At 37.5% G+C, this 286,995-nt stretch overlaps 2 protein-coding genes and 2 pseudogenes across 2 annotated transcripts; 1 reads left to right on the forward strand and 3 right to left on the reverse strand.

The window, feature by feature from the left end:
• Nucleotides 1–37,222: 37,222 nt before the first annotated feature.
• On the forward strand, nucleotides 37,223–39,439 carry LOC133081814 (ferritin light chain-like; annotated as a pseudogene).
• Nucleotides 39,440–78,895: 39,456 nt separating this feature from the next.
• Nucleotides 78,896–92,075, reverse strand: LOC133081815 (tropomyosin alpha-4 chain-like; annotated as a pseudogene).
• On the reverse strand, nucleotides 90,206–91,321 carry LOC133082585 (regulator of microtubule dynamics protein 1-like). Its single transcript, XM_061179236.1, has one exon. The coding sequence runs from the start codon at nucleotides 91,232–91,234 to the stop codon at nucleotides 90,284–90,286; it is 951 nt and encodes a 316-aa protein (XP_061035219.1). The 5' UTR covers nucleotides 91,235–91,321; the 3' UTR covers nucleotides 90,206–90,283.
• A 1,553-nt stretch (nucleotides 92,076–93,628) lies between the features above and the next one.
• Nucleotides 93,629–220,106, reverse strand: ABCB7 (ATP binding cassette subfamily B member 7). The gene is made up of 16 exons (XM_061179235.1): nucleotides 219,923–220,106; nucleotides 168,723–168,800; nucleotides 166,618–166,704; nucleotides 157,455–157,574; nucleotides 134,714–134,846; nucleotides 133,564–133,832; nucleotides 132,921–133,009; nucleotides 132,741–132,828; nucleotides 131,721–131,895; nucleotides 130,653–130,810; nucleotides 129,928–130,091; nucleotides 129,640–129,769; nucleotides 111,984–112,155; nucleotides 109,159–109,262; nucleotides 100,535–100,642; nucleotides 93,629–94,046 (listed from the first exon to the last, which is right to left on the reverse strand). Exons 1-16 carry the CDS (start codon nucleotides 220,088–220,090, stop codon nucleotides 93,831–93,833), a joined length of 2,259 nt encoding a protein of 752 aa, XP_061035218.1. The 5' UTR covers nucleotides 220,091–220,106; the 3' UTR covers nucleotides 93,629–93,830.
• Between the last annotated feature and the right edge of the window lie 66,889 nt (nucleotides 220,107–286,995).

Consider the following 286,995-nt stretch of genomic DNA (forward strand, 5'->3'; position numbering starts at 1 on the left):
GCAGGGAAGGAGCATATTGATTGCATTTACATTGACTAATACTTTGGGGGGTAAAGGAGAATTTAAAAGTTAAAGTTTCCAAAGGACTTAGTTTTTCCTTAAGTAAAAAGAATCATATCAGCAGAATTCATAATCCTCACTCAATTTACCTCAGAATCTCTTTCAGGTAGCAAAGAAGTAAAGTTCATAGCTTCAAATAATTAAGAGCCAGCCCCATCTCCCCTTTTCCTATAGCAGAACAACTACTTAGTCATGCTTCCCAGGTTCCTCTATCATCCCTCCATCTCAGAGATCCATAAAATATTAAAGCTAAGAGATCATCCTCACCAAGCTCTACTCTTGGAGTAGGGATTTGTGTCTATACCCACGTACTCCCTGCCTCCGTCCTTTGTCACCAGAGTTGAAAAATCTGGCTCTCAATCCCTTTGCTGCCCTCCTCCTTCTCTGGGTACTCCCCTTCCCTCAGCCCTGAAACTCAGCCTTTCCCATTTGCCAGCCAAACCTCAGACCACTTCCTTCCAAATATTACATTACTTCCTTCAGCCCACTCTGGCCAGTAGGTGGCACCGCAGACAGCTAGCGCGCTCTTTTCAACTGATGACTCCTTGAAGGCAGCAGGCTTTTTGGGTATAGCAACCATTCATTCTGGAGAGTTGTGATCTGAAATATTCTGTATACAACACAATTTCTGGTTTGTACAAACTGGTTTTAAGATTGAGGGAGTGGTCAGGTAGAAAGAGAGAAAAGTTTTCTAGCTTTCTTTTTTCACCACATCTCAGTTCTAGCCCACATGACAAGACTTACTATCTTCTTGCCTTGATTGTGAATGAACAGAGACATCCCAGGAATAAAAATTGGTGCCTTTAGCCAAGTCTCCTAGTACAGTCTCTGAAACCTCCGAAATAGAAGAACAGGGACTGGGCACTAGGGTGTGCATGTGTGACAAAATATTGCTGTATAAATTATTTGGGGATTATACACTGTTCAGGATTAGCTGCACCTCAGCACCTTTCCATTAGAATTTGATAGGTGTTGAAAAAGAGACAAAGCTAGCTGCCTAATATCCTCAGCAAGCAAGGACAATTAGAAAACACTCATTTTTGTTCTGTTCACACTTCTATTCCCAAAGCTAACCATATGGTTTCTAGGTTCTGGCTTGACCACCCAATTGATATCTACTAGCATACAAAAACAATTTTTACTTTTAAAACTTTTCATAAACGTTTGCATTTCAGACTTAGCTTTCATATTTCATTTTATATCAGGAGGTTAAGTTCAGCCCATATGCAAATGTGTAGATAATTCTGATTAAGGATGAAGGTCTGACAAACAAATGTTAGCCTACACAGTCAAAGTTTAAACAAAATGTAAAGGTTACTGGAGTAAGAGTCAAGAGAACGGGGTCTAACTCATATGGCAACTTTGGACAAGGCACCCTCTCTGAGACTTTTTCTGGGCATATCGCTACATGCCCTACCTGCTTCACAAAGGGATTAGAAGGGTCAAAGAAACAAGTTTCTAAATGGCTTTGAAAAATATTAAGCTCTGCACAAAGCAGAAGCATTATATTTCCCCCTAGGGTCTTCATTCTGATACAGGGTCATGTATTCATTCAGTGATAAAGTCTGTGTACTAGGTACTATCACAAATAGATTCCAGAAGTGGAACTACTTTTGATTTCTCTGAAATTTTTTTTATTATACAAATCTTTTTTTTTTTTTTTTTTTTGGCCACTCTGTGCGGCTTGTGGGATTTTAGTTCCCTGACCAGGGATTAAACCCAGGGCCATGGCAGTGAAAGCGCCAAGCCCTAACCAGTGGACCTCCAGGGACTGCCCTCTCTCTAATGTTATAATGCAAAGTTGTGAAGGGTAAGAAGAGTGGGAGAAGGTAGTTCAAGTAACTGACAAAATGGAATGTTTCCAGAAGAAAGAAACTAGGAGAGAAAGGAGTCAATAAATCTGCCACATGAGGAATGTCTGAAGGAACAGGTGGGAAATGTTTAGTCTGGAGCAGACTAGAGGAGGTAATGATGGCTGTTTTCAGAAATCTGAAGGCCTATCACAAGAGAGATTAAGTTTTTTTTCATGGCAGAAGGCAGAACAAAAATCAACCAGGCTCAAAAGGAAAAAAATTAACCTACAGTGATGGAGGTATTGTCAAAGGGACACAGGAGTCAACTGAAAAAGCACCCAATGGCCAAAGCTGGAACAATTTTAGAAACAAAATAAATAAAGTAATATTGGACTATAACCCTAAGTTTAAAATACTGATATAGATGATTGAATAAATAAATGAGAATAGACACATCTCCAGTGCACAAAAATTCCAAATAATTTATGTAGATAGTCCATCCTCAAGGAAGTGATGCATAATGAATGCCCCAGTCTTAAAGTGCAGACTGCCCAAAGTAATTCCCTCTAAAGAGTACATTATGGAAATGAGGAAAAAGTAACTTTACTCTGGAGAAGCCTGACAAGTACTTCCTCAGCCAGGTGATCATGGTCAGCATCAGTAGTGATAAATCATGTTGATAGTATGTTGATAGTATGTACCCATGATATGATGTGATGAGAATACTTTATCTCTGTGGTCTTCCTCCTTAAAACACGTTATCCCAATCTAATCATTACAAAAACATCAGACAAATCCCAACTGAGGGACATTCTACAGAATACCTGACCACTAATCCTCAAAACTGTCAAGGGAAAGTCTGAGAAATTGTCACAGTCAAGAGGAGCAAAGGAGACATGATGACTAAATGTAATGTGGTATCCTGGATGGGATACTGGAACAGAAAAAGGACATTATGGGGATACTAAGGAAATACGAATATAGACTTTAGTTAATAATAACATATTAACATTGGTTTGTTAATTGTGACCAATGTGCCATTGTAATGGAAGATATTAATAATAGGGGAAACTGGGTGTGGGGTATATAGGAACTCTCTCTACTATCATCACAATAATTTTGTAGATCTAAACCTGTTCTGAAATGAAGTTTATTAAAAAAAAAAAAACAGGGAAAGCTACCAGAAAACATATTTCATCTCAACTTAAGAATAGGCTTTCTGAAAAGAAATAAAAGACATCCAAATTGGAAAGGAAGAAATAAATTTATCTTTGTACGCAGATGACATGATCATATATATAGAAAACCCTAAAGGTTCCACAAAAAACTGCTAGAACTAATAAATGAATTCAGCAAAGTTTCAAGATACAAAACCAACATGCAAAACTCAGTTGTGTTTCTATACACTAACAATGAACAAGCCAAAAAGGAAATTAAGAAAATTATCCCATTTACACTAGCATCAAAAAGAATAAAATATTTAGGAATAAACTTAACAAGGAGGTGAAAGACTTGTACACTGAAAAGTACAAAATGTTGCTGAAGGAAACTAAAGAAGACACTAATAAACAGAAAGATATTCATGTTCATGGATTATAAGACTTAATATTGTTAAGATGTCAAAACCACCCAAAACAATCTATAGATTCAATTCAATCTATATAAAAAAAACCCAATGACATTTCTCGCAGAAACAGAAAAATCTATCCTAGAATTCATATGGAATATCAAATAGCCAAAACAATCTTGAAAAGAATAACAAAGTTGGTGGCATCACACTTACTGATTTCAAAACTTACTACAAAGCTACAGTAATTTTTTAAAAAATTGGTACTGGGATAAGGACAGACATATAGACCAATGGAATAGAATAGAGAGCCCAGAAATAAACTTTCACTATATGGCCAAAAGATTTTCAAGAAGGGTGCCAAGACCATTCAATGGGGAAAGGGCAGTCTTTTCAACAAACAGTGTTGGGAAAACTGGATATCCACATGCAAAAGAATGAAGTTGCACCCTCACCTTACACCATGTACAAAAATTAATTCAAAATGGATCATAGACCTACATGTAAGAGCTAAAACTATAAAACACTTAGAAGAAAACATACGGGGAAAGCTTCATAATGTTGGATTTCGCAATGATTTCTTGGATATGATACCAAAAGCAGGCAAGAAAAGAAAAAATAGATAAATTGAACTATATCAAAATTAAAAACTTTTGTGGATCAAAAGAAACTACCAACAAAATGAAAAGAAAATTCATGGAATGGGAGAAAATATTTGCAAATCATGTATCTAAAAAAGGATTAATATGTAGAATATATAAAAAACTCCTACAGTTTAGCCAATAAGCACATGAAAAGATGCTCAACATTACTAATCATTAGAAAAATGCAATTAAAACCACCTCACAAACATTAGGATGGCTATTGTTAAAAAATAGAAAATAACAAATGTTGTCAAGGATGTAGATAATTTGGAACTCTTACGTACTGTTTGTGGGAATGTAAAATGATGCAGCTGCTATGGAAAATAGTATTGCAGTTCCTCAAAAAATTAAAAATAGAATTACCATATGATCTAGCAATTCCATTTCTGGGTATATACCCAAGAGAATTGAAAGCAGGGTCTCAAAGCAATATTTGTTCATATCAGCATTATTCAAAATAGCCAAAAGGTGAAAGCAAGTCAAATGTCCACTGACAGATGAATGGATAAACAAAATGTGATATAAACATACAATGGAATATTATTCAACCTTTAAAAGGAAGTAAATTCTGACACATGCTACAACATGGATGAACCTTGAGGACTTCATGCTAAGTGAAATAAGCCAGTTACAAAAGGACAAGTGAATACTGTATGATTCCACTTATATGAGGAACGTTAAATAGTCTAATTCATAGAGACAAAAGTAGAATAGTGGTTGCCATGGTCTGGGGAGAAGGTGGAAATGGGGAGTTACTGTTTAATGAGTACAGAGTTTCAGTTTTGCAAGATGAAAAGAGGTCTAGAGATGGATGGTGGTGATGGTTGCATAACAATGTGAATGTACTTAACTCCATAGAACTGTATACTTAAGAATGGTTAAAGATGGCAAATTTTTTATGTGTATTTTGCCACAATTAAAAATAATAAAATAAAATAAAAAGAATGAGCATCTGGCATGGACTGCCTTTGGAGGTAGTCGCTTGTCCATGAATATATCTAGGCAAGGTAATCTAGAAAAAATGATTAATGTACCAGATAAAAATTATTCAATATTTAGATGACTTCCTAGTTATTTCTAAGAGGCAAAAAACACTTGGGGCCAAGATGTCAATGTGAGGCTTAATGAGTAAGCATACAGATGGCCACGGTGGTAGTGCTTCTAAATTTTGTTGTGATTTGCTTCACAAAGCACCAGTGAGGCACAACTTACAACATTTGTCTTCTGTTAGCAGACAGTTAGGAATAGTGCAGTTGTTGGTTTACCTGGTTCCACTATACACCTTTCAGGCCCAGGGAATCCTGCTGAAGAAAGTATTACAAATGCAATTTACAACTTAGTAGGTATTCTTAGTAGGTATTCTTAGTAGGTATTCTTTAAGTATATCATATCTATGAATGACTTTGAGCTTCAGATAAATGCACTGAGAGAGCTCCTTTAATACCCCTCCCAGAAGTTGAGGGCCTGTCTCAAATACCAAGGCAGTTCCAAACCACCCTATGTGCCTTTAATGTATATTAAGGTCTCTCTCTGCCTGACTGTTGAGTTGGGACATTAGTCTTCTCCAGCCCTAGGACTGGAACTTACACAATTGGCTCTCCTGGTCCTTAGGCCAGACAGACTATTGATTCTGTCTCTCTGGAGAATCCTAATACAGATTTTATGATCACAGATGAGTCAAAGTTACAGGCCAGAAGAGTCATAAGGGAAGCCAAGTATAAGGATACAAACTGGCCCCCAATTGGGTCAGTTTTAATTCCAGCTCAACGATTAACTTTCTATTTGGCCAAAGACTTTACTTGCTAACTCAAAAATGGCAGGCGGGGGTGGGGTAATTAAATCAGTGGTTCCCAACCTGAGGTTCCTGGGCATCTTAACATCACAAAGGTAATCATTGGGATCCTCAAGTCATTTTCAATATTTCAGAACTTTAAAGAAAACAGAGCACTTAACTATCCATACAGCTGCCCTAGTTATCTAAATGCCAAGTTTCTATGCTTTTGCCTGGAATTACAGCAACCAAGCACAATAATATTGGTTGTCCATGCTGATTAGAAATTCTGACACACACGTGTGTGTTGTGTATGAACACAGAAGCTATTATTTAATAAATGTAGCTTTTTCAGGAGAAAAAAAACCTCTTTGAAGCATTAGGCCTTATGAAAAAAGGTAAAGGAAGGGTTTGGGAGGGCATGAAAATATTGGGAAGTACTGATCTCGCTTATCTGTGCCTGAGGTCCCTTACAACTCTTCCAGGCTCCCACATCTACTTGTCTCTCTTGTCTTTCCCAGTAAGGACTGCAATCTTCACTTACCTGAGACACTGGAAACAGATGAATAATGGACTTCTTGGTCTGCCACCCTCCTAGGGTCTGAGGACAGCTGTGAAATTTCTGCAGCCCCCCCCATACCTGCTACACCCATGCATTGAGACCTGATTGGTTAAGTGGAGGCCTTTGGATAGACAAAAAAAAGCAAGATTTCCCACAGCCAAGCTGGTCAGCATACAGGCAAGTTCATTGCACTGTAGATGCAGCAAGTGCCACTTCACATTTCCCAAAGCCTTTGATAGGTGTGGCAGGTTCAGACTCCCACAGAGAAGTTGTCTACCCAGTTTGAAGGGGAAATGCTCCTCAGTGCCTAAAGCCACTCCCTGTTATAAAGGCAGCTTTAGCTCTGCAGCTTTTGCTGGGGGGAGGGGAAAGGGGTGTGGAAAGAAGCTCCCTTGAATTGAAACTTGAATCTGGGGGTAAACACAGCTGGGACTTGTTCCAACGCTGTCTTCTATGACCTGGAAACAAGAGCACCCTATGTCCCAGCAAAACACACGTTTGCTGAGTCTCATCCTGCCTATTTCTAAACCTCAATCAACTGCAGAAATAAGTATCTTTAAAAATAAAATCTTTTGGCTGGGGAGAGTGTTCTTTTTAGAGGAATTTGTTTAATTATTTCAATTTAAAATCTTGAACATTTCCAATCTTGCAGTCCTCACTAATTTGCAGGCATACACTCACTCGTCAACATGCACACACACACACACACACGCACACATACCAGCCCTGAGAGAGCTTGAGGCAGAAATGCAGTTAGCCACTATCGTGAGTCCTGGCTTTCCAGCCCTGCGTGAAAGAACAGAGCCTGGAACTGAAAAATTGAAACTGTCAGGTGCTTCTGAACAACTACTGTGATTTGACATTTGGCCCATCTAAAGAGAATCAAAGGCATCAAGGGCAAGTTAGCAATGAATTAAACTGATTAAAGCAGAAGCGTGGTGAGCTTCAGTGGGCTAAGGTCTGGCTTTCCAAGACCCAAGACCAGGAATAACGATGCTTTCATTTCACTTTATTTTATTTTTTAATCTCAGCATCCTGCTTTTCTTGCTGTGTAACCTTGAGTGAGTAGCTTAATCTCTTGGTGCTTCATTGTTTCAAACACATTGAACTGTCTAGAATGATAAACCATCACCTCTCTCCCAGCAGGTTTAGATAGGTGAATGTAGTTTTGCATATATGACAATGAGTGTAACCAAAATTGTACTCAACAGTTCTAACTATGTATGTGTGTGTGTAGAAGTGGTGTGGCTTTGTCAGGGATGGATGCCCCTCTCACATAAATACTGAGGAAGTTTTAAACACTGTTATCCTGTTTGTGCTCCAGCTTTGAAAAATTGAGAACCTGATCTCACCCCACAGAACAAGAAAACAAACCACTGTCTCTTCCTTGGGGTGGCTTCTCTGAGCTTGGAAGCCCCAGAATTGGCTCCCCATGGGCCTCAGAGGCACCTCTTATCCTTGGTTTGGAGGTGGAGGGGTGTGTCAGGGTATCACTTGGTCATACCCCAAGCCATTTCAGACCATAATCTAACTGTTATGTATGAATAATTCAGGACCAGGAACCCTGAAAATGTCAGTCGAGGTTTTGTTGTTGTTGTTGTTTAGAAGAACAAGATCTGGTCAAAGGACAGGAACCAACTTGCTGGGGGATATAGCGTGGTCCTTGTTTCTTTCTCTACATAAGTCCCTGCCTATGCTATTTTAATGGCTACATAGCAAAAGTGTGCCTTAAAAATTGTTCATTGGCAAGATTTCAATGTACAAATCTGTCTTTTGAAAACTGTACATTATGACATTACAATGTTAAGTGGGGAAAAAAGCAAGGGAAGGTGCAACCATAGAAACATTAAAAACATACAGGAAAAAAAGTTTAGAAGATAAAAATATTAAATTGGGCAGTCCTTGATTTCTTCATTTTAATACTCTTCTGTATTTACCACACTTTATTAAAATGGATTGTCTTTATAACAAACAATTTCAGTTTTAGGTTTCTTTTTTCTCTCTTTTTTTGCCATGGAAAGTTTTCACGTACAGGATAGGGAGCCAGGGGTCTCAAGTACAATATTAAATGGACGTGTGCCCTTGTAACTAATTCTCCTTCTCTGGGCCTCTGTTACTCCTTCATAAAATGGGGTAGGAGACTGACAAGGTGGTGTCCCTAGAGACCCTTCCAATTTTGCTCTTCAATGTTTTATAGCCAAAATCACTGGGCTGGCTGAGCTGCCTAAAGCCTTTGCAAATTGCTCTCTGGTCCTAAGAGCTATCAATTGGTTGGATTCTCCAATTTTCTTATAATGTGATTAGATATTATTTTATCATGAAAATTATCATGAAAAAGTAAGGTACATGTAATTGGCTCTACAGCAGGGGTCCCCAACCCTTGGGCCGCAGACCCGTACCGGTACCAGGCCGTGGCCTGTTAGGAAACCAGCTGCACAGCAGAACGTGAGCAGCCGGTGAGGGAGCGAAGCTTCATCTGCCACTCCCTATCGCTCCTTGCGTTACCACCTGAACCATCCCCCCTCCTCCCATCTGTGGAAAAACTGTCTTCCTCGAAACTGGTCCCTGGTGCCAAGAAGGTTGGGGACCACTGCTCTACAGTACAGTTAGAGTGGGAAAAGGAAATGTAAAAAGGAAAATGGAATACATCCCTAAACAAGATGTTGAATGAAGGAAAAGAAAACTAGCTACAGAATGACACATACATTAGGATATTATTTATGTAAATTAAGAAAAACACACAGGACAATTCTATATATTGCTTATGGATATATAAATTATATGGAAAAATACATACCAAATTCATCTTTGCCTCTGTGAATGACTGGAGAGGAATAGGGGACAGAATTTAACTTGTCTCTAGTGTATTATTTCTCCCACTGGGAAAAAATCTAAAGCAAACTTTATGTTAAAAATGGTAACAGTTGTTATGCAACATGAATAAATTCTAGAGATCTGCTGTACAACATAGTGCCTATAGTTAACAATACTGTACTGTAAACTTAAAAATTTGTTAAGTGGTAGATATGTTAAATGTTCTTACCACAATAAAAAAAATGTTAAGTTTGTCAATTCTGAGTAAAGATCCAGGTGTGTTTGTTATATTACTGATTCTAAATGTTCTTCAGTATTTTTCTAATCACTCAAAATAAAATGTAAGTCATTTTTAAAAGCAAAAGGTTGATTATTTCTTTTCCATATTTTTCACAATCTGTGAAATGTTCATGGATTATTTTGATAAATGGTAAGTGAATTTAATCTCAAAACTAGGAAAATGGAACAGAGAAAAAAGTAACAGGACAAAGAAAAATGAAAGAGGGGGTCACCGGGATGAGATACAGAGAGGCCCTGGGAGCCTCAGGAACTTTTGGCCCAAAACTAACAAACTCTATAAGCCCAAGATTTAATGAATGGACCCATTGCAAGATGGGTGCTTTTGGGTGTTCTATCCCCCATCCCCCACCATATGTATTTAAAACCCTACTCTGTTTCATTGATTTTCTCCGGACAGAAACTTCCAGTGAGTCTCCTCCAACTACCTAGCCTTTCAGGGACAAATTTTCCATCTTGGCTTCCAAGGCGGCTGTTACAACACCACAAATCACCTTCTGCCATTCCTTCTTGAGCCAAACTCCTACTGGTTTCCAGGAATCATATGGGGAATATGGCTCTCTGAATTTATTCCCTCACAGTACTCAGCACACAACATTTCTTAAACTAAATGTCTTACTACAAAAGCTGAACCTGCTGAAGATAAAAGCTTTTCATTTTTCCCCTACTACCCTTCCCCAAGCTAAATCCCCGTCACAGTCAGAAATGCCACTTTATCCTCCAACTCTGAAGAAATCTCAGTCATCTCGGCTCTTTGCTGCATTCTGATTGATAATTGAATCCATTTGCTTTTATCAACTCACTGTCTCTTGATTTCCCCCATGGCCCCTTCTGTCAGCCCTTTTCCGGCAGCCCTCCTTGCTTTTTGTGGGCACCTCACAATATATTTTTGAATGGCTCTTCCTACCCTGACCCTCTGCCACACCCAGGAGCCATAGCCTCCCTTGGCTGATGTAACTGAAGTGCTGGCTCCACACTTAGCTCTCTAAGGGTAGCAATGAACTTGCATCCAGCCACACAATATGCCAGGAAAGCAGCTATAGTCAAAGGAGATATGGATCCCGGGCAACATCAAGTGGAAGGTTAAAGGCTCTGCTGATAAGTGAGAGGGGGTGGGCTGTGAAGGCGAGGGAGAGTGTTAAATGGAATGGATGAGCACAGGCTTCATGTGTTTGGAAGTGAAAGTCCCCCTTACCTCACTATTCAAAGAGACCACTGATAGGGCAATCTAAGGGAAGGAATCAGGGCTTGGCCTGTAGTTATCACTCTGTCCCTGATTTACAGTGTGGCTTTGGGAAATTCACTTTAAAGTATCTGAGACTCAACTTCCCCATCTGGAAAAAGTTACCATCGTGGAAACTGTCGCTGCGGGAAAAGACCTTAGAGATTAGCTCTAGACCAAGCCCTCATTTCCAGTTCGAAAACTCTGAGGCCCAGGGAGGAGAAGCAATTTGTCCTATGTGGTCTTCAATATTTACCTTTCCTAAGTCCATGAGGTTGTTTGTGAGGTCAAATGAAATAAAACATAGGAGCCCTTTCAATCCTCTAGAAGAGAGGGTGTATAGAATTAATATAAGGTGTTATTTTTGGCAGCTTTAGTGCCTATGATCCCTTAACATAACTGTCTCCTAAAGAAGACATACCAATCTTAGTTTTTACTTCCTCAGGACCACTGAACACACAGCTGTCTCTCTCAGCTGGCCATCTCAGCAACAAGCCCAGACAGCAGCTCTCTGCCCTATCATCCACTGCTGCCTCTCCCACCTCAGGCTATCCCAGCTGCCTAAGCACTCCTTCTATCTCAGGGTCTAGAAACAGCTGGTAGCCCCAGCATCCTCCTCTGAGCTCACTGTAGCCAATGCTGCCTTACGTTGTGTGACACCCAGGATTTCAGTGCCATAAGTAAAACACATGGAGAAGGGAGAAGCTCATTACTAAGGGCCTTCTAGAGGAATCTTGGGAGTGGAGTCAGAACAATGCAGACCAGAGAAAGGCTGAGGAAGACCAAAAGGACAGAGGGCAAAATAAAGAGCATACCTAGGATCACACGTTTCCTTTCAGTGCATATTATGCCCAAATGGCTTTTCATTTAAAACGGTAATTTGAGGGTGTTCTTGCCTAGTATGTGCCCCAGCTGTCTGAGGCAGGCCTCTGGATTCTTCTTTTTTTAGATTATTATTGGAGTATAGTTGCTTTACAATGTTGTGTTAATTTCTACTGTGCAGCAAAGTGAATCAGCTATATATATACATATATCCCCTCTTTTTTGGATTTCCTTCCCATTTAGGTCACCACAGAGTACTGAGTAGAATTCCCTGTGCTAAACAGTAAGTTCTCATTAGTTATCTATTTTATACATAGTAGTGTATATATGTCAATCCCAATCTCCCAATTCATCACACCCTCCGCTTTCCCCCTTGGTATCCATACATTTCTTCTCTAAGTCTGTGTCTCTATTTCTGCTTTGTAAATAAGATCATCTATACCAATTTTTTCAGATTCCACATATATGCATTAATGTACGATATTTGTTTTTCTCTTTCTGACTTACTTCACTCTGTATGACAGTCTCTAGGTCCATCCATGTCTCCACAAATGACCCAATTTCGTTCCTTTTTATGGCTGAGTAGTATTCCATTGTATATATGTACCACATCTTCTTTATCCATTCCTCTGTTGATGGACCTTTATGTTGTTTCCATGTCCTGGCTATTGTAAATAGTGCTGCTATGAACTCTGGGGTGCATGTGTCTTTTTGAATTATGGTTTTCTCAGTGTATATGCCCAGTAGTGGGATTGCTGGGTCACATGGTAGTTCTATTTTCAGTTTTTTTAAGGAACCTCCATACTGTTCTCCATAGTGACCATACCATTTTACATTCCCACCAACAGTGCAAGAGGGTTCCCTTTTCTCCACACCCTCTCCAGCATTTATTGTTTGCAGATTTTGTGTTGATGGCCATTCTGACCAGTGTCAGGTGATATCTCATTGTAGTGGTGATTTTCATTTCTCTAATAATTAGTGATGTTGAGCATTTTTTCATGTGTTTGTTGGCTTGGAGAAATGTCTATTTAGGTCTTCTGACCATTTTTGGATTTTTTTTTTGTTTTTTTGACATTGAGCTGCATGAGCTGCTTGTATATTTTGGAGATTAGTCCTTTGTCAGTTGCTTCGTTTGCAAATATTTTCTCCCATTCTGAGGGTTGTCTTTTCGTCTTGTTTATGGTTTCCTTTGCTGTGCAAAAGCTTTTAAGTTTCATTAGGTCCCATTTGTTTATTTTTGTTTTTATTCTCATTACTCTAGGAGGTGGGTTAAAAAAGATCTTGCTGCGATTTATGTCAAAGAGTGTTCTGCCTATGTTTTCCTCTAAGAGTTTTATAGTGTCTGGCCTTATATTTAGATTTTGGATTTTAGATAATGGATTTAAATAATCCATTTTGAGTTTATTTTTGTGTATGGTGTTAGGGAGTGTCCTAATTTCATTTTTTTACATGTAGCTGTCCAGTTTGCCCAGCACCACTTGTTGAAGAGGCTGTCTTTGCTCCACTGTATATTCTGGTCTCCTCTGTCATAGATTAGGTGACCATATGTGCATGGGTTTATCTCTGGGCTTTCTATCGTGTTCCATTGACCTATATTTCTGTTTTTGTGCCAGTACCATACTGTCTTGATTACTGTAGCCCTGTAGTATAGTCTGAAGTCAGTGAGCCTGTTTCCTCCAGCTCTGTTTTCTTTTTCTCAAGATTGCTTTTGCTATTCAAGGTCTTTTTTGTTTCCATGCAAATTGTAAAATTTTTTGTTGTAGTTCTGTGAAAAATGCCATTGGTAATTTGATAGGGATTGCATTGAATTTGTAGACACAAGCCTTAAATGACATATTAGACCAGATAGACTTAATTGATATTTATAGGACATTCGATCCGAAAGCAGCAGAATACACTTTCTTCTCAAGTGCACATGGAACATTCTCCATGATAGATCACATCTTGGGTCACAAATCAAGCCACGGTAAATTTAAGAAAATTGAAATCATATTAAGCATCTTTTCTGACCACAGTGCTATGAGATTCAAAATCAATTACAGGAAAAAAAACTGTAAAAAACACAAACACATGGAGGCTAAACAATATGCTACTAAATAACCAAGAGGTCACTGAAGAAATCAAAGAGGAAATTTAAAAATACCTAGAAACAAATAACAATGAAAACATGATGACCTAAAACCTATGGGATGCAGCAAAAGCAGTTCTAAGAGGGAAGTTTATAGCAATACAATCCTACCTCAAGAAACAAGAAACATCTCAAATAAACAACCTAAACTTACATCTGAAGCAACTAGAGAAAGAAAAAACAAAACCCAAAATTAGTAGAAGGAAAGAAATCATAAAGATCAGAGCAGAAATCAATGAAATAGAAATGAAAAAAAAATAGTAAAGATCTATAAAACTGAAAGCTGATTCTTTGAGAAGATAAAATTGATAAACCTTTAGCCAGACTCATCAAGAAAAAAAGGGAGAGGACTCAAATCAATAAAATTAGAAATGAAAAAGAAGAAGTACAACTGACACCACAGAAATACAAAGCATCCTAAGAGACTACTACAAGCAACAATATGCCAATAAAATGGACAACCTGAAAGAAATGGACAAATTCTTAGAAAGGTACAACCTTCTAAGACTGAACCAGGAAGAAATAGAAAATATGGCCAGACTGATCACAAGTAATGAAATCAAAACTGTGATTAAACATCTTCCAACAAACAAAAGGCCTCTGCTAATAAACTGAATTTTCAGAAAATAAAGGAACCCCATTCCGGGCATTAGCTGCATCCATTTTAGGCCTCCATTAACCAATGGTGCTCAGTGCTGGAAGATATCAAAGTTATACCTGAGGGTAGAATGGTAGAGGTGAGAATCAAAAAGGAGAGATTAGTCCACCTACCTGCTTTCCAGCATCTCTCAGTGGTTGGCTAGAAGTGACTTGTCCTTGATGAATCATGAGTCATTGGGGTCAGAAATATCATGACATTACCACCTCATCTAAACAAATGGGTCTTTCCATTTATTCAGGTGCTAAATATATGTACATGTAGCTACCAAAGCATTGTTGAAATAGGGCAAAAACAGTGGCTTATAGGAAAAGGGTGAGATCAATGGCAAGGAAGGCTGATTCCAGGTTCTCTTTCCAGATCTGTATAACAGTATCCTGGTCCTTTGGCCCCTCTGCTTAACTAGTGATCATTGTCTTCAAAATTAAGTGGTGTATTTGCAGCTTTCTTGAGAGACAAAGTAACAAATCAGGATTTTGGTTGCTCCCACTATATTATCTCCATATCTCTGAGTAACAAACCAGGAATACTCACCTCTTCCCCACAAATACACATATGGAAGGATCTAGGTGAGCCATGGTCCTGGATTTACAACCTATACCTTGACCTTGGGTTATAAAGTATGCCTATCTCTCTCTTTACAGCCTAACTTCCAAACTGTTTCTCCCTCAGATGAGTATGCATTTTTGTTTAGCTTTGAGTCAAACCACATAAATCTGAAAAACTCACTGTAGCACTGCACAATTCCCTTTCTTTCACTTATTTAGCCAAGTGGTTTGACTGTGTCATTTATGAAACATCTTAACATGTCAAGGCCACAGCACCTTGACATGTAGGATTTGCTATGGGAAAAGGCAATGTGACTTATATACCATACATATAACATATATTCAAAAGACAATGGGTATACCCCTTCCCTTGCTGAGAGATAAAGTACATAGGCAGTCCATAAAAGCAAACACTCAAAAGATGTATTTCCAAATACAGAGATCCAATAAGGGAAAATGTTACTGAACTACCCCTAGGGGAAATTGTGAACACTGACTCTACATTAAGGACACTGCTACAAGTCTAAGCAAAGAGAGATTTGAGAAGGCAACAGTTATGCCAGTGCACAAAGAAGCTGTGTAACAGGGTCTACTGACTCTCTAGGTCTTGGACAAAAAAAGTGCCAAGTCAACACGGAGCTCTGTGAAGGACAGAGCTCTTTCACAAATGCTCCCAACTGGCTGAGCATGCTGGAAGCCTCAAGTATCAGAACACAGGGGCCACCAACATGCCAAATAAACCCTAGATTCTACAAATCAAATGAATACCCTTTTCATAACCTACTCTTTTCTGTTAATATTTCCTCAATCAATGGTTACTTCAGTCATGGAGGTGGAGTTTGTTGCTATGAATAAACAAACTTCTCCCCAATAGGGGAGAATTTCCCTTTAACCAAATGGAATGGTATAGGAATCTGCAACATGTCACCCCACCTCTCTTACAAAGATTGAGAGGAAGAAACTTGGTTAATACTATGCTATAGTTTCTATCAACTCTACTGGGTCGATAATGTCCAGTTAAGTTCCCTGTACCCATATCTCTGTAGTATTCATAGCACCTCAGGCTTTGGAAACAAACCCCAGCCATAGACCTCAAATCCAATAACTAGGTCTTTGTCGTATTCTACCTGTGCCACAGTATCTAACCCCAAACCTCAATTCTTATAGGACCAAGCTCCCTTCCCCACCCCTTGTCTTCCTATGACAGTGTTCTATGTATGTGTTGTCCAATATGGTAGCCACTAACCACATATGGGTATTAAGCACTTGAAATGTGACTGAATTCCAACCCCCACCCAGAAGTAATGAGAAGCCCTGCCCTCCAAGTGTCAACAGAGGCTGAGTGGGGAACCTGAACTTCCACTTCCACCTGGCAGTAACAAAGGCAGCACACTCCCTTCCCCTGCTGAAGCAGTATCAGAAAAGCTAGCTAAAACAGAAGGTTTAAATAAGATCCAGAGTCTCATAATGTACTACAAAAATGTCCAGGTTTCTGTTAAAAATCACTCATCATACCAAGAGCCAGAAATATTTGAAGCTAAATGAAAAAGGCAAGCAAATAGCTGTCAAAGCCAAGATGACAGAGATGTTAGAATTATCTGGCAAAGATTTTAAAGCAGCCATGATAAAAATGCTTCAATAATCAATTACAAACACTCTTAAAACAAATGAAAAATAGAAAGTCTCAGCAAAGAAATACAAGATACATGGAAGGACCAAGTGGAAATTTTAGAAATGAAAAATACAATAACTAAAATTCTTTTAGAAATCTCAATATATGTGCTCTACAGTAGAATGAAGAGGACTGAGGAAAGAATCAGCTAACTTGAAGATAAAATGATAGAAATTATCCAATCTGAACAACAAAGAAAATTAGATTGAAAAAAAAAAACGAACAGGGTCTCAGGGTCTCTGTGGGACTATAAAGAAATATCTAACTTTCCTGTCATTATAAGAGGCCTGGAACAATAGGATAAAGAAGGCAGGACAGAAAAAGTATTCAAAGAAATAATGGCTGAAAACTTCCCAAACTTAGCAAAAGACATAAACCTACAGATTCAGAAAGCTAAGAGTATTCCAAACTGGATGAACCAAAGAAATCTATGCCAAGGCACATCAGAGTCAAACTTTTGAAAACTACAGACATTTTTTTAAAAAGAACTTGAAAGCAGTGAGAAATGATGTCTTACTAACAGGGGAAAAAACAATTCAAATGACAGCAGATTTCAGAACCCATGGAGACCAGAAGGGAGTGGCACAACCTTTTTCAAGAGTTGAAAGAAAAGAACTGTCAACTCAGAATTCTATATGCAGTGAAAATATCCTTCAGGAATGCAGGGAGAAATCAAGAGATTCTCAGATGAAGAAAAACCAAGAGAATGCACTGCTAACAAACCTGCACTAAAAGAATGACTAGGGTTTTCCTGGTTACGCAGCGGTTGGGAGCCCGCCTGCAAATGCAGGGGACATGGGTTCGAGACCTCGTCTGGGAGGATCCCACATGCCGCGGAGCAGCTAGGCCCATGTGCCACAACTGCTGAGCCTGCGCTCTGCAGCCTGCAAGCCACAGCTGCTGAGCCCACGTGCCACAGCTGCTGAAGCCTGTGCATCTAGAGCCCGTGCTCCGCAGCAGAGAGGCCACCGCAGTGAGAGGCCCACGCACCGCAATGAAGAGTGGCCCCCGCTTGCCTCAACTAGGGAGGGCCCGCGCGCAGCAACGAAGACCCAACACAGCCATAAATAAATAAACAAACAAATAAATAAATAAATAAATAAATTTATAAAAGAATGACTAAAGGAAGTTCTCTAAACAGAAAGAAAAATATAGAAGAAGGAATCTTGAAACCTCACGAAGGAAGGAAGAACAACAGAGAGTAAAAGTAAAAGTAAATACAATTGACTTTGCTTCTCCTGTTGAGTTCTCTCAATTATGTTTGACAGTTGAAGCAAAAATTATAACACTGTCTGATATAGTTCTAAATATATGTAGAGGAAATATCTAGGACTATAATATTATAAATGAGGGAGGATAAAAGGACTTAAAGAGAGGTAAGGTTTATTTAAACAGGTAAAATGTTGATACTAGTAGACTGTGATAAGTTATGTACAGGAACTCTGGAAAACAGTTATGCAGTTTCTTAAAAAACTAAACATATACTTACCATATGACCCAGTTATCACACCCTTGGGCATTTTCCCCAGAGAAATGAAAACATGTTCACACAAAAAACTGTACACTAACCTGCACAGCTTTCTTTGTAATAGTCAAAAACTGGAGACAACCAAAATGTCCCTAACAGGTAAATGGTTAAACAAACTGTGATACATGCATACCATGGAATACTGTTCAACATTATAAAGGCATGTACTGTTTATACAGAAGACAACTTGGATAGATCTCAAGGGCATTATGCTGAGTGAAAAAAGCGAACCTGAAAAGGTCACATACTCTATGACTCCATTTATATTAACATTTTTGAAGTGACAAAACTATAGATTTATATTTTAAAAAGATTAGTGATTGCCAGGGGTTAGGAATAGTGGAGGTGAGGGGGGTGAGTGTGACTATAAAAAACAATAAAGAGATAGCACAAGACAGATCTTTTCTGGTGATGGAATAGTACTTTATCTTGATTGTGGTAGTGGTGCACAAATCTACACATGTGATAAAATGACATAGAACTAAACAAACCCATTGTTCTAATATCAAGTTCATGGTTTTGGTCTTATACTATAGTTATGTAAGATATAACTATTGGGGGAACTGGGTAAAAAGTACATAGGACCTCTCTGTCTTTGCAAGTTCCTGTGAATCTATAATTATTTCAAAATGGACAGAAAAAAAATCAAGTCACTGTGGTAGCCAGAGTAATGACCCTCCAAAGTAGGGTCACTACTATAATCTGTGAATATGTTAGGTTATATGGCACAAGGGGGATTAAGGTTGCAGATGGAGTTAAGTTTGCAAATCAACTAACCTTGAGATAGGGAGATAATCCTGTACTATCCATCCAAGTAGACCCCATGTAATTACCGAGGTCTTTAAAAGTGGAAGAGGGAGGCAGAAGAGTGAGAGTCAGAGAAGGAGATGTGACGATGGAAGCAAGATTGAAGTGATGCAATGTAAGGAATCAATCCACCATTGCTAACTTTGAGAATGTAGGGGGGTCCATGAACCAAGAAATGTGGGCAGAATCTAGAAGCTGGAAGACAAGAAAATGGAGTCTCCCTTACAGCCTCCAGAAAGGAATTCTGCCCTGCTCACACCTTGATTTTAGCCCAGTGAGGCCTAGTTCAGATTCTTGACCTCTAGAATTGTAAGATAATAAATTTATGTTGTTTTAAACTACTAAGTTTTTGGTAATTTGTTACAGCAGCTATAGAAAACTAATATAATCACCAACTAGGAGTTAAAAACTAACCCACTCAAAGATGGACAACTGGCTTTTTGCAGAGTACATTCAATTCATTAGTCAGAAGTCAATAACTAAGGAGTAAAATCTTGAGTCAATGGTCAACACATCATGGCTAATGCTATCTGCAATTCCACATCACCAATGATATCAATGATAGAAATCTTGCCTCAGAATTGCAGGGAAAAGAAACATGTTACTCCCTATTAAATGGGGCCTGCTAAGCCAATGCAGAAATAAGAACAGAAACATTTGTGCCATGGAGGCTGGAAATCTTGTCTCAACTTAGCTAGAGGTAATAACCGTTTGGTAGGGAATTTCCTGCTGTGTTAGAAAAGAGGACATTTATACTTATTTTCTAACAGGGAGAATGTAGAAATAATAGAAAAATGCATTAAATTAGAAAAAGGGTAAGGTAAATTAATAAAGATGGTAAAAAGACCCAGCCAGAAACAAAACTAATTTTCTATAAGACAGGAGAATCTGTTTTATTCTTTTCTCTTCCCCAGTATCCCAGTGCTTAGCACATAGTAGATGCTCAATAAATGTTTGCTGAATTGAATTAGAAATGATCATTAATAGATCCATCCAGATTTAGAATTCCATTAGCCCTCATACTCTGCCATACCCCAAACTGCTAAGAAAAGAAGCAAAGAGACAGGCAAGAAACATTTATTCATGGATAGGAATACCACATATTCCTACCATCACAACTGCACGGCACAGAAGTGACATATATTCATGTTTGCAGAGGTTAAGGAGCTTTGCCTTTAATATATGATGTTAGATCTCCAGGATGGCTAATACTGCAAAAGGCCCATGAGTCCCAAGGGTCCTTATGAAGATATCTGGACACCACCTCCCTCTCTGGCTCCATCACTGTACTTAACAATCAGTGCTAACAAGAGTTTCCTATTTTTGTCAAGGCCACTGGCTAAGAGGAATATATAGAGATAGAGCGAGAGATGAAGAAGAGAGAGAGATAGGGGCAGGTAAGCATGAGTGAGCTTTTATGTAATGTATTTTATATATTAATAATTAACCTGTGGAGGGTGAGTGCTGAACAGACATTTTTAAGAATCTGAAAGTTGACAAGTCAAGGATTTGGAGAAACTAGACAACTTGTTTTTGGTGAGAATAGTAATGTCAAAATGAGTGCTAAGTGACTCCTTTTCATAATAAAAAATGTCTGTGAAGGCTAATCAGAAAAATGCTTATAACAGTAGCTGTGAACCACAAGTATACTAATAACAGCCTTTTTTGAAAGAGTCGTTTTCATGTCTTCCATTTCAAGTTATCTTGACCATGACAGCCATGCAACGGGAATTATTCTAACAACTGGGCAAAGGCTAGTGCAGAGGTTTTTAACTCACAATACATGGTTGGACTTTCTGAAAGTGTATGAAAGTGTCATATATTTAAATGAGCACGTTTCTGAAGAGAGAATCCTTGGCATTCATCACATTTTCAAAGGGGTTCATGCCAAAAAAAAAGGTTAGGAACCACCAAGCTAGACAGTGATGTCCTACTTTTTCTACTCCCCTACTCAGTAAAGCTCTTCTTCAGAATGTGTTCCAGTTATTTAGTAACTAAAGAGACAGCAGGTCTCTGTTCAAGCAAGTTGCTGAGACCTGGTCTCTGGGTTAATAAATCACACGGATGCCTGGAATGACATAGCAAATATTGGAAAGGAAGACAGGAAGAATTTATTAGCACCACAAAATTTAAGTTACTGCAATAGGCAGGAAAGAAAAGATCACTATTGACATTTTGACTCAAACAAACAAAATCCACATGTGGATTTCACTTTTGGGGTCATCCCCCTGCCACCCCACCAGGTTCTGGGCAATCTCCCAAACCCTAGATATCAGCTGATAGACATGTGTTCAGGAAATGTGGACTCATTTTAACACTGGCCTAAGTAAAGCTCAGTTATGAAGAGGAAGCTTGAAAACATTTGTAAAAGCAACTCTAAATGGCTTCACATTTTCTTCTTGTCTACATTATTTCTTTTTCCATAGCAGGCCAGATTTGGCCTGTGGGCCATAGTTTCTTTTGACTCTAACCCTAGATCAATGAAAGCCAATCACAGACACTTAAGACTGGAAGGCAGTTTAAAAAGTCATGTTGTCCATTCCACAAAAGGCAAATGGAAATATACATAATACAGTAAGTCCCGTACATACAAACGAGTTCCATTCCGAGAGCACGTTCGTAAGTCCAATATGTTCATAAGTCCAACAAAGTTAGCCTAGGTACACAATCGGCTATATAGTACTGTACTGTAATAGGTTTATAATACTTTTCACACAAATAATACATAAAAAACAAACAAAAAATAAAGAAAACATTTTTAATCTTACAGTACAGTACCTTGCAAAGTACAGTAGTACAGTACAACAGCTGGCATACAGGGGCTGGCATGGAGTGAACAGGCAAGAAGAGTTACTGACTGGAGGAGGGAGAGGAGGTGGGAGATGGTAGAGCTGAAGAATCGTCAGCAATAGCAGATGGAGGGCAAGCTGCAATTTCACTCAGGCCTGACGTTGATGGCACAGGTTCTGGTTCCTTGTTGGATTCAATTCTATCTACCCTCTTGAAAAAACGATCCAGTGATGTCTGGGTAGTAGCTCTTTTTTTCTCGTCATAGATGACACGGTAGCACTGGACTGCATTCTGAACGGCTGCTGCAACCTTCGTGTACCATTCTAGGCTCGGGTCCTGTGTCTCAGAACTAACAGTGCCTCCTCAAATAAAGAAAATCCCCTTGCCATTTCCTGCTTTGTGAATCTCTTCGGTTCTTCAGTTACTTCTTCCTTTTGTCTCTCTACTCTCTCAATTATTTTCACTTTTGTTTCCATCGTTATCGCCTGCTACTTCTTAGCAGTACCAGCTACATCACCGCTGCTTTTACGCTTGCTTCTGGACATCCTGGGCTTGAAATAAAGATACTGTACTACTGTACTCTATACAGTACTGTACAGTAAAGTACACAAAAGCACAACCACTTGTAGAGGATGCATGCACATGACAATGTACACCAGACACGAGAACTAACTTACGTGATTGGACATGCGAATGCACGTTCACATCTTTGAAAGTTCGCAACTTGAAGTTTCGTATGTAGGGGACTTACTGTATATGTAATATAAATATGTATATTAAAATTTTATTCATATATTTGTATATTTGACAAGACCACATGCAAACTATTCTGGACAGAGATTTACCTGTGTACTTCTCAAAACGTGTTCTAAAAAGAAACTAACACAACATTTTAAATCAACTATACTCCAATAAAAAAAATTTAAGAAAGGAAGAATTCAGGGAATTCCCTGGAGGTCCAGTGGTTAGGACTCTGTGCTTCCGCTGTACGGGGCCTGGGTTCGATCCCTAGTCGGGGAACTAGGATGCTGCATGCCGCACAGAATGGCAAATAAATAAATAAATAAATAAAATAAAAATAAAAAGAGAAGAATTCACACCTCAATTCGTACCACCCTATTTTGTCTTAGAACTACTATGGTCAGGATGATCTTTCTAAACCTAAATGCCTCCTGATATGCTTTAAGCTTATAACCTATTACCAGTCTTTCACGAAAGTAAGATCAGCCACTCTCCAGCATGCAGACAACACTTCTGTGTGTGTGTGTGTGTGTGTGTACGCACAAATGCATTTTGGAGGGATGTCTTTAGGCCCAATAATCCAATTCCGTCAAGCCCAAAGCCTGAATCATTTCTGGGATTCTACCTCCAGAAAGACTTCTTAGCTAGGAAAAAGACAGACTGAGCTGATTAGGGACTATGACATCTTCAAAGCTCATGCAAGTTTTACAAATAAAACCATCTCGCCAAATCAAGAAGCACAGTTTGATTTAAAGGTGACTTATAGTTAGGGTGACCATAGAATTTTTTTGTCCAAAATGGGACAGTTGAGAGTGAAATAAGTATGCTGGGACAACAGGTATAAACCACAACATATGGCCATCCTACTTACAGTCCTCCATAGAGGAAATGCTTTAACTTCCCCCAAACAAAATGAATCTCTATGCCTGTTGTCAATGGAAGATAGCTTGGCACTACTCTAGTAGTCAGGCCCACAGTATAATCTTGGTCTCTAACCTCTAAACCTCCTCAGGTTAAACATTAGGAGCAACTTCTTGCTTAGGCTAGTTGTGTAATACTTAAAATGAGCTACTGAGGGAGAGAGGTATAACTTTTAAATGGGACTTTGGGGTGTTTGAGAAAATAGTAGATAATTGCTTATATCAAAATCATCTTACTGAAGATGGAGAAGATGACCTATTGAAGTTCCTTTTAGAAAAATTAAGATTATGTGCATAGTAGTTGGTCCTGAAGACATCAGTCCTTTTTCCACCAGAGAACAAGAGAGGGAAAGACATCAAGCCATAGTGCTTATCTACAGAAAATGAGACCAAAAGTAACACATTCCCAGCAAAGGGTTTGGAGAAAAAGAAAGTATTCACTAGAACTGGACTTAGGAACACAGAAACTGCAATCAATGATTCTTTGGTTAGGCTAGTCCGTCTCCTAAGCAAATACTTCTGTGAGACTGGGATCTCCACCGTTGATTGTGTCAGAAAGCCATGAGCATATGTGTTTAAAATCCAGCCCTTATCACTTTTCTCATCTCTCTTTTCCCACCTCCTAAACACAGTCAACACCACCACATCTTTAGCTCTCTCTGCTCACTGGGTAGTTTACAGGTAATCAGACAATTGTGGGAAAAAAGGAAAAGGGAAGAGAGACAGATTGGGTAAAACAGAGAGAAAGCGGCAGTGTTCTGCGCTTGTTTGACTTTGGCAACAGGGTGGAATAGGTTTGCTTGTGTGTGTGTGCGTGTTTTAAAATGCATTGATGCATCGAATATTTATTCACTGAACAGGTTGATTTATTTAACAGACTTGACATATGTCAAATTCTACCATGTGCTTACATAATTGTTACCCATTTATCAGAGCTTTTATTTAGCCAAATATTTGTTTTAAAAGCATTTTCCTTTAAATGACTTTCTCTAGCTCACTGCACAATCAATCCGTGGTTCATTTTAATTATATTATGTTATGTTACGTTGTGTTGTGTTAACAACAGCTATTTGGTGGAGGTCTCTGAAATCTAATCTTCCCAGGGCCATTTCATCTCCACCCAAAATCTATTTCTTTTTACCCAAAATCTATTTCTTTTTTCCCTCATAATAAATTTTTGGTTAAAATCACATCATAGGGAACATTTTAAAAATATGTACGATGTCCTTTCATGTTATGCTATCTTACACTGTTGAGTTCCAAAAAAAAAAAAGCAGTTTCTCAACATACTGTTAAAATCACAGATCTGAATATTGTTAACCTAAAAAACTGGCTATAAGGACAAAAGGATATGATTTTTTTTGTACGTGAGTGTGTGTCTGTGGGGTGTGGAAGGGCAGTTGGGACAGCTAGGGGAGAGCTAGGTGGATAATTAGAATAAGAGAAAGTAAACAGAATCAAATTTCAAGACAAATTTTGTTGAATCACCCTACTCCATCTGAACACATGTGCACAAAGAATTATATTTTTTAACTCAAATGCATGCAATTTATCTAGGTTCTGTGGGACGTAAAATATTGGAAGGTATTTCCAAGAAACAAAAATGTCTAATTACTAGCTGCCATGCCTAGTTTGAGTTCCTCTATTGTAAATATGCCATTTGCAAAAGCAAGAGGTTTGTTTTGACCTCCCAGGTCAGGGAGTATGGGGACTAGTAGAGATGAGGTGTGGGAGAGAGGAAGGGAAATCCCACCATCACACAAGTGAATCTTTGACCTAGTAAGTGACTACGTTTTTGTTGTTACTGTTGGGTAAAATGTCCAAGTCTTCCAGAAATTAGACACTGTAATAAAAATGTACCAGCCCAAATTTAAATTGCTCACTAGACAGATGGTTAATTATATTCACAGCCACATATTTCACTGGGATAGAGTTTCAGACACTCAGCCAGTTTTATTTGATTAGCCGGTTTCCCAGTTAATATGTAAAATGAGTTACTTAGGCCTTTTTTGTTCCCTTCTAAAAATATGTTTTAAATAAGTGTAAATTCTCCTCAGCCATGAGAACGTCATGGCTGTAAATAAAACGTTTGGTCATGTTACCCTATGTGTAAAAGATGTAAGGGAGATTCATTCCCCGAAACCCAAATGATCTCTATAGTTCACAGAAAACCATGGAGCACCTTTTCTCACCAAGCAAAATATCTCAGCAACTATCAGCACACCCTGCTCCTCCACCAAAAACAACCGAGGAGATATTCAAATCCCAGGTTAAAGTGCTTTAGATGCTTTTTAAAAACAGCCCTGGCAGCCCTACACACAAATCATGTCTTTTCAGATAACAGTGTAGAAAATGGAATGTTAGGAAAAGGCCACAGAGCTAAGTATATTGCTGTGCACAGAATTCAACAATATGCTGGGAGCCAAAACCCAGAAGCAAAATACGAAACCCACTTATTCCAAAATGCAGAAGCTCAAAGAAAATCAAATGTGCTGGTGTCGAAATGGGTATGCCAATTTTTTTTTTTAACTTCTCAAAAAGACAGAAAACCTTGCGCGGGTTATTCGGTCCCTCACGGATCAGACAGACAGAAGCAGTCATGCTGAAACCACTGGATTCCTCAGCAGAACGGCGCCAACTCAGCGGCGCGTTTTCCACACTTTCCCGGAGCCTGGCCCCGCTCCCCGAGCGGGCTCGCGGCCTCCCCGCCCCACCGGGTGTGCGAGAGCGGAGCGGACGTGTGCTGCGGGGCGCGGCAGAGCGAACGCCAGAAGCCACGCAGGAAAGCGTCGATTCGACTGCCACCGAGAGCGGGAAGGGGCCGCGGGCCAATTACGCAAAGGTGACAAGCCGGGTGAGGCTCGGTAGGCCCCCAACTTAGACCCGCCCGCGGCCTTGGTCGGGTGGCGCGTGCTCAGGGGCGCTCTGTGGTCGCCAGGGCAGCCCAGCGCGCACGGGAGCCGCCGGCGACCGCGCTTCGCACCTTTGCCGCTTTGGTCCTGACGCCCGGTCGCCGCCGCCGCGTGCGTTTGCCCGCTCGCGCCGGAGCGTGCAGTGTTAGTGCCCGTTCCCCAGACAGGATCTCCCGAAAGCCGGCCCGAAAGGAAGCGGCACTCAGCTGGCCCCCGCCGCCCGGCTCTAAGCCCGGCGGCTCCGGCCCGCTCGTTTCCCCTCCCCCCCACCCCACACACACACGCCGGCGCAAGCACAGAGGCCTTTCCTAGATTGCAGTGCCTGTCAGGGCTAGCCGGGATCTCTCGCCCTCGCGGCCTCACTCCCTCGTATACAGACACACGCAAGCCATTCTCACACAGACGTCCTCCCTTCTGTTTTCCCTTCCTCTTCTCGCTCGGCTTCCCCCAATCCGTTCCACCCCCTGCCGCCGCCACCCTGCACCAACCGGGAAGCTGGCGAGAAGGCCAGGGGGCTGGATGGCAGCGCTCATACTCACCTCCCGGGCCGACTCCCGAGGTGCAAGTCGCCGGCGGGCTCAGGCAGCGGGCGCTGGGGCTAGAGCGGCCGCAGTCAAGGCTGGGCTGCCGCCGTCGCCGCAGCTGCTCGAGCTGCCCCCGCCGCCGCTGCTGCTACTGCTGCCGCCGCCGCCGCCGCCTCTGCCTCAGCTCCATGCGCCGGGCCCGCCAGGTGGACGCGACTGTCTCCCTCAGGCGCCGCCGCTGCGGCGGTGCTAGATGGCTTCAGAGCTATCAGGTTCTGGCCCTGAAACTCAGCGCCTCAGTGGCCGCCGGCTGCTCCTGGAGTCGGCTCTCAGCGTGCACCTCCGCTTGCTCGGGCCGGAGCTATCTCACCAGCGGGCTGCGCGCGCGGCGCTGGAGCCCTGCTCAGTGCGGTCGCTGTGGCCGTCCGCGGGAAGGAGAGAGAAGGAGGGCGGCTGCTACTGTCGCTATCGCTGTTAAAGCTATTGCTAAATGCTGCTACTGCCGCTACTGCTACTGCTGTGGCGGTGGCTGCTGCTGCTGCTGCTGCTGCTGCTGCTGATGCTACTGGTTTTCCTTCCCGGGTTCTCCCCCTGCCTCTTGCCCACTCCTCCTCCCCCCCACCCCGGCCTTTCTCCACCTCCTCCTCCTCCCCCTTCTCCTCCCGCGCCGCTTTTCTCAGAGCCTCTGCGGGCGCTGCCTGGTCTCCTCTTCTCCCCGAGCTGCCTCTGCCCATTCAGAAAGGTGCCCAGAGTGGGACTGCCTCGGCTGCCACCATCGCTATTGCCCCTGCCATTGTTTCCTCCAACAGGGCTGTTCTTGCTGGACGCGATCCCCCCTCTACCTCCCTTCCTCACCACAGCCCTCTTTTTTCCTCTCGCGCTCTCTTTACCCTCTCTACGGTCCCTTCCCATGTGCCCCCTCCCACTTTGTCCGTCTGTCCCTCCCTCCCCTCAGGCGCCCGGGAGCGCGCACTGCGCGGCCACCTGTCATAAAGGGCGCGCACCCCCTTCCCCACCCCCACCCCCCACCCCGCATTCTTGCAGCCAGCCCAGTCCACCGCGGCAGTGACGCGTTCTACCCCCAGCAGACACGCAGCTGGACATCACTCTCCCACGCCTTTTAGGGTAGTTATGTGTACCGAGAGGGCGCTCTGAAGTTTGGGGAAGAATATTGCAATGGCTTCTTCCACCAAGCGTCTAACCATTCAACCTCTACCTACCCTTAACTTCAGAGTCTAGGCCCCCAGTAGGGTGGGTTGTGTTGGAAGGGTTGGATGAAGGGACATTCCCCAGAGAACTGGAGAAGGGTGAGGGGTTTTTTGGAATAAAGAAGGAGAGAAGAAGGAAACGTGAATGTGCCTGGAAGGATATGGGATGTGCCTGACTGCTGTCATAGAGAAATCCCTTAGGTGGTCATTTTCCTTCAGAATTCCTGGGAACCCAACAGGAAACAGCAAGGGATTTGAGAGCAACTTAGAAGGGACCATTCAGCACTCCTGGAGCTCTGGGTGTAATGTTGGGGCCTAATCCCCTGAGTCACCACCACTAGGAGCCAGGGCAAAAGATGGAAAGGCTAGTGCTAGAACAGAAGGGGTAAAACTAAGCTACTTTGTGTGCACTTGTTCCAGCAAGCCATTACCAAAGCACAGCTTCTCCAGTCTGGCAGGGACCAATTTCAAATTTATCTGCTGCCACAGCTGCAGCCTCATTTTGCTGCCAAAGCTCAGGCTTTGAGACCTGTTATGTGCAACTCTCACAGTCACCCTCAACAGGACCTCTATGGCCTGTCACACAACCCTTCCCCAGAAATAGCACAGGTTGGGAGGGGTCTGTTTCCCTTTCCCTGGCAAAGTATGAGATATTATACTTCTAGATATCTCATTGCCAACAAGGTCTGGGTTGCCTTTTCAAGTTTGAGGCACTCTCCTTGGGTCTTTCATCACTGAGCAGTAAACGGGGCCCTTTTACAATTCCTCATCTCCATGCCTTGCGTTTTGCCATTCCACCTGCTTGGAACACTCTTGTCCTTTCTCCTTCTCATTTTTTTTTAACATCTTTATTGGAGTATAATTGCTTTACAGTGGTGTGTTAGTTTCTGTTTATAACAAAGTGAATCAGCTATACATATACATATATCCCCATATCTCCTCCCTCTTGCGTCCCCCTCCCACCGTCCCTATCCCACCCCTCTAGGTGGTCACAAAGCACCGAGCTGATCTCCCTCTGCTATGCAGCTGCTACCCACTAGCTATCTATTTTACATTTGCTAGTGTATATAAGTCCATGCCAGTCTCTCACTTCGTCCCAGCTTACCCTTCCTCCTCCCCATGTCCTCAAGTCCATTCTCTAGTAGGTCTGCATCTTTATTCCTGTCCTGCCCCTAGGTTCTTCATAACCATTTTTTTTTTTGGATTCGATATGTATGTGTTAGCATACAGTATTTATTTTTCTCTTTCTGACTTACTTTACTCTGTATGACAGACCCTAGGTCCATCCACCTCACTACAAATAACTCAATTTCGTTTCTTTTTATGGCTGAGTAATATTCCATTGTATATATGTGCCACATCTTCTTTATCCATTCATCTGTCTATGGACACTTATGTTGCTTCCATGTCCTGGCTATTGTAAATAGAGCTGCAATGAACATTGTGGTACATGACTCTTTTTGAATTATGGTTTTCTCAGGGTATATGCCCAGTAGTGGGATTTCTGGGTCGTATGGTAGTTCTATTTTTAGTTTTTTGAGGAACCTCCATACTGTTCTGCATAGTGGCTTTATCAATTTACATTCCCACCAACAGTGCAAGAGGGTTCCCTTTTCTCCACACCCTCTCCAGCATTTACTGTTTGTAGATTTTTTTGATGATGGCCATTCTGACTGGTGTGAGGTGATACCTCATTGTAGTTTTGATTTGCATTTCTCTAATGATTAATGCTGTTGAGCATTCTTTCATGTGTTTGTTGGCAATCTGTATATCTTCTTTGGAGAAATATCTATTTAGATCTTCTGCCCATTTTGGGATTGGGTTGTTTCTTTTTTTGATATTGAGCTGCATGAGCTGCTTGTAAATTTTGGAGATTAATTCTTTGTCAGTTGCTTCCTTTGCAAATATTTTCTCCCATTCTGAGGGTTGTCTTTGGGTCTTGTTTATGGTTTCCTTTGCTGTGCAAAAGCTTTTAAGTTTCATTAGGTCCCATTTGTTTATTTGTGTTTTTATTTCCATTTCTCTAGGTGCTGGGTCAAAAAGGATCTTGCTGTGATTTATGTCATAGAGTGTTCTGCCTATGTTTTCTTCTAAGAGTTTGATAGTGTCTGGCCTTACATTTAGGTCTTTAATCCATTTTGAGTTTATTTTTGTGTATGGTGTTAGGGACTGTTCTACTTTCATTCTTTTACATGTAGCTGTCCAGTTTTCCCAGCACCACCTATTGAAGAGGCTGTCTTTTCTCCATTGTATATTCTTGCCTCCTTTATCAAAAATAAGGGGACCATATGTGCGTGGCTTTATCTCTGGACTTTCTATCCTGTTCCATTGATCTATAGTTCTATTTTTGTGCCAGTACCATACTGTCTTGATTACTGTAGCTTTGTAGTATAGTCTGAAGTCAGGGAGCCTGATTCCTCCAGCTCCATTTTTCTTCCTCAAGATTGCTTTGGCTATTCGGGATCTTTTGTGTTTCCATACAAATTGTGAAATTTTTTGTCCTAGTTCTGTGAAAAATGCCATTGGTAGTTTGATAGGGATTGCACTGAATCTGTAGATTGCTTTGGGTAGTATAGTCATTTTCACAATGTTGATTCTTCCAATCCAAGAACATGGTATATCTGTCCATCTGTTTGTATCATTTTAATTTCTTTCATCAGTGTCTTATAGTTTTCTGCATATAGGTCTTTTATCTCCTTAGGTAAGTTTATTCCTAGGTATTTTATTCTTTTTGTTGCAGTGGTAAATGGGAGTGTTTTCTTAATTTCTCTTTCAGATTTTTCATCATTGGTGTATAGGAATGCAAGAGATTTCTGTGCATTAATTTTGTATCCTGCTACTTTACCAAATTCATTGATTACTTCTAGTAGTTTTCTGGTAGCATCTTTAGGATTCTCTATGTATAATATCATGTCATCTGCAAACAGTGACAGCTTTACTTCCTCTTTTCCGATTTGGATTCCTTTTATTTCTTTTTCTTCTCTGATTGCTGTGGCGAAAACTTCCAAAACTATGTTGAATAATAGTGGTGAGAGTGGGCAACCTTGTCTTGTTCCTGATCTTAGTGGAAATGGTTTCAGTTTTTCACCAATGAGAATGATGTTGGCTGTGGGTTTGTCATATATGGCCTTTATTATGTTGATGTAAGTTCCCTCTATGCCTACTTTCTGGAGGGTTTTTATCATAAATGCATGTTGAATTTTGTTGAAAGCTTTTTCTGCATCTATTGAGATGATCATATGGTTTTTATTCTTCAGTTTGTTAATATGGTGTATCACATTGATTGATTTGCGTATATTGAAGAATCCTTGCATTCCTGGGATAAACCCCACTTGATCATGGTGTATGACCCTTTTAATGTGCTGTTGGATTCTGTTTGCTAGTAGTTTGTTGAGGATTTTTGCATCTATGTTCATCAGAGTTATTGGCTTGTAGTTTCCTTTTTTGTGACATCTTTGTCTGGTTTTGGTATCAGGGTGATGGTGGCATCGTAGAATGAGTTTGGAAGTGTTCCTCCCTCTGCTATATTTTGGAAGAGTTTGAGAAGGATAGGTGTCAGCTCTTCTCTAAATGTTTGATAGAATTAGCCTGTGAAGCCATCTGTTCCTGGGCTTTTGTTTTTTGGAAGATTTTTAATCACAGTCTCAATTTCAGTGCTTGTGATTGGTCTGTTTATATTTTCTATTTCTTCCTGGTTCAGTCTCAGAAGGTTGTGCTTTTCTAAGAATTTGTCTATTTCTTGCAGATTGTCCATTTTATTGGCACATAGTTGCTTGTAGTAATGTCTCATGATCCTTTGTATTTCTGCAGTGTCAGTTGTTACTTCTCCTCTTTCATTTCTCATTCTATTAATTTGAGTCTTCTCCCTTTTTTTTCTTGATGAGTCTGGCTAATGGTTTATCAATTTTATCTTCTCAAAGAACCAGCTTTTAGTTTTATTGATCTTTGGTACTGTTTCCTTCATTTCTTTTTCATTTATTTCTGATTTGATCTTTATGATTTCTTTCCTTCTGCTAACTTCGGGGTTTTCTTGTTCTTCTTTCTCTAATTGCTTTAGGTGTAAGGTTAGGTTGTTTATTTGAGACTTTTCTTGTGCCTTAATGTAGGATTGTATTGCTATAAACTTCCCTCTTAGAACTGCTTTTGCTGCATCCCATAGGTTTTGGGTCGTCATGTTTTCACTGTCATTTGTTTCTAGGTGTTTTTTAATTTTCTCTTTGATTTCTTCAGTGATCTCTTGGTTTTTAAGCAGTGTATTGTTTAGCCTGCATATGTTTGTATTTCTCCTTCTCATTTTATATCTGTGAAACTCATCTATAAATAATAGCTCATCTTCAAGTAATTGATATTTTTTGAGTCCCTACTATGTGCCACATACTATGCTAAGCAATTTACATGAATTATTTTATTTAAGCCTCACAACAAACACAATTTTATTATTCCTGTTTTACAGGTGAGAAAATTGAGCCACAAAGAAGTTAGATATACATATCTTAAGAATAAAAGCAATATCTTCTTTATCTTGCATCTGTCAGGCCCTGTGCAAATACATTTGCATCTTTCAGTCACTGGGATAAATGTGAAGAAAAATAAGGGTAACTGCTGAACTGTGACCCCTCCCAAATTCATATATTGAAGCCCTAACCACCCAATACCTCAGAATGTATTTGGAGTTGTGTCTTTAAGGAGGTGACTAAGTTAAAATGAGGTGGCTAGGGTGAGCCCAAATCCAATATGAGTGGTGCCCTTATAAAGGGAGAAAATTTTGACACACAAAGAGACACTAGGGGCACATGAGTACAGAGAAAAGACCACGTGAGGACACAGCAAGAAGGCAGCCATCTGCAAGACAAAGAGAGAAGTCTCAGGAGAAACCAAATGTGCCAACACCTTGATCTTGGACTTCTAGCCTCCATAGAACTGTGAGAAAAATTTTGAAGCCACTCAGTCTGTGGTATTTTGTTATGACAGAACTAGGAGACTAATACAATAGGAAACTATGAGATGTCTTAGTAAAAGGGTGGTAGAAAGGACTTATTACAGGATTTGAGCTTTGGTTGGGTAATTTGGGGGAGAGTCTAAGAAAGTAGGGGTTCATTCTATATTGAATGCTATCAGAAAGGAAGGGCAATTCTATGACTGAGCACCTTAATAAATCTTATCTATAAGGAAGGAAGACTAAAGTGAAAATTAAGCTTTTGTGGGTGGCACAGTGACCTTGTTTTTGTCTGTGCTTAGACTAAATTATGAAGCAGTTTTGCTTTGTCTCACTTTATGATGTTCTCAGAGTAATATTGTCTGCTGTGGGTATTTTGTGAGATTGTTTATGTCCTGCAGGAGAACAACTGGTTTATGTCCTACCTGTGAGTGCCAGGCCAGCTTTCAGATGTAAGGGGCTGCTTTTTTTTCCTTTCTCGTATGTGACTACTTAATGCCATTCATTAGTTGTAACTAACTTGGCTTTAGGCAAGTTACTTTACTTCTCTGTGCCTCAGTTGCCTCACCTATACTTGAGGGAAATGGAATTAAACATAGGGTAGTTGTGGGAACTAAATGGAGGATTATACATAATGTCCTTAGAACAGGGCTTGGCACATAGGTGGCGTTCATTGAATATGGGCTATTATCCATTTCTCTCTTCTCAAGCAGACCATTTAGCATGAAGTTATAGTTATGTATTGATACATTCTCTCTTACTAGACTACGAGCTCCCTGAGGGCAGGAATAATGTCTATTGCCATAGTAATAATAAATAACTTTTATTGAGTGCTTTCAATGGGCCAGGCACTATTGTTAGTTGTAGTTACTCCAAGAAAACTTCTGAGGCTCCATTCCTACCTGTAGACTAGCCTGAGTGTCCTCCTCTATGCTCCCACAGCACCCATGTTTACCTTAATCACTATACTCAGCATATGATACTGACGCTGTCTGCTTATGTGTCTTCTTCCCTTTCTAGACTCTTCACCTATAGAGAGGAGAGCAGGTACTTTTAAACTTTACAAATAAAAATCGTATATATTTAGGTGGACAATGTGATATTTTGATATATGTATACATTTTGAAATGATTACTACAATCAAGCTAATTAACACATCCATCACCTCACATAGTTATGATTTTGTTTTTGGTGTGGTGAGAACACTTAAGATCAAGTCTCTTGGCAAAGTTCAACTATAAAATACAGTATTATTAACTATAGTTACCATGCTGTACCTTAGATTTTAAGAACTTACTCATCCTGTATAACTGAATCTATATACCCTTTGACTAATAGCTCCCCATTTCCCCCACACCCAGCCCCTACCAAACACCACTCTATTCCATTTTTGAGTTCAACTTTTTTAGATTCCACATGTAAGTGAGATCATGCAGTATTTGTCTTTCAGTTTCTGGCTAATTTCACTTAGGATAATGTCCTCCAGGTTTATCCATGTTGTCACAAGTGGCAGGATTTCCTTCTTTTGTAAGGTTGAATAATATTCCATTGTGAATGTGTAGATGTGTGTGTGAGTGTGTGTGTGTGTGTAATATTTTCTTTATCCAATCATCCATCGACAGACATTTAGGTTGTTTCCATATCTTGGCTGTTGTTAATAATGCTGAAATGAACATGGATATCTTCAAGATACTGATTTCACTTGAAAGCAGGTACTTGTAACTTTGGTGCCCATGTCTGAGCACAGTGCCTAGCACAATAGAAGCACTGAACATAAGGCATTGATCAGATTTTCACTACATTCTTTGCCTTGTCTGAAGTGGAACTCAGGTCAAGGCAGCTGTCTTAGCTGCCTTGTCTTAGCTCACATTGCCCCTTTCCCTGGGGTTTTACCGACTAAAAATGTAACAAAGGATCTCTTACATAGTGTTCTCCCTATAACGTAGATCTAAAGGAGAGAGTCACCATAAGACTTCAATGCAAGAAGGTGCCATTTGGGAACAACTGGCCCCTGCTATTTAGCAGTCAATTGTAGCATGTCCATTGGGGCAAAGTGGAATAATGAAGGAGTATGAGACTAGGACCTGGAATCTTGGGTTTTGACTTTAATTTTGCTGTTGACAAACTGTGTGATGTTCAACAAATCACTGAACCTCTCTGACTTTCAGTTTCTCTATGGCAGAAATGGAGAGCATAATCTCTTTATTCACTGGCTAATAGAGCGTGATAGCAAGATTAAAAAGAGTTTACTGGAGTTTCTCTTTGGGGAAAATATTTAACTCCTCCATTATTTCCATGTTGCATGCCTGGATGATTCTTAGCCTCTGGAACTGGTGTTCCAAAATGGTCACAGCCTTTCAGATGCCAAGCAAGTGCCATGGGTGTTGTGATTTTTTAGCCTGCCATACTCCCTAACAGTCCCACAATTCAGCCTGTTCCCAGTGAAGGGAACTATAGTGTCTGGAAACTTTGGGGACATAAGAGGTGCTTCTGTCCTGGAGCTGGACCCAGAAAGTTTCTCTCCATCATGCTGAGGACAGACATAGGATGTTTTTCAGCTCAAATTTGTATTCTACCTTAGCCCACAGGGATAAAATAAGGTGAATAACAGAATAACATTATCGCAGTATCACATGCATATACAAGGGAGGAAACTACCATATTATTTTTCATATAATGTACCACCATTGTGCCCAGAGACTATATAACCATCATAATAATGGCCTCTGGCTGGGACTTTATGGCACCTTTCCCTTGCGAATTCCAAAGAATGGACCAAAGGAACTCAGGGGGGGCCAGATTTGAGAGGGCAGTGAATTGAAACCAGCATTAGCTGTTCCTCGTGTTTGAGGGGCAGTACCCAGAACACTGAGGGCTCCCATTAAATATTTGAGGGGCAGCACCCAGCACATTGAGGGCTCCCATTAAATATAATGGAACTGACAAATTGCCTCAATACTTCCCTCCTTTGTCGTAAATAGCATTAGAAAACTATAGCTCTCTCCCTCCTGACAATAGACAGACATGTCACTTTTTCTCTTTCAGCAGCCCTAGGAGGAGCAAGGGGATCTTCATTTATGAGCTATTCAGTTAGTGTTTGGTTGGGAACCTGTATTAGGTCTCAGGAGGAGAAAACAAAGACAACTAAAGACATAGTCTTTACCTCAAAGAAGTCTAAAGTCTATTAGCCTAGGGATGGAAACACAGGAGAGCAATACTCTCAGGCAGTACAGAATGAGGGCTGAGTGAGAGGTGAGAATAAGTCAGGGCCTTTTTGGTCAGGAGACCAAAGGAGTTTGGGGTTCCCCAGGGCATGTGCCAGGTAGGGGTGGCCCTGGGGGAGAAGTAGGACTTGCTAGGCAGTGAGAAGAGCATGAGCTGAGGAAGTGCTGAAGAGGAATCGTGAGCAATGTATTTGGGAATCAGTGACATGAACATCATGGCTGGAGCCAGGGCTTGCTCCAAGGAGGAAGCCAAATTTGGATGGGTTGAATGGGGCCAGACTGGGAAGGCTTTGGAACTTTAGGACATTTTACCCTTGAATTCTCACTTTCTACTTTATAAACGTGGAAAATAAAGGTCATGGTCACACATTAGGTAGCTAGATGAGGCACTGAACCTTAGTGTTTAGATGATAGCAATGATGAACATTTGTGATTTATGATGGACATTCACATACATCATGTCATTTGTTCATGACAATCTATTAAAAAACAATGCCCCACTGTGGACATTCCCTTCCTTGAAGCCTTAAAACAAATAAACAAACAAAACCCTTTGCTTGAGTTCATTGTTCTTTGAAGGTAGAGCTGAGTTGTAACATCTGGGCCCACAAATCAAAGCCAAATGAGTGAAGTGCTGGTTCCAATTAAGCGTGTCTGGGGTGTCCTGCCCCCATTTTCTCAGCATGCTCAGATGCCTTGGCTGCTGTGTTCAAAGCCAGCCTAGGCAACGACAGCTTCTCCCACTGAGCGCTTTCTCAGGATGAGCCTTTGAAACATGCTGGGACAGGCTGCATGACTCAAAGTTAGGGAACTGAGGTCTGGAGAAAACCATTTTCATCTTCAGTTGCCAAGGGCCATTGAAGAAGCCCCAGATGAAGGCACAGGCCAAATGTTTGTGGCCTAGCAGCACTGAGGAGGGCCTAAACAAGGTGGTAGTAGGGGTGTTGGTGGGTGGTGAGTGTGTCCAGACTTAGAGCAGGACCATGGACAGAGATCAGCAGGCATCTTTAACCAGATCCCACAGTGAAATGCAGCTCTCCATCATGTGGCTGTGCATTCTGTGTTCTGCGGATAATGTATGGAACATGTGATGTGGGTTTTGAGCTTCCTTGGGTTGGGCACCATCAGACTGCCCTGCACAGTGTGATCTCCCTCTCAGGCACGGACTCACAGGCCTTATTTAGTGTGGGAGGTACTAGTAGTGCCAAATGTACACTGTTGGAAACTGCAATGTAGTCTTGTGGTTTGAACCGTAGCCTCAGAGTAAAGAGACCCAGTCAGACTGAGCTCAACTAGCCTTAGAAACATCTGGTTCAAGGCTTCTTGGACATGGTTCCCTCTTCTCCCTTAAGGAAAGGACCTTAAAGGATTCCTCTTAATATAAAATCCAGTACCCCAGAGTGTACCTCATTCCCTGACCGCCACCAACCCAGGCAGAGGAAAGCAAGCTGAGCTGTGTTGTAGTAGAAAAGCACTGGACTTGAATCAAATGACCTCGGGTTCTGCCCCTTACTAGTGTAATCCTAGATGGTTTACAGAGTCTTCTCAAAGCCACAATCTCTTCATTTGTAAAAAGGGGCTAACAATTATAATCTCTACCTCACAGAGAGAAGTTCATGAGTTAAAGTGTATGAACACACCTGGCAAAAGGCTTGGCATATACAAGCATAAATAAATATGTCTGCTTGTGCATGTATTCCAGAAGTTCCTGAAATCTCCCTTTCTGCAGGAAAGCTTTCCTAAGTCATTGATGAAGTCATGAGTTTCCTTCTATCCACACTAGTAGTTCCTGTTGTATCTTCCTTTTACTCTGTTCATAACTGCTGCTCCTACTGCTGATGTTGATAATGGTGGTGATGATGGTGATGGTGATAGTGTAATGTGGTGAATAATGACTGTCTCAGATCATGGAACAAATAATACAGGTAAAAGGAGAGTGAGAAAAGATTACTTTAGGAAGGAAACAGAAGCTCTGGTTGAGTTTGAGGCCTGGCCTTCCCTGAACTAACCTCTCCAGCTCCCTCCATATAGGCAATCATGTCAAATCCCCAAGGACATTGCACTGGGGATTATGCAGCAAAATATGTGGTCCTAATTAGATCCTGCCCAGAACGGAGGATGTGTTTCAAAAGAGCAAGCGCAGAACAAGGCAAGAAAAGAGATGTTCCCATCCATGTAACACAAATGCTCCCTGAGCACCCTCTTTGGCTGGGTATACAAACATACAAACCAATCCATTGGCATCTAGGAAATGTGGAGTCAACACACACACACACAGCAGTCAACGAGTGTCCTCAGCTTTGTTAAATAACAGGGTATTCTCTCTCGTTACTTCAAACCGTCAGAATCTTCAGTGGCTTCCTAAAGTCTGAATAACAAAATGTCAAAATCCCTAGGCTAACAATCATGAAATAGTTCCAGTATCTTTCCAGTTCTACATAGCTGGCACTCCAACCACAGGACATCCTCTATTTAATATGTCCATGTCTTTCCTTATGCTGTTCCCTCAGCTTGGAATTCCCTTTGTGCTCTTCTGCACATCAAAATTCTCTTTGGCAGTGTGCTCGGTGGTCCCCCGGATCTGTCTCTTGCTTCAACAGTGTTTGGACGGAACAGACCCAGGGATGCCCTTTGCTCCAGCCTCTGACCATCCTCCAACCCTTTTTCCAGTCACAACCTTCAGAGTCAGCCACTCATCTATCCTTGGTCACCGGGACCAGCCAACACCATTTTTTGAGCTTAACTCCTTATTACCGATCAACCGTGAGCTCCCAGATTCATCAGAATTATTCCACCGAGGTGTAGGCCGCCGACAACCACCTGGTCAACATGCATCTGCGGGCCTCCTGCACCTACCTCTCTCTGGGCTTCTATTTCGACCGCGACAATGTGGCTCTGGAGGGCGTGGGCCACTTTTTCCGCGAATTGGCCAAAGAGAAGCGTGAGGGCGCCGAGCATCTCTTGAAAAGGCAAAACCAGCACAGCAGCAGCGCCCTCTTCCAGAACGTGCAGAAGCCATCTCAGGATGAGTGGGGTAAAACCCAGGATGCTATGGAAGCCGCCATTAACATGAAGAAGAACCTGAACCAGGTCCTTTTGGATCTGCATGCCCTGGGTTCTGCCTGCGCAGACCCCCATTTCTGCAACTTCCTGGAGAGCCACTTCCTAGATGAGGAGGTGAAACTCATCAAGAAGATGGGTGACCACCTGACCAACCTCTGCAGGCTGGCTGGTCCCCAGGCTGGGCTGAGTGAGTATCTCTTCGAAAGGCTCACTGTCAAGTATGACTAGGAGCCTCCGGAGCCCAGTGGCCTTTGAGGAGCCCCTTTGGTGTCAGGGCTTCTGCCTGAAGCCCCTCTCTGCAGCCACTAGGCAGTTTTTAACCACCCTGGAGCCCTCTCCCAAGCCTTGGACCAAATGGAAACAATAAAGCTTTTTGCAGCAGCTAAAGAAAAAAAAAATCCTTCTCTTCCTTTAAGGTCCTTGAAGTGTCATGTCCTTTCTAATGCCTTTCTTTAATCCCCCTGTATTACTTTTCTAGGACTCCTGCAACACTTTACCACAAACTTAGTGGTTTAATAGAAACTCATTATTTCACAGTGGAGGCCAGAAATCCAAAATCAAGGTGTCGGCAGGGCCATGCTCCCTCCAAAACTCTAGGGGGGGATCTTCCCTTGCTTCTTCCAATTTCTGGTGCTCCTGGTGTTCCTTCACTTGTGGCAGCATAACCACAATCTCTGCCTCCATCCTCATATGACCTTCTTGCCTGTATCTCTGTATTGCTCATCTTCTTATATGGACACCTGTCATTGGATTTAGGTCCGATCCAGTCAATCCAGGATGGTCCCATCTTGAGATATGTCACTTAATTAAATCTACAAACACCCTTTATCCACATAAACATAAACTCACATCCACAGGTATCAGGGGGTTAGGACTTGGGTGTATCTTTTTTGTGGGGGTCACCATTCAACCCATTACATCCTCTAAGACCAAATTAATATCCCCTTCTTTTGACGTTACAGAGCATATTCTCCCATCTATATTAGAGGTTTATGAATACAGTTCTGTCTCTCTTACCAGAGGGAAAATTCTTCAATGCCAGGGACTATGTCTTATTCATCTTTGTGTAATTCATTACTTATCCCAGTGACTGACATATAGTAGGTATTCAGTTGGTTATTGTTGACATTTTAAAATGGTTGATTTACTTTCTACTTCTGGCATAGAGGGAAGCAGCTGTGGAAGGCAGGCTTGGGGCAACAACGTGCTACCTAACTATCAGAGTTATGATTTAGAATAAGTGCCTGCCTCTGGGAAAGTATTAGCTCCCCTTTCACCAGGAGGCAGTTGTTACTCCTTGTAGTATTATAATCCAAACAGCAAGAATTTCTTAAGAATTACCAATTCAAGCTATACTTTCTCCCTTAGCATGTCTTTTGGCATTTACTGATTTATTCAAGTATCTATCTACCTATCTATCTATCATTCATTCATTCAATTAACTGACCCCCTATGTGCCAAATGCTAGGCTAGGCCTGGTATGGAGATACATAAATCCACAAGATATAGATATTGCCCTTTATGAGCTTTGCGTCTATCCAGAAAGGAAACATATACATATGACATTTACGGGGTAGGATATAACCATCTGCAGGTAGGTGTGACTGAAGGACTACTGCCAAAGATAAGTTAAAGAGTCCATTGCCTCAGTAGAACTTAGAAGCATGGACTCATCCAAGAAAGCTTACCATTTTTTCCAGAAACATTCATTCTCTTTGGGCTTCCTGTGAAACAATATTAATTACCCAGGGCACATATATCCTGCCCATTTCATGGATCAGCAGAAAACATGCCTGATTACCAAATTCTATCTAACTACCAACCCTTTAAAAAACAAGAGTAACCCAACTGTTTATTCTACAACAAATCCCTGGAGGTTAAGGCAGACCACCAGCAAGTTTGTTTGCACGGTGTCCCCTGGACACACACCACCACCCCCACCCTGGGAGACACTGTGAATAGGACTTTGGAACTTACAATCCTGGGTCCCAGATGCTGCAATTAAGATGCTTGAATAAAGCAGTAGAGTTAAAGGCTGCCTGAAACTCCTGGAATGAAGTAGCAGAGAGTGGAGTAAGGAGGGGAAAGTGGAAGGATATATGTTCCCCTCTGGGGCCCAGGGGCAAAAAGCTAAGAAGGTAAGAATAGGATGGAGGTTGGGTACAGGGAAATAGTACTGCTCACATATCCCCTCACATAAACTAATAAAAAGTAGCCATGGGGGTGAGGGGATGGAGTGGGGAGTCCCAACAAACTAACTGGAGGAGGGCTTGGAGTCAGGTGGCTGAACACTGTGACTGAAAACTAAACTCTTTTTTTTTAACATCTTTATTGGAGTATAGTTGCTTTACAATGGTGTGTTAGTTTCTACTGTATAACAAAGTGAATCAGCTATACATATACATATATCCCCATATCTCCTCCCTCTTGCGTCTCCCTCCCACCCTCCCTATCCCACCCCCTATGGTCACAAAGCACCAAACTGATCTCCCTGTGCTATGCAGCTGCTTCCCACTAGCTATTTTACATTTGGTAGTGGATATGTGTCAATGCCACTGTCTCACTTCATCTCAGCTTACCCTTCCCCCTCCCCGTGTCCTCAAGTCCATTCTCTACATCTGCATCTTTATTCCTGTCCTGCCCCTAGGTTCATCAGAACCATTTTTTTTAACATCTTTATTGGAGTATAATTGCTTTACAATGTTGTGTTAGTTTCTGCTGTATAACAAAGTGAATCAGCTATACGTATACATATATCCCTATATCCCCTCCCTCTTGCATCTCCCTCCCACCCTCCCTATCCCATTGCAGCACTATTTACAATAGCCAGGACATGGAACCAACCTAAGTGTCCATCGACAGATGAATGGATAAAGAAGATGTGGCACATATATACAATGGAATATTACTCAGCCATAAAAAGAAACAAAATTATTTGTAGTGAGGTGGATAGACCTAGAGTCTGTCATACAAAGTGAAGTAAGTCAGAAAGAGAAAACTAAACTCTTGAGCTTTCCTGTGGTGCTGCAGTTTTGGCCCATGAGATTTATAATAATACCAATGCACACTTGTATGGTGCTTTACAATTTATAAATTTATTTCACATCTACTATCACATAGCCTTTAAAAGTTGAAAAGAATGGCTAAATTCACACCTCCTCATGATGCCAGAATTCCATGTTAACCATTTCATTTGCTTCTCATACAATCTTAGTGGAGAAAATGACCATTAGCATCATACTTACCATTTAACAGAAGAGGAACCAAGCCAAGAGGGGCAAGTGACTTAGCCCAGTCACATAGTTGGTAAGTGATGCAGTTGAACATTTACCAGAAATACTGAACTACTTGCTATTCCCAGAAGCTGTGTGTTCTTTCATGCCTCTATGCCTTTGCAAGAGTACTTTGTTCTGCCTGGTACGGCCTTCCCTCCTTCTTTGGTGATCTGCTGCTCACCTGTCAAGGCCTAGTTGAATGCCACCTCCTTACCAAAGACCTCCCCAACTCTTCCTACCTTCCCTAAAAGAATGAGTGGCTATCTCCTCTGAGCTCTTACAGTACCTAATATAGTATAAATCTCTATTAAAGTACTTATCTTGGTGTATTACAAATATTTGGGCATGTGTCCACTCTCACACTGAACTGAGAATTCCTATCTCCTTGAATGCAGGAACCTTGCTTTCTTCTCTTTGTCTCTCCATTCTTCAGACAGTGCTAGGCACTTACATTTGAAGAATAAAACATCTAAATAAGTGAATGAGCTGAAGATTTTATGTATACTTTTATACCAGCCATGGCCCCACAGGTGAGTGCTCCTAATGGATATCTCCAAAGATGTTGGTTCCCTCTTGAGCCTAGCTCAGTGAGTCAACATGTTTATCAAAAACCGGATGAGGTTGGGCTAATCGCCAGGCTCCTCATTTAATATGAGGCCACCCTGACTGGGACCACTGTCTCTACAAGAGGTTCAGTTCCAGGATTGGTGCGACCCTGAAGATAACCCATCCCACAGAAGATGCCCCCATGTTTCCCTGCCTGAACTTAGGTGGCCATAGAGAGGGAGAGGAGGTTAGAATAGGAAACAGGAAGAGAAAAAAGGACAGTAGGGAAGGAAAGAGAAGGGAGACAAGGAGGGAAAGATGCTGGAGGGGAGAGAAAGAACTAGGAAGGAGGGGGATACCAGAAATAAGCAGATGTGCCACCTTAAATCAGATGGTGGATGTTGTAGGCATTAGCTAATTGGTACCATCCTCATGTAAAACAATATCAATTGAGTTCTAGTCATGCACTCTGACTTTAACAATGAACACCTGTGCCCTTTACACTTTGCAAGGATAGTAGCAAGGTACAGTTGACATAGGCTCTGGCAGATATGTATTCAAACCCTGAACTGTGTGACTTTGGGCAAAGAACAACTCTCTGAGGCCCATTTTCCTCATCTTTCAGATAAGGATAATATCTACCTTGTAGGGTTATCTACCTTACGAAGATTAGTGGGACTATACAAAAAGTGCTTGGTAAATAGACAGTCAGCAAATGATAGCTACTGTTATTACGTGCTTTCAGGAAGCTGCATAGTGAAAAAACGCAGACTTTGGAGACAGACCAAGGTTTGAATCCTATTTCTGCCATTTACTAGCTACATTTCATATCCTCCTTCTGAGAAATTAACTCCGTCACCCTTTGAATTGCTACCTAGGCAGTGTAGTATAAGAGGTAGGAGCATGGTCTCTGGAGTTTTAATCCTGGTTTATTGTGTGACCTTGAGTAAATTACCTAACAATTCAGAGCCCTAGTTTCCCCATTTGTAAAGTGGGAGGAATAATAATAGTACCAATTTCCTAGGGTTGTTGTGAGGATTAAATGAGTTAATTTATGTCAAATGCTTAAAATTGTTTCTGGTAGATACTAAAATCTCAAAAAAAGTACCTATTGTTATCCTAAAATACTTTCCACACTCACCATCTCATTTATTTCTCACAATATCCTGTGAAAGGTGTATTCCATTCTCATTTTACAGGTAAGGAAACTGAGGCTCAGGCTTGTTCAGACTCATATAGGTAGTAAATGACAAAGCCCAGACTAAAAGGTGTTTGCTCAGTAGCTTTAATGTCTCCCTCTTCTCCTCCACTTTAAACTCTAATACCTACACTATTTCTCAGTGCTTTTCTTTGAATGCCATGCAGTATGTCAGGTGTGCCAGGAACTCATTCTGGAAATGCAATATAGACTCATTCTCTACAGACATGCTGATGGGCTTTGACTTGACTACTTGTTAGAGAAGACATGACTTCTGAACATTCAGCTACATATCACCTTCTATGAAAGCTAGATCCACCGCTTCCCTGCTTTGCAGAAGTAATTGAATATAGCCTTCCCCCGGAAATCAGAATTCTCTTCCTTTGCACATTTGGTCATCCTGCCAACATGCTTTCACTTTTGTCTGACCTAATCAGCTAGAATTTAAAGCTCTAAAATATTAATTTCCACAAACATGCTTGTAACCCAGCAAAGTTGGCTAAAAACACATTTCTGTAAAGAAAATTCTAATTCTCTCTTGACTTCCATTATAAAGTTGAAGGTGTGTTCCCATGGAAACGGTCCCCACAAAACACTGAATCAAAGCTTTTGGTGAAGAAGGGTCAACTATGCTGTGTTGACAAGGACTGGGCAAGACTGGGCAGTGTATGAAATGACGTACATGAAAACAAAGTGCTATATAGATAGAAGATAGTACTAGTAGTGAGAGCAGTACAAGCATCCACTCTTGGCCTCACAGCCATTCTTACCTACTTTCAGCTTCTGGAAAGTAGTAGGGGCATCCCTACCTTAGATCTTTGCAAGCTGCACTCTACCCCCCTTCCCAATACCTATCATGAGCGCTCCCTATCATGCTTTGCTGTTTTTTGAACTCCATAGCACTTACCATCTAACATACCAATTGTTTTACATTTTTATGTCATTTATTTTTGGCCCCTCTCTCTTTAGAATGTAAGCAACATAACATGGATTTTCTTTGTTTTTTCACTATTGTATCCCAGCACCTGGAACATCTTGCCTGGTACATGGTAGGTGTTCAATAACTATTTTGTGTGCGTGATGGTTACCTTTACTTATTTCTTTTTTATTGACATATAGTTGATTTACAATGTTGTGTTAGTTTCTGCTGTACAACAAAGTGATTCAGTTATACATATGTATACATTCTGTTTTATATTCTCTTCCATTATGGTTTATCACATAATATTGAATATAATTCCCTGTACTATACAGTAGGACCTTGTTGTTTATCCACTCTCTATATAATAGTTTGCATCTTCTAACCCCAAACTCCCAATCTATCCCTCTCCCAACCCCTCCCCCTTGGCAACCACAAGTCTGTTCTCTATGTCTGTGAGTCTGCGATAACTATTTGTTGAACAAAGGAAGGGATGAATGAATGAACGAATGATGACTATTGCCCCCTCTGTCTGAAAATCTCATCTCTCTGCCTCAACCCCCTTCACCTGATTAACTCTCCCACAGCCTCTAGAATGCAGCAGAAGTATCACTTCCTCAAGAGAGATTTCCTGCTGCCTTAATGTTGGTTGGATCCTCCTATCAAATCTTGTTACCACAGCCTATACTTTTCCTATAGAGCACAATTGCAATTAAATAACAAATTATATAATATCTTATTTGTTGTCTGTCCCCCTCAAGACAGAAGCTCCATGAGGGCAAGGATTGCACTGTGTTCACCTCTGTATCCTTAGGGTCTAGAATAGGGCCTGACACATAAGAGGTGCTTAGTAAATAAGGTATGAATGATTGAGTGAAAATTGTGTCAGTTATGGGATAGAGCAGGGGGTCTCAGCTTAAGCACATACTGTTTAGCATAGGATTCAGACATGTCTAGAGGAGTGGTGGGGTAGTCTCTTTAGTGATCTATTTAGATGAGGGATTGAGACTTCTTCTGGGAAAGAATTCATCCTATGGAAAAAAAGAATGGAGGCTGACAGGGTTGGATGGATAGCATGAGAAAGAAAGGTAAGACTGAATAGAGCACCAGCTGCAGTGTCTACCACTTAGTTTGTTCTTTGGCCCAGGTCTTGGGACACTCAAGCCTGAGTTTTAAAAAGTGTGCGACAGGAGGAAGAACACTGACAGCTCTTTTGCCAAAAATAGGGCAGATTTAAAAAACACGAGGCAGCCCTGCTTTGGGAGCTTTCTTATTAAATGAAGCTTAAAAATGGAGGCATATCCTGGCTAAAAGAAGACCCATGGCGCAGAAAATAAGGTCTTTAACATCAGCTCCCGGTCGTAGCACCATCTTTGGCAGACATTGACAGTGGTGGCAGTGATGGCAGCAGTGGCTGCAGCAGCTCTGGAATACAAGAGACCTGCAGTTAAGTGCCACAGGGAAGAAGAAAATGGTGGAAGACAAGTTTCAGCTGAGAGGACTGTGATTGGGAGCACATTTCCTGGCAACACTTAAACATAATTAGGTTACAATATTCTAACCCCTGTCCAGTAATTTACTTTGTAAAATTTATTTTGCCAGCTCTGGGATATTCTCTCTCCTTTGGTAATCAGCAGGGACCACCTAGCCTCAGCTGCCCCAGTCATGCCAGCAATTTTCAGCAACATTCACATCTCTCTCTCCCCATGCTTTCAACTTGTTATGTTTTTTTATTAAAAATAACAGCTTTATTGAGATATAATTCACATACCAAACAATTCACCATTTTAAATTGTACAATTCAGTGGTTTTAGTATATTCATAGAGTTGTACAATTAGTTTTAGAACACGATTGTTGCCCCCAAAAGAAACAAGAAATTCTGTGCCCATTAGCAGTAATTTTCCATTTCCCCCAATCTCCCCCTGAGCCTAGGCAATCACTCATCTATTTTCTGTCTCTATAGATTTACCTATTCTATAGGGACCTGTAGAGCAATTTGGGGAGTATTGCCATCTTAGCAATATTAAATTTCTCAATCCATGAACATGGGATGTCTTTTCAATTATGTATGTTTAATTTATTAAAACAATATTTTGTAGTTTTAGAATATAAGTTTCGTACTTTTTTGTTAAGTTTATTCCTAAGTATTTTATTATTTTTGATGCTTTTATAAATGGAATTGTTTTCCTAATTTCATTTTTGGATTGTTCATTGCTACTGTATGGAAATACTAATGATTTCTGTGCATTGATTCTGTATCCCAGTGGTCCCCAACATTTTTGGCACCGGGGACTGGTTTCGCGGAGGACAATTTTTCCACAGACGGGGGTGGGGGAAGGGGATGGTTCAGGTGGTAATGCAAGTGATGGGGAGTGATGGGGAGCAGCAGATGAAGCTTCACTTGCTCGCCCACTGCTCACCTCCTGCTGTGCCGCCCGGTTCCTAACAGGCCGAGGACTGGTCCATGGCCTGGGGTTTGGGGACCCCTGCTATATCCTATAACTTTGCTTAATTTATTAGCTCTAATAGTTCTTTGTGGACTTTTGAAGTTTTCTGAGGTACAAGATCATGTCATTTATGAAAAGGAATAGTGTTACTTCTTCTTTTGCAATTTGGATGCTTTTTATTTCTTTTTCTTGTCTAATTGCTCTGGCTAGAACTTCCATTACAATATTGAATAGAAGTGGTGAGAGGGGGCAACCTTTTCTTGTTCCTGATCTTAGGGGAAAAGCTTTCAGTCTTTCACCATTGAGTATGATGTTAGCTGTGGGTTTTTCATATATGGCTTTTATCATGTTGAAGAAGTTCCCTCCTATTTTTAGTTTACTGAGTTTTTTTTTAATGAAAGGGTATTAGATTTTGTCAAATGCTTTTTCTGCATCAAATGAGATGAAATTTAAAAATGCAAGAAAAGAAAAAAGAAATATGAGATAATAAACATTATTTTTTAAAAAAAGAAAGGAATAAATTAGACACTACCTGGGGCTTCCCTGGTGGCACAGTGGTTGAGAATCTGCCTGCCAATGCAGGGGACACGGGTTCGAGCCCTGGTCTGGGAGGATCCCACATGCCGCGGAGCAACTGAGCCCGTGAGCCACAAGTACTGAGCCTGCACATCTGGAGCCTGTGCTCCACAACAAGAGAGGCCGCGATAGTGAGAGGCCCACGCACCACGATGAAGAGTGGCCCCCGCTTGCCGCAACTGGAGAAAGCCCTCGCACAGAAACGAAGACCCAACACAGCCATAAATAAATAAATTTAAAAAATAGACACTACCTGGTATAAGAGCAAGCACAACAACCTAAGAAGTCCCTGTTTCAGAAGGCACATTCTTAAAGGCCTTTGGTTTGAGGGCTTCCATTACTCACACAGAAAGAAAAAATAAAGTACACATGTGAGGAAAAATATAATCAGTGTGGTAAAAATTAACTGCCTTAATGACCTTCGTGTTTTAGCCATTGTAAGCAGAACTCTGTTCTCCCAAAATGGAGGCAAAATCTATATGACACAAACATTTCTAGGTCCAAACCAACAGCCCACTTCTTGTGGTAAGATTGTAAAGCAAGAGCTGATGAAGCTGAAGTCTCTCTCTGTGAGAATTTTATCTTGGCACGACCTTAAGTTAGAAAGACAATCGTCTCTTCTTTTCAAAGCTTACCCGCTTTCTCCTTAAATCTCAGTTAAACTTAAGAGAACAGGGAGATGACTTCAAAGTTTGAGGGAATCCCAGAAAAGCCTCTACATATTTCTTACTAGGCCCTGAGCATTTGGAGGGCTGGGCTTACATCTTACTCATCCTGTTATCCCCAGCATCTAGCTCAGGGCCTGGCCTGGAAAGTAGGCACTTAACAAATAGGCATTGGGGAACCAATGTATTTGTATTCTGAGACTCACGTGGAATAGAAATTATATTTTCTAATTACATAGAGTAAAACATTTTAGAAAAGTTTTCTCAGCTAATCAATAGGTCTCAAAAGTTTACAAATACCTTCATACTAGAGCATGTGGCTCTGTCTCTCTCTGAGAGAATTTTCAATAGTTGGTCCTGGCCAGACCTGAAAGACAGAATCTGACACAAATGTCTAGCAAGCATCCTGCGATAACAGTATCTGGGATATATTTCTGAACTACATAAATATGCCAACATGCCCTCTCTACCTAACTATCTTACAGGTACTTCAAAATGAACTTATTACCTTCCCTACTATTCCACCCTGTCCCCTAGAAATCTCAGAGTCATCCTTGTCTTCCTTTTCTCCCTCATCCAAATCTATTCTACCTCAGAAATCTCTGTTGAATATGCCCCACTTCCTTTTGCTCCTACTGCCACTGCTCTAGGTCAACCCTTCATTCTGGGCTATTATAGAAACCTCATCAGTTTTGCTACTTTGCTCTTGTTGACCTTACTTAATTTTCCATATAACAACTGGCATGATCTTTTTAAAAAATATAAAACTCATCCTATCATTCCCTTGTTTAAAAACCATTAATGGCATTTCAATGCTGACAGGAAAAGCATCCTTACATCTTTAGCATACAAGGCTTTTCACAACTCTATCTTATCTATCCTTTCAGCCTCATCTCCTACCACTTAATTCCCACATGTGTACCCTCCAGTCATACCAACCTTCTTAAAATTTTCCTAACATGTCATGCTTATTCATACCCCATGCTTTTGCACATCTTATTCCATCTCCTTCCCATGCTCTCTGCGTGGTGAACTCCTATTTATCTATCAGTCCAATTCACAAGTCAGTCCTTTTGTGAAGACTTCCCTGACTTACCAAGGCAGAGGTAGCTAGTTTGTTCTCTATGTTGTGTACAATCCTCTGTTATAAGCACATTGCATTATAATTGCTTTTTTAACATCTCTGACTCCCCCACTAAATTCAGTGGTAGGAACTGGGTCTAGGTTGGAATCAAGTTTACATCCCCAGCCTCTAGCACAGCACTTGGTACAAAGCAGGCTCTCAGAAAATATTTGTCAACGATCAATCCTTCAACAATATAGTCATTATTGAGACTTTCAGCAAAGTTACACTGGCAAATGGATAGAAACCTTATAAATACCTGGATTCAGATGCTCACAGTGATAGATCTAGGTTTTTAATACCAGAAAGCTTCTTATACAGATAAAAAGGGATTATTTTCTCCCATTAGACAAATTCATTTTTAAGAAGAATTTTGAAAAATATTTTAAAAGAATCCTAGTATTTCATGTGTACAAAAAAATAGGATGTTGAAGATGAAAACTGCATTCTCTACATAAAATACTTTCAGTTTTTTGGATGGAAAAGGCCTTGATTTTTGTTTTAAATTATGGTTAATTACACACACACACACACAAGTCACTAAGTAAACAATTTGAGAGTTTATATTCACGTCTTGTTAAAATAATTATATGTGTTTTAGCAAAGGAAAAAAACCAAAATAAGTCGGTTGTTGTTGTTAAAATAAAACACCTTAATTCTCATTTTTAATACAGCCTGGCAAAAAATAACTCACCAATATTCGTGATTAACCTGTTGAATAGTAAATGACTTGTCTCCTAGTGACCTCACAAGTATCTACTTCAATTAGCCTTGGCAAATAAAAAAATTCATTATTTAGTTTCCTTATGTAGATGCAAAATCAATCTGAAAAGAGTAAAAAAAATGAGTCATTGCTTTAAAGTGTATTAGTGTGTACCTTTTAAAATGAAGCCTACCTCTACTGCTGAGTTGAAGAACCTGCACTAAGGCTATAGCAAACAACAAGAAAGCATTTTTCCAAGAAAAATGTCAGGGATGTTGTAGTTAATAATCTGATTCATGAGTCAGACAGAGGGTTGGTTTGAGTGACCTCTAATTTCCCTTCCAATGCCAGTATTTTATGGTTCTATGAAATCAAGTCTTCCTAACCTGTGATTTAAATATATTTACTTTAAATAAAATCTGCCTTACTACAAAGCACATTTGTTAATCAAATCACATTTTCAATGTCTTTCATTACAAAACCAGAGATGGGCTTCTATAATAGGAAAAATTGGGACCAAATGATAATTTTAAAAGCACACACTCAAGAATGCAAGAAGTCTTTTAAAATGACAGTTAAGTGGGGGGGAAGGTCATTTTCTGATAAAGTGTTAGTAACAATTCTGAGTACAAATAAAAAAGTATAAATAGTACTTTACATTAGAAAAATGAACAAAAGATCAGAAACTAACTACCTCTAGTAAATATCCTTTTAAAATAAACTACTGGTCTATTTTTATTTAATTAATATTTTGAACTGCTTATAATTTAAAGTTACAATCTTTTTTGATACAATCAGGATACATTTATCTTTAAAGATCATTGTTTATCTCATGATTTCTTTTAGGGTCAATTTTCCCACATGATGGCTTTCCTCCAGATGTAGAAAACCTAGAGCAAGGCTTTGAGAGGAATATAACATAGTCAAGATCACTGGCTCTAGTATCAGTCTTGGGGATGCAGATCCCTTGTGATCTTAGGTTATCTCCTTAAACTAACTGAAGTAAAGTTTCACCAGATATAAAATGGGTTGTAATAAGGATTAGGTGAAATAACTTTCTTCCAATAATAACTGATCAATAATGGTTGTTATTATTAGGGTGCAGCCCACAAATGATCATTGGCATCTAGAGCTGCTAGAGCTGCCCACTATGTAGGGCTTTCTTAATTAAAAACATCTTCATTGTTTTATTTTTTGCCGTTCCATAAAACTTTGTTTATTGTTCTTACATAAAGAGAGAAACAAAAAGGGCAGGAACTTTTAAAGATCACAAATGTGAGCCAGTGAGGGTTGCTAGAGATTTTAGCTCTTCACTTCGATTTACAAACTTAATTTCACTTAATGATTTTTCACTATGGGAGGGGACAAGATGGCCTTTCATTTCACTTCACAAAATAGGAAACAGGATGAGAATCATTGGCTTAAGTTGTAGCCAATAAAAGAGCTGATAGATTCGCTGAACAAGTAGTTATTATTTAGTGTCTCTAATGTGCAAAGTTCAAGGCAAATTCCTACTATAGGGGACCCAGATGAGGAAGATGCTGAGGAAGATGCCCTCTTTGCTCTTGAGGAGCTTACAGTTCAGTGGGTACGGTAAGAAAAAATAACTTTGCTTTAAATTGAAGTATAGTTGATTTACAATGTTGTGTTAATTTCTCCTGTACAGCAAAGTGACTCAGTTATATATATATATATAAGAATATATACATATATATTCTTTTTTATATTCTTTTCCATTATGGTTTATCCCAGGATGTTGAATATAGTTCCCTGTGCTATACAGTAGGACCTTGTTGTCCATCCATTCTGTATGTAATAGTTTGCATCTACTAACTCCAAACTCCCAATCCATCCCTCCCCACCCCACTCCTTGGCAACCACAAGTCTGTTCTCTATGTCTGTGAGTCTGTTTCTGCTTCGTAGATAGGTTCATTTGTGTCATATTTCAGATTCCACATATAAATGATATCATATGGTATTTGTTTTTCTCTTTCTGACTTACTTCACTTAATATGATAATCTCTGGTTGCATCCATGTTGCTGCAAATGGCATTATTTCATTCTTTCTTATGGCTGAGTAGTATTCCATTGTTTATATATGTACTATGTGTTCTTTATCCATTCATCTGATGATGGACATTTAGGTTTCCATGTCTTGGCTACTGTGAATAGTACTGCTATGAACATAGGGGTGCATGTATCTTTTGAATTATAGTTTTGCTCAGATATATGCCCAGGAGTGGGATTGCTGGATCATATGGTAATTCTATTTTTAGTTTTCTGAGGAACCTCCATATTGTTTTCCAGAGTGGCTGCACCAACTTACATGCCCACCAACAGTGTAGGAGGGTTCCCTTTTCTCCACACCTTCTCCAGAATTTATTATTTGTAGACTTTTTAATGATGGCCATTCTGACTGGTGTGAGGTGACACCTCATTGTACTTTTGATTTACATTTCTCTAATAATTAGTGATGTTGAACATCTTTTCATTGGCCATCTGTATGTCTTCTTTGTAAAAATGTTTATTTAGGTCTTCTGCCCATTTTTCGATTAGGTTTTTTTTTCGTTGTTGAGTTGTATGAGCTGTTTGTATATTTTGGAAATTAAGCCCTTGTTGGTCACATTATTTGCAAATATTTTTTCCCATTCCATAGGTTGCCCTTTCATTATGTTTATGGTTTCCTTTGCTTTGCAAAAGCTTGTAAGTTTGATTAGGCCCCATTTGTTTATTTTGTTTTTATTTCTATTCCCTTGGGAGACTGACCTAAGAAAACATTGGTATGATTTATGTCAGAGAATGTTTTGCTATGTTCTCTTCTAGGAGTTTTATGGTGACTTGTCTGATATTTAAGTCTTTAAGCCATTTTGAGTTTATTTTTGTGCATCGTGTGAGGGTGTGTTCTAACTTCATTGATTTACATGTAGCTGTCCAACTTTCCCAGCATCACTTGCTGAAGAGACTTTTTCCCATTTTATATTCTTGCTTCCTTTGTCGAAGATTAATTGACCATAGGTGCGTGGGTTTATTTCTGGGCTCTTTATTCTGTTCCATTGATCCATATGTCTGTTTTTGTGCCAATACCACACTGTTTTGACTACTGTAACTTTGTAGTATTGTCTGAAGTCTGGGAGCGTTATGCCTCCTGCTTTGTTTTTTGCCCCCTCAGGATTGCTGTTGCAATTTTCAGTCTTTTATAGCTCCATATGAATTTTAGGATTATTTTTTCTAGTTCTCTGAAAAATGTTATGGGTAATTTGATAGGGATCAGTTTAAATCTGTATATTGCTTTGGGTAATATGGCCATTTTAATAATATTAATTCTTCCAATCCAAGAGCATGGGATATCTTTCTATTTCTTTGAATCATCTTTAATTTCCTTTATTAATGTTTTATAGTTCTCAGCATATAAGTCTTTCACCTCCTTGGTCAGGTTTATTCCTAACTATTTTAGGTGTTGGTGTGATTTTAAAAGGTATTGCTTTTCTTACATTCCCTTTCTGATATGTCATTATTAGTGTAAAGAAATGCAACCGATTTCTGTATGTTAATCTTGTATCCTGCTACCTTGCTGAATTCATTTATCAGTTCTAATAGTTTTTGTGTGGAATCTTTAGGGTTTTCTATATATAGTATCATGTCATATGCATATAATGACAATTTTACCTCTTCCCTTCCAAGTTGTATACCTTTGATTTCTTTTTCCTGTCTGATTGCTGTGGCTAGGACTTCCAAGACTAAGTTGAAGAGAAATGGTGAGAATGGGCATCCTTGTCTTGTCCCAGATTTTAGTGGAAGTCTTTCAGCTTTTCACCGTTGAGTATTATTTTGGCTGTGGGTTTGTCATAAATAGCTTTTACTATGTTGAGATATGTTCCCTTTATACCCACTTTAGTAAGAGTTTTTATCATGAATGGATGTTGAATTTTGTCAAATGCTTTTTCTGCATCTATTGAGATAATCATGTGGTTTTTGTGTTTTCTTTTGTTGATGTGGTGTATCACATTGATTGATTTGTGTATGTTGAACCATTCTTGTGAACTTGGGATGAATCTCACTTGGTCATGGAGTATGATCTTTTTTATGTGTTGTTTGATTTGGTTTGCTAATATTTTCTTGAGAATTTTTGCATCTATATTCATCAAAGATATTGGCCTGTAATTAGAAAACATAATTTTAAAGCAAGGCCCAATGTGCTGAGTGCAAATAGATTAGCACAAAGTGTGGTCAATTTCTACTAATACCTTGAAACATTATCTCTTGACATAGCAGTATTTTTTTTTAAACATCTTTATTGGAGTATAACTGCTTTACAATGGTGTGTTAGTTTCTGCTTTATAACAAAGTGAATCAGTTATACATATACATATATCCCCATATCTCTTCCCTCTTGAATCTCCCTCCCTCCCACCCTCCCTATCCCACCCCTCTAGGTGGTCACAAAGCACCGAGCTGATCTCCCTGTGCTATGCGGCTGCTTCCCACTAGCTATCTATTTTACATTTGGTAGTGTATATATGTCCATGCCACTCTCTCACTTTGCCCCATCTTACCCTTCCCCCTCCCCGTATCCTCAAGTCCATTCTCTAGTAGGTCTGTGTCTTTATTCCCGTCTTGCCCCTAGGTTCTTCATGACCATTTTTTTGTTGTTTTTTAGATTCCATATATATGTGTTAGCATACGGTATTTTTCTCTTTCTGACTTACTTCACTGTGTATGACAGACTCTAGGTCCATCCACCTCACTACAAATAACTCAATTTCACTTCTTTTTATGGCTGAGTAATATGCCATTGTATATATGTGCCACATCTTCTTTATCCATTCATCTGTTGATGGACACTTAGGTTGCTTCCATGTCCTGGCTATTGTAAATAGAGCTGCAATGAACATTGTGGTACATGACTCTTTTTGAATTATGGTTTTCTCAGGGTACATGCCCAGTAGTGGGATTGCTGGGTCGTATGGTAGTTCTATTTTTAGTTTTTTAAGGAACCTCCATACTGTTCTCCATAGCAATATTCTTTATTCATTTAAAACATTAATCCATGTTTCTTAACTGAAGATCCAGAATCTGCTTCCATCTACTTGTTCTCAACAAAAACAGAGCTTAGGTCCAACTTCAGTTTTCCAAGCAAATGGGGAAGGGGAGAAAGTTCTCACATAAGCAAGAGATCTCACTTTTTTGTAATGGTTCCAACTGCTTTGTCACAAAGTTATGTTGTTAATATTGTTATTGGTATTTCTACAGAGAGCCAAATGGGGTGCCATTTCTCTGGTAGGCTCAGTCTGCCTCTTTGAATTAAGTTGAGCAAGTTACCAGGTTTCTAGATCTCTCATTGATGTAGCGGACGTGGTGATCTGTGGTGGTAACAATATTAGAAACCTGGGTTTGAGTACTGGTTCTACCACTAACCAGCTGTATGACTTGAAAGAGTCATTTCCCTCTCTGTGCCTTAATTTCCTCATCTGTAAAAATGATAGTAATAATAATCTCACAGAGTTGGTGTGAGGCTGAAATGTGAAAGTGCTTCCTAATCCACACAATTGTGTGCATGTGGGTTGGGGAGTTGTTTTGTTTTTGAGAGCAAGCTGGTCTTCTCCAGCCCAGAGCATCTAACAATTATTGGGACTGCTCATCCAAACTGATTTTTTTTTTTATCACAGTTGGGTGTGATTATGCTAAAGAAAGCTTGCAGGTTCTCAGTTAAACACTTGCAGTTTACTCATCTGGATGAAATATTTTAGGGCTTGGTGATCACTTTTTCTAATCTTTCTCTTTATAAAAAGCCAAAATTCCCACCATCTCAGAGGTGGGGCTTTTGGATAGCATAGTACAAGAGGGAGCAAGAAGATGAGGATTATAAGTAGTGTTGAAGATGTGAAGGGGCTTTAGAAATTAAATAGTCCAACTTCCTCATTTTACAGTTGAGGAAACAGAGCCTGATGATGGAACTGTTACATGATAATAATAATAACTAGCATTTACAGACTGCTTACTATGTGGCAGGCACTGTCCTAAGTGCTTTACATGCTTTACATGTGCTTTACATGCATTATCTCACTTAATCTTTACAATAATCCTCTGAAGCAGGAATTGTTATTATACCCATTTTACAGATGGGGAAATTGAAGCACAAAGAGGTTAATATGCCCAAGATCATCTGATTAGAAAATAACAGAACCCCAATAATGCAAGAAATCTTTGGCATATTTTTCCTTCAAAAAACCATACTACCTACTGAAAACAATTTAAACTTTTAAATATGGCATTCAAGACCTTCTATGATTTGGCTGCAGCCTATCTATCCAGGCTTGTTTCCTATGATTCATCTTCATGTATCTTGCACTCCAGCAAACAGTTTGCTGAATATGTCACATGCTTTCCTAACTTGTTGCTATGGCTGTTAACTTCTATTCCCTCCCTTGGCATCTCTACAGGTCTAAATGTTACCCATCCTTCAATACCCCATTCAAATGTCATTCAGGTCACTTAGAAATGACCTCAGCCTCCTCTATGCTTCTGAAGCTCTTCACACTGGCCTTCTGCCTAGGAAGGGCTTGTATTCTGGTTTAACCAGGGAGAAGGGATGACAAGAGAACCTCTACTTTTTTTCAGTTTCCTAGAGTCCTGTCTGCCTTTCAAGCTTGTCATAAGGATGTAATGAAGCAACAGATATGAATGGGGCTTTTGAACCATTAAGTACTGTAAAGGTCATAATTGTATTTTGGATATCCATTTATTGTCCAGGTTTGGGAAAGCAGAGCCCTTCTAGTGTGTACCTGTTTCTAGGAGGGCAAATTTTTATTTCTGATCCATATTAAAGAAAATTGAAAATGTCAAAATTGAATAAGCAGAAGGACAAGGAATAGAAAGTAACATGGACAAATAAAAATATTGACTTTTATTAGGTGATGAGAATGTGGACAATTATGGTCTCAGATTTCTGTTGCTTATACAATAGAAGAACATAAAAATGAGAAAAGTAAAGATAGTTGCTTGGAATTAATTGTGCATGTTCATAGCTTTTGTTTGATTTGCAAAATCTGTATTCATTTAAAAGCCCTAAGAGAGGGAGAGGGCTTATGCTATTTGCTGATAGAGTGATGGGGCCACAGTGCAATAAAATAAAGCGTGGCTACAGACCAAGGTTTTATTTATGTCTATGTGTGCACGTATAAAACCCACCTCTATGCTAAAGGATGACACTCAAAAGCCTTCAGAGAGACAGTGACATCTGCTATGGGGGAGTCACACTTCGACAACTTGATTGACCATTTTTGGCACATGCTGGTCTAAATTGGATTGTCTATTGGCTAACAATCTTTTTTGAATTAGGTCCAACTCTCAGCAGGCACACATTTCCATCTGGTTAAGTTTAGAACTCAAGCTGTTTTTTTTTTTTTTTTTTTTTTAAAAACTACCTTAAACCAATACTAGCCTAGGCAAAGGGTTCTTATATATTATATCACCCTTGTCTTCCTTTAAAATGCATTTTCTTTTCCCTTTGCTTTAAACCAGGGGTGCATGGCATAGTTTGGGGGGCTCTTCAAGCCTGGATTTTAAAGAAGAGAAAGGATATATTTTTTTAAAGACACAAAGGGAGATAGGGAGGAAGAAAATATAGACGTCTGCAAAAACTGGTGTGCTTGGATGGTAAAACAGGAAGCTAACGTGTCAGGTGCCTGCATTCTCTCAGTGGAGGGAGGTAGCCCTAATGAACAGCTGCTTAGTGCATACAAAGCCTTCTGCTACTTGGGTCTCTCAATGTTTCTATGCCAAGCACTAGCTTTTGAGATAGTGCATCATATTATCAAGTCACATAGAGATACAAGAGAGATGACAATAAGCAAAGCCATGTGGTGTATAACATGTACCAGCAGGACAGTAAGTCAGAGGCCTGAGGGCTTTCTTGCAATCAGCTCAGTAACGGTGTTGTTGGCCTTTGCTTAACACACTCTGCTCCTCACTTCTCGGTATTAATTCCCATAGGAGAGTTGGCTGGTTTAGGGATGGAAGGTGAAGAGAGAGTTAGAGGATTGAAAGACATGGTTAGTATTTCTTTAGAATGTGTTCGCAGCCCTGATATTGACAGAGCAGCCTGAGGCAGAGCCTCTTATGTCCAGGTGCTTTGTGATTCTGTCATAGGGCTGGGTTTTAGTGGGTGTCTCATGGTTGTTACAACTTTGTAAAAACACTGTTCACTTGATTCATTGTCTGGATCAGGCTAGCAATTTCAGGAAGCAGTTTCTGGCTGGTGCCAGAAATCTAAGGGTGTTCTTTTTTTTTTTCAATTCAACATTTTTAATTTTGAAATAAGTTGACTCATAAGAAATTGCAAAAATAGTAGAGAGTTCCCGTGTACTCTTCACCCAGCTTTCCCCAGTGATAACATCTTATATAACCATAGTACATTATCAAAACCAGGAAAAGTGACATTGGCACAATACTATAAATTACATACATACCTTATTCAGATTTCATCAAGTTTTACATGCATTCATTTCTTTGGGTTTTTTTCTTTTTAATTTTATTTATTTATTTATGGCTGTGTTAGGTCTTCGTTTCTGTGCAAGGGCTTTCTCTAGTTGCGGCAAGTGGGGGCCACTCTTCATCGCGGTGCGCGGGCCTCTCACTGTCGCGGCCTCTCTTGTTGTGGAGCACAGGCTCCAGATGCGCAGGCTCAGTAATTGTGGCTCACGAGCCTAGTTACTCCACGGCATGTGGGATCTTCCCAGACCAGGGCTCGAACCCGTGTCCCCTGCATTGGCAGGCAGATTCTCAACCACTGCGCCACCAGGGAAGCCCTCTTTGGGTATTTTTAAATGAAATCTTATCACATGTAAACTACCACTACCATCAGGATACAATACTGTTCCATCACCAGAAAAAAGTTCCCTTGTGCTACCCTTTTATAGTCAGTCACAGCAGGAGTGTTCAGTTTTAACTAAATTTTAACCTCTCTGAAGCAGCCTCTGTCAGGAAATACCCTCCTGAAACCTCTCTTCCAGATCAAACTGCCATGCCTGGCCTCCAGAGGAACACTATTTTCTCATTAAATCTCTGGCACAAGTGTGAACAATTTCCTCTTTGCTTGGCGTCTCTTAGCACAGCTGTAAAAGGCTGAAATTTTTAAAAGACAAAAAAAATGAAGGAAGAACACAAGGAAAATAAAGAAGTACAAGACACACACACACACAAAATCAAGTTTCAAAAAAACTTGTTTCTAATTCCATACTAGTTAACTTGCTTACAAGGCTCTTAAGCCATATCCCATGCTTTATTCTGTCTCCTTAGCTACTTGTGCTTCAGCCCCTAGGCAGCGGCTACTACAACTTCCCAGATACCTTGACTGTTTACTCACTCTCCAAATCTCCATATGGCAGGAGTCAATGTATTTCCTGTTACCTATTCCTTATTCTCCTTTCTTCCACCAAGTACCCATATCCCTAAGCCTTTATCACCATCCACTCATAGTTTCCCATCTAACATTTTATCCACAACTGATTGGTGACTAATACAACTAATATTCTCATCCTTCAGGTGAGACCCTGAAACAGTAATATACAAGCATACCTCATGTTATTGCACTTTGCTTTACTGCTTTGCAGATATTGCAGTTTTTACAAATTGAAGGTTTTGCCAACCCTGCGTGGTCAGATGATGGTTAGCATTCTTTTAGCAATTAAGTATTTTTTAAATTAAGGTATGTACAGTGTTTTTTAGACATAATGCTTTGCACGCTTAATAGGCTACAGTATAGTGTAAACATAACTTTTATATGCTCTGGGAAACAAAAAAATTCATGTGACTCGCTTTATTGTGATAATCACTTTATTGCTATGGTCTGGAATGGAACCTACAATATCTCCGAGGTATGCTTGTAGTAGTAGCATAAAGCCTTAAGATCGCTTGCTACAGAATCCCAGAAAGTAACCATAGCATCACTCAGAGTTATAGGGTATGTTCTCACACATTTGTCTCTAAGAGGGTCTTCTCTATAAACCATCAGGGAAAAGGACTATATGAGTTTTCTATGGCTGTGTAACAAATTACCACAAACTTAGCTGCTTAAAAAAAATTCATGTATTACCTCACAGTTCTATAGAAGTCCACACATGGTGTAGCAGTGTTCTCTGCTCAGAGTCTCACAAGGCTGAAATTATTCTGTTGGCTGGAGACTAGCAAAGAATTTGCTTCCGAGCTCATTCAGGTTGTTGGAGAATTCATTTCCTTGCAGCTGCAGGACAGAAGTCCCTATTTTACTGCTAGCTGTTGACTGGGGAATGCTCTTAGCTACTAGAAGCTGCCCCTCTCCATTGGCAGTTCACAACATGGATGTTTGCTTTATTCCAGGCCAGCTGGAGCTCACTCTCTGACTTCTTCTTTGGAGAAAACACTCTACTTTTAAAAGTGCTCATGTGATTAGGACAGGTCCACTACATAATCTCCCTATTTAAGATCAAGTGCGCCATAGGACATACCTAACCTAATCATAGGCATAAAATGCATCATTTTCACAGTCCTGGGGATTATGCAGGACATGCACACCAGGGAGAGGGAAATCTTGAGGGATGTTTTATAATCCCACCTACAACAGGACACGCTGCTTTTTCTTTTTAATTTCCCTTGAATGGCTAATTCTCCATCCAGAATGAAGGCTGAATGACGTATAGCATAACTTCTCAATTGATATGCCGTGAACAGGTAATATGTAAAACCAAATATTGATTCCTTCAGTCTTTGGGAAGATGAGTCAGAACCTGAGGTGAATGAGCCCCTAAGCTTAGTGGACTCAAGCTATGAGCTGCCTTGGTCACATATCTCAGGAAGCTGTGCAAATATTAGAATTTTTCTATGTGTGCTTAACATGAAAGGGGTCAGAAACAACTGCAGTGCTTTTGGAAGATCTAAACAAGCTATTCAGACCAATATGAAATGTGCTAAGAACTTAGATCTGACAGCTCTCTATTCTAGACAAGGACACTGTGATACTTAGCAGCGACTTGAATGTGCAAGGTGTTCTTTAGAATACAGACATGCTACCCAAGATTTGTGTGTTATGAACATTAAAACTAAACTGAATTTTTCCCTTTATATGATTAAAAGGGAAAATGTATAAAGCAATAATTATAAATCTATGTTAATGGGCACACACAACGTATAAAAATGTAATTTGTGACAATAACAACATAAATGGGGAGGGAAGAAGCTGTATAGGAGGAGAATTTTGTATAGGACTGAAGCAAAGCTGGTATTAATTAAAACTAGATTGCTATAAATTTGAGATATAAATTGTAATCTTCAGGGTAATAATTAAGAAAATAACTTTAAAAATACATAAAAGGAAAAGAGAAGGGAATCTAAATGTTACAATACAAAAAATCAGTTAAATACAAAAGAAGACAATGTTGAAATTGAGGAATAATAAAAGGCGTAAGACACAGAAAACAAAGAGAAAAATGGCTGAAGTAAGTCCTTCCTTTTCAGTAGCTACTTTAAATGTAAATAAATTAAACTGTGCAGTTAAAAGGAAGAAACGTGAGCCAACTAACTATATGCTACCTACAAGAAACTCACTTAAATCCAAAGACACAAATAGGTTGAAAGTGAAAAATGGAAAAAGATATCTTATGTAAACAGTAACCAAAAGAGGGTTGGGGTGGCCATACCAATGTCAGAAAAAATAGACTTTAAATGGAAAATTGTTACAAGAGACAAGGAAGGACATTATATGTTGATGAAAGGATAAGTCAATAAAGAAGGTACAACAATTATAAACATACATGTATCTAACAAGAGAGACCTCAAATATATGAAGCAAAAATTGACAAAATTGAAGGGAGAAATAGACATTTATACAATAGTATTTGAATACTTCAATAATCCACTTTCAATAATGGATAGAACAACTAGACATAAGATAATAAGTAAATAGAGGACTTAAGCAACACTATAAACCAACTAGACCTAACAGACACAGAAACATACAGAATATTCCATGCAACAGCAGAATACACATTATTCTCAAGTGCACATGAAGATTCCCCTGGATAGACCAGACTTACAAAATAAGTCTGAATAAATTTCAAAAGACTGAAATCATACAAAGTATGTGCTCCAACAACAATGGAATTAAACTAGAAATCAATAACAGAAATAAAACTGGAAAATTCACAGATATGTAGATATTAAACAACACATTCTTAGTCAATGGGTTAAAGAGTAAATTACAAGGGAAACTGGAAAATATATTTCAATGAATGAAAACAAAAGCACATAAAGAGTATTATATCGTTTGCAATCTGTAAAAAAAAAAGAAAAAGAAAACAAAAGCACAACATAGCCAAACTTATGGGATGCTGAAAAAGCAGTGCTCAGAGGGAAATCTATTGCTGCAAATCCCTACTTTAAAAAGGAAGATCCTAGGGAGTACTGGTGGCCTAGTCGTTGGGATTCTGGGCTTTCACTGCCGAGGGCCAGGGTTGAATCCCTGGTCAGGGAACTGAGATCGTGCAAGCTGCGAGGCACAACCAAAACAAAACAAAACAAAACAGCCCATGTATTAAAAAAAAAAAAAGAGAAGATCCCAAAGTAATAAGTTAAATTTACACCTTAAAGAACTAGAAAAAGAAGAGGAAATTAAACCCAAAGCTAGCAGAAGGAAGGCAATAATAAAGATTAGAGATAAATGAAACAGAGAATAGAAAAACAATAGAGAAAATAAACAAAACCAAAAATTGGTTATTTAAAAAAGATCCAAAATACTGACAAAACTTTAGATAGACTAAGGAAAAAAGAGAGAAGACTCAAATTACTATAATCAGGAATGAAAGGGGAACATTGCTGTCTATCTTACTGAAATTAAAAGAAAAGATTATGAGAATACTATGCACAATTGTATGACAACAAATTACAATAACCTAGATGAAATGGACAGATTCCTAGTAATACATAAACTAGACCAAAATAGACTCAAGAAGAAATAGACTATCAGAACAGACTTATATACAAGTGAACAGACTGGATTGATAATCAAAAATTTCCTAACAAAGGAAAACCCAGGGAGAGACAGTTTCACTGGTGAATTCTACCAAACATTTAAAGAAGGATTAACATCACGTATTCTCAATCTCTTCCAAAAAATAGAGCAGGACAGAATACTTCCTAACTCATCCTATGAGGCCAGAATTACTCTGGTACCAAAGCCAGATAAAGACATCACAAGAAGAGAAAACTGTGTGCACCAATTCCCTTGTGAATGCAAAAATCCCCAACAAAATACTGAAAACTGAATCCAGCAGCATATTCAGAGGGTTATATATCAACTGTACACATGAAACTCATATAATGTTATAAACGAATGTTACCTCAATAAAAAAAATCTAAAATAAATAAAAATAAAACGTTTTAACTTCCAAGAAAAAAAAAATCAAGTAGGATTTATCCCAGTAAATCTTCAGAGAAATAGCAGTCATAATAGCCAAAAAAACTGCAAATAATCAAAATATTTTATCAACTTGTACATGGATGAAGAAAATATGGGTATACCCATATAATAGAATACTATTCAGTAACATAAAGGAGCAAACAATTGGTACATACTAGCCCACAGATGACCTTCAAAAACATTACACTAAGTGTAAGAATCCAGAAGCTGAATGATACTATCTATATTAGGTGCAAAGTATTGTGCTGGGTGGTGCTGTGGAGCAATCGTAAATGAGGAAATTTCAAAAGAAGCTTACAGTAAAGAAGGACATAAATACTTACTTATGTCCACAAGTCCAAAGTGTGAAGGAAGTATGGAATCAGGAAAGATGAATTTCAATTATGGATAGAAACATAAGTTTTTTGAAGGATGCATAATTTTAGCTGGGCCTTCTTTGAGGAATGAATAAACCTTTGAGAGGCAAGTTACAAGAGTGCTTAGTGAAGAAGTAATAAACAAGGGCCAAAAGGTAAAAGTAAAACATGTGGAGGGTCTTGAATGCCAGTCTGAGGAATTAGGATTTTATTAAGAAGTGAGCCCAAGTATAGACATGTGTTTTAGAAAGATAATTCTGATAGCTTGGGAAGGAATGGGAAGGAATGAACTGGAGGGGAGATAAAAGTAGAGGTACAGACCACTTAGGGTGCTACAACCTCCATTGAAAGTAATAAATGTGTTGGATGTTTGAGGTAATAAGCCTAATCTAGGGAAGTGCAATGAGAACAAAGAAAGACAAACTGGAGCTACTCTAGGAGCAAATTCTGTTGTTTGAATAAGTAAGCAATGGTAAATCAATGTTATTTGGCAAAATACTGTTTTTTGAGGGATTCTGAAGACATCACTAGGAGACTAGGATGCGGTGTCTGACTTTAGACAAAATAAAGAATAAAGGAAGAAGTTGCTTTGTGAATCATTCATGCATCTGATATGAAATGTTGCTTGGGGAGTTCCAGATATGTTCCAAGCAGGTCTTCAGGCAATCGATGGAGGAACAGTAGATGCTAGAACTTAAAATAGCTCAAGCTTCACACTAGTGTAAGTTAGGCATTTCTTAGGTTTCCCTTGAACTTTTTGTCTTTCATTTGCTCAGAGATATTTTCCTAAAAGTCTAAATATAATTTTAGAATAATTTCTTAGTTAAATTTTTGATAATAAAAGTCTGATGACCTCTTAACTTCACAGAGTAATGGGGAGAATAGGCTGGAAAGAATTATAGGAATGGAAAAATAATTCAGGGCCTTAATTTGTTCAGTGGAGGTAAGGAGGCCACTTAAAAGGCTCTTAACAAGAATTAAAAGGTGAGAAGCTCTATAACCAGTTAAACGTAATCTATTACGTTTAACACACACTTACTGAGCAATAAGTGAGGGCCTTACTAGACGCTGTGGGAGTTACAGGTAAAGTTACAGGTAAAGGTAGACAAAATGGTCTGTGCTCTCCAGGAGGTACAGTCTAGTGTGGCATAGATAAGAAAAAAAATCACAGTGTGCACAAGCCTGAGTAACTAACTGGAAGGGTGGCTAGTGCTTAGTAGAGGTGAGAAAAAAGCCCATATTTGTTTTTATATTGGCCCACCTGATTTTTTTTTTTTTGTCAGGGTCCATGGCTTGTAACATGCCTTAAACATTACACTTTAACAGCTCTCAAAATATGTGGAGTGGAAATGGGCATTTTGGATTGGAAAATAAAAGACAACTTTATTCTTAAGTCTAGCTGTGGCATTCAACTTTTTATATTAAGGAGTTCCATGTGTTTTCACATACATTCTCACTCTCCTATACCATTCCTGTGAGGTACAGGGAGACAGACATTATCCAGAGTATGCAGTGGAGTCATCTCTCCAAGATTCCTCAACAATAAATAGCAGAGCAAGGACTGGAATGTAGGTTTCCTAATTCTCACTCTAATCTCCCCTCGTTTAAACTCCACTCCTTCCCAAGATGATACTTTAAAAAATAGTTAAGTAAAATCCTCTCCATTAGGTACTGTCAACTATAATTTGTTTATGACATTTTTGCTCATTCTAAATCTTAGTCCCTGGAAATATTTTAAAGACATTTCACTGGAATTTATTGGAGATGGAGTCTTAAATCTAGGCAGACTTGGCAGGGTCTGTAGACTGAATTCCTAATAAATCCCACCATTAACAGGGACTTTTAAAACTCTGAGGTGTGTGATATTCCCTGTGAATTCACCAAAAGGCAGAGCAAAAACTGAGCTTAGCGGCTACTTTCCCTTAAAAACTGGAGCCTATTTTGATATGGGGAATTACCACTACCCAGATGCCTTTTTAAGTCATGTTCCTATAAGATTAGTCAGTCAAACAACACATTGAGCTCCTATTATGTGCTACGCATGACATAAATTAGAATTTCATCTTCTTGTAATAGCTGAGCCAGGATGCCTGAAAGCAAAGAGAAATTGGAAACCTAGATCTGGATTACCAAACATTCCTTCTTTCTTTAGGTTGTAAGTTCTTGAATGTGGTGTGTGGATGGTTACAATTTGTGTTTGTGTGTGCATGTATACATAAATGTATACACACGCTATACATGTATATGTATATACACAAACACATGTATATATAGGTACATACATACATATATAAGTATACTTGAAATGTTATTTCTGATGAAAAGGGATCTGCAACGCAGGTGGGAATAAAACTGAACTCAACAAGTTAGCTCTACTTGAAAATCTGTAATTCCAAGTAAGAAAGGCCAATAGGGTTTTGAAGAGGATAAAGTACAAATTCTCCTGTTATTAAAAGTCGTGGTGGTATAGGCCATATCTTGATTGAGATAAAAGACTAGGAAGAGTCTTTTTTTTTTTTAACATCCTTATTGGAGTAAAATTGCTTTACAATGGTGTGTTAGTTTCTGCTTTATAACAAAGTGAATCAGCTATACGTATATATATATACCCATATCTCCTCCCTCTCGTGTCTCCTTCCCACACTACCTATCCCACCCCTCTAGGCAGACACAAAGCACCGAGCTGATCTCCCTGTGCTATGCGGCTGCTTGCCACTAGCTATCTATTTTACATTTGGTAGTGTATATATGTCCATGCCACTCTCTCATGTCGTCCTAGCTTACCCTTCCCCCTCCCCGTGTCCTCAAGTCCATTCTCTACGCCTGGGTCTTTACTCCTGTTCTGCCCCTAGATTCTTCAGAACCATTTTTTTAAACATCTTTATTGGAGTATAATTACTTCACAATGTTGTGTTAGTTTCTGCTGTATAACAAAGTGAATCAGCTATACATATACATATATCCCCATATCCCCTCCCTCTTGTGTCTCCCTCCCACCCTCTCTATCCCACCCCTCTAGGTGGTCACAAAGCACCGAGCTGATCTCCCTGTGCTATGCAGCTGCTTCCCACCAGCTATCTATTTTACATTTGGTAGAGTATATATGTCAATGCTACTCTCTCACTTCGTCCCAGCATACCCTTCCCCCTCCCTGGGTCCTCAAGTCCATTCTCTACGTCTGTGTCTTTATCCCTGTCCTGCCCCTAGGTTCATCAGAACCTTTTTTTTTTTTTTTAAGATTCCATATATATGTGTTAGCATACGGTAATTGTTTTTCTCTTTCTGACTTACTTCACTCTGTATGACAGACTCTAGGTCCATCCACCTCAATACAAATAACTCAATTTCGTTGCTTTTTATGGCTGACTAGTAATCCATTGTATTTATGTGCCAGGAAGAGTCTTAAATTGCCAAAAAGTTCTTTACTGTGAATAATCTAAGTCTTTCCTTCTGTAACAGAAACACATTTACTCTTGTTTTGCAAAATAATAGGAGAAGCCCATGCAAAAGTAAGAAAAGACAGGACTCATAATGAGGAGTCCTGGCCTCTACAAGCTCTGTCATTCATTCATTTATTCACTCATTTAGATATGCATACAGCAAATACATATTGAGTGTCTACATTGTGCTAGTTACTGGGGATACAATGGTGAACAATATTGTGACTTGAGGTAAATCACCTCTCTTCTTGGGCCTGAATTATTCCATCTATAAAAATGAAAGTCTGGGACTTGATCTTTAAAAACACTTTTAATCTTGAAGAAAAGAGATAATGAGTGTGAAAATGCTTTGCTAATGGCAAAACACTGTAAAAAATGTTAAGAGTATATGCTTTGTCCAAAGATAGCACATACCACAATTTGTTTTTTCCCCACACTTATTTTCAAGGGTTACCTTACTTAATTTGCATGGAATTCATATAGCTCACTCCAAGTCACAGTTGAGACCATGACTCCCTCTCTGTCTAGAAACCAATTTCCTTGTTTGACAAGAGGCCACATTTCTTTTTTTTTCTAATTTAATTTTATTTTTGGCCGTGTCGGGTCTTAGTTGTGGGATCTTGGTTGCAGCATGCAGGATCTTTCATTGCGGCGTGTGGGCTCTTTGTTGTGGCACGCGGGCTTCTCTCTAGTTGTGGTGCACAGGATCCAGAGTGCAGGGCTCTGTAGTTGCAGAACATGGGCTCCAGAGCACGTGGGCTCTGTAGTTGAGGCTCATGGGCTCAGTAGCTGTGGCCCATGGGCTTAGTTGTCTCGTAGCATGTGGGATCTTAGTTCCCTGATCAGGGATTGAACCTGCGTCCCCTACATTGGAAGGCGGATTCTTAACCACTGGACCACCAGGGAGGTCCCAAGAGGCCACATTTCTAATAATGCTTGGAGCTTCAAGTCATGAATCTAAATCCTATATGTAGACTACTTCTCAAATGCTTTGGTCTCGGTACTGCTTTAGAACTCTTAAAAAGTATCGAGGACCCCAAATAGCTTTTGTCCATATGGGCTATATCTATCAATATTTACTGCATTGGAAATTAAATCTGATAAAACATGTAATATATCTGTTTATTATTTTAAAATGATACACCTATTATATGACAGAAATAATATAACATTTTAGTGAATAATATATTTTACAACAAATTAGTGAGAAAGGTGGCACTGTTTTACAGTTTTGCAAATTTCTTTAATGTCTGGCTTAACAGAAGATAACTGTATTCTCATATCTGCTCTGTATTCAATCTACTGTGATATGTTGTTTTAAAGAAAATTCGGCCTTAGATATATAGTTGGAAAGCGAGGAGTATTTTAACAGCTTTTTCAGATAACTGTGGATATTCTTTTTTGATTCTACAACAAAACTTGACAAGTGTTGGTTTCTTAAAGTTGGCACAGTGTAGAATCTGAAACCATATCGATGAATTTTTTAGACTCAGTTACACTGATATCCATTGGTCTATCTTGCCCTTTGAATGTATCTTTTACCTATGCGTGATTTTGTAACATCACTCATATGGAAAATACCAGTGCACTGAATTATGCAGGTATTCCAAATGTTGATGCATTCCATTCAAAAACATCCAGAATATCACATTTGTTAATATCACCACATATCTCTTCAGAAAAGTCACTAAGTATTGGGAAGCTGTCAGGCTTACAGTGGTGGATACAAGTTTTTTTAAATTCTAATTTTTTCCTAAAAACTCAAATTTTATCATTGGTAATAAATATGGTTCATTTCTTTCCTTGCTCACTTCATTAATTTTTGAGAAAACATCTGTCAAATACTCAAATCTGAAGAGCCATAGTTCTATCAGTCCCTCTTTCAAGTGAAAGTGGTGTTCCATGAAAAAAGTGGCTAATTCGGCTCTCAACTCAAACAAATGTACAAGTGCTTTTCTTTGAGACAACCATCATGCTTCAATATACAGTGAAAGTGCTTTGTGTATACTTTCCATTTCATCCTATAGAATATTTTTAAAAATTGTGCTCAAGGGTCGAGTTAATAAACTAACTTTTACGACTTTATTAAGGATATTCTTAAATGAAACTAGCACATTTATTTAAGTACATGATGGTGAAGAATACAATGACTAGGTATAGTTTGGTGCTACTGTCTTGATTCATGCTAAGGGACTGGCAGTTTTACCTACTAATGCTGTTGCACCATCAGTGCAAATGTCAACATGGTTGTTTCAGGATAAACCATGAGATTCAAAAAAGTTATTCAGCACTTTGCATATTATCAATACTTGTATGTGGTTCCATGCATTCTCGTCAATTTCAGCCGCATTTAGATTCAGCCATTTGTAAGGCAAAAGTATAATTCTGAGGATGAAACAATAAGTCACTCTTCATATTTGCAGCTAAATATTTAATTAGATGAGTTACTGTATCATTGTAAAGTGTCTGTACCACTATTTCTTTTACTGACTTTTCATTTGGTAGGCATTCATTAAGCAATGTCAACTGTACAAGGCTTAGTCTCTTAGTTACTGTGTGTGCTTTTCTAGCCAATTTATGATAACTTACGCATAAATTGCTTTGGTGGCTTTATTTTGTTTTAAAGCTGTAACAAACAATTTTTGGATTTAAAGAGCTTATCCATCTATGTTTAAAATATTGAATTCTGTTTTCCATAATCACTGAGTAATTGAACTCAAAATGTTGTTGCAATTTAACTGGTACCATAATACTACCTGAAAATGTTCTGCCACACGAGACACAATAGGATAAATTATTAACATCTATAAAGCCGAGAGAAATAGTTTTCATCATATTTAATTTACAGTTTTGCCTAGTTTCTTTGGAGTATAGTCCTTCCTTCCTCGAGTCAAAAAATTCTGTAACTCTATTGTGATGTCAGTTTCAAGCTAAAAATGATTTTCAGCATCTCTAGAAATGGTTGGAGCAGTTATGTGTTGAGGAAGTGATTTTCCTAGTCTCCCTTTTATAAGCCAATGATCTAACTTTAAGAATGAGAAAATATAAATATGACTTTATAATAGTATAAATATTATTAAATTCTATAATAAGGTTTAGGTAAAATGTAAAAATTTAGAAGTTTTTGAAAATTAAAAAAAAATTTTAACTGCAAAACAAGAAAAATAAAGTGTACTTACTTCTTGTCTTTCCACATAGGCATTAGGGAAATTCTAGAATTTTAAAATCACTATCTGGTGGATAATAAGGAGATTACAGAGATTACTGAAGGTATAGCCATAGATAGCCAGTAAGAAAACAGTATAAGTATTGAGAACAAACTGAGTTATTTGTATGTAAATGAACATAGCCATGTTTGTACCCTAAAACTACCTTAGAAAATTCTAGAAAATACAAGAACATACACATTAACTGTCAGAACAATGATGTCATTGTATATCACGTAGCCTCTGGAAAACACTATACTTACGAGAGAATGAAAATGAAAAAGGCAAATAATGAGACTCTGAAGAATCTTAGGAACCCCCAGACCACATTCTGAGGACCTCTGATCTAGATTTTCCACTTCCCAATATGACATGGAGCCACTCAACTAATCAATTTCTACATGTTTTCTTACTGGCAAGACGAAGGAAAATTAGACTGGGCGACCTTCTGAAATTGCTTACAATCCTCAGATAGGAAGATGAATGATTAACAGAATAATTATTCTTCAGCCTCCCCAGGTTTACACTTATTTCCCATTAGATCATGCTTATGATTCACTTGAAATTTGGTGATATGACTTCCCCAGTTAAAAGTAAAGTATTGAGAACAGAGCAGTCAGAGAAAAGCTAGCCTGTACATCTTCTCCCCAAGCAACAGAGTTTCCAATCCTTCCCTCCTTTTCCCCTGACAAATCAGTTTCTGGAACAGGAAAATAATTATAGAAAAATGTCCTTAAGTGTCATGAACAATTAAAATTTCTACTACTGCCCCTTGGTAATCACAAATAAAATAACTATAGAAGTTACACAAAGAAAAAGAGAAAAGAATCAAAACCTACCAATACAACAACAACAACAACAACAAAACCAACAAAACCCAAAGGAAGGCAGCAAAGAGAAAAAGAGGGGTAAAAGACCTACAAGACAAACAGAAAACTGTTAACAAAATGACAATAGTAAATCCTTTCCTATCAATAATGACTTTAAATGTAAATTGACTAAAATCCCCAAGAAAAAGATACAAAGTGGCTGAATGGATAGAAAACCAAGATCCCACTGTATGTTATCTACAAGGAACTCACTTTAGATTTAAGAACACACATAGGCTGAAAGTAAAGAGAAGGAAAACAATATTCTTAGCAAATGGTAACCAAAAAAGAGCAGGAGCATCTATAATTGCATCAGACAAAGTAGATTTTAAGTCAAAAACTGTCTCTAGAAACAAGGATCAATACATAATGATAAAAGGGTCAATTCAAAAGGAAAAAATTACAAAGGTACATATACATGCACCCAACATCAGAGCACCTAAGTATATAAGGCAAACGTTGACAGACCTGAAAGGAGAAATTGACAGCAATGCAATTATAATTGGAGATTTCAATAACCCACTTTCAATAATGAATAAAATAGCCAGACAGAAAATAAACAGTTGACCTGAACAACACTAGAGACCAAATGGACCTAACAGACATATACAGAACTTTCCACCCAACAGCAGAAGAATACACATTCTTTTCAAGTGCATATGGAACATCTCCAGGATAGATCACATGTTATGTCACAAAACAAGTCTTAATAAATTTAAGAATACTGTAGTCATACCTAGTATCTTTTCCAACCACAATGGAATGAAACTAGAAATTAATAATAGCAAGAAATGGAAAAATTCATGAATATTTGGAAACTAAATAACATACTCTTGAACAACCACTGGGTCAAGTAGGAAATCAAAAGGTTAAAAAAGATCTTGAGACAAACAAAAACGAAAATACAGCATACTAAAATGTATGGGATGCAGCAAAAGCAGTACAAAGAGGGAACTTTGTGGTGATAAATGCCTACATTAAAAAAGAAGAAAGATATCAAATAAGCAACCTAACTTTACACCTCAAGGAACCAGAAAAAGCAGAAATAAATCAAAGTTGAGATGGAAGGAAATAAAGATCAGAGCAGAATAAGTCAAATAGAGAATGGAAAACAATAGAAAAAAATCAATAAGTTGAGTTGATTTTTTAAAAGATTTATTTATTTTATTTATTATTTTTGGCTGCATTGGGTCTTAGTTGTGGCATGCAGGATCTTCATTGAGGCATGTGGGATCTTTTTGTTGTGGCGCACGGGCTCTTTGTTGTGGTGCACAGTCTTCTCTCTAGTTGTGGTGTGCGGGTTTTCTCTTCCCTAGTTGTGGCATGCAGGCTCCAGAGTGCATGGGCTCTGTAGTTTGTGGCACGCAGGCTCTGTAGTTGAGGCACACGGGCTCAGTAGTTGTGGCACGTGGGCTTAGTTGCCCCACAGCATGTGGGATCTTAGTTCCCTGACCAGGGATCGAACCCACGTCCCCTGCATTGTAAGGCAGATTCTTTACCACTGGACCACCAGGAAAGTCCCAAGAGTTGATTTTTTTGAAAGAATAAACAAAATCAACAAACCCTTAGCTAGACTAAGAAAAAACAGAGAAGGCTCAAATAAACAAAATCAGACATGAAAGAGATGAAAGAGGAGGCATTACCATAGATATCTCAAGAATAAAAAGGATCATAAGGTACTATTATGAACAACAAATTGGATAACCTAGAAGAAATGGACAAACTTCTAGAAATATACAAATTACCAAGACTGAATCAAGAAGAAATAGAAAGCATAAACTGAGCAATAATAAATAAGGAGATTGAAGCAGTAATCAAAAACCTCTGAACAAAGAGAAGTCCAGGACCAGATGGCTTCACAGCTGAATTCTAACAAACATTCAAAGAAGAATTAATACTAATTCTTCTTAAACTATTCCAAAAAATAGTAAAGGGAATACTTCCAAACTCATTATATGAGGCCAGCATCACCCTGATACCAAAGCCAGAAAAAGACACCACGAGAAAACTACAAGCCAATATTTCTGATGAACATAGATGCAAAATTCTCAATAAAATACCAACAAACTAAATTCAACAATGCACCAAAAAGACTGTACATCATGGGGACTTCCCTGGTGGTCCAGTGGCTAAGATTTGTGCTCCCAATGCAGAGGGCCCAGGTTCGATCCCTGGTCAACTAAGAACTGGCTCAGCCAAATACATACATACATACATACATACATACATGAATATTTTTTAAGAAAAAGATTATACATCATGACCAAGTGGGATTTAACCCTGAGATGTAAGGTTGGTTTAACATATGCAAATCAATCGATGTGATACACCACATTAACAGAATCAAAGCTAAAAACTACATGATCATCTCAATAGATACAGGAAAAGCATTTGACAAAGTTCAACATTCATTCATGATAAAAGCTCACAACAAAATATGTATGGAAGGAACTAACCTCAATACAATAAAGGCCATTTATGAAAACCCTACAGCTAACATCATAATCAATGGGGAAAAACAGAAAGCGAAGATCCCCACTCTCTCCATTTCTATTCAACATAGTACTGGAAGTACTAGCAAGAGCAAGCAGACAAGAAAAAGAAATAAAAGGCATCAAAATTGGAAAAGAAGAAGGAAAATTACCTGTTTGCAGATGACATAATCCTATATGTAGAAAAACCCTAAAGACTCCATTAAAAACTCTTAAAACTAAGAAACCAATTCAGTAAAGTTGCAGGATACAAAGTCAACATGTAAAAATCAGTTGGGTTTCTTTACCCCAACAGTAATCTTTCTGAAAAGGAAATGAAGAAAATCCCATCTACAATAGCATCAAAAAGAATAAAATACTTAGGAATAAATTTAACCAAGGAGGTGAAAGATCTGTACACTGAAAACCAAAACACTTGTGACAAAACTGAAGAAGGCACAAATAAATGTAAAGGTGTCCCATTTTCAGGCACTGGAAGAATTAATATTGTCAAAATGTCCACACCACCCAAAGAAATCTACAGATTCAATGTAATCCCTAACAATATTCTAATAGCATTTTTCACAGAAATAGAACAATCCTAAAATTTGTATGGGTCCACAGAAGACCTCAAATAGCCAAAGCAATTGAGAAAGAAGAATAAAGCTGGAGGCTTTTCCTGATTTCAAATTATATTACAAATCTATAATAATCAAAATAGTATGTTACTGGAATAAAAACAGACACATAGACCAATGGAACAGAATAGAGAGCCCAGAAATAAACACAAGCATATATGATCAACTAATTTTCAACAAGGATGCTAAGAGTACACCATGGGGAAAAACAGTCCCTTTTATAAATGGTGCTGGGAAAACTGGATAGCCACATGCAAAAGAATGAAATTGCACCCGTATCTTACACTATACACAATAATAAATCCAAAATGGATTAAATACTTAAATGTAAGACCTGAAATCATAAAACTCTTAAAAGATAACATAAGGAAAAATCTTTTTCACATTGGTCTTGGCAATCATTTTTTGGATATGACACCAAAAGCTTAGGCAACAAAAGCAAAAATAAGCAAGTGGGATTACATCAAACTAATAAGCTTCTGCACAGCAAAGGAAACAATCAACAAAATGAAAAAGCAACCTACAGATTGGGAGAAAGTGTTTGCAAGCCCATATATTTGATAAGAGGTTAATATCCAAAATATACAAGGAACTCATATAACTCAATAGTTAAAACACACACACACACACAAAACAAACAAACCCAAAGAACCTGATTTTTAAAAGGGAAAAGGACCTAAAAAATCACTTTTCCAAAGACATACAAATGGCCAACAGATATATGAAAAGGTGCTCAACAGCACTAATGATCAGGAAAATGTGAATCAAAACCACAATGAGATATCACCTCATACCTTTTAGGATGGCTATTATGAAAAAGACAAATGATAATAATTGTTATAGAGGATGTGGAGAAAAGGGAACCCTTGTACACCGTTGGTGGGAATGTAAATTGGTGCAGACACTATGGAAAACAGTGTGGAGGTTCCTCATAAAATTAAAAATAGAACTACCACAGGATCCAGCAATTCCTCTTCTGAACATACATCCAAAGGAAATGAAATCAGTACCTCAAAGAGATATCTGTACTCCCGGTGTTCACTGCAGCATTATTCCTAATAGCCAAGTTATGGAAACATAAGTGTATGTCAATTGATGAATGGATAAAGAAATTGTGAAGTATATATATATGTGTACACACACACACACACAAACACAGAGTATTATGCAGTCTTAAAAAAAAAAGATCCTGCCATTTGCAACATGATGGATGGATCTGGAAGACATTATAAGTGAAATAAGCCAGACACAGAAAGAAAAATACTGTATGATCTCACTTATATGTAGAACGTAAAAAAGTCAAATTCATAAAAGAAGAAAGTAGAACAGTAGTTACCAGGGGTGGGGAGGTAGGGGAAATGTGGAGATGTTGCTTACAGGGTACAAAGTTGCAGTTATGTAGGATAAATATACTGTAGATATCTAATGTACAGGATGGTGACTATAGTACCATAGTTAATAGTACCATATTGTATACTGGAAATTTGCCTTGGGAGTAGATTTCAGGTGCTCTCACCACACATACACACACAAAAGTGACTATGTGAGGAGATGGATATGTTAATTAGCGTGACTATAGTCATCGTTTCATGATGTATATATATATCAAAACATCATGTTGTACACCTTAAATGTATAAAATTTTTATTAACATCATTATAAAATTTTCTATTACTAATAGCAGTGCATTATAACTAACAAAGACAATATCTAGTGTGTAAACACTAGCAAAAGCAGTCTTTCCTTATAGTCAAAGAACCTTTCTTCTGGCCGGAAGAAAAAAGAAAACTTGGAGTTCAAGCATTCCTACACACAGACATTCATATAAGTGAGTTAGCAGGATGTCTTTTGTTACAAGCTGGTTTTTTGTGCCATTTATAAAAAATGAACAAAGTTCTTTCTGATGAATGATAGTATACTTCTAATATCCTAAGGAGAGGTTTGCCTTCAGAAGAAGCAATGATATTTCCTCTCCCAGGAATGGATCTTCCTTCACTCAAAAACAAAAACAACAACAACAAAACTTATTTGTTAAGCTTTAATGGACTTTATCATATATTTTCAAAATTAAATTTTTAATATTGAAAGTAAATTCAAGAAGTCAACTCATAAAATTCTCTGCTGTAGAGTTAAATTTCCTAAAGTACTTAATTAGATAAGACAGATGTCAGTCCAATTCTTTAAAATCTCTAGGGACAGAGATTCTACTACCTCCTTCGAAACATCATTCTAGAGTTTAATCTTATTACTAGTTTATATGAGTAAAAACTCCCATTACATACAAAAAATAACAAAGTCTCAAAGTGTGATTAATTGAATGACACTGTTGCAAGAAACTGTAATTTTGAGTACTGATTTTATTTCCTGCTCTTTTATTTTTAATGGAACTCATCCTTATGCTTTCACATTTACCATTCACTGATATTTGGACACAATCACACTGCCACACGTTGACCTTTATGAGCCTGGTTCCTTTTCTTTGAATAAGGAAGTATATGGTCAGTAAGCTTTTTTTTTTCTTTTCTTTTTTTTTACAAGTACATTACTGCTTTATGGGTAAGCATTATTGTCACTTCCTTTGATTAATAGGTCTTACTATACTTTGTTGATATATTGGGATCTGCATTGCTCTTCTTCAGGTTTCTTGTGTTAGTGTAATGGCTTTTCTCTCTCTCTCTTTTTTTAATTGGGGTATAGTTGTTTTACAATGTTGTGTTATTTTCTACTGTACAGCGACGTGGAGTTCCCTGTGCTATACAGCAGGTTCTTATTAGTTATCTATTTTATACATATTAGTGTATATATGTCAATCCTAATCTCCCAATTCATCCCACCCACCCTTTCCCCACTTGGTGTCCATACATTTGTTCTCTAAATCTGTGTCTCTATTTCTGCCTTGCAAACCAGTTCATCTGTACCATTTTTCTAGCTTCCGCAAATATGTGTTAATATATATATTTTTTTCTCTTTCTGACTTACTTCACTCTGTATGACAGTCTCCAGGTCCATCCACGTCTCTACAAATGACCCAATTTCGTTCCTTTTTATGGCTGAGTAATATTCCATTGTATATATGTACCACATCTTCTTTATCCATTCGTCTGTTGATGGACATTTAGGTTGCTTCTATCTAATGGCTTTTTGTTTTTTTTTGGCTGCATTGGGTCTTCATTGCTGCACGTGGGCTTTCTCTAGTTGTGGTGAGCGGGGGCTACTCTTCGTTGCAGTGTGTGGGCTTCTCATTGTGGTGGCTTTTCTTGTTGCAGAGCACGGGCTCTATGTGCGCAAGCTTCAGTAGTTGCAGTGCATGGGCTCAGTAGTTGTGGCTCGTGTGCTCTAGAGTGCAGGCTCAGTATTTGTGGTGCACAGGCTTAGTTGCTCTGTGGCATGTGGGATCTTCCTGGACTAGGGATCAAACCCGTGTCCCCTACACTGGCAGGCAGATTCTTAACAATTGTGCCACGAGGGAAGTCCCTAATGGCTTTTAAATAGAAATAAGTTAATTGTTTCTAATCAGTGGTGATCTGTGCCTCCAGTTTTTCCAAAGGATAAAATTCTCTTGAAAGTAAATACATTGCTGCCAATCTATAAGTAAGGCATAGATAGAAAGGAAAAGAATGGGAATGTAATCTTTGAGGATCTATTCCACATCAGTTTTTGTACTTCAGGATGTAATTTGTGTAGTGTTCAAAAATATTTATTGAATGAAATAATTGATTATATATGTATATCAGTTATTCCTGACTCAGGAAGTTAATGAAAGCAAATATAGTGTACTTTTCTATTAAATTTTTTCATAATTTAATTTTGCTCCTTTAGCTCCTGATTAGCAAATGACTGCTCAGAAGTCTCACCCTGACTCTTAGAAACAAAACCCATGGGCTTGGTTAGCAAACCCATATTCAAACCTGAACACAGAAGTGGCCAATTAGGATTAATTAGGCTAATTGACAAATATAAATCTTATTATAAATTTTGAATCTTCCACAAATATGTAGTATGATGAATCCTTGTAATTCTTAGATTTAACTAACTAAGAGTAAATCTTAGATTTAAACTAACATCTGGAAAGCCTGGGTATTTGTTTTGTTTTGTTTTTAGCTTTACTGTCTTAGGACAGCAAAACTGTATAGACTAGTGACTGGATTAAAGAATTAAATGTAATAAGACACAAGACATTAAATTGCCCATTTTAATTGATGGTCTCTTACTGTAGTCATTATGCACCCTAATTAGCTTTGTAGTATGATGCTCTCTGAATGGACTGAAAATAGAATCCCCCAGTGGTTTCTGCTCATACCTTGACCCCATCCTTGGAAATTATCACCCATTAGGCCTAGGTTCTTCAACCTGTATACAGGGTTGAAGGAGTAGAGAACCACTCCTGACTCCAACATAACTGAAGATCCATTGGTTAGCTGAGATGTGGAGCAGACCCTAGCTCTGCTTGTTGTCAGTTGGCTGACACTAGGCTTGTTGCTCAATAACTTGAGACCTCCAATTCCTCATAGTTCTGGAGGCTTGACATCCAAAACCAAGGTGTTATCAGGGTCAAGGTCCTTCCAAAACCTTCTTGCCTCTTCCAGTTTCTGGTAGGCCCAGGCATTCCTTGGCTTGAGGATGCCATCACCCCAATCTTTGACTCTGTCATCACATGGCTGTGTTCTCCTTGTGTCTGTCCTTGCATTTTCACATTTTTCTGCCATGGTATTTATTCAGTGAGTGATATTACTATGAAATCTTTCACACGAACCCTATTTACCAGGGCCTGAAAACTTTTTATTGTTAACCAGGAAGAGTTCATTGAAATTCTCTACCATACTTGTGTTAGAGCTGGTCGTGTTAATCATCCATCTTAGCACATTAACTATAATTTCAAATATTAAATTAGAATGGCTACACAAATGGATGCAGAGACCACACAAACAAGTTGTATTGAGCTAGAGGTTAAATGATACATTAATAGATTTCACGTGATCTTAAAATATGAAGAGGAGTGTTAATACCTCTGAGACCTTACAGAGGGTACAACCATTTGAAATTACTATGAAGGCTTCACTTGATTATATTACTCTTCATTTTTCCTTTTTCCTAAACACAGATAGAAATGGCAGGACCTCAGGGAAAGCAAAATCCTGAACTATTATTTTTGAAAAGGACACTCAGCAACAAGTCTAGAAAGCTGTTTTTGTTTTCTTCATTCTATTTTGTGTGCTCTGCTTAAGAAAGCCTTAACACCAGAGTTTTAATCAGGAGGGGAAGTCAGCTGGGAGAACAACTGGCTCAACCAAAGGTTCACTTAATTAATTCCTAATTATTCCATAGCTGAAAATTTGATTCTCAGATTATCAAGGCCTAAACTTTCCTCTTCATTTGTATTTTAGACCTCTGGTCATCTTGCCATTCCCCCATTATCAGTGGGCTAAAGTGAGATAAAAGAAAGGGTAAGTAACCGATTTTCATATGTTAATGAATCTGGTTGGTGGATAGGAAATTGAAATGGGACTTAACAATTTTTTATGAATTTCATGTATTTCTGAGAATTCCTGACCACCATGAAGTTAGCTAATAGTTCATTGTTTTAGTGCCAGTTATTTATTGTGGTATAAATGAGTGATAGGTGTTGCATTAAAAGAAAAATAAGCAGAAGGAGGGAACATGAATGGCCAGAAATGTAGAGTCCTCCAACTTTCTTTTTATTGCCTATTTGCCCTGGCTAGAACCTCCAGTACAATAAGGAATAGAAGTGGTAAGACCAAACATTCTTGTCTCATTCCTGATGTTAGGAGGACAGCATTCAGTCTTTCACTATTAAGTATGATGTTAACTGTGAGTTTTTCATAGATGGCCTTTATCAGGTTGAGGAAGTTGCCTTGTATGCCTAGTTTATTAAGCATTTTTATCATGAAAGGGTGTTGGATTTTGTCAAATGCTTTTTCTACATCTAATGAAATGATCATATGGTTTTTGTCCTTTATTCTATTACAATAGTGTATTACATTGATTTTTGGATGTTTTATTAATCTTGTATTCCTGGGATAACTCCCACTTGGCTATGCTCTACAATACTTTTAAAAAGTTGCTGGATTGTTTACTAGTATTTTGTTGAAGACTTCTGTTATCTATACACATAAGGGATATTGTTCTGAAGTTTTCATGTGATGTCTTTTATTTTGGTATCAGGATGATACAGGTCTCACAGAATGACTTCAGAAGAATTCCCTCCTCTTCTATTTTTTTTTTTTTTTTTGGAAAAGTTTGTGAGGTATTGGTATTAATCCTTCTTTAAATCTCTGGTAGAATTCAGTGATGAAGCAATCTAGGCCTGGGCTTTTCTTTTTGGGTAGTTTTGGATTAGAAATTTAATTTCTTTACTTCTTATAGACCTATTCGGCTTGGCTATTTCTTCTTAAGTCAGTTTCGGTAGGTTGTATCGTTCTAAGAATTTGTCCATTTCCTCTAAGTTATCTGCTTTGTTGGCACACAATTGTTCATAGTCTTTTTCAGTCTTTTTTATTTCTGTAAGATCAGTAGTGATATCCTCTTTCATTCTTTTACTAATTTGAGTCTTCACTATTTTGTTACTGGTGAGGCTAGTTAAGAGTTAAAAATGTTGATCTTTCCAAAGAACCAACTTGTGATTTTGTTCATTTTCCCTATTAACTTTATATTCTCTATTTCACTAATTTATGCCCTAATCTTTGTTATTTCTTTTCTTCTGCCTGCTTTGGGTTCAGTTTGGTCTTCTTTTTCTAGTTTAAGGCAGAAGTTTAGGTTATTGTTTTGAGATGTTCCTTCTTTTTAAATATAGATATTTACAGCTATAAACTGCTCTCCAATGACAATTTTACCTTCATCCCATGTTTTTGTTGTTTTCATTTTCACTCATCTCAAAGTATTTTCTAATTTCCCTTGTAATTTTGACCCATATTTAAAGTGTCTAATTTCCTTCTGAAGTCCCCAAGTTTTTCTCCTTTATTACTGATTTCTAATATATTGTGGTCAGAGAACACTATTTGTATGATTTCAATCTTTTTAAACTTATTGAAGCTTGTTTTACGGCCCAGCATATGGTCTATGAAGACTGTTCCATGCACACTTGGGCAAATTGTGTATTTCCATTCTATTCCCTTGTTGATCTTCTGCCTAATTGTTCTATCCATTATTAAGTGGGGCCTTGAAATCTCACACTATCATTGTTGAATTGTCTATTTATCCCTTTAATTCTGTCAAGTTTTTGTTTCATCTATTTTGATAGGTTCTTAGGTGCATATATGTTTTAAATTGTCATATCTTCCTGACAGATTGAATCTTTAATCATTGTGAAATGTCCCTTTTTATCTTTAGTAACATTTATTTGTTTTAAGGTGAATTTCATCTGATATTAGTATAGTTACTCCAACAATTTTATGGTTGGTGCTTGCGTGGTATATATATATATTTTTTCTATCCTTTTACTTTCAACTTATTTGTATCTTTGACTATGGAGTGCTTCTCCCATAGACAGCATATCTGTTGAATCAAGTTGGATCTTGATTTTTTAAATTCAATCTGCAATCTCTGCCTTTTGATTTAATTAATTCATATTTAATGTTGTTATTGATATGGCTGGGTATACGTCTTCCATTTTAACTTTCTTCTATATGCCTCATGTCTTTTTTTCTGTTCCTCAATTATTGTCTTCTTTTGTATGAAGTGGATATGTTTCAGTGTAATATTTTGATCCCTTTAATATTTTAAGTGTATTTTTAAGAGTTATTTTCCTGGTGGTAGTTCTAGGGCTTACAATATACATTCTAACTTACCAGAATTTACTTCATTTACACTGATTAATTCCAGTGAAATATAGAAACTTTACTCCTATATAGCTCCTTTCCATACCAACCTTTTTGTACTATTATTATTATATATATTACATCTATATATGTTACAAACTAAATATATAGCTATAATTATTACTTTATATGATCTTATATCTTTTAAGACAGCTAAGAGGAGTGCAGGTATATATTCATAGTTTGTCATATTGACCATATTATATATCATTTCTGGCTCTCTTCATTTGTTCTTGTAGATTCTAGGTATCATCTGCTATCATTTCCTTACTCCAAGACAGCTTTGTTTCCACCCCCAACAGAAGAATGATACACATATTATTTCATGTGGTTGCTTTCTAAGTCAAAAGAAGTTTTTAAGTCTCTTAAGAGAAGAAAGGAAAAACATGAAACTATACTCTTTTGTAAGTACCTATATGAGTGCCTTTATTGGTGCTCTTTGTTTTTTCATGTGGATTTGAATTACTGCCTGGTGTCACTTGCTTTTTGCCTGAATACTTCCTTTTATGTTTCTTGTAATATAGGTCTACTAGCAATGGACTTTCTTTTTATTTATCTGGTAACATCTTTATTCCACCTTTATTTTTGAATGATAGTTTTGAATATAATATTCTTGGTTGATAGTTTTTTACTTTCAGCAATTTGAACATGTCATCCTTCTGTCTTCTGGCTTTCACTGTTTCTAATGAAACTTAACCTGTTAATCATGTTGGAGTTTCCTTGTATGTGATGTCATTTTTCTCTTACTGCTTTCATGAGCTTTCTCATCTTTAGCTTTCAACATTTGACTATCATGTGTCTGAGTGTGGGATCTCTGCGTTCATGCTACTTGGCGTTTGTTGGGCTTCTTTGATGTGTAGACTAATGTTTTTCATCAAATTTAGACATTTCCATCCATCTCTTTAATATTGCTTTTCTGCTCCTTTCCTCTCCTCTGGTACTCCCATTATGCATATTCCCATTGGTATGCTTAATGGTGTTCCACATTTCTCTGAAGTTATTTTTCTTCATTACTTTTTCTCTTTAGTCTTCAGATTGCATAATCTCTATCGATTTATCTTCAAGTTCACTGATTCTTTCTTCAGTCAGCTCAACTATACTATTGAGCTCCTCTAGTAAATTTCTCATTTCATTTATTGTATTTCTCAACTTCAGAATTTCCATTTGGTTCATTTTTTTAATTCTATTTCTTTATTGACAAATCTTTGTCTGTTACATCCATCATCTGGGCCCTTTCTAAGGCAATGGTTATTGCCTGCTCCCCCCAACTCCCGTGCATCTGGGTAACTTTGTTTCTTTGTATGTTTTATAAATGTTATAAACTGGACATTTTATGTAGTATCTTATATCATCTCTGGATAATGATCCTCTTCCTCTGGGGGATTCTTACTTGCTTGGTTGTTTATTTCTCCTGCAGTATGCAGTCTGATATCATCTTTCTCCATCTTTTAGTCTAGCTACCTAAGGGTTGCCCCTGGCTTGGCATAAAGCAATTACTGGTCAGTAAGATTTTTACCCTTTACCACTGGATATGTGTGTGCTTGGAGGCTGCTATCATAGTTCAGAAAGTTTACTTTTGACCCATGTTCAGCCAGGGACTAGTAGCTTGGAGGTATCTTCTCTGTTCTGAGAGGGCACAGCCTTGGACATACAGTCTTCGATTGCCAGGAATGAATGTGATTTTATTTTTAAGCCTGTGCTCCTAGGGTCAGAGCAACATTTTGTTCAGTCAGTATTTGGTCAAGTTCCTTGTGCCAATCAAGCTTTTGCCATGTGTTGATGGGTCTGCATGTATTGGGAAATACTTTTAAATCTGTCCCACGTTCTTCTCTGATTGTCCTGAGTGGGTGCAGCCCAGCACATGCACAGTCTTTTCAATCCCGAGTTGACTGTACTTGCAGGAGGACTCCTCTGGGCTCCCTCTGGTTTCTATTAAACTTCTGGCTCCTCTGCTGCTTTGCTTGCACCAACTCCTCCTAATTGCTCTCCACCAAGATCTCCATTGTTTTTAACAATGCCCTTAGGGATGGAGTTCTCCATGCTCTGTTTCAATGAAGTCAGTGTTCTGAGGCAGACCTGTGGAACTTTTGTCCTCATTGAGTGCCTTTCCCTTTGGAAAAAAACCTCTGCATCACTGAACCAGAGCTAGGGCCAGGGGGCCCAGAGTGAAACCACCACTCTGAGTGGGCACCAGGGCATGATGGCAGTCCCTAGTACTCTCGGTTTTTCTCTGAGTGAAACCTCTAACCTTTGAGTTAGCTGAGGTGGAAAAAATCAGTGCCCCAGTATACTCAGCTTGTGCATGGAGTAATGCTTCCACCCTAAGAGTGGGGGCTCGGTGGTGGAAGGGATCTCCAGTACTCTTGGTTGTGCCTACTTGGAATGGTTTTTACAACACAGTGTTGGGGAGATGGGAAATGTAGGCAGCTACCTTGCCAGGATGAAACTGTAGCCCCAGAGTAGGAGTTGGGGAGAGAGGGAGCCCTACCTTCCCCTAACATCTTCACCACACCTGAAGAGAATAGAGCACTAAGGGTTGAGCTTCTGTAACAAAGACCTGGTGAGATGGAGAGTATGCGGGTAATTCCTCAAATGCCACAGACTCCTGCTGTCCTTACTGAGACTTAAGTCTCTCAAATGAATATTTCTCCATTTGCTTTATGCCATTTGGACAATTTCTAGATACTTTAAATGATTTTTTAAAAATAATTTTTACCAGTTAAGTTGTTTTGTTAGAGAGGGTCTACTGAACCCCTTACTTTACCATTCTGGATGTCTCACCCGTCTCTCTCTCTCTATATATATTTAACATCTTTATTGGAGTATAATTGCTTTATAGTGGTGTGTTAGTTTCTACTTTATAACAAAGTGAATCAGCTATACATATACATATATCTCCATATCTCCTCCCTCTTGCATCTCCCTCCTACCCTCCCTATCCCACCCCTCTAGGTGGTCACAAAGCACTGAGCTGACCTCTGTGCTATGCGTCTGCTTCCCACTAGCTATCTATTTTACATTTGGTAGTATATGTAAGTCCATGCCACTCTCTCACTTCGTCCCAGCTTGCCCTTCTCCCTCCCTGTGTCCTCAAGTCCATTCTCTACGTCTGCATCCTGCCCCTAGGTTCTTCACAACCATTTTTTTTTAAGATTCCGTATATATGTGTTAGCATACGGTATTTGTTTTTCTCTTTCTGACTTACTTCACTCTGTATGACAGACTCTAGGTCCATCCACCTCACTACAAATAACTCAATTTCGTTTCTTTTTATGGCTGAGTAATATTCCATTGTGTATATGTGCCACATCTTCTTTATCCATTCGTCTGTCGATGGACACTTATGTTGCTTCCATGTCTTGGCTATTGTAAATACAGCTGCAATGAACATTGTGGTACATGACTCTTTTTGAATTGTGGTTTTCTCCAGGTATATGCCCAGTAGTGGGATTGCTGGGTCGTATGGTAGTTCTCTTTTTAGTTTTTTAAGGAACCTCCATACTGTTCTCCATAGTGGCTGTATCAATTTACATTCCCACCAACAGTGCAAGAGGGTTCCCTTTTCTCCACACCCTCTCCAGCATTTATTGTTTGTAGATTTTTTTTGATGCATCAATATATTTTTGAACATAACTTCTGAGTGGAAATGTCGTTCAGCAAAAAGAGAAATGGATTGGGTGTCAGGACCCAGAATTTTCATCCCAACTTGGCTAACAGTAAGCTCAGTGACTTCTCCTGAAGTACAGTTTCCTCATTTGTAGAATTGAGGAAATTGTATTAAAGGACCTCTACATTCCTTCCAACTCTAAAATCCAATGACTTTATGAAACAGAAATGGAACAGGAAGTCACCAGTGAAAAATATTCTACTGTAGCTGTGTGAGAACAGGAAGTATGTAAACAATCCACTGCTTTTTTTTAACCAAAAATGTTCCAACCTATTTCTAATTAGAGCATGTACTTCATTTCCAACTCTACCTAGCTAATCAAAATACTAGTTTAATGTGTGGCTTGCAGTCAAGACATTTTTCCACCCCAAAGGTTTCCTTCCTAATCATCAGAACTGAGAAACTGGGGGCAACAGAAAGTTGCCTTTCACCGATTGGTCATTAAAAGTATGACATCTTAATGCTAAGTGAAAGCACTACAATTTGCTACCATTTTACCCATATTATGAGCACTGCAAACAATTACTTCCTCTCTGAGACAATTTCAAGCTTTCACCTGTTGCATAAGGCTGTAAGGTCATACTCCCAGAGTGTCTATTAAATTATCTGTACTTATTTGGAGTGTGTGAACGGCAAAATACTAATTCTCCCTGTGCATTGCAGAAGAGTTGCTTCAATGGGACACCCATTTCTAGTCACAAAGACATATTGTTTATTTAGTACTGATTATCTGCACAGATTGTTGTAACAATAAATCTGGTAAAGAACCTCCCTCACAGAGTCATTTTGTCTTAACTAATCAGTTTTAACCAGCTTATTTGACTTCATATTGTCATTTACTATACAGTTTACATTCAAAATCTATATACTCAATGCAGGGAGAGAAGGGACCTTTCTATAATTTAAGAAAGCTGCCATTGCAAACATATTTAAATGCTTTCAACTACTAATCCACAACAGAATATCCTATGATAAACCTACAAGGTAAGAGAATTATGAATATACATTGGTGAAAGTTGCTACTCCCTGAGACATCCAGCAATAAGGAAGGATAGGAGCAAGATGGCAGTGTGCACAAAGTGATCCAGAAATAAGGAAACACATAATCTTTAAATATCTTGCCTTTAAAAGCAAAACATATTTTTAAACTAGCCATCTTCACAAACTGAGCTCTGTCAGCATCTAAGGGAAAAGGCAAAATATTTAACTAAAGGTATAGAAAATGTGCAAATCCCTGCACAGGAGAAGTAAATGCGTATTTTGAGTTTATCCAAATGTTAAGGCCTCTTTCTGATTCTCACAAGTGACCCTCAGATTTGAGCTGTTCAAAAATTTCCAAACGAGCCCATCTGCTCACCAAGATATTTCTATGTTAAAAACCTGCAGGAAGGCATGTGGCCCAGTTTTCACGATCCCAAATTACCTTGGTTTCAATTTAATTTTTGTAAACTGGGATTCCCTTAGGAAGAAAGTAAAATTTTCCATCTTAAAAATAAAGGGATATTAAGAAACAAAACCCTATCCCTTGCTCCACTTTCAGAGCCCATATTCCAAAACTGTAGCTTATCTATCCCAAGACATTAACATTATGTTGCAACACTGATTTAGAAATTTGTACTTTTGTGTATGTAATGCTGTAATGTAAAATTAGTACATTATAATAAATGTCCCTTTTCTTGGCATTTCCTCTGAATGAATCATTTTAGGAAGATTTGTCTTTTATGCCACTGTATAGAACCACCTTTCTAAGATGGAGTTAACAGAAAAATATTTGACTTAGTTGTGGCCCCTACAATAACTGAGTTTTTCAGGTAATTTTTTATTAGCTGAAAATAGTGGTTAATGACCACAATGACCCAGTGGTCTAGAGACCACCAGAGACCACCTCCAATCATATGAAAACAGCTTCAAATTTCTTAGTGGGGAAATTTCCCTACCCTAAAAACATTCCTTTTTTTTTTTTGATTTATGTAAAAATTTATTTGACCAAAATGTAGAAAAAGTGATACTATTACATATGACACAGTTGCAAGAATCTAAATGAAAAGTGTGGGTTTTGTTCAATTGCACAATTTGCTAGTGTATCTCCTGGGTAGTGTGATGCTTAATAAATAGGAGTGAGGGGCAGAGGATTTGGATAAACTAGAAGCAGGGTGATTTTTAGTCAGAATTATAAACTTGAGTTGGCCCCCACACTGCTGGGGAATGTGGAATATTTCAGCTCTAAGATGTTAACTGAGAAAGCAGAAATCTAACAAAGCCAAACTGTGCAGCCCTGTCTACAAAATACTCCATATCCAGTTTAAGCAGGAGTTTCCTGGTCTTTTATTAACTTGGTCCTGAAGAAGGAATTAAAATTTCAGATAAGTAAATCTCCAATTTGCCAGTCCCTGGAGTATAGAGGAGATGAAGTTAGGCCAATTACTTTTTCATCCTTACTTTGCTGTCAGAGAGGGCTATTCTGCCCAATATTTGTTTACGGAAAGTCTTACTCAACTATTGATGGCTAGCAGTCTTTTTGATATGGCTTCTCTGAATAGGACTGAATTGTACAACATTCATTCCTGCTGAGTGGATGGCCTCATATCAGAGCAGATAAGCATGGGTCATTATTGGAATAAGACATCAGCTCCTCAGAGAACAACTTTAGAGTGAAAGAAGCATAGAGAAGAGCATATCAAGGATCTATCCAGAAAACATTTGGGTAATTATTATGACTCTTTTCCAAGCATTCTCATGCTGACTGCTCAGAGGATGTTTGTTCTGCACGGTGGAGTGTGGAAAAGAGCCAGGATGATTAGGTTAACCTCTGTGTGGTTTATGACTTCCCATAGTAACCCCACCCCCAACCCCCTTTTTTGCTCTGGATGGAAAATCCCCACCCATTTTAATGTGATGGTCCCTGGCTTCCTATAGTGTGACCAACGGTGGATATTCTTCAACCTTTTAAACTGACCCATGACTAGACATCGGAATCTGTGTTTTAAAAGTGTGGGGTTGTCTATTCTCCCAGGAACCAAATGCCCTCAGTCTTGAGAGTATGCTCAATATGAAATACCCTGCCTACCTCAGGAATAAATGCAATTTAAGGATAAAAACAGAGCTGAAAAACCTGATGCTATTTGAAAAAAGGAAGGAACAGATTTAACTGGTGCTCAAAGCTTCGCTGATACAAAATATTTGGTCATGTATTCATAATTTGCTTGACATTTCCAGCAAAGCAAAGAGACAATAACAAAAGAAACTTCTTACAAGAGAAGAGAAAGACACAGAGCTCTGGAGTTTTTGTTGGAACTAAACTCTTCTGTTTTGGTTCTATACAGTTTAGTTCGTTTAGTGTCTGATCCAGTGTTTGATGTAAGCCCACGTTTTCTTCTTTGGCCTGGGCAAGTTTTTCTTCCAGCTCATCAATTGTCTTTTCCAGTTTTGCAACTGTTGTCTCTGCAAATTCGGCACAGGTCTCAGCCTCTTTCAGTTTGTCAGACAGAAGTTTAATTTCTTCTTCATGTTCATCCTCCTTTTCAGATGCAGCCTCTGGCAACTTCAGGTTGTTAGTGACATTGAGTTCTTCTTCCAGGTCACCACATTTTATTTTATTTAATTTATTTATTTAAATGGTTGATGTATTTATTATCTTTATAATTTGATGAAAAGGCACTGCTTCTTAGATATTTCATTGAAAAATTCTCAGTTCTTGTCACTGGAACCTGTAAGCAACTGAGCAGCTTCTGTCTGTATCTGTTTATCCTCCTCTGTGTGCGCTGGATAGTCCTTGGCTTTTGTTAGCCAGAGAGCAGCAAGCTTTTTGTTGTGTAGCTTCAAATATGTCTTTCCTAGAAGAAGCAAGTTTTTGCTGTAGAAGTTTGGATCCACTTGCTCTGCCCTGTGAAAGTAGCCTAAGGCCTCCTCATAGGTGGAACTAGGAGCTGCAAACAGCATTTTAGCAATTCTTCTTTGATACCAAGGCATTTCAGCAAATGTGTAACACCAAATACCTATAAGGTGGATTGAGGTAGCATCTTTAGGGTTGAGTTCAACTGCTTTCTCAAAAGGCTCCTTGATCATGTAGGCATTTGCAATTTTAGCCTCGATTCCTTCATAATCTCCAACAACGCTAATACAGATTGCATACCACTTATGAGCTGCAAAACTTGATTCATTTTTTTCTAGTGCCCTTTTTGCATACTCTAGGGCTTCATACACCAAGAGCTTTTTCTCCTCTTCTGAGGTTCCACTGAGTCGACCTATAACACGTGATGCCCATGCCAAACACCACAGTAACTCTGCATCTTCACTTTCCTTGTACTGGGATAGCAACTGGTAAAGTTCTTCTGTTTCTCCACTTTCATATAGGTAGTCTGCTTGTTCAAGGATTTCTTCAACTCTGAAGACTTTGGCTGCGGCATGAACCACAGCAGCCTGGGAAATGACTTGATAAGTTTCAAAACCCAAATAAGACAAGGCAGAGAATAAAAGACTTCTTTTGAAAGCTCCTGGGTTTCCCATCACCTCAGCACCGCGGAGTCGCCAAAGAACGCACTGCTCGCAGCTGCCAGCAGCACCCGTTGGGAGCCGAGGTCCCAGGGCAGCGCTACGTCCCAAAGGAAGGGAGCGCCAGAGTCGCAAGGCTAGCGCCATGATCCGCAGCTCGCAGGCCTGACCCCTCACCCCTTTGGCTGCTATGAAGCAGGGCGGAGTGAAAGGCGCCTGTCTTTCCACAGAGAGCAGCGTCCACTGGCTTCTGGCCCCGCTCCTCTTCTTCTCCACAGCTTCAGGTCACCATATTTTAGTTCAGACACCTTGGCACGCTCCTCCACCCACTCCAGCTCACCCTCCAGGATGACCAACTTACGAGCTACCTCCTCGTATTTGTGGTCAGCCTCCTCAGCAATGTCCTTGGTCTCTTTGAGCTTCATCTCCTGAATCTCCATCTTCTCATCTTCGTTGCCCAGTTTTCTATCACCTTCATTCCTCTTTTGCTCTCATTTGCAGCCTTTTCTGCCTCCTCCAGCTTGCGCAGGGCTGTGGCCAGTCGTTCCTGAGCCCTGTCCAACTCCTCCTCAATGAGCTAGATGTGTCAACTGAAAGCTGCCACATCACCTTCAGCTTTCTCTCACCACTCGCGCTCGCCATCCAGCTCCCACACTGTAGGCCCCGCGCGCGGTCCTCCGCCTCATCCGCCTGCTGCTGCAGGGCCTGGTTCTTGCGTTTCACTGCCTCCAGGGAGTTGAGGCCAGCCATGGCGCGGAGGCGCATGCAGTGGGCCGTGGGCAGTGGCGGGCGCTCGTCTTGGCTCCAGCGAGAGCTGCAGCAGCTGCGCCCCAGCCCCCGACCCTTTGCCTACACCAGGTCCTATCCTTTGACTATGTGTTTCCCATATCACAAAATCACTTACTTTGAATACCACTATTCACATTCAAAATGAATATTACTAATGATTACTTCAATCTTACCTGTTTGATTATGCAACTAAGCTAAATATTTTCCATCAGCAACATTGGAAATGTATAGAAGGAATTAACAGAAGCAAAATTTCTATCTAATCACATTTCTAGTAATGCAGCTGGGTTATTCAAAGGACTTTTTTTTGCTGTTGTTGTTCCTCAGAAAAGCAATCACGTCTATGGCTTCAGTGTAAGAAATGTCCAAAACCTCCCATTTTGCAGCTGATTACGCATCTCAGTGTTAACTCCAACTCCAAAAGCAAGATCCTGCACCACTTACTGTGCTTTCAAAGACTAACCATAAAATACTGGCTTCAAGCTACTTATCAAATCACCTTTATATAACAAAACTGCAGACCCAATAAGTTTAGATATCTACCTACTAATGACAATACAAATCAGAAAAAAAATTAATCTCACCCATACCAAATTATCACTTAAAAGACAATAAAACCATAGACAAATAAATACTTTAAGACTTTTTCTGAGAAATAAAGCCTCATTATATAGTTATGTGGCTGTTCATGATACACAAGTTTTTCAAGCTGAACGATTACTACCAAACAAATTAAAGCAAATTCAAGTTGGAAAGGGAGAAGAGCTTTCTAAGTGAATATATACCAACATTTTATTAATTATTTCTTGATTATCTTGTTTGGGCTCCTCCTTGTCATTTCAAGCTTAAAGGAACTCATTAAACTACTGAAAAAGGAAGGGAAGATCTGGTAATAAAGTAATTCTGAAGTGTCAACACAGATTAGAGTCCTGATCATCTAAATATATGTGTAATCCTCTCCTATTTGCCCAAAGGTCATTAATAATTTTTAAGTAGATGTTGCTTTATACACATGTACACACATGCATGCGTGCACACATCCCATTTGGTTGTTTCTTTGTATAACTTCAGATAGCAAAAGCAGTGCATTTAAGATGGAAATAGAAAAGGCAATTAACTTCCTAAGCTTTTTAGATCACTCCCAGTATGGTAACTCTCAAATTACATCAGGGTTTATGAGTCTTTAAAAAGAAATGTATACATTTTGGTCCAAAACAAAAGCAACACCTCATTTGGTGGAAAAATAAAATTCCCACCGCTAGATGACAGTTACAATGCTGGTTAATGATGAAGAACATTCTACATACCAACATGAGAATCAAGGTTTTTCCTCTTAAAGGTATATAGTGGCAAATAATTTTTAAAATGTAAGTACAGTTATCTATCATTGAAGTATTTCAATGGGGGAAGGGGAGGAGAAAAAATGAACCTATACTCTTATTTTTAAAAAAATTTTTAAGAAACAGACACTTTCCATCTAAATTGTCAGCATAAAGGAGGTTTGAAAAACTACAAAAAATTTGGAAACCAATCTGATTCATCTGGTTATGGATAGCAAATGGCTATCAGGCCTCAAAAATGGAAATGGGGTAAAGTCAAATAGTAAGAAAAATTATGCTTTGACCACAACTAAGGCAGTAACAAGAAAATAATTTGGGGATAATATAAATATCACATTAAATAGATTGTGAAAGATGTAAAACTCAATTCCCTTTCCAAATAAATCTTATCTAAAAGAAGGATTATAGAAAATGGGAATGTAAGATTTTTTTTAATAAAACAATTCTGCTTCAGTGCAAATGTGTAGTCAAGGAAAAAAAAGAAAGGAAGAAGGGAGGAAGGAAGAAAGAGAGGAGAGAAAGGAAGGAAGGGAGGGAGGGAGGGAGGGAGAAAAAAGAAAAGAAAAGAGAAGAAAAGAAAAGAAGAGAAAAGAAATGAAAAGGTTTCATGTGACTTAGCAGGAACAGTTTCCACAGCCTTTCACACTGTTGACAATTTCTTCTTGTAGTTTCATCCTTTCCTCCTCTTTGGACACATTTTCTTTCTTTGCATCCCATCTGGGGTTATCATGGTTCTGCACATGGCTGCTCTGTGTATGCCACATTTCTGAATAGATACTGCCAGGGTTAGCAAGCAAACCATGGTGGGTACCACGTTCAGCTACCTTACCCTAATAAGCAAAAACAAGAGAAACGTAGAGAAAGTCATATAACTAGCATAATAATTGAAAATACATAATACTTACTAAGCAAGAATTTTGAAAGATTTGCATTCATTAAAATACCTTTCCCAATTCTTCATTATAGTACAAATGGGAAAAACTGACATAGGAATGCCTTCTTTACTGTTGAGCTATCAGTCCAGTGAACAAACAAAAAGCTATGAAATTCCATATACCATATACCATTTCACTTAAAGGAAATAAAATTTGAATGTTTCATTTTTCATTTTGAAGAGCAGAAAAGGAAAGTGAAGATTTTCTAAAGGTGGTATTTTCTGTAATCAGTAAATCAAATTTAAATCAAATTTACATCAAAAGCAGTTATTTATACAGAGATTTAAAGGATTTAAAAAAAATATCCCAAAATCCTATGTGTACTTTGAAACAAAAAATATTTCTCCATGAAAAGTTTATTTCTTCCAGTAACTATTTTTCTTAACACTGGCTAAACATTGCATAGAATTGGTATTGATTCCTAACTCTTATCTACAATTAATTTGTCTCTGGACAGCTACTGCTAAGCATGTTGGGAGACAAAAGTAATTGTGTCACTTTTACTGGTACTCCTGGTGAGAGGACCTTTACAAATATACCCTTAAGCAAAATAACTGAAATTTGTGTGTGCCCACTTCTGAGTGGTTAATTTAAGGTTTCTCCTTGATTGCTGGCTGGACAGTCTAGGAACTATTTTGCTCAGCTATTTGAACTCTGGATCCTGAATGTAGTCCTCAACTTTGGTATCTGTGGACCACTTCACTGGCACAGAAGTCCCCATGGTTACATATTTTATATTTTTTTATTTACCGCTGTAAAAAACAAACAAAATAAAAATCTCACTGCACAGACATAAAAAACACATTTATGGTTACCAAAGGGGATGGGGAGGAGGGAAGAACAAATTAGGAGTATGGGATTAACAGATACAAACTACTATATATAAAATAGATAAACAAAAAGGATTTACTGTATAGCACAGGGAACTGTATTCAATCTTCTGTAATAACCTATAATGGAATATAATCTGAAAAACAAAAACTGAGTCACTGACACAATATTGTACATTAACTACACTTCAATTAAAAAAATCCTCAATGGAAACTGCATCAAAAAGTATTAGAAAGAATGGAATTATTTTTGCAGAAAACCAATGAAATAAATCACAAAAAATTTATCCTGCTATAAAAATGTATATTATATTTTAAATTATTTTTATTTGTATTAAAGCATAAATGTACACAGCTTAAAAAGTCAACTAATAATTACAAAGTTTATAACAGAAAGTACAGTCTTTTGTCTCCTCCTTCTCCACCCTTGAATATCTCCTTATCTCCAAATCTGTAGCTATTTCTTCTGGCATTTACACACACATATACATATTAATGAGATTCAGCACTTTTAACTATTCCACATTCCCAATGCCTCACTCTTCATTCTCCTAATAACATTGGTTATATCATAAATGTTATTTAAGTTAATACACAATGTGTACTTTATTATGACTATGTAAGTATTATCTGTTGAGCCAAGTGAAGTACTAGGATTTTATATATATTTTCTCATAATTTTTTATTCTTCCTGGACATAGTAACTGCCTTGTTTTTTCATTTGCTTAGTTTTCTATGTCACTATTGGTAATTCTCTCTAAACTTTAAGCCTGTCTGAACAGTATTTTTCTCATAATCAACTATATTAGGTAATCTATTATTCAGTCCCCACCCTGCCTGGAGATATTTCTCTCACAGCTTTTAAGTTCTTTTCCTTATGCTCAATTCTGAAATTTTATGATAATTTGACTTTTATTTTTCTTTCCTCCATTTATTGTGGTGGGTTCTTGGTAGGCCCTTTCAATCTGGAAACTCATGCTCTGAAGTTCTGGACATTTTGGGGGTATTATTCTTTAGTTATTTCCTTCCCTTTTTCCTATCCCCTCTTTCTAGAACAACCATTAGTCAAATGTTGGACCTCTTAGACTAATTCTCTTGTTTTCTTATCTTTCCTCTATTTTCTCTTTTTTTGCTCTACTCTTTAGAGATTTTCTTGACTTTATTTCAGCAATGACTTTTTTCATTTTCAAAATCTCTCGTTCTCTAGTTGTTCATTTATTTACTATCACCATTTTAAATTTGAAATGTTGCAAGAATGGTAAAAATGAATGCCTATATATGCTTCTCCTAGGTTAGCAACTGTTCATTTTTCCATATTTGCTTTCTCTCACTTCATCTTATCTCTAAATTTACACTACTTTTTGCTAAATCATTTAAGAATGAGTTGTGGACATCATTACATTTCTCCCCTAAATATTTCATTAGCATGTATCTCCTGAAAACAAGGACATTCTCCTACATGACTAGAATACAACAATATCACACCCAAGAAATTTATCTAATATATAGCTCATATTTAGATTTTACCAATTATCCCAATAATATCCTTTATATATATTTTTTCCATCCAGGATCCAATCAGGATCAACACATTGAATTTATAAGTTTCCTACTCTATGTGAGTGTGACAATGACATTTCTAAAATGTCCAGGCTTGTTTTTTAAAGAATGCCCTTCACGTTGTATTTGTCTAGTTGTTCCTGATTCTTAGATCCAGGCTAAACATTTTTGTTGCAATACAATATAGGTGATATGTCCTCAGTGTACCATATTAGGAGGTACATGATGTCATTTTGCTCCACAATGAATGATTTCAGTTTGATCACTTGGTTAAGGTAGTGTCTACCAGATTTCTCTATTTTAAAGGTACTTTTTCTCTTTGTAATCAATAATTAATCTATGGGTTATGCTTTCAAACTGTGTGAATATTCTATTCCCCAATAGTTTTTCACCATATGGTTTTAGCAAACAATGATGATCCTTATGTGAATCATTTATTACAATGGTGGTTGCAAAATATGATTCTGTAAACTTATCATTCCTTGTATGTGTTAGCATTTTTTTTTCCGAGTTATAATTAACATACAACATTACATTAGTTTCAGGTGTACAACAGTGATTCAGTATTTTTATACATTATGAAATGATTACCTCAGTTAAGTCCAGTTACCATCTGTCACCATACAAAGTTATGAAAATATTATTCACTATATTCCCTATGTGTACATTACATCCCCATGACTTAGTTTGTACTTCTTAGTACCCATCACCTATTTCATCCATCCCCCCTGCTGCCTCTGGCAACCACCAGTATGTTCTCTGTATTTATGAGTCTGTTTCTGTTTTGTTTGTTCATTTGCTCTGTTTTGTAGATTTCACATATAAGTAAAATCATACGGTATTTGTTTTTCTCTGACTTATTTCACTTAGCATAATACCCTCCAGGTCCATTAACACTGCTGTAAATGGCAAGATTTCATTTTTAAAAAAGAGCTTTCTCTAAGTACAATTATGGAATTATAGATTAGCTTTTTATTCAATGTGTTGTAATTCATTAGTATCATTATTATTATTTTTTTTTTGACATTCAAATCATCCCACACTTGGCCAGTGGGAACCCATTCAAAATGGTTCCTGTGTCCTTGTGATACGCCTTCATTAATTTCCCTGCTCCAAATATGGAATCAGTCATTTCTCCAAGGAGTCCTGGTTCCTTTTAGTGAGGAACAGTATTTAGTGTCTAAGATGTAGGTGCTAATTACACTCATTACTACTGGAATTTCATTGCTTCTAGGCCTTTTCACTGAACAGAGTTAGGAACATTTTTTTTTTTCATCATGAACTGATATTGACAATTCTGTTCCAATATAACATCACAAGGCTCCTCTTCTTTTTCCATTCCATATCTGTATCTTTCTTCTCCCAAGTAAGACCTCTATTTCCCAACATCAATATATTTACTCACATGCTCAGTCTTACAGTATACACAAAATAGTTTCAAAACAGCTACTCTCATGCTACTACCAAAAACAAACTTACTAAGTTCAAGTCTGAGTTATTTTTATCCTTATAATATATTCCACTAAGGCTAAATAATCAGAGGAATGTGTTCAAAAGTTATTTGGGTTAATTCTGCATGCTATTTTTCTTCTACAAAGTTATGTTATTAATTCGTTATGTACCTAGTTTTACTTCTTTCTGTTTGTATTCAATTCCTGTTTCTGCCCCATCCTTGTTGATTTTTAAATATATAAAAACATTAGCATGGCTCAAAAGTAAAAATAATACAAAAAAGTATAATCAGCAAAGTCTTACTCCCTCCCCTTTGTCTTCTACCCCTTTTTGTCTCCATCCTGCAGGTAAACAATGTCTTTAGTTTCTAGTTTATCCTCCCAGGGTTTCTTTTTGCAGAAACAAGTAAATATACATATGTTTCCCCCACATCCTCCTTGCAAAAGGTGGCATACTATATACTCTTTTGCAGCTTTCTTACTTTCACTTAACACTGTATCCTGGAACTCATGCAATATTAAGTTTTCTTTACCTTTTTTCTTAACAGCATTTGTCCTTATTTTAAAATGTTATATTTTCCATGACCTCTGATGATATTAATTATATTTTTAAGTTTTCTTATGCTCTCTGCATTGTCTACATTTTCTACTGAATTTTTTTCTGCTTGCTTTGGAGGCCTTCCTTTATTATCCACTGACACTTAAAAATACAGTATTAAAAAAAACTGACTGGAAGCTCTATGTGCATGGGAGTGGGCTTCTCAGCTGTTGGGTTTCATTGTAGGATGATCACATGGGTATCTGGTCATTTTGTGGCGGTCCCCAAATATGAACATGTTTTTTATGGGGCTACTTTTGTTTCTCTAGAGAAGAATCCTCTAATTATCTGCTGGTGAGGGAAGGAGTGGTGACAGTAGAAATAAATAATTGGTTGGCAAGGTTCTTGGAGCCAGTGGCACAGGAGGGTCTGTGGTCTTATTCTTCGGTATGTTTTGATTTCCAGTTAATCTCGCCCGTCTTTGTTAACGTACTTGGTAATTTTCTTGTGTCCAGAGCCTCTCTGACTCAATTTCCTGACAAGTAAACCTCCAGTCTCTTGCCAAGGCTGGGAACGGGTAATCACCAGGCTGCAAGAGGGTGAGGAAGGGCCTTGGGAACTCTGTTATGCAGACTTAATACTACCAGAGACTGTTGATGGAACACATGAGGTCACATTAGTTTCACTAGAAAATGAAAATCTCTGATCTTCATAATCAAGCAATTATAGAACCACCAAATTCAACATAAAGAGATTTTAGATACAAATGGTATGATCAATAGTTAGTTCCAATTATAATCCAAACCCCAAGTGGCAACGTTATAATATAACTGTATAGATACTGTGAACCTCCTGGCATGAGGTAGGTAAGCACATGCTTGTTAAAGTACTTTTAACATTTTATATTTACAAGAAAAGGCTCTATGTACATGACTGCATACAATTGGAAAGTTTAGTAAAAAGCACAAAAGAGCAGATTTTATTTCAGATACCTGAACATCAATGAGATAATAAAGTATATTTACAAAATTTCCCACTGAAGACACTCTGGAACAAGCATACTGAAGAAAATCAGTTTATATTTTAGTGACTGTTAGCATTTTTGAACAAACGAACAAAAAGACCTAGGGTAGCAAGTGCACAGGTAACACATAAAAGAAATAATATATATATATCACAGAACTGAATATCCCATAAGAAATTTTAGTGGCATGAAAAATTCTCTCTCAATATAGACAGTACAAGAGAATGCTTCTTCTCTCTTAACTCCCAGTACTCAGGCTTTCAAGATGATAAAAAATTGAAGATTTATGTATTAGAAGGGAGAAATAAGCATAGAGAACACTGTTAGAAATAATCAAGTACAAAGGGGGTGGGAATAAGATATCCCTACAGAGAGGAGAAAAGAAAAACTATTACAATTTTCAAATCTACCAATCACAATAGTGGCACTCTGATTTGTTCAGAACATTTAGACAGTATACTCTTATAGTAATTCCCTCAGAGAAATAAAGCAGGCTGTCCTTTTTCTTTCTTTCCTCATGAGGAAAAAGATAAAAATGGCCATGCATGAAAATGACTTTATTTTATGGTAATTTTCTTTTAGACATCAAGGGTATGTGCAGGTATTAGAAAAATGAAAATATAAAATACAGTGAAGACAATGAGCAAAGATTCTGTACAGAGCAAAAATGAATAAAGAAAAATTATTTTAAATACATACCCTTTAAAACTGCTTCTACCATATTAGGATTTAATGCTTTCCTCATCTAACTTTGCTTTTAAAACTTTAATAGAGTGAGTTAATACAGTTTATTCATTTTTGGAAGTGGCATGCATTATTTCCTATCAAAAGGAGGTAAAAATGGAATCCTATCAGGATTCAATCTTACTCAAAGAACACAAAATTCTATAACTTTCTTTAGAAACAATATTTAAGTTGCTTGTGTTTGTAACAATTTCTAATGTTCTTCAAACACTAAACTTTAAAGTTCAACCTCTTACCTGGTCCAAGACAATGATCTCATCTGCATCAACAACTGTTGACAATCTGTGTGCAATGAAAATAGAAGTTCTGTGTTTGACTGCATCTCTCATGGCACCAAGAATAGTCTGCAAGTTTGACAACAAGAACAGTAGGAGGGGAAAAAGAAGATCTATATATTAGGTAAATGTATATTAAAATACTCATGTATTTCTGAAAAGAATATATAAAATGCTAGTTAATTTGGTATTATATAAACTTTATACCACTACCAAATATTTTACCTAATCTAATAATTACTAAGAGAATAAAATCAATCAAAGAGGGAAGGTGAATATGACCATATTATTATGGAAAAAATTAGCTTTAAGATAGACAATATTTCTTTAAATTATAAAGCCTGGGAGAAGGTAGATATTTTCTATACATAAAAACAAACAATAACAATGATGAATCCACTGATATCAGGAGCATAGACAGATATGTTTATCTGGACAATGAGAGCAAAAACAAAATGAGGAGGGACTCAAGTGATAGGATGTGGAGAAGTACAAAAAAAATCAAGAAAGATAGGAAACTCAAAGGGTACAGGAGCACTTGCTTTTCCTCAGTTCAAACACAGAGGATGGAAAGGGTGACAAAGACAACGATGCATGTTTAACTTGAGAAAACTTCTTTTTCAAAAGCAGTCTGACTTCTTAAGGCATTCTGGAAAATACATTTTTGTTTACTGCCTGTAAAATGTAAGGCAGCTGTATATATATTCACCTATACTTGGAAACCTGGGTCTAAGTACAGCTAGCTAGATGGAAATAGCAGTGTGGGGGATGGGGATATTCTCAATGGCTTCCTACAGGTATCTCTAATCACTGTATTTATTAAAGAAATAAAATTATCATGAATAGATGGTTACCCAGGAAAAGAAGACCTTATATTTTACTATGGCAGACTGAAAATCAAGCACAGGGTCAATTCTAAGAAAAACTGTGATGTCTGGGGAGGACTCCTCTTTCCTACCCTCCAGAACTTACACTCTGACATCCTACTGATGCTCTGGACCTTTTTAAAAGGTTGATTAAAATTTACCAAATCTTCCAGTAACTCATTCCCTCAAGGGGGAGTGTTCTCTGCTAGCAATTAATGGGTTATGCTCTGTGAGCTAATAAAGATATGTGACTCAAATAATGACTGTTGTTAGGACTCTGAAATTGTGATAAATGTGGATGACACATTTTTAGGTACAAAGTTCTTGTAAGCAGATTCCTACTATGCATATGAATGGAGTCTGGTGCAGCTTAAGGTTCCCTTTAAATATATCAATAACAAATCCTCAGATTAGCTCATGATGGTGGAGTAGAAGGACGTGAGCTCACCCCTTCTTATGTAAACATCAAAATCACAATCAATGGGTAAACAACCATTGACAAAAAAACACTGAAACCTACCAAAAAAGATACCCTACATCCAAAGGCAAAGAAGAAATAACAACAAGACAGTAGGAGGGGCACAATCACAACAAAATCAAATTCCATACCCGCCGGGTGCTTGACCCACAAGCTGGAAAACAGTTACACCACAGAAGTTCTCCTACAGGAGTGAAAGTCCTGAGCCCCACATCAGGCTTCCCAGCCTGGAGGTCCAGCAACAGGAGGAGGAGCCGCAGAGAATCTGGCTTTGAAGGCCAGCAGGGTTTGATCACAGGAATTCCACAGGGCTGGGAAAAGCAGAAACTCCACTCTTGGAGGGCTGACACAAGATCGTGTGCGCACCAGAACCCAGGGGAAAAAAGCAGTGACCTCATAAGAGACTGGGCCCGAACTACCTGTTAGTAATAGAGGGTCTCCTGCAGAGGTGTGGGGTGGCAGTGGCTCACTGTGGGGATAAGGACACTGGCAGCAGCAGATCTGTGGAGTACTCATCGGTGTGAGCCCTCCCGGAGGCTGCCATTAGCCCCACCCTACAGCCTGTAGGCACCAGTGCTGGAACACCTCAGGCCATGCAACCAACAGGGTGGGAATACAGCTCCACCCATCAGCAGACAAGCTGCTAAAAATCTTCCTGAGCACAGCCCTGCCTACCAGAGGGACAAGACCCAGCTCCACCCAGCAGGCAGGGACCAGCCCCTCCCATCAGGAAGCGTGCACAATCTCCTTCGACAGCCTCATCCACTAGAGGGCAGACAGCAGAAGCAAGAACTACAATCCAGCAGCCTACGGAATGGAAACTGCAATCACAGAAAATTAGACAAAATGAGATGGCAGAGGAATATGTCCCAGATGAAGGAAAAAGATAAAATCCCAGAAGAACAACTAAATGAAGTAGAGATAGGCAATCTACTGGAAAAGAATTAGGAATAATGATAGTGAAGATGATTCAAGACCTTGGAACAAGAATGGAGGCAAGGATTGAGAAGATGCAAGAAATGTATAACAAAGACCTAGAAGAACTAAAGAACAAACAGAGATGAACAATACAATAACTGAAAATGAAAAATACACTAGAAGGAATCAATAGCATAATAACTGAGGCAGAAGAATGGATAACTGACCTGGAAGACAGAATGCTGGAAATCACTGCCATGGAAAAGAATAAAGAAAAAAGAATGAAAAGAAATGAAGACAGTCTTAGAGACCTCTGGGACAACATTAAAAGCACCAACATTCATATTATAGGGGTCCCAGAAGGAGAAGAGAGAAAGGACCTGAGAAAGTATTTGAAAAGATAATAGTTGAAAACTTCCCTAACATGGGAAAGGAAACAGTCACTCAAGCCCAGGAAGTGCAGAGACCCCCAGGTAGGATAAACCCAAGGAGGAACACACCAAGACAAAATAGTACTCAACTTGACAAAATTAAAGATAAAGAAAAAATATTAAAGCAACAAGGGAAAAGCAACAAAAACATACACGGGAACTCCCATAAGGTGATCAGCTGATTTCTCAACAGAAACTCTGTAGGCCAGAAGGGAGTGGCACAATATATTTAAAGCAATGAAAGAGAAAAATCTACAAACAAGAATACTCTACCCAGCAAGGCTCACATTCAGATTTGACGGAGAATCTAAAGCTTTACAGACAAGTAAAGGCTAAGAGAATTCAGCACCACCAGACCAGCCTTATAACAAATGCTAAAGATTCTTCTCTAAGCGGAAAAGAAAAGGCCACAACTAGAAACAGGAAAATTATGAATGGAAAAGCTCACCGGTAAAGGCAAACATACAGTAAAGGAAGGAAATCATCTGTACACAAATATGATATCAAAACCAGCAATTAGTGAGGAGAGAACAAATGCAGGGTATTGAAAATGCATTTGAAATTAAAAGACCAGCAACTTAAAACAACTTTGCTTACATACAGACTACCATATCAAAACCTAATGGTAACCGCAAACCACAAGTCTAAAATAGATACACACACAAAAAAGAAAAAAGGAATCCAAACACCACACTAAAGTTAGTCATCAATTAACAAGAGAACAAAAGAGGAAGGGAAGAAAAAAAACCTAAAGAAACAAATCCAAAACAATTAACAAAAGGGTAATAAGAACATACATATCGATAATTACCTTAAACGTAAATGGATTAAGTGCTCCAACCAAAAGACAGACTGGCTGAATGGATACAAAAACAAGACCCCTATATATGCTGTCTATAAGAGACCCACTTCAGATCTAGGGACACATACAGACTGAAAGTGAGGGGATGGAAAAAGGTATTCCATACAAATGGAAATCAAAAGAAAGCTGTAGTAGCAATACTCATATCAGACAAAGTAGACTTTAAAATGAAGACTGTTACAAGAGACAGGGAAGGACACTACATAATAATCAAGGGATTAATCCAAGAAGAAGATATAACAATTGTAAATATATATGCACCCAACATAGGAGCACCTCAATATATAAGGCAAATACTAACAGCCATGAAGGGAGAAATCGACAGTAACACAATAATGGGAATGGGGGACTTTAACATACCATTTTCGTCAGTGCACAGATCATCCAGACAGAAAATCAACAAGGAGACACAGGCCTTAAATGACACATTAGACCAGATGGACTTTATTGATACTTATAGAGAATTCCATCCAAAAGCAGCAGAATACACGTTTTTCTCATGTGCACATGGAACATTTTCCAGGATTGATCACATGCTGGGCCACAAAGTGAGCCTCGGTAAATTTAAGAAAACTGAAATCGTATCAAGCATCTTTTCTGACTACACACTATGAGATTAGAAATCAACTACAAGAAAAAAAAGTAAAAAATACAAACATGTGGAGGCTAAACAATATGTTACTAAACAACCAATGGATCACTGAAGAAATCAAAGAGGAAATCAAAAAATACCTAGAAACAAATGAAAACAAAAGCCCAAAGATCCCAAACCTATGAGACACAGTAAAAGCAGTTAGAAGAAGGAAGTTTATAACAATACAATCTTACCTCAGGAAACAAGAAAAATCACAAATAAACAACCTAAACTTACACCTAAAGCAACTACAGAAAGGAGAACAAACAAAACCCAAAGTTAGCAAAAGAAAGAAATCATAAAGATAAGAGCAAAAATAAATGAAATAGAAATGAAGGAAACAACAGAAAAGATCAATGAAACTAAAAGCTGATTCTTTGAAAAGATAAACAAAATTGACAAACCTTTAGCCAGACTCATCATGAAAAAAAGGGAGAGGGCTGAAATCAATAAAATTAGAAATGAAAAAGGAGAAGTTACAATGGACACCACAGAAATCCAAAGGACCATAAGAGACTACTACAATCAACTATATGCCAATAAAATGTACAACCTGGAAGAAATGGACAATTCTTAGAAAGGTACAATCTGCCAAGACTGAACCAGGAAGAAATAGAAACTATAAACAGACCAATCACCAGTACTGAAATTGAAAATGTGATTAAAAAACTCACCAACAAACAAAAGTCCAGGACCTGATGTCTTCACAGGCAAATGCTATCAAACATTTAGAAAAGAGTTAACAACTATTCTTCTGAAACTATTCCAAAAAACAGCAGAGGAAGGAACACTCCCAAATGCATTCTATGAGGCCACCATCACCGTTATACCAAAACCAGACAGACATACCATGAAAAAAGAAAATTACAGGCCAATATCACTAATGAACAGAGACACAAAAATCCTCAACAAAATACTATCAAACCGAATCCAACAATACATTAAAAGTATCATACACCATGATCAAGTGGGATTTATCCCAGGGATGCAATGATTTTTCAGTATCTGCAAATCAATCAGTGTGATACACCACATCAACAAATTGAAGAATAAAAACCATATGATCATCTCAATAGACGCAGAAAAAGTTTTTGACAAAACTTAACACCCATTTATGGTAAAAACTCTCCAGAAAGTGGGCACAGAGGGAACCTACCTCAACATAATAAAGGCCATATATGACAAAACTACAGCTAACATCATACTCAATGGCAAAAAGCTGAAAGCATTTCCTTTAAGATCTGGAACAAGATAAGGATGTCCACTCTCGCCACTTTTATTCAACATAGTTTCGGAAGTCCTAGCCACAGCAATCAGAGAAGAAAAAGAAATAAAAGGAATCCAAATTCGAAAAGAAGAAGTAAAACTGTCACTGTTTGCAGATGACAGGATACTATACATAGAAAATCCTAAAGATGCTACCAGAAAACTACTAGAGCTCATCAATGAATTTGGTAAAGTTGCAGGATACAAAATTAATACACAGAAATCTGTTGCATTTCTGTACACCAAAAATGAAAGATCAGAAAGAGAAATTAAAGAAACAATCCCATTTACCATCACATCAACAAGAATAAAATACTTAGGGATATACCTACCTAAGGAGGCAAAAGACCTGTACTCTGAAAACTATAAGATGCTAGTGAAAGAAATCAAAGATGACACAGATGGAAAGATCTACCGTGTTGGGACTTCTCTGGTAGTCCAGTGGGTAACACTCCATGCTCCCAATGCAGGGGGCCTAGGTTCGATCCGTGGTCGGGAGCTAGATCCTGCATGCCATAACTAAGTGTCTGCATGTGGCACCTAAGAAGTCCGCATGCCACAACTAAAGATCCCACATGCTGTAATGAAGGTCCCACTTGCTGCAACTAAGTCCCGGTGCAGCCTAAATAAATAAATAAATAAATAAATAAATTTTTTAAAAAAGATCTACCATGTTCTTGGATTGGAAGAATCAATATTGTCAAAATGACTATACTACCCAAGGTAATCTAGAGCTTTGATGCAATGCCTATCTAATTATCAATGGCATTTTCACAGAACTAGAACAAAAAAATCTTAAAATTTGTACAGTGCCACAAAAGACCCTAAATAGCTACAGCAAACTTAAGAAAGAAAAATGGAGCTGGAGGAATCAAGGCTCCCTGACTTCAGACTATACTATAAAGCTACACTCATCAAAACAGTATGGTACTGGCACAAAAACAGAAATATAGATCAAAAGGATAGAAAGCCCAGAAATAAACCCATGCACCTATGGCCAATTAATCTACCACAAAGGAGGCAAGACTATAAAATGGAGGAAAGACAGTCTCTTCAATAAATGGTGCTAGGAAAACTGGACAGCTACATGTAAAAAAAATGAAATTAGAACATTCTTTAATACCATACACAAAAATAAACTCAAAATGGATTAAAGACCTAAATGTAAGACCGGATACTATAAAACTCTTAGAGGAAAACATAGGCAGAACACCCTTTGACATAAATCACAGCAATATCTTTTTCAATCTGTCTCACAGGGTAATGGAAATAAAAACAAAAATAAACAAGTGGGACCTAATAAAACTCAAAAGCTTTTGCACAGCAAAGGAAACCATAAACAAACTGAAAAGACAACCCACAGACTGGGAGAAAATATTTGCAAACAAGGTATTAGTCTCCAAAATTTACAAACAGCTCATGCAGCTCAATATTGAAAAAACAAACAACCTAATCAAAAAATGGGCAGAGGACCTAAAGAGACATTTCTCCAAGGACATACAGATGGCCAGGAGGCCCATGAAAAGATGCTCAACATCGCTAATTATTAGAGAAGTGCAAATCAAAACTACAATGAGATATCACCTCATACCAGTCAGAATGGCCATCATCAAAAAATCTGCAAACAATAAATGCTAGATAGGGTGTGGAGAAAAGGGAACCCTCTTACACTGTTGGTGGGAATGTAAATTAGTATGGCCACTATGGAGAACAGTATGGAGGTTCCTTAAAAAACTAAAAATAAAGCTACCCTATGATTCAGCAATCCCACTCTTGGGCATATATCCGGAGAAAACCATAATTTGAAAGGATACATGCATCCCACTGTTCACTGCTGCACTGTTTACAATAGCCAAGACATGAAAGCAACCTAAGTGTCCATCAACAGATGAATGGATAAAGAAGATGTGGTATATATATCCAATGCAATATTACTCAGCCATTAAAAAGATTGAAATAATGCCATTTGCAGCAGCATGAATGGACCTGGAGATTATACTTCATACTAAGTGAAGTTAAGTCAGACAGAGAAAGACAAATATCATATGATATTGCTTATATGTGGAATCTAAAAAAAATGATACAAATGAACTTATTTACAAGACAGAAATAGACTCACAGACTTAGAGAATGAACTTATGGTTATCATGGGGGCAGGGTGGGGGGAGGGATACATGGGAGTTTGGGATTGACATGTACACAGTGCTATATTTAAAATAAAATGCCTTTTCATGAAAAATAAATAAAATAAAAATTTTCTAAATAAATATAACAAATCCTCATGCTAAACAACTGACTTAGAAATTAAGCTGTTTTAAACATACGGCAGATCAAATAATGTGCCCTGAAACTTAACTCCATATGCAAATATATGTCATATATGCTCTAAAGCTGAAATTGGGCCTATCCTTCAACAATAGGGTTTTACTATATATTCAAGTAAAACGTAGGTGAATGGAGGCAACTGACAAATTACATCAGCCTATCTTCAGTTTTAGATTAAGGGGATTCATGCATGAAATTATGATTGCTGTTAAGACTTTGGTATTTAATACAAAGATGTTACGATGTCTAATGTAGTTGCTGGGTAGTACCATGACGTCAGTGTCATAACATCTTGGCGCTTCACAATACTTGTTATGAAATGAATATAAACTGATACCAGAACCACAGGCTGTGTGTGCCTAATTTGCACCTTAGTGAGTTGCTCCATGATAAGTGAAAGGCTTTCTGGTGTGTACCGTGTCACAATCATTTATAAGACCTATTTTAATGAATGTTAAGTGGCAAAAAGCAGAAAGACTAAAACCTTCCTTTGTCAGCCGGTTAGTTGATTCCCACAGCTTTGCAAGATGAAAAGGTAATACAACAAGAGCATAACGTGTCACACAGAGTTTCAAAAAGAGATATATTTGCAAATGGACTTAACAGTGTGATAATATAATGCGACCTGGCATTCTTACTATCAACACTTCCTACATTGGGGAAAAGGGCTAGGTATTTGGCTCTACAGAACCTTCTATTGAAGTTCATTCAAAATATGAAAGAATGTAGCTATTTTACTGAAACTTCCAAGGAAAAAAGTTAAGCAATTTGAATTAAAGAGTTTTATGTTTTCACCATCATTTACCTCTTCAGTAATTGAATCTAATGATGAAGTAGCTTCATCATAGAGAATGACTGGGGGGTCCTTCAAAATGGCTCTTGCAATTGCTACTCTTTGCTTTTCTCCTCCTAGTAAAGAAAATTTTTAGTTTAAGAGAGCATAACATACATATTTTATATTTCTAGTATTTCCATTAATTACAACCACCAAATAATACCTTCAACATTTATCTTTACTGATTACTGATCATTTTACTCAGTTGTAAGAGTTTATGTTCATATATAATATCCTTTGACAAACTATATTCCCTGGAACATAAATGTGATTCTGAATTCTGACTTCATGGTAGGCGAAAAGAACAAGGAGGGGAGGTGACAACTTTGATTCCAGAATTACCTCCCTCACCAGAAATATGCTCACGACATATGTTACTTTATATTTACTTTATATTACTTCCCAATGAACAGCAACCTCAGATAGAAAAATTTCAATATTAGAGAATCAACAAAGCCAAAACCAAATTCAATATCTGAAGCCTGAAAACTTGAAGACATGAAACTATAAATATCTAAATTTATTTCTTAACATAAAAAAGTACCATTCAGCCAGTATTCTTAAAGACTTTTTTTTTTTTGACAGAAAGCTATTATTTTCACAGCACTCTTCAAAGTTAAGGCTACAAACTAGGACCTCTTATTTCACCTTAGTTATTTGCTATAGGACTCTAGCATAGCAGAATTTTAAAACAGAAAGGAAACAGAGGCCCAGAAAGGTTAAGTAATTTGCTCAAGGTCACAGGCAAGTTCTAGCAAAATCTGCTAGAACTGACTAATTACCCCCAACTAATTCCCAGTCCAATGCTCTTCCTTTCACAATGTACAAACCCATAATTATTCTTAAATTTATTCTAGAGAAAATAAAGCAATCTTTCTTTCTCCACTGGGACTCCTGCAGGTCTAAGGCCATCAATCTTACATAAAACTATGGTTGGAAGTACAAAAGATGGTGCTTTGCTGAATATGTCCCTTTTGGCTTCTTTTCTTGTTCATTATCCATTAATTTATCAATGTCTGAAAAAACTTGTACTTTTTAGCATCAGTAACCTCTTCGGAAAACAAGCTCTACCTGTTGATTATCTGGTACACAAGTATTATTTCACTTTTATCTGTTCTTCAATTATTATCTTCAACTGGTAAGAGGGGCTCCTTATGTCTAATATTAGTGAATACGTTTATATTCATACTATCCACACTCTTCCTCATTTTGTAAGTTCAAAATTCTCCTATCAAGACAGGCAGTATGCCAGAACAATCTGCTTACCCACCTAGCAACTCAGCAGCAGAAAGCTCCTAAAAGAACTAGATACTCAGAGGAAGAACTAGTTTTCACATGTTTCCCAAATTTCAAGTGGAAACCAACCCAGTTTCAATTCTATTCAATAGAATTTGGAAAAGAAACATTTGTTTGTTCTCTACCGAAATTATTTGCATAGGTGCTAAATAATATATTGCTCATTTTGAGAGGCCTGGTTGTAAGGCAATGGGTATTAGGTAAGAATAAAATTTCGTTAAACATTCCTACCCCAAAAGGCATGCAGAGAGGAACAAAATGATTGAAAAATGGGATGCAGCATAGCTAACTGAAGCAAAGTCATGTTTGAGAGGGCTAGTCTGTATTAAGTGACAAATTGGGGATCTCTAGAATTAGCCCAATGGATAAATAATCTGGGGTGTGGGCTAGTTTATTGGAAAGTCCTATGAAGAGCAATGGTAAAGTATAAAGGTGGACTGGAATGAAGCAGGCATCTTATACTATCAGGTAATGACTAAATAGCTACTACAAACCAACTAAACTTGAAAATAATCTTTGCTTAGTATTTTCTAAACCTAGATCAAAACTTTCTAATAGACTGCAAATTCCTTGAGAGTAGGTCCCTTGATGCTTCATCTTTTTAACTCTCAAATCATTTAGCACAGCTGCTTGCACATTGCATGTACCTAATCAATGTTGTGAATAACTGAAGCCAGCTTACAATGAAGAGGAACAGGGATTCATTAAAATTCATGTGGAGTATTCTTCATTCTTTTTCCTTACCCTCATCCCTAATCTATACATTTCCTCCCCAAACTAAACTAGAATGAAGAGTAAATGTAAAGGATGCAGTATGTTTATATGAGTTACATTAATATTTTCAGGCATTAGATATCATTATACTTTTAGAATTCAAATAATTTAGGGCAAAGAAACATTTTTATGGATCCTCAAAAAAATTCAGTCATTTTAGGATGATCCATTATTAAACAGAGTAATCATCTCATAATTAAACACTTAAAATGTGCAAGTCCTAAAATTTACTTGGCCACTGAACCAACAAAGACATGAAAATGAAGTTGGCTGTAAGGAAGTATAAGTATAAGGAGGTCTAAAGTATTGAAAACATCCCATAATGATCTAGGAAATTATGAGGAGATACACTATTTACTATCAAATTTCTTGTCCCTACTCTTACTTCTTTCCCATGTGAATAATGACCTTGGCTTACCTTTAATATTAAGATTACGGATAATAAGTTAACACTGATCTCAACATGTATCAGTAACTTACTATTAAGCACTTACAGTGTTTGTAACTGCAAGTGAAAAAAAAAGAGACTTGCATGATTTGCGAACAGTTACTTCTAGCAAGCTGAATTGTTTACAGTGACAGGCAGCAAACTGGGGAATTTGTCAAAAGAGACTGGATGAGCACTATGTTTGTACTCTGTCATTACATTTCTAGTAAATGGCCCTGACAAATTAAAGTGTGGAGGGAGTATGTAAGTGGGGGCCAGGTCTAAAATCTTTGATTACCTGAAAGCTTGAGTCCTCGTTCCCCTACTTGGGTGTCATATCCATGCGGCATTCGAAGAATTGCATCATGGAGTCCAGCTAATTTTGCCACTGCATACACTTCCTCTGGTGAAGCATTGATGTTTCCATATAAGAGGTTGTAGTAAATGGTATTATGGAAGAGGACAGCATCCTGGAGCAGATTTATATATACACATATAGACATGCATGTTCATATTTAACAATTCAAAGAATAGTAAAGACATAAAGGCATAAAAAGTAAAACATTATAACTCCTTTTATCACCCCCACATGCCTGCTCCATTTCCTTTCCCAGAGCTAATCACCATGAACAATTTGTTGTGTATTATCCTAGACTTCTTCTGATGCATTTATGTGCCTAAACAAACACTTTTTTTTTCCAACAGAAGTGGGGCCATACTATATATATTCGTTTGTAAGTTGCTTTTTTCACTTAACACAACCTGGAGATTGTTCATGTCAGTAACAGAAACCTACCTCATTCTTTTCAACAGTTGTGTGATACTAAGAATATATCATATTTATCTTATCCATTCCTCTACTGATGGATATTAATTAAAACTTCTGCTACTATAAACAATGTTGAAATAAAATATCATTGTATATGACTTATGTACACCCATGCATTTCTGTAAGAAGGATTCCTAGAAGCACACTGATGAGTTAAAAGGTAAGCATATGTTTATCCTTTGATAGAAATTGCCCAACTATCTTCCAAAAACGCTCCAACAGCATATACGCCAACCAACAGTGTACGAGGGTGCCAGGTCTCCATATCCTCAACAACGCTGGATATTAATAAGTTTTAGTTGTTGCTACTTTTAAGGGTAAAATGTGCTTTTTGTTTAAATTAGTATTTCCCTAATTACTAATGAAGCCAAATATGTTTTTATATGTTTCTCAGAAGCTTTTAAATTGGACTTAAAACACAGAAAACAAAGAATTTATGCGCTATAGATTTTTGAGAAAGTTCACTGCAATCATTCATTTGATATTTCAACTTATTCTGACATGGAATACTAAAGCTAAATTACTTAAAATGAGCATCCACCTCCCACTTCTCTTTCAGTATCCAACAGTTGGAAGGTAACAGTAAGATGAAATAAAATGATTCCATTCATTAACATTAACCAGTACCCTCAATTAAGATCTTCTTTAATATCATAATCAGCCCCAGAGTTACAGATAATATTTCAAATCACTTTAATAATTTTTATACCTATTACTAATATAAAATTTTCTTGTATTGAGATGGTAGTTAAAACTAATGAGTTTAAAGTTCTACTTAAACTTTAAGTAGAACTTCAGAAAATACTTATTTTAAAATATTTTACATTTAGAAAAGAAGTTAACAAACAAATGCTAACTGGAAATGTTGAAAATACAAAATATGGGGCATTGAGAAGACAGCGGAGGAGTGAGATGTGGAGATCACCTTCACCCCACAAATACATCAAAAATACATCTACATGTGGAACAACTCCTACAGAACACACACTGAACGCAGGCAGAAGATCTCAGACTTCCCAAAAGGCAAGAAACTCCCCACGTACCTGGGTAGGGAAAAAGAAAAAAGAAAAAACAGAGACAAAAGAATAGGGACGGGACCTGCACCTCTGGGAGGGAAAGTTGAAGGAGGAAAGGTTTTCACACACTAGGAAACCCCTTCACTGGCAGAGACGGGGGGTGGGAGGGAGAGGGAAGCTTCGGAGCCATGGAGGAGAGCGCATCAACTGGGATGCAGAGGGCAAAGAGGAGAGATTCCGGCACAGAGGATCGGTGCCAACCAGCACTCACCAGCCTGAGAGGCTTGTCTGCTCACCCACCGGGGCGGTGGGGGCTGGGAGCTGAGGCTCAGGCTTCGGAGGTCAGATCCCAGGGAGAGGACTGGGGTTGGCGGCGTGAACACAGCCTGAAGGGGGCTAGTGCACCATAGCTAGCCAGGAGGGAGTCCGGGTAAAAGTCTGGAACTGCCTAAGAGGCAAGAGACCATTGTTTCAGGGTGCGTGAGGAGAGGGGATTCAGAGCACCGCCTAAACAAGCTCCAGAGACGGGCACGAGCCGTGGCTATCAGCGCGGAACCCAGCGAGGGGCATGAGACGCTAAGGTTGCTGCTGCATCCACCAAGAAGCCAGTGTGCAAGCACAGGTCACTATCCACACTCCCCAGGAGCCCATGCAGCCCACCACTGCCAGGGTCCCGAGATCCAGGGACAACTTACCCAGGAAAACACACGGCAAGCCTCAGGCTGTTGCAACGTCACGCTGGCCTCTGCCGCTGCAGACTCACCACGCATTGCATACCCCTCCCTCGCCCCAGCCTGAGTGAGCCAGAACCCCCTATCATGCTACTACTTTAACCTCGTCCTGTCTGGGTGGGGAACAGATGCTCTCAGGCGACCTACACACAGAGGAGGGGCCAAATCCAAAGCTGAATGCCAGGAGCTGTGCGAACAAAGAAGAGAAAGGGAAATTTCTCCCAGCAGCCTCAGAAGCAGTGGATTAAATCTCCACAATCAACTTGATGTATGCTGCATCTGTGGAATACCTAAATAAACAACGAATCATCCCAAAACTGAGGTGGTGGACTTTGAGAGCAACTGTAGACTGGGGTTTGGTTTCTGCATCTAATTTGTATCTGGTTTTATGTTTATCTGAGTTTAGTTTCTAGAGCTTACTATCATTGGTAGAGTTGTTTATTGATCTGGTTGCTCTCTTTCTTTTTTTCAATATATATATATATATATTTTTCCTTTTTCTCTTTTTATGACTGTGTATGTGTATGCTTCTTTGTGTGATTTGGTCTGGACAGCTTTGCTTTTACAATTTGTTCTAGGGTTCTGCCTGTCCGTTTTTCTTGTTTTGTTTTGTTTTTAGTATAGTTTTTAGCACTTGTTATCACTGGTGGATTTGTTTTTTGGCTTGGTTGCTCTCTTCCTTCTTTCTTTCTTTTTCTTTATATTACTTTTTTATTTCTTTATTTTTAATACTTTATAAAATTTTTTATTTTAATAAGTTTATTTTATTTTATTTTTGTTTCTTTTTTTTCCCTCCCTTTTCTTCTGAGCTGTGTGGCTGACAGGGTCTTGGTGCTCCAGCTGGTTGTCAGGCCTGACCCTCTGAGGTGGGAGAGCCAAGTTCAGGACATTGGTCCACCAGAGACCTCCCAGCTCCACGTACTATCAAACCGCGAAAGCTCTCCTAGAGATCTCCATCTCAACTCTAAGACCCAACTCCATTCAACGACCAGCAAGCTATAGTGCTGGACACCCTAGGCCAATCAACTAGCAAGACAGGAACACAACCCCATCCATTAGCACAGAGGCTGCCTAAAATCAAAATAAGTTCAAAGGCCCCCAAAACACACGACTGGACGTGGTCCTTCCCACCAGAAAGATCCAGCCTCATCCACCAGAACACAGGCAACAGTCCCTTCCAACAGGAAGCCTACACAACCCACTGAACCAACCTTACCCAATGCGGGCAGACAACAAAAACAATGGGAACTACAAACCTGCAGCCTGCAAAAAGGAGACCCCAAACACAGTAAGTTAAGGAAATGAGAAGACAGAGAAATACACAGCAGATGAAGGAGCAAGGTAAAAACCCAAGAGGCCAAACAAATGAATAGGAAATAGGCACTCTATCTGAAAAAGAATTCAGAGTAATGATGGTAAATATAACCAAACAACTTGGAAATAGAATGGAGAAAATACAAGAAACGTTTAACAAGGACCTAGAAGAACTAAAGAGCAAACAACAATGAGGAACAACAAAATAAATGAAATAAAAAATTCTCTAGAAGGAATCAATAGCAGAATAACTGAGGCAGAAAAACAGATAGGTGACCTGGAAGATAAAATAGTGGAAATAACTACTGCAGAGCAGAATAAAGATAAAAGAATGAAAAGAATTGAGGACAGTCTCAGAGACCTCTGGGACAACATTGAATGCACGAACATTCGAATTATAGGGATCCCAGAAGAAGAAGAGAAAAAAATAGGGACTGAGAAAATATTTGAAGAGATTACAGTTGAAAACTTCCAAAATATGGGAAAGGAAGTAGTCAATCAAGTCCAGGAACTGCACAGAGTCCCACACAGCATAAATCCAAGGAGAAACACGCCTAGACACATATTAATCACACTATAAAAAATTAAATATAAAGAAAAACTATTAAAAGCAACACCGGAAAAGCAACAAATAACATACAAGGGAATCCCCATAAGGTTAACAGCTGATCTTTCAGCAGAAACTCTGCAAGTCAGAAAGGAATGGCAGGACATATTTAAAGTCATGAAAGGGAAAAACCTACAACCAAGATTACTCTACCCAGCAAGGATCTCATTCAGATTCGAAGGAGAAATTAAAACATTCACAGAAGCAAAAGCTAAGAGAATGCAGAACCACCAAACCAGCTTTACAACAAATGCTAAAGGAACTTCTCCAGGCAGGAAACACAAGAGAAGGAAAAGACCTACAAAAACAAACCCGAAACAATTAAGAAAATGGTAATAGGAACATATATATCGATAACTACCATAAATGTAAATGGATTAGATGCACCAATCAAAAGACAGACTGATTGAATGGATACAAAAACAAGACCAGTATATATGCTGTCTACAAGGGACCCACTTCAGACATACGGACACATAGACTGAAAGTGAGGGGATGGAAAAAGATATTCCATGCAAATGGAAATCAAAAGAAAGCTGGAGTAGCAACTGTCATATCAGACAAAATGGACTTTATTTTTTAATTTTTAAAAAATATCTTTATTGGAGTATAATTGCTTTACAATGGTGTTAGTTTCTTCTTTATAACGAAGTAAACCAGCTATACATATATATATATCCCCATATCTCTTCCCTCTTGCATCTCCCTCCCTCCCACTCTCCCTATCCCACCCCTCTAGGTGGTCACAGAGCACCGAGCCCATCTCCCTGTGCTGTGCGGCTGCTTCCCACTAGCTATCTATTTTACATTTGGTAGTGTATATATATCCATGCCACTCTCTCACTTTCTCCCAGCTTACCCTTCGCCCTCCCCATGTCCTCAGGTCCATTCTCTAGTAGGTCTGCATATTTATTCCCATCCTGTCCCTAGGTTCTTCACACCCATTTTTTCTTTTTTAGATTCCATATATGTGTGGTAGCATATGTTATTCGTTTTTCTCTTTCTGACTTACTTCACTCTGTATCAGAGACTCTAGGTCCATCCACCTCACTACAAATAATTCAATTTCATTTCTTTTTATGGCTGAGTAATATGCCATTGTATATATGTGCCACATCTTCTTTATCCATTCATCTGTCGATGGACACTTGGGTTGCTTCCAGGTCGTGCCTATTGTAAACAGAGCTGCAATAAACATTGTGGTACATGACTCTTTTGGAATTATGGTTTTCTCAGGGTATATGCCCAGTAGTGGGATTGCTGGGTCGTATGGTAGTTCTATTTTTAGTTTTTGAAGGAAACTACATACTGTTCTCCATATTGGCTGTATCAATTTACATTCCCCCCAACAGTGCAAGAAGGTTCCCTTTTCTCCACACACTCTCCAGCATTTATTGTTTATAGAATTTTTCATGATGGCCATTCTGACTGGTGTGAGGTGATGCCTCATTGTGGTTTTCATTTACATTTCTCTAATGATTAGTGATGTTGAGCATTCTTTCATGTATTTGTTGGCAATCTGTATATCTTCTTTGGCACAATGTCTACTTAGGTCTTCTGCCCATTTTTGGATTGGGTTGTTTGTTTTATTGATATTGAGCTGCATGAGCTACTTGTATATTTTGGAGATTAATTCTTTGTCAGTTGCTTCATTTGCAAATATTTTCTCCCATTTTGAGGGTTGTCTTTTCTTCTTATGGTTTCCTTTGCTGTGCAAAAGCTTTTAAGTTTCATTAGGTCCCATTTGTTTATTTGTGTTTTTATGTCCATTTCTCTAGGAGGTGGGTGAAAAAGTATCTTGCTGTGATGTATGTCATAGAGTGTTCTGCCTATGTTTTCCTCTAAGAGTTTGATAGTGTCTGGCCTTACATCTAGGTCTTTAATCCATTTTGAGTTTATTTTCGTGTATGGTGTTAGGGAGTGTTCTAATTTCATTCTTTTACATGTAGCTCTCCAGTTTTCCCAGCACCACTTACTGAAGAGGCTGTCTTTTCTACATTGCATATTCTTGCCTCCTTTATCAAAGATAAGGTGACCATATGTGCGTGGGTTTATCTCTGGGCTTTCTATCCTGTTCCATTGATCTATATTTCTGTTTCTGTGCGAGTACCATACTGTCTTGATTACTGTAGCTTTGTAGTATATTCTTAAGTCAGGGAGCCTGATTCCTCCAGCTCTGTTGTTCTTTCTGAAGATTGCTTTGGCTATTCGGGGTCTTTTGTGTTTCCATACAAATTGTGAAATTTTTTGTTCTAGTTCTGTGAAAAATGTCAGTGGCAGTTTGATAGGGATTGCATTCGAATCTGTAGATTGCACTGGGGAGTACAGTCATGTTCACAATGTTGATTCTTCCAATCCAAGAACATGGTATATCTCTCCATCTGTTTGTACCATCTTTAATTTCTTTCATCAGTGTCTTATAATTTTTTGCATACAGGTCCTTTGTCTCATTAGGTAGGTTTATTCCTAGGTATTTTACTCTTTTTGTTGCAATGGTAAATGGCAGTGCTTCCTTAATTTCTCTTTCAGATTTTTCATCATTAGTGTATAGGAATGCATTAATTTTGTATCCTGCTACTTTACCAAACTCATTGATTAGCTCTAGTAGTTTTCTGGTAGCATCTTTAGGCTTCTCTATGTATAGTACCTTGTCATCTGCAAACAGTGACAGCTTTACTTCTTCTTTTCTGATTTGGATTCCTTGTATTTCTCTTTCTTCTCTGATTTCTGTGGCTAAAACTTCCAAAACAATGTTCAATAATAGTGGTGAGGTCGGGCAACCTTGTCTTGTTCCTGATCTTAGTGGAAATGGTTTCACTTTTTCACCATTGTGGATGATGTTGGCTGTGGGTTTGTCATATATGGCCTTTATTAGGTTGAGAAAAGTTCCCTCTATGCCTACTTTCTAGAGGGTTTTTATCATAAATGGGTGCTGAATTTTGTCGAAAGTATTTTCTGCATCTATTGACATGATCATATGGTTTTTATTCTTCAATTTGTTAATATGATGTGTCACACTGATTGATTTGCGTATATTGAAGAATCCTTGCATTCCTGAGATAAATCCCACTTGATCATGGTGTATGATCCTTTTAATGTACTGTTGGATTCTGCTTGCTAGTATTTTGTTCAGGATTTTTGCATCTATGTTCATCAGTGATATTGGCCTGTAGCTTTCTTTCTTTGTGACATCTTTGGTTTTGGTATCAGGGTGATGATGGTCTCGTAGAATGAGTTTCGGAGTGTTCCTCCCTCTGCTATACTTTGGAACAGTTAGAGAAGGATAGCTGTTAGCTCTTCTCTAAATATTTGATAGAATTCGCCTGTGAAGCCATCCGGTCCTGGACTTTTGCTTGTTGGAAGATTTTAAATCACAGTTTCAATTTCAGTGCTTGTGATTGGTCTGTGAATATTTTCTATTCCTTCCTGGTTCAGTATCGGAAGGTTGTGCTTTTCTAAAAATTTGTCCATTTCTTCCAAGTTGTCCATTTTATTGGCATATAGTGGCTTGTAGTAATCTCTCATGATCCTTTGTGTTTCTGCAGTGTCAGTGGTTACTTCTTTTTCATTTCTAATTCTATTGATTTGAGTCTTCCCCCTTTTTTCTTGATGAGTCTGTTTAATGGTTTATCAATTTGTTTATCTTCCCAAAGAACCAGCTTTTAGCCTTATTGATCTTTGATACTGTTTTATTTCTTTTTCATTTATTTCTGATCTGATCTTTATGATTTCCTTCCTTCTGCTAACTTTGGGGTTTTTTTGTTTTTCTTTCTCTAATTGCTTTAGGTGTAAGGTTAGGTTGTTTATTTGAGATGTTTCTTGTTTCTTAAGGTAGGCTTGCATTGCTATAAACTTCTCCTTAGAACTGCTTTTACTGTATCCCACAGGTTTTGGGTCACTCTGTTTTCATTGTCATTTGATTCTAGGTATTTTTTGATTTCCTCTTTGATTTCTTCAGTGATCTCTTGGTTATTAAGTGGTGTATTGCTTAGCCTCCATGTGTTTGTATGTTTTATAGATTATTTCCCGTAACTGATACCTAGTCTCATAGAATTGTGGTTGGAAAAGACACTTGATACGATTTCAAATATCTGAAGTTTACCAAGGCTTGATTTGTGACCCAGTATATGATCTATCCTGGAGAATGTTCCATGAGCACTTGAGAAGAAAGTATATTCTGTTGTTTTTGGATGGAATATCCTATAAATATTAGGTCGATTTTGTTTAATGTGTCACTTAAAGCTTGTGTTTCCTTATATATTTTCATTTTGGATGATCTCTCCATTGGTGACAGTAGGGTGTTAAAGTCCCCTACTATGATTGTGTTACTGTTGATTTCCCCTTTTATGGCTGTTAGCTCTTCCCTTATGTATTGAGGTGCTCCTATGTTGGGTGCATAAAGATTTACAATTGTTATATCTTCTTCTTGGATTGATCCCTTGATCATTATGTAGTGTTCTTCTTTGTCTCTTGTAATAGTCTTTATTTTAAAGCCTCTTTTGTCTGATATGAGAATTGCTACTCCAGCTTTCTTTTGATTTCCATTTGCATGGAGTATCTTTTTCCATATCCTCACTTTCAGTCTGTTACGTGTCCCTATGTCTGAATTGGGCCTCTTGCAGACAGCATATGTACAGGTCTTGTTTTTGTATCCATTCAGCCAGTCTATGTCTTTTTGTTGGAGGATTTAATCCATTTACATTTAAGGTAATTATCGATATGTATGTTCCTATTACCATTTTCTTAATTGTTTTGGGTTTGTTGTTGTAGATCTTTTCCTTCTCTTGTGTTTCCTGCCTAGAGAAGTTCCTTTAGCATTTGTTGTAAAGCTGGTTTGGTGGTGCTGAATTCTCTTAGCTTTTGCTTGTTTGTAAAGGTTTTAATTTCTCCGTCGAATCTGAATGAGATCCTTGCTGGATAGAGTAATCTTGGGTGTAGGTTTTTCCCTTTCATCACTTTAAATATGTCCCGCCACTCCCTTCTGGCTTGCAGACTTTTTGCTGAAATATCAGCTGTTAACCTTATGGGGATACCCTTGTATGTTATATATTGCTTTTCCCTTGCTGCTTTTAATATTTTTTCTTTGTATTTAATTTTTGCTAGTTTGATTAATATATGTCTTGGTGTGTTTCTCCTTGGATTTATCCTGTATGGGAGTCTCTGTGCTTCCTGGACTTGATTAACTATTTCCTTTCCCATATTAGGATAGTTTTCAACTATAATCTCTTCAAATATTTTCTCAGTCCCTTTCTTTTTCTCTTCTTCTTCTAGGACCCCTATAATTCGAATGTTGGTGCGTTTAATGTTGTCCAAGAGGTCTCTGAGACTGTCCTCAATTCTTTTCATTCTTTTATCTTTATTCTGCTCTGCGGTAGTTAGTTCCACTATTTTATCTTCCAGGTCACTTATCCTTTCTTCTGCCTCAGTTATCCTGCTATTGATTCCTTCTAGAGAATTTTTTATTTTATTTATTGTGTTGTTCATCATTGTTGTTTGCTCTTCAGTTCTTCTAGGTCCTTGTTAAACGTTCTTGTATTTTCTCCATTGTATTTCCAAGATTTTGGATCTTTACTATCATTACTCTGAATTCTTTTCCAGGTAGACTGCCTATTTCCTCTTCATTTGTTTGGTCTGGTGTGTTTTTACCTCACTCCTTCATCTGCTGTGAGTTTGTTTGTCTTCTCATTTTGCTTAACTTACTGTATTTGGGGTCTCCTTTTTGCAGGCTACAAGTCTGTAGTGCCCATTGTTTTTGGTATCTGCCCCTAGTGGCTAAGGTTGGTTCAGTGGGTTGTGTACGCTTCCTGGTGGAGGGGACTAGTGCCTGTGTTCTGATGGATGAAGCTGGATCTTGTCTTTCTCGTGTGGAGGTCTGCATCTGGTGGTGTGTTTTGGGGTGTCTGTGATCTTATTATGTTTTAAGGCAGCACCTCTGCTAATGGGTGGGCTTGTGTTCCTGTCTTGCTAGTTGTTTGGCATAGTGTATCCAGTATGTAGCTTGCTGGTCATTGAGTGGAGGTGGGTCTTGGCGTTGAGATGGAGATCTCTGGGAGAGCTTTCGCTGTTTGATATTATGTGGAGCTGGGAGGTCTCTGGTGGACCAATGTCCTGAACTCGGCTCTCCCACCTCAGAGGCACAGGCCTGACACCTGGCTGGAGCACCAAGATCCTGTCATCCGCAAGTTTCAGAATAAAAGGGAGAAAAAATGAAAGAAAGAAAAAAATAATAAAATAAAATAAAGTTATTAAAATAAAAAATAATTATTAAAAATTAAAAAATTAAAAGGTAATTATAAAAGGAAACAAAGACACAAGATAGCAACCAAAACAAAAAACAAATCCACCAATGATAAGAAAAAATTAAAAACTGTACTTGAAAAAAAAGAAAACGGGCAGACAGAACCCTAGGACAAATGGTAAAAGCAAAGTTATACAGACAAAATTACAGACAGAAGCATACACATACACACTCACAAAAAGAGAAAAAGGGAAAAAATACATATATCGTTGCTTGCAATGTCCACCACCTCAATTTAGGATGATTCGTTGTCTATTCAGGTATTCCACAGATGCAGGGTACATCAAGTTGACTGTGGAGATTTAATCCACTGCTCCTGAGGCTGCTGGGAGAAATTCCCCTTTCTCTTCTTTGTTCGCACAGCTACTGGGGTTCAGCTTTGGATTTGCCCCTGCCTTTACGTGTAGGTCGCCTGAGGGCATCTGTTCTTCGCTCAGACAAGACGGGGTCTAAGTAGCAGCTGATTATGGGGCTCTGGCTCACTCAGGCTGAGGGGAGAGAGGGGTACGGAAGGCTGGGCGAGCCTGAGGCGGCAGAGGCCAGCATGACGTTGCAACAGGCTGAGGCATGCTGTGTGTTCTCCCGGGGAAGTTGTCCCTGGATCACAGGACCCTGGCAGTGGCGGGCTGCACAGGCTCCCGGGAAGGGAGGTGTGGATAGCGACCTGTGCATGCACACAGATTACTTGGTGACTGCAGCAGCAGCCTTAGCATCCCATCCCCGTCTCGGGTGCATGCTGAGAGCCGCAGCTCGCGCCTATCTCTGGAGCTCGTTTAGGCGGTGCTCTTAACCCCCTCTCCTCACGCACCGCAAAACAAAGAGTCACGAAAAAGTCTGTTGCCTCTTCGGCAGTTCCAGACTATTGCCCGACTCCCTCCAAGCTAGCTGTGGCGAACTAGTCTCCTTCAGACTGTGTTCACGCAGCCAACCCCAGTCCTCTCCCTGAGATCTGACCTCCGAAGCCCAAGCCTCAGATATCAGCCCTCACCAGCCCCGGTGGGTGAGCAGACAAACCTCTCGGGCTGTTGAGGGCTGGTCAGCACCGAGCCTCCATGCGGGAATCTCTCTGCTTTGCCCTCTGCACCCCTGTTGCTGTGCTCGCCTCCGTGGCTCCGAAGCTACCCCCAGCCTACCCCCGTTTCCGCCAGTGAAGGGGCTTTCTAGTGTGTGGAAACTTTTCCTCCTTCACAACTCCCTCCCACTGGTGCAGGTCCCGTCCCTATTCTTTTGTCTCTGTTTTTTCTTTTTCCTTTTGCCCTACTCAGGTGCTTGGGGAGTTTCTTGCCTTTTGGGAGGTCTGAGATCTTCTGCCAGCATTCAGTAGGTGTTCTGTAGTAGTTGTTCCACATGTAGCTGTATTTCTGATGTATCTGTGGGGAGTAAGGTGATGTCCACGTCTTACTCTTTCACCATCCTGAAGGTCTTCTCAAAATAAACTTTAAAATAAACACTATTACAAGAGGCAAAGAAGGACACTACATAATGATCAAGGGATCAATCCAAGAAGACGATATAAGAATTGTAAATATATATGCACCCAACATAGGAGCACCTCAATACATAAGGCAAATGCTAACAGCCATAAAAGGGGAAATCCATAGTAACACAATAATAGTAGTGGACTTCAACACCACACTTCCACTAATGGAAGTCAACCAAAATAAGGAAACACAAGTTTAAATGATACATTAAACAAATGGACTTAATTGATATTTATAGGATATTCCATTCAAGAACAACAGAATACACTTTCTTCTCAAGTGCTCATGGAACATTCTCCAGGATAGATCATATCTTGGGTCACAAATCAAGCCTTGGTAAATGAAAGACAACTGAAAAGGTATCAAGTATCTTTTCCGACCAGAACGCTATGGAACTAGATATCAACTACAGGAAAAATCTGTAAAAAATACAAACACATGGAGCCTAAACAATATACTACTAAATAACCAAGAGATCACTGAAGAAGTCAAACAGGAAATCAAAAGATACCTAGAAACAAATGGCAATGAAACATTGCGACCCAAAACCTATGGGATGCAGCAAAAGCAGTTCTAAGAGGGAAGTTTATAGCAACACAATCCTACCTCAAGAAACATCTCAAATAAACAACCTAACCTTACACCTAAAGCAATTAGAGAAAGAAGAACAAATAAACCCCAAAGTCAGCAGAAGGAAAGAAATCATAAAGATCAGATCAGAAATAAATGAAAAAGAAATGAAGGAAACGATAACAAAGATAAATAAAAGTAAAAGCTGGTTCTTTCAGAAGATAAACAAAATTGATAAACCATTAGTCAGACTTATGAAGAAAAAAAGGGAGAAGACTCAAATCAGTAGAATTAGAAATGAAAAAGGAGAAGTAACCACTGACACTGCAGAAATACAAAGGATCATGAGAGACTAATACAAGCAACCATATGCCAATAAAATGGACAACCTGGAAGAAATGGACAAATTCCTAGAAAAGCACAGCCTTCTGATACTGAACCAGGAAGGAATAGAAAATATACACAGACCAATCACAAGCACTGAAGTTGAAACTGTGATTTAAAATCTTCCAACAAACAAAAGCCCAGGACCAGATGGCTTCACAGGTGAATTCTACCAAACATTTAGAGAAGAGCTAACACATATCCTTCTCAGAGTCTTCCGAAATACAGCAGTGGGAGGAACACTCCCAAACTCATTCTACGAGGCCGCGAGCACCCTGATACCAAAACCAGACAAAGATGTCACGAAAAAGGAAAACTACAGACCAATATCACTGATGAACATAGATGCAAAAATCCTCAACAAAATACTAGCAAACAGAATCCAACAGCACACTGAAAGGATCATACACCATGATCAAGTGGGATTTATCCCAGGAATGCAAGGATTCTTCAATATACGCATATTAATCAACGTGATATACCATATTAACAAACTGAAGGAGAAAAACCATATGATCACCTCAATAGATGCAGAAAAAGCTTTTGACAAAATTCAATACCCATTTATGATAAAAACCCTCCAGAAAGTAGGCAGAGAAGGAACGTACCTAAACATAATAAAGGCCAAATATGACAAACCTACAGCCAGTATCGTCCTCAATGGTGAAAAACTGAAACCATTTCCACTAAGATCAGGAGCAAGACAAGGTTGCCCACTCTCACCACTATTATTCAACATAGGTTTGGAAGTCTTAGCCACAGCAATCAGACAAGAAAAATAAATACAAGGATTCCAAATCGGAAAAGAGGAAGTAAAACTGTCACTGCTTGCAGATGATACGATACTATACATAGAGAATCCTAAAGATGCTAGCAGAAAACTACTAGAGCTAATCAACGAATTCGGTAAAGTAGCAGGATACAAAATTAATGTACAGAAATCTCTTGTATTCCTATATACTAATGATGAAAAATCTGAAAGAGAAATTAAGGAAGCACTCCCATTTACCAATGCAACAAAAAGAATAAAATTCCTAGGAATAACCCTAACTAAGGAGACAAAAGATCTGTATGCAGAAAACTGTAAGACACTGATGAAAGAAATTAAAGATGATACAAACAGATGGAGAGATATACCACGTTCTTGGATTGGAAGAATCAATATTGTGAAAATGACTATACTACCAAAAGCATTCTACAGATTCAGTGCAATCTGTATCAAACTACCCATGGCATTTTTCACAGAACTAGATCAATAAATTTCACAACTTGCATGGAAACACAAAAGACCCCGAATAGCCAAAGCAATCTTGAGAAAGAAAAACGGAGCTGGAGGAAACAGGCTCCCTGGCTTCAGACTATACTACAAAGCTACAATAATCAAGACAGAATGGTACTGGCACAAAACCAGAAATATAGATCAATGGAACAGGATAGAAAGCCCAGAGATAAACCCACACACATATGGTCACCTTATCTTTGATAAAGGAGGCAAGAATATACAATGTAGAAAAGACAGCCTCGTCAATACGTGTAGCTGTGAAAAGTGGACAGCCACATGTAAAAGAATGAAATTAGAACACTCCCTAACACCGCACACAAAGATAAACTCAAAATGGAGAAAGACCTAAATGTAAGACCAGATACTATAAAACTCTTAGAGGAAAACATAGGCAGAACACTCTTGACATAAATCACAGCATGATCCTTTTTGACCCCCCTCCTAGAGAAAGGGAATTAAAAACAAAAATAAACAAATGGGACCTAATGAAACTTAAAAGTTTTTGCACAGTAAAGGAAACCATAAACAAGATGAAAAGAAAACCCTCAGAATGGGAGAAATATTAGCAAATGAATCAAGGGACAAAGGATTAATCTCCAGAATATACAAGCAGCTCATGCAGCTCAATATCAAAAAAAATAAACAACCCAACCCAAAAAGGGGCAGAAGACCTAAATAGACATTTCTCCAAAGAAGATATACAGATTGCTAACAAACACATGAAAGGATGCTCAATATCACTAATCAATAGAGAAATGCAAATCAAAACTACAATGAGGTATCACCTCACACCAGTCAGACTGGCCATCATCAAAAAATCTACAAACAATTAATGCTGGAGAGGGTGTGGAGAAAAGGGAACCTTCTTGCACTGTTGGTGGGAATGTAAATTGATACATCCACTATGGAGAACAGTATGGAGGTTCCTTAAGAAACTAAAAGTAGAACTACCATACGACCCAGCAATCCCACTACTGGGCATATACCCTGAGAAAACCATAATTCAAAAAGAGTCATGGAACACAGTATTCATTGCAGCTCTATTTACAATAGCCTGGAGATGGAAGCAACGTAAGTGTCCATCGACAGATGAATGGATAAAGAAGATGTGGCACATATATACAATGGAATATTACTCAGCCATAAAAGGAAACGAAATTGAGTTATTTGTAGTGAGGTGGATGGACCTAGAGTGTGTCATACAGAGTGAAGTAAGTCAGAAAGAGAAAACCGAATACCGTATGCTAACACATATATATGGAATCTAAAAGAAAAAAATGGTTGTGAAGAACCTAGGTGCAGGACAGGAATAAAGACGCAGACATAGAGAATGGACTTGAGGACACAGGGAGGGGGAAGGGTAAGCTGGGACGAAGTGAGAGAGTGGCATGGACATATATACACTACCAAATGTAAAATAGATAGCTAGTGGGCAGCAGCCGCATAGCACAGGGAGATCAGCTCGGTGCTTTGTGACCACCTAGATGGGTGGGATAGGGAGGGTGCGAGAGAGACGCAAGAGGAAGGAAATATGGTGATATATGTATATGTGTAGCTGATTCACTTTTTGATACAGCAGAAACTAACACACCATTGTAAAGCAATTATACTCCAATACGGGTATTAAAAAAAAAGGGAAATAAAAAATATAAGGTAAAACAAAAATTAAGTAAATAATCCATAATCCCACCATCCAGCAATAACTACTATTAACATGTTGGTGTATTTTCTCCAATATTTTTTCTGTTACAATGTATTCATTTAATACTATAAAACTGAGATATTACATTTTGTTTGGAACTTCTTTTTCAACAAACTTTGTATCTGAGCATTTATCCATGACACTCAATACTCTTTACAAACATGATATTTAGAAATGACTGTATGACATTTGATCCTATGATGATAATTTAACCATCTACTTAATACTGGACTTTATAGTGTTTCCAACTTCTGCTGGTATAAATAACACTATAATGAACCATTTAGCATAGAAAAATCTGTTCACTTCCCTGTTTATTTCCTTACTAAAACTTCCTAGAGGCAGAATTACTGTAATAAAGGGTATAAATATTTTTCAGACTCTTGCTACATACTGCCAATTTGTTCATCAGGAAAGTTGTATGCTTCCTCCAGCAAAACAGATTAGCCATTTCACACAGCCTTGCCCAAACTAAATACTATGAGTTTTAAAATCTTCAGCAGTTTAATAGGTGATAAATGGTATCCCATTGTTGATTTAATTATTAAGACTTCTAATGAGGATGAGTATCTTTTCTTTCATTTATTGACCATGTATATTTTTCCTTAGTGAATAAAACATTTTATTCTTCAAAACAATGAGGGTAATTATTATACAGCCCAAGAGAATGGATGAGGACACTGAGCCCTAAGCAGGCACAGCCCAGAATTCAGTTCACTTGATATATGGTTTAGGTCAGTGTTTTTCAACATATAGTCTACGAATCACCTAAATCATCTAGGAGGCATATTCAAAAATGCAGGTTTCTGGGGCCCCCACTGCCCTCCTAAACCAGAACCAAGGTGTGTGAAAGAGAGTTGGAATTTCGATAATCTCCCTAAGTGACTCATGCACGCTAAATTTGGGATTCTCAGTGAAAGAGAGGACAGGGCAGAGTGGCATGTGTTAGATCACTTGATGACCTTTTACAAGCTACATAAAAGGAACTGTCTGATCCCTTTCTTACAGTTCTCCCAGGGAGTTGGTTCTGATTCTAGGCTGCAACTAATTCCCAGGTCTGTCTATTGGCTTTCAGTATAAGAAAAACTCACATCCTGTAAGGCTACCTCCTTCTTATCTTCTCAGATCTTACTCTGAACTTATGTTTCCCCCTAAAGTCACTCAGCAAATACTTGTTAAATGCTCACTATGGGTCGGGCACTGTGCTTGGTACTGCGGGAACAAGGCATACCAACTTGAAGTTGGCAGCCAGACTGCTTTGTAATTTTTATAAATTTACTCTGCCAAAAACTGCTCAAAATTAAAATAATGGTTTTCATTTACTGAACAATTATGTGATGGACATTGTACTTGGTACTTTACACATATTATCTCTACTTCATAATAATTCTGTCCTATAAGAAAATGGTATCCTTATTTTACAGATGAGGAAACTGAGGCCCAAGGCCATACAACGTATATGGGTTAGAGCTGCACTTAGAATCCTGTTCTATTTGACTCCAGTCTGGGCTCTTTCCTCTATATTATGCTATCTTCCTAAGGCTTAAAAAAATCTTCCCATCATGAAGATTTTTGAATTCATGTATTTTTGTCTTTTTGGTAACGGAATATGGCCTGTAGGGCCTAACACTTCCAACTTAATTAGCATATACTGACTTTCTGGATTCAAATGATTCTAGTAGAAGATCCACCAACCCAATATATCTTCCCCCAAATAAGTTTTTTTCTTTTTTTAAATACCTGAGGTACCACTCCCACTGCCCTCCGAAGGCTTTCCAGGCTCACATCTTGTATATTTTGACCAGCAAGGTAAATGTTACCCTTTTGAGGCTCATAGAAGCGAAACAACAGCCTCACTATTGTGCTTTTCCTGAAATAGGAGACAAGGAAAGGTTATGTAGCTCCAACTGGCATTAGGGAACCCCTATTTTAAACCACAGTAATCATTTTATTATGACAAATAAAAAATATTACAATGGGAGTCAGCAATCAACAATGCAGAATTTTATAAAGAACTAAATTACCCACCCTGACCCACTACCTCCTACAATGGCCACTTTCTTTCCTGCAGGAACTTCAAAAGATATTCCACTAAGGACTTTCTGCCCCTCAATGTATTCAAAATGCACATTATCAAAGGCCACCGTAGCTGTCTGTGGTGTGATCTGAAGGGGAGATGCCATCGCTTTGTCCTAGCAGGGAAGAGAAAAGAAAAGCCACTTTACACACCTCCTAGAGTACAGCTATGCAATTTTTTAATTCACAGAGAGAAAAAAGGAAAATAAAGGGAAAGGAGGAGGTTTATAAGTGGAGTTAGACCACTTCTAAGCATGCTTTTAAAAATGTTTTTTCACTCCTCACTGTTAAGGGTAAAAATCCTGAATGCTTTGATTTCTGATCAATTTGTTTTTGGGGTAAAGAGGGATGGTGGGCAGGGGAGAAAGGAGGTTGAGAATGTGAGGAGAGGCAATCACATTTTATATCATTATTAGCAAAAGTAAATCAGGTGCAAGTACAAATACTGAAGTTAACAAAATTTAGCTTCTAGGTATAATATTCTTTGCTAATACTGTAAGGTTTCTAAACAAAGAAGTAAAAGCTGTAACAGCCTTTTAATACACATGATAGTCCCAATTCCTGCAAAAGAGAAATTAGTTTGCTAATATGGTAATGTAAAAATATTCCCCCGGAATAATACCATTAATGAGATGATGCTTATATGCTTTTAAAAAGGTACTAAATAGATTACTTACTTTAATTCGGGTGTCTACCTTGAGTAGCGTAAACAAGGTGTTCATATCTATAAGTGCTTGTCTAGTTTCTCTGTATACAGTTCCCAGAAAGTTAAGGGGCAATGAAAGCTGAAAAAGCAGTCCATTCACCATTACTAAATCTCCAACAGTAAGGGTACCTTAATATGCAGTTGGTAGAAAAAAAAAATTTTAGATGTCATGAACTTTCCAGTTTAAGATAGAGAAGTTTACAGTTTACTACTGTGGAATACAGTTCAAAATGTACATAATCAGCAATTCTTAGGCCTACTCAAATTCCAAAGCATTTTAATCCATGATTTAGGAAAATAGGGAACTAGATATATGCTAACTGGAATGGCAAAAGCCCACCCATACACTACACATAACATATAAGAAAAAGAGAATGGTTTAAGTGAGGAAAGAAATGGAAGGCTGAAAATCTCTCCTTTCTTCCTAAGAAAGTTCCTTGTAATGTAAAACAGAAGTTTTTTAAAGTATAAATTAAAAAATTGGAGCAAATGGATATCATGATTGGGAATGATAAACCATGTATTAAGGTCTCAGTGAATGAATGAATCCTAACTAAGCAAGCAGGTTACAGAAAAGAGGCACAGATATTATTTACTTTTGAAATGCTTTGCAAATGAACAACTAATAGAAAAATTAAAAGGTCACTAGTAATTTTTACATGACTGCTTGCATTTTAGTGCTTTACACTAAATACTAAATTAATTACATTTCTTTCCAGGTCTACAAGAGAAATTAGAAATATCAGATGCTAAAAAGAAAGTTACTCCAAAAAGAATCAGGTTGTAGCCCCACAAACAGTAATCCCAATCAATGAGAGAACCAGTGCTAAACTTGTAGTGTTAAACAAAGGGAAGTAAAAAAAACACCATCATGTAATCAAGAAAACATATTCTGATACAAAAACGAAAGTACTCCAAGGATGTTATAGCACCTTATTGAATATGCTTTATAATTAAGACTAATATACACATTTCTTTCATTAATCTTTATAAAGGTTAAGTAAAACATAGACTAACGTGAAAACCACATATCCATTACCTGTCACAATTCCCTGACTGGCGAGCACCATTATGGCTGTTAAACCAACACTGAAAATAGCACTTTGACCAAAGTTCAGCATAGCCAGAGTAGAGGTACTTTTCAATGAAGCAGTCTCATATGTCTTCAAAAATCCATCATATCTTTGTGCTTCATAATTTTCATTATTAAAATACTACAAAATACATAAAAATAGTAACTACATACAACTATAATTGGAATTTAATCTCTTAAGTGATTAGTATCCTTTTCATGGATACGATTTTGTACTGCATACACCATTTTAAAAACTGACTTTCCATATATTGGACTATGGCACTCCTGCAGTTTTCCACAATGGACAGTATTTGAAAAGTCCATAAAATTCATCCCCCAAACATTTACTGAATGCCTAGTTAATTTAAACCCAGATCTAAAAAAGCTGTCAATGGCACTTCCTTCCCAAAGCCTTGCCTTGATCCTCTGAGACTCTGAATTGACAATTCTCATTGCCCCCACCACATTACGCCTTTCTCATGTAGCCACTTGCACACCTTACTTTAACTCTCCCAGTGCATAGCAAATTCTGGGAAGGCAAGGATCAAACAGCAATCATTGTTTTTACCACCCTCCCCCATTACAGGACTTAGCATAGTGCTTTGCACACAAGAGGCATTCAGTAATATTTGTTAAATGGAAAAATGAACAGATAAATGAAAGAATTAGTGAAAAGCACTATGCTAGGCACTATGAGGGATAGAGAGTCAAGAACTTAGTGTGTATTCTGAATCAAGATGCTAACCATACTGTCACTACTTATAAATTAATTCAGAAGGTAAAATTCTGATGGTGCCACACAAAAAATGAGGTAGAAAGGGCAATTTCTAAACAAAAGAAAAACAATAAAGTACTATTATTTCATCAGACCTAGAGATCCTATACTAATCTGCAGCTCTAACTTACAGCACCTATTCAATTAAATGGCAGAACAAACTTTAGTGTGGTGTGAAAGGAAGAGGAAAGTAAAATTAAACATATTACCTTCACAGTTTCATAATTCAGCAGTGAGTCTATGGCAGCGTTACCTGCATCATTATCCGCTTTGTTCATCTCTATTCTAAATCTAGTTCTGTAAGACAAAGATTTGCACAGGCATGGAATGTTTGCCACAGAAGCATAACTAATTTCTGAACCTTGACTGACCTCTGGGGAACACCTTACCTCCACCGTGTGACAGCAACTGTGAATGCTGTGTATGCACCAAGTGTCCCAAGGGTCACCAGTGCAAACTGGGCACCACATCTATAATACTGGAGAAGGCAAAAGAAGAAATGAGAAACAGTCATTGCTCTTGCCAAATAGTTTATAATATACATTAGCAAATCTCAAAGATTTTAATTAAAAAATATGTTGGTATAAAGTTGTATATATGAAAAACTGAGTGAGAAAACAAATACCTTAGAAAATCAACTTTAAGTTATATGCATACTTTTAATTATAAAATATGAAATTGCCTAAAATGCTACAAATGGTGAATAGAAAGAAACCTAGATAATCTGACCATACCAGTCCAAAGTCATATACATACCATAATGTCTGTTAACAAAAAAACTGCAACCACTAGCTAAATGACTGACCTATGTGTAGAACTGAACAGCTCTTTACAATAACAACATGATAAAGACTTTGGACACAGTTCCTTGAAGCTTGTGGCAAAATAATTAAACAAACTGTATAACCCTTCTGGCACCATGGGATTTTGCTTTCAAATCATAAGCATGCAATAGTACAAAAGCTTCAAGTACTAAATAGCTACTAACAAGAATGTAAGATAAAAGCTCGTCATGAAAAATGTTTTACTTACCAAAACACCACTGACAAGGGTCACCTCAAACATGATGGGAAGAAGATTAAATACTAAAGCACTCAGGACAAAACTGATACCCCTTGTTCCTCTGTCAATAGCCTTTGATAAAGCTCCTGTCTGTCTGTTCAGGTGGAAAGCCAAATCCAGGTTGTGAAGATGGAGAAAGACGTTTTTGGCTATTCTTCGGATTGAATTTTGGGCTACCTTGCCAAATACTGCATTTCGAACTTCATTAAAAAAGGCAGCTCCGGCTCTTGATAAACCATCTAGCAATACAATCAAGAAAAAGTGGGGTGTAAAAACATTAGAATCATTGGAGTATAAAAACGTCAAGGGCTCAGAAAATGTTTGTACAATGAATGAATATATCACAGAATACTTACACTAAAAGAAACCTAGAAAACATCTAGCCTACTGAGTATCAATCTTTCCACCACCATGAAAACCTTTCATTGTTATTTTCCCCCATAAGATCCCAAATGTTGAAAGATTTTTCCAAGTAAATACTTTTACTAAACAGCAGCCCATAAGGCCTTATTGTGGATAAATGTACAGTATCTGTTGAGGTTTTGTGATCTAATTCAATTCCCCCAAATAACAAATGATAAAATTGAGATCCTGAAAAATCCAAGTGCTTTGACTAAGCATGCCCCAACTCAGGTCTGAGTCTCATAAAGTATCCTTTCTACTGCATGGGGACACAAAGCATCATATTCTATTCTTTACAAATTGTAGATTTGTGTCATGGCTATTGAATATAATTTAAAAACACATTAATACAGGCATATCATTATGTAGCCATTTCCTATTCAATGGCTAACAACAACAGCAAGAAAATAACTAGTCTTACTAAAAAAATATCTTATAAGGAGCCTAACTATTAGAAGTGGTTGTTATGAATTTAATGTCTTACTTCATGTTATTGTTTTCTAGAACTTAGAAAATGGGACTTTTATTACAGAATTTTTGGAAAGTATATCATACAAAGAATTTTTTAAAAACCACATATCAAAAAAAAAAATCTCATATAAAACAAACATCCAAAATGCTAAGTTGTGTTTGTGGTGAAAAGGTCATATGCTCAAATATGATGAAACCCTCTTGAAGAAAGTCAACACCTGTAGACAGATTAAAGAACCAAACATACAGCCAATGAGAACTGCTGTTGCCATGGTTACAACTGTATTTGGTGCATCACTCAGGTTCAGCATGTTTCCCGACATCTGGTTGAGGCTGTCTACAGCATATTTAAACATGAAGGGAACCACGATATTCATAGCCTAAAAACATAAAAGCAGCAATTATCAATCATATGCAAATTATGTATTTATAAAAGTACAAATATTTACCTTAAATTAGTATTTATGGGAATGTTTAGATATTAACCATTTACTAGTATTGCAATGATTTTCCCAGTTTATAAAGATAAAATCTTTGGCAGTGGGAGAGCTGTCATTTCAGGATTCCTACCTCACACTGACTGCCATGTTAATATTCATTTACAAGCTATGTGCATTAGTCAAATGCTCCTGCCTCCGTGAAATCACCCCTGATCATCCACTCAAAAATGCTTTCTTCATTATCTAAAATCCTACAGAGCTCATGACACTTACAGCAAACTGCCTTATACTGTAGTTATTTCTGTATATAAGTACAATGCTTTGTATATAGCAGGTATTCAATAAATATATGTAAAATTATTTATTCACCAAAATAATGGTAAAACTGAAATTATACAGCAAAAAAGGATCTCAAAAGCAGATAAATTACAAGTATCTGTAGCTGATTCACCACTCAGGGGGAAAAAAACCCAACATTGATAGATCTATTTGCCCCAGAAAAAAATCCCTTTGCTCCAACACCATATAAAAGGAAACCCCCCCCCAAAAAAAAGAAAACCCAACGAATACCAAACTAAGCTTTCAAAAACCAACCTATTTCTCCATGAGAATACACTGAAATAAATAAATAAATAAATAAATAAAGGGTATAATGCTTTCATATATTCAAGACAAGTTAGTCAATCACTCACATTTCACATTTTCTACAAAGTTATACTATTAAAAACACCAACCATCATTTAGGAATAGGAAGTTGGTAAGACTGGCAAAGCTTTCTTTGAAGAAATTAAATTCATATACATTAATAACATGTGAAAACAATTCTATAAGACTTAACAAAAATACTGAAATCCCAGCTCTCGTTAATGTTCCATTATTATATCATTCATCTTTATTAAACAGAAAGAATTTATCATCAACAAGCCTAAGTTTAGCTACAACTGACAGGAGCTATGTAAACCTTACCAATCAAGATTTCAAAGTAAGGTATACAAGTGTCTTAGCAACCAAGCAGGTACTCTAATATTCAATATCATTAAAATAGACAGCAAATGTTGGAATACTTTTAAAATGTAACACTATGGAAAAAATTGCTTAAAACTTTAAGATTTATAAGTTCCCAAATATAATCTAATAGAATAGCAGGTTTCAAGTAGTATAAATTTCTCAATTTTGATTCCCATATAATCATATATCCTCAGGCTTCTGCTTCTACTTGAAATGGTCTCCCTGCCCAATTTACCCCTCCACTTCTCTGTTCTTCAAAACCCACTCTGAATCTCATTCCCATCATGATGCCTTCTCTAAAACCTGCAGCACTTTTGGCACTTTCCATTTTCCAACCCTCGTTTTTATAGTTTAAACCACAGTATTTATAATTTTTATTATATATTTATCATTCACTTTGTCTTCAGGTGCATGTGTATGGATAACTCAGTAGAAACTTTTTGCAGCAAACAAACATTTTGTGAACAACAGCTATATGAGTCAGATATGGTGCTAGGTACCTTTCACAAAGGTAAAAGCTGAACGAAATAAGTCTATGAAATGGGTATTATCCCTATAATTGAGAAAACTCAGGTTCTGTGAGGTTTAATGACTTGTTCAGTAAGCAGCAGAGCTAGGATTAAAATCCAGGTCTGTCCTGAAATTCAGAATTTTTTCCTGTATACCATAGCCATATCAGCAGTTTAATAAGGCAGGGACAACATTATTTTATTACTTTTGCAGCCTAAAATGGATACTCTCAAATGCAATGCTTAAACCAGTTACAGTTGAAAAGTATGGCATAAGTAATTTAAATAAATTTGAAGAGATTCCAAGTTTTCCATTTAAGGCCAAATCCCCTCACTTGCATTCCAATACACTTTCTTGAGTGGGAGAAAAAGAGATAGTTATAGCTAGCACGCAATTCTCACAACACACAGCCCATTATATCTTTGCCACAGAGTGAGTCTGACTGAAAATCATGTATCACCAGGAAAATTGTGCAATTTTATTTTTTTTGAAAATGTGTTTGCGTTTGGTCAAATTTGGGAGCATCCTTATAAGTATGTAAAGAATGTGAATGTCATCTGCCTGTGTTTTCACTGGCAGGAAAAGAGCAGTTAGCATAGCGCTAAGAACACAGCACTACCTGTAATGATAATTGTTGATTACTGTCAGTTTTCCCATAAAAGTAATTTTTAAAAGAAAAGGAAAAACACCAAAGAACTGGAAAGGATTATATGTAGATGTTTTTATTAGTATATACATGTGGGTTCCATTGACCTTGTGATATTTTGGGGATGGGGGGTGGCAAATAGTGGTTTTCCCTAATATTCTGCTTTCAGCAGAACTAGACTTAAATCACCTCAGACAACTGTGAATTTTTAAAAACTTTTTATTTTGAAATAATTATAAGCTGACAGGAAGTTGCAGAAGTAGTATACAGACTCATAACTCTTAACCCAGCATCTCCTAATGATGACATCTTATATAGCTGTAGTTCCATATCAAAACTAAAAAGGTACATTGGCACATTACTGTTAACTAGGCTACAGAACTCATGCAGTTTTCATCATTTTTAAATGTGTATTAGTGTATGTATGTGGTTTTATGTGTCATCTCTGTGGTTCCATGCAATTTTATCCCATGTTCAGATCCATGTAACCATCACCACAATCAAGATACAGAACTATCCCCTCACCACAAAAGAACTTCCCTGTGCTACCTCTTTATATTCCTTCATCAAGGATGATGCATATATCAATAGCTCATCTCTTTTTATTGCTGAGTAGTATTCCATAGATGTAACAGAATTTATTCAACCACTCATCCCTGAAGGATATTTTGGTTGTTTCTAGTTTGGGGCTATTATAAATGAAGATTTTATGAACATTTTCATACAGGTGGTCATAAGTTTTCATTTCTCTGGGATAAATGCCCAAGAGTGTAATTGCTAAGTCATATGGTAAGTCTACACTGAACTTTTTAATAAACTGCCATACTCTTTCAGAGTGGCTGTACCACTTTATAGTCCCACCAGTAAAGTATGAGTGATCCAGTTCCTCTGCATCCTCACCAACATTTGGTATCATCACTATTTTTTAAAATTTTGAAACTATTTTAATAGGTATATAGTGATATTTCATTGTGGTTTTAATTTGTGTTTCCATAACAGCAATGATGTTGAACATCTTTTCATGTGCTTATTTGCCATCCATATATCCTCGCTGATGAAATATCTGTTTGTGTCTTTTGTACATTTTACATTTGGATTGGTTTTTTGTTGTTGAGTTTTAGGAATTCTTTATAGATATTCTAGATATAGGCCTTTGTTGGTTATATGATTTGCAAATATTTTCTCCTAGTCCATCGTTTGTCTTTCATCTTCCTGAGGTACCTGAACTCCTACCTAGCAGTTGTAAGGAGTCCCTTTCCCTAGGAATAAATGGAGGCCAAGGTAAGAACCTGGACTTTCACCCGCACTTGCAGTAATGAGGCATCCCCACTGGAGCAGTGCCACAAGAGGCCTGCTAAACAGAAGATTTAAATAAGATCCAGAGTCTCATAACATAATACCCCAAATGTCCAGGTTTCAATCAAAAATCACTCATCATCCCAAGAATGACTAAGATATCAACTTGAATAAGAAAATACAATAAATAGACACAAATGTTAGAACTATCTGACAAGAATTTCAGAGTAGCTATCATAAAAGTGCTTCAAGGAGCATTTATGAACATGCTTAAATCAACAAAAATAGAATGTCTCAGCAAATAAATAGAGGACATAAAAGAAGAAACAAATGAAAAATCTGAAACTGAAAAATATAGCTGAAGTTAAAAAAAAAACTTGAATGGATGGGATCCATGGCAGAATGGGGAGGACAAAGGAAAGAATCAGTAAACTTGAAGATAGAACAATAGAAAGTACTCAATATGAACAACAGAGAGAGAAAACAGACTTAAAAAAAAAAACAGTAAACAAGACTCAGGAACCTATGGGACCATAACAAAAGATCCAGTATTCCTCTTCAGAGTACCAGAAGAATAGAAGTGTGAAACTGGAAAAAGTATTCAAAGAAATAAAAAAATCCTCTACTTTGGCAAAGACAAACCCAAGAATTCAAGAAGCTGAGCAACCCCAAATAGAGATAAACTCAAAGGAATCCACACCAAGACACATCATGATTAAATTTCTGAAAGCTAAAGACAAAGAAAAAAATCTGAAAAGAGCTAGATACAAATAATACATTAAGTATAAGGGAAAAACAATTTGAAGACAGTAGATCTCCAGGGAAGCTAGCAGGAAGTGGCACAACATTTTTCAAGTGGTAAAAGAAAAGAACTGTTAACCTAGAATCCTATAACCAGCAAAATTAGCCTTCAGAAATGAAAGGAATATCAAGACATTCTCAGATTAAAGAAAACTAATAAGAATTAATCACCAGCAGACCTGCTCTAAAAGAACTGCTAAAGGAAATTCTTCATACACTTGGGAAATAGAAGCAGAATGAATCCTGGAACATTAGCAATAAAGGAAAAGCAACAGAAATAGTAAATATCTATGCAAATATAGTAGCATATTCTTCTCTTAAGTTCATTAAAATATGTTTGATGGTTAAAAGCAAAATTTAAAACACTGACTGATGGGGTTTTCAATGTATGTAGATGTAATACGTAAGATGACTTGTAAACATAAAGAGGGAAGGTAAAGGGACTTAAAGGGTAGGAAGGTTTTTACATTCTACTTGAAGTGATAAAGTATCGATTCTAAGTAGACTGTGATAAGTTAAGTATGAATATTGTAATTCCTAGAGCAACTACTAAAAAATTATACAAAGAGATCGATCAAAAGGCACGATAAATTAAAATGGGATAGTAAAACCTGTTCAAATACTGCAAAAGATAGCAGGAAAAGTGAAACAATGCAACAAAATAAAGAGGCAACTAGGAGATAATAAAATGGTATACCAAACTCCAAATATATCAATAATTATCAATACAATTATCAATATATTATAATGAGCAATACAAATGAACAATTATTAATGTATCAATATACAAGCAATGAACAACTGGAAACCAAAATTTTAAAAAATTTACAACACCCCTCCCCACAAAAATAAATCCTTAAGTTAAATCTAACCCAGGGTTTCTCAACCTTCAGCACTACTGACATTTTGGTTTAGATAATTCTTTCTTATGGAAGGGGCTGTTCTGTGTACTTTAGGATGTTTAGTAGTGTCCTTAACCTCTACTGACCACAAGCTAGTAGCACTCCCCAGCCCCACACAATTGTGACCAATAAAAATGCCTCTAGTTACTGCCAAATGTCCCCTTAAGGGCAAAATCACCCCTGATTGGGAACCACTGATCTAATCAAAGATGTACAGTGTCTGAATGCTGAAAGCTACAAATGCATATGAAATAAATCATAGAAGATCTAAATAAATGGAGAGATATACTGTGTTCATCAACTACAAGAATCAACATAATAGGGACACCAATTCTCCCCAAATTGGTCTAGAGATTTAATAAAAATCCATTTAAAAATCCATTTAAAAATCCCATCTGGCTTCTTTGTAGCTACAGACAAGATTATTCTAAAACTCTATGGAAAAGCAAAGAAACTAGAATAGCCAAAACAATTTTGGAAAAAAAAAATTGGAAGAATCATACTACCTGTCTTTAAGACTTACTATAAAGCTACAATAATGAAGACAGTGTGGTGGCGATGAATGGAGAGACACATAGATCAATGAAACAGAGCAGAGTCCAGAAAAGGATGACATTCCACTATCTATCTATCTATCTGAGAATCATGCCTCCCTAAACATCTCCATGTACTAATATCCAGAACCTGTGAAGATGATACCTTACATGGCAAAATGGACTCTGCAGATGTGATTAAACTGAAGAATGTGAGCTGGGGAGAGTATCCTGGATTATCTGGGTGGGCTGAATATAATCAAAAGAGTCCTTATAAGAGGGAAGTAGGAGGGTCAAAGTAAAGAAAAAAGATATGACTACAGAAGCCAAGAGTCAAAATCAAGAAGATTGAACATGCTGCTGGCTTTAAGATGGAGGAAGGGGCCTTGAGTCAAAAATGCAGGTGACTTCTAGAAAAAGCTGGAAAAGGCAAGGAAATTGATCCCCTCCCAAGAGCCTCTGGAGGCAGCACAGTCCTGCTAAATGTCTTTATTTTGATCCAATGAAACCTAATTTTGGACGTCTGACCTTCAGAAATATAAGATAATAAATTTGTGTTGTCTAAGCTATTAAATTTATAAGTTGTTATAGCAGCAATAGGAAACAAAGAAAATTCAATGAGGAGAGGAGAGCCTTCATGTAGGAACAACTGGACAAAACAATGAACTTTCATTTAAACTGGATACAAGAATTATTGCAAAATGGAGCATGGATCTAAATGTAAAAGGTAAAAATATAACTTTTAGAAGAAAACATAGGAGAAAATCTTGATGACCTTGAGTTAGGCAAATAGTTCTTAGACATAATAAAGCATAATCCATAAAGAAAAAAAATGATAAACTGAAACATATCAAAATTTAAAACTTTTATTCTATATAAGACACTATTAAGGGAATTAAAAAACAAGCTACAAGGACTTCCCTGGTGGTCCAGTGGTTAAGAATCCGCCTTCCAATTCAGGGGAAGCAGGTTCGATCCTTGGTCAGGGAACTAATATCCCACATGTCGCAGAGCAACTAAGCCCACACGCCACAACTATTGAGCTCGCGTGCCACAACTACTGAGCCTGCGTGCCACAAACTACAGAGCCCACGTGTTCTGGAGCCCGTGTGCCACAACTAGAAAGAAGCCCACGTGCTGCAACGAAGAGCCTGCGTGCTGCCACTAAGACCCGACGCAGCACCCCCACCCCCCAAAAAAAAATTAGAGAAAGAAAAACAAGCTACAGACTGGGAGAAAATATTTGCAAATTATATATCTGAGAAAGGTCTCATAGAGAATATATAAATAACTCACTAAACTCAACAGTAGAAACAACAGCCCAAATAAAAAATGGACAAAACACTTGAACAGAAACTTCACCAAAGTGGATGTATGGATGGCAACAAAGCACATGCAAAGTATATTAAAACCACAAGATACCACTATATGCCTGATGATACCAAGTGTAGTAAAAGAAATGAAGCAACTGAAACTCTCATATATTGGTGGTGGCAGACAAAAACAGCCACTTTGGAAAATAATTTGGCAGTTTCTTATAGAGTTAAAAATACACTTACCGTGACCCAGCAATTCCACTCCTAGGTATTTATCCTAGAGAAATGAAAACTCAGATTCACACAAAAACCTATACTCGTGTGTTTATAGCAACTCTAGTTATAACTGCCAAAGGGTGGAAAGAAACCAAATGTCCATAAGTGGGTAAATGGATAAACAAACTCTAGTACATCCATACTATGGAATACTGCTCATTAATAAAAAAGAATAACTACTGATAGAGTCAATGACTTGGATGAATGACAAAGGCATTATGTTGAATTAGAGAAGCCAGCTCAAAAGTTTATATATTATATGACTCCATTTATATGGTATTCTCAAAATGACAAAGCTATAGTGATAGAGGACAAATGAATGATACCTAGCAGTTAGGGGCCTGGAGAGGGTATATCTACAAATGGGTTACACAAAGGAGATTTTTGGGGCAATAGCACTTTTCTGTGCCATCCTGACTGTGACAGTAATTTTACAAATATACACATATGTTAAAAATTATAGAACTGTATATCAAAAAAGTACATTTTATTGCATGTATATTAAAAATAAAGCCAGTATCACAGGTCACATCCCATCTACCTCCCCTAGTGGCTGGAAATGTCTAAAAATAAAGCTAGATGATAGTGTATTTCAGTAAAAGGTGACTCAATATGAAGTTTCATACCCCCTTTCCTTTCTAAATTGAGAAACTGGTTATTTTTACTAGATTATAACCATGTGACAAACGGTATGTTTCATCTATAACTGCAATGTACCCATTAATTTAAGTACAAAAGAAATAAAGGGACTTATTCTCACAAAACCTTTTTCTTTCACAGATGAAAAAGTTTAAATCACATATATAAATAATCTGCTAAACTCTTTAATTTTCACAGAAACTGGTATATCATTAGGGAACTGAATACATTTAATTTTAACATGCAAATGTACAATTTGGGACACTGATTGAAGAACAGAGTTAAGGAAAAAGTAAAATCACCATAAAGAACAGTCAAAAGTATGCTGTATCTATATGATGCCAAAACATGGTCAGTTTGCTGAGGGTCTCAAATTCCAGATTTTAAAATGACTTTTCCCTTCCTGGTCATAAAAGTATTGTCTATCTCATCTGAGGAACCCAATTCTTTCAGAACTTTTAATATCTAAATTTCTCAATAATTAATCTCTTTTACAGCAGCCTCTGATAATTAAGGGCTCTGTAACTAGTGCTGCTCAGAAGGGTCCAATATATGTGAAGAGGCAAAAGGGAATTTTGTTTCTTTGTTTAATTACCTCTCTGGTCCCTAAAAGATCAGAAGGAGAGAAAGAAAGAACAAGAGCACTAAAGGGAGATCTGATTAGCAAGGAAAAACAAGGAGAATAGAAAACTGGATAAAGTACTTATACAATTGGTAAAGACCATCTCTTACAGAAAACAGATAGAAGGAACATTTCCTAACTCATTCTATGAGCCCAGCACTACCTTAGTACCAAAACCAGACAAAGACACCACAAGAAAGGAAAACTATAGACCACTATCTCTCATGAACATAGACCAAAAATTCTCACCAAAATATTAGCAAATCAAATCCAATAATGTATAAAAATAATTATACAATATGACCAAGTGGGATTTATTCCAGGTATGCATGGCTGGTCCAACATTGAAAACCCAATTAATGTAATTGATCACATCAACAGGCTAAAGAAAAAATAGCATATTTTATCAATAGATGCAAAAAAAGCACTTGAAAAATCCAACACCTATTCATGATAAAAAAAACTCTAAGCAAACTAGGAATAGAGGGGAACTCCCTCAACTTGATTAAAACATCTACAAGAAAACCTATAGCTAACAACATACTTAATGATGAGAAATTAGATGCTTTTACCCCTAAGACTGGGAACAAGGCAAGGACGTCCTATCTTACTGCTCCTGTTCAACATGGTACTGGAAGTCCTTAGCTAATGCAATAAGACAAGAAAAGGAAATAAAAGGTATACATGTTGGGAAGGAAGAAATAAAACCATCTTTGCAGATGATATGATTATCCATGTAGAAAATCCAAAAGAATCAATAATAAAAAACCTCCTGAAACTAAATAAGCAACTCTAGCAACGTTGCATGTTACATGGTTGCAAGGTACATAGCTAATATACAAAAGTCAATCACTTTCCTATATACCTCCAATGAACAATATGCAATTTGAAATTAAACATATAACACCATTGAAATTAGTACCAAAAAAATTATGTATACATCTAACAAAACATGTACAAGATCTACATGAGGAAAACTATAAAACTTTGATAAAAGAAATTAAAGAACTAAATGAACAGAGAGATAATCCATGTTCATGGATAGGATGACTCAATATTGTCAAGATGTCAAACTTGATCTATATATTCAATTCAGTCCCAATCAAAATCCTAGCTAGTAATTTGGTAGATAGGGGCAAAGTGATTCTAAATTTTATATAGAAAAACAAAAGACCCAGAATATCCAACACAATATTGAAGACAAAAACAATGTTGACGGGCTGATACTATTTGACATCAAGACTTACCATAAAGTTACAGTAATCAAAACACTGTAGTGGGCTTCCCTGGTGGCGCAGTGGTTGAGAATCTGCCTGCCAATGCAGGGGACACAGGTTCGAGCCCTGGTCTGGGAAGATCCCACATGCCGCAGGGCAACTGGGCCCGTGAGCCACAACTACTGAGCCTGCGCGTCTGGAGCCTGTGCTCCGCAACAAGAGAGGCCACGACAGTGAGAGGCCCGCGCACCGCGATGAAGAGTGGCCCCCACTCGCCGCAACTAGAGAAAGCCCTCACACAGAAACAAAGACCCAACACAGCCAAAAATAAATAAATAAAATAAATAAATTTATTAAAAAAAAAACAAAACACTGTAGTATTGGGAAAAGAATGGACAAATAGATCCATGGAATAGAACAGAGAGTCCAGAAATAGACAAATACACACAAATATAGTTAACTGATCTTTGACAAAGGAGCAAAGGCAGCCCAGTGGGGAAAAGGTAGTGTTTTCAAAAAATGGTGCTGAGAGAGAGAGAGAGAGAGAAGAGGAGAGGAGAGGGAGGGAGGGAGGGAGGAAGGAAGGGAAGAAAAGAAAAGAGAAAAGAGAAAAGAAAAGAAGAAAGAATCTAGACAGTGACCTTACTTACACCTTCTGCAAAAATTAACTCCAAATTGATTACAGACCTAAATGTAAAGCAAAAAACTATAAAACTTCTAGAAGATAACACAAAGGAAAATCTAGGTGACCTCTGGTTTGTCAATGACATGAGATAACAACATTAAAGGCACAATCCATGAACACTGATAAGTTAGACTTCATTAAAATTTAAAACTTCTGTTCTGTGAAAGACACTGTAAAGAGAAGGAAAATACAAGCCACAGATCGAGTAAAAATATCTGCAAAACATCTATCTGATAAAGAACTGGTATTCAAAATATGCAGAGAACTCTTAAAATTCAACAATAAGAAAATGAACAACCCAAATGAAAAATCGGCAAAAGACCTGACAGACATCTCACCAAGAAGGATATACAGATGCCAATAAGCATATGAAAAGGTGCTCAATGCCATGTGTCATTAGGCAATTTCAAATCAGAACAAAAATGAGATACCGTTATGCACCTATTAAAATGGTTGACAAGGATATGCAAGAACAGAAACTTCATTGCTAGTGGGAATGCAGAATGGTACAGCCACTTTGGAAGACAGTATGGCAGTTTCTCACAAAATTAAACATAGTCTTACTATATAATCTAGCAATTGCAATCCTTGGTAATTACCCAAATGAACTGAAAACTTATGTCACACAAAATCCTGTACACAAATGTTTACTGCAGCTTTATTTATAATTGCCAAAATTTAGAAGCAACCAAGATATCTTTCAAAGAGCAAGTGGGTAAACACACTATGGTACCTCCATACAGTGAAATATTTTTCAGCAATAAAAAGAAATGAACTATCAAATAAAAAGAAAGCCACAAATGGCCCAGAAATGCATATTCCTAAGTGAGAGAAACCAGTCTGAAAGGGCTACGTGCTATATGATTCCAACTGTATAACATTCTGGAGAAGGTAAAACTACAGAGACAGCAAAATGGTCAGTGGTTATCAGGGATTCAGGAGGATGGAGAGAGAGATGAATAGATGGAATGCCTCGGATTTTCAGGGCAGTAAAACTATTCTGTATGATACTTTAGTGGTGGTATCTGACATTATGCATTTCCCCAAAACCATATAACTACAACACAAAGAATGGAATCCTAATGTACACTATGAACTTAGTTAATAAGAATAATGTACTTTTTTATAATTGGTTCATCAATTGTAACAAATGTACTACACTAATGCAAGATGTTAGTAATAGAAGAAATTTAGTGGGGGGGACTTTTGGGAGGAGGGATATATAGGAACTCTCTGTACTTACAGCTCAATTTTTCTGTAAGCCTAAAAATTCTCTAAAATATAAAGTCTTTTAATTAAAGAAATACTCCAGGGTATAAATCACACTTCTCAACTTAAGGCTTCAGGTAGCATTGTTAGCATTGTTTTACTTTTAAAAATGTTTTTCAGAAATGTTAAAGTATCAAAGTTAAGCAAAAAGTGCATTAATCTTTTGAAGACAGTAGTTACTGGAAAACTCTAGCTCCTCCATGAAGCCTTCCCTAAATGCCTAATTCTTGGAACTCCCCTATAGCTTCATTTGTGACTCCCTTTGGGTGTTTATGTTATATATAGATATATTTTATCATTATTTGTATATTCTTCTCCTTCAGTACACAGCAACTCCAGGAGGGCAAGGCCCACATTTTATTCATTTTTGTATTCCCAGCTGCCTAAGCACAGTACCTTATACCTAATAGTCAATCAACAAATGTTTGTTTAGTACATATTACTATGGTCTGAATGTTTGTTTCCCCCTACCAAATTCATATGTTGAATTCTAACCCCCAGGATGATGGTATTTGGAGGCAGGGCCTTTAGCAGGTGACAAGGTCATGAGGACAGAACCCTCATGAATGAGATTAGTGCCCTTATAAGAGTGCCCAGAGACCCTTCTTGCCCTTTACATCATGTGAGGTTACAAAACAAGACAGCGATCTATGAACCACCCAGTTTATGGCATTTTGTTATAGCAGCCCAGATGGACTGACACATATATTATCCATTACTTTATATAATAGATGCATAATAGAAGAAATGAGGTATTGATAATATTTTTATAAATCACACTCTCCCCTGAAATTATTTTATAATTTTAAAGTAGCTTATTTTCATTTCTAACAGATTAGTGAGAATATCTTTTTGTACTTGATATTTAATTTTCTGTGCCCCCAATTTCTCTGTCAACTAAGTGGTTTCCAAGACAGTGGTTTCCAAGACGGTAGTGGTTAGAGAATATGAGTAAACTATTTTACAATATTAAAACATTTATTTTATAAAATCAGATGATTTCAGTAAATGTGTTTTATATTTTCCTTAAATCCTTATATTACATATTAAGTGTAATATACTAATAGAAAGACTGAAATTTTTAAAATCCTTAGAAGAGATTAATGATGATGTGATATTCCTATGATGTACATGTGGATGATAAGAAAAGGTACTGCATAAAATTTGTAGGGATTTAAGGAATGAAGGCAAAGAGTATTCTCTCTGTCTCTATCTCTGTGTCTCCTGTGGCAATAGAACCCCTAAACTATACCTCATACAGAACTCTACAGTACTAAAAGAGAATTGCTGTAACTTGAATAGAAGAAATACCAATCCATCCTCTTGGCCTCCTCTGGGCTACAAGACAACTCTATATAATACAGTTTATCTTAAAAATCTTTGTTGGAGGCAATGACAGCATTAAGAGTCTCAGAATCAAAAGAGCATTAAAAAGCAAATAAGCAAGCAGATGGTATACTGTGGTCCCATATGTTAACCATGAAATCCTCCCTTTTCCTTCTACTCACTAAACATTTCTCTCTTTCTGTCTTCCTTATCCTTCATGGATGCCTTAGGCCTTGTTATGAAACCACCACACACTGCTCAGATGGCTGGGTGGCATTCAATTGGAGCTGAAAAGGTTCCTGAACCCTGCCCTAAAGTTCCAAGAAGTATGTGGAGGAGATAGGGAAGATCTGAGTATAAAGGGGCATAGATTGGTCCAAAGTGCTTATATGCCAAAGCATGTAATCAGGTTGAGGAAAAAATAGGAAGCCGAGGAATGAAAGGGCTAACAATGCATCTAATGCACACAAATTATAAATCACACCTGCAGTACTACTCAAAAATAAATAAGGGACTCGCACTTCAAGATGGCTAAGTAGTAAGACGTGGAGATCACCCTCCTCCCAACAGATACATCAAAAATACATCTACACGTGGAACAACTCCTACAGAACACCTACTGAACGCTGGCAGAAGACCTCAGACTTCCCAAAAGGCAAGAAACTCCCCCAGGTACCTGGGTAGGGCAAAAGAAAAGAGAAAAAACAGAGACAAAAGAATAGGGAAGGGACCTGCACCTCTGGGAGGGAGCTGTGAAGGAGGAAAGGTTTCCACACACTAGGAAGCCCCTTCACTAGCAGAGAAGGGGGTGGCGGGTGGAAGCTTCGGAGCCATGAAGGAGAGCGCAGCAACAGGGGTGCAGGGAGCAAAGCAGAGAGATTCCCGCACAGAGGATGGGTGCTGACCAGCACTCATCAGCCTGAGAGGCCTGTCTGCTCACCCGCCGGGGCGGGCGGGGGCTGGGAGCTAAGGCTTCAGCTTTCGAGGTCAGATCCCAGGGAGAGGACTGGGGTTGGCTGCGTGAACACAGCCTGAAGGGGGCTGGTATGCCACAGCTAGCCAATAGGGAGTCCGGGAAAAAGTCTGGACCTGCCTAAGAGGCAAGAGACCATTGCTTCAGGGTGCGTGAGGAGGGGGAGTTCAGGGCAACGCCTAAACGAGCTCCAGAGATGGGTGCGAGCTGCGGATATCAGCGCGGACACCAGAGACGAGCATGAAACACTAAGGCTGCTGCTGCAGCCACCAAGGAGCCTGTGTGCAAGCACAGGTCACTATCCACACCTCCCCTCCCGGGAGCCTGTGCAGCCCGCCACGGCCAGGGTCCCGTGATCCAGGGACAACTTCCCCGGGAGAACACACGGTGCACCTCAGGCTGTTGCAACGTCACACCAGCCTCTGCTGCCGCAGACTCACCCCGCATTGCATACCCCTGCCTCCCCCCACCATGAGTGAGCCACAGCCCCCAAATATGCTGCTACTTTAACCCCGTCCTGTCTGGGCAGGGAACAGATGCCCTCAGGTGACCTACATGCAGAGGTGGGGCCAATTCCAAAGCAGAGCCCCAGGAGCTGTGCTAACAAAGAAGAGAAATGGAAATTTCTCCAAGAAGCCTCAGAAGCAGCAGATTAAATCTCCACAATCAACTTGATGTACCCTGCATCTGTGGAACACCTGAATAGACAATGAATCATCCCAAAATTGAGGTGGTGGACTTTGGGAGCAACTGTAGACTTGGGGTTTGCTTTCTGCATCTAATTTGTTTCTGGTTTTCTGTTTATTTTAGTTTAGTATTTAGAGCTTATTATTATTGGTAGATTTGTTTATTGATTTGGTTGCTCTCTTCCCTTTTTTGTTTAACGTATATATATATTTTTCCTTTTTCTCTTTTTGTGTGTATGTATGTGTATGCTTCTTTATGTGATTTTGTCTGAATAGCTTTGCTTTTACAATTTGTCCTAGGGTTCTGTCTGTCCATTTTTTTTTTGTATAGTTTTTAGCACTTGTTATCACTGGTGGATTTGTTTTTTGGTTTGGTTGCTCTCTTCTTTCTTTCTGTTTTGTTAGCACTTTTTTATTTTAATAATTTTTTAAAATTTTAATAACTTTATTGCTTCCCTCCTTCCTTTCTCCCTCCCTCCCTTCCTTCCTTCTGCCTTTTCTTCTCTGCCGTATGGCTGACAGGGTCTTGGTGCTCCAGCCAGGTGTCAGGCTTGACCCTCTGAGGTGGGAGAGTCGAGTTCAGGACACCGGTCCATGAGAGACTTCCCGGCCACACAAAATATCAAATGGCGAAAGATCTCCCAGAGATCTCCATCTCAACGCTAAGACCCAGTTCACTCAAAGACCAGCAAGGTCCAGTGCTGGACACACTATGCCAAACAACTAGCAAGACAGGAACACAAACCCACCCATCAGGAGAGAGGCTGCGTAAAATCATAATAAGTTCACAGACACCCCAACCACACCACCAGATGCGGTCCTGCCCACCAGGAAGACAAGATCCAGCTGCATCTGCCAGAACACAGGCACCAGTCCCCTCCAGCAGGAAGCCTACACAACCCACTGAACCAACCTTACCCACTGGGGGCAGACACCAAAAACAACAGGAACTACAAATCTACCGCCTGCGAAAAGGAGACCCCAAACACAGTAAGTTAAGCAAAATGAGAAGACAAACAAACACACAGGAGATGAAGGAGCAAGGTAAAAACCCACCAGACCAAACAAATGAAGAGGAAATAGGCAGTCTACCTGAAAAAGATTTCAGAGCAATGATAGTAAGGATGATCCAAAATCCTGGAAATACAATGGAGAAAATACAAGAAACGTTTAACAAGGACATAGAAGAACTAAAGAGCAAACAAACAATGATGAACAACACAATAAATGAAATAAAAAATTCTCTACAAGGAATCAATAGCAGAAAAACTGAGGCAGAAGAACGGATAAGTGACCTGGAAGATAAAATAGTGGAAATAACTACTGCAGAGCAGAATAAAGAAAAAAGAATGAAAAGAATTGAAGACACTCTCAGAGACCTCTGGAACAAGATCAAAAGCACCAACATTCGAATTACAGTCTTACACCTAAAGCAATTAGAGAAAGGAGAAACAAAAAAATCCCAAAGTTGGCAGAAGGAAAGAAATCATAAAGATCAGATCAGAAATAAATCAAAAAGAAATGAAGGAAACGATAGCAAAGATCAATAAAACTAAAAGCTGGTTCTTTGAGAAGATAAGCAAAATTGATAAACCATTAGCCAAACTCATCAAGAAAAAAAGGGAGAAGACTCAAATCAATAGAATTAGAAATGAAAAAGGAGAAGTAACAACTGACACTGCAGAAATACAAAGGATTGTGAGAGATTACTACAAGCAACTCCACACCAATAAAATGGACAACCTGGAAGAAATGGACAAATTCTTAGAAAAGCACAACCTTCCGAGACTGAACCATGAAGAAATAGAAAATATAAACAGACTAATCACAAGCACTGAAATTGAAACTGTGATTAAAAATCTTCCAACAAACAAAAGCCCAGGACCAGATGGCTTCACAGGCGAATTCTATCAAACATTTAGAGAAGAGCTAACATCTATCCTTCTGAAATGCTTCCAAAATATAGCAGAGGGAGGAACACTCCCAAACTCATTCGAGGCCACAATCACTGTGTTACCAAAACCAGACAAAGATGTCACAAAAAAAAGAAAACTACAGGTCAATATCACTGATGAACATAGATGCAAAAATCCTCAACAAAATACTAGGAAACAGAATCCAACAGCACATTAAAAGGATCATACACAATGATCAAGTGGGGTTGATCCCAGGAATGCAAGGATTCTTCAATATATGCAAATTAGTCAATGTGATAAACCATATTAACAAATTGAAGGATAAAAACCATATGATCATCTCAATAGATGCAGAAAAAGCTTCTGACAAAATTCAACACCTATTTATGATAAAAACACTCCAGAAAGTAGGCATAGAGGGAACTTATCTTAACATAATAAGGGCCATATATGACAAACCCACAGCTAGCATTGTTCTCAATGGTGAAAAAGTGAAACCATTTCCACTAAGATCAGGAATGAGACAAGGTTGCCCACTCTCACCACTATTATTCAACATAGTTTTGGAAGTCTTAGCCACAGCAATCAGAGAAGAAAAAGAAATAAAAGGAATCCAAATCGGAAAAGAAGAAGTAAAACTGTCACTGTTTGTAGATGACATGATACTGTACACAGAGAATCCTAAAGATGCTACCAGAAAACGACTAGAGCTAATCAATGAATCTGGTAAAGTAGCAGGATACAAAGTTAATGCACAGAAATCTCCTGTATTCCTATACACTAATGATGAAAAATCTGAAAGAGAAATTAAGGAAACACTCCCATTTACCACTGCAGCAAAAAGAATAAAATACCTAGGAATAAACCTCCCTAAGGAGACAAAAGACCTGTATGCAGAAAACTATAAGACACTGAGAAAGAAATTAAAGATGATACAAACAGATGGAGAGATATACCATGTTCTTGGATTGGAAGAAGCAACACTGTGGAAATGAATATACTACCCAAAGCAATCTACAGATTCAACACAATCCCTATCGAACTACCAATGTCATTTTTTACAGACCTAAAACAAAAAATTTCACAATTTGTATGGAAACACAAAAGACCCTGAATAGCCAAAGCAATCTTGAGAAAGATAAAAAGAGCTGGAGGAATCAGGCTCCCTGTCTTCAGACTATACTATAAAGCTACAGTAATCAAGGCAGTATGGTACTGGAACAAAAACAGAAATATAGATCAATGGAACAGGATAGAAAGGCCAGAGATAAACCCATGCACATATGGTCCCCTTATCTTTGAGAAAGGAGGCAAGAATATACAATGGAGAAAAGACAGCCTCTTTGATAAGTGGTGCTGTGAAAACTGCACAGCTACATGTAAAGGAATGAAATTAGAACACTCCCTAATACCATACACAAAAATAAACTCAAAATGGATTAAAGACCTAAATATAAGGCCAGACACTATCAAACTCTTGGAGGAAAACACAGGCAGAACACTCTGACATAAATCACAGCAAGATCCTTTTTCACCCACCTCCTAGAGAAAGGGAAATAAAAACAAAAATAAACCTAATGAAATCTAAAAGCTTTTGCACAGCAATGGAAACCATAAGCAAGAGGAAAAGAGAACCCACAGAAAGGCAGAAAATATTTGCAAACAAAGCAACTGACAGAGAATTAATCTCCAAAATATACAAGCAGCTCATGCAGCTCAATATCAAAAAAACAAACAACCCAATCCAAAAATGGGCAGAAGACCTAAGTAGACATTTCTCCAAAGAAGATATACAAATGGCCAAGAAACACATGAAAGGATGCTCAACATCATTAATCATTAGAGAAATGCAAATCAAAACTACAATGAGGTATCACCTCACACCAGTCAGAATGGCCATCATCAAAAAATCTACAAACAATTAATGCTGGAGAGGGTGTGGAGAAAAGGGAACCCTTCTGCACTGTTGGTGGGAATGTAAATTGATACAGCCACTATGGAGAACAGTATGGAGGTTCCTTAAGAATCTAAAAATAGAACTAGCATACGACCCAGCAATCCCACTACTGGGCATATACCCTGAGAAAACCATAATTCAAAAAGAGTCCTGTACCACAATGTTCATTGCACCTCTATTTACAATAGCCAGGACATGGAACCAACTTAAGTGTCCATCGACAGATGAATGGATAAAGAAGAAGTGGCACATATATACAATGGAATATTACTCAGCCATAAAAAGAAACGAAATTGAGTTATTTGTAGTGAAGTGGATGGAGTTAGAATCTGTCATACAGAGTGAAGTAAGTCAGAAAGAGAAAAACAAATACCGTATGCTAACACATATATATGGAATCTAAAAAAAAAAAAAAAAAAAAAAAGGTTGTGAAGAACCTAGGGGCAGGACAGGAATAAAGACGCAGACGTAGAGAATGGACTTGAGGACACGGGGAGGGGGAAGGGTAAGCTGGGTCGAAGTGAGAGAGTGGCATGGACATATATACACTACCAAATGTAAAACAGCTAGCTAGTAGGAAGCAGCCACATAGCACAGGGAGATCAGCTAGGTGCTTTTTATCCATCTAGAGGGGTGGGATAGGGAGGGTGGGAGGGAGACACAAGAGGGAGGGGATATGGGGATATATGTATACATATAGCTGATGCACTTTGTTATACAGTGGTAACTAACACAACACTGTAAAGCAATTATACTCCAATAAAGGTGTTAAATAAATAAATAAATAATGACTAGGTTTTAAAGATTTGGGAGAGTGATTATTTTTAAACTGAGGACAGTATAGAAGCTGAACAAATGGTGTTAGGAATGGTTAAATGCTACTACTATGCTCTACATTCCTAAAGTTGCTCTATGGTGTAGTTCCTACCTAGTGAAAGAAAACTTTTAATATATATGCTCTGAAAGTACCAGCATGCATCATAACACCTGGCAATTTCCTCCTTTTCCTGATCCAAAAGAAATCAAACATACATTTGAAAAACTTATTTCTCTATATTAATTTCTGTTTACTTGTAATCAGTTTATATGAGATTAGTACAGCACTTTCCATTCTATGGGTGCTCAGTATTTGTTCACAGAAGAATCAAATATTAGCCTTCTGAAAATATTTCAGTCCTTATGGATGTTAACTTGGTCTGCATTTTATACCTGATATTGACCTGTCACCAAGCAACAAAAATTTACATTTTGAAGGATTGAAATTCACTCTAAAAACAAAGTCTAACACAAATGTCATTACTTAGGACTCCTCCCTTTGACTAGCGTGGTCATCTTCTAATCTGCTCTCTTCAATTCAAAAGAAAGTCCAGAAAACAATCTGCCTTTAGGTACTTAACAATCACATGAAGGAATAAAGGGCAATTTACTAATTCTGCCTTGCACAGGAGCTCAGAAAAATCTTTATCCTTCAGTAATTTGTAGGTGAAAGACAATTCAGCAACCAATACTGTTCTAAAAATGAATATGAGTTAAAATTTTTCAACATTAGCTAACAAAATTAGATTTGTAATACAGTTCTCTTTTTTCGGCTTGACAAAGAGAATAAAGTATGGATTCTTGGTTTGTTGCTCAGAATCTTCATTTAAATTCTCTCCCAGGGAAGTTCACTGGGAGAGTACTCACCAGAGCCCATAGATGAGAAAGGAGACAAGAAAATAGATGGAGTCTGACTGAATTATTTTGGTTTTACTCTTTAATCATGCCTTCCCTGTTTCCACTATTATTTACTTCCCTACAGGAACACATTTATCACAAGTGACGTCTGTAGTTGTCGTCTATTTCTGTTCTTTTCTTTGATGAACTCACTAATTTGCATTGTTTCAACTATCACCTCAATCTCTCCAGCCCTGGGCTCCTTCCTGAGCTTGTCTTGCATTTTGTATTATGAGCCACTTGATGTTCCACTGGCACTTCAAACTTAACATGCCCGAAACCAAAATTTTCATCTTCCCAAACAAGACTTCCTGACTTACTACCTACTTCTGTTAAAGGCATTATCATTCTCTCATCCTTGGCATCATCTTTGAATCCTATTCTTTTTTTTACTTTTAATATCTCATCCATTGCTAAGTCTTGTTGATTCTACCTCCCTTAATTCACAATATCTCTGGCATCTCTTCTCTCCATATTACCATTTCTATCATCCGCTCCAGTACAAACTACTATTACTTCTCATCTAGGCTATTACATTAGCCTCCTAACTGGCTGGTAAGTGTTTGCTGAATGAATGCATGAAATGAAAATGAATGAATGGTATCCCTACTTTAGGTCTCTCACCACCCTAATTCATCTTATACAACAGTCAAATTAATTCCCTAAAGTACAGCTCTAACCTTATTACTCTTCTACTCAAAATAGAGGTTCCTACTTCCAACATGATTAAATAAATTTTTGTTTTACAGTTAAGGTATTTCACAGTAGGAATTCTATTTATCTTTCCAAGATTACTTCTAATTCCTCTGAAACATTATCTCCTCATCAGAGCAAAAATGGACTACTCACTTCTCCACTCATACTATATATTCTCTCTCATCTTGTCCATGTTATTCCTATACCTGTAATTATCCTACTCATCAATCCAGGCCTATCTCAGACTTCACCTCCTCTGTGAAACCTTTCCTGACTCCCCATATTGGTGGTTCTTTCCTTTGAAGCCCTCCAATACTTGAATGGTACTTCTTTTCAATCATTTATGACCTATGTTGTATTATGACAATAAGTAAAACTTGTCTTATCCTTATAATTTGAGAAAAAAAAACGTGCTTTATTCATATTTGAACACCCTGCAGGGCCAAGAACAATACTTGTATGACAAGTTCTCAGTAAATATTTTTAGGATAGGGTAAAGAATGAGTAAATAAAAGGGAACACACAGGAGACAGAGAAGAAATAAGTGATAAGACCTGGGTTCTAAAACAATGTATTAACCCTTATACATAGAATGATAACCAAATTATAGCCAAATCTCATTTATACTTTTGAGCAGACATTTTTTTTTACCATATTTCTGATGGAAATCCAAATCTATTTTTATTTTAACACGTATATAATGTTTTACTATGTGCCAGGTACTGTTCTAAGTCTTTTATATGTTAATTTAGTTAATTCTTACGACAACCCTATTTTACCTTATTTTACAAATTGGGAAACCAAGGAACGGAGAGTAAGCAATTTACCCAAGGTTACAAGGTTAGTAAGAGGCAGAGCCCAGGAAGCCTGACTTGAGACTATAATATGTACTATGACTATATATTGTACCTAAAGATAATAGAATTCACTGACTTTAAAATCTGAATAAATTGAAAGGAGTTCTTCTTGAAAGCCCAGAGTCATTATCATAACTTTGCCTTATTAAAATGTGTTACAGTATAGTGATGAACTGAGGAGGCTGCTAAGATGTAGAGGGTCCCTACACTGAATGTACCAAAATGCCCAGCTTTTTGGCTTTTGTTTTTTTTTTAAGTTTTCCTGTTTTATTTTTCCCTTCATGTCACACTGCTGTTTACCACTTATGACTATTAATGTACCTAAAATGTCTTCATCCTCTTTTCAATTTACTAGGAACTGAAAACTAAGCTTACCAGAAATATGTATTAAATAAAAGCCAACAGTACTCTGAGGAGCTTCTTTTACAAGTTCCTTATGCTTTGTTACAACCCACGATCCTGTATCTTACACTGGTTTCAGGAAGAATTCCATTAGGTTGAGGCTGTTATAAGTCTGATACATAGATAAATCAGGCATTATCATATAATTTCTGCTGACTGCATAGAAGTTACATAAATGAGGGCCCTAAATGTTGACAATACTCCCCAAAGTGACTTATATCAGTCTAAGTTTCTTTACTAGAAAATGTCATAGTATTTCCTAGTTATAGCAACAAACAATACATAATTTCTCTTATTCTTACCTTTGCTCCACCCAAAAATCCCAAGGAAATGGCAACCCTAGCTCGTAGATCTGGCCTGTCTCTGGGCCACACATAAGAGAGCATTGCTTTTATGATTTTCTGAGTATCAACATCTTTTAACTGTTGAAAGAGAGAACAAAAGCAGTGAGTAACATGTCATTTCAAAAATAAATATAGTTCAATAGTGTAGAATTATGTAAATATTTGAGGAAAATACGAAAACATTACAAACGTAACTTTTATTCTGAATCTAAGGTCAATATCTTTTAAACTCAAACTATTTCAATAGTTTTTCAAAAGCTACTTATTTCTCTAAATTTCTTACTTTCAGCTATAGCCATCCTCATATTGTCAAAAAGTAATCCATACATTTATTTAAAGTTATCTACACATTTATTTCTTATCTATTAAGCTATCAAAATATTACATAAAATTTAAGAAACATTTCCATATTTCCATCTTTGTGGTCAAAATCTTTACATACGTTTGGCCTCTTTATTAGTATGTTTATGTAAGATATTTTGGAACCCTACGTCCAACCTCATGACAGAGCACAGTTACAATACAGTGTTTAGGAAAGTATGAGTCTTGGCATTGACTATATAGAACAGAAGCTGGGTTATTAAAAATTTCAACAAAAACATAACTTTCCAGTCATACTTAATCTGACTTAAATCTACCATACATTTTTCTTTTTCCCAAGTTCCCGAGGCAACATTCCCATTAAATCTTTTTGTTTTAGTTTCAGCTTTTAGAAACAGAATATTAAGAATGAAATCTACACTTTCCAAAGCCAAAATAAGAAAATATATATATATATACACACATATTCCCAAACTACTATATTATTTTAGTTGGTGAAATAATCCCCATTTTAAAAATTGAAGTATCTGGGCTTCCCTGGTGGCGCAGTGGTTGAGAGTCCACCTGCCAATGCAGGAGACACGGGTTCGAGCCCTGGTCCGGGAAGATCCCAGATGCCACAGAGCAACTAAGCCCGTGTGCCACAACTACTGAGCCTGCACTCTAGAGCCCGCAAGCCACAACTGCTGAAGCCACGTGCCTAGAGCCCGTGCTCCGCAACAAGAGAAGCCACAGCAATAAGCCCGCGCATCACAACGAAGAGTAGTCCCCGCTCACCGCAACTAGAGAAAAGCCCGCGTGCAGCAACGAAGACCCAGTGCAGCCAAAAATAAATTAAATAAATAAATAAATAAATGTATTTAAAAAATTGAAGTATCTAATCAATTTCTGTAAAAGGTATTAAAAAATAAGAAGAAAGTTAATGCTCATTGTTGGTGAAGATATATGGAAATAGGTACTCTAATACACTGCTAATGGGAGAGTGCACTGAAATAATCTTTCTGGAAAGCAATGTGATATCTGCCATAAGCTTTTAAAATAATTCTGCCCTTTGTGTTGAGAATTCCACTTCTGGGAACTTAATGCTTTAAAAAAATATATGAATATTCTCCAAGTTGAATCAATTTTACTTCCTAAAAATCTCTTGAATTTGTCTACTTCTTTCTGTTTCCACCACAAACGTAATCCAAGCTATCATCTTTCTCACATAAACCACTGCAACAATCTCTTAACTGATCTCCTTGCATCCGCTCTGCTCCTGGTCCAATTAGTTCAGCCTGCAATCAGATATTACTCAGTTTAAAACCCTTCAATGTATATAATATGCATAAAATAGATAACTAATAAGAACCTGTTGTATAAAAATAAATTAAATTCAAAAATTAAAAAAAAAGTAAAAATAAAAATAAAGCATTGCTAAAAAAAATATATATATATATATATATATATATATATATATATATATATATATATATATATATATATATATATATATATATATATATATATACACACATGGCCCTAAATATAAAAAGATGCTCAACTTTACTCATAAAAATAGAAAGTGCAAATTAAAACAACTCTGATATATTTTTTATCTGATCAGATTAGCAAAGATAATGCTTTGTTATGGTGAAATTGTTAAGAGATGGGCACTCCCAAATATTTGTTTTTATATTCAAAGATCATCTCTGGAAAGATACCAAAGAAATTGGTAATAATGTTTGCCTCTGGGAAGGGGAACAGGGTAGGGGGAAGATTTTTTTTTTAATTCTGTATCCTTTTGTTCTTTTTGAATTTTGAACCATGTGAATGTGTTACCTTTTTAAAAAATTAATACAATTTTAATTAATAAAAAATATAAATTGAAGTAAACAAACAAACAAAAAAACCCTTCAATGGCATCCTATCACTCTTAGGATAAAGATCAAAGTCCATACCATGGCTTATGAGGCTCTGCTTGCCCTGGCCCCTAGCTTCCTCTGTAGTCATGTCTTATACTACTGCTTTCAGTGTTCACGCCACACTACCTTTCTTTCAGCTCCTCAAATAGACAATAATCTCTCCTGCCACAAGGCCTTTGCACAATACCTTTCACTTTGTCTGGAATAATCTCTCTCTCTGAAACACCAACATGCCCTCAACTTCTTCCAATTAGTTAACTGCCAGCTCAAGCAGCACTTCCTCAATGAGGTCTTCCCTAACTCCAGTCAGGATCCTTGGCTATATTCTCTCACAGAACAGTATTCCTTTTCTTTCAGAGAATCCATTTCAGTTATAAACTACATATTCAACAATGTGATTATCTGATTAACAACTGCTCTCCTGCTAGAATTTAAATTCCACATGAGTAGTAACTTTGTGTTTTGTGCTCACTGTTGTAACCCAATACCAAACACAATGGCTGACACACAGTAAAGGTACTCAACGAATAACGAATATTTATTGAATAAAGGGATGAAAAATTTAGCCATAAGGATGTTTATTCCCATGCTGTTTTAATAGGGGAAAAATTGGGTTTAGGCTAAATGATCAACAGTGGAGAATCATGTAAACAAGTTACAGTGAATGCATACAGCAAAATATAGCCATTCAGAAATATATGCAGTGACACAGAAACATATTAAGTGAAAAAAACAGAGTACAAAACATTTTTTGTGGAAAAAAATGTTATGTGTGTATGAGTTTACACATGCATACAAATGGATCTGGAAAGCAATACCCCCAAAGTGTTAACATCAGTAGCTGTGAATAGATGGAATCATTGATGATTTTTTATATTCTTTTTGCTTTCTTGTTTTCTGTAGTTCACATATAATAAGAAGAAAATTTAATTCATTTTGGGGGGAAAAGTTAGACAATTTCAAGTAGATTTGCACAGCAAAGAATGGGGGGAAACTGTCAACATATAAGAAACCCAGGACAACACATTATATTATACAGGGTAGCTTTTATATTATAGTTATTCCATCCAAGGCTCAGCAAACTATTTTCTAGTCTCTTTTATTCAGTTTATTGAGTAAACAGTAACAGAAATAAAACTGTTCATATTGTACTGAAAACAGGACTACCTTCTTGAGCTGCTTTAAATACACTGGATTGCAAAAACATGAAATGCTGAAAGTATATAGCTCTTAATGCTTTATTTTATACACACATACACTCACACATATGAGCTCTCATAACTGGTAGGGTATTTTTAAAAAGGGAATAAAGCTGTAATTTTAAAATTCACTTTTCCAATTGAACTAATACTAAACAAATATAATTTGATGTGTTATAACACAAACTGCGACATTTCAACTACTTCCCCATTTCACAAGTTTCGTCTGTCTTATTTTTCTTGATGGAATAATAGCAAAAAGGCCCTGTTTCCACATATCTTTAGAAACACTCTCTCTTGTCAAAAACCTTCTACAACACACCCCAAAATTTCTTCAATAAGGACACAGAGAAGTTATGGCTAAGAGCAAGAAAATTATTCTAGCTGGCTTAATAGTGCATAAAATGTCACCACCTCATTTAACAAAATGGGTTCTAAAGTTGTGTAATCATGCATTTTGAGTCCATTAGGCTGTAAAGTACATGTCTTTCAGTTATAGTTTAGATAAACTACAAAGTTTGAAAAATAACGTCTTTTTTAAAGAGCAGGCCAAATCAAGAGGCATTTCAGAGGCTGAGGCACATTTTTAAAGTATATTAAACCAACTTATTCCTGCTGTACAAGAGTAAAATAAAATTGAAGGCCTCCTGAAAGGCCAGATCCTGAAAGATAATATACCCCCTTTCAAAATCACCACAGTTAATTCATACTGGACACCCAATGGTAATCCTGAAAGACAAAAGACTTATCTAAAGCTGAAAAGAGACGACCAGTCGCAGCTTGAGACTGAATCAGATATCATCTTCACATCAACTCATCTTTCCATTTCAGGCTGAGCAATACAAATAGCATATACACCATTTTAAGATCACATTCTTAAAGAAAAGGTGAGAAATGTAGGAAATGATCAAGGAGGATGACAAGAAATTGAATTATTTGAAAACACACTATGTAAGGAGAAATTATAGTATAGGGGGAAAAAACCCCAATGATTTAAGAAAAGAAAGTTCTTTCTCAAGGGTCAAAGTTCCTGAAGTAATCAACGGTTGATATCATAGTAGTTTTTCTTTAAGCCTTGCTTACACATAAACAGAAAATATGAAATTTTATGAAATTCTTTAACTTTTCTGTTTATAATTTTCACAGTACATAGAATTTAGAAGTTGTTTTAAAAACATAACTGTGATTACTACATCATGATAACAAAAGTTCTCTAAAATGAACACTATAGAAATATTAAAAAGCCTGTAAAAGTAGGAGTCAATCTACTTTCCTCCTCTGCTATCATATACAATGTGGCCTTCTTGCTGTAGCTAGATAGCCTCAAGTTCAAAACATGAAACTGATATTTTAAGCCCCATTACACTGTAAAACTACTACTACGTTAGTATGAGGAATAAAAGTTTTTAGAAAGGTCTCAACTATATACTGGAATTAGCTAGCCATAATAAAGGAAAGCAATTAGATTCAGAATAAAAACACAAGAGTAACAAAAGAAGGAATTCAAATTGGCTCACTAAGATCTTTGAATGATAACAAAATTGTACTGAATTTTTTTTCCCCTAGAAATGAGTTTGGAAGAAAAGGTTTGGAGACATCAGAGAGCTGTCAAAGAAGAGATGAAAGTAAGTGAAAACAAGCTGGACAAAAAGAAAACAGCAGGTACCAGAGAAGAAACTTGATTGATACTAGAAACAATGCCCAATAAATATTTATTCAATTAATGAATTAACTATTCTTAAACACATGAGGACAAGTTCCAGGAGGAACACCTAAATGCTTGATTTATTAAGTCATCACAACTTTTCACAGATTTTTAAATATTTATTTATTTGGTATTAATATATAGCTTAATAAGCTTTATGAGGCTGGGCAGGTAAGAAAAAATAATGAAAGGAATATCTACTTGTACACAGGGAGCTGAAACAGCACAGTAGGCCAAAAACAAACACGAAAGTAACACTGGAAGTCCCTGACCCAATAGTGTATAACTGGAAAGCCACAAACTGTACTGCTTATATGCAGCACTGCTCAATTCAACAGCATGACCTGAGGGAAAGATGCAGTTGCTCATAGTCATAAGTACTGTAAGTGAATACCTATAGCTAATAACCATGTGGACAGGGCACAAAAAGGACAAATAAAAAATTAAAACACACCTGGAGCAGCTCACCTGGTAGAATTTTCAGATATTAAAGATAACTGTATATTGATAAACTGAATACATTTTGCTTCTCAAGTCAGTGATTTCATATTTCTCACCAGAAAAGGCTGTTTAGCACTGAAGCAAGAGCAATTTTTTCTACCAAAAGTCCACTCATTTCAAGGGAGTGAAGCCCACTGGGCTTCGATAGGAAAATGAAAGAGTAAGAAAAAAAAATGATTTTTGATAAAGGTAGCAGAATCACCTTTTCTTGCAAGGTGAATTTATATAAGAATTCTGGTTTTAGAGACATTCCTAAATTTCACTAGCAAGAAATGTTCTAACTCACAGAATCAAGGGATTGGTTTAGAAGGAAACTACTTGGGGGCAAAACTTATGGAGAGGAAGAAAAAAAATATACCAAAAATTTTTGGATGCTATTTGTATTGTATAAATGTGGGCTATAGGCTGAATGTTTTCTCTCTAAAGAACTAATTTAGCAGAGACTTTGGAAATGCCCACAATTTCAAGGATAAGCAAACCATCCAAAGAACTGTCTCTTCAATCCAAGCTAAAGATAACTAACTGCAATTAAAGGAATAATTTTAACCACTACTTCAATACTGTTAGGGATAACAGTGGCTTGATAAAAGCTAGGTCAAAAGATAAGAAATTTGAGTAGATATCTAACGGAAAAATCTAGAAAGTGAAAAACTTTTCCCACATTATTGCGGATATAAGCATAATGAGTTTATGGGTGGGAGAGGAAAGATATATTAATTGTCAGGAAAAGCTTTGCAATTATTGTTGCTTTCTCTATACCTCGAAGTTTGTTTTCTAAGCTCTGTTGGTCTGAAACTGCAATGAAGAGCTTATCTGGCAGTGAAAAGGCCCTAGGAAAAAATGGCTTATTCTATATATGAGATTGATTTGAACCCAACAAAAAAAAATTTAATAATTTATAATTAAAAAAACTACCAAGTTGACTGATACTCGCATTGGCCAGTCAGTGAATTCTCTACCTCAAAGGGAAGTCAATTTGAGAAATTAAATAAAGATCATAAGGCTGCTTGATGATGGATGTAATCAGAGCTGAAAAATGGCCTCTCCATGTCATACAGGTACTCTTGTCCACTGGTCTGTGTATCCACTCATTTTAACAAGCCTGGAGGCTTATTATTCCATTCTCTCTCCAATCCTCCATTTTTTAATACTCTAAGTTGCTGTTTCACTTCTTTGATTATATCAATATTTATATCAAAGCCTCTGATTGCTCTAGTAAATGCTAATCTCTCTTTCAATACTACTAGCTTCTGACAATATCCAATCAATGAGGATATGTTTCTAACATTAAAAAAAGAGTATGTCAAGCAAAGTCCAGGAAGCAGTCCTTATATTAAGCTCTGCATTATTCGTGTTTTTATTATGGGCACAGGATTATCTAAATTTACTAACAGATGCTTCTCCCAAAGAGGCACATAATAAAGTTTAAATGCAGGAGCAAAGTTCCAAAATCCTTTAAAAATCTGAAGATTCTATTATAAAACAAGTAAGACTTTAATTCATCTATTTTAACAACAGGAGCTTCCAAATATTGAAACTGCCACTCTTTTTTCACAACCCCTTTACTATAGCCACACTGGATAAACAAATGATTTAAATACCTTCTGAGTAGCATTATTAATGCTTAAGAACATACAAGTAGAAATGCATAGAAAGTAAAGTGGTAAAAGTTTCAGTTGGTTATAAGGTAAAATCTATAACTTGTCAGAGTGATAAAATTTCTACATGGTAGTTTAGATATTCTGCCATCTAAACTGTTAAGTTTCTGAACAGCAGGGACTGTGTCTTGCTCATTACTGTATCTCCAGTTACTTAACACAGAGTTATGCACAACGCAGGTATTCAATAACACATACTTTTAAAATGAATGGACAACAGCAGAGTATAGGACTTAACAACAATCTCACATTACAGTAACAGCAGCTAATATTTACTGAATACTTACTATGTGACAGGCACTATTCAAGAGCTTTGCATGGTGTGAGGAGTTAACTCATTCAAATCCCCTTTGCTATGATTATCAGCCCCATTTTAAAGATGAAGAAACTGATACATACAGAAATTAAGTATCTTGCTCATGGTCATTCCAGTAGGAAATGATGGAGCCAAGATTCAAATCTAGGCAGTCTGGCTCCAGAGCTCAGGCTTTTAACTGCAACTACATATTGCCTCTTTTCTGGTGTAGCCTTCATGCTCTATTATTCTATGATTCTTTTTAGCTAATGAGGCTAAAGTAACACAAAGATGGCAGGGAACAAATGATAAAGAAGAGACCAAATATAAAGATTTACAATGATTTTTGCTTTGTTTTTATTTTACTGGAGAATAAAGAATCTATCTTGAAGTTTATATTGCTTGAGTCTAAGACTGCTTTTCCTGTATTAGTCAACATATTTTTGGTGTGTTTAGAGCATTACTTACAAACTATCCTTAAGAAGCCTTGGTGACAATCCTGAAAGCTGGCAAATATCATGCTAATGATATGATATCATGCCATACCCATATATCCATAATATATGGATAAACAAATATCAGTATTTGTATTAATTTTTTAAAATTCTATTTTATAATACTTTGTTGTTTCTAAAGACAACCAGGACAAATGTTAATATGTAAAAATGGGATAGAAACATGAATGTGATGTGTTTTGAGTTCTGTGAAAGAAGCTACATGGGGGATTAAAGAAACAGGGAGAAAAGCACTGGAAAGGTTTTCTTACCAATCACCTCGCACCAATAAAATAAAATTTATTTATCTCTCTACAATTTAGAGAGCACTTTTACATAAAATTTGTTCACTTGCCAATAAACCTGAAAATATCACTTCTACTTAGAGATACCATGCATATACTGGTTGGGTGAAGTTAGAGGAAGAAAATAAAGGCAAGCTTAGAGAAAGAGGGCCAGATGGAGAATTGTATAACAGTATTCCAATGACAGTTTCACTCACTTAGAAAAAGTGTAGTGCAATTAAATCTTTTGATTTCAGTGGCCCTACTGTTTAGCTTGTCTGTATAATGATAATGATAAAGAATATGGATAATTAAATAAATGGATCAGGTAAATGGAGGATTTACCATGAAGCTAGGGGACATTCTAGAATCTTTTTAAACCAAGAGTATAGAAGGGAAAACATTAACCTTAACACACATACACACACACATACACATTACTTGTAAGAGCTAAATGTAATTTATCTATATATAATGCTAGATTATATAACAAATAACCACAACCAATGCTATTTAAAATAAAGAACTAAAATACTTAGGTTGGCAACTAACTTTTTTTCTTTTTTAGTCAATCACGATATTTTTTGTCTTAAGCTTGAGAAAATCTGATCTATATAACCATGGTCAATTCATATGGTTTTGTATTAGAAAACCTGCAGTTACATGAGTCAATCAAAATATTCTGTAATATAACAATCTTTAATATATCTATCTTCCAATCCACTATAAGAATTTCCAGGTACTTGTTATTGTCTCTTACCCCTTCTTTCGGGTCTGTGTGGAGTCCTCCTCCTGCATGACCATGCCAACATGTCCTCTTTTCTATGAGTGGCCATACCTGAAGAACCTAGTTGAAGATGATACCAAGCCATCCATTAGCTATTAAAGAATTTGAGATCTTTAAAAATCTGATCTAATGAATGTCCCCCCCAACAAATTCAGAGGCATACCTTTGAGCCTAGCATAGCTAAGTAAAACACCTTCATAATAAACTCACAGATACATTTATACAAAGAATATTGAGATATAACAAATTACTCATAGAGAAGTTACTTTCTCTAAATAGTTTTTGAAATTAATGTTTAAAAGATTTAACTTGTAATATACTTCTATTCGACTTATACCAGCTTTCTTACCGTCATTTGCTACTAAGGTACTGTGTAGCCTGTAACTCTCTCATTGGCAAGTATATAATACAGTTAATTAATTCTATCCCACTTGCTTTCCATGCGTATAACATTTTTGCTTTACAATTTAATATAGTTGATCTTACATAACTGATTCTTTTTCTTATTATTCTGGCTTACAAATATATATATTTAGAAACAAAGTACAATTTACTTCTTCACAGTCTATCTTATGCTACAGTAACCTGCATACATGTTTTGTCTTTACTACTATATGGTAAATTTCTTAAGATTAGGGACAGTCTCTTTTATCCTTGTATCTCCCATGGCCCATACCACAGTGTCTTGTACATGGGCTTGTTGAATTAGCTTATAAAACAAAGCTATCTATAAATTTCCCAACTAGTCTTGAAAATATGCAAATATCTTGCCTATTATAATTTTTTAAAAGGCCCTAGATTACTGCTCAGGTTAGAAAAATATAAAAAGTAAATCATTTGAGAAAATATAGTAGTTGAAAAGATAGTAAAGATTAGGCTTAAAATTTAGGTTTGCTGATTTTAAAGTGTTTCCTCAAAAAATTACTTAACTACATGGATATAATAATGCTTCTTCAGTAGCCGTAATAATCAATAATTAATGAAAAAGGGCATAGTTTTTTACAAACACAAACGTGTATCAATACTGAATCCTAAGAGTTATCAACTCTGGACCAAGCTATGAAAATGGAATTACAGAAAGCAAAAGTGCCTTCTTGTTCTCACCAGTTGAGACCCAAAAAGTAATTGCCATAAATGGGTTACTGATTTTTGGATCAACAATCTTGAAGCATGTTGAAAGGGAAAACATAAAAAGGTAATATTTAGTGTGACAATGTCACTTTGTGACATTTTTTTCCCTCTAAAAGACTGAGCAATGTTACATCAAGGGGTCTAGTAAATAACACAGAAGATAATGAGGTCTTCAACACAGCAAAAGATTAAAATATAAATATACAGTGGTGTTATAAACAGTGAGAAGATGGAGCACCTTAACTTAAAACTTTAATTAAATAATGGAAAATCTAATTCATTTCTACAGCTTCTGCATAAATTAGAACAATGCTTTGTACCTTAATGGCAAATAATTGTTAATCAAAAAGAAAAAATAAAGGAAGTACTCAGGACTTAGACTGTCTTCTAATTTTCTAGTCTTTCTATCTTGGAGATTTATTTGCCTCACTTTAAAGCACTGAGAATTTTTAAAGGCGTCTTTCACTTACATTAGCAATGAAAAATAACCCTCATCAACATGTAAACTCACATGACTTTACCCCAGAGGCTCTAATAAGCTTACAGTACCTTGATATTCTGATATTTGAACATCTTCTAAGGTAAAGAAACTTTAATCACTTGAAAAATGTACAGCATTCCATATATCACATACAAATTACCAGGATAAATTTAAGCGTCAACAAGCTGCCATTACATTTATAAAAGCTTTCTAAAAACATTACTCTAGTTGGCATTGATCTCAAGAGATTCAGACAGATTTCTTCAGGAGTAGAAAAATATCAAGATTTCTTTCTCCATTTCCAGTAGCAAAAACATATCTTCTTATTCATCTTGCCAGTACTTAGAAAAAAAAATAAAAAGGGAAATTATTTGGAAAATATAAAATATGTAGTATAAATTGGAAAATGCTCCAAGGGCTTACACCTTTTTCCTAGCTATATGTAGAAGTGTCTGCTTCATCTTACCCTTGTAGCGTCTAATAACTGTCTTGAATTGCCTTTTCCTAGTCTCTGCCATGTGGTATGTCTTAATGACTCTGAGATCTGCAGAAGAGAAAAAAAAAAGAGGGAAGAAGTTTCAGAGTGGACAGTTAATGTTCATAGATTTCTTTTATTGTCCATAAACATACATAAAACTAAAACCATAGCCAATATTAGAAAGATGGTTATGTTTCTAATACATACCTAAAAAGGTAAAAAATAAAATGTGTGGTCCAGATATAAAGTAAATTATATTACCCATTAAAAGTGTCAAATTGTACTTTCTTTTTACCCTCTTTCTCTCTAGGTTTCTCTTTGTTTCTGAAAGCCTCCGATGAAGCCTTCAACCCCATTTCTTTCTTAAGTGGCTTCTATGCTCTTTTCAAACACTCCTCTCTTTACTGTATTTTATTATGTTCTACCTTGTGTGTGCTCCCTCTTTAGTCTTAATGTGAATGCTAAATTTAGATACTGGTCACCAAGATCGCTTTTGCCAAGGTTTGTAACCAGGTGATGGATTCTTGGGCCAATTTTTTGTCTTGATAATATTCCAGAAGTGGAGTTGAAAGAAAGCAGAATAAAAAATAGACATCTGTAGAATGGACACACATCCTTCTAAAATGCACCATCAATTTAGTGAAGAAAAATTTGCTTCTTAGGTCAAGAATCTCTCAAAAGGCAGGTAGTACTTAGGTTTTCCCTAAGCTATACATGAGTTGTACAAATGGATTAATGTCATTATATAAAAGTCAATGTTGTATACTGCAAAAGAGCAAAAATTAAATCAACCAAAAAACAACCTCCATACACACAAAAAAGCTAACCAAATTATTGAGAAAATTAACTCAGTTGTTTTCTAGAATGTAATGAATGGTAGCGGTTTCTGTTTATGTATACTTGTAAATACATAAGGCATTCCCTGAATTATAAAAATTTCAAAAATACTAATAGCTATTTGCACACTGTCTTGCCAAACCCAAGCTCCTACAACATGCCATGTACCCTCAAACCTCTATAAGCCTTCTACTGTCAATGATACCTTTCTGGTGCTTAACTCAATTGTTTCCTCACTGCCTTTCACCCTACTCAGACCTCATACAAGCTTTACTCCCTCATTTTCCTATTTTTCATAAGCCCCCAGTTCAAGTAACTATATTTCAAGCAAGATCTCGCATATGTCTGCACATGCATATGCAATTTAATCTTCTTTGCCTTTCAAAATTTACCCAGTTATCTCACAATGACTATCCACCTGCTTTATTCTCTCTCGAAACGTTGCCTATATATGGCCAATAGGTAAAAGATAAATGTTGATGACACATTTAAATTAACAGCAAAAACATACTTTCTAAAATGATATTGGTCAAAATAAAGATAATTTATCAAAAAATCTAAGCCCTTGAAAGTACCCATAAAACCCCTTCAAATTTCTAGCTATCTCTATCCTTCTCTAATCAAACCATGTTTCCCTTATGCATCAGGATTCAAGGTAAATAATTTTTAAATGTTCACATTCAAACTGAACTTTTATTACTAAGATAGCATTGTAAAATTATGAACTATATCAGGCATATAAAAAGCTCAGAAAACAATATAATGAACACAACATGTATTCGCTACCCCACCTAATAAATAACAGATAAAAAGAAAGCCCCTGACATGCTCCTCTACAATGCCATCTCCTTCCTGTTCCCCAGAGAAAATCAGCATTGATTATTTAAAACATCTTTCATTGCAAAAGCAAAAACAAAAACAACAGTCACATAATGTGTTAACTCCTTTTGAGGGCTAGTCCCACCACTAATTAAAATATTGTTTCTATGGAAAAAAATGTTCTGACTTCTAAACAACAGACTTACAAACACTTCTGAAACACAATATATTTGTAAGTTAGGGATTAACTCTACTTTTACAACTCTGAAGGAAGGGGTTTATAGCAAAACAAACAACAACAACAAAAAAAAAACTTAAATGGAGGAGGGCAACAAGGGAAAACAAGATGATTAATTCTTTGAAACTTGATTTGAAAATTAGAGGGTTGGCCTAGATGCTCTCTAAGGTCCCTTTCAACTCTAAAATTCTGTGATTTTTATGGAATAAAGTGAAAATGCTTCAGTTATTAATTGGATTTTAAAAATCTTAATTGAGAAGCTTGTGTTTATTTCTTCAATAAATCTAGCCTCTGAATTTATTTATAACACCATCCCTCCAAAGACACACACAGAAATAAATCATATATTACTGAAAATAACAGACATGACTACTGTTCACAGATACCATACAAATGCAGTATTCTGAAAATGACAATCTGCCAGTCCATTTGAAGAGGCATGTAAGTTAAAACACTGGAGAGTCATGTTTATTTTACCTAAAAAAAGAAGAAATTCTGGAAGAACCTAAAAGTCAAGGATTCTGTGGCATCCAAGCATAATAATGTATGCTCTCATCTAGAACAGAACTATCTGTCCACTAATTAATAAAAATATTAATCCTCGATAGACAATTGCATAGGCACAATATCTTGCTCTGTGTAGACATTCAATTATTATTTACAAAAATTTTATCAGCACTAAAACCATCAATCTAGCAGACAGAACTACCTCCACATAAATGAGACTAAGATTCAAGCATCGGAGGCTAATAAAATCAAAACCTATTCCATTACAATTGCATTTTTCCTTTAAGGTAAAAATTCAATTTTACTAAAAATAATCCTATTAAATAACTCTTTAGTGATTACTAAATATGATTGCATCCTTTTTTAGAATAGTGAGCCTTCACAATACAAGTTATGTTCAGTGTTTATGACACTTGAAGAATTACCTAATAATAAACAGAGATTAAAGAGCAATTTATAAATTGTCAACCCATCAGGGATTTTGGAGTCAATTATATATTCTGCATTCCTGAGGCTTTGGAAACAGAACTAAGTTTATAATTATCCATCCATGATGCATGTAATGCTTAACGGTATCAAACAGTCATGCATGAATATTGTTATCATCTGATCATTATAAACCTAAAACATTTAAAATTAAGCTCTTGATACATTTTTAAAGAGAAACATAATTTAAAATTACATTTAACTTACTTTAAAAGTTTAAAAGTCTGAAATAAATGTTATTTAAACTTGGTTTTCTTCCCAACTTCTTAGAAACTAGCTGTGGGGGGAGGGGTATGGAGAAAAGGAGAGGAAGTAAGGGGGCAGGTGGGTGGGGGACCTGAGGGGTAAGAGGAGGAGAGGGAGAGGAGAGAAAATGTTAGACTGACTTCTTAGATTTTGTAATTATATTTCTCAACTGTAAGTTGAAGGATAAAAGGATTTCCTTCATTGTGTTAGATATTCAATAAATGTGTGTTGAATGAATGAATAAATGAATAAATAGCTCAAGGATCTTGGGCAGCTCGCATCACCTAAGTATTCATTCATTAAACCACAAAACCATCAGGTTGAACTACATTGCTACAAAATTTGATGACTCTAGAACAGGGATTAGCAATTTTTTTCCTCTAAAGGGCCAGAAAGCAAATATTTTAGAGTTTGCAGGCATATAACCTGTGTCACAACTACTCAACTCTGTCACTGTGGCACAAAAACAGCTGTGGCTGTTTTTGTGCCACACAAATGAATGAGTGTGGCTGTGCTCAAATAAAACTTTATTTATAGACACTGAAATTTGAATTTCATATTGTCATCTGTCACAAAAAAATTATTCTTCTTTTGATTGTTTTCCCAACCATTAACAAATGTAAAAAAAATTCTTAGCACAGAGGCCTCGCAAACATAGGTGGCATACTGAATTTGGCTCAATGGCCATAGACTGCTGATTCCTGCTCTAGATGATTTCTAAAATTCCCTACAGCCACCTCCTGCTCTGGATGATTTCTAAAATCCCTGAAGCCTCTAAGGATTCTGAGAACGCCATAGCAAAACAAAAGAAAACACCTCCACAAAAAAATCACCACCACCACCATCACAGAAAATCAACTCATGAACAAAAATTATCCACAGAATTCCCCTCCTCCTCAACCAGTTTTCCTTTTATCTACCAAATTTTTACATCTCTGAGGGCATAACACCAGCAGCAAGGCCTATTTAGCAGTTTGTGCAAAAACTCTTCATAGTTTTTATGTTTGTTTAGGCAACTCCTGTGAAGAAAGTTTAGACCTTGTTCCCCATTCATATAAGAAACTCATTTATCATCACATTTTTGTCATCATGAAACCTGTTCTCTGCTTCATATGTTTCATCTAAGTGGTGTGAAATTCCATGCTGTTTGCTAATAAAGTAACAAAGAATTACAAGGCATTTGCCAAATTCAGAGCAATAAAAACTAATGACTGAATGTTAGAAAGTATTAAAAAAAAAAGAAAGAAAAACAACAACAACAACAAAAACCTTCAGAACCAATTCATTTTAAATCATGAAATTAGGGGGAAAACGCATAAAGAGAACCTTATCACACTAAGAGTAATTCACCAAGGGCGTATTTTAGACACATTTAATAGTGAATTATTTCACTGGGCTCGTTCATTAGAACTTTAGGAAATTGGTATGAATCTCTCAGTGCTTCTAAGATTCCTAGCCCTATTGTGTTTGTGCACAGAATGGAGACATTACCATACATTTCACACTGCAGCTGGAATGCTGAGATAATGCAAAAGAAGCTGAGAAAGTGGAATTGGACCTATTTTTTTGCTACTTTACAGTTTCAACTTTCAGTCTTTATGTTTACTAATATGGATGTGGAAGAAAACTCTCAAGCACATTTCTTAACTTTAAGTTCCATAGCTGGACCATTTGAATCAGTAGCAGACCTGCCACTTTGTTTAGTTATACTTTTCTGTAAATGCTCTCATTTATGTTTGTTGCCTTTTACAGATGTATCAGATTGCCACTGATGAGCAAATTACCTGGAAAATTACCCTAAACTCATACAAGATAGGATTTTCATTTACTCGGGTCATTCTGCAAGGCTCACCTATGCAGGTCATATCCAAAATACTTTAGCTTTCTTTATATGCACTCCAACAAAATCTAATAACAGGCAGTCCTTTGGTAGGAAATATGTGACATAATCTTTGCTTATTAACACAGGTACATACTAAAAGTACTGATATAAACATAAACTCAACTCCAGGGCTTACAAATGATTCCTAATGAGTTCCTGCTGAGCACTAGATGGAAAAGGTATTTTGAAGAAGGTATTTGGTTTTGTGTATTTTAAATTCCTTTTGGCTTATCCATAGTCTCTTTCTAGCATGCTAAAAGTTAATTTCTGCTGCAGAGGTAGGTAAACACGCACATTTCAGGCTGATAGCAATATGCCACTCCCCTCAACATGGGTAACTCCTCTTTATCTCTTTGCTACCCCCTTTTGCTCTCTTCTTATGTGTTCGTAGATTTCTCTTTCTCTTCTGCCTTTTTTTTTTGTTAGTTTAGTACTGCTAATGGCACTCAAACCTGAGAAGGCTGCTAACCTCTACTCCATTATCTCCTCATGGTCTTATTGAACAGAAACAAGATATAGAACACAAATGTGTATTTCTGGTAACACAATTATTGTCCAAAACAATTGACTTAGTTTCTCAAATGAAAACAAAAGGAACCTTTTCAAAAAATATTGCACCTCTTCAAAAGTATATACACAAAAATGTCTTAATTTTGCTGCCTCTCATTTATCTATTTGAGCCCTGAAAACATGTCAAGAGTTTTTTCTAAAAATATCCACTCTTCTTTTCAATTGCTCTTTGAAAATTCATAAGGTGACCATAATTCATACAATGACTAGAACAGTTGTTTTCAAATAATGCTGGGAAGAAACTTGACAGCTCTCTCAGAAGCATTTTATGAGCAGTATATTTTTCTAAATGCCTTCAAGAGAAGCACCTAGAGCCTTAAAGTCACTCTAAGAATGTTTCAAGAGTAAACAAACCTTGCTCTAAATTGCCATATCAACCTTCTTAGATTGGATACACTGTTGCAATATAAAAAGGTTTTTAACTTACATAGTGCACACAACAAAAAATTTAAATAAGTGTTCCTCACGTTTTAGGATTTTATAGTCTAAAGCTAACAGATACAGGCATAAATATGACAGCAAGGCAAAAGCAATGGTAAGATATATCTTGACGGCCTTCCTACCATCATCCACCCAAAAATACCATTCAATTTTAGTTCATCCCTGGAGATGCTTAGCCCAGAACAGAACAGCAGATTCACTGAAGGCCAGGGTAGTTAGTATCAATATTTTATCCACTTTTCATATTTTAATTTGGATCTTAGTTTGCTAAGGTATTTTTGCATTATGATGCAACATGGATTAGAAGCAGCTATACTATAATCATTTTTAGTAAGAACCACAGCAGTTACCGTTCACTAAGCAATCAATATTTGGCTGGCCTTCTGCCCAACACTACATTATCTTATTTCATTCTCACTACAATCCTACAAGGTATCTACTATTATTATTATTCCCATTTTACAAACTAGATACTGAGGCTCAGAGAGGCTGCCTTGCTCAAGTTCATACAGCTAGTAAATGGCGGAATGGAGATGGACATTTCTAACATTATCAATACTAACAATACCAACAATGTCACTGGACCTAGTGATTTTACTCTTCCTGATTGATAACCTTGAAATGCCTAGGTTGATTTTTCTGTTATTAACAAGGAAGACGTGGTGGTGTTTGGTTTTTTTTGGTAAAAGTATCAATGCAATTGTGATGTTAAATACAAAGAGTGACATCACCAAAAGCAGCAGAGTATGAAACTTCAAAAAAGTGTACCTCCACTAAAACAATGATTAAGCTGTCAAAAACTGACAGAAACAATTTTTAGAACTCTGGAATTTAATTAAAAAAACATATAACAACCAGGGAGTACATAAAGAGGAAAGAAATTGCTAAATTTCAGCAGAGAGCATTACCACATTTGTGCATACTCACCTATCATATCCCATTCCCCAGATCACAGGTAGCTAAGGGGATGGATGGTATCTCTCATTCCTGGTATGGCTGGCTGCTACCAGAGGGGGAAATGTAAGCCTTGTTCTCAAAGAATTGTGATTGTGTCTTCTGACTTGTCTGGCAGCTTCCTGAACACCTGGCTGAGGGGCTAACCTTGTTTTGCACCTTTCAGAACTCTCTTCAGGCTGGAGCTGTGTTCGGTGTTGTTTGTTGGAAGTATATAAAGTACATAAAGTATATAAAGTACATACACTACCTGCACATGCCTGGGGCAACAGATAATGGGGCAAGCAGGAGACAGAATAAAAGTCTAACAGTATGGAGGTTCCTTAAAAAACTAAAAATAGAACTACCATATGACCCAGCAATCACACTACTGGGCATATACCCTGAGAAAACCATAATTCAAAAAGAGTCGTGTACCACAATGCTCATCGCAGCACTATTTATAATAGCCAGGATATGGTAGCAACCTAAGTGTCCATCGACAGATGAATGGATAAAAAGATGTGGCACATATATACAATGGAATATTACTCAGCCATAAGAAGAAATGAAATTGAGTTATTTGCAGTGAGGTGGATGGACCTAGAGACTGTCATACAGAGTGAAGTAAGTCAGAAAGAGAAAAACAAATACTGTATGCTAACACACGTATATGGAATCTAAAAAAAAAAAGGTTCTGAAGAACCTAGGGGCAGGACAGGAATAAAGACGCAGATGTAGAGAATGGACTTGAGGACACGGGGAGGGGGAAGGGTAAGCTGGGACGAAGTGAGACAGTGGCATGGACATATATACACTACCAAATGTAAAATAGATAGCTAGTGGGAAAAAGCCATGTGGCACAGGGAGATCAACTCGGTTCTTTGTGTCCACTTAGAGGGGTGGGATAGGGAGGGTGGGAAGGAGATGCAAGAGGGAGGAGAAATGGGGTTAAATGTATATGCATAGCTGATTTACTTTGTTATACAGCAGAAACTAACACACCATTGTAAAGCAATTATACTCCTATAAAGATGTTCAAAAAAAAAGAATAAAAGTCTAGGAAGGAAGAGTCTGGGGCAGGAGGTACATGGTAGAATAAGGATTTTAAAAAGAGTAGCAATGTTATATTTTTAAAGTAACAAAAGATAAATAAACACAAAAGTATATTAACATCTATTTAACATGATGCTAAGAAAAAAATAAAATGTTGAGAAAAAAATATTTACAAAAATAAGAGGTTAAATACACCAAGATTAAAGATGAAAGATCTCATATTACAAGAGTACACAGAGTGCCAAAAGGAAAAATAAAAAATTATCATATAGGCACATTCACTGTCAAACTTAGGAATATCAAAGTAAAAGGACGTATTCTAAAAGAATCCAAATAAACCCAAATAACATAAAGCAAAAAGAATCAGGGAGGAGCTTCAAGATGGCGTAAGAGTAAGACGTGGAGATCACCTTCCTCCCCACAAATACATCAGAAGTACATCTACACATGGAACAACTCCTACAGAACACCTACTGAACGCTGGCAGAAGACCTCAGACCTCCCAAAAGGCAAGAAACTCCCCACGTACCTGGGTAGGGCAAAAGAAAAAAGAAGAACCTGCACCAGTGGGAGGGAGCTGTGAAGGAGGAAAGATTTCCACACACTAGGAAGCCCCTTCGTGGGCGGAGACTGCGGGTGGCGGAGGGGGGAAGCTTCGGAGTCACGGAGGAGAGCGCAGCAACAGGGATGTGGAGGGCAAAGCAGAGAGATTCCCGCAGAGGATCAGTGCCGACCAGCATTCACCAGCCCAAAAGGCTTGTCTGCTCACCCACCGGGGTGGTGGGGGCTGGGAGCTGAGGCTCAGGCTTCGGTCAGACCCCAGGGAGAGGACTGGGGTTGGCTGTGTAAACACAGCCTGAAGGGGGCTAGTGCACCACAGCTAGCCGAGAGGGAGTCCGGGAAAAAATCTGGAGCTCCCTAAGATACACAAGACTTTTTCATGCCTCTTTGTTTCCTGGTGGGCAAGGAGAGGGGATTAAGAGCACTGCTTAAAGGAACTCCAGAGACAGGTGGGAGCCATGGCTATCAGCAGGGACCCCAGAGACAGGCATGAGACGCTAAGGCTGCTGCTGCCGCCACCAAGAAGCCTGTGTGCAAGCACAGGTCACTATCCACACCTCCCCTCCTGGGAGCCTGTGCAGCCCGCCACTGCCAGGGTCCCGGGATCCAGGGACAACTTCCCCGGGAGAACGCACGGCGCGCCTCAGGCTGGTGCAACATCGTGCCGACCTCTGCCGCCGCAGGATCGCCCCGCATCCGTACCCCTCCCTCCCCCTGGCCTGAGTGAGCCAGAGCCCCCAAATCAGCTGCTTCTTTAACCCCGTCCTGTCTGAGCAAAGAACAGACGCCCTCAGGTGACCTACATGCAGAGGCGGATCCGAATCCAAAGCTGAACCCCAGGAGCTGTGCGAACAAAGAAGAGAAAGGGAAATTTCTCCCAGCAGCATCAGGAGCAGCGGATTAAATCTCCACAATCAACCTGAGGTACCCTGCATCTGTCGAATACCTGAATAGACAACGAATCACCAAATTGAGGAGGTGGAGTTTGGGAGCAATGATATATATATATTTTTCCCTTTTTCTTTTTTTGTGAGTGTGTATGTGTATGGTTCTGTGTGTGATTTTGTCTGCATAGCTTTGCTTTTACCATTTGTCCTAGTGTTCTGTCTGTCCTTTTTTTTTTACTTAAAAATTTTTTTTCTTAATAATTACTTTTTATTTTAATAATTTTATTTTATTTTACTTTATTTTCTCTTATTTTCTTCTTTCTTTCTTTTTTCCCTCCCTTTTATTCTGAGCCGTGTGGAGGACAGGTTTTTGGTGCTCCAGCCAGGTGTCATGGCTGTGCCTCTGAGGTGGGAGAGCCAATATCAGGACACTGGTCCACAAGAGACCGCCCACCTCCATGTAATATCAAACGGCAAAAATCTCCCAGAGATCTCCATCTCAATGCCAAGACGCAGCTCCACTCAACGACCAGCAACCTACAGTGCTGGACACCCTATGCCAAACAACTAGCAAGACAGGAACACAACCCCATCCATTAGCACACAGGCTTCCTAAAATCATAGTAAGGCCACAGACACCCCAAAACACACCACCAGACATGGACCTGCCCACCAGAAAGACAAGATCCAGCCTCATCCACCAGAACACAGGCACTAGTCCCCTCCACCAGGAAGCCTACACAACCCACTGAAACAGCCTTAGCCACTGGGGACAGACACCAAAAAAAACGGGAACTACGAACGTGCAGCCTGCGAAAACGAGACCCCAAACACAGTAAGTTAAGCAAAATGAGAAGACAACAAAACCACACAGCAGATGAAGGAGCAAGGCAAAAACCCACCAGACCTAACAAATGAAGAGGAAATAGGCAGGCTACCTGAAAAACAATTCAGAATAATGATAGTAAAGATGATCCAAAATCATAGAAATAGAATGGAGAAAATACAAGAAACGTTTAACAAGGACCTAGAAGAACTAAAGAGCAAACAAACAATGATGAACAACACAATAAATGAAATTAAAAATTCTCTAGAAGGGATCGATAGCCGAATAACTGAGGCAGAAGAACGGATAAGTGACCTGGAAGAAAAAATACTGGAAATAACTACTGCAGAGCAGAATAAAGAAAAAAGAATGAAAAGAATTGAGGACAGTCTCAGAGACCTCTGAGACAATATTAAACACACCAACATTCGAATTATAGGGGTCCCAGAACAAGAAGAGAAAAAGAAAGGGACTGAGATAATATTTGAAGAGATTATAGTTGAAACTTCCCTAATATGGGAAAAGAAATCGTTAATCAAGTACAGGAAGCAAAGAGAGTCCAATACAGGATAAATCCAAGGAGAAACACACAAAGACACATATTAATCAAATTATCAAAAATTAAATACAAAGAACAAATATTAAAAGCAACAAGGCAAAAACAAATAACACATAAGGGAATCCCCATAAGGTTAACAGCTGACTTTTCAGCAGAAACGCTGCAAGCCAGAAGGGAGTGGCAGGACATATTTAAAGTGATGAAGGAGAAAAATCTACAAGCAAGATTACTCTACCCAGCAAGGATCTCATTCAGATTTGACAGAGAAATTAAAACGTTTACAGACAAGCAAAAGCTAAGAGAATTCAGCACCACCAAACCAGCTTTACAACAAATGCTAAAGGAACTTCTCTAGGCAGGAAACACAAGACAAGGAAAAGACCTACAATAACAAACCCAAAACAATTAAGAAAATGGTAATAGGAACATACATATCGATAATTACCTTAAATGTAAATGGATTAAATGCTGCAACCAAAACACATAAACTGGCTGAATGGATACAAAAACAAAACCCGTATATATGCTGTCTACAAGAGACCCACTTCAGACCTAGGGACACATACAGACTGAAAGTGAGGGGATGGAAAAAGATATCCCATGCAAATGGAAATCAAAAGAAAGCTGGAGTAGCAATTCTCATATCAGACAAAACAGACTTTAAGACAAAGACTATTACAAGAGACAAAGAAGGACACTACATAATGATCAAGGGATCGATCCAAGAGGAAGGTATAACAATTGTAAATATTTATGCACCCAACATAGGAGCAACTCAATACAAAAGGCAAATACTAACAGCCATAAAAGGGGAAATCGACAGTAACACAATCATAGTAGGGGACTTTAACAACCACTTTCACCAATGGACAGATCATCCAATATGAAAATCAATAAGGAAACACAAGCTTTAAATGATACATTAAACAACATGGGCTTAATTGATATTTATAGGACATTCCATCCAAAAACAACAGAATACATTTTCTTCTCAAGTGCTCATGGAACATTCTACAGGATAGATCATATCTTGGATCACAAATCAAGTCTTGGTAAATTTAAGAAAATTGAAATCGTATCAAGTATCTTTTCCGACCACAACACTATGAGACTAGATATCAATTACAGGAAAAAATCTATAAGAAATACAAACACATGGAGGCTAAACAACACACTCCTTAATAACCAAAAGATCACTGAAAAAATCAAAGAGGAAATCAAAAAATACCTAGAAACAAATGACAATGAAAACATGACGACCCAAAACCTATGGGATGCAGTAAAAGCAGTTCTAATAGGGAAGTTTATAGCAATACAATCCTACCTTAAGAAACAAGAAACATCTCAAATAAACAACATAACTTTACACCTAAAGCAATTAGAGAAAGAAGAAAAAAAAATCCCAAAGTTAGCAGAAGGAAAGAAATCATAAAGATCAGATCAGAAATAAATGAAAAAGAAATGAAGGAAACAGTACTAAAGATCAATAAAACTAAAAGCTGGTTCTTTGAGGAGATAAACAAAATTGATAAACCATTAGCCAGACTCATCAAGAAAAAAAAGGAGAAGACTCAAACCAGTAGAATCAGAAACGAAAAAGGAGAACAACGGACACTGCAGAAATACAAAGGATCATGAGAGATTACTACAAGCAACTCTATGCCAATACAATGGACAACCTGGAAGAAATGGACAAATTCTTAGAAATGCACAACCTTACGAGACTGAACCAGGAAGAAATAGAAAATATGAACAGACCAATCACAAGTAATAAAATTGAAACTGTGATTAAAAATCTTCCAACAAACAAAAGTCCAGGACCAGATGGCTTCACAGGTGAATTCTATCAAACATTTAGAGAAGAGCTAACACCCATCATTCTACAACTCTTCCAAAAAACTGCATAGGAAGGAACACTCCCACACTCATTCTATGAGGCCACCATCACCCTGATACCAAAACCAGACAAAGATACTACAAAAAAAGAAAATTACAGACCAATATCACTGATAAACATAGATGCAAAAATCCTCAACAAAATACTAGCAAACAAAATACAACAGCACATTAAAAGGATCATACACCACGATCAAGTGGGATTTATCCCAGGAATGCAAGGATTCTTCAATATACGCAAATCAATCAATGTGATACACCATATTAACAAATTGAAGAATAAAAACCATATGATCATCTCAATAGATACAGAAAAAGCTTTTGACAAAGTTCAACACCAATTTATGATAAAAACTCTCCAGAAAGTGGGCATAGAGGGAACCTACCTCAACATAATAAAGGCCATATATGACAAACCCACAGCAAACATCATTCTCAACGGTGAAAAACTGAAAGCATTTCCTCTAAGATCAGGAACGAGACAAGGATGTCCACTCTCACCACTATTATTCAACATAGTTCTGGAAGTCCTAGCCACAGCAATCAGAGAAGAAAAAGAAATAAAATACAAATTGGAAAAGAAAAAGTAAAACTGTCACTGTCTGCAGATGACATGATACTATACATAGAGAATCCTAAAATGCCACCAGAAAACTGCTAGAGCTAATTAATGAATTTGGTAAAGTTGCAGGATACAAAATGAATGCACAGAAATCTATTGCATTCTTATACACTAATGATGAAAAATCTGAAAGAGAAATTAAGGAAACACTCCCATTTACCATTTCAACAAAAAAAATAAAATACCTAGGAATAAACCTACCTAGAGAGACAAAAGACCTGTATGGAGAAAACTATAAGACACTGATGAAAGAAATTAAAGATGATACCAACAGATGGAGAGATATACCGTGTTCTTGGATTGGAAGAATCAACATTGTGAAAATAACTATACTACCCAAAGCAATCTACAGATTCAATGCAATCCTTATCAAATTACCAATGGCATTTTTAACGGAGCTAGAACAAATCATCTTAAAATCTGTATGGAAACACAAAAGACCCCGAATAGCCAAAGCAGTCTTGAGGGAAAAAAACGGAGCTGGAGGAATCAGACTCCCTGACTTCAGACTATACTACAAAGCTACAGTAATCAAGACAGTATGGTACTGGCACAGAAACAGAAACATAGATCAATGGAACAGGATAGAAAGCCCAGAGATAAACCCACGCACATATGTTCACCTTATCTTTGATAAAGGAGGCAAGCATATACAGTGGAGAAAAGACAGCCTCTTCAATAAGTGGTGCTGGGAAAACTGGACAGGTACATGTAAAAGTATGAAATTAGAACACTCCCTGACACCATACACAAAAATAAACTCAAAATGGATTAAAGACCTAAATGTAAAGCCAGACACTACCAAACTCCTAGAGGAAAACAAAGGCAGAACACTCTATGACATAAATCACAGCAAGATCCTTTTTCTCCCACCTCCTAGAGAAATGGAAATAAAAACAAAAATAAACAAATGGGACCTAATGAAACTTAAAAGCTTTTGTACAGCAAAGGAAACCATAAACAAGAGCAAAAGACAACCCTCAGAATGGGAAAAAATATTTTCAAATGAAGCAACTGACAAAGGATTAATCTCCAAGATTTACAAGCAGCTCATGCAGCTCAATAACAAAAAATCATACAGCCCAATCCAAAAATGGGCAGTAGACCTAAATAGACATTTCTCCAAAGAAGATATACAGATTGCCAACAAACACATGAAAGAATGCTCAACATCATTAATCATTAGAGAAATGCAAATCAAAACTACAATGAGATATCATCTCACACCGGTCAGAATGGCCATCAAAAATCTAGAAACAAGAAATGCTGGAGAGGGTGTGGAGAAAAGGGGAACACTCTTGCACTGTTGGTGGGAATGTAAATTGATACAGCCACTATGGAGAACAGTATGGAGGTTCCTTAAAAAACTAAAAATAGAACTACCATACGACCCAGCAATCCCACTACTGGGCATATACCCTGAGAAAACCATAATTCAAAAAGAGTCATGTACCAAAATGTTCATTGCAGCTCTATTTACAATAGCCAGGACATGGAAGCAACCTAAGTGTCCATCATTGGATGAATGGATAAAGAAGATGTGGCCCAGATATACAATGGAATATTACTCAGCCATAAAAAGAAACAAAAGAGTTATTTATAGTGAGTTGGATGGAGTTAGAGTCTGTCATACAGAGTGAAGTAAGTCACAAAGAGAAAAACAATTACAGTATGCTAACACATATATATGGAATCTAAGGGGAAAAAAAAAGGTCATGAAGAACCTAGTGGCAAGATGGGAATAAAGACACAGACCTACTAGAGAATGGACTTGAGGATATGGGGAGGGGGAAGGGTAAGCTGCGACAAAGTGAGAGAGTGGCATTGACATATATACACTACCAAAAGTAAAATAGATAGCTAGTGGAAAGTAACCACATAGCACAGGGAGATCAGCTCGGTGCTTTGTGACCACCTAGTGGGGTGGGATAGGGAGGGTGGGAGGGAGGGAGATGCAAGAGGGAAGAGATATGGGAACATATGTATATGTATAACTGATTCACTTTGTTATAAAGCAGAAACTAACACACCATTGTAAAGCAATTATGCTCCAATAAAGATGTTAAAAAAAAATTTTCCAACAAAGAAAAGCCCAGGACCAGATGACTTCACAGGCGAATTCTATCAAACATTTAGAGAAGAGCTAACACCTATCCTTCTCAAACTCTTCCAAAATATACCAGAGGGAGGAACACTCCCAAACTCATTCTACGAGGCCACCATCACCCTGATACCAAAACCAGACAAAGATGTCACAAAGAAAGAAAACTACAGGCCAATATCACTGATGAACAGAAATGCAAAAATCCTCAACAAAATACTAGCAAACAGAATCCAACAGCACATTAAAAGGATCATACACCATGATCAACTGAATGCAAGGAATGCAAGGATTCTTCAATATACACAAATCAATCAATGTGATACACCATATTAACAAACTGAAGGAGAAAAACCATATGATCATCTCAATAGATGCAGAGAAAGCTTTCGACAAAATTCAACACCCATTTATGATAAAAGCCCTGCAGAAAGTAGGCATAGAGGGAACTTTCCCCAACATAATAAAAGCCATATATGACAAACCCACAGCCAACATCGTCCTCAATGGTGAAAAACTGAAACCATTTCCACTAAGATCAGGAACAAGACAAGGTTGCGCACTCTCACCACTCTTATTCAACATAGTTTTGGAAGCTTTAGCCACAGCAATCAGAGAAGAAAAAGAAATCCAAATCGGAAAAGAAGAAGTAAAGCTGTCACTGTTTTCACATGACATGATACTATACATAGAGAATCCTAAAGATGCTACCAGAAAACTACTAGATCTAATCAATGATTTTGGTCAAGTGGCAGGATACAAAATTAATGCACAGAAATCTCTTGCATTCCTATACACTAATGATGAAAAATCTGAAAGTGAAATTAAGAAAACACTCCCATTTACCATTGCAACAAAAAGAGTAAAATATCTAGGGATAAACCTACCTAAGGCAACAAAAGACCTGTATGCGGAAAATTATAAGACACTGATGAAAGAAATTAAAGATGATACAAATAGATGGAGAGATATACCTTACCATGCCTTGGACTGGAAGAATCAACACTGTGAAGATGACTCTACTCCCCAAAGCAAACTATAGATTCAATGCAATCCCTATCAAACTGCCACTGGCATTTTTCACAGAACTAGAACAAAAAATTTCACAATTTGCATGGAAACACAAAAGACCCCGAATAGCCAAAGCAATCTTGAGAAAGAAAAACGGAGCTGGAGGAATCAGACTCCCTGATTTCAGAGTATACTAGAAGTCTACAGTAATCAAGACAGTATGGTACTGGCACAGAAACAGAAATGTAGATCAACGGAACAGGATAGAAAGTTCAGAGATAAACCCACGCACATATGGTCACCTTATCTTTGATAAAGGAGGCAAGAATATACAGTGGAGAAAAGACAGCCTCTTCAATAAGTGGTGCTAGGAAAACTGGACAGCTACATGTAAAAGAATGAAATTAGAACACTCCCTAACACCATATACAAAAATAAACTCAAAATGGATTAAAGACCTAAATGTAAGGCCAGACACTACCAAACTCTTAGAGGAAAACATAGGCAGAACACTCTATGACATAAATCACAGCAAGATCCTTCTTCACCCACCTCCTAGAGAAATGGACCTAAAAACAAAAATAAACAAATGGGACCTAATGAAACTTAAAAGCTTTTGCACAGCAAAGGAAACCATAAACAAGACGAAAAGACAACCCTCAGAATGGGAAAAAATATTTGCAAATGAGTCAACTGACAAAGGATTAATCTCCAAAATTTACAAGCAGCTCATGCAGCTCAATATCAAAAAAAGAAACAACCCAATCCAAAAATGGGCAGAAGACCTAAATAGACATTTCTCCAAAGAAGATATGCAGATTGCCATCAGACACATGAAAGAATGCTCAACACCATTAATCATTAGAGAAATGCAAATCAAAACTACAATGAGATATCATCTCACACCAGTCAGAATGGCCATCATCAAAAAATCTACAAAAAATAAATGCTGCAGAGGGTGTGAAGAAAAGGGAACCCTCCTGCACTGTTGGTGGGAATGTAAATTGATACAGCCACTATGAAGAACAGTATGGAGGTTCCTTAAAAAACTAAAAACAGAACTACCATACCACCCAGCAATCCCACTACTGGGCCTAAACCCTGAGAAAACCATAATTCAAAAAGAGTCATGTACCAAAATGTTCATTGCAGCACTATTTACCATAGCCAGGACATGGAAGCAACCTAGGTGTCCATCATCGGATGAATGGATAAAAAAGATGTGGCACATATATACAATGGAATATTACTCAGCCATAGAAAGGAACGAAACTGAGTTACTTGTAGTGAGGTGGATGGACCTAGAGACTGTCCTATAGAGTGAAGTAAGTCAAAAAGAGGAAAACAAATACCGTATGCTAACATATATATATGGAATGTAAAAAAAAAAAAAAAGGTCATGAAGAACCTAGGGGCAAGACGGGAATAAAGATGCAGACCTCGTAGAGAATGGACTTGAGTACACGGGGAGGGGAAAGGGTAAGCTGGGACAAAGTGAGACAGTGGCATGGACATATGTACACTACCAAACGTAAAATAGATAGCTAGTGGGAAGCAGCCACATAGCACAGGGAGATCAGCTCGGTGCTTTGTGACCACCTAGGGGGGTGGGATAGGGAGGGTGGGAGGGAGGGAGATGCAAGAGGGAAGAGATATGGGAACATATGTATATGTACAACTGATTCACTTTGTTATAAAGCAGAAACTAACACACCATTGTAAAGCAATTATACTCCAATAAAGATGTTAAAAAAAATAAAAATAAAAAGGCATCACACTTTGCAACAATTTAGACTGGATGCAAAAAGACAATGGAGTAAGATTACAGAGCACTGAAGGAATAGAATGTTGAACCTATAGTTTTATATACAACTAAATTGTCTTTCAAATATGATGGCATCATGGGCACAGATTCACATCGGTCTGTTGAATTTGTAAGAATCATCTAGCTGTATACTTATGAAATTGCATTTTTCTGTACACATATTATACTTAAATAAAGAGTTAAAGAAGTCACAAGATGTCAGAAAAGGAAATCCCAGCACTTGTTCTCCCACAGAAAAACTAATTTAACAACAATATATGGACCGAAACACGTTTATGAGAATTCCACATTAGAATTAAGAAGTTGCAGTACCCCAGACAAGGACAAAGTCGAGAACAGCTGCAATGAAACAAGATGACCAAATTCACTTTATCCACATGAGCCCCTCCCCCAACCCAGCAGAGCTCAGTGTCAAGACAGATTACCCAGGCGTGCAACTTCTCCCTCGGGGGAAAAGAGGGAGTGGAATATTAGTTCCACATCCCAGAATTACAGAGTGCTGCCCAAGGTATTGGATTCTCTCTCGGCTTACTTGGAGTGCTGATGGACCAGAACAGTTTGGATGCCTGGGGGCAACTATGAACAAAGGAAAGTGGCTGGAATGTTACTACAGTTGGCATGGCTTTGTGTGATTGGAAGCAGGCGCACAACTTGAGGCTTCCCTCCTGACAGTGAGGGAGAGGAGTGGAAGGAACATGTGTTCGATATCCCAGCCGTTCAGAGTGCTGCCCAAGGGACTAGTTTCTGTCTCTCTTCACTTGAAGCTCTGACAGAACCAGCATAGTTTGGATACCTGAGGACTATTGAGAATAATGTTAAGTGGCAAGCAGCCTACTGTGGGTGGCACACTCAGTGTGATTAGAAGGTGCACAACTCGAGGCTTCTACCTTTGAAGGGAGAGAAAGGAGTGGAGCATGCATCCAATATTCTGATCTTTCAGGGGGCTGTACAAGAGACTGGTTTCTGTCTTGCCTGACTCAGAGTGCTGATTAGACCTGGCATATTATAAATACCCAGGACAGCTGAAAACAAAAAACTAGCTTGATGATGTGCTACTGTTTCAGAGAACCAGCAATACAGCAGACAGACACCAGAGAAAGCAAGAGATTATGAGGTTCTGAAAAAAAGAAACCAACAAATCCCTCTAATTAGAAATCTACAAACACAAGTCCAGAGAAGATACATCCACAGGCCCCCAGAATTTTGAGCTGGGATGACTGATGAAGGTCTTTCCCTGTCAGAGCCAGTACATAAAGACTAGGAGATATGACTGTGTCTTCAAATGTGCAGATATCAATGCAAAGCTAAAAGGAACATGAAAAGAGGATAATAAGGTCCAATCAAAGGGACAAAATAAAGCTCCAGAAACTGATACTAATGAAATGAAGGTATATGAATATTTTGAACAAAAAGTTCAAAATAACTGTCATAAAAATGCTCAATGAGGTTGGGAAAATTGTGCATGAATAAAATGAAAATATTGAGAGAAAATATGAAAAAGAAACAAATTCTGAAGATGAATAATACAAAAACTGAACTAAAGAAATTCAATGCCTGGGTTCAACAACAGATTTAATCATATAGAAGAAAGAATTAGCCAACATGAAGAAAGGTCATTTAAAATTACCCAGAGGAGTAAAAAGGAAAAAGAATGAAGAAAGCCTAAAGGACTTAAGTGACACCATAAAACGAATCACCCTTCATATTATGGGAGTCTCAGAACAAGTGAGAGAGAAAGGTTCATCAAGGTTACCTTCTCAGAACGAGAAAAGAGAGAGAAAGGTATTTAAAGATAATAGCTGAAAACTTCCCAAATCTGGAGAGGGAAATGGACAACCAGATTCAAGAAGCCTAAAAAGGACCAAAAAAGATGAATCCAAAGAAATCCACACCAAGACACATTCTAATCAAATTGTCAAAAGTCAAGGACAAGGAGGGAATTTTTTTTCAAAGGGAAAATTTTAAAAGCAGAAAGATTAAAGTGACTCATCACATAAAAGGGATCCCCAACAAGACTAACAGTGGACTTCTCATCAGAAACTTCACAGATCAGAAGGGAGTTTAATGATATATTCAAACTGATGAAAGAAAAAAAAATGCCTACCAAGAATACTACATCCAACAAAGATGCACTTCAAAAAATGAAAGAGAGATAAAGACTTTCAGATAAACAAAAGCTGAGGGAGTTTACCAATGTTAGATCTGACTTACAAGGTATGATAAAGGGAGTCCTTCAAGTTGAAACAAAAGGACACTAAATAGCAACACAAAAGCATATGAAAGTATGAAGCTAGATGGTAAAAGTAAATATACAGACAAATAAAGAGTACCATAACAACGTAAAAGTGGTACAAAGATCACTTTTTCTAGTACTTGAGTTAAAAAATAAAACCATAAACAATAACTATAACTAGAAATATTTAATAGATAAACACTATAAAAAGATGTAATTGTGATATCAATAATATAAGGTGTGTGGGGGAGAGTAAAACTAGAGTTTTTATAAGTGACCAAAGTGAAGTTGTTATTAGCATAAAATGTACTGTTATGTTTTATGAAAGCCCCTTGATAACTACAAAGAAAATGCCTACAAAAGATACACAAAAGAAAACAAAAAGAATCAAAGAATACCACTACAAAAAAACCCAACAACAACCAAACACAAAGGAAGCAAAAAAGTGGGACAAAAGAGCTATAAGACAGAACACAATTAACAAAAATGGCAATAGTTAAATCCTTATCTATCAATAATTACTTTATATTTCAATGGACACATTCTCCAACCAAAAGACACAGAATAGCTAAATGGGTCAAAAAACCAGTATCTAACTACATGCTGTCTTACAAGAAACTCACTTTAGACTTAAAGACACACATAGGCTAAAAGTGAAAGGATAGAAAAATATATTCCATGAAAACAGTAACCATATCAGACCAAATAGACTTTAACTCAAAAACGGTCACAAGAGACAAAATAGAACATAATATAATGATAAAAGTTTCAATTCACCAGGAGGATGTAACAGTTATATATGCACCCAACATCAGAGCACCTAATGTATATAAAGCAACCTTTGACAGAAATGAAGGGAGAAATACATAGTAACACATTAATAGCAGAAGACTTCAATACCTCACTTTCAATAATTGATAAAACATATATACATTCAACAAGAAATGAGAGAACCTGAACAACACTACAGACCAAATGGACCTAACAGACAAATGAAAATGTTCCATGTAACAGCACCAGAATACACATTCTTCTCAACAGCACAAAGAACATTCTCCAAGATAAATCACCGATTAGCTCACAAAACAGATCTTAACAAATTTAAGAAGATTAAAATCATACAAAGTATCTTCTCTGACCTAAACAGACTGAAATTAGAAATTAATAGGAGAAGGAAAAAAATACAAATTGGAACCACGGTAAAATATCACTTCACACCTCTTAGGATGGCCATTATGAAAAAACCAACCAAACAAACAAAAAAAACAACTGTTGCTGAAGATATGGAGGAACTGGAACCCTGTACACTGTTGGTAGGAATGTAAAATGGTGCAGCTGCTACAGAAAACTATATGAAGGTTCCTCAAAAAATTCAAAATAAAACTACCATATGATCCACCAATCCCAGATCTGAGTATTTATCCAAAAGAATTGAAATCAGGCACTTGAAATATTTGCATGCCCATATTCACTGCAGCATTATTTGGGATAGCCAAAATTCAGGAAGCAACCTAACTGTTCATCAATGGATAACTAGATAAAGAAGGGATGATACATCCAAACAATGGAATATTTTTCATCCTTAAAAAAGAAATCTTGGAAATTCCCTGGCAGTCCAGTGGTTAGGACTCCATGCTTTCACTGCTGAGTGCCCAGGTTCAATCCCTGGTCGAGGAACTAAGATCCCACAAGCCACATAGCATGGCAAAAAAAGAAAAAAGAAATCTTGTCATATGTGGTGACATGAATAAACCTGGAAGATATCATGCTAAGTGAAATAAGCCAGTCACAGAAGGACTAACACTGCATAATGCCACTTATATGAGGTATCTAAAGTAGTCAAACTCACAGAAGCAGAAAGTAAAGTGGTGGTTGCCATGGACAGGGAGAAGGAAGAAATGGAAAGCTGATAACATGCATAAAGTTTCAGTTATGCAAAATGAAAATGTCTTGGAGATTTCTCATAAAACTTTGTGCTTAAAATTAACAGTATTGTACTGCACACTTAAAAATTTGTTAAGAGGGTGGATCTCAGGCTATGTGTTTTTACAACCACAATAGAGGAAAAAATAGTTAAAAAACATATGATGGAGGAGATAACAGGGCAGTAGAAGCATAATATTTTCATCTTGAATTCTCACATTACAAACAGATAGGATAACTATACAAAACAAAGAACAGAACTTATGAACAAAATATACAACAAAACTAAGACATAAGAAGTCCCACTTGAACCTCACAATACAACCACAAGGAGATAAACCACCAACAGCAACATGATCTGCATGGTAACAGCAATTCTATGGTAATAAGCAGATACCATATGCAGACCTAAGACCAGGAGAATAAACATATAGTACTCACTGGAAAACACAGTGGCCAAATTAGGAACAGTAGGTGAAATTGGAAGGGCTTTTGTCAATTCCAATAGTGGATGAATGCAAGCAGTCTGGGATAATAAGTTCTAAAGGAGCTGGAGCAGTCTAATCCCATGAACTCTCAAAATTGACTAACAAAGGCTCCTTTTTAAGACACCATGAGGACAAACTGCTTTAAGTGTAATTAAAATTGGGCAGGACAAGAACAATAGAAAGAAAGAAAAAGATGACCCAGACAAAAGTAAGGGTAGGGAAGAGAGACAGGATACCACAGGAAAAAAAGGTGAAAAAACATAAAATGGAGCTCTGTGTAGTTAGAAAACCTAGCTGAACCAAACTTCCTTCTAAAAGCTCAGGCAAAGTAACTTCACATAAAAACAAACAACAGAAAACTGTGAAGATCAAACCCCATACAAAATTAGCATAAAAAATACAAAATAATGAGCAGAATGACAGAGCTATAGAAAAGGAAAGCACAACAGAAAAACATGCTTGTAAAACAAATCAAAACCAGAAATTATCTCAAAATATGCTAAAATTTTTAAGAAACAGACACAAAATAAGAACATAAATCAAAATTGGATAAACTCAGGAATAAGATGAGAATTTAGTAAGAACTAAAGAAAGAATTAGAAATTTTTAAAAATTTCAGAAATAAAGCCCAAATTAAAAGGAACACAAGAGCAAACACATAAGGACAAACTCAACAAATAATCTCTTAAGAAAAGCAGAAGGTGAAAAGGAAGAAAATATTAATAACCCAAAATAAATGAGACAAAAAAGGATTCAAGAAAAAGTGACACAACTGAATATAGGAAAAGAAGATCCAGCATATGAATAACAGATGTCCCTGAAAAGAAAATTAAAACGTATTTCTCGATTTCAAAATTTATTACAAAACTATAGTAATTAAGACAAGGTAAAAACAAATTAACAAAACTACAAAAAAAAAGACAAGGTGGTACTGGCATAGAGACAGAAATATAGTTCAACAGAACAGAATTGAAAGTCAGAAATAAACCAATAAATTTACTGTCAGTTGATTTTTGACAAGGGTGTCAAGAAAAACAAATGGGAGAAAAAATACTCTTCAACAAATGGTCTTGGAGCAACTGGATATCCACATGTAAAAGAATGAATTGGACCACTTCCCTAGCTGTACACAAATGACATACACACACACACACACACACACACACACACACAAACCTCAAAATGGACTGATTACCAAATTATAAGAACATGAACTATAAAATTCTTAGAAAAAACATATATAGGACAATTTTTAATTTTTGCTTTTGTTGCCTGTGCTTTTGGTGTCACATTCAAAAACTTTTTGTCAAGAGAAATGTCAACGAGCTTTTTCCTGTGTTCATCTAGGAATTTTATGATGTTAGTTATTATGTTTAATCCATTTTGAGTTGAATTTTGTGTATGGTGTAAGATAAGGGTCCTAAATTCATTCTTCTGCATGTGAATATACAGTTTTCCCAACATCATTTACTGAAGACATTATCCTTTCCCCATTTTGTATTTCTGGTGCCTTTGTTGAATAGTAGTTGACCATACATGCCTGGGTTTATTTCTGGGCAAATCAAGCAACATAATACACATTAACTAGACGAGGGATAAAAATCATATGATCATCTCAATAGACACAGAAAAAGCATTTGACAAAATGCAACATGCATTTATGATAAAAATTCTCAACACAGTAGGTATAGCAGAATATACCTCAACATAATAAAAGCCATCTATAACATACCCACAGCTAACATCGTACTCAGTGGAGAAAAGCTGAAAGCTTTTTCTCTCAGATCAGAACAAGATAAGGATGCACACTATCGTCACTTTTATTGAACACAGTATTGGAAGTCCTAGCTACAGCAATTAGGCAACAAAAAGAAACAAAAGGATTCCAATTTGGAAAGGAAGAAGTAAAACTGCTACCATCTGCAGATGACAAGCCATTATATATAGTAAGTGCCCTACATATGAACCTTCAAGTTGCGAACTTTCAAAGATACTAACGTTCCAGCAAGGAAGCAGAACCTGTGCCATCAACGTCAGGTGTGAGTGAAATTGCAGCTTGCCCTCCGTCTCCTATTGCTGATGATCCTTCAGCTCTACCATCTCCAACCTCCTCTCCCTCCTCCAGTCAGTAACTCTTCTTGCCTGTTCACTTGATGCCAGCCCTTGTATGCCAGCTGTTGTAATGTACTACTGTACTTTTCAAGGTACTGTACTGTAAGATTAAAAATGTTTTCTTTCTCTTTTGTGTTCGTTTGTTTTTTATGTATTATTTGTGTGAGAAGTATTATAAACCTATTACAGTACAGTACTATATAGCCGATTGTGTTAGCTGGGTACCCAGGCTAACTTTGTTGGACTTACAAACAAATTGGACTTATGAATGCACTCTTGGAACGGAACTCGTTCATATGTAGGGGACTTACTGCATAGAAAACCCTAAAGACTCCTCCAAAAAACTGTTAGATTAAATGAATTCAGTAAAGTTGCAGGATACAAAAATAATAGATAGAAATCAGTTGTGTTTCTATACACTAATAATGAGTTATCAGAAAGAGAAAACAATCCCATTTACAACTGCATCAAAAAGAATAAAATACCTAGGAATAAATTTAACCAAGGAGGTGAAAGACTTGTACTCTGAAAACTATAAGACACTGATGAAACAAAACTGAAGACGGAACAAATAAATGGAAAGATATATCATTCTCATGAATTGGAAAAATTAATATTGCTAAAATGTCCATATTACCCAAACTGATCTATAGATTCAATGCAATCCCTATTAAAATACCAATGGTATTTTTCACAGAACTAAAACAAATAATCCTAAAATCTGTAAGGAATGACAAAAGACCCAGAATAGCCAAAGCTATCTTGAGAAAGAAGAACAAACCTGAGGCATCATGCTCCCAGACTTGAAACTATACTATAAAGCCACAGTAATTAAAAGTGTATGGTACTTTTAATGGTTCTTATGGCATAAGAACAGACACATAGATCATTGGAACAAAATAAAGAACCCAGAAACAAACCCATGCATATATGGTCAATTAATCTATGACAAAGGAGGAAAGAGCATATAATGGAGAAAAGACGGTCTCTCCAATAAAAAGGGTTGGGAGAACTGGATAGATACATACAAAAGAATGAAACTGGACGCCTTTTTTACAACGTCCAAAAAAATTGACTTGAAATGGATTAACGACTTGAATGTAAGAACTGAAACCATAAAACTCCTACAAGAAAACATAGGCAGTAAGCTCTCTGACATCGGTCTTAGCAATATTTTTTTGGTCTTATCTCCTCAGGCAAAGGCAACAAAAGCAAAAATAAATAAATGGAACTACATCAAACTAAAGAGTTTTTGCACAGTGAAGGAAACCATAAAAAAAAAAAAGGCAACCTACTGAATGGGAGAAGATATTTCCAAATCATTTATCTGATAAGGGGTTAATATCCAAAATTCATGAAAAACTTATACAACTTAATATCAAAAAAGCAAACAACTTAATTTAAAAATCAGCAGAACACATGAATAGACATTTTTCCAAAGATATATACATGGCCAACAGGCACAAAAAGGATTCTCGACGTCACTAATTATCAGGGAAATGCAAATCAAAACCACAATGAAATACCGTCTCATACCCGTCAGAATGGCTATTATCAAAAAGACAAAAAAATAACAAGTTTTGGCAAGGATGGGGAGAAAAGGGAACCCTCATGCAATATTGGTGGGAATGTAAATTGGTACAGCCACTATAGAAAACAGTATGGGGGTTCCTCAAAAAATTAAAAATAGAACTACCATATGATCCAGCAATTCCACTCCTGGGTATTTATCCAAAGAAAACACTACTTAGAAAAGATATAAGTACCCCTATGTTAATTGCAGTATTATTTACAATAGCCAAGATATGGAAACAACCTAAGTATCCATCAATAGAAGAATGAATAAAGAAAATACGTTTTATATATATACACAACGGAGTATTATTCAGCCACAAAAGAAGAATGAAATCTTGCCATTTGTGACAACATGGATTGGACTCAGACAGAATTATGCTAAGTGAAATAAGTCAGAGAAAGACAACTACCATATGATTTCACTTATATGTGAAATCTAAAAAACAAACAAGTGAATGAACAAAATAAAAACATACTCATAGATTCATGAAAACAAACTGGTGTTTGCCAGGGGAAAGTGGGGTTGGGTGGTGGGCAAAATATTTGAACAGGATTATTAAGAGGTATAAACTTCCAGTTATAAAATAAATAAGTTATGGGGATGTAATACACAGCATAGGGAATACAGTCCATAATAGTGTAATAACTGTATGGTGAGAGATGATAACTAGATTTATCATGGTGACCATTTCAAAATGTATATAAATCAAATCACTATGATGTAGATCTGAAACTAATATAATATTGTATGCCAGTTATACTTCAATTTTTTAAAAAACTGGCATAATATTGTATGCCAATTATACTTCAATTAAAAAAAATACTTCAGCTGGTTTTGAATGTCCTGATGACAGAGAAGCCCAGGAAAAAAGAGAAAATGACAGCTTTATCTATCCCTGTGTTTCTCTCTCTTGATTTTCCTCTCTCAGGGGTCCTTACATCAGAATCCCCGAAAGAGGTGAGCAAGTGTTAAACACATAATAAAAGTATGCTGACTGAACAAAAAATCCTAAAATGATGTAGTAAGACAAACATTCTTCTAGAAATTAAGAGATTTTGGTTTTAAGTCTGATTCATTCATTATCTCTTTATGCTACCAGGCATATGATTCTTCAGTTTCTCATTTGTAAGATTCGCAAAATCGAGAAGATTACCCCTAAAGGCTATTTGAATGCTAACATCCGATGAATCTATGATTCATGTGTAATCACTTCATGTACTTAAAAAAGCAACTGCCTTTGCTGGCAATTAAAACATTAGCTAACAGCCATTTGAAATGTCATCCAAAAGTAAATAAAGTTTACTTAAATGAAATTTGGATAGAATACAATATCTGGCCTTCCCATATGACTATGAGTGAAATCTTTGATTCACAGAAATTTTATAAAGTAAAAAATCTCACATGAAGTTCTTACGCAATTTCAAACAGTAATAAATCAAAATTGAAAGTAAACTTATTAAAAGACAACTACATTACATAATTATGCATGTTTTTAGACCACGTAATGAAATTAAGTATATTAAGATAGTATGTGCTCTGAATAATCATTTAAAAACCACGCCAGCTCTAAAAAAATATATCACTTGCTCTTCAGTTTTTCTATCATATGTGTCAACTTAAAATATTAAAGTATGAAAGTTAATATGAAGGGATTAATAAACACTGATATGGTGATTGCTCAGATACAGGTGCTCATTAATAGAATTAGTATCCTTATGAAAAAGACCCCAGAGGAATCCCTCAGCCTATCCACCATATAAGGATACAGTGAGAAGACAGCTGTCCATGAATCAGGAAGTGGGTCCTCAACAGATCCTGAATTTGCTGGCACCTTGATCTTAGACTTCCCAGCCTTCAGAAGTGTGAAAAATAAGCTTCTGTTGTTTATAAGCCACCAATCTATGGTATTTTATTGGAGCAGCCTGAACTTAGACAATCTCAAATAAACAACCTTACTTTTCACCTCAAGGGTAGACAAAGAACAAACTAAACCCAAAAATAGCAGAAGGAAAGAAATAATAAAGACTAGAGCAGAAATAAATAGAGAATATAAAAACAATAGAGGGAATTCCCTGGTGGTCCAGTGGTTAGGACTCGGTGCTCTCACTGCCAGGGACCTGGGTTCGATCCCTGGTTGGGGAACTAAGATACCACAAGCCATGCAGTGTGGCCAAATAAATAAATAAAAATAAAAACAATAGGAAAAAAATCAACAAACTGAGAAAATACTTGTAAATCATATGTCTGATAAGGATTAATATCCTGAATGAAGAACTCCTACAACTTAGCAACAACAACAAAACCAAACAACTCAATCAAAAACTAAGTAAAAGATTTCAACAGACATTTCTTCAAGGAAGATATATAATGGACAATAAGCATATGAATAGATGCTCAACATCATGAAATATGAGAGGAATGTAAATGAAAAACAAAATGAGATAGCACCTCACACCTCTTAGGGTGGCTATCATCAAAAAACAAACAAAACAAACAAACAAAACAGAAAATAACCAGAGTTGGAAGGATAATGAGAAATTGGAATCCTTGTGCATTGTTGGTGAGAGTGCCAAATGGTGCAGTCACTGTAGAAAATGCTATGGCAGTTCCTCAAAAAACTAAGAACAGGGTTACTATGTAATCCAGCTGTTCCACTTCTGGGTGTATAACTACAACAATTCAAAGCAGGGACTCAGGCATTTGTACATCCATGTTTACGGCAGCATTATTCACAATAGCCAAATGGTGGAAGCAACCCAAGTGTCCACTAACAGATGAATGGATTAACAAAATGTAGTATATGCATAAAATGGAGTGTTATTCAGCCTTAAACAGGAAGGAAATTCTGACACATGCTACAACATGGATAAACCATAAAGACATTATACTAAGTGAAAAATACCAGTCACAAGAAGACAATATAAACACTGTATGATTCTACTTATATGAGGTACCTAGAGTAGTCAAATTCAGAGACAGAAAGCACAGACACGTTGTTTTACTGAGCTTCACAGAAGAGTTTTTGTTTTGTTTTTTTTTTTAACAAACTGAAGGTTTGTGGCAATCCTGCACTGAGCAACTCTATCAGCACCATTTTTCCAACAGCATTTGCTCACTTCGTTTCTCTGTGTCACATTTTGGTAATTCTCACAATATTTCAAACTCTCCACCAGCAAAAAGATTATGACTCACTGAAGGCTCAGATGATGGTTAGGATTTTTGAGCAATAAAGTATTTTTTTAATTAAGGCATATACGTTTTTTACACATAATGCTATTGCACATTTAACAGACTACTGTATAGTGTAAATATAACTTTTATATGCATTGAGAAGCCAAAAAATTCATGTGACTAGCTTTGTGATACTTGCTTTATTGTGGTGGTCTGGAACCAAACCTGCAATATCTTCAAGGTATGCCTGTAGAATGGTAGTTGCCAGAGGTAGGAAAAGCGGGGGAATAGGGAGTTAGTTTGTAGTTAGTGGGTACAGAGTATCAGTTGGGGAAGATGAAAAAGTTCTGGAGATGGATGGTGGTAATCACTGCATGACAATGTGAATATACTTAATGCAACAGAACTGTACACTTCAATATGGTCACAGTGGTAAATTTTATGTTACATATATTTAACTACAATAAAAAGAACCAAATTAAAAAAAACAGAATGTATAGGATGCAGTGAAAACAGTGCTCAGAAAGTTACAGCACTAAATACCCACATTAAAAATAAACAAAGATCTCAAATAAATAACCTAACTTTACATCTTAAGTAACTATAAAAAGAAGAGTAAACTAAACCTAAAGATACCAGAAAGAAGGAAATAATAACAATTCGAGTGGAGATAAATGAAATTGAGAAGAAAAGAACAATAGCGGCAATCAACAAAACCAAAAGTTGGTTCTCTGAAAACACCAACAAACTTGACAAACTTTCAGTTAGAATGACAAAGAAAGAGAGACACAAATAACTAAAATCAGAAATGAAAGGAGAAACATTACTACAGGCCTTACAGAAATAACAAGGATAAACAATTGTATGGCAATAAATTAGATGACCTAGATAATATGGACAAATTCTTATTATAATAAAAATTACCAAACGTAAGTTATTTCACGAAAACATAGAAAATCTGAACAGACCCACAACAAATAAAGACATTGAATCAGTAATACAAAACTTCCAAACAAAGTCCTAGACCATATGGCTTCACTGGTGATTTCTACCAAGCATTTTGAAAAGAAATAATTTAAATCCTTCTCAAAATCTTCCCCAAAAATTGAAAGGGAAGGAACACTTCCTATCTCATTCTATAAGGCTAGCATTACTCAGATACCAAAGATAAAGACATTAGAAGAAAACTAAATACCAAAATCCCTTATGAATATAGATGTAAATACTCTCGACAAAATACTAGCAAACTGAATCAAGAAGTATGTTAAAAGGATTATATACCATGATCAGGTGGGATTTACCCCCAGGAAAGCCACAGCGGTTCAACATCAGAAAATCAATTAATATAATACACAACAGTGTAACAGTAAAGGGGAAAAAAAACCACTTGATCATCTCAATTGATACAGAAAAAGCACTTGACAAACCCAACACCTTTTTGTGATAAAAACCCTCAGAGAACTAGGAATAGAAGGAAACTTCTTCAACATGATAAACCACGTAAAAACCACAGCTAACATAATACTCAGTGGTGAAAAACTGAATGTGTTCCCCTTAAGACACTGACAACAGCTTTTAACTACTGCTACTCAATACGGTACTGGAACTTCTAACCAGAGCAATTAGGAAAGAAAAAGAAGGTGGTTTGGGGAGGAGGGAAGTTAGAGGACACATACTTACTGATTTCAATGCCACCTGCAAAGCTACAATAATTGAAAGTGCAGTACTGACATAAGGATAGACATAGAGACTAGTGGAATAGAATTCATAGTCCAGAAATAAACCCATACAGTGATGGCAACTGAGTTTTGACAAGGGTGCCAAGTCCATTCCATGGGGGAAAAAAGTCTGTTCAACAAATGATACAGTAACAACTGGGTATCCATATTCAAAAGAATGATCCTGGACCCCTACCTCAAATCATATACAAAAAGAAGAGCTAAAACCGTAAAACTCTTAGAAGAAAACATAGAGGGAAATCCTCATTACCTCAGATTTGGCAATAGATATACTAGTGGCCAACAAACACATGAGTTTCTCAATCTCATTAGTCATTAAGGAAAAGCAAATCAAAACCACAATATGGTACCACTTCACATTCACTAGGATGGCTATATTAAAAATGCCCCCCCCCAAAAAAAACCAGAAAATAAGACATGTTAGAAGGGCTATGAAGGAATTGGAACCTTCATACACTGCTAGTAGGAATACTAAACACTGCTGTGGAAAACAGTCTTGCACATCCTAAAAAAGTTAAACACAGAATTACCATATGATCCTGTAATTCCACTCCTAGATATATAATCAAAAGAATTGAAAACAGGACCACCTCAATATATAGAGCAAATACTAACAGAACTAAAAGGAGAAATAAAACAGTAATACAACAAAAGTTGGGGACTTTAATACCTACTCCTGATAACAGGTACATCATCCAGACAGAGAATCAATAGCAGATGTGAACAACACTATAGGCCCAATGAACCTAAAAGACATAACTAGAACACTCCATCTAACAGCAGCAGAATAGACATTCTTCTCAAGTGCACAGAGAACATTTTCTAGGATAGATCATATGTTAGGCCACAAAATTAGTCTTAGCAGATTTAAGAAGACTGAAATCATACCAAGTATCTTCTCACACCACAATGGTATGAAACCAGCAATCAATAACAAGAGGACAACTGGAAAATTCACAAATACATGGAAATTAAACAAAATATTCCTGAACAACCAATGGATCAAAAGAAAAAAATTAAAAGGGAAATTAAAAAATACCTTGAGACAAAAGTGAAAACACAACATACTAGAACTTATGGGCTGCAGCAAAAGTAGTTCTAAGAACTTATGGGCTGCAGCAAAAGTAGTTCTTAGAGGGAAATTTATAGTAATACACATTGAGGAAAAAGAAACACTTGAAATAAACAACCTGACTTTACACCTCAAGGAACTAAAAAAATAAAAACAAAGCCCAAAGTTAGCAGAAGGAAGGAAATAATACAGATTAGAGGAAAAATAGAGAGCAAGAGAACAGGAAAGATTAACAAAACTAAAAGTTAGTTCTTTGAAAAGACAAAACAAAAGTGACAAACCTTTAGCTAGACTAGCCAAGAAAAAGAGAGACCCCAAATAAATAAAATCAGAAATGAAAGAAGAGACAGTACAACTGATATCACAGAAATACAAAAGATCATAGGAGACTAACAAATTGGACAACCTAGAATAATGGATAAATTCCTAGAAACATAAGATCTACCAAGACTGATCAGGAAGAAACAAAAATTACACTATGGTGACTATAGATAATAATACTGTATTTTACAGTATTAACTTGAACAACAAGGGTTTGAATTGTTAGGGTCCACTTATATGAGAATTTTTTTCAACAGTAAATACTACAGTACTATACAATCTGCAGTTGGTTGAATCCACAGATGCCAAACTGTGGATATGGAGGAACTGCCTACAAAGAAGTCCAACTATAAGTTATATGCAGATTTTGAACTGTGCAGAGAGTTGGCACCCCCAGCCCCCACATTGTTCAAGGGTCAAGTGTACATTTGAAGGTTGCTTAGAGAGTAATTTTGAAAGTTCTCATCACAAGAGAAAAACACTGTAACTATGTGAGGTGATGGATGTTAACTAATTGTGATAATCATTTCACAATATACACATATATCAAATAATTATGTTGTACACCTTAAATTAATACGTTATATGTCAATCATATCTCAATAAAACTGGAAAAAAGAAGAAAATTGAAAACAGGTACTCAAACAAGTATATTACATGTACATGCTTGTTTCTAACAGCAAGATTCACAATAGCCAATAGGTAGAAACAGCCCAAAGGTCTTCAACAGATGAATGGATTAAAAATTGTGGTATATACATGTATATACAAAGAAATAATATCCAACCATTAAAGGGATGAAGTACTGATACATTCTACAGTGTAGATGAACCTCGGAAAGATTAGGCTAAGTGAAAGAAGCCAGACACAAAAGGTCACGTGTTGTATTATCCCATTCATATGAAATATTTAGAACAGATAAATCCACAGAGACAGGATGCAAACTGATGGGGGCTGGGGGAAGGTAGGAATGGGGAGAAACTGCTTAACAGATAAGGAGTTTCACTTTGGAGCAATGGAAATGCTTTGGAATGATGGCTGCACTTCACTGTGAATATATTAAATGCCACTGAATTGTTGACTTTAAAACTATTATTTTCATATTATACAAATTTCACCTAGTAATTTTTAATAAGTAATCTATTACAGAACTATACCAAGGGCATTTAATCAGAAGTAACAAATGAAAAGTTGGATGCACATTTCTGAAAATACAGTTTATCAAATAAAATAATAATCACAATTAAATGGCCTCGCTGGTCTTATGTGAAATTAGCATTCCTAGATGAAAGCTTATTAAATTTTCTTAGCAAAGCCAGTAAATACATTTATTTGTGGATACTGGCAGTCCCCAGAACTTAGAACTGATTATGTTTTAAAAATGTACAGGGGGCTTCCCTGGTGGCGCAGTGGTTGAGAATCTGCCTGCCAATGCAGGGGACACGGGTTCGAGCCCTGGTCTGGGAAGATCCCACATGCCGCGGAGCTACTAGGCCCATGAGCCACAACTACTGAGCCTGCGCATCTGGAGCCTGTGCCCAGCAACAAGAGAGGCCACAACAGTGAAAGGCCCGCGCACCGCGATGAAGAGTGGCCCCCGCTTGCCGCAACTAGAGAAAGCCCTCGCACAGAAATGAAGACCCAACACAGCCAAAAATAAATAAATAAATTTATAAAAAAAAACAGTACAGTCATCTAGCATCTAGATCTTCATGTCTACATACCATTTTCCAATAAAAGGCACAGGGTTCCTTGTAGAAAGGGATGATTTCAAGGCCAGGTCAGGGAAAATATAAGACTAACCTGGAACACTGTGTGGTGCCAGAAAGCAAGGAAGTATTGAAAAAGGATGGGGGCATGTCCAAAGGACACAAGAGCCAATCTAAAGGAGCTTCCAGTGGCCCAGAGCTAGAACAACTAGAACAAGTAAATAAAAATTGAGAGTATTAGATGATAGTCCATAGAATATAGTTTATTAACATCTATGAGTTCAGCCTGATATAAATAAATAACTAAAAATATAAATGAGGGAGAAGGCAACAGCTCTTCTTTACAGAAGTCCCATTAACAAATGCAGAATGAGGGAAACAAAAAAACATATTTAGGCAAACACCACAGTAATAACTGTTGTAGATATGCTAATATTAACTGGTGAAAGTTTGAGGAGAAACATGATATTTGCATACTCTCAAAGAATCTCCCTCAAGGTGTTTTTTAATTACAAAGGAGAAAATAGTATTTTTCACTGGAGAAACCCAGTAGATACCACCTTAACCATTCAATGGAGGTTAACACCACCAGTAATAAGACATATCAACATTATGTACTCCCTGATATGATGCACTGAAAAGGACACAGCTTAATGTTTTACTGCTTAAGACACTGTAATATGGCTTCTACCACCATATCACCACTCTTTTATCAGGAACACTAAATGAGCAACTAATTGCTAAATTCAATAACATCTTGCGTATTCATCTTACATACCCTCTCTGTCGCATAATACTATTAACCGTTCCTTCCTTTCTAAAACCCTCTCCTCTCTTGGCTTCTAGGATATCTATCTATCCCTATTCCTTGAACCTCTCTGGCCATTGCATATTCTCCTTCTTGGACTATTCTTTCATTTAAATTTTGGCAGTCTCAGGAGTGTCTTCCTTAGCCCTCTATTTTTTTCTCATTCTAAATAGTCTCCAGAAGGTATCCATGGCCACTATAAAAAAAAAAATTACTTCCACGATGATTCTCAAACTTTACCTCAAGTCCAGATCTCTTTCTCGAGTACCTACCCCATACATACAACTGTTCATTAGACATTTTCATCATAATGTCTCATAGATAGCTTAAACTCCACATACCCCAAGCTGAACTCACCATTTTCTCCAACTTCTCCAACTCCTCAAATTTGTTCCTCCCCATCTTAGTTAATAGCATCACTATCCACCCAGCTGCCTAAGCCAGACACCCAGGAACTACACTCTTTATTTTTTCTTTACCCTCTATCAAGCCACTCAGTAACTCCTATCAACTTTACCTCCTAAATATCTCTATAATCAGTGTCATAGCCTTAGTTGAGATTGTCATCCCTTCTTACCAATATTACCATTAAACTCTCTGATGTTCCATCCAAACCAAATGTCTCCCTACCTCCAGTCTTGTCCACTTTCAATCCACCCTCCAAACTACAGCTTTTCCAAAGAACACATGTTATTTAATATATTCTGCCCTAAAATGCCCTTTTCTCATTCATCCACCAGACCAGTATCTACCTACACATCCTTCAATACTCATCTATAAATTCTTTGTTTGGAAAGTTTTCCATGACCTCTCTAGACTGAGGGTGGTTCCCCTCAAAAACCCTGTACACATATCTACTAAAGCACTTACCACACCTTATTTTTAATAGTTGGTTACCTGTTTTCTCCTCTAAATCATGATTTCCTGGAGGGCAAAGGCTATGCCTTGTTCATGGTTGTAGCCCCAGTACCTAGTACAATGTCTGCCAAATGGCAGGTAACTGATAAATGTTTGTTAAAAGACTGGCTGAAGATGGTGGCATGTTCTTTTTGTAAATGTAAAGCTGTGACAGGCAGTGGTAAACGCTAAAAAGACTAGTATGATTTTGACACTTTTGTATCTATGATAATATTCTAAGCTAGTAATATATAAGAATTCATTTAAAAGATAATTTTACAATAGGTTTATTTAAATAGATTTCCTCTAGCTATTCATCAAAGCAATAGATTGTAGTTGCACAAACGATCCTAAATAAGAAGTAAAATTCATCAGAGTTGTGAAAAGTAGAGCTAGCAAGATGAAGGGGAAAGAGATGAGTGAAAGGACCTGGGTTGTAGCGCCAGTTCTGTCACTGATTAGCTAGGATGTAACTGGACTGCTTGAGAAGTATTCAAAACAGAAACAACGATAGTAGCCTAACCACATGAGCTCTGTCGGCAAACCCCACAAAATCCATTACCAAAAATGGTGTTTTACTACAGAACCATACACCAAAATTGCAATGGCAAAAGTTAAAGCACTTTACAATTCACAAACTGCTTTCATATCTGTCATTCTCTTGATCCTCCCCAGAATAGTGGAAGATAGGTCTTATTCAAATGTCCATTTTATAACCTAAAAACACCGAGATTAAGATAAAGTAGCTAAAACAAAGTAATACTCTCCTGCTTCAAAACCTTTCAAAATCTTTTCATGATATTAGACTGCTTGGTGACAAATTCTGACAACACTTCCTCATGACAGGAAGTGCAGGCCTTTATCACTTCTCTTCTATATTACTTCAATATCCTCCTAACTGATGTCCCTATCTCCAATCCCTGTCTATTTCCAATCTATCCTTCAAACTGCAGGCAGAATCATATTGCTAAAACAAATTTGATAATATTATCCCTACTTAAAAATTATATTCTAGGCCAGCCATGTCCAGTAGAACTTTCTGTGATTATGAAAATGTTCTGTATCTGTGTGGTCAAATACAATAGCCACTTAGACACATGTGGCTATTGAGCACTTAAAATATGTCTAGTGTGACTAAGCTACTAAGTTTCAAATCTTATTTAATTTTAATTGAAATTTAAATAGCCACATGTGGCTAATGTCTACTGTATTGGAAAGTATAGCTCTAAGCAATAGGAAGCCTTTATTTATTTATTTTTTCTGATCCTGGTGAAAACCAATGAATAAATAAATAGGTTATACTTACTTATTAGACAAAAAGCTTTAGAGCATAACTGCCTTTTGTTCTTTTCTCCTTTTCAATGTTTTCTAATCTTTCAGTAGCTGGTATGTACTGTTTTGGTAAATTTTTTGTAAATACAAGAACTTGATTTTGAAAAAAGAAACATGAGTATAGATCTTTATTAGGCAGCATCAAATATGTAGAATACCTATGTTACATAGAAACTGAAGAAACCACTGAAATAAAGAGGAGATACTGGGACTCAATCTTCAAAAGATCCCCCAATTCCCCAGTAAAATGATAACCAAAACTGGCTAAACCTAAAAGTTGCAGAATACTTCCAGGAAAGCTTCTTAAACATGTTAAAGACTGTTTTATGTTACAAAAAATAATCATTAAGTCATATGCAAGAATGCTAAAATGCATTACTAGTAGACAAAACAAACCAGAGTTCAATAAATGAACATATTAATACAACCTATTCAAAAAAATCAGACCACCAACTGAAAAGCTTAAATATGAAATTTTTATCATTATAAAAACAAGTATATCAAACAATGCCAAACTAGAATGAACAAGTGAACGTTCCTTTTTACTGTCCTCTGGCCTCCCAACCCATCCCCTCTCCAGAGGCGTGTTTGCAGTATATGCTTCCAGTTTTCTATGTATTTACATACACACACACTGTCATGGACTGAATTGTGTCTCCTCCAAATTCATGTTGAAGTCCTAACCCCCAGTGTCTCAAATGTGACTGTATATGGAGATAGGGCCTTTAAAGATGTTTATTAAGGTTAAGTGAGGTCATTAGGGTGGGACCTATCTAATATGACTGGTATACTTATAAGAAGAGATTAAGGAAATGGGCAAGATGGCGGAAGAGTAAGACGCAGAGATCACCTTCCTTCCCACAGATACAGTAGAAATACATCTACACGTGGAACTACTCCTACAGAACACCCACTGAACGCTGGCAGAAGACGTCAGACCTCCCAAAAGGCAAGAAAATCCCCACGTACTTGGGTAGGGCAAAAGAAAAAAGAAATAACAGAGACAAAAGAATAGGGACGGGACCTGCACCAGTGGGAGGGAGCTGTGAAAGAGGAAAGGTTTCCACACACTAGGAAGCCCCTTCGCGGGCAGAGACTGCGGGTGGCAGAAGGGGGAAGCTTCGGAGCCACGGGGGAGAGCGCAGCCACAGGGGTGCGGAGGGCAAAGCGGAGAGATTCCCACACAGAGGATCGGCGCCGAGCAGCGCTCACCAGCCTGAGAGGCTTGTCTGCTCACCCGCCAGGGCGGGCGGGGGCTGGGAGCTGAGGCTCAGGCTTCGGTGCTAGCCGGGAGGGAGTCCGGGAAAAAGTCTGCAGCTACCGAAGAGGCAAGAGACTTTTTCTTGCCTCTTTGTTTGGCGGCGCGCAAGGAGAGGGGATTCAGAGCGCCGCCTAAACGAGCTCCAGAGACGGGCGCGAGCCGCGGCTATCAGCGCGGATCCCACAGCAACAGGAGCGCAGAGGGGAAAACGGAGAGATTCCCGCACAGAGGCTCGGCGCCGAGCAGCACTCACCAGCCCGAGAGGCTTGTCTGCTCACCCGCCGGGGCGGGTGGGTGCTGGGAGCTGAGGCTCGGGCTTCGGTCAGATCGCAGGGAGAGGACTGGGGTTGGCGGCGTGAACACAGCCTGAAGGGGCTAGCGCACCACAACTAGCCGGGAGGGAGCCCGAGAAAAAGTTTGCAGCTGCCGAAGAGGCAAGAGACTTTTTCTGGCCTCTTTGTTTCGCGGCGCGCAAGGAGAGGGGATTCAGAGCGCCACTTAAACGAGCTCCAGAGACGGGCGCGAGCCGCGGTTATCAGCGCAGACCCCAGAGACGGGCATGAGACGCTAAGGCTGCTGCCGCCGCCACCAAAAAGCCTGTGTGCGAGCACAGGTCACTCTCCACACCGCCCCTCCCGGGAGCCAGTGCAGCCCGCCACCGCCAGGCTCCCGTAATCCGGGGACAACTTCCCCGGGAGAGCGCACGGCGCGCCTCAGGCTGCTGCAACGTCACGCCGGCTTCTGTCGCCGCAGGCTCGCCCCGCCTCCTCCGTACCGCTCCCTCCCCCCGGCCTGACTGAGCCAGAGCCCCCGAATCAGCTGCTCCTTTAACCCCGTTCTGTCTGGGCGGGGAACAGACGCCCTCAGGCGACGTACATGCAGAGGCGGGTCCAAATCCAAAGCTGAACCCCGGGAGCTGTACGAACAAAGAAGAGAAAGGGAAATCTCTCCCAGCAGCCTCAGAAGCAGCGGATTAAAGCTCCACAAACAACTTGATGTGCCTGCATCTGTTGAACACCTGAATAGACAACGAATCATCCCAAATTTAGGAGATGGACTTTGGGAGCAGGATATATTAATTTTTCCCCTTTTCCTTTTTTTGTGAGTGTATATGTGTATGCTTCTGGGTGAGATTTTGTCTGTATAGCTTTGCTCTCACCGTTAGTCCTAGGGTTAGGTCCATCCGTTTTTTTTTTTTTTTTTTACTTAAAAAATTTATTTTCCCTAATAAATGTTTTCTTAATAATTTTTTCCTTATTTTCTATTTTTAAAAAATTGAAAAAAATTTTTTAATAAGTTTTTTCATATTTTTTATTTTAAAATTAAAAAAAATTTTTTCTTAATAAATGTTTTCTTAATAATTTTTTTCTTATTTTTTATTATAAAAAATTAATAAATCTATTTTTAAAAATTAAAAAAAATTTTCTCTTAATAAATTTATTCTTAATAATTTTTTATTTTTTATTATAATAGCTTTATTTTATTTTATTTTATCCTCTTTCTTTCTTTCTATTTTTTCTCCCTTTTATTCTGAGCCGTGTGGATGAAAGGCTCTTGGTGCTCCAGCCAGGCATCAGGGCTGTGCCTCTGAGGTGGGAGAGCCAACTTCAGGACACTGGTCCACAAGAGACCTCCCAGCTCCACGTAATACCAAACGGCGAAAATCTCTCAGAGATCTCGATCTCAACATCAAGACCCAGCTTCACTCAACGACCAGCAAGCTACAGTGCTGGACACCCTATACCAAACAACTAGCAAGACAGGAACACAGCCCCATCCATTAACAGAGAGGCTGCCTAAACTCATAATAAGGCCACAGACACCCCAAAACACACCACCAGACGTGGACGAGCCCACCAGAAAGACAAGATCCAGCCTCATCCACCAGAACACAGGCACTAGTCCCCTCCACCAGGAAGCCTACACAACCCACTGAACCAACCTTAGCCACTGGGGACAGATACTAAAAACAATGGGAACTACGAACCTGCAGCCTGTGAAAAGGAGACACCAAACACAGTAAGATAAGCAAAATGAGAAGACAAAAAAACACACAGCAGGTGAAAGAGCAGGGTCAAAACACACCAGACCTAACAAATGAAGAGGAAATACGTAGTCTACCTGAAAAAGAATTCAGAATAATGATAGTAAAGATGATCCAAAATCTTGGAAATAGAATAGACAAAATGCAAGAAACATTTAACAAGGACGTAGAAGAACTAAAGAGGAACCAAGCAACAATGAAAAACACAATAAATGAAATTAAAAATACTCTAGACGGGATCAATAGCAGAATAACTGAGGCAGAAGAACGGACAAGTGACCTGGAAGATAAAATAGTGGAAATAACTACTGCAGACCAGAATAAAGAAAAAAGAATGAAAAGAACTGAGGACAGTCTCAGAGACCTCTGGGACAACATTAAACGCACCAACATTCGAATCATAGGGGTCCCAGAAGAAGAAGAGAAAAAGAGAGGGACTGAGAAAATATTTGAAGAGATTATAGTTGAAAACTTCCCTAATATGGGAAAGGAAATAGTTAATCAAGTCCTGGAAGCACAGAGAGTCCCATACAGGATAAATCCAAGGAGAAACACACCAAGACACATATTAATCAAACTATCAAAAATTAAATATAAAGAAAACATATTAAAAGCAGCAAGGGAAAAACAACAAATAACACACAAGGGAATCCCCATAAGGTTAACAGCTGATCTTTCAGCAGAAACTCTGCAAGCCAAAAGGGAGTGGCAGGATATACTTAAAGTGATGAAGGAGAAAAACCTACAACCAAGGTTACTCTACCCAGCAAGGATCTCATTCAGATTTGATGGAGAAATTAAAACCTTTACAGACAAGCAAAAGCTGAGAGAGTTCAGCACCACCAAACCAGCTTTACAACAAATGCTAAAGGAACTTCTCTAGGCAAGAAACACAAGAGAAGGAAAACACCTACAATAACAAACCCAAAACATTTAAGAAAATGGGAATAGGAACATACATATCGATAATTACCTTAAATGTAAATGGATTAAATCCTCCCACCAAAAGACACAGACTGGCTGAATGGATACAAAAACAAGACCCATATATATGTTGTCTACAAGAGACCCACTTCAGACCTAGAGACACATACAGACTGAAAGTGAGGGGATGGAAAAAGATATTCCATGCAAATGGAAATCAAAAGAAAGCTGGAGTAGCAATTCTCATATCAGACAAAATAGACTTTAAAATAAAGACTATTACAAGAGACAAAGAAGGACACTACATAATGATCAAGGGATCGATCCAAGAGGAAGGTATAACAATTGTAAATATTTATGCACCCAACATAGGAGCAACTCAATACAAAAGGCAAATACTAACAGCCATAAAAGGGGAAATCGACAGTAACACAATCATAGTAGGGGACTTTAACAACCACTTTCACCAATGGACAGATCATCCAAAATGAAAATAAATAAGGAAACACAAGCTTTAAATGATACATTAAACAAGATGGACTTAATTGATATTTATAGGACATTCCACCCAAAAACAACAGAATACACATTTTTCTCAAGTGCTCATGGAACATTCTCCAGGACAGATCATATCTTGCGTCACAAATCAAGCCTTGGTAAATTAAAAAAAATTGAAATCGTATCAAGTATCTTTTCCGACCACAACGCTATGAGACTAGATATCAATTACAGGAAAAGATCTGTAAGAAATACAAACACATGGAGGCTACACAATACACTACTTAATAACGAAGTGATCACTGAAGAAATCAAAGGGGAAATCAAAAAATACCTAGAAACAAATGACAATGGAGACACAACGATCCAAAACCTATGGGATGCAGCAAAAGCAGTTCTAAGAGGGAAGTTTATAGCAATACAAGCCTACATCAAGAAACAGGAAACATCTCGAATAAACAACCTAACCTTGCACCTAAAGCAACTAGAGAAAGAAGAACAAAAAAACCCCAAAGCTAGCAGAAGGAGAGAAATCATAAAGATCAGATCAGAAATAAATGAAAAAGAAATGAAGGAAACAATAGCAAAAATCAATGAAACTAAAAGCTGGTTCTTTGAGAAGATAAACAAAATTGATAAACCATTAGCCAGACTCATCAAGAGAAAAAAGGAGAAGACTCAAATTAATAGAATTAGAAATGAAAAAGGAGAAGTAACCACTGACACTGCAGAAATACAAACGATCATAAGAGATTACTACAAGCAACTCTATGCTAATAAAATGGACAACCTGGAAGAAATGGACAGATTCTTAGAAATGCACAACCTGCCGAGACTGAACCAGGAAGAAATAGAAAATATGAACAGACCAATCACAAGCACTGAAATTGAAACTGTGATTAAAAATCTTCCAACACACAAAAGCCCAGGACCAGATGGCTTCACAGGCGAATTCTATCAAACATTTAGAGAAGAGCTAACACCTATCCTTCTCAAACTCTTCCAAAATATTGCAGAGGGAGGAACACTCCCCAACTCATTCTACGAGGCCACCATCACCCTGATACCAAAACCAGGCAAAGATGTCACAAAGAAAGAAAACTACAGGCCAATATCACTGATGAACATAGATGCAAAAATCCTCAACAAAATACTAGCAAACAGAATCCAACAGCACATTAAAAGGATCATACACCATGATCAAGTGGGGTTTATTCCAGGAATGCAAGGATTCTTCAATATACGCAAATCAATCAACGTGATACATCATATTAACAAATTGAAGGAGAAAAACCATATGATCATCTCAATAGATGCAGAGAAAGCTTTCGACAAAATTCAACACCCATTTATGATAAAAGTCCTGCAGAAAGTAGGCATAGAGGGAACTTTCCTCAACATAATAAAGGCCGTATATGACAAACCCACAGCCAACATTGTCCTCAATGGTGAAAAACTGAAACCATTTCCACTAAGATCAGGAACAAGACAAGGTTGCCCACTCTCACCACTATTATTCAACATAGTTTTGGAAGTGTTAGCCACAGCAATCAGAGACGAAAAAGAAATAAAAGGAATCCAAATCGGAAAAGAAGAAGTAAAGCTGTCACTGTTTGCAGATGACATGATACTATACATAGAGAATCCAAAAGATGCTACCAGAAAACTACTAGAGCTAATCAATGAATTTGGTAAAGTAGCAGGATACAAAATTAATGCACAGAAATCTCTTGCATTCCTGTATACTAATGATGAAAAATCTGAAAGTGAAATTAAGAAAACACTCCCGTTTACCATTGCAACAAAAAGAATAAAATACCTAGGAATAAACCTACCTAAGGAGACAAAAGACCTGTATGCAGAAAATTATAGGACACTGATGAAAGAAATTAAAGATGATACAAATAGATGGAGAGATATACCATGTTCTTGGATTGGAAGAATAAACATTGTGAAAATGACTCTGCTACCCAAAGCAATCTACAGATTCAATGCAATCCCTATCAAACTACCACTGGCATTTTTCACAGAACTAGAACAAAAAATTTCACAATTTGTATGGAAACACAAAAGACCCCGAATAGCCAAAGCAATCTTGAGAACGAAAAATGGAGCTGGAGGAATCAGGCTCCCTGACTTCAGACTATATTACAAAGCTACAGTAATCAAGACAGTTTGGTACTGGCACAAAAACAGAAATATAGATCAATGGAACAGGATAGAAAGCCCAGAGATAAGCCCACGCACATATGGTCACCTTATCTTTGATAAAGGAGGCAAGCATATACAGTGGAGAAAAGACAGCCTCTTCAATAAGTGGTGCTGGGAAAATTGGACAGGTACATGTAAAAGTATGAAATTAGAACACTCCCTAACACCATACACAAAAATAAACTCAAAATGGATTAAAGACCTAAGTGTAAGGCCAGACACTATCAAACTCTTAGAGGAAAACATAGGCAGAACACTGTATGACATAAGTCACAGCAAGATCCTTTTTGACCCAGGTCCTAGAGAAATGGAAATAAAAACACAAATAAACAAATGGGACCTAATGAAACTTAAAAGCTTTTGCACAGCAAAGGAAACCATAAACAAGACCAAAAGACAACCCTCAGAATGGGAGAAAATATTTGCAAATGAAGCAACGGACAAAGGATTAATCTCCAAGATTTACAAGCAGCTCATGCAGCTCAATAACAAAAAAACAAACAACCCAATCCAAAAATGGGCAGAAGACCTAAATAGACATTTCTCCAAAGAAGAGATACAGATTGCCAACAGACACATGAAAGAATGCTCAACATCATTAATCATTAGAGAAATGCAAATCAAAACTACAATGAGGTATCATCTCACACCGGTCAGAATGGCCATCATCAAAAAATCTAGAAACAATAAATGCTGGAGAGGGTGTGGAGAAAAGGGAACACTCTTGCACTGTTGGTGGGAATGTAAATTGATACAGCCACTATGGAGAACAGTATGGAGGTTCCTTAAAAAACTAAAAATAGAACTACCATATGACCCAGCAATCCCACTACTGGGCATATACCCTGAGAAAACCATAATTCAGAAAGAGTCATGTACCAAAATATTCATTGCAGCTCTGTTTACAATAGCCAGGACATGGAAGCAACCTAGGTGTCCATCATCGGATGAATGGATAAAGAAGATGTGGCACATATATACAATGGAATATTACTCAGCCATAAAAAGAAATGAAATGGAGGTGTTTGTAATGAGGTGGATGGAGTTAGAGTCTGTCATACAGAGTGAAGTAAGTCAGAAAGAGAAAAACAAATACAGTATGCTAACACATATATATGGAATCTAAGGGAAAAAAAAAAAAAGAGGTCATGAAGAACCTAGTGGCAAGATGGGAATAAAGACACAGACCTACTAGAGAATGGACTTGAGGATATGGGGAGGGGGAGGGGTGAGATGTGACAGGGTGAGAGAGTGTCATGGACATATATACACTACCAAATGTAAAATAGATAACTAGTGGGAAGCAGCCGCATAGCACAGGGAGATCAGCTCGGTGCTTTGTGACCACCTAGAGGGGTGGGATAGGGAGGGTGGGAGGGAGGGAGATGCAAGAGGGAAGAGATATGGCAACATATGTATATGTGTAACTGATTCACTTTGTTGTAAAGCAGAAGCTAGCACACCATTGTAAAGCAATTATACTTCAATAAAGATGTTTAAAAAAAAAAAAAAAAAAAGAGTCGAGGACTCGTTAAACATAGATAAAAAGGCACTATGGAACAAGTATATGATGCCTCAGTTTCTACCATATAAATATTGATGAAATAAATCCAAAATTCTATCATTCAAAATTCATTAAGTCCTTTTAATATTAATTAGAGTAGTAGAGAGGCAATTGTATAATAATCATTACAATTTAGGTCTTATCATATGAAATCCTCCCATTTTAAGGAAAAACTATTTTTCTTAATAAATTCAAATTAATAATAATAAACTCAAAATGGATTAAAGACCAAAATGTAAGACCAGATACTATAAAACTCTTAGAGGAAAACATAGGCAGAACACTTTCTGACATAAATCGCAGCAAGATCTTTTGTGATCCACCTCCGAGAGTAATGAAAATAAAAACAAAAATAAACAAACGGGACCTAATTAAACACAAAAGCTTTTGCACAGCAAAGGAAACCATAAACAAGACGAAAAGACAACCCAGAAAATGGGAGAAAATATTTGCCAACAATGTGAATGACAAGGGATTAATCTCCAAAATATACAAACAGCTCATACAGCTCAATATCAAAAAACCTAACAACCCAATCAAAAAATGGGCAGAAGATCTAAATAGACATTTCTCCAAAGAAGACATACAGATGGCCAAGAGGCACATGAAAAGATGCTCAACATCACTAATTATTAGAGAAATGTAAATCAAAACTACACAGCATCACCTCACACCAGTCAGAATGGCCATCATCAAAAAATCTGCAAACAATAAATGCTGGAGAGGGTGTAGAGAAATGGAAACCCTCCTACACTGTTGGTGGGAATGTAAGTTGGTATAGCCACTATGGAGAACAGTATGGAGGTTCCTTAAAAAACTAAAAATAGAATTACCATATGATCCAGCAATCCCACTCCTGGGAATATATCCAGAGAAAACCGTAATTCAAAAGGATACATGCACCCCAATGTTCATTGTGGCACTATTTACAATAGCCAGGACATGGAAGCAACCTAAATGTCCATCAATGGAGGAATGGATAAAGAGGATGTGGTACATATACACAATGGAATATTACTCAGCCAAAGAAAAGAACAAAATAATGCCATTTGCAGCAACATGGATGGACCTAGAGATTGTCATACTGAGTGAAGTTAAGTCAGACATTGAAAGACAAATATCATATGATATTGCTTATATGTGGAATCTAAAAAAATGGTACAAATGAACCTATTTACAAAACAGAAATAGACCCACAGACATAGAAAACAAACTTATGGTTACCAAAGGGGAAAGGGGGGGAAAGGGTCAATTAGGAGGTTGGGATTAACAATACACATTGCTATATATAAAATAGATAACTAATAAGAACCTACTGTATAGCACAGGGAACTCTACTCAATACTCTGTAATGACCTATATGGGAATAGAATCTAAAAAAGAGTGGATATATGTATATGTATATGTATAACTGACTCACTTTGCTGTACAGCAGAAACTAACATAACATTGTAAATCAACTATACTCCAATAAAAATTAATTTAAAAAAATGAAGAAAATATATGATCAGTGTCAGGATCAAGAGTCAAGGACTTGTTAAACATAGATAAAAAAGGCACTATGGATTAAGTATATGATGCCTCAGTTTCTACCGTATCAATATTAATGAAACAAATCCAAACTTCTATCATTCAAAATTCATAAGTCCTTTCAATATTAATTAGTGTAGTAGAAAGGCAACTTTATAATAATCATTACAATTTATGTCTTATATGAAATCTTCCCATTTTAAGAAAAAACTGTTTTAGGTGTTTCCGTCTATGAATAGTGGTCTAGTAATTATTCGATAAGTATCTTTAGAATTCAACAAACATTCACTGTGTGATTAGGGTCTGTCACAGTCTTAATTACCCTTATATAAATATCTAACACACAGAAGGCAATAAACAAATGAATGGCCTTAATGGCTGTCATTTATCTATACTAGAACTTAGTCTCCTCATCTGCAAAATTAGAAGGGCTGGATATGATCTTTTCTTTTTTTAAAAAAAAATACTTTGTGGAGTACTTTATTTTTTTTAAATTTATTATTTTTTTTTTTTTATTTTTGGCTGCTTTGGGTCTTTGTTGCTGCGCGTGGGCTTTCTCTAGTTGCGGCGAGCGGGGCCTACTCTTCGTTGCAGTGCGCGAGCTTCTCACTGCGGTGGCTTCTCTTGTTGCGGAGCATGGGCTCTAGGCGGGCGGGCTTCAGTAGTTGTGGCTCACGGGCTCTAGAGTGCAGGCTCAGTAGTTGTGGCGCACGGGCTTAGTTGCTCCGTGGCATGTGGGGTCTTCCCGGACCAGGGATGGAATCCGTGTCCCGGCATTGGCAGGTGGATTCTTAACCACTGTGCCACCAGGGAAGTCCCTGATCTTTTCTAAAGTAGTAGTGTTCAATAGAAATTTCTGCAATGATGGAAATGTTCCACATCTATATGGCTATTCAGCCCTTAAAATGTGACTAATGCAACTGAGGAATTAAATTTTTAATTTAATGTAAATTTAAACAGTCACAGGAAGCTAGTGACTACCACATTGTACAGCATAGTTCTAGGGCAAAATCCTGTGTGAAAAACACATTTCACAATGCATTCCAGTAACCACATACACATGGTAATGTATATATATGTATTCGTAAAACAATACTTCCCTTAATACATATAAAGCCTTGATTATTTCTTTCCTATTCTACTAAATTTCATCTAAAACAAAGTGCTGATCCAACCCACTAACGTGATTTCATAACACTGCACTAAGGCTCCTTTCAGCTCTAAAATATGCTATAAATACTAATGATTGTCCTAAAAGTATGCATTCAATATTTATTTTGTAATCTTAACCACAAGTGACTAATTAATCTGAAATTTTGCCTCAGGTTGTACCAGGTTCTACTTTAAAAGCCTTATAATCATTCCTTCATCTCCCTGTTAAATCAACATTTTTAAAACAGAGGCAAGAGTTGCATGTCTTTAAGAAGTAGAAAACAAAGGTAACATCTTTTCCTTGTTTTTCATACTTCAGAAATGGTAACCAAAGAAATGGCAGGATATATAGGAGAGAGTGAAGGAAATTGTGGGGATAGTGTTCATGTAAAGAGAGAAAGCTAACTTTTTACTGTCATCACCTCCTCTGAATCTCCTAATGACGTCTCCTTCCCCCTCATTCTTCGAGCCTGAAAGTTCTACAAATTTTATCTTTTTTTTAATTAATTTTTACTGGAGTATAGTTGCTTTACAATGTTGTTTTAGTTTCTACTGTACAGCAGTAGAAAAGTGAATCAGCTATACATATACATACATCCCCTCTTTTTTGGATTTCTTTCAAATTTTATTTTAACTTCATCTGGCTTATTAGAGGACTAGAGAACAAGACTGGTTCCCAAGAGATCACATGTTACAAATTTCAACTACAAAGTGCTTTTAAAAAACCTTTATAAAAGGATCTGGATTTGCTTCTCTACCCTAATCTGCCATCTCCTATCATGAAATCCTCACTAGTCTAAACTATAAGCAGTTCTACAAAAGTTTCATGCTCTCTCTTACCTGTGGGCCTTTGTACATGCTATTCCCTCTTTAGCTAACTTCTAATTTTTCAGGTCTTGGTTTAGATATCAGTTACTCAAGGCAATTTTCTCCACCTTAAGATTAGTCTTGATGCCTTTCATGTATATTCTTCCAGTACTTTGTACCTTCCCCATCATTGCACTACTGTATTAATTGCCTGTTTACTTATCTATTTCCCCTACTAGATTTTAAACCCTTTAAGGACAGGGTGTATATTTTGTACTGTTTACTGATGTAAAGATGTTCAATAATTACTGAATGAACATATCGATATAATTCCTTCAGCATTCCACATGTCTAGTGTCATACTCCCTGGTTGGAATGTTCTCCCCAGTTCTATTGCCAGCATGAGATCCTCTCTATAATCTAGTTCTTAATTATCACTATTTCCTCTGGATGCCTACAGCCCTTATTATTCATACTATTCATTTGATATTTAATCTACTACGTTGTTTTTTAGTTATTCTTGTAATGCATAGATCCGATCTCATTAACTAAATTGTCCAGCTTGAAGATATTACTGTGTTTCTCTTGGTACTCCATTACCTAGCATAGCACTATGTACATAGCAGACATTAAACATCTGTTGACAAAGAATCAAAATTTGAGAGGTTGTTTCTCATATGAAGCTGACAACACTTTAGCGATACAGATGAACAAGGGGTGCCAATTAAGCTTTCTGTCAATTATAGGCAATAAAAAGATATACTGAAGTATGAATACAAATAACAATAAAACACTATTCTTAAGTGAGAGATAATAATGAACACAAATATTAAGATGCACTGTAGCCATAGCTACATTCATTAAAGATAAGTAGCCTTATGGCTTCCAAAGTGACCTGTGTACACAAAAGAATACTGTTTTTCAGATCAAAGGATAATCGTATTTACATATGAATTTAGGGCGGTCTATGTTTTGGAGACATAGATAATTACGGTTTGGGCCTATCAAGGAGCCCTGTCAGCAAGGAAGCTAACTGGTGCTAACTCAATTTGCCGCTTGTTAACAGGCAGCTTGTTATCTTCCAATGCCCTCCAAATTGCTACTTCCGACTGAGTAAAATCTTAACCATTGGCAAACTGGTCCCAAATTCCATTACTAACTTTGGAAAGTAGCCCAGTTCTCCTTGCATTTAGAAAAGTAAGCAGTATGGGAATGGTGTCTACCCTGCCTCTTAAACTAAGAGAAAAAACTGTAAATCCTGCGAGAGTCACCAGCGCTCCAGGTGCCCTCTGCCCGGAACCTTCCGTCCCGTTCCCATTTACTGAACCCCAAAGATTTTCTTCACTCCTTCCTCAAATTTCCAACCCTAACTTCCTTCACTTACTGCTGCTCCAAGTTAGCCCTGACAACCTTTCTTTTTTGTACTGGCTCTGACCTGAAGACACAAGGGCAACCTTTTCCCTATAGGTCCCCTTGTCCTTCACGCTACACTTCCAAGTGAACGGCATCTCACCTGGGAGATTCCAGCAGTTCCCGAGCCGCCGAGCTGACGTGACCTCCATTGCGGACCTGGGCTCCAGATAGAGACTAGGGGCCGGATCGGTATCACGACGTGCCAACGCTTTTCGAAAGCAGCCGCCGCAGCTGCCCAGCGCCAGGAAGGTATCGCGAGCAGCGCCATCTTGAGCGAGGGAAGAGGAACCGAGAGCAGAGGATTGTGGGACGCTGGCGGTCCGAACTCGCTACCTTAATCCTCCTCACCCCCCTCCCTCCCTGGAGGAGAGCGGAAACAGCTTCTCTCTGAAGATTCGGATGCTTTAGCGCAACCGCTTTTTTTCTTCTAGGGCCGGTCTTTGTTTTTTTTACACAGCAGGGAATAACGGAGTAACATTGTCTTTCTCTCTTTTCCTAGATTTGTCAGGTAAAACACAGGATGCGCAGTTAAATTTGAATTTCAGATAAACAATGAATCATTTCTTAGTATAATTATGTCCCAAATATTGCATTTGCTAAATCTGGCAACCCTATCTTGTCAGTCATTTCACTCTTCTCCTGCCGCCTCCAACTCAGTGCCAAAATCCACTCTCTCCATTTTCCCTGTGAATATTCTTATCACTCTCCTGTGTACTAACGCTTAGGGCAGATTAAACTACAGATATTGATTTCCCCGGGAAGGAAGCTTCAACTGTGAGATTCACTGCCTGTGAGAGTCACTTGCTGTGTTGTAAGTGCTTGCATTTGGCTGATTGTTCTTTTTCGCACAAACTTTGGAGCAGTTTTCCTTTGGTCTTTTGCTCTTGGAAGAGTTTTAAACACCCACACACACACACACCCTTTACTCTGCTAATTTGCCTCTCTACCTCTTCCCTTTGGTTTCTGCAGCATCTAATTATTGCAAAACAGCTAGATTCGCTGAAGGACGGTAAAATGAAAATGTATGCAGAGAAGTCCATGTTTAAAGACAGGTTTATATTCTTTTGTCACCACTATCATCCAACAAAATAATGTTGAAATATGTTTACAGTTATCTAGGAAACTACATTTCCAAGTGTAAATGTAACCTGAAGCCCTGGCGACAGTAATGCGTTTGCAATTTCTATTCATTGCTGCGTTCTCAAACTTTAACACAAGACAGGCAAATAATTATTAACTCCTTATGTAGAGGCACCATGGACTAATGATAAGTCTGATGAAGACAAAGGATATGCATGGCCCATGCAGTTAGCTTTACTTTGTTTCAGGATTCATATTACACCCCAGGTTTCCAGGGTAAGAGGATGCTTGAAAGGAATTATTTACAGAAGAATAAAGTTTCCAGTTGAAGGGAATTCCATGTGAAGGAAATGGCATTTTTAACAGCAAGAAGTCGAAAGAAAACATTTCCAGGTTCAGGAGTCTAGGGAGTGTATGGCAGAGAAGAGATGAGCCTGGGTGAGCAGAGGCCTGATGGTGAAGGGGCTTGTATTTCATTTTAAGAAGTTAATGCTTGATTCTGTACCTAGTGAATGGCTTTAATCAGGAAAGTAACATGATCAGATCTGTATGTTCATTAAACCACTCTGGCTTAAGTAGTAAGGTTGGACTGGAGGGAGTTCAGATTGGAGTCATGAATTTAATGCCATAGTCGTCATAAAATAAAGGCCTGAACCTGGCAGTAGCAATCGAAGTAGATCAATTCCAGAGATATTATGGAGATAGGATTGACAGAACTTAGTGATTGATTGGATGCTTCTGGCTTATTATTGTCTAGTTGACAAATCAATAATGGCCTCTTTCATTAATGCCTACCTATATCATCATCAGTAAATATTTACTCAGCATCTATTCTGTGTTATCAACACTTTACACTAGAGAAACCCTAGACTCTACCAATGATTTCTATTAGGGCTGAGTACTGCCACTGAATCTTTCTACCCAGGTAAAGTATTGTCCAGTAATGCTCTAATTTTTTTTTAATGTAGGAACCTGGGAGTTCCCTGGCGGTCCAGTGGTTAGGGCTCCGTGCTTCCACTTCAGGGGGCACGGGTTCAATTCCTGGTCGGGGAATTAAGATCCCAAATGCTGCGCAGTGCAGACAAAAAAAATTTTTTTTAATGTAGGAACCTATACAATATATATTTTGTGAGAGACTATCAGATATAATGCGACAAAATAATATCTTAAATTTTTATACTTTTGGAAACACTCACACACATTATCTTGCTGGATCTTAATCACAGCGTTTTGGGTGTGTTCCTTGTTCCTAGTAGATAAAGAAGACCAAGGCCATGTGGTGACAGAGTCAGAACTAGAACCATGGTGTTCTGGCTGCTATTCCGCTGTTCTTTATACTAAAGGTGTTACCCGCACTCAAATACAAGATTTAATTGAAAGTCTCTACCGGCCATATAGAATTATAAGATTTTAAATCAGGCAACATCTCAGAATTCTGAAACATCTGGCCCTACAGATGATTTCTCAGGAGTTTTGAGAAGTTTCATTAGAATCACCTACAGGCATTATTGGCATGGAACAACAGTTGTGAGGTCTTTGACAGGAATCAAAGCATTTTTACCAAAGTCGTCTCATTGTAAGTCAACTCCTCTGATTAAGAAATGTGAATAACGTTGGAATAACAAAGTAGTTACTCTATGATGAGCCAAAATGAGTCAAACATGAGCCAAATAAGCCAAAGAAAATTTCCAGTGCACCCAGAAATAGAACATGAAGCATAATGAGAGTTGTGTACTGGGGGAGAACTGAAGCAACAGGCCAAATTGGCCTGCAGCAACTTGACACATAAGTGTTGGAAATAAGTTAGAGAGACAGAGGAGCACACATAAAAGCCGCTATAAATAGCTGTTGCAGACACAGATCACATGACAGCACTTTGTTTATGCAGTAATTATATCTATACTTGCCCAAGGGTACTTACCTATTAAGCAGCAGAGCCAGAACTCAAACCTAAGCCCTGACCCTAAAGTCTGTGCTGTCAACCTAAACTGTAATGCCTCCTCATGTATTTCTCAACAAGGCCCATAGAGTTTAAGGAGCATACCAAAGCTGTTTTCACTCCCTAATACTGTGGGCAATCCTGTGTGTTGTAAAGCAGCAACCAAGCTTTTCTTGGCAAAGAATAATCTTGTGGAAATTTTCCTGTGACTGTGGGACTCCATGCAGATGGCACAATAAGAATCATTCTCTTTCTGAGAACTATGCATACCATTGCTCAGAAAGTAATCAAGTGGATCCCTTAGAAATGTTGCTAGATATACCATGATTTCAAGCTCCTTGAAAATCTAATTAACTTGCTGTTTCATAGCTCCATGGTTTTACTCTGATGTGAAGGAGCCAGTGAACTGTGAAAACATGTCTTCTTATCTGTGTGCCATGTAGGTCCATGATGAAGCTGTATGCAGCATGATGTTTTTAATCTTTCAGAGCTCACTTCAGTTTTCACCTTAAACTGTCCCTTAAAAGAGAGTGGTGATTTCAACAAGATGATCCAAAGGCCAGCAGAGTGGAGTGAGAAAATGAGAATAGAAAAATCAGAGAGGGTTATCTGGGAAATTATTTTAATGAGGCAGGTTACAAAGGGGTTAATAGGCTTGAGTATGACATCAATCTTTAGGCTGAGCCTGATGAAGATTCTTTTCAGACTATTGATGTAACATCTTTAAGATTCCTCTGGCTATAAAAACCCATGATTATGTGATTTCTTGCTAAGCAGAAAATCATTACTTTCCTTATTTTGAGTGAGGCTTTCTAGCAAAATCGGATTTTTAAAAAGATCTATTATTATCTAGGCAACTGCAATAATTATGACACAGTATTAATAATCATGGAGAGGGAAGTGAACACAGGTACATGGAGGCAGTACTGGATGGTATGATAAAAAAAAGGGTCTATATGACATTGTATTCACTTCCTGTTGTTACATAACAAATTAGCACAAACTTGGCAGCTTAAAACAACATACATTTACTATTTCACAATTTCTGTGGGTCAGGAATCTTGCTACAAATCAGCTGCATCTTCTGGTCAGAGCGTTACCAAGATAAAATCAAGGTGTCAGTCAGGTCTGCAATCTCACCTGAGGTGTGGGATACCGCTTCCCAGCTCCCTGGTTGTTGGCAAAACTCAATTCCTTGTAGTTGTCGGACTGAATTCATTGTTTTCTTGCTGGATGTTGGCTGGGAACTGCTCTCAGCTTCTAGAAGCATCCTCAGGTTCTTTCCAGGTGACCCCCTTGATAGGAAATGAACATGGTTGCTTCTTCAGGGCCAGCAAGAGAATCTCTTTTGCTTATTTTTAATTGAGATAAAATTGGTGTATAACATTGTATTAGTTTTAGGTGTACAACAAAATGATTTGATATATATAAATATTGAAAATGATTACCACACTAAGTTTAGTTAGCATCCATCACCCCACATAGTTACTAATTTTTTTCTTGTGATGAGAACTTTTAAGATCTACTCCCTTTTCTCCACTCTATATTCTGGCCTCCTTTATCAAAGATAAGGTGACCATATGTGCGTGGGTTTATCTCTGGGCTTTCTATCCTGTTCCATTGATCTATATTTCTGTTTTTGTGCCAGTACCATACTGTCTTGATTACTGGAGCTTTGTAGTATAGTCTGAAGTCAGGGAGCCTGATTCCTCCAGCTCCGTTTTTCTTTCTCAACATTGCTTTGGCTATTCGGGGTCTTTTGTGTTTCCATACAAATTGTGAAATTTTTTGTTCTAGTTCTGTGAAAAATGCCAGTGGTAGTTTGATAGGGATTGCATTGAATCTGTAGATTGCTTTGGGTAGTATAGTCATTTTCACAATGTCGATTCTTCCAATCCAAGAACATGGTATATCTCTCCATCTATTTGTATCATCTTTAATTTCTTTCATCAGTGTCTTATAATTTTCTGCATACAGGTCTTTTGTCTCCTTAGGTAGGTTTATTCCTAGATATTTTATTCTTTTTGTTGCAATGGTAAATGGGAGTGTTTTCTTAATTTCACTTTCAGATTTTTCATTAGTGTATAGGAATGCAAGAGATTTCTGTGCATTAATTTTGTATCCTGCTACTTTACCAAATTCATTGATTAGCTCTAGTAGTTTTCTGCTAGCATCTTTAGGATTCTCTATGTATAGTATCATGTCATCTGCAAACAGTGACAGCTTTACTTCTTCTTTTCCAATTTGGATTCCTTTTATTTCTTTTTCTTCTCTGATTGCTGTGGCTAAAACTTCCAAAACTATGTTGAATAATAGTGGTGAGAGTGGGCAACCTTGTCTTGTTCCTGATCTTAGCGGAAATGGTTTCAGTTTTTCACCATTGAGGACGATGTTGGCTGTGGGTTTGTCATATATGGCCTTTATTATGTTGATGTAAGTTCCCTCTATGCCTACTTTCTGGAGGGTTTTTATCATAAATGGGTGTTGAATTTTGTCGAAAGCTTTCTCTGCATCTATTGAGATGATCATATGGTTTTTCTACTTCAATTTGTTAATATGGTATATCACATTGATTGATTTCTGTACACTGAAGAATCCTTGCATTCCTGAGATAAACCCCACTTGATTATGGTGTATGATCCTTTTAATGTGCTGTTGGATTCTGTTTGCCAGTATTTTGTTGAGGATTTTTGCATCTATGTTCATCAGCGATTGCCAACAAACACATGAAAGAATGCTCAACATCATTAATCATTAGAGAAGTGCAAATCAAACCTACAATGAGATATCATCTCACACCGGTCAGAATGGCCATTATCAAAAAAACTACAAACAATAAATGCTGGAGAGGGTGTGGAGAAAAGGGAACCCTCTTGCACTGTTGGTGGGAATGTAAATTGATACAGCCACTATGGCGAACAGTATGGAGGCTCCCTTAAAAACTAAAAATAGAACTACCATACGACCCAGCAATCCCACTACTGGGCATATACCCTGAGAAAACCATAATTCAAAAAGAGTCATGTACCACAATGTTCATTGCAGCTCTATTTACAATACTCAGGACATGGAAGCAACCTAAGTGTCCATCAACAGATGAATGGATAAAGAAGATGTGGCACATATATACAATGGAATGTTACTCAGCTATAAAAAGAAACGAAATTGAGTTATTTGTAGTGAGGTGGATGGACATAGAGTCTGTCATACAGAGTGAAGTAAGTCAGAAAGAGAAAAACAAATACCGTATGCTAACACATATATATGGAATCTAAGAAAAAGAAATGGTCATGAAGAACCTAGGGGCAGGACGGGAATAAAGATGCAGACCTACTAGAGAATGGACTTGAGGATATGGGGAGGGGGAAGGGTAAGCTGGGACAAAGCAAGAGAGTGGCATGGACATATATACACTACCAAATGTAAAATAGACAGCTAGTGGGAAGCAGCCGCATAGCACAGGGAGATCAGTTCAGTGCTTTGTGACCACCTAGAGGGGTGGGATAGGGAGGGTGGGAGGGAGGGAGACGCAAGAGGGAAGAGATATGGGGATATATGTGTATGTATAACTGATTCACTTTGTTATAAAGCAGAAACTAACACACCATTGTAAAGCAATTGTACTCCAATAAACATGTTAAAAAAAAAAGATCTACTCTCTTAGTAACTTTCAAATAAATATCCAACACCGTATAGTTAACTATAGTCACCATGGTGTATATTACATCCCCAGGACTTATTTATCTTATAACTGGAAATTTGTACCATTTGACCACCATTTTACTTTGACTCTTTCTTTCAGGAAAGGCCTGAATCCCCTTTTAAAGGGCTTGCCTGATTATGTGAGGCCCAGTCTGAATAATCTCCCTTTTGATTAACTTAAAGTCAACTGATTAGGGACCTTAACTACATCTGCAAATTCCTTCACCTTTGCCATATAACATAACCAAATCAAGAGAGTGATAGCCCATCATATTCACCAATTCTTCCCACACTCAATGGGAAGGGGTTATACAGGGCATGTACACTAGGGGGCAAGAATCTTGGGGGCCATCTTTAAACTTTGCTTATGATGAAAAACTGAGGTTCAAGATCAAGTTGTAAATGAATACATATGTCCGCACAAAAACATATAGATGAATGTTCATAGCAGCATTACTCATAATAGCCAAAAACTGAAAACAACTCAACTGTTCATCAACTAATGACTGGATAAACAAAATGTGATATATCCACACAATGGAATATTATTTGACCATACAAAGGAATGAAGTACTGATATGTTACAACATGGATAGACCTTGAAAACATTATGCAAAGTGAAAAAATTCAAAACGCCACATATTGTATGGCTCTATTTATATGACATTCCCAGAATAAGCACATCTACAGAGACAGAATGTAGACTAGTGGTTGCCTAAGACTATGGGGTTTAGGGGTAAGTGCTGGAGTGGCTTCTAATGGGTATGGGTTTTTTTTCCTGGGATGATAAAATGTTCTAAAATTGATTGTGGTGATGGTTGCACAACTCTGTGAATAAACTAAAAGCTACTGAATTATATTCCTGATAAAGGTGAATTAGATGGTATATGAATTATATCTCAATAAAGCTGTTAATAAAAGATCAAGTTGTACTACTTGATAACTTCTTTGAAATTCAGGAATTTAAACCCAATTTTCTCATCCTTCAGTGGATGTAATGCATACTTTACAAGGTTGCTGTGAGGATCAAATGATATAATTATGGGGAATTGTTTTGTAAATTGCAAAATGCTATACAATTTTTAAAAATCATTATTATGTAGTCTGTAACTCTGCAATCAAGGCAAATCAAGTTAATTATTTTTTCAGTCTGTCTTCATAATAGCACTCAATATAATAATTCTTATAGCTGGGTCTCAATTCTATATTTCCAGAGCTAAATCCTTCTTGCCCTCGTATGTACATTTCCTTTTACTCTTAACAGTAATGGAGAACAGTTGCTCAATACTATCTCTCCTTTCATCTACTTGAAGTCTTTTATTTAAAATTCCTCAATCTTCTCACCCATACCAGTAAGCTAATTCAGTTTCAAAGCTAAATAGGCACAATTTCTTTAACCTTTACTCATGAATCCTCACAAATTAAAATACCATTGCCCCTCTTCTGATCCTTTTATATGTAGGAGATAAATAAGGGCTGCAGGCTTAAAAGTAAGATCTGCCTTGAGGTCTATCTACAACAAATGATGTTTAAAGCAAAGGTCATGGAAAGGATAAGAGAACAGGGACTGGAGGTAACATTTTATTTGGTTGAAACTAAGATGAATCCAGAGATTACAATTCTCTGGTTTGAAGTAGCAGATGAAATCACAGAGGAAAGAGTTGACAGGCATGTCAATGACATGTTAAAATGCTTGCAATATAATGCTAAAGGGAAAGGCTAAATTTAAAAAATAGTAGATGTAGTATATTCATGTAGAGAAAAATTGAAAAGTGGAAACGGCTAGTTGGTCAATTTTTTGATTAGTCAAATTTTTTTAAGTTTTCTAATATTGTTTTCTGTTTTAAAAATAAGAAATATAATGTAAAATAAGGAAGTATTCTCATATTATGGAGAGTTCCTAAAATATAAGTCATTCTATAGTGTGATTCTGGAGACAGATTATTAGTAAGATCAAAGTGAAAAATTATCAACTGAGCCCATAACCAATAAAAGACATGTTAAATTTAGCATTTAAACAGGATACAAAGCACACTGTAAAGTCATCTAAACTTCAACTGCATTCCCAGTGGACATGAGGCATACTCATAAAAATGGTGCAGGGAGGGCAAGCATAATGAGATTTTCTTAGAAATTTTGAAAGATCATATCAAAAGAGAACTTTCAAATCATTATCTTAATGTCTCATCACTTGTGACACCAAATACATGGTTTAAGAAAGTATCATAAATCATTACAGAGAACTTACCAAGTCTTAACTTATCTGAGGAATCTGAATTTTTGCCTTGTCCATGATTATTTAAAAATAATAATATTATTATCTTCTGCTACCATAACAAAAATTAAACAACTAATATATCTATGATTACTTAAAAATAATAAAATTCTGAGCTTCTGCTGCTACAATTAAAAATAAAAAATACTAAATGGACATATTTACAGAATATGTCCACCTGAGTTTATTTTACCTTCACAACAACGAAGAAGAATTTGAGCTCATAGATGAGCTGACTTGTCCAAACACAGCTGCTGGAGAACTTGCACCCAAGTGCTCTAATGTACAAATCTATTTTGAGGTAAATGGTGAGTCAAATTCAGGAAATTCATTAAAGAAATAATAGTAAAGGTCAATGAAGCCAAAGGGAACTGGGAAGAGGAATCAGACTTTCAGCAGTTTGTGGAATTCAAACTAAGGTACTGAATGCATTTCACTAGTCCCTTAGGTCATTTGTAGTCTGGTACATTAATTATACCCAGTAGATTCATTGTTGCTTTCCACTAGAACCTAATACCAATAATTTTTATGCCTATTAATATGCATGGCAACTCTAGATAATGAAGTATATATTAATGAGAAGTTTTAAGATAACATGATGTCCTATTTAGAGGCTGGGGAAATTTTAATAAGAGAAAAAACTATCCCCCATTCCCCAATTCCCAACCTTACTCATCTCAGTGTAGTAAATCATGAAATTACACCAGTTCTTCCTGCATGATGCCTCTAATTTCAGGTTAGGGTATATCAGTGGTTTTGAAACTGAACACGACTCTGCAGGGCATTCCCAGGGACAGAGCCCGCTCCCAACACCAGCCCCCACCCTGTGTCCCCTGCCTCTTGTTTGTAGAAAAGCTTTAGCCTCCTAGGCCTTCCTCGAGTTCCAAGGAGCAAATTTAATCAGAGAAGTGAGAAAATGCAGAAACAAGGGAGAAGAGTCAAGTAAGACAAAATAATAATAGTTTAGCCATAAAACACAGTCAAGGACCTTTAGTTCCTCCTCAAGGGCTGTAGATAATATCCTGAGCCATAATCTTGAATTGTTTTGCAGATACTAAAACCCCCACCAGGTGGAAGAACTTAACTGCATGCTGACCACAAGTACATAGACCCCAGACTGGATAGAACTGGAAGGTTGATGATGTTAACTCCCAAAACACCACCCTGTTACCTCACCACCAAACAATCAGAAGGATGTACATGAGCTGATCATGCACCCCATAACCCTCTCCCTCACACTGTCTTTAAAATCCCTTCCCTGAAAGCCATTGGGGAGTTTGGGTCTTCTGAGCATGAGCTGCCCATTTTCCTTGCTTGGCCCAACATTGGGCACCTTGCAATAAATGCTGTACTTTCCTTCATCACAGCCTGGTGTTAGTACATTGGCTTTGCTGATGTCTGATAAGCAAATACAAGTTTGGTTCAGAAACAGTTTCTTAGTCTCAAAAATTCCTTCCATGATTACTTCCCTCCATTTAATGGTTCCTGTACGTTACTGATGGATTAATCTTACTTTTTAAACCTTATTTTCCCGATCAGTAGCTCACAATATTGCTCACTACTAAATTCAAATTATTCAAAATGACACTCATACTATTTCTTTAACTGGCCCTACCTTAATCTTATTTCTGTTTCCCTACTCCCCTTCCAAGGTCTCAGTTCCAATCAGTTGAACTTTCAACACAGATTCCATTTGCTATAATGACTTAAAAAGAAAAAATTGTTCTAATTATCAATACTTCCATTGTCAAGTATATATCATGTAATGTTTCTGAGCAATACATAGAGAAACAGATTCAACTGGCTAAGAAATGAAAGATAGCTCTTCCTTTTTCAAATTCTAAGTCAATGCTGTCAATTGACAAATTCTAAGTCAATACACAGTCAAATCTTGTGCGTGTGAAGCCATCACAAAATGCAGTGATTTATAGAACAAAATTCTAAGAAGCCTGCATATTTAAAGGGGAAAACTAAAGTTTTAAAGTCGTTTCCTTCCCTCTTACACGGTTGGTAGGAATGTAAATTGGTACAACCACTATGCAGAATACTATGGAGGTTCCTTAAAAAACTAAAAAATACAACTGCCATATGATCCAGCAATCCCACTCCAGGCATATATCTGGAGAAAATCATAATTTGAAAAGATACATGCACCCCAGTGTTCATTGCAGCACTATTTACAATAGCCAAGACATGGAAGCAACCTAAATGTCCATCGACAGAGGAATGGATAAAGAAGATATGGTACATATGTACAATGGAATATTACTCAACCATAAAAATGAATGAAATAATGCCATTTGCAGCAACATGGATGGACTCACGTCAAGGAGAATTTTTTCCTATGATTTCTTCTAGGAGTTTCATGGCTTCAGGTTTTGGGTCCTCAGTTCTGTTCCATTGGTCTATATGTCTAGTTTTTATGCCATTACCATACCATTTTATTTACTGTAGCTTCATAGGATAGCCTGAAATCAGAAGTGTGATGCCTCCTGCTTTGGTCTTCTTTCTCAGCATTTCTTTGGCTACCTGGGGTCCTTTGTGTTTCCATATAAATTCTCGGAAAGTTTTTCTATTTCTGTGAAAAATGCCACTGGACACTTGATAGGGATTGCATTGAATCTACAGATGGCTTCTGGTAGTATTGACATTTTAACAATATTAATTCTTCTAATTCTTGAACTTGGTATACTTTTCCATTTATTTACATCTTCTTGGATTTCTTTCATTAATGTCTTGTAGTTTTGAGAGTAGACATCTTTCACCTCTTTGGTTAAATTTATTCCTAAGTATTTTATTGTTTTTCATGCTATTGTAAATTGAATCTCTTTCATTTCTTTTTCAGAAAATTTATTGTTAGTGTATTGAAACACTAATGATTTTTTTTTCTTTAATAGTCTGTAATTTTCTTTTTTTGTAGTATCTTTGTCTGGTTTTGGTATCAGGGTAATGGTGGCCTCATAGAATGAGTTTGGGAGTGTTCGTTCCTCTGCAAATTTTTGGAAGAGTTTGAGAATGATGGGTGTTAGCTCTTCTCTAAAAGTTTGATAGAATTCACCTGTGAAGCCATCTGGTCCTGGACTTTTGTTTGCTGGAAGATTTTTAATCACAGTTTCAATTTCAGTGCTTGTGATTGGTCTGTTCATGTCTTCTATTTCTTCCTGGTTCAGTCTTGGAAGGTTATACCTGTCTAAGAATTTGTCCAGTTCTTCCAAGTTGTCCATTTTATTGGCAGAGAATTGCTTGTAGTAGTCTCTTGGGATGCTTTGTATTTCTGTGGTGTCTGTTGTAACTTCTCCTTTTTCATTTCCAATTTTATTGATTTGAGTCCTCTTCCTCTTTTTCTTGATGAGTCTGGCTAATGGTTTATCAATTTTATTTATCTTCTCAAAGAACCAGCTTTTAGTTTTATTGATCTTTGCTATTGTTTTCTTTGTTTCTATTTCATTTATTTCTGCTCTGATCTTTATGATTTCTTTCCTTCTGCTAACTTTGGGGTTTTTTTGTTCTTCTTTCTCTAATTGCTTTAGGTGTAAGGTTAGGTTGTTTATTTGAGATGTTTCTTGTTTCTTAAGGTAGGATTGTATTGCTATAAACTTCCCTCTTAGAACTGCTTTTGCTGCATCCCATAGGTTTTGGATTGTCGTGTTTTCTTTGCCATTTGTCTCTAGATATTTTTTTATTTCCCTTTGATTTCTTCAGTGATCTCTTGATTATTTAGTAACGTACTGTTTAGCCTCCATGTGTTTATGTTTTTTACATTTTTTTCCCTGTAACTGATTTCTAATCTCATAGCATTGTGGTCGGGAAAGATGCTTGATATGATTTCAATTTTCTTAAATTTACTGAGGCTTGATTTGGGACCCAAGATGTGATCTATCCTGGAGAATGTTCCATGCACACTTGAGAAGAAAATGTAATCTGCTGTTTTGGGATGGAATGTTCTACAAATATCAATTAAATCTATCTGGTCTATTGTGTCATTTAAAGCTTGTGTTTCCTTATTAATTTTCTGTTTGGATAATCTGTCCATTGGTGTAAGTGAGGTGTTAAAGTCCCCCACTAATACTGTGTTACTGTTGATTTCCTCTTTTATAGCTGTTAGCAGTTGCCTTATGTATTGAGGTGCTCCTATGTTGGGTGCCTAGATATTTATAATTGTTATATCTTCTTCTTGGATTGATCCCTTGATCATTATGTAGTATCCTTCCTTGGCTCTTGTAACATTCTTTATTTTAAAGTCTATTTTATCTGATATGAGTGTTGCTACTTCAGCTTTCTTTTGATTTCCATTTGCATGGAACATCTTTTTCCATCCCCTCACTTTCAGTCTGTATGTGTCCCTAGGTCTGAAGTGGGTCTCTTGTAGACAGCATATATATGGGTCTTGTTTTTGTGTCCATTCAGCGAGCCTGTGTCTTTTGGTTGGAGCATTTAATCCATTCACGTTTAAGATAATTATTGATATTTATGTTCCTATTACAATTTTCTTCATTGTTTTGGGTTTGTTTTGTAGGTCCTTTTCTTCTCTTGTGTTTCCCACTTAGAGAAGTTCCTTTAGCATTTGTTGTAGAGCTGGTTTGGTGGTGCTGAATTGTGTTATCTTTTGCTTGTCTGTAAAGCTTTTGATTTCTCCATCGAATCTGAATGAAATCCTTGCAGGGTAGAGTAATCTTCATTGTAGGTTCTTCCCTTTCATCACTTTAAATATGTCATGCCACTCCCTTCTGGCTTGTAGAGTTTCTGCAGAGAAATCAGCTGTTAACCTTATGGGAGTTCCCTTGTATGTTATTTGTCGTTTTTTCCTTGCTGCTTTCAATAATTTTTCTTTGTCTTTAATTTTTGCCAATTGATTACTATGTGTCTTGGCGTGTTTCTCCTTGGGTTTATACTGTATGGGACTCTCTGTGCTTCCTGGACTTGGGTGGCTATTTCCTTTCCCATGTTAGGGAAGTTTTCGACTATAATCTCTTCAAATATTTTCTCGTGTCCTTTCTCTCTCTCTTCTCCTTCTGGGACCCGTCTGATGAGAATGTTGTTGCGTTTAATGTTGTCCCAGAGGTTTCTTAGGTTGTCTTCATTTCTTTTCATTCTTTTTTCTTTATTCTGTTCTGCAGCAGTGAATGCCGCCATTCTGTCTTCCAGGTCACTTATCCGTTCTTCTGGCTCAGTTATTCTGCTATTGATTCCTTCTGGTTTATTTTTCATTTTAGTTATTGTATTGTTCACCTCTGTTTGTTTGTTCTTTAATTCTTCTAGGTCTTTGTTAAACATTTTTTGCATCTTCTCTATCTTTGTCTCCATTCTTTTTCCGAGGTCCTGGGTCATCTTCACTATCATTATTCTGAATTCTTTTTCTGGAAGGTTGCCTGTCTCCACTTCATTTAGTTGTTTTTCTGGGGTTTTATGTTGTTCCTTCATCTGGTACATAGCCCTCTACCTTTTCATCTTGTCTATCTTTCTGTGAATGTCATTGTTGTTCCACAGGCTGCAGGATTGTTGTTCTTCTTGCTTCTGCTCAACACTAATGATTTTTGTATGTTAGTTTTGTATCCTGCAACTTTATTGAATTTGTTGATTAGTTCTAACAGCTTTTTGGTTGAGTCTTTAGGATTTTCTGTATATAAAATCATGTCATCTGCAAATAGAAACAATTTTTCTTCTTCCTTTCCAATTCTTATGCCTTTTATTTCTTTTTCTTGTCTGATTGCTCTAGCTAGGACTTCCAGTGTTATGTTGAATAGGAGTGGTGAGAGTGGGCATCCTTGAATTGTTCCTGATCTTAGAGGGAAAGCTTTCAACCTTTTGCCATTGAGTATGATGTTAGCTGTGGGCTTGTTATATATGGCCTTTATTATATTGAGATCCGTTCCTTTTATGAGTAATTTGTTAAGTGTTTTTATCATTAACAGATGTTGAATTTTGTCACATAGTTTTGCTGAACCTATTGAGGTGATCATATGATTCTTTACTTTCATTTTATTAATGTGATATATCACATTGATTGATTTGTGTATGTTGAACCATCCTTGCATCTTTGCATCCTTGCATCCCAGAGATAAATCCCACTTGATAATAATGAATGATCCTTTTAATGTGCTGCTGAATTTTGTTGAGAACTTTTTCATCTATATTCATCAGGGATATTGGTCTGTAGTTTTCTTTTCTAGTAGTGTTCTTCTCTGGCTTTGGGATCAGGATAATGCTGGCCTTGTAAAGTGAGTTCTGGATTGTTCCCTCCTCTTTGATTTTTCTGGAATAGTTTGAGAAGTATTGGTATTAATTGTTTAAATATTTGGTAAAATTCACCAGTGAAGCCATCTGGTCATGGGCTTTACTTCGTTGAGAGAGTCTTGATTACTGATTCAATCTCCTTATTATTAATTGGTCTATTCTGACTTTCTATTTCTTCCTTTTTCAGTCTTGGTAGATTGTATGTTGTAAAGAATTTTTCCATTTCTTCTAAATTGTTCAGTATGTTGGCATATAATTGTTCATAGTAGCCTTTTATGAGCCCTTGGATTTCTGTGGTATCAGTTCTAATGTCTTCTTTTTCATTTATAATTTCATTGATTTGGGTCCTCTCTCTTTTTTCCTTGGTTAGTATAGCTAAGGGTTTGTCAATTTTGTTCATCTCTTCAAAGAAAAAACTCTTAGTTTAAGTTAAGCTTTTCTACTGTTTTTCTGTTATCTATTTCATTATTTCTGCTCTCTTCTTTATTATTTCCTTCCTTCTGCTAACTTTGGGCTCCGTTTGTTCTTCTTTTTTCAATTCCTTAAGGCATAGAGTTAGGTTGTTTATTTGGGGAGATTATGATATCATTTTTTCAAATAAGTTTTTAAATTTTTTATTTATTTATTTTTGGCTGTGTTGGGTCTTCGTTGCTGCGTGCGGGCTTTCTCTAGTTGAGGTGAGCAGGGACTACTCTTCATTGTGGTGCACGGGCTTCTCATTGTGGTGGCTTCTCTTGTTGCGGAGCACGGGCTCTAGGCATGCGGGCCTCAGTAGTTGTGGCACTTGGCCTCAGTAGTTGTGGCTTGTGGGCTCCAGAGTGCAGGCTCAGTAGTTGTGGCACACAGGCTTAGTTGCTCCGCGGCATGTGGGATCTTCCCGGACCAGGGCTCGAACCTGTGTCCTTTGCATTGGCAGGCAGATTCTTAACCACTGTGCCAACACGGAAGCCCTATTTGGGGAGATTATGATATCCTGATGTTTGTATTCCTTAAGACCATTCAAATTCCTCTGCTCAGATTCTCTACTCACCAAATAGCCTTCTTTCCAGTCCTATTTTTTTCTTTTTTTTTATGAAAAATAATAATTTAAATAAAAATGTACAAAAGGTAAATGACTAGTTCTGTGAATTCTTTTAAAGGTGAATACCTTTAAAAGTGGAAGTAGCTACCACTCAGGTGAAGAAATAGAACATTGCCAAATTCCTAGAAGCCCCCAATCACAAACCTTCCCTTCCCCTCAAAAGAAAACTAATAAATCCTTACTTTGGTTAGTTTTGCGTTGTTTTCAATTTTATTTAATGGAATCACATAGTGACTTTCTGCAATTGGTATTTTTACTCAACATTTTGTTTGCAAGATACATTTATGTTGCATGTAGCTGTATAATTTATTTTTATTAGTGCATAGTGTTCCATTCTATGAATATGCCACAATGTGTTCATCTACTCTCTTGTTGATGGGTATTTGGATTGTTTCCAGTTTGGGGTCATTATGAGTAATGCTGCTATAAACATTCTTATGTCTGTCCTTTGGTGTATATTTGCTTGTATTTCTGCTGTGAATATACTGAGAAGAAGAATTGTTGAGTCATGTATCTTCATTAATACTTAATTTGTACATATTTTTCATTTTAGACATTCTGTTGATGTGTAGTGATATCATTATAAATTTGATTTATATTTTCTTTATGCAATTTTCATTTTCCCTATGACAATGAAGTTGAGTGTTTTTTCATTTTTATCAGCAATTGGGATGCCCTCCTTTGTGAAATGTTTGTTCAAGACCCCTGCTCATTTTAATGTATTTTTTTATTTGTAAGCATGTTTAGGTATTCTGCTATAAGTTCTTTATTGGTTATACGTTTTACAAAAACTTCTCCCACACTGAATCTCTTAAAATTATATGAAGAGCTTTTAGCATACAACTTTATAATTGCTCTTTAATAGATTCATGGCCTGGACCATATATGTCTCTCTATTTCACCTATCATAGGGGATCAAGTAATATTTTAGTTAAATAGTTAAAAAATATGGTAAATTGACTTCTGCATAGTTTTTAAATGCTATGCTCAACTTTGCATATACATTTAATATTATAATTTCAAAGATAGTTTTCAAATATTACTATGCAAGTGATTGTTTCCACTAGCATTGAAAGAGGAATTGTCTAAGTCTTCAGGTGCACAATGGTTCTGGGTCTGTAAAGATTAGGTCCTTAACTGAAAGGACAAGAATAAACAATATGTAAACCAAAGCTGAAATAAAATGTCATTTCCATCAAGAACTACATAAATCTAACAAATCAATAAAGGACTCATGTTGATATTAACTATGATATTAAAACAATAGATGTTCTAAGGTGATCAACCTCCTGGTTTGAACAAAACTAACAGTTGCCTAGGTTGTGGGACTTTCAATTACTAAAGCCAGGCCAGCCCTGGGCAAAGTGGGATAGTTAGTCACTCTAGTTTAGCCTTAAAATCATTTTGCCCAGAATGAGGTTTTTATCTTTTTTTTCTCTTTTGTCCTCATGATGTGCTATAATTAAAATTAATATGACTTTTTAAAACTCTGTCTTTCAACTCCCTTCTCTATATTTCACACATTTTCTCCCTACCTCCTTCTGTTTACTAATACAGCAACAAAGTTTGCCTTGTTATTCTTTATTTTTTCCCCTTGACCTTCCATACCAGACTCTTTTTTTGTATGTGTGACCTTGATGCCTAGCAATTATGCAATACACTCCTCTTGGAGGTTGACTGATGGTGTCACATAGTGGTTTTCTAAACATCTGATATTATGAGATAGCATACAGCTCCAACAGGAAAAGAACAGGGAAATCTAAATACTCATTTTTTTCCTTAATGCACATTATGTGTTCTTTAATTCACTCAACATTTCTATAACAAAGCACAGTGGCATTATAAAAGCATTGTAATAGATGAAAAATTAAATGCCACAAAAATGGGTCTTTGTCCTTTAATTGAAGGAGCTCATAATCTAGCAAAGGACATTGAAATGTAAACAAGTAACAAATGCAAAGTAGAATTACCAAATAGAAGCACGAGGAAAATTATGTTGGTGAAAAAGGGAAAAAATAATTTTGACTGAGAAGGGGCATGGACAAGAGAAAATGTCTCACAATAAAAAGCATTTGAACTGAGTTTTGAAGGATAGAATTTCAGTAGAAGCAAAGGTGGAGGGGAGAGTATTTTGGGTTAATGAACCAACACAGGTGAGAGTATACACTATGTATTACAATATAGTCAGAGGAATGTAGTAGCAGATGAAGTTATAGAAGTAGGACAGGTAAGATTATAGAGGTCTAACAACAATATTAATAAAAGCTAACATTTACTGAGCTCTTATGTTACACTAAGCATATAGTATGATTTCATCAGCCATCACATCAACTCTAATGGGATAGGTACTAACTCGTAGTCCCATTTCATTCGTGAGGAAATTTAAGTTCAGAGACATTAAGTAAACATCTTCAGGTTTAACAAGGAAATGGTCCACAAAGATTCAAAACCAAATCTACTTTATTCACAGGCCTGTGCTCTTAACTACTAGGCTCTACAACTTAAAGATTTTGGAATTTATTTTGTGAGCAGTTGGAGGCCATTTGAGGAGGGGACTAAATATAATTCAACTTGTGTTAGGAAGCCAACTGGCAACAGTGAGAAGGATGGATTGGAAGGGAGAGAGACTAGACAAGGAAACAAGTTAGTAGGCAATGGCAATAGTTTAGTTGAAAGATGATGAGGGACTGAAATAGGTAGCGGCAGAGGAAGTGAGAAGGGACAGATTTAATATTGTGGAAGTAGATTGGACAGCCTTGGTGACTGCTCAGAGAGGAACTGTTAAAAAAGCAAGAGGATTTCTAATCATGATGATTGGGAAGATGATGGTCCATTTAAACAAAAGGGGGAACACAGAGTTATAGGTCTTGGGGTGCATTATGAAGAGTGGGATTGAAGAAGGTAACGAGTGTCATCTAGGACATGTTGAATTTGAGGTCTTAGAAGAGAATACAGATAGAAATTGTCATCTGAAGTAAAGTGACTATTTCAAAGCTCTTTAATCATAAACAAATGAGATTGCAAAGTTTCAATCATAACCTTTTCCATTTAAGTCAGGGTAACGACTCATTCATTTTACTTGGCATTTTAAATGATGAAGAGCTACTATATCATAACTGCCACTATATAAAGGCCCAACATTCATTAGTTGCAAGTTGTGTCCAAGCAGTTGAATTCAGTGTTATATAATCTACAGTAAAATTCTTAGTGCCTGATACAGTCCCTTAAATGTTGGCGATGGTACTGATAATGTCGAGTTTGGATTTTAATATTTCCATGGCTTGTTTAAAAGCTTTTCTTCTTAAAATATTTGGTAATTATGAAAGCAAAATATCACTTGAGAAACGTTCCCCCACAATCCTTACTACAATGCCTTGTCTAGGGAACATATACATAGCTATTGAAGATGTCTGATTTTATTCAATACAACATAAAGACAGACCACCTAACTCAAATAACATACAACAAATTTGAGAAAATGAAGTGACCATTACTGAGATAAGACATGACAGGTGGATTAAGTCTGTGGAGAATTCTAATGATCAAGAAAGAAATGATACAAACAGCTCATACAGCTCAATATCAAAAGAACAAACAACCCAATAAAAAAAATGGACAGAAGATCTAAATAGACATTTCTCCAAAAAAAGACATACAACTGGCCAAGAGGCACATGAAAAGATGTTCAACATCACTAATTATTAGAGAAATGCAAATCAAAACTACAATAAGGTATCACCTCACACTGGTTGGAATGACCATCATCAAAAAACCTACAAACATGGACTTCCCTGGTGGCGCAGTGGTAAAGAATCTGCCTGCCAATGCAGGGGACACAGGTTTGAGCCCTGGTCCAGGAAGATCCCACATGCCGCAAAGCAACTAAGCCTGCGTACCACAACTACTGAGCCTGCGCACCTAGAGCCCGTGCTCTGCAACAAAGACAAGCCACTGCAATGAGAAGCCCACGCACTGCAACGAAGAGTAGCTCCCACTCACCGCAACTAGAGAAAGCCCACACGCAGCAATGAAGACCCAACATAGCCAAAAATAAATAAATAAATAAATTTATTTAAAAAAATCTACAAACAGTAAGTGCTGGAGAGGGTGTGGAGAAAAGGGAACCCTCTTGCACTGTTGGTGGGAATGTATATCGATACAGCCACTATGGAGAACAGTATGGAGGTTCCTTAAAAAACTAAAAATAGAACTACCATATGACCCAGCAATCCCACTACTGGGCATATACTCTGAGAAAACCATAATTCAAATAAGTCATGTACCACAATGTTAATTGCAGCACTATTTACAATAGCCAGGACATGGAAGCAACCTAAGTGTCCATCAACACATGAATGGATAAAGAAGATGTGGTACATATATACAATGGAATATTACTCAGCCATAAAAGGGAACGAAATTGGGTCATTTGTAGAGACATGTATGGACCTAGAGACTGCCATACAGAGTGAAGTAAGTCAGAAAGAGAAAAACAAATATAGTATATTAATGCATATATGTGGAACCTGAAAAAAATTGGTATAGACGATCTTATTTACAAAGCAGAAATAGAGACACAGATGTAGAGAACAAACGTATGGATACCAAGGGGGAAGGGGGGGTGGGAGGAATTGGGAGATTGGAATTGACGTATATACACTATTTTTTTTTAAACCCCACATTTGTTTATTTATTTTTACTTTTGACTGTGTTGGGTCTTCGTTTCTGTGCAAAGGCTTTCTCTAGTTGTGGCAAGCGGGGGCCACTCTTCATCGCAGTGCATGGGCCTTTCACTATCGTGGCCTCTCTTGTTGCGGAGCACAGGCTCCAGACGCGCAGGCTCAGTAGTTGTGGCTCACGGGCCTAGTTGCTCCGCAGCATGTGGGATCCTCCCAGACCAGGGCTCGAACCCATGTCCCCTGCATTAGCAGGCAGATTCTCAACCACTGCGCCACCAGGGAAGCCCTGACGTATATACACTATTGATACTATGCATAAAATAGATAAGTAATTAGAACCTACTGTATAGCACAGGGAACTCTACTCAGTGTTCTGTGGTGACCAAAATGAGAAGGAAATCCAAAAAGGAGGGGATATATGTATACGTATAGCTCATTCACTTTGTTGTACAGTGTAAACTAACACAATGTTGTAAAGCAACTATACTCCAATAAAAAAAAAAGATGTGGTACATATATGCAATGGAATATTACTGGGCCATAAAAAAGAACAAAATAAGGCCATTTTCAGGAATATGGATGGACCTAGAGATTGTCATGCTGAGTGAAGTACGTCAGACAAAGACAAACATCACATGATAGCGCTCATATGTGGAATATTAAAAAAATGGTACAAATGAACCTATTTACAAAACAGAAATAGAGACACAGATGTAGAAAACAAATTTATGGTTACCAAGGGGGAAGGGGGGCAGGGGTAAATTGGGATTGACATATACGCACTACTATATATTATTTTATATATAAATAAAATACTCTATTCAACACTCTGTAATGACCTATATGGGAATAGAATATAAAAAAGCGTGGATATACGTATATGTATAACTGACTCACTTTGCTGTACAGCAGAAACTAACACAATATTGTAAGTCAACTATACGCCAATAAAAAAATAATTAAAAAAGAAAGAAATGAAATAATGTAGACATGATATAGTAAAACAGATTTTCTAAGTAAACTAATAATGAGTCTTTGCACACCACAAATTAATCCTCATACTAGGCAAGAAATCTGAGTTTCACACATACTAGGTTTTTCTTTTCTTATAGCAGTTTATTCTTATTGAGATCTACTTCACATAAGACACAATTCATCATTTTAAAGGATACACTTCGGTGGTTTTTGGTATATTCACTGTAACCATCATGTCTATCTAATTCCAGAACTTTTCCATCACCCCCTTCAAAGAAACCCCATACCTATTAGCAGTTAGTCCAAGCACCCTCCCTCTCCCCATCCTCTAGCAGCCACTAACCTACTTTCTCTCTCTGTGGACTTGCCTGAACTAGACATTTCATATGAATGGAATCATACAATATTTAGCCTTACATATCTGGCTTATTTCCATTAGCATAATGTTTTCAAGGTTCATACATGTTGCAACATGTACTTAATTCCATTTTATTGCTGAAAGATGTTCCATTGTTTAGATACCACATTTTCTTTATACCTTCATCAGCTGATAGACATTTGGGTTGTTTTCACTTTTGGGATATTATGAATAATGGTGATATAAAATTTCTGTATGGGTATTTGTATGGCCATATGTTTTCATTTATCTTGGATTTATACCAAGGAGTGGAATTGCTGGATAATATGGTAATTCTATGGTTAACTTTTTTCCTTTTCACATTTATTTATTTATTTTTATTTTATTTAAAATTTATTTTATTTTTATACAATTTTAAAGGTTACTTTCCATTTACAGTTATTACAAAATATTGGCCAAATTCCCCATGTTGTACAATACATCCTTGAGCCTATCTTACACCCAACAATTTGTATCTCTCAATCCACCACCCCTATATTGTCCCTCCCCACTCCGCACTGGTAACCACTAGTTCGTTTTCTATATCTGTGAGTCTGCTTCTTTTGTTACATTCACTAGTTTGTTGTATTTTTTAGATTCCACATATAAGTGACTTTATACAGTATTTACCTTTCTCTGTCTGACTTGTTTCACTTAGTATAACACTCTCCAATCCATACACGTTGCTGCAAATGGCATTATTTCATTCCTTTTTATGGCTGAATAATATTCCATTGTATATATGTACTTCTTTGTCCATTCATCTGTCGATGGACATTTAGGTTGTCTCCATGTTTTGGCTATTGTAAAAAGTGCTATGAACATTGGGAAACATATATCTTTTTAAAGTATGGTTCTCTCCAGATATATGCCCAGCAGTGGGATTGCTGGATCATATGGTAGTACTATTTTTAGTTTTTTAAGGAACATCCATACTGTTCTCCACAGTGGCTGTATCAATTTACATTCCCACCAACAGTGCAAGAGGGTCCCCTTTTCTCCACACCCTCTCCAGCACTTACTGTTTGTAGATTTTTTGATGATGACCATTATGACTACTATGAGATAATACCTCACTGTGGTTTTGGTTTGCATTTCTCTAATGATTAGTGTTGTTGAGCATCTTTTCATGTGTTTGTTGGCAATCTGTATGTCTTCTTTGGGGAAATGTCTGTTTAGGTCTTCCACCCACTTTTGGATTGGGTTCTTTGTTTTATTGATATTAAGCTGCATGAGCTGCTTATATATTTTGGAGATTAATCCTACGTCAGTTCCTTCATTTGCAAATATTTTCTCCCATTCTAAGGGTTGTCTTTTCATGTTGTTTATAGTTTCGTTTGCTGTGCAAAGGATTTTAAGTTTCATTAGGGCCCATTTGTTTATTTTTTATTTCATTTCCATTACTCTAGGAGGTGGGTCAAAAAGGATCTTGCTGTGATTTATGTCATAGAGTGTTCTGCCTATGTTTTCTTCTAATAATTTTATAGTGTCTGGCCTTACATTTAGGTCTTTAGTCCATTTTGAGTTTATTTTTGTGTATGGGTTTAGGAAGTGTTCTCATTTCATTCTTTTACATGTAGCTGTCCAGTTTTCACAGCTCCACTTATTGAAGAGGCTGTCTTTTCTCCATTGTATATTCTTGCCTCCTTTGTTGTAGATTAATTGACCGTAAGTGCATGGATTTATCTCTGGGCTTTCTATCCTGTACCATTGATCTATCTTTCTGTTTTTGTACCAGTACCATACTGTCTTGATTACTGTAGCTTTGTAGTATAGTCTGAAGTCAAGGAGCCTGATTCCTCCAGCTCCGGTTTTCTTTCTCAAGATTGCTTTGGCTATTCGGGGTCTTTTGTGTTTCCATACAAATTGTGAAATATTTTGTTCTAGTTCTGTGAAAAATGCCATTGGTAATTTGAAAGGGGTTGCATTGAATCTGTAGAATGCTTTGGGTAGCATAGACATTTTCCCAATATTGACTCTTCCGATCCAAGAACATAGTATTTCTTTTTATTTGTTTGTATCGTCTTTCATTTCTCTCATCAGTATCTTATAGTTTTCTGAGTACAGGGCTTTTGCCTCCTTAGGTAGGTTTATTCCTAGGTATTTTATTCTTTTTGTTGCAATGGTAAATGGGATTGTTTCCTTAATTTCTTTTTCTGATCTTTCACTGTTAGTGTATAGGAATGCTACAGATTTCTGTGCATTAATTTTGTATCCTGCTCCTTTACCAAACTCATTGATTAGCTCTAGTAGTTTTCTGGTAGCATCTTTAGGATTCTCTATGTATAGTATCATGCCATCTGCAAACAGTAACAGCTTTACTTCTTCTTTTCCAATTTGTATTCCTTTTATTTCTTTTTCTTCTCTGATTGCCGTGGCTAGGACCTCCAGAACTATGTTAAATGATAGTGGCGAGAGTGGACATCCTTGTCTTGTTCCTGATCTTAGAGGAAATGCTTTCAGTTTTTCACCATTGAGAATGATGTTTGCTGTGGGTGTGTCATATATGGCCTTTATTATATTGAGGTATGTTACCTCTATGCCCACTTTCTGGAGAGTTTTTATCATAAATGTGTGTTGAATTTTGTCAAAAGCTTTTTCTGCATCTATTGAGATGATTATATGGTTTTTATTCTTCAGTTTTTTAATATGGTGTATCACATTGATTGATTTGCGTTTATTGAAGAACCCTTGCATCCCTGGGATGAATCCCACTTGATCATGGTGTAAGATCCTTTTAATATGTTGTTGTATTCTGTTTGCTAGTATTTTGTTGAGGATTTTTGCATATATTCATCAGTGATACTGGTCTGTAATTTTCTTTTCTTGTAGTATCTTTGTCTGGTTTGGTATCAGGGTGATGGTGGCCTTGTAGAATGAGTTGGGGAGTGTTCCTTCCTCTGCAATTTTCTCGAAGAGTTTGGGAAGGATGGGTGTTAGCTCTTCTCTAAATGTTTGATAGAATTCGCCTGTGAAGCCATCTGATCCTGGACTTTTGTTTGCTGGAAGCTTTTTAATCACAGTTTCAATTTCACTCCTTGTGATTGGTCTGTTCATGTTTTCTAATCCTTCCTGGTTCCGTCTTGGAAGGTTGTACTTTTCTAAGAATTTGTCCATTTCTTCAAGGTTGTCCATTTTATTGGCATATAGTTGTTTGTAGTAGTCTCCCATGATCCTTTGTATTTCTGCAGTGTCAGTTGTTACTTCTCCTTTTTCATTTCTAATTATCTTGATTTGAGTCTTCTCCCTTTTTTTCTTGATGAGTCTTGCTAATGGTTTATCAATTTTGTGTATCTTCTCAAAGAACCAGCTTTTAGTTTGATTGAGCTGTGCTATTGTTTCCTTCATTTCTTTTTCATTTATTTCTGATCTGATCTTTATGATTTCTTTCTTTCCGCTAAATTTGGGGTTTTTTTTTTTTTGGTTGTTGTTCTTCTTTCTCTAGTTGCTTTAGGTGTAAGGTTAGGTTGTTTATTTGAGATGTTTCTTGTTTCTTGAGGTAGGATTGTATTGCTATAAAGTTCCCTCTTAGAACTGCTTTTGCTGCATCCCATAGGTTTTGGGTCATGTATTCATTGTCATTTGTTTCTAGGTATTTTTTGATTTCCTCTTTACTTTCTTCAGTGATCTCTTAGGTGTTTAGTAACATATTGTTTAGCCTCCATGTATCTCCATTTTTTACAGTTTTTTTCCTGTAACTTATATCTACTCACATAGCATTGTGGTTGGAAACAATTCTTGATATGATTTCAATTTTCTTAAATTTACCAAGGCTTGATTTGTGACCCAAGATGTGATCTATCCTGGAGAATGTTCCATGTGCACTTGAGAAGAAAGTGTATTCTGTTGTTTTTGGATGGAATGTCCTATAAATATCAATTAAGGTCATCTGGTCTAAAGTGTCATTTAAAGCTTGTGTTTCCTTATTTATTTTCTGTTTGGATGATCTGTCCATTGGTGTAAGTGGGGTGTTGAAGTCGCCTACTATTATTGTGTTACTATTGATTTTCCTTTTTATGGCTCTTATCATTTGCTTTATGTATTGAGGTGCTCCTATACTGGGTGCATAGATATTTACAATTGTTATATCTTCTTCTTGGATCTATCCCTTGATCATTATGTAGTGTCCTTCCTTGTTTCTTGTAATAGTCTTAATTTAAAGTCTATTTTTGTCTATATGAGTATTGCTACTCCTGCTTTCTTTTGATTTCCATTTGCATGGAATATCTTTTTCCATCCCCTCACTTTCAGTCTGTATGTGCCCCTAGGTCTGAAGTGGGTCTCTTGTTGACAGCATATATATGGGTCTTGTTTTTGTATCCATTCAGCCGTCTGTGTCCTTTGGTTGGAGCATTTAATCCATTTACATTTAAGGTAATTATTGATATGTATGTTCCTATTACACTTTTCTTAATTGTTTTGGGTTTGTTTTTGTAAGTCTTTTCCTTCTCTTATTTTTCCCGCCTAGAGAAGTTCCTTTAGCATTTGTCGTAAAGCTGGTTTGGTGGTGCTGAATTCTCTTAGCTTTTGCTTGTCTGTAAACGTTTTAATTTCTCCATCAAATCTGAATGAGATCCTTGATGGGTAGAGTAATCTTCATTGTAGGTTTTTCCCTTTCATCACTTTAAATATATCTTGCCACTCCCTTCTGGCCTGTAGAGTTTCTGCTGAAAGATCAGCTGTTAACCTTATGGGGATTCCCTTATATGTTATTTGTTGCTTTTCCCTTGCTCCTTTTAATATTTTTTCTTTGTGTTTAATTTTTGTTAGTTTGATTAATATGTGTCTCGGAGTGTTTCTCCTTGGGTTTATCCTGTATGGGACTCTCTGTGCTTCCTGGACTTGGTTGACTATTTCCTTTCCCATGTTGGGGAAGTTTTCTACTATAATCTCTTCAAATATTTTCTCAGACCCTTTCTTTTTTAATTCTTCTTCTGGGATGCCTATATTTCGAATGTTGGTGCACTTAATGTCGCAGAGGTCTCTGAGACTGTCCTCCATTCTTTTCAACCTCTTTTCTTTATTCTGCTCTATGGCAGTTATTTCTAACATTCTACCAGCTCACTTATCCATTATTCTGCCTCAATTATTCTGTTATTGATTCCTTCTAGAGTATTTTTAATTTCAGTTATTGTGTAGTTCATTACTGTTTGTTTGCTCTTTAGTTCTTCTAGGTCCATGTTAAACATTTCTTGTCTTTTCTCTATGTTATTTCCAAGATTTTGGATCATTTTTACTATCATTTCTCTGAATTCTTTTTCAGGTAGTTTGCCTATTTCCTCTTTATATATTTGGTCTTGTGTGGTTTTATTTTGCTCCTTTGCCTGTAAGATATTTCTCTGTCTTCTCATTTTGTCCAACTTACAGTATTTGAGGTCTCCTTTCCCTAGGCTGCAGGGTCATAGTTTCTTGCTTCTGTTCTCTGCTTCCAGTGGTGGTATTGGTCCAGTGTCTTGTGTAGGCTTCTCAATGGGAGGGACTGGTGCCTGAGTTCTGGTGGGTGGAGTTGAGTCTTTTCCCTCTGATGAGCAGGGCCATGTCAGATGGTGTGTTTTGGGGTGTCTGTGAGGTTAGTATGACTTTAGGTAGTCTGTGTGCTGATGGGTGGGTTTGTGTTCCTGTCTTGTTTGTTGTTTGGTGTGAGGCATCCAGCACTGGGAGCTGTTGGAAGTTGGGTGGAGCTGGGTCTTGGATTCAGATGGAGGCCTTTGTGTGAGCTCTCGGCGATTAATCTTCCCTGGGTTCGGGAATTCTCTAGTAGTCCAGCATCCTGGACTCGGTGCTCCCACCCCAGAGCCTCAGGCCTGACTTCTGGTTGAGGGACCAAGACCCCGCAAGTTGCTTTTCCCAGCAATAAAGGGGATTTAAAACAAAGAAAGAAAAAAAAGACTAACAAAACCCCAGGCAAATGGTAAAAAGTAAAATCAAACAAACAGAAACAGAAGCAAGGAAATACGCACATACACAAAAGAAACAAAAACAGAAGCAAATAAATCAAAAAGCAAGAGAACAACCAGACAAACAGAAGAACCCCAGAACGAAATTAAACAATTAACAAGAAAGCTGACAAAAACCCAAAACCCCAAAACAAAACCAAAGCAGAGTGCCAACTGAAGAATGAAACAAGGAAAGAAAGGAAACCAAAAAAAAAAGAGGGGAAAGAAGACAGAGCAACAGAAAAGCAATGAAGAAACAGAAATATGTTAAAAAATAGAAAATATATTAAAGAAAAATAAAAGAAAAAGGGGAAAAAAAGACAAACAAAACCCCAGAGAAATGGTAAAAACAAAATCAAACAAACAAAAACAGAAACAAGGAAACACACACACACATAAAAGAAACAAAAACAGAGCCAAATAAAACAAAAAGCAAGAGAACTACCAGACAATAGAAGAGCTCAAAAACGAAATCAAACAATTAGCATTCAAACTAACAAAAACACATAACCTAAAAACACAACCAAAGCAGTGTGCCAACTGAAGAATAAAGCAAGGAAACAGAGCAAGCTATAAAAATGATTACAATAATAATAATAATAAAATAAAATAAAATAAAAAGGGGAAAAACACAGGATAACAGAAAAGCAAAGTAGAAATGGAAATATATTTAAAAATAGAAAAATATATTAAAGAAAAAGGAGAAGGAAAAAATACAGGAAAAGAATACAGAACAACCGAAAAGCAAAGTAAAAATAGAAATGTATTAAAAAAAACTAAAAATATGTTATAAAACATGGAGATCCCAAAAGACTAAATTAAAAAAAAAAACTAAAACAATGAACAAACAAACAAAAGAAAGAAAAAGAAACTAAAAAAAAGCTAGAACCAACAACAGTATGAATCAAAACTTAATAAAATTAATAGTAATAATTATGTTTCCCTGGGGTCTCTGCTGTAAGTGTCCTTGCACACGCCGTGAGCCACAGCCTACCTCTGCCTCCCCAAGAGGCTCTCCTCTGCCTCTAGGCTGGTCTTTGGACCTGCTGTCAGCCCTGTGGGGACCACTCAGACTCTGATCTGGCTTAATTTCTGCATGTGCTTGACCCCAAAGTCCGCAGCTGCCAGACCTAGACCGTTTTCATTTGTGGGAACACTCATTGTCTACTCAGATATTCCATAGATGCAGGGTCTACCTAGCTGATCACAGGGATTTCATCTGCAGCTTGTATAGCTGATGGAAAGATTTTTGATCTTCTTCCTTAGTCACCTCGTCCCTGGGGTTCAGCTTTGGTTTAATCCCCACCTCTGCATGTGGTCCACCCACAGAAATCTGGTCCTGAGGCTGCCTTGGAGCTCTTGGGTCTGCCCCTGTGAGAACAGGGCACATAGGTGGTATGACTGCTTGGATTGCAGGAGCCCTGGCAGCACCAAATGCACAGGGAAGCTGGTGGCCACAGGTGCAAGAGATATGGCCCTAGTGAGGGCCTTTTCTGGCGCCTGGTGTAAGGCATGTGATGGCCAGCCCTGGCCGGGGTTTTTCTGGCACTCAGCAGCAGGCGTGTGAGGGCCAGCCCTGAGAGGGCTCTTTTTTTATTGCCCTGTAGCTGGCGCGCAAGAGCCAGCCCTGAGGGGGCTTCTTTTATTGTTGTCGGCAGGCGCCGGCATGTGGGGAGAGAGAGGTTACAATAGCAGCTCTTCCCCCTGCTTGTTACCTAGCAATAGTGCCCTGCTTCCATGGCAGTCCAGTCTTCCTCCATAGGCATTCCCTGCTGGAGATTCCTCCCTCTCATCTCCTCAGTTCGTCTCCCCACAGCCAACAGCAGTTCTCACTCTGAGCCTGTTCTCCAATCCCCACGCACCAGCTCCCAGCCCCCTTGCACACCTGTGAACACACATCCCAGTCTGGGGCATGTAGGGCTGTGGTATGGACCATCTGTGTATTTCTTAGTCTGTCCCATCTGCCACAGATCAGCCACTTCACCCTCTTCTGACAGCCTCAAATGCTTCCCTTCTGTCCCAATCGATTTCCCCGTCGGAGAGAGAGTTTCCCTGTCGGAGAGGGGGTTCCCCTGAATTCAGGAATCATTCCTCTGCTTCAGTTCCCCCACCCCAGGGTGAAGGTCCCATCCCGCTTTCTCTCCTCCTCCTTCTCCCTTCTTTTTTTTTCCATCCTACCCAGTTATGCAGGGATCTTTATAGTCCTTTCCAGTGTCCAAGGTCTTCCGCTAGTTTTCAGCCAGTGTTCTGTGAGAATTGTTGCATTTATAGATGTATTCCTGATGCATCCATGGAGAGAGATGAACTTCATGTCCACCTACTCCTCCGCCATCTTGAATCTCCAGCCCCATTTGTTTATTTTTGCTTTTATTTCCTTTACTTTAGGAGATGGATCCAAAAAAATATTGCTTCGATTTATATCAAAGAGTGTCCTGCCTATGTTTTCCTCTAGGAGTTTTATAGTATCCAGTCTTACGTTTAGGTCTTTAATTCATTTTGAGTTTATTTTTGTATATTGTATTAGAGATTTCTAATTTCATTCTTTCAAATGTAGCTCTCCAGTTTTCCCAGTACCACTTATTGAAGAGACTGTCTTTTCTCTATTGTATATTCTTGCCTCCTTTGTCATAGATTAATTGACCGTAAGTGTGTGGGTTTATTTCTGGGCTTTCTATCCTGTTCCATTGGTCTGTATTTCTATTTTTGTGCCAGCACCATACTGTTTTGATTACTGTAGCTTTGTAGTATAGTCTGAAGTCAGGGAGCATGATTCCTCCAACTCTGTTCTTCTTAAGATTGTTTTGGCTATTTGGGGTCTTTTGTGTTTCCATACAAATCTTAAAATTATTTGTTCTAGTTCTGTGAGAATATGGCTAACTTTTTGAGACACTGTTTTCCACAGTGGCTGAACAACTTTATATTCTCATCCATAATGGAGGAGGGTCCCAATTTCTCCACATCCTAAACAATATATGTTATTGTCTATTATTTTTCTTTATAGCCATCCTAGTGTGTGTAAATTGACATCTCATTGTGGTTTTGATTTGCATTTTCCTCATACTAACGTTGAGAATCTATTCATGTGCTTAATTGTCCATTTGTATGTCTTCTTTGAAGAAACATCTGTTGAGAGTCTTTGGCCATTTTTATTGGTTGTTTGTCTTTTTGTTGTTGAGTTGTAGTTCTTTATGTATTCTGTATAGTAGACCCTTCTCAAATACATGATTTGCAAAGATTTTTATCCCATTCTGTGGGCTGTCTTTTCACATGCTTTATAGTGTCATTTAAAGCACAAAACTTTTTAATTTTGATAAAGTTCAATTCATCTATTTTTTCTTTGATTGCTTGTGCTCCAGGGGCTCCCAGACAATGGCCTAGAGGGGCTGGAGTTAGTTCATGGTGCATTTCAGGGTCCACAGTTGGGACCAAGGACTGTATGGCTATTATCTGACATATGGGTGGGCAATATTCCTCCTGGGCCCTTAGGCACCAGGTGCTGGATCCCACAGCTCCCACAAAGGTACTTTTGTCCATAGATGGATGCCAAATTGCTGTTGCTGAGGGAGATATACAAGTGAAGGACATTTTTTTCCTTCCAGTTTTATTGAGATATAATTGACATAAAGCACTGTATAAGGTGTACAGCATAATGATTTGACTTATATATATCATGAAATGATTATCACAATAACTTTAGTAAATATCCATCATCTGATATAGATGCAAAGTTAAAGAAATTTTAAAATTTTTCCTTATGATGAGTACTCAGGATTTACTTTCTTAACAACTTTCATATATAACACACAGCAGTGTTAATTGTATTTATCATGTTGTATATCACATCTGTAGTACTTATTTATCTTATAACTGGAAGTTTGTACCTTTTGACTGCCAATTCCCCCTCCCTTCACCCCCCTCCTTTGGTAACCACAAAGCTGATCTCTTTTTCTATGAGTTAGTTTGTTTTTGAAGTACAATTGACCTACAACACTATGTTAGTTCCTGTTACACAACATAGTGATTTGGCATCTCTATACATTTCAAAATGATCACCACGATAATTCTAGTTATGTCACCATACAAAGATATTACATAGTTTTTGACTATTTTCCCACACTGTACATTTCATACCAGTGACATTTATTTTGAAACTGAAAGTTTGTACCTCTTAATCCCCTTCACGTATTTCTCTCTTCCTTCACTCCCCTCTCCACAGGCAATCACCAGTCTATTTTCTGTACCTATAACTCTGTTTCTGTCTTGTTATGTTTGTTCATTTGTTTTGTTTTTTAGATCCACATCTAAGTGAAATCATACAGCATTTCTCTTTCCGTGTCTGACTTATTTCACTTAGCATAAAACCCTCTAGGTCCATCCATGTTGTCACAAATGGGAAGATTTCATTTTTTTATGGCTGAATAATATAACATTGTGTGTATGTGTGTATGTACATGCATCTTCTTTATCCATTCATCTATTGATGGGCACTTAGGTTACTTCCATATCTTGGCTATTGTAAATAATGCTGCAATAAACATAGGGATGCATATGTACATTCTAATTAGTGTTTTCATTTTCTTTGGATAAGTACCCAGGAGTGGAATTGCTGGGTCATATGACAGTTCTATTTTTAATTTTTTGAGGAATCCCCATAATGTTTTCCATAGCTGGTGCACCAGTTTACCTTCCCACCAATAGTGCACGAGGTTTCCCTTTTTCCACATCCTTGCCAACACCTGTTATTTGTTGTCTTTTTGGTAATAGCAAATCTGACAGGTGTGAGGTGATATCTCATTGTGGTTTTGATTTGCATTTCCCTGATGATTACTGATGTTGAGCATCTTTTATGTGCCTGTTGGTCATCTTTATGTCTTCTTGAGAAAAATGCCTATTCAGGTCCTCTGCCCATATTTTAATCAGGTTATTTGTTTTTTTGATGTTGAGTTGTATGAGTTCTTTGTATGTTTTGGATATGAACCTATTACTGGATATACCATTTGTAAATTCAACAACTCTTCTTAGATCCATGAGAGAAGTGAGGTCAGAGGGCATACTACAGCCTCCAAAATTGGAGAGACTAACAGATAAATACAGCAAATCACAACTTACCAGAGCAAAACCGCGTGGGCAGAAATCTCTGTGAGAATCTGTGCCAGAGTAGGGAAAATTGAACTTAACTTGAAGAATTGCTGGAGGAATGGTGTGGCAAGTTTGAGAGATAAAAACTCCAGGGGGACTCAGTCACTGGGGGCCCTTCACATATCTGTCAGTTTTACTTCCTGGAATTCTATTAGGTTCTCATAGTGAATATAGGAAAAAATCCCTTTTTGCTTCCAGCAGGGGAAGAGGAAAAGGAACCATTTTGAAATGTGCAAGCGCATTCTGTTCTTCTTAATAAGGTCTGTACTGTTTAACGAGATCCCAACCTGTTGGGATTTATCAGAGCCTAACTGATCTAGAGGAAGGGAAGTAACCCAAACGCTTCCACATGGGGCAAGGGAAATACACAATTCCAGCCCACTGTAGACGTACTGTCCCACCTAAAGGAGGGGTACAAGAAGCAAGTGTGAAGTTAACAGTCCAGAGGCACAGGCTCACTAAAAGACTGACACCTAATTATAGGACTATAGAATGCTTCCCCCACCCTCACATATCACTACCATGTTATTAAAGGTCTATTTACAGCAGTTCCTTTTATTCAATATGTCATGTCCAGCTATTAAAAAATATTACCAGGCATTCTAAAAGGTAAAAATACAGTTTGAAGAGAAAAACCAAGCATCTGAACCAGATTCAGATATGGCAGGGATGGTGGAATTATCAGACTGGGAACTTAAAACAACTATGATTCATATGTTAAGGGCTCTAATGGACAAAGGAGACAGCATGCAAGAACAGATGGGCAATGTAAACAGAGAGATGGAAATTCTAAGAAAGAACTGAAAAGAAATCCTATAGGTCAAAACACCATAACAGGAATGAATGTCTTTAATTGACTCAGTAGTAGACTGGACATGGCTGGGGAAAGAATCTCTAAGGTTGAGGATATCTCAGTATAAACCTCCAAAATTGAAAGGCAAACAGAAAAAAAGGCTGAAAAAAAAAACCAGAACAGAATATCCAAGAACTGTGGGACACCTACAAAAGGTTATATACATGCATAATGGGAATACCAGAATGAGAAGAAAAAGAGAGGAACAGAAGAATATTTCAAACAATAATGAGGGGGATTAACAACAGTAAGATGACAGAGTAGGAGCTACCAGCCTTTGTCCCCCTCCAAAATCAAAGACAGCTATCCATGAACAAAAATAGTCTTGAGAAGGCTCAAGAATCCAATTTAAGAACCAATAGCAAGAATAGTGATGTCACCAAGATGACAGAGTAGGAGACTCCAGCCTCTGTTCCTCCACAAAGATCAATAATTAGACAACATTTGGTAAAGCCACTATGGAAAACAGAATGGAGCTTCCTCCAAAAAATAACAGTACAGCTGCCATATGATCGAGCAATCCTACTTCTGGGTATGTATCTGAAGGAGATGAAATTGCTATCTCAGAGAGGTATCTGAACTCCCATGTTCATTGTAGCATTATTCACAATAGCCAAGACATGGAAACAACCTAAGTCTCTGTCAATGGATGAATGGATAAAGAAAATGTGGTATGTATATACTATGGAATATTATTCAGCCTTAAAAAAGAAAAAAATCCTGTCATTTGCAACAACATGGATGGACCTTGAGTGCATAATATTAACTGAAATAAGTCAGACAGAGAAAGACAAATACTGTATGATCTCATTTATACGTGGAATCTAAAAACATCAAACTCATGGAAACAGAGAGTAGAATGGTGGTTGCCAGGGGCTGAGGGGTGGGAAAAATAGGTAGATATTGGTAAAAGTGTACAAACCTTCAATTATAAGATGAGTAAGTTCCAAGGATCCAGTGTACAACTTGGTGAGTATAGTTAACAATGCTGTATTGTACACTTGTAAGTTGCTATGAGAATAGAGCTTTAATGTTCTCACTATAACAACAACAACAACATGGTAATTATGTGAGGTGAAGGATGCGTTAACTAAACTTATTGTGGTAAATGTATATCTTTGCAATATATACATGTATCATATCACATTGCGCAGCTTAAACTAACACAGTGTTACATGTCAATTAATATCTCAATAAGGCTATGGAAAAAAGAGCCTACAACAACACAGTGGAATAATAGAATAACTGCATGGAAAAGATTGTTGGGGAGATCAGCTTAGCTGAAATGTCTGAAGAGGGCTAGGAACACAGAAAAAAGGATTTGGCTATCAGTATCAGTCATACAGCGTGTGCCAATGTGGTCCCCAGTGGCCTGCTCTGCAGAAGACCCTGGCAGCCTTTGCCACTAAGGGCCTCAACAGTCCCATGACAGCCACGGGTAGCCTGTGGCTTTCATAGTAGAGGACCCCATATTGTGTGTCAGTGCAGACCCCAGCAGCTGGCTCCATGGAGGACACCAGCAGCTTTTGCCACTGAGGTAAAAGCTCAACCAGTGATGCCATGGACCCCCTGGAGAGGAAGACACTGCTGCATTCCCCTGAGAAAGAGTTGTCACACTATCCCGGGACCAGGGCTGCCAGCCCCACCCAACCCCATGTACAACCTGAACCCCAGAGCCAAGACTTCTCCATGTGTGACCATGCACCAGACGGCAGCTTCACTGCTGTTCTGCATGTGTCTGTGTCTCGGGCACCAGAGCCACCCTCTCAGAGGAGACATAACAACTGTTACTACAGATTACAAAGGATCATAAGAAACCACTATCAACAATTGGACACCAACAAATTGGAAAATCTAGAAGGAATGGATAAATTCCTGTAAACCCACCCTACAAAGACTGAATAATGAAGAAATAGAGAATCTGAACAGAATGATTACTAGGATGAGATTAAATCAGTAATCAAAAACCTTCTAACAACCAGAAGTCAAGGGCCAGATGGCTCCACTGGTGAATATTACCAAACATTTAAAGAAGGATCAATGACAATCTTTCTCAAACTCTTCCATAAAACTGAACAGGAGGAAACACTTCCAAACGCATTTTATGAGGCCAACATTACTCTGAAAGCAAAGCCAAAAAAGGACACCATGAGAATAAAATAATTACAGGCCAATATCTCTGATGAACATGGATGCAAAAGACTAAGAGTAGCTAAGACACTTTTCAAGAACAAGGTGGAGAGTCTTTCTTTATCATATATTAAGAATTATAAAGCTATACTAATCCATATGTTGTAGTATTGGTCCAGGATAGGCATAAATTTACCCATGGAACAAAATAGTGGGTCAATAAACAGACCTATACACATATGAAAACTTAATTTATGATAGAACTGCCATTGTAGATCAGTGAAAGATAGACTTTTCAATATATAATTCTGGGATAACTGGTTATCCAGATGGAATAAAATGAAATTAGACCACCGGCCTCATACCACAAACCAAAATTAAATTTAAATGATTTAGAAACCTACTAGGGAAAGGCAGAATTATAAATGTTTTAAAATATGATATAGGAGAAAATTTTTGTGACCTTGTGGTAGAAAAGGATCCATCAAACAAATACCAAAAGTACAAGATATAATTGAAAAGAATGAAAAATGTGGTAACATTAAAATGAAGATGCAATCTTCATTTAAAAGGGGAAAAAACATAACGAGAAAAAAAAGCAGAAGCCATGAACTGTGGAAACATATATGCAACACATATAACTGACAAGGAAGGTGTCCAAAATAAATGAACTTTAAAAACTCAATGAGAGAAATTGGTTTAAAAAATGTGAATAGTCTCTTACAGTAGAGGAAATAAGAATTACTAACAAGCATATGAAAAGATGCTCAACCTCCTTAATAATCACAGAAATTCAAGTTAAAATACAATAAGATACCATGTTACAGTTGCTAGATTGGCAAAGATGAGGAAATCTTATATCAAGTGTTGGGAATAAAGATGTATACTAACAGGAAGACTTTTACACTGTTGAAGGGGGTGTAAACTGGCACAGTCATTTCAGAAAACAATTGGGATTACCCAATACAGTTGAAAATGTACAAACACTATGACTTAGCAATTTTATCTTTTGGTAAAATTCTACAGGAATGTTTTCAACTCATGGATCACAAACATTAGTGACTCACAAAATTAATTTTATGGGTCACAAGCAGCATTTAAAAATGAATGTGGAGAGGAGCTTCAAGATGGTGGAAGAGTAAGACACGGAGATCACCTTCCTCTCCACAAATACATCAGAAGTACATCTACATGTGGAACAGCACCTACAGAACACCTACTGAACGCTGGCAGAAGACCTCAGACCTCCCAAAAGGCAAGAAACTCCCCACGTACCTGGGTAGGGCAAAAGAAAAAACAGAGACAAAAGAATAGGGACGGGACCTGCACCAGTGGGAGGGAGCTGTGGAGGAGGAAAGGTTTCCACACACTAGGAAGCCCCTTCACGGGCGGAGACTGTGGGGGGGCGAAGGGGGGCAGCTTCGGAGCCACGGAGGAGAGCACAGCAACAGGGGTGCGGAGGGCAAAGCGGAGAGATTCCCGCACAGAGGATGGGTGCCAACCAGCACTCACCAGCCCGAGAGGCTTATCTGCTCACCTGCCGGGGCGGGCGGGGGCTGGGAGCTGAGGCTCGGGCTTCGGTCGGATCCCAGGGAGAGGACTGGGGTTGGCTGCGTGAACACAGCCTGAAGGGGTTAGTGCACCACAACTAGCCGGGAGGGAGTCCGGGAAAAAGTCTGGACCTGCCGAAGAGGCAAGAGACTTTTTCTTCCCTCTTTGTTTCCTGGTGCGCGAGGAGAGGGGATTAAGAGCGCTGCTTAAAGGAACTCCAGAGACGGGCGCGAGCTGTGGCTATCAGCACGGACCCCAGAGACGGGCATGAGACGCTAAGACTGCTGCTGCCACCACCAAGAAGCCTGTGTGCAAGCACAGGTCACTATCCACACTGCCCCTCCTGGGAGCCTGTGCAGCCTGCCACTGCCAGGGTCCCGTGATCCAGGGACAACTTCCCCGGGGAGAACACACGGTGCGCCTCAGGCTGTTCCAACGTCATGCTGGTCTCTGCTGCCGCAGGCTTGCCCCGCATCCGTACCCCTCTCTCCCCCCAGCCTGAGTGACCCAGAGCCCTGAATCAGCTGCTCCTTTAACCCCGCCCTGTCTGAGCGAAGAACAGACGCCCTCAGGCGACCTACATGCAGAGGCGGGTCCAAATCCAAAAGTGAACCCCGGGAGCTGTACGAACAAAGAAGAGAAAGGGAAATTTCTCCCAGCAGCCTCAGGAGCAGAGGATTAAATCTCCACAATCAACTTGATGTACCCTGCATCTGTGGAATACCTGAATAGACAATGAATCATCCCAAATTGAGGAGGTGGACTTTGGGAGCAAATATATACATATATATTTTTTTTCCCTTTTTCTCTTTTTGTGAGTGTGTATGTGTATGCTTCTGTGTGTGATTTGTCTTTATAGCTTTACTTTTACCATTTGTCCTAGGGTTCTGTCTGTCCGTTTATTTTTGGTTGCTTGTTATTTTTTAAAATTTTTTCTTAATAATTATTTTTTATTTTAATAACGTTATTTTATTTTACTTTACTTTATTTTATTTTATCTTCTTGCTTTCTTTCTTTCTATTTTTTCTCCCTTTTATTCTGAGCCGTGTGGATGAAAGGCTCTTGGTGCTCCAGCCAGGCATCAGGGCTGTGCCTCTGAGGTGGGAGAGCCAAGTTCAGGACACTGGTCCACAAGAGACCTCCCAGCTACACATAATATCAAATGGCGAAAATCTCCCAGAGATCTCCATCTCAATGCCAAGACCCGGCTTCACTCAATGACCAGCAAGCTACAGTGCTAGAAATCCTATGCCAAACAACTAGCAAGACAGGAACACAGCCCCATCCATTAGCAGAGAGGCTGCCTAAAATCATAATAAGGGCACAGACACCCCAAAACACACCACCAGACGTGGACATGCCCACCAGAAAGACAAGATCCAGCCTAATCCACCAGAACACAGGCACTAGTCCCCTCCACCAGGAAGCCTACCCAACATACTGAACCAACCTTAGCCACTGGGGACAGACACCAAAAACAACGGGAACTACGAACCTAGAGCCTGCAAAAAGGAGACCCCAAACACAGTAAGTTAAGCAAAATGAGAAGACAGAAAAGCACACAGCAGATGAAGGAGCAAGGCAAAAACCCACCAGACCTAACAAATGAAGAGGAAATAGGCAGGCTACCTGAAAAAGAATTCAGAATAATGATAGTAAAGATGACCCAAAATGTTGGAAATAGAATAAAGAAAATACACGAAAGGTTTAACAAGGACATAGAAGAACGAAAGAGCAAACAAACGGTGATGAACAACACAATAAATGAAATAAAAAATTCTCTAGAATGGATCAATAGCAAAATAACTGAGGCAGAAGAATGGATAAGTGACCTGGAAGATAAAATAGTGGAAATAACTACTGCAGAGCAGAATAAAGAAAAAAGAATGAAAAGAATTGAGGACAGTCTCAGAGACCTCTGGGACAACATTAAACGCACCAACATTCGAATTATAGGGGTCCCAGAAGAAGAGAAAAAGAAAGGGACTGAGAAAATATTTGAAGAGATTATAGTTGAAACTTCCCTAATATGGGAAAAGAAATCGTTAATCAAGTCCAGGAAGCACAGAGAGTCCCATACAGGATAAATCCAAGGAGAAACACACCAAGACACATATTAATCAAACTATCATAAATTAATACAAAGAAAAAAATTTAAAAGCAGCAAGGGAAAAACAACAAATAACACACAAGGGAATCCCCATAAGGTTAACAGCTGATCTTTCAGCAGAAACTCTGCAAGCCAGAAGGGAGTGGCAGGACATATTTAAAGTGATGAAGAAGAAAAACCTACAACTAAGATTACTCTACCCAGCAAGGATCTCATTCAGATTTGACAGATAAATTAAAAGCTTTACAGACAAGCAAAAGCTAAAAGAATTCAACACCACCAAGCCAGCTTTACAACAAATGCTAAAGGAACTTCTCTAGGCAGGAAACACAAGACAAGGAAAAGACCTACAATAACAAACCCAGAAAAATTAAGAAAATGATAATAGGAACATACATATCGATAATTACCTTAAATGTAAATGGATTAAATGCTCCAATCAAAAGACATACACTGGCTGAATGGATACAAAAACAAGACCCATATATATGCTGTCTACAAGAGACCCACTTCAGACCTAGTGACACATACAGACTGAAAGGGAGGGGATGGAAAAAGATATTCCATGCAAATGGAAATCAAAAGAAAGCTGGAATAGCAATTCTCATAACAGACAAAATAGACTTTAAAATAAAGACTATTACAAGAGACAAAGAATGACACTACATAATGATCAAGGGATCGATCCAAGAAGAAGATATAACAATTGTAAATATTTATGCACCCAACATAGGAGCACCTCAATACATAAGGCAAATACTAACAACCATAAAAGGGGAAATCGACAGTAACACAATCAGAGTAGGGGACTTTAACACCCCACTTTCACCAATGGACAGATCATCCAAAATGAAAATAAATAAGGAAACATAAGCTTTAAATGATACATTAAACAAGATGGACTTAATTGATATTCATAGGACATTCCATCCAAAAACAACAGAATACACTTTCTTCTCAAGTGCTCATGGAACATTCTCCAGGATACATCATATCTTGGGTCACAAATCAAGGCTTGGTAAATTTAAGAAAATTGAAATTGTATCAAGTATCTTTTCCGACCACAACGCTATGAGACTAGATATCAATAACAGGAAAAAATCTGTAAAAAATACAAACACAATACACTAAACAATACACTACTTAATAACCAAGAGATCACTGAAGAAATCAAACAGGAAATCAAAAACTACCGAGAAACAAATGACAATGAAAACACAACGACCCAAAACCTTTGGGATGCAGGAAAAGCAGTTCTAAGAGGGAAATTTATAGCAATACAATCCTACCTTAAGAAACAAGAAACATCTCAAATAAACAACCTATCCTTACACCTAAAGCAATTAGAGGAAGAAGAACAAAAAACCCCCAAAGTTAGCAGAAGGAAAGAAATCATAAAGATCAGATAAGAAATAAATGAAAAAGAAATGAAGGAAACGATAGCAAAGATCAATAAAACTAAAAGGTGGTTCTTTGAGAAGATAAACAAAATTGATACACTATTAGCCAGACTCATCAAGAAAAAAAGGGAGAAGACTCAAATCAATAGAAATAGAAATAAAAAGGAGAAGTAACAACTGACACTGCAGAAATACAAAGGATCATGAGAGATAACTACAAGCAACTCTATGCCAATAAAATGGACAACCTGGAAGAAAAAGACAAATTCTTAGAAATACATAACCTTCCGAGACTGAACCAGGAAGAAATAGAAAATATGCATAGTCCAATCACAAGCACTGAAAATGAAACTGTGATTAAAAATCTTCCAACAAACAAAAGCCCAGGACCAGATGGCTTCACAGGCGAATTCTATCAAACATTTAGAGAAGAGCTAACACTTATCTTTCTCAAACTCTTCCAAAATATGGCAGAGGGAGGAACACTCCCAAACTCATTCTATGAGGCCACCATCACCCTGATACCAAAACCAGACAGAGAGGTCACAAAAAAAGGAAACTACAGGCCAAAATCATGGATGAACATAGATAAAAATCCTGAACAAAATACTAGCAAACAGAATCCAGCAGCACATTAAAAGGATCATACACCATGATCAAGTGGGTTTTATCCCACGAATGCAAGGATTCTTCAATATACACAAATCAATCAATGTGATACACCATATTAACACAGTGAAGGATAAATCCATATGATCATCTCAATAGATGCAGAAAAAGCTTTCAACAAAATTCAAATCCCATTTATAATAAAAACTCTGCAGAATGTAGACATAGAGGGAACTTACCTCAACATAATAAAGGACATATGTGACAAACTGACAGCTAACATCGTTCTCAATGGTGCAAAACAGAAACCATTTCCGCTAAGATCAGGAACAAGACAAGGTTGCCCACTCTCGCCACTATTATTCAACATAGTTTTGGAAGTTTTAGCCACAGTAATCAGAGAAGAAAAAGAAATAAAAGGAATCCAAATCGGAAAAGAAGAAGTAAAGCTGTCACTGTTTGCAGATGACAATGATACTATACATAGAGAATCCTAAAGATGCTACCAGAAAACTACTAGAGCTAATCTATGAATTTGGTAAAGTAGCAGGATACAAAATTAATGCACAGAAATCTCTAGCATTCCTATATACTAATGATGAAAAATCTGAAAGTGAAATTAAGGAAACACTCTCGTTTACCATTGCAACAAAAAGAATAAAATATCTAGGAATAAACCTACCTAAGAAGACAAAAGACCTGTATGCAGAAAATTATAAGACACTGATGAAAGAAATTAAAGATGATACAAATAGATGGAGAGATATACCATGTTCTTGGATTGGAAGAATCAACATTGTGAAAATGACTCTACTACCCAAAGCAATCTACAGATTCAATGCAATCCCTATCAAACTACCACTGGCATTTTTCACAGAACTATAACAAAAAATTTCACAATTTGTGTGGAAACACAAAAGACCCCGAATAGCCAAAGCAATGTTGAGAAAGAAAAACGGAGCTGGAGGAATCAGGCTCCCTGACTTCAGGCTATACTACAAAGCTACAGTAATCAAGACAGTATGGTACTGGCACAAAAACAAGAAATATGGATCAATGGAAAAGGATAGAAAGCCCAGAGATAAACCCACGCACATATGTTCAACTTATCTTTGATAAAGGAGGCAAGAATATACAGTGGAGAAAAGACAGCCTCTTCAATAAGTGGTGCTGGGAAAACTGGACAGTTACATGTAAAAGTATGAAATTGGAACACTCCCTAACACCACACACATAAATAAATTCAAAATGGATTAAAGACCTAAATGTAAGGCCAGACACTATCAAACTCTTAGAGGAAAACATAGGCAGAACACTCTATGACATAAATCACAGCAAGATCTTTTTTGACCCACCTCCTACAGAAATGGAAATAAAAACAAAAATAAACAAATGGGACCTAATGAAACTTAAAAGCTTTTGCACAGCAAAGGAAACCATAAACAAGACCAAAATACAACCCTCAGAATGGGAGAAAATATTTGCAAATGAGGCAACTGACAAAGGATTAATCTCCGATATTTACAAGCAGCTCATGCAGCTCAATATCAAGTACACAAACAACCCAATCCAAAAATGGGCAGAAGACCTAAATAGATATTTCTCCAAAGAAGATATAAGATTGCCAACAAACACATGAAAGGATGCTCAACATCATTAATCATTAGAGAAATGCAAATCAAAACTACAATGAGATATCATCTCACAGGGGTCGAATGGCCATCATCAAAAAATCTACAAACAATAAATGCTGGAGAGGGTGTGGAGAAAAGGGAACCCTCTTGCACTGTTGGTGGGAATGTAAATTGATACAGCCACTATGGAGAACAGTATGGAGGTTCCTTAAAAAACTAAAAATAGAACTACCATACCACCCAGCAATCCCACTACTGGGCATACTCCCTGAGAAAACCATAATTCAAAAAGAGTCATTTACCAAAATGTTCATTGCAGCTCTATTTACAATAGCCAGGACATGGAAGCAACCTAAGTGTCCATCAACAGATGAATGGATAAAGAAGATGTGGCACAGATATACAGTGGAATATTACTCAGCCATAAAAAGAAACGAAACTGAGTTATTTGTAGTGAGGTGGATGGACCTAGAATCTGTCATACAGCGTGAAATAAGTCATAAAGAGAAAAACAAATACCGTATGCTAACACATATATATGGAATCTAAGAAAAAAAAATAAGGTCATGAAGAACCTAGGGGCAAGACAGGAATAAAGACACAGACCTACTAGAGAATGGACTTGTGGATATGGGGAGGGGGAAGGGTAAGCTGTGACAAAGTGAGAGAGTGGCATGGACATACATACACTACCACACGTAAAATAGATAGCTAGTGGGAAGCAGCCACATAGCACAGGGAGATTAGCTCGGTGCTTTGAGACCACCTAGAGGTGTGGGATAGGGAGTGTGGGAGGGAGGGAGATGCAAGAGGGAAGAGATATGGGAACATATGTATCTGTATAACTGATTCACTTTGTTATAAAGCAGAAACTAACACACCATTGGAAAGCAATTATACTCCAATAAAGATGTTACAAAAAATGAATATGAATAGTATAGAAAAAAGAGTGCATTATAGGTAGAAACTATTCGTATGGTTTAGTGAAACTTTTGATTCAGTTATGTAATGTGTGTATGTGTGTGTGTGTCTGTGTGTGTGTGTGTGTGTGTGTGTGTGTGTGTTTTCATGTTGTTTTCTTTCCTGTTGGGTATACCTGGGCTGAAACATGACTAATTCAATACTGAGAGTTTTGCATGGTGAGTATCAGTGTACTGACTGAATAGAGCAGGTCACTTCCTACTGCCTAAGATGGTACCAAGGGGCCCTTCCCACCTTGAGAAAGACAAAGAAAGACAGTAGCCAAGAAAAGAAGTCAGGGTCTTCTTTTATATGGGGACCTATTGACCTGGAAAGCCACTACATCAAAACTGAAATAAAATGTGAACTGGATCTTTATTTATTTATTTTATAAATTTATTTGTTTTATTTATTTATTTTTGGCTACATTGAGTCTTCATTGCTGTGCACGGGCTTTCTCTAGCTGTGGCAAGCAGGGGCTACTCTTCGTTGCAGTGCATGGGCTTCTCATTGCGGTGGCTTCTCTTGTTGTGGAGCACGGGCTCTAGGCACACGGACTTCAGTAGTTGTGGCATGCGGGCTCAGTGCTTGTGGCTTATGGGCTCTAGAGCGCAGGCTCATTAGTAGTGGTGCACGGGCTTAGTTGCTCTGTGGCATGTGGGATCTTCCCAGACCAGGGCTCGAACCCGTGTCCCCTGAATTGGCAGGCAGATTCTTAACCTCTGCACCACCAGGGAAGCCCCTGAAGTGGATCTTTAAATAATAAGAAAGAAAAATCAACTGAAGCAGTTCCTGAAATGATTAAATCCCCAAATGGCCAGAGAGAATGGATTGACCCCCAAACTCAGGGAATGAAGAGAATACAAACTATGATCAAGCAGGACCAAACCTCCAGACACAGATGTATGAGGTTTCCAGATGCACAAGGTTGCCCGGGCGACAGACTCCAACAACTGCCTATCCAGTAGCCAAAGCTCAGCCAACAGGACTCAGGGAGGGAGAGGGCCCATGGTCACTGTCCATGGTGCTGAACCACAACCCCTCTCCAGGGCCCAGGCATTTGTCTTAACCTGGAGATACAGGACTGGTCTCCCTCCTGCCACCGCCAAGAGAGGAAAGAGGTGGTGAAGGGAGATAAGGGAGGAAGAAGAGCTGGGGAGACAAACAGAGACTGCAGGAGGGGTGGTGAGGGAGAAAGGAGGCATGTTTTGACACCATTTACCAAGAATGGATATATCAAGAGAGACTTTCACCTCTTGGGAAGTCCACTGCTGTGCATAGATCCATTAGAAAACTCAGCCCCAGCACCTCTCAGCAATCACAGGCTGCCTTGTGAACTTCCCAAGCATCTTTCTCACAGATGGGCGTCTCCTGGGCAAGGTTGTCAACCAAGTTTATGGCAACTCCAGACATGGCGGGTGGGCCAGCCATCTCTGGGATGTTTGCTGGAACCCTGGGCTTAAGAGGCGGAGGAGGCTGGTGTAGAGGATTCCCAAAAAACAGAGTAGACAGTGACTGGAGACCTCAGAGGTTTTGGAGATTCCTGGGAATGAGCTTAGAGTTTGCAAGGAAAAAAAAAGAGACAAAGCAACCCTATACTTGGTTACTTAGCATCCAGTACGTCTGTCCAGAGTCCCTGGATCGTGGGTGGGGGTGGGTGGGGTTTCTTCTCCAGAAAAGGGCTTTCAGCAAGACCCTCCCTTCCTGCATTTGGACCTAGAAAAATCACCTGGTTAGTTAGCACTGGGGGGGAGGGTGGGTAGAAAGAGGAGGTGAGAAGAAACTAAAAGGATCCCTCATTCATCATTTGTCCTGAAGCCAATTTGGAATGCTTCTTTCATGCCAGTAGCTCAGGTCGTGTTTAGAAAAGGACTTTGGAGAGAAAGACTCTCAGGGTGGGTCTGATGTTTGAGAGGGAAAGGCACTGCCATTTGGGCTGTAGTTTTTCAAACCCTTGACGCCAAGGGACAAAGGTCACCCTACAGAAATCAGAGCTCGAATGAAAAGGAACCAGAAAAATGTATACAAGTGTGACAATTAGAATTTTTAAAAAGCTTGGGGTAGGGATAAGATAACCTAAGATGATTGGATACATCGGATACTTGGGCACGTGCATGTGTGTGTGTGTGTGTGTGTGTTTGTACTTGGTTAAAATGTAAAATGTATTTCCTGTTGTGGGTTGCAGTCTGTATTAGTTTTCTATTGCTATCTAAAAAGTACCACAAACTTAGTGGCTTAAAACAAAACACACATTTATTATTTTATAGTTTCTGTGGATCAGAAGTCCAGGTATAGCTCAGTTAGGTCCTATTCTTAGGGTCTCAAAAGGCTGCACTCAAAGCATTGGCTAGGGCTGCAGTTTCATCTGAGGCTGAACTGGGGTAGGATCCATTCTCAAGTTCACTCAGGTTGTTGTCAGAATTACTTTCTTACAGCTGAAGGACTGATGGCTTCTGTTTCTTGTTAACTGTAGTCCAGAGACCACTCTTACCCCATAAAGGCCACCCTCAGTTCCTTGCTGTGTGGGAGTCAGCAACATGGCCACTTGCTTCCTCAAAGCAGTAGAGACTCCAGCAAGATAAGTGCTACAATTTTACATAGGTAATGACATTCATCCCATGACCTTTGCTGTACTCTATTGATTAAAAGCAAATCACAGATCCCGTCCACACTCAAGTGAAGGGGACTACACAAATGTCTGAAAATCAGCAGGTGGAGACCATGGGTGGGCTATCCTAGAGTTTGTCCACCACATAGTCAGAAAAGTTTGAAATCGATTCCCCAGAGAAATTCTTGGACATATGTACTAAGAGAAATGGAACATCACTATTTGTAAAAGCTAAAACTTTTAAAAAACTCAACTGTTCACTGAAGGACTGAATGTAAAAATGTATTCATAGATTGGAATATTTTTCAGCAGTGAAAATGAATGAACTACAGTTACAAGAAACAATACAAATAAATCTTAGGAGCATGATATTGAGCAAGAAAAGCAGCTCTTCCAAAATATCTACACCATGATTCCATTTATATAAAGTTTGTAAACATGTGAAAACAAACAATGTATGCTTTAAATATACTATATATGTGGGGAAAAACATAAAGGAAAGCAAGGAAATGATAAGCACAAAATTCAGGCTATTGGTTACCTCTGAGGAGGGAAGAAGGGAATGAAATCTGTCAGAGACTCCTGAGTTTTAAAGTGGGTAGAGAAAATGAGGGTATTTGAGGGGTATGTGATTCTTTCTTTCTTACATATATTTTATTTTAAAACCCCTCATGTAACTATTCAATATTTAATGAAAACAATTTTTAAAACCCAAGTTCCAATTTGTTAACACAGCTGACAATTTTTCTGGTAAAGTTTCTTTTTTGCTATGAATGTAAGAGGATTAAAAATTTTCACAGAATGTTTTTTATTATTTCTTTTTGTGCATTTTCTACAACTCCATCTAAGAAAGGCCAAAGAAAAATACCTTTTCATCACTATCTAAGGTTGACGTTTAAGTATTTCAATCCTAGAATAAAGAGAAATAAAAACTGCGTTTCTGGAGGATAAAGAAAATCTCTCCCATTCTTTTCTTAAATCTCTAAGTTCTCTGTATTTCCTGAGGTTACCAACAAGGCCCTTATTGAGCTGCTCATGTTTTAGACAGTTTTGCTAACAGATACATGAAATGGCTTAGCAGCATAAGTAGAATAATCATATCTGTAAAAATTCATCAGCTCTGTGCTCATAGGAGATTTGTGCAATGGCAGAGAAGTACTTGAAATATATGTGAATTGAAATCCAGAGATTTACAAATAAAATAACAAGATCATGAAAATGCACCAATCTGGAAGGTTAACATTATGCTTTACAATGAAAGCAAGAGTATCACGAATATTATGTGTATTATCAGCTGGGTACTCAAAACTGTGGTCAATCAGAGCATGAAAATGGAGAAAGCATTTTCCTGTTGAGTAGTCTTGAAATTGATTCTTAATCATTTCATTCTATGCTTCAGAAATAATGAATAATGAAATAATGAAATAATAATGAAATAATAATGAAATAATCTAATGAAATAATCCTGTTTATTAGTGTTAGCTATAGTATTATAAAAATATAGAATGGTCCTTGGAAAGAGAATTGAATCATGGAATCTTTTATAGAATGAAAAAGCAAACAAATAACTTTGTCCAAAAGCTATTTTTGCGATTCCAGTATACCGTCTGTGGAGGAAAGAGTTGACATAGCAGGCCTGAGACTGCTATCTTTAGAAAAGCCTAGTTGCAAGATTGGACCTTGGTTTGTGTCTGGGAACTTGGATTTTGGCAGGGTTCCCACTACTCCTGATAACTGATAAGGGTGGCTTATTGTGCCTAAACTGTACAATGCGCTGAATCCTGCTTTCCTTCTGGAGGTGGGAAATCTTCGTACATGCTAGACAGTGGGTGACTACATGATCAGCCCCAATAGAAAACTGTGGCACTAAATCTTTAATGAGTTTCCATGGTAGATACCTCACATGTGTTGTCACATTCAATCCTAGGGGAATCAAGCACCTCCTGTGTGACTTCACTTAGACAGAACTCTTGGAAGTTTGTGCCTGGTTTCCTCTGGATTTTGCCCCATGCACTTTTCCCCTTTGCTGATTTTGTTTTTTATGATTTTACTGTGATAAATCTCAGCCATGAATACGATTATATTTTGAGTCTTGAGTCCTTCTAGCTAATCACTTAAACCTGAGGGTGGTTTTGCATACCCCCTACCCATTATGCTATTTTTATATTCTGAAACCCTGGTGTTTTTGTTAGCATGTTAAAAATATATGAGTTTTGAATCATTTACATATTGAGATGTATCCAGAGAGATAATTATATGCTATATTAATATTTTGAATCAAACAAAAGTGAACTGAATTAGGAAGTGTTCAGCCATATTTCTCCCTTTTTAAAAGCTTTACAAAATATTTTGTTTTAAATTCCCATTTCCCTGGTTACTACAGAGGCTGACAATCTTACATTTATTAGCTATCTATATTTCCCCAGAGCTCAGAAATTGGGGTGGTGGTGGTGAGAAGAGTTATGTACACGAAAACAGGAGGAAGATGTGGTAAAGAGTTTAGGACAAAAAATAGATCAGAAAAGTTCCCAGGCTCAAATACCAAGCCTTATCTTAAAGCCTAATCACTACATTTTTACCCTCAGACCCAGAATCTCTCCGTTTTCTAGCCTCCTTATCTCTGAAGTAGGAATAAGAATGGTACTAATCTCATAAGATTTTTAAGGTGCTTAAATAAATTAACACGTGTAAAGTGCTCAGCATATACCTGGCATATAAGTTCTTAGTAAATGGTTATTATTATCATTATTACTGTTATTTCTCTCCATTTCTGATGCCTCTAACTAAGGCTAGACCCTCATCATCTTATGTTTGGATTACTGCAACAGCCTCCTTCTGACTTTCACCTCTTTGGTCCATCACTGCCACAATAATCATTCTCACTTCCTTTTTGCAGAACACCCAGTAACTCATTTCCTACTACATCAAGTGAAACAACCATCTGCCTGGATTTCAAGGCACCTATTCTACCTTACAATCTTATTTCTCTCCATTTTTCAACATCAGTGATTCTTTATTCCTCTACATCAATGGTTCTCAAACTTGAGCATGTGTCAAAATCACTGGGATGGCTTGTTAATATGCAGATTTTGGGGGGCCCCACCCCTAGAGTTTCTGATTAAGTAAGTCTGAGTAGGGCTCAATATTTGCATTTCTAACAAGTTCCCAGGCGATGTTGATGCTGCTGGTTTGGGGACCACTCTTTGAGAACCATTGCCTTACATGATCTCTCTACTTAGTTTTCAGTCTTTTTGCATTCTGTCAGTCCCATTAATTTATTATTTTCTTCTTATGTCCATCCATTCTATTTTCCTTGCCTGGAATGTTCTCTCCTCCACTCTCCACCTGGTCTTAAGAGATTATCCAGTCCAGTTCAAGACTCCATTGATCTCTCTGTTCTTTGGACTAGTATTGCTCAATATAATCCATATTACACAGTTTTAATCCTTTATCTTATGCTAGTTGCTCTTATTTCATTCCTGTGACCATTATGTCCAATAATGTAAATATTTTATGGCAGGAAGTACATTGTTTTTCTGCATCTCCCAAAGACAGAGCCTAGCACAAGACTAAACACATATAGGGTGTTTAATAATTACTTAACTGATTGATTTATGTGGTCGGTTCATACATTTTGATTGTGAGACCATATGCTTTTCATTCTGTCCATAACTAGGCACCAATGAAGGTAAACATCTCAGAGGTCCAATTTCTGCTTTCAGCCTTACATGCAGAAACCCATGACAACTCTCACGCCTGCAGAGTGAATTTTGCCTGTCACATCTTCCCAACTTTGTGTCTGTCTTAATGCACTCAGAATTACAGGGCAATGATTATTACAGAGACATTATATAGAAAAATGTGCATGATTGCAGCCTTATACTTAATGGCAAATGGTAGCTTATTGTTTCATTCTGCCTTAGAGTGAGGAAGCATGCAGTAAAAAACAATTTGATGCTGGTTGCCACTTTTGAAGGCTTCAAATGCTTCCAACATTTATGACTCTGGCAGACAGTCAAGAGACATACAGCATTTTATTTTTCTCCATATAAGACGGGTTGCAAATTTATTTCTTTGGTCTATGTTGCTTTATTGAGCAGAAGATGTGGCTGCCTTTTCAGGTTCAGACAAAAAAAGACCTTGCTGAAGTTTATAGTTGCTTGGGGTTGTGGTTTTTACAAAATGTCATTCAATGTAAAATTAAAAAATATGTAAGTCAATCATGAAGCTCAATAATTTGCTTTTATATTTGACTGTCAGAAATGTTATAATACTCAACAGTGACTAAAGAAAGTGTAGCAATACCCCCATTCAATGCGTTCTCAATGATTTCTGGATTATTTGCATACAACAAAGTGGTTCCCCTTTATCACAATGAGCCAGTGAAGCAATACCACTTTATCCCTCTGTTTTAGATACTAGAAAATTCTGAATTTCAATGGCATTTATTTACTTGTTAAGTTTCACAACATCAGGTGTAAAAAATGCCTTGGAGTATATTACATATATAAGTAATTTCAATATCTTTAAAAACAACAGTAGCATCAAAATAGGAACCACTGCTGCTTTGTTTGTTCTTCTTAAAACTTTGGATTTGTAGTAACTTAAAATAAGGGCTTTCTTCTACACTGTTCCCTAAAAACCTGATTATCAGCTCATGGGTCAAGGGATTGCAAAAGGCAGTGTCACAATATAAATAGTTCACAACAAATATTTATATTTGTCAATGCAATCATGCCCAACAGGTCATCTGGAACCCCAGTCCATAAATACAGTCTTAAAAGGTTCTAGTATTGCTCTGTGGCTGCCTGTCTGGAACTGGAAGAATTGAGGAAGAGGGTTCTCCTCAGTTTGAAGCCACCTTGGAAGATTCAGTCTGGTACCATAGCTCAGAAAATCATATGGATTTATGAGTTATGTGTCCAAGTATACCTAGATATACTTAAATGTAGTCTTACAATCTGTCAAATAATATTTATAATATAAATTGGATATCTTATAAGAAGAAATAGGAGAGATTGGTTCAAGGTGGTGGAGTAGGACGTGTGCTCACTCCCTCTTGAGAGAGCACCAGAATCACAGCTAACTGCTGAAAAACCACTGACAGGAAAACACTGGAACTCACCAAAGAAAGATATCCCACATCCAAAGACAAACGAGAAACTGCAGTGAGATGGACTTCGACAGGACTGGGGGAAACAGAGACTCCACAGTTGGAGGGCACACACAAAGTAGTGTGCACATTAGGACCCAGGGAAAGGAGCAGTGACCCCATAAGAGACTGAACCAGACTTGCCTGCTAGTGTTGGAGGGTCTCCTGCAGCGGCAGGGGGTGGCTGTGGCTTGCTGTGGGGACAACGGCACTGGTAGCAGAAGTTCTGGGAAGTACTCTTTGGCATGAGTCCTCCCAGAGTCCACCATTAGCCCTGCCAAAGAGCCTGTAGCCTCCAGTGCTGGGTCGCATCAGGCAGAACAACCAACAGGGAGGGGACTCAGCCCCACCCATCAGCAGACAAGCGGATTAGAGTTTTACTGAGCTCTGCCCACCAGAGCAACACCCAGCTCTACCCACCACCATTCCCTCCCATCAGGAAGCTTGCACAAGCCTCTTAGATAACTTCATCCACCAGAGGGCAGACAGCAGAAGCAAGAAGAAGTACAATCCTGCAGCCTGTGGAATGAAAACCACATTCACAGAAAGACAGACAAAATAAAAAGGCAGAGAACTCTGTCCCAGATAAATGAACAAGATAAAACCCCACAAAAACAATTAAATGAGGTGGAGATAGGCAACCTTCCAAAAAAAAATTCAGAATAATGATAGTGGGATGATCCAGGACCCCAGAAAAAGAATGGAGGAAAGATTGAGAAGATGCAAGAAATGTTTAACAAAGACCTAGAAGATTTAAAGAACAAACACCTAGAGGAATTCAAGAACAAACAAACAGAGATGAACAATACAATAACTGAAATGAAAAATACACTAGAAGGAATCAATAGCAGAATAACTGAGGCAGAAGAACGGATAAGTGACCTGGAAGACAGAATGGTGGAATTCACTGTTATGGGACAGAGTAAAGAAAAAAGAATGAAAATAAATGAAGACAGCCTAAGAAACCTCTGGGACAACATTAAATGCACCAACATTCGCATTATAGGGGTCATAGAAGGAGAAGAGAGAGAGAAAGGACCTGAGAAAATATTTGAAGAGATTATAGTTGAAAACTTCCCTAACATGGGAAAGAAAATAGCCACCCAAGTCCAGAAAGTGCAGAGAGTCCCAGGCAGGATAAACCCAAAGAGAAACATGCCAAGACACATAGTAATCAAATTGACAAAAATTAAAGACAAAGAAAAATTACTAAAAGCAACAAGGGAAAAATGACAAATAACATACAAGGGAACTCCCGTAAGGTAAACAGCTGATTTCTCAGCAGAAACTCTACAAGCCAGAAGGGAGTGGCACAATATATTTAAAGTGATGAAAGGGAAGAACCTACAACCAAGATTAATCTACCAGGCAAGGATCTCATTCAGATTCGATGGAGAAATCAAAAGTTTTACAGACAAGCAAAAGTGAAGAGAATTCAGCACCAGCAAACCAGCTCTACAACAAATGCTAAAGGAACTTCTCTAAGTGGGAAACACAAGAGAAGAAAAGGACCTACAAAAACAAACCCAAAACAATTAAGAAAATGGTAATAGGAACATACATATCGATAATTACCTTACATGTGAATGGATTAAATGCTCCAACCAAAAGACACAGGCTCGCTGAATGGACACAAAAACAAGACCCATATATATGCTGTCTACAAGAGACCCACTTCAGACCTAGGGACACATACAGACTGAAAGTGAGGGGATGGAAAAAGATATTCCATGAAACTGGAAATCAAAAGAAAGCTGGAGTAGCAATACTCCTACCAGACAAAATAGACTTTAAAACAAAGAATGTTACAAGAGACAAGGAAGGACACTACATAATGATCAAGGGATCAATCCCAGAAGAAGATATAACAATTATAAATATATATGCACCCAACATAGGAGCACCTCAATACATAAGGCAACTGCTAACAGCTATAAAAGAGGAAATCAACAGTAACACAATAATAGTGGGCGACATTAACACCAATGGACAGATCATCCAGACAGAAAATTGATAAAGAAACACAACCTTTAAATGACACAATAGACCAGAGAGATTTCATTGATATTTATAGGACATTCCATCCGAAAACAGCAGGTTACACTTTCTTCTCAAGTGCACATGGAACATTCTCCAGTAGAGATCACATCATGGGTTCCAAATCAAGCCTCGGTAAATTTAAGAAAATTGAAATCATACCGAGCATCTTTTCTGACCACAACACTATGAGATTCAAAATAAATTACAGGGAAAAAAACGTATAATACATAAAACACATGGAGGCTAAACAATACATTACTAAATAACCAAGAGATCACTGAAGAAATCAAACAGGAAATCAAAAAAATACCTAGGAACAAATGACAATGAAAACACAACGACCCAAAACCTACGGGATGCAGCAAAAGCAGTTCTAAGAGGAAAGTTTATAGCAATACAATCCTGCCTCAAGAAACAAGAAACAACTCAAATAAACAACCTATCCTTACACCTAAAGCAATTAGAGAAAGAAGAACAAAAAAACCCCAAAGATAGCAGAAGGAAAGAAATCATAAAGGTCATATCAGAAATAAATGAAAAAGAAATGAAGGAAATGACAGCAAAGATCAATAAAACTAAAAGCTGGTTCTTTGAGAAGTTAAACAAAATTGATAAACCATTAGCCAGACTCATCAAGGAAAAAAGGGAGAAGACTCAAATCAAGAGAATTAGAAATGAAAAAGTAGAAGTAACAACTGACACTACAGAAATACAAAGGATAATGAGAGATTGCTACAAGCAACTGTATGCAAATAAAATGGACAACCTGGAAGAAATGGAGAAATTCTTAGAAAAGCACAACCTTCCGAGACTGAACCAGGAAGAAAAAGAAAATATAAACAGACCAATCACAAACACTGAAATTGAGACTGTGATTAAAAATCTTCCAACAAACAAAAGCCCAGGACCAGATGGCTCACAGGCGAATTCTATCAAACATTTAGGGAAAGCTAACACTTATCTTTCTCAAACTCTTCCAAAATATGGCAGAGGGAGGAACACTCCCAAACTCATTCTATGAGGCCACCATCACCCTGATACCAAAACCAGACAGAGAGGTCACAAAAAAAGGAAACTACAGGCCAAAATCACGGATGAACATAGATAAAAATCCTGAACAAAATACTAGCAAACAGAATCCAGCAGCCCATTAAATAGATCATACACCATGATCAGGTGGGGTTTATCCCATGAATGCAAGGATTCTTCAATATACACAAATCAATCAATGTGATACACCATATTAACACACTGAAGGATAAAAACCATATGATTATCTCCATAGATGCAGAAAAAGCTTTCAACAAAATTCAAATCCCATTTATAATAAAAACTCTGCAGAATGTAGACATAGAGGGAACTTACCTCAACATAATAAAGGCCATATGTGACAAACCGACAGCCAACATCGTTCTCAATGGTGCAAAACAGAAACCATTTTCACTAAGATCAGGAACAAGACAAGGTTGCCCACTCTCGCCACTATTATTCAACATAGTTTTGGAAGTTTTAGCCACAGTAATCAGAGAAGAAAAAGAAATAAAAGGAATCCAAATCGGAAAAGAAGAAGTAAAGCTGTCACTGTTTGCAGATGACATGATACCATACATAGAGAATCCTAAAGATGGTACCAGAAAACTACTGGAGCTAATCAATGAATTTGGTAAAGTAGCAGGATACAAAGTTAATGCACAGAAATCTCTTGCATTCCTATACACTAATGATGAAAAATCTGAAAGTGAAATTAAGGAAACAGTCCCATTTACCATTGCAACAAAAAGAATAAAATACCTAGCAATAAACCTACCTAAGGAGACAAAGACCTGTATGCAGAAAACTATAAGACACTGATGAAAGAAATTAAAATGATACAAACAGATGGAGAGATATGCCATGTTCTTGACTGGAAGAATCAACATTGTGAAAATGACTATACTACCCAAAGCAATCTACAGATTCAATGCAATCCTTATCAAACTACCACTGGCATTTTTCACAGAACTACAACAAAAATTTCACAATTTGTATGGAAACAGAAAAGACCCCAAATAGCCAAAGCAATCTTGAGAAAGAAAAACGGAGCTGGAGGAATCAGGCTCCTGGACTTCAGACTATACTACAAAGCTACAGTAATCAAGGCAGTATGGTACTGGCACAAAAACAGAAATATAGATCAATGGAGCAGAATAGATACCCCAGAGATAAACCCACGCACATATGGTCCCCTTATTTTTGATAAAGCAACAAGAATATACACTGGAGAAAAGACTGCCTCTTCAATAAGTGGTGCTGGGAAAACTGCACAGCTACATGTAAAGGAATGAAATTAGAACACTCCCTAAAACCATACACAAAAATAAACTCAGAATGGATTAAAGACCTAACTGTAAGGCCAAAAACTCTTAGAGGAGAACATAGGCAGAAGACTCTATGACATAAATCACAGCAAGATCCTTTTTGACCCACCTCCTGGAGAAAGGGAAATAAAAACAAAAATAAACAAATGGGACCTAATGAAACTTAAATGCTTTTGCACAGCAAAGAAAACCATAAATAAGATGAAAAGACAACCCTCAGAATGGGAGAAAATATTTGCAAATGAAGCAACTGACAAAGGATTTATCATTTCACCAAAGAAGATATACAGATTGCCAACAAACACATTAAAGGATGCTCAACATCACTTATCATTAGAGAAATGCAAATCAAAACTACAATGAGTTATCACCGCACACCGGTCAGAATGGCCATCATCAAAAAATCTACGAACAATAAATGCTGGAGAGGGTGTGGAGAAAAGGGAACCCTCTTGCACTGTTGGTGGGAATGTATATTGATACAGCCGCTATGTAGAACAGTATGGAGGTTCCTTAAAAAACTAAGAATACAACTACCATATGATTCAGCAATCCCACTACTGGGCATATACCCTGAAAAAACCATAATTCAAAAAGAGTCATGTACCACAGTGTTCACTGCAGCACTATTTACAATATCCAGGATATGGAAGCAACCTAAGTGTCCATCAATAGATGAATGGAGAAAGAAGATGTGGCACATATATACAGTGGAATATTACTCAGCCATAAAAAGAAACAAAACTGAGTTATTTGTAGTGAGGTGGATGGACCTAGAATCTGTCATACAGAGTGAAGTAAGTCAGAAAGAGAAAAACAAATATCACATGCTAACACATATATATGGAATGTAAAAAAAAAAAGGTCTGAAGAACCTAGGGGCAGGACAGGAATAAAGACGTAGATGTAGAGAATGGACTAGAGGACACGGAGAGGGGGAAGGGTAAGCTGAGACAAAGTGAGAGAGTGGCATTGACATATATACACTACCAAATGTCAAATAGATAGCTAGTGGGAAGCAGCCGCATAGCACTGGGAGATCAGCTTGGTGCTTTGTGACCACCTAGAGGGATGGGATAGTGAGTGTGGGAGGGAGACACAAGAGGTAGGGGATATGGGGATATATGTATACGTATAGCTGATTCACTTTGTCATACAGCAGCAAATGACACAACAATGTAAAGCAATTATACTCCAATAAAGATGTTAAAAAAAATTTAAAAATTAAAAAAAAAGGAAAACAAACAAACAAAGAAAAACAATATTAATTCTTCCAATCCAAAAAAAAAAAAAAAGAAATCTTTTTCTGGGGCTTCCCTCGTGGTGCAGTGGTTAAGAATCCGCCTGCCAATTCAGGGGACATGGGTTTGAGCCCTGGTCCGGAAATATCCCACATGCCGCAGAGCAACTAGCCTGTGCGCCACAAGTACTGAGACTGTGCTGTAGAGCCCACGAGCCACGACTACTGAGCCCACGTGCCACAACTACTGAAGCCCACACGCCTAGAGCCCATGCTCTGCAACAAGAGAAGCCACCACGATGAGAAGCCTGTGCACTGCAACGAAGAGTAGCCCTCGCTTGCCACAACTAGAGAAAGCTGGTACACAGCAATGAAGACCCAACACAGCCAAAATAAATAAATAAATTTGTAAAAAAAAACTTTTTCTTTTTAATCTGTAATCTAATCTGCAATCTTTTTTTCAGTGTTTAAAACAGTTTTAATTAAAGATAGCAATTCCATAAAAGGAGAGGATAAAGAATGGGATGACAAGAAGTATTTGGTCTTAATAAAGCAATACAAGATAGATCCATTATCAAAGACCATTTAATTTTTAATTGAGATATGGTTGACATACAACATTATATTGGCTTCATATGTACAACATAATGATTCGATATTTGTATGTATTGTGAAATAATCACCCCAGTAAGTCTAGTTAACATCTTTCACCATACATAGTTACAGAATTCTTTGCTTAACATGAGAACTTTTAAGATTTACTCTCTTAGCAACTTTCAAATATGCAACAGTATTATTAACCACAGTTACCATGATGTACATTACATCCCATGACTTATTTATTTTATAACTGGAAGTTTATACCTTTTGACTCCTTTCACCCATTTTGCTCACCCCCCACCCGCTGCCTCTGGCAACCACCAATGTGTTCTCTGTATCTATGAGCTTGTTTGATTTTTTTAAGATTCTACATTTAAGTAAGATCATAACAGTATTTGTCTTTCCCTGTCTGACGTATTACACTTAGCATAATGCTCTCAAGATCCATCCATGTTGTCATAAATGGCAAGATTTCATTCTTTTTTATGGCTGAATAACCTTTCATTGTATGCATGCATTCTTTTAATGGCTGAATAATATTCCATTGTGTGTGTGTGTGTGTGTGTGTATATATGCATATATATACATATATATATCACATTTTCTTTATCCATTCATCTGTTGATGGACACTTAGTTTTTTTTCTACATTTTGGCTGTTATAAATAATGCTGCAGTGAACATAGGGGTGCATATATCTTTTCGAGTTCGTGTTTTCATTTTCTTTGGGTAAATACCCAGAAATGGAATTGCTGGATCATATGGTAATTCTATTTTTAATTTTTTGAGGCATCTCCATAGTGTTTTCCATAGTGGCTAAACCAGTTTATATTTCTACCCACAGTGCACAAGGGTTCCCTATTCTCCACATTCTTGCCAACACTTGCCATTTCTCGTCTTTTTGATAATAGTCATTCTCAAATGTGTGAGGTGATATCTCATTGTGGTTTTGGTTTGCATTTCCCTGATTATTAGTGATATTGAGCAACTTTTTATGTACCCCTTGGTCATTTGTATGTCTTCTTTAGAAAATATCTATTCAGATCCTCTGTCCATTGTTTAATCAGATTGTTTGTGGGGTTTTGCTATTAAGTTGTATGAGTTCTTTACATATTTTGGATATTAACCCCTTCTCAGATATATGATTTGCAATATTTTCTCCCATTCAGTAAGTTGCCTTTTCATTTTGTTGGTGGTTTCCTTTGCTGTGCAGAAGCTTTTTAGTTTGATGTAGTCCCACTTGTTTATTTTTGCGTTTGTTGCTTTGTCTGAGGACACAGATTCAAAATACTATTGCTAAGACTGATGCTTTTGGTGTCAAATCCAAAAATTCATCACCAAGACCTATGTCAAGGAGCTTACCACCTATGTTTTCTTCTAGGAGTTTTATGGTTTCAGATCTTACATTCAAGTCTTTAATCTATTTTGAGTTAACTTTTGTGTTTGGGTAAAATAATGGTCCAGTTTCATTATTTTGCATGTGGCTGTCCAGTTTTTACAACATCATTTATTTTAGAGACTGTCCTTCCTCCATTGTATATTCTTGGCTCCTGTGTTGTAAATTAATTGACCATATATGCATGGGTTTATTTCTGGGCTATCTATTCTATTCTATTGATCTGTGTGTCTGTTTTTTGTAATATAGTTTGAAATCAGGGAGCATGATGCCTCCAACCTTGTTCCTTTTTCTCAAGATTGCTTTGGCTTTCAGGGAAAGGCCATTTAATTTTTAAAGATCAAAAATACCAAAAGCATAAATTGGAGTGTAAGAAAAAAATCTGTAAGCATGATTTAATTAAATATTTTACATTTATTTTCTCCCACAGTAGTTAAGCATGAATTTTAAAAAGCATAAGAGCTGAAAAAAATAAGCATGTGCATCACACAGGGTTAGAGGAGCCAGCATGCGAAGTCTGTAAAAGGATGAAGTTCACCCAGGTCATGTCTAAAGTCCTTTCATGCTTTGACATTGTGTAGGGTGTGACAATGGTAATGAACCCAGCAAAGCAGTAGGTGCTCAACAAACTCTTATTGAACACATTGGGTAAAAATCATTAAGCGCTTGAGTTTGTAGCATAGGTTGTAAGTGCTGAAGAAGTTCAGAGAGAAGGTTTGGAGAAGCAGAGAGTAAAGGGTTGGAATACCAAGAATATCACTTCTGTGTTCAACTTTGAGTTTTGGGATAAATTCGTGAGATGGTTTCTAAAGGCCCAAAATATGGGTCATTATTTTATTACTTATTTTTGTGATTTTTATTCTTGGTATCTTTATCCTCGCTTGGTGAGAGGGATAAGGGAAAGGGAATGGAGGAAATATAACTTATATTTATGAAGAGGCTTCCATATGCTAGGAACTATACATATACTATCATATTTAACCTTCACAACAACCACCAGAAGTGGGTATTATTATTTCTGTTTTTACAGATGAAAAAAACCAAACCACAGAGAGGTCTGGTAAATTCCCCAAGTTCATTTTCCTAGTATGAAAACAGATCCAGGAATAAAAATCAGATCTTATTAACTCCAAAACCGTTGTTCCTTCCACTACTATGCCACTTCCAGTTAGCATGCTTTCTGAAGACATTCTTCTCACTTCATTTCAATGTGAATAACAACAAGGGTCCTCAGATAAAATTTTAGAGTTTAGTAACTAACCAACTCATTCACACGGATCTTTTATTCAATAAGCTTTATTCAAAACCTTTGGTACCTTGAATATAATTCTTGAACCTCATCTTGAGCTCTGAAGATCCTTACATATAGAATAGATTCATTCTCTGAGTTCCCCCAATACTATCTATCCATCCCCAAAGAAAAATTAAAATGGGGAATTCCCTGGCTGTCCAGTGGTTAGGACTCAGTGCTTCCACTGCAGGGGACCCTGGTTCCATCCCTGGTGGGGGAACTAAGATCCCACAAGCCAGGCAGCATGGCCAAAAAAAAAAAAAAATTAAAATGGCTTTCAAACCTAAGGGGAAAATAAAATCACTCATAATTGGATAAAATCAAACTAAAACCACATTGAGATACATTTTTCAACTCTCAGATTGGCAAAAATTAAAAAGTATGACAGGGGCTTCCCTGGTGGTGCAGTGGTTAAGAATCTGCCTGGCAATGCAGGGGACACGGATTTGAGCCCTGGTCAGGGAAGATCCCACATGCCGCGGAGCAACTAAGCCCGTGCGCCACGACTACTGAGCCTGCGCTCTAGAGCCCGTGAGCCACAACTACTGAAGCCTGCGTGCCTACAGCCCGTGCTCTGCAACAAGAGAAGCCACTGCAGTGAGAAGCCCCCACACCGGAAGGAAGAGCAGCCCCACTCGACGAAACTAGAGGAAGCCCGCGTGCAGCAACGAAGACCCAAAACAACCAAAAATAAATAAATAAAATAAATACATGTATAAAAAATAAAACGTATGACAACACATTCTGTTTGTTAGGTTGTGGGAAAACAAATATTCTGATATATCACTGGTGGGAATTCTAACTGTACAACTCTTCTAGAATGAAATCTGACACAATATCTAACAAAACCATACATGCACTTTTATTTTGACTGAGCAACCCTATTTCTAGGAATCTAATCTGAAGATACACCTCCAACAACATGAAAATATGTATGTGCAAGATTGTTTATTGCAACACTTTTTTTGCAATTGCAAAATACTGGGAAACAACCTAAATGTTCACACATAGGAGAGTGGTCAAATAAACTATGGTATATCTAAACAATGAAGAACCACATTAGTTATATATTTCAGTGAAATAAATTACCAAATTTAGTGGCTTTAAAACCACATGTTTATTATTTCAAAGTTTCTCTGGGTCAGCAATCCTGGCATGTTTTAGCTAGGTCTTCTGCTTCAGAGACTCTTACAAGATGCAATCAAAGTGTTGGCCAGTGCTGGGACTTACTTGAGGCTAAACTGGGGAAAGATTCACTTCCAAGCTTATATGGTTGTCGGCAGAATTCAGTTCCTTGTGGATTGTTAGACTGAGAAATTCACCTATTTGCTAGCTGTCAACTGGAAATTGTCCTCAGCAACTAGAGGCTTCCCACAGTTCCTTGCCTTGTGGACCTCTCCATATGGTGGCTTCCCTCATTAAAGCCAACAAGGGAGAGACTCAATACAGTCTTCTAGAAAGACAGATGTTACAATCTTATTCAACATAATCATGGAAGTAACATCCTGTCACCTTTGCCATATTCTATTGGCTAGAGGCAAGTCATAAATCATGTCCACATTCAAGAGAAGAGAATTACACAAGGACATGAGCATTAGGAGGCAGAGGTCATGGAGTACCTTCAGAGTCTGTCTTGTTACAAATACTATGTAGCTGTAAAAAAGTATGAGAAAGCTATGAACTGACTTGGCATGATTTCCAAGACATACTGTTAAGTGAATAAAGCAACGTATAAAAGAGTATCTATAGTATATTACCCTATGTGAAAGGAAATATAAGAAAATCAATGTGTATTTGCTCACCTGTGCAAAAGAAATACAGGAAGAATAATCCAGAAACTAAATGGGGTTACTTACATGGGGTGGTTGTGAAAGGGGGGAACAGAATGGGGAAATGGGAATAAGGTAGTAAGGATGAGGGAGGAGTGACCCTTATCTGAGTATGCCTTTTATATAACTTTGACTCTTGGTACCATAGGAATGTTTCACATATCTCAAAAATAAATAAATAAATATTGAATAAAAACAATAACAAGTGTACATGACTATATTAAAATGCATGATATAATCACAATATAACTGAAGCAGGTGGGGAAGAAAAGAACTAAGTATTATGGATTGAATTATGTCTCTCCAAAAAGATATGTTGAAGCACTAACACCCAGTATCTTTGAATGTGACTTTATTTGGAAATAGGATCTTTAAACAGGTAATCAAATTAAAATGAGGTCATTCTGTTGGGCTCTAATCCAATATGACTGATGTCCTTATAAAAAGGGGCAATTTGGACGTAGAGACATATGCACAGAGGAAGACAATATGAAGAGATAAATGCAAAGGAAGAACACCATGTGAAGATAAAGGTAGAGATTGGAGTGATGCATCTAAAAGCCAAAGATTGCTAGCAAATCGTCAGAAGCTAGGAGAAAGCTATGGAACAGATTCTACTTCACACCCCTGAGAAGGAACCAACTCTGATGACACCTTGATTTTGGACTTCTAGCCTCTAGAACTGTGAAACAATAAATTTCTATTTTAAGCCATACAGTTTTTTGTACTTCGTTACAGCAGCCCTAGGAAACTAATACAGCAAGTAACTTTGGAAAACAGCATTTTGACTAGATGCTGTAAGGCTAAAGACAAAAAGAATTATATACAAATATTATAACCTACTTTGTAAATTTGTTTCTCACAGGGGAGAGATAATTATAGTTAGATTTCTTACAGCCAGAAGAAGCAGTTACAAATATAGATAGAGGGGAGGTTAGAATGAACAAAATATGTTGGATTGGAATCAGAGATGTCAGTATGAACTCATGTTTTTAAAGATAATAGATAGACAGCTAAATGCAGAAATAAATATAGATGTGTGTACTAGTATACATACATATATTTCCTAGCTCTGTCCACTGAGAGGGCCCAGGAGTAATGAAATTCCATTAGCAGCAAGCACACCTAGAGCCCAAATCTTGCTTTCTAAATAACAGTCTCCCAAAGAAGGAACTGGACTTCTTAAGGAAGTGGTTGATTCCAGGATCGGAGCAGCAGAAGTATAAGATAAGCCTAGCACACGTTGGGTACCAGAAAATAAGGACATATTGAAATAGAATGGGGGCCTACTGAAGGGACAAGAAGCCAACATGAAGGAGTTCTTAAGGCCAAAGGTAGAACCATTTGAGCAACAAAATAAATAATGAAAATATTGAATTATTAATCCATAAAATAGATATTAATGTATCCATACTGATATAAATAAACAATTGAATAATCAAACAAATAAATAAGTGGGAGACGGGGAGAGCTCCTCCTTACAGAAGAATTCCAATTAATAAATGTAGAAGAAATAAGAAAAATAGAAAATCACAATTAGACAAACATCACAGTAATAATTGTTGTAGACAAGACACATTGATGCATGCTAAAATTAGCAGGTGAAAGTCTGAAGAAAAATAGGATATTTGCATAGTCTCAAGGTATCTATACAATATACATACCACTTATATTTATTTCTATGGGGAAAATTAGTACATTTTCAGTGGAGAAACCCAGTAGATATCATCTTTACCAAGAGATCAAGGGTAACATCCCCAGCAAATAAAATGTGCCAACTTCATGTGGATATGATGTGATACGATGCATAACATCACTTCTGTGGTATACTTGCCAAAAATCTATAACTTTGATCTAATCGAAAGAAAATATCAGATATGCTCAAATTGAGAGACATTCTATGAAACAATTGACAAGTACTCATGAAAAGTGTCAAGGTCATGAAAGGAACTGCTGCAGATTGTAGCAGACTAAGGAGTATCAACAATTAAATGCAATGTGGGACCTTGACCTAGATACTAGAACAGAAAAAGGACATTCAAAGAAAAAAAATGTTATACCAAAGAAATTGGTATAACATCTGTAATTCAGTTAATAGCATCAAATTAACTATTAATTTCCTGATTTTGATAATTATGATCTGGTTATGTAGATTATTAATGTTGGAGGAACCTGGTGAAGGATATATGTGAGCTCCTTGTACTATTCTTGCAACTTTTCTAGAAGTATAAAATTATTTTCAAATAAAAAGTTAAAAATTATTTTTTTCAGAAAATTTTCCCATTACTTAGCAGCGATACTGAGTGGGAACCATGCATGTCAGTGGGAAAAAGTTTAATATATAATCATCTCTTCATATACATTAGCTCGCCTTACCATTCCAACAATTGTGAAAATAATAGAACAAGGATTATTATTCACATTCTACAGACAATGAAATGAAGTCTCAGAGAGGTTAAGTGATTTAAAAGGTCATTCAGGAATTCTTCATCTAGCATGGCAGGGTATAATAGGCAGCATAATTCTTTACCTGATTACGACTAAAACTTCCGGATGAATGCATAAATCAACTATCCAAGAACTCTGAAAAGAAAACAAAAGTAAACCAAAGTCAAGGAGATGCATGATAGAGCAGTGGCATGCACAGCTAAAATCTCAATTAAAAGCCCATATTTTGGGTCAGAGGAAATTGAAGAAAGGGACCTTGTGGGCCTGGAAGAGTTGAGATTCTGAGAAGGGGAAAACAAAGATGAGAATCCTTTAATTCTGTACACAAACCTGTATAATCTTGGGCTTACTGTTAAACTGCACATAATTGGGACAGAACCAAAGCAGCTTAACAAAAGCCTTGAAAATAGAATAGTTTTAAACCATGGTCCAAGTCTCATACTAACCCCTGAGTGATACATGCACAAGACAGAACCAAAGTAACATAGGAAAGGCCTTGACAATTGAACTGAGATTAGATCCATGCTCATAGAATGCAAGACAGAACTTGGAGTTTGAACATAACTGGGTTGATTGTCTATAAAAGAACAGCAAGAAAAATAACAATCTCCAGAGGATTAAAACATAATACAGAGTTTATACAACGTAATATTAAAAAGTTCAAGATATAATCCAAAATTATGCAACATAAAAAACCAGGAAAACATAACCAACTTTCAACATAAATGATAATGCAATAATGCCAATCCTGAGATGACCAAAATGCTGGAATAATCAGACAAAGACCTTAAAGCAGATATTTTAACTATACTCCGTGAGATAAAGGTAAACACACATTCTTGGCAGAGAAATGGAAATTATAAAATAATAACCAAATATAAATTTTAGAGCTGAAAAATATAGTATCTGAAAAAAGAACTCACTAGGTGGACTCATTAGCAGAATGGAAATGACAGAGTAGAGAGTCAATGGTCTTGAATTTGGATCAAAAGAAATTAACCAATTTGAAGAAAAGAGGACATTTTTGGGAAAAAATGAAGGCTTAGGGATCTATAAGATATATAAAAAGTTTAATATCCATGCCTTTGGGTCTGTGAGGTGAGGAGTAAGGAAGCAGAGAAAAAAAATGTATGAAGAGATTATGGCTGAAAACTCCCTAAATTTGGTGAGTATATCTATAGATTCAAGAAGCTCAAAAAACTCTAAACAGGATAAACTCAAAGAAAACCATGTCCACATCATAATCTAACTAGTGAAAACCACATATAAAAAGATATGGAAAGCAGCTAGTTAAAAAGGACACATTAGATGCAGTGGAACCATGGTTTGAATAACTGGGCTTTTCATAGGGGCCACAAGAGAGTGGAACAATATTTTTAAAGTGCTGAAAGAAAAGAGCTGTCAATACAGAATTCCATATCCAAGGAAGATACTCAGAAATGAAGGTAAAATAAAGAAATTCTCAGGGGAAGAATAACTAAGAGAAATCATTGATAACAGACCTGTTACCAAAAATGCTAATGAAGATA

This window comes from Eubalaena glacialis, chromosome X (assembly GCF_028564815.1).
Source record: "Eubalaena glacialis isolate mEubGla1 chromosome X, mEubGla1.1.hap2.+ XY, whole genome shotgun sequence".
In the NCBI taxonomy this organism is placed as follows: domain Eukaryota; kingdom Metazoa; phylum Chordata; class Mammalia; order Artiodactyla; family Balaenidae; genus Eubalaena; species Eubalaena glacialis.

Coding starts and splice junctions, on each gene's coding strand:
- LOC133082585 (XM_061179236.1), bottom strand. CDS start 91,234: ATGGCGCTAGCCTTGCGACTCTGGCGCTCCCTTCCTTTGGGACGTAGC.
- ABCB7 (XM_061179235.1), bottom strand. CDS start 220,090: ATGGCGCTGCTCGCGATACCTTCCTGGCGCTGGGCAGCTGCGGCGGCT. Junction 168,801..219,922: donor GAACTGCTGGAATCTCCCAG/GTGAGATGCCGT, acceptor TCTCTTCTGCAG/ATCTCAGAGTCATTAAGACA. Junction 133,833..134,713: donor AACAGCAGTTCTCATTGGCT/GTATGTTTGGTT, acceptor TTGTATTGCTAG/ATGGTTTATCAAGAGCCGGA.